This window comes from Microtus oregoni, unplaced genomic scaffold (assembly GCF_018167655.1).
Source record: "Microtus oregoni isolate MIOR12 unplaced genomic scaffold, Mior012 000032F_ref0000030, whole genome shotgun sequence".
In the NCBI taxonomy this organism is placed as follows: Eukaryota; Metazoa; Chordata; class Mammalia; order Rodentia; family Cricetidae; genus Microtus; species Microtus oregoni.
This window is the reverse complement of record NW_024543091.1, coordinates 22,120,621-22,364,413: the sequence shown is the minus strand read 5'-3', so window position 1 is coordinate 22,364,413 and position 243,793 is coordinate 22,120,621. Positions and strand designations below refer to the sequence as shown.

At 41.7% G+C, this 243,793-nt stretch overlaps 4 protein-coding genes, 1 non-coding gene and 1 pseudogene across 16 annotated transcripts; 3 read left to right on the top strand and 3 right to left on the bottom strand.

Annotated features, from left to right (window-relative positions):
- Window positions 1-20,408: 20,408 nt before the first annotated feature.
- Dennd4a (DENN domain containing 4A) lies at window positions 20,409-123,408 on the top strand. Of its 4 annotated transcripts, none has more exons than XM_041679536.1 (35): window positions 20,409-20,595; window positions 47,525-47,586; window positions 48,554-48,627; window positions 49,241-49,368; window positions 50,908-51,239; window positions 53,521-53,770; window positions 60,562-60,631; window positions 62,398-62,567; window positions 63,670-63,911; window positions 67,928-67,994; window positions 69,506-69,564; window positions 72,189-72,333; window positions 72,613-72,788; window positions 76,625-76,725; window positions 80,261-80,479; window positions 81,292-81,437; window positions 90,422-90,555; window positions 91,497-91,632; window positions 91,902-92,108; window positions 92,197-92,325; window positions 92,570-92,711; window positions 97,587-97,703; window positions 99,288-99,419; window positions 100,872-101,968; window positions 107,117-107,306; window positions 108,826-108,920; window positions 110,081-110,256; window positions 110,337-110,483; window positions 112,047-112,245; window positions 112,478-112,732; window positions 114,530-114,647; window positions 114,753-114,779; window positions 115,226-115,388; window positions 115,531-115,595; window positions 120,774-123,408. In XM_041679536.1, exons 5-35 carry the CDS (start codon window positions 50,929-50,931, stop codon window positions 120,908-120,910), a joined length of 5,622 nt encoding a protein of 1,873 aa, XP_041535470.1. In that variant the 5' UTR covers window positions 20,409-20,595; window positions 47,525-47,586; window positions 48,554-48,627; window positions 49,241-49,368; window positions 50,908-50,928; the 3' UTR covers window positions 120,911-123,408. The 4 variants fall into 4 exon arrangements, with proteins under 4 accessions (XP_041535470.1, XP_041535473.1, XP_041535469.1 ...); XM_041679539.1 differs by having other exon boundaries at window positions 47,525-47,654; window positions 91,953-92,108; XM_041679535.1 differs by having other exon boundaries at window positions 47,525-47,654.
- LOC121466268 lies at window positions 44,417-44,549 on the bottom strand. Its single transcript, XR_005976748.1, has one exon. It is a non-coding gene; the product is annotated as a small nucleolar RNA SNORA51 (small nucleolar RNA).
- Window positions 123,409-127,758: 4,350 nt separating the features above from the next.
- Window positions 127,759-154,202, bottom strand: Slc24a1 (solute carrier family 24 member 1). 5 transcript variants are annotated; one of them, XM_041679743.1, is made up of 10 exons: window positions 152,391-154,202; window positions 141,170-141,223; window positions 139,916-140,024; window positions 135,790-135,873; window positions 134,766-134,857; window positions 131,348-131,615; window positions 130,908-131,203; window positions 130,152-130,241; window positions 129,180-129,346; window positions 127,759-128,167 (listed from the first exon to the last, which is right to left on the bottom strand). In XM_041679743.1, the coding sequence occupies exons 1-10, from the start codon at window positions 154,200-154,202 to the stop codon at window positions 127,918-127,920; spliced, it is 3,222 nt and encodes a 1,073-aa protein (XP_041535677.1). In that variant the 3' UTR covers window positions 127,759-127,917. The 5 variants fall into 5 exon arrangements, with proteins under 5 accessions (XP_041535677.1, XP_041535676.1, XP_041535679.1 ...); XM_041679742.1 differs by having other exon boundaries at window positions 130,908-131,615; XM_041679745.1 differs by lacking the exon at window positions 130,152-130,241.
- A 101-nt stretch (window positions 154,203-154,303) lies between these two features.
- LOC121465973 lies at window positions 154,304-158,314 on the top strand (annotated as a pseudogene).
- A 5,097-nt stretch (window positions 158,315-163,411) lies between these two features.
- On the top strand, window positions 163,412-193,157 carry Ints14 (integrator complex subunit 14). Of its 5 annotated transcripts, none has more exons than XM_041679900.1 (13): window positions 163,412-163,508; window positions 164,425-164,697; window positions 166,869-167,149; window positions 169,627-169,734; window positions 174,174-174,329; window positions 175,191-175,309; window positions 175,717-175,859; window positions 178,432-178,524; window positions 180,848-180,992; window positions 182,682-182,815; window positions 188,550-188,668; window positions 191,335-191,400; window positions 192,284-193,157. In XM_041679900.1, exons 3-13 carry the CDS (start codon window positions 166,928-166,930, stop codon window positions 192,533-192,535), a joined length of 1,557 nt encoding a protein of 518 aa, XP_041535834.1. In that variant the 5' UTR covers window positions 163,412-163,508; window positions 164,425-164,697; window positions 166,869-166,927; the 3' UTR covers window positions 192,536-193,157. The 5 variants fall into 5 exon arrangements, with proteins under 5 accessions (XP_041535834.1, XP_041535838.1, XP_041535836.1 ...); XM_041679902.1 differs by lacking the exon at window positions 163,412-163,508 and adding an exon at window positions 163,542-163,702; XM_041679901.1 differs by lacking the exon at window positions 163,412-163,508 and adding an exon at window positions 163,542-163,827.
- A 261-nt stretch (window positions 193,158-193,418) lies between these two features.
- Window positions 193,419-230,112, bottom strand: Hacd3 (3-hydroxyacyl-CoA dehydratase 3). Its single transcript, XM_041679561.1, has 11 exons — window positions 229,866-230,112; window positions 220,132-220,174; window positions 213,360-213,433; window positions 212,425-212,589; window positions 210,483-210,534; window positions 207,694-207,804; window positions 203,469-203,596; window positions 199,909-200,021; window positions 198,598-198,704; window positions 198,007-198,138; window positions 193,419-194,916 (listed from the first exon to the last, which is right to left on the bottom strand). The coding sequence occupies exons 1-11, from the start codon at window positions 229,950-229,952 to the stop codon at window positions 194,840-194,842; spliced, it is 1,089 nt and encodes a 362-aa protein (XP_041535495.1). The 5' UTR covers window positions 229,953-230,112; the 3' UTR covers window positions 193,419-194,839.
- Between the last annotated feature and the right edge of the window lie 13,681 nt (window positions 230,113-243,793).

Below are 243,793 nucleotides of genomic sequence, written 5' to 3'. Positions count from 1 at the left end.
AGGGAAGGTGATGGCTCTGCTGTTCTAGAAAACCTGGGGTTCGATTCTCAGCACCCACTTGGTGGCTCACAATTACCACACTACGTCAGTTCCAGGGGATCCGACATCCTTTTCTGGCCCCCTTAGGCACCACACATGCAAGTGATGCACAAACACACAGGCAGGCAAAACATTCGTGCAAATGATGTTTTAAAAATTAAAAAGTCTATCACTTAGAGGGAACAGATAATGGATTTTATTTTATTTTTTGCCTTGGGTTTGGACTTGATCAGAAGGTCTGGCAAGAAAGTAGCTCACAACCTCGCCTGAGGGTGCATGCCTTTAATCCCAGAATTTGAAAGGCAGAGGCAGGCAGATCTCTGTGAGTTCAAGGCCAGCCTGATCTACACAGCAAGTTTCAGAAAAGCCAGGGATGCACAGAGAAACCTGTCTCAAAAAATCAAAAATAAATAAATAAAGGAGCTGGGTGGTGGTGGCGCATGCCTTTAATCCCAGCACTTGGGAGGCAGAGGCAGGTGGATCTCTGTGAGTTCGAGACCAGCCTGGTCTACAAGAGCTAGTTCCAGGACAGGCTCCAAAACCACAGAGAAACCCTGTCTCAAAAAATCAAATAAATAAAAATAAATAAGTGAAGGTAGGAAGGAAGGGAGAACAAAGAGAGAGAAGGAAGGAAGAAAGAAAGAAAGAAAGAAAGAAAAGAAAAGAAGAAGCTCATGAAAATGACTAATTTTTGACTTTCTGTTAGCATCCTCCCTTGCAGTCCAAACACAACTCCAACTACATCTCAGCCTGTGTCCTCCTTTAAGACTATAATCAGGCTACACAGGTCTGAGGTCCGAAGGACTTCACAGCTCCTACGCTGCATTCCTTGTATTCATCCTGTGAATAGCTGTCCCAGTTCTTAAGTACATGGCTTATAACAATCCACAGATTTAGTGACTGCTAATTATCATCACTACCAGAGCATTCAGATGCCTAAATATATCCACACAAATAGGCATGTGCAAAGGAAATTCCATGGTTGTTCCTTTTCCTCAATCAACCCGCAACAACCTTGACATAAGACAATTGGCTTACTGGATAGCTTTCCTGCCTCCCATTCTTTCTCCTTATCCCTCTCAAACCCAGAAACCCCAAGAGACTGCACAGAGCTGCATACCTTAGCAATGCTATGGAAATGATGCTCAGATGTCATTTGCTTAGTCTTCACAACTTTCAGAGTACAAAGATGAAAGCCGGGTGGTGGTGGTGGCGGCGCTCGCCTTTAATCCCAGCAGTTGGGAGGCAGAGGCAGGCGGATCTTTGTGAGTTTGAGGCCAGCCTGGTCCACAAGCGCTAGTTTCAGGACAGGCTCCAAAGCTACAGAGAGACCCTGTCTCAAACCCCCCCCCCCCCCGCCAAAAAAAGATGAAATTATTTATTTGAACAGTTACTCGCCCTTCTCTCAGTTTTATTTGAAACTGTAGAGTCTGAAGGAGTTTCAGTAAAAGCAAGGCTCGTCCAACATAAAGCTCAGACTGCTTCGATTTTTGTTCATCTTAAAAAATCAGTTTTCTGGTGAAGGCCTTCAAATTAGACAGTGTGTTTTTGCTCCAATCCCTCCCCCTCTCTTTTATTTCCTCTTCACTGGCCTTTCTGGCCACAATAGAAACAACTGTTACAACCACACAGTAAGGTTTTGCAACAAAATGCCCTTGAAACAGAATTCTGCTCAGCTGAAAAGTTGGGCAATCAAATGGAATAAATGAAAACTTCCCTCCTATTCTTTATGTGTTGCTGGTTTTTTGTTTGTTTTGTTTCTGTTTTTGACAGGATTTCATCCAACCCAGGCTGGCCTGTATAGGCTGGCCCTGACCTCTTGATTCTCCTGCCCCCTCCTCCCCAAAGCTAGGATTAGAGGATTGTGCCCCTGCCCAACTTTTCTTTATTTCTTTTTGTTTTGTTTTGTTTTTCATGGCAGGGCTTCTCTGTGTAGCCCTGGCTGTCCTAGAACTTATTCTGTAGACCAGGCTGGCCTTTGAACTCAGAGATCCACCTACCTCTGCCTCCTAAGTGCTAGGATTAATGATGTGCTTATCTTTATTTCTAAAATACTCCAAAAAATGCATAAACTTCCCCAGGGCTTTGGAATCCCTGACTTATCATCTCTACACAACTATTTTGCACTATTATGGTTCAGTAAGAATAAACAATGGTCTCTAAGTATGATGGTTTGTCTACATTGATTGTTTCATAGTAGTACTCACTAACATTCTAAAGCTCTGTTTTCCCTTAAATGTGTTCAATATTCAAACTATTCAAAGAACAGGGCCATCAAAAGGGGTCAGTAGGTCAAGGTGCTTGCCTTTAAGTCTGATGACTTGAGTTTGATCTCTTAGACCCGTATGGTGAAAGAAGAAAATGGGCTACCATAGTTGTCCCCTAACCTCCCTATCTATATCATGGCATAAGGACCCACTCATTCCCCCACACAAATACAAGTTTTAAATGTAATTAAAAGGCTGGCTGTGGTGGCACACACCTTTAATCCTGCAGGCAGATCTCTGTGAGTTTTAGACCAGCCTGGTCTTCACAGTGAGTTCCAAGGCACCCAGAGTTACATCTGAAGACCCTGTCTCCAAAAAATAAACAAGCAAAAACCAAACAACCCCCAAACAAATAGGGGTGGGGTGATCTGGAGAGATGACTCATCTCTAGTTAAGATACTTGCCACCAAGCCCGAGAATCTGAGTTTGATTCCCAGGAGCCACATGGTAGAGAAGTGACAAGGTGTCTTCTGGCCTCCACATGTGTGTTGTGGCACACATACACACACAAACATACATTAACACACACATGATTAACATAATAAAACAGTTTATTCTTAAGGACAAAAGTAGAAAGAGCAAGAGTTGGAAGCAAGTCTGGGTTACGAAACCTGTGTTAAACAAGCAAAACAAAAAAGTGAAATAAAATGACATGAAGGCCTTCTAGCCAAGAACCCTCCCACAGCCGTGACAGTGTTAGCCCTAATTTGTAGTTTCACTATTGGCCATGCTCATTTCCCTTACTTTTATTTTTAGCTCATTCTTCAGATCTGCTTCTCTCTCTCTCTCTCTCTCTCTCTCTCTCTCTCTGTCAAGCAAAACCAACAGATATATTTTTTATGTATACCTTTGGATAATAACAACACTAGCATTGACTCTATCCTTCTGTACTAGTTTTCTGTCTGTTGCTATAATAAATACCATGACCAAAAGCAACTTGGGGAGGAAAGGTTTTTATAGATTATAGCGAATAACAAAGAGAAGCCAAGGCAGGAACTGGAGACTGGAACTGAAGCAGAGACCATGGAAGAGTGCTACTTACTGGCTTGTTCCCCATGACTTACTCAGCTTCCTTTCTTCTACCTCTCTTTCTCTTCCTCTCTCTGTTTGTTTGTTTATTTATTTATTTAGAGACAGGGTTTCTCTGTGTAGCCCTGGCTGGCCTGGTACTCACTCTGTAAACCAGGCTGGCCTTGAACTCACAGAGATCTGCCTGCCTCTGCTTTCAGAGTGCTTGGATTCTCACACAGCTCAGAACCACCTGCCTAGGTTAGCACCAGTGATGCCCACGTCAATCTTCAGCAAGAAAATGCCCCGCCCCCCAGACTCACCTACAGGCCAACATGATGGAGATGCTTTCTAATCTGAGGCCCTCTCATCTCAGGTGGGCTGGGCTTGAGTCAAGTTGACAAAAACTACCAGCAAACTTTCTAATGCAACTTGGCAAGTATCATTGAACTCCGAGTGCCCTGTGTGATATGAAAGACCTCAAAGATTCAGCATGCAAAGGTAAAGGCCTATATGTGCTTTATCTCATCTCCTGTCCTTTTAATCTATTATCATAAATTTGAAGCAACCATTAAACCTCAGCACTTATAACATCAAACTCTATTGTAGAGCTGCAGTAATGAAAACAGCTTGGTATTGGCATAAAAGCAGGCAGGTGGACCAATGGAATTGAATAGAAGACCCAGATATTAAACCACACACCTATGAACACCTGATTTTTGACAAAGAAGCTAAAATTATACAATGGAAGAAAGAAAACATCTTCAACAAATGGTGCTGGTATAACTGAATGTCAGCATGTAGAAGAACGCAAATGGGTCCATATCTATCACCATGCACAAAACTCAAGTCCATATGGATCAAAGTCCTCAATACAAATCCAGCCTCACAGAAGAGAAAGTGGGAAGTAGCCTTGAACACGTGGCACAGGAGACTACTTCCTAAATATAACCCCAGTAGTACATACACAGAGAGCAACAATAAATAAATGGGACCTTCTGAAACTGAGAAGCTTCTGTAAAGTAAAGGGCAGTCAATAAGACAAAACGGCAGCCTACTGGATGGGAAAAGATCTTCATCAACCCCTCATCGAACATTGGACTGATCTCCAAAGTATATAAAGAACTCAAGAAACTAAACATCAAAGTACCAGATAATCCAATTAAAAGATGGGGTACAGATTTAAACAGAGAATTCTCAACAGAAGAGTCCCAAATGGTCGAAATACATTTAAGGAAATGCTCAACATCCTTAATCATCAGGGAAATTCAGATCAAAACAACTCTGAGATACCATCTTACACCTGTCAGAATGGCTAAGATCAAAAACACCAATGATAGCTTATGCTGGAGAGGATGTGGAGTAAGAGAAACATGTCTCTATTGATGATGGGAGTCAAACTTATATAGCTACTTTGGAAATCAGTATGATGATTCCTCAGAAAATTGGGAATAAATCTACTTCAAGACCCAACAAAACCATTTTTGGGCATATACCCAAAGGATGCTCAATCATACTAATAAAGATATTTGCTCAACTATGTTCATACCAACATTATTCATAATAGCCAGAATCTGGAAACAACTTACATGCTCATCAACTGAAGAATGGATAAAGAAAATGTGATATGTTTACACAATGGAGTACTACTCAGTGGCAAAAAACAATTACATCTTGAAATTTGCGTGCAAATGGATGGAATTAGAAAAAAATCATCCTGAGTGAGGTAACTCAGACCCAGAAAGATGAGCAGGGTATGTACTCACTCATAAGTATATTAGACCCAAAGCAAAGGACAACAAGCCTATAGTCCACGACCCCAGAGAAGCTAAGTAACAAGGAGAACCCTAAGAAAAACATACATGGATCTCCCTGGGAAAGGAAAATAGACAAGGTCTCCTGAGAAAATTGGGATCATGGGAAGGGGGTAGAAGGAAGGACAGAAGGGGAGGAGGAGGGGAGATGGGAAGCAGGGAGGAAGACTTGAGGGAACAGGTTGGTGGAGATGGGGGAAGGACAAGAGAGAGAGAGAGAGAGAGAGAGAGAGAGAGAGAGAGAACAAGGAAAGAGATATTTTGATTGAGAGAGCCATTGTGGGTCTAGCAAGAAACCTGGCACTAGAGAAATTTCCAGGAATCCACAAGGATGACCCTAGCTAAGACCTTAAGCAATTGTGGAGAGGGTGCCTGAACTGGCCTTGCCCTGTAGTCAGATTGAGGACTATCGTGAATGTCATTATAGAACCTTCATCCAGCAACTGATGGAAGGAGATGAAGAGATCCACAGTGGAACACTGGGCTGAGCTCCCAAAGTCCAGTGGAAGAGAGGAAGGAGTGATAATATGAGCAAAGGGGTCAAGACCATGGTGGGGATATTCACTGAAACAGTTTACCTGAGCTAATAGGAGCTCACTTGTTCTGGCCTGACAACAAGGAAATCAGCCCTCTAAATGTGACCAACAGTTGTGTGTCTGGGGCAGACTGCGGGGCCACTGGAAGTGAGACCAGGATTTATGCCTACTGCTTGCACTGGCTTTTGAAGCCCATTCTCTTTGGAGGGATACCTTGCTCAGCCTAGATATAATGGCAAGGGTCTTGGTCCTGCCTCAAAGCAATGCGCTAGACTTTGTTGACTTCCCATGGGAAGCCTTATTCTCTCTGAGGAGTGGATCCGAGATCAAATTGAGGGGAAGGTAGGGGGTGTGGGAGGAGGGAAGGGAGTGGGCCTGGGATTGGTATGTAAAAAGAGAAAAGATAGGGTTTTTAATTAATTAATTAATTTTTGAAAATTAATTAATTAATTAAAAAAACAAAACCAAAAAACCCTCAATGACCACACCTATAGAGTCAGCTAAGGGCCACTACCAGATGATTATTTTTAAACACTCCCTTCTGGGCTTCAAGGACGATACCATCTTTGCTGCTGGGAAGTTAAGAGTACATTATTTTTAGTATGTGTTCACGCATGTGGTCAAAGGACAAACTTGGGTGCTGTTCCTTAGGCACCTTCAACTTTTTGTTTGCATCATAAACTCCATGGCCCTGGACCTTCACTAGCTACTTGCATGGAACTTGGTAGTGATGAAAATATCTGAATGACTGTCTTTGGAATGTCCAGATTCCACAGAACATTAAATTCTGACAAAGGCTTTGGTATCAGAGGGAATGGTTATGGTAAACTGTGAGCTTACTGCTTCCTGATGAAAAGATAAAGTTAAGAATGCCTTGCCCTTTATGCCCCCAGCCCCACTTTGGTTTTTGAGACTAGGTCTCACTCTGTAGCCCAGGCTAGCTTGGGACTCACTATCCAGCCCAGGCTAGACTTGAACTACTGACAACCTGCCTACCTCAGTCTCCCATTGCTGGAATTATAGGCACAGAACACCATAGCCAACAAAAATGTTTTGCTTTCTTATATAGATAATGAGCTGCCAAGTTCATCAAACAAATATAATCGTGGGTGTGGCTTGTAGGTCAGTTGGTAGAATGTTTGTATAGCATGCACAAAGCCTTGGGTCCCAGCCAAAGGCATACAGAAAACTAAGTATAATGTCATATGTCTATCATCCACTCAAGAGGTAGACATAGGAGGGTCAGAAACTCAAGGTTATCCTCAGCTACATAGCAAGTTTGAGGCACAGCCTGGGATACATAAAACTGTCTTAGAAAAGAAAGAACAAAATCTTTCAAATATATAGAAAAGCAAAAACAAACAATAACAAAATCATCATTATTCACATACATTTGATAATTTTTTTTTTGAGACAGGTCTCACCATGAGGCTTTGGCTGTCCTGGAACTCATTGTGTAGATCAGGTTGGCCTTGAACTCACAGATTTACCTGCTTCTAGTTCCCAAGTGCTGGGATTAATGGTATGCACCACTATGACTACTTCATTTGGTAATTTTTTTTCTTTTTGGTTTTTTTGAGACAGGGTTTCACCGTAGCTTTGGAACCTGTCCTGGAACTGGCTCTTATAAACTAGGCTGACCTCGAACTCACAGAGATCCACCTGCCTTTGCCTCCCGAGTGCTGGGATTAAAGGCATGCACCACCACTGCCCAGCTCATTTGGTAAATTTTATAATGTTATGTGTTCTTGGTTTCTTTTTAGAAAGGCAACACATTGCTATAGGTGAAGGCCCCACTTGCTCCCACTCTTCTGCTCCTCCTTGGAGGTGCCACTCTCCTAAAGTTGGTGGGTAGACTGTAATTTCAGAGATGCATCCATGTTGCTAAATGTCAACAGATTTCACTAAATTTAGTAATTGTGCAGTATTGCCTTTGTCCAGCCATCCCATGTACTCTCTCTGACTGGCATTTGGGTTATTCAGTCATCACTAATGTGAACAACACACCAGTGAACATTCTAGTATTATCGCTGGTACACAGATGCAAGAGTTTCTTCAAGTAGAGGGCCTCTCAACACCTGCCCCTCTGTGTGTGTGTGAACTCATCCATAGGTGTATATGTGAAGGCAAGAAGTTGACACCAATTGTCTTGTTATATTGCAAGTCTCTTACTAAACCTAAAGCTTATCATTTTGGTGAGGCTGACTGGCCAGAAAACCCTCCAAGATTTGTCTACTTTTCTTTGTCTCAGTGCTAGGGGTTGTTTGTTTGTTTTATTGTTTTGTTGTAGGAGTGCGTTCAAGACAGGGTTGGTGTAACCCTGGCTGTCCTCTGTAGACCAGGCTGGCCTCGAACTCAGAGATCTGCCTGTCTCTGCCTCCCAAGTGCTAGGATTAAAGGCGTGCACAACCACACAACCACGACCCGGTTCATATCAGACTTTTATTATATGGGTGCTAGGGATCCAAATTGAGGTTCTTATACAGCAGGCATTTTACCCACTGAGCCATCTCCTTAGCCTCTGGTTTCCAAACTTTCAGTACCCAAGAGTGAGAAATGACTTTCCATTTAGATCCTATCCATGCAGACCACACTGCCTGGCATGTAACCTCCAAGACAAAATTTTGTCAGAATTTATTTTTGAGATGTTAAGAAAGAATCTCAGTGTCATACTAAGGAACGCATATAAACAAAATGAAAGTATCTCAACAAGTCAATTCTTTAAAAAGAAAAAATACTGTGCTAGAACATAAACCTGGCTAGCAACACACAGCTTACATGGGTTCTGTTTTTTATCCCTGATGTAGGTGGTAATTATATGTCATCCCTTTGATGGGAGCTTGACTTCACAATCTAATGTGATTGGTTAATTGATGCAAAGTCTAACGTTTAGAAAATATGAGTCCTTGCAGGCTAACTACCTTTGATAAAATAAAACAAAACAAAATCTGTTTCTTACAATGACAAAGTCTCACTATGCTGACATTAAAAGCATGTTCTACCTTGCCTGCCCATGAATGTTTTTGTTTGGGAGCAGGGTTTTAATATGTAGCTAGTAAAACAAGGTAGCTTGGATCTCTCTGGATAAGCCAGCATTGTATAACCATTTCCTGGCCATCCACCTTAGAGGGAAACTGAAGACACAGGATGTTCTATGGAGAGGTAAAACAGTCCATCCTGAAGGGAAGTTAAGTTCAGGAAATAAACAACCCAAAGGCTTCAGAAAGTTCTTGAAACTTCCTCCCGCACCGTACAGATGCAGCGAGGACTGCCGAGAGACACTCTAAAGCTAAGCTGCCTAGAACAGATCCAGATCAGGCAAGCTACCTGGAAGCAGCAGAGACTAGCCTAACAGCCTAGAGGAGGCTCAGAGCAACCAAGCTACCTAGAAAGGAGACTTTCCAACCTATGCAGCGTGCGCCAGGTTTTCATACACTGCTGCGCCCAGGCAGGGGTGGGCTTCAGTGATGCAGCTATCTTTGGATCATTTCCACTCTCCTAAATAACCCTTCAGCATACTCTTGTATGCAATCCCCATAAAAGGTATTGGTTATCAAGTGGGACTTCGGTGGTATCTTCAACTGTTGGTTTTCTCTCTGGGGTTGGTAGGCATTCATTTACAACTCCCCAGGACTAGTGTGACACCACACCCAGGCTGGCCTCAAACGTGCAATCCTTCTGCCTCAGCTTTCCAAATCCTGAGATTATAGGCATGTGCCATCATTCCTGGCTTTTATAAAGAATATTTATTGAGCAGTTCCTCAGAACAGGCACTCATGGAGGCGAAAAACCAGCAAGAATGGGAAGGGGGAGGAGTCAGCTACAGACAACAGCAGATGGCCTCAACTAATCCTACATAGCCTGGCCTGATCCTTCAGATTACTGAGAACTGGAGAAGGGGATCAGGTCTTTTTATACCTACCTGCCAATCACTGGATACAGCTGCAGCCAGAAGAGGACATGGCCTGGGGCAAGTAGTTTTCTTCCTGGAAAGTCCTGTTGAAGGACCTAGATAAAACCTGGTGTCTGCCAATACCCTTGGCAGCTGGAAGAATGAATGCTTCAGTCCTAGAGAGGGAGAATTTAGATGGCACATCGCAATATTTAATATATGTATATACACACAGATGTAGTGATAGATCAATCGATAGATAAATAGGAAGAGATAGATTAATTAGAGTATGTGTGTTTATGTATACACACATTGCAATTCATTGATCTGATATTTTCTGTTCTATTTCATTAAAAATAACATGTATTCCAGGGATCAAATTCAGGTTTCCAGGCTTGCCCAGCAAGCGCTTCACCCTCTGGGCCATCTTGCCAGCCCTATCTATCATCAGTATTTTTCAGCTTTACTTTATGAGAGAATTTGAAATGGAAGCATATATTTCTTGTCTCTTTTCAAAAAGCCATTATCTGGCCAATTCCCTTTTAATACATAAATATTAAATATCAGCTAAATGTGGCCAGTATCATCTAGCTCTCTTCAGCCTAATCTGAAGAGTTCTGTGACTGCTGTTCTTCAGCTGTGTTGTCTGCTGCTGCCCAGACTGTATGATGTCCATGCAGGTGCACAGCAGCTAAACAGTATTGTCCTAGCATACCAACTCTGGATGCCTTCTTCCTATTGTACCAAAACTCTCATCTCAACCTCTCTCATATATATATATGGTTTCTTTAAGTAACAGTAGTCCTGGCTGTCCTGAAACTCACTCTGTAGACAAGGCTGGCCTTTAACTCACAGAGATCGTTGGCCCCTGCCTCCCAAGTGCTGGGATTAAAGGCATGCACTACCACTGCCTGGCACACTTCTTTCTCTTTCCCTATAAGCACAATTTTTTATTTGAGACAGTGTCTCATATAGCCCAGGTGGGCCACAAATTTGATCCTGAATCTCTGATCCTCCTGACCTTAACTCCCAAATGCTGGGATTACAGGCAGGCACCACTATGCCTGGTTTTATGCAGTGTCGAGGATTGATCCCAGGATTTTATGGAATCCGGACATGTAATCTACCAACGGAGGTATATCCCTAGCCCTTTAACACAATTTTAAGCTCTGGAAGTTATTATCACAGAATATTAACTCCATAGGTATGATGTCTAAAGTCTATTAATTCAACAAGAAAGATTTATTAAATGATAGATGCCGTTAAAACACTTAAAATCAAATATACAAGCTTGCAGGATTCTGAATAGAGAAAGGCTGTGCACTGCTATGCATAGAGAAAGGCTGTGCACTGCTGGCAAACAATTGGGTTTTGCTCATATTTGAGAACCTGAAATAACTTTGAGGTTATTTAGTTATCAGAAAAACTGATACCCAAGGGGCTTTGGAGATTTTTCTAAGAAGTCTATTTGTCTTCAAATCTTTAAACACTTTTTTATTTTTACTTTTTGTGTGTGTCTCTGTGTGTGTGTGTGTGTGTCTGTATGAGTGTCTGTCACTTGTGTGCAGGGATCCACATAGCCCAGAAGAGGGCGTTGGATCCCTTTAGCTGGGTTACAGGCCTTTGTCAGCTTTGTCAGCCCAGTGTCTGTGTTGGGAACTGAATTCAGACCTTCTGCAGAACAGTTAATCTCTGAACCATCTTTCCAGCCTCTATCCTCCCAATCTTGACTAAGCTAATTGTGGGAATTTTTCCTTCTGCTTGAATTTTTCCCTCCATACAACTGACCAGTATCTTTGTACTCATGGGTGTGGAAAAGCGAGTAAGAAGGCTCTTTTGTTTTCTTGATACATTGTTTCATTATGTGGCTTAGGTTGGCCTTAAAAACACAACTTCCTTGCCTCAGTCCCCTGAATGATGGGATCACAGACTTATGCCATAGGCTCAGCTTGACTAAAGCGGTCTTACTGGTAGCAGAAGTGTAAATGCTTCCTGTCTGTTGAGAACCTTGTATGGTCAAGTGTGGCTGTTCTGAACAAGAGAGGCATGGAGAAAGAGGGACTGGCACTGTGTTTTAGTTATTTTTCTATTGCCATGACAAAAGACCATGACCAAGGCAATTTGTAAAAGTAAGTATTTAATTTGGGGTTTATCATTTCAGAGGATTAGAATTTGGGGTTCATGCCATCAGAGGATTAGAGTCCATGACCATCAAGGCAGAGAAGATGGTGGTGGCAGTAGGCAGCAGGCATGGAGTTTACATCTGATCCACAAGCATGAGAGAGAAAAGAAGAGAAGAAGAGAAGAGAAGAGAAGAGAAGAGAAGAGAAGAGAAGAGAGAGAGAAACTAGTTGGAAATTTGGAAATGGTAAGGGCTTTCGAATTCTCAAAATCTACCCCTAGTAATGCACTTCCTCTGGTGTGGGAGAATGGTCTGTATTCTGTCAATTATATTTTAAATAAATGCTGATTGGCCAGTAGCCAGGCAGGGAGTATAGGTGGGACAACCAGACAGGAAGTAGAGGTGGATCAATGAGAACAGGAGAATTCTGGGAAGGAGAAGGCCCATTCCTCTGGAGTTCTTTACCCAGCCACAGAGGAAGGAAGATGTGACTGCCTCGCTGAAAAAGGTACTGAGCCATGTGGCTAGCATAGACTAGAATAATGGGCTAATATAAGTTATAAGAGTTAATAAGAAGCCTGAGCTAATGAGCCAAACAGTTTATAACTTTGTAGACCTCTGTGTGATTTCTTTGGGACTTAATGACTGTGGGAACTAGGCAGCAGAAGGACTGGGTGGGACAGAAAACCTCAGTCAACATTCCTCCAACAAAGTCACAAAGTCACACCTCTCAATCTTTCCAAACAGTTTCACTACCTGGAGACCAAACACTCAAATATATGAGCCTATGGAGGCAATTCTTATTCAAACCACCACACCCCTCTTAGGTAACTTTAAGATCAGACCTTGATGGCAGTTCAGTTGGTGGAGTTCTTGGCTAATATCTGGGAAGACCTAGAGTCAATCCCCAACATTAAATAAAAATAGACATGAAGGGAAAATGAGATTGATAACTCAAAAGTTTTAACTTCTGTGACTAGGTGCATAGTAGGTACCACTCAAGAAATACAGGGGCTGGAAGGATGGCTCCGTTGGTAAACTAGGACATCACTCAGACCTCCACAGCCATGCAGTACATGTAAGGCCAGCATTGAGGAGGCAGAGACAAGTGGATCCCAGGAGCTCCCTGGCCAGGCAGTCCAGCCAACTGGCAAGCTCCAGATTCATTGAGAGACCTTGTCTCAAAATAGAAGAAAGAGGCACCAGTGAGATGCTTTCTTGAGCAGAAGTGCTTGCCATAGGAGCCTGATGATAGGAGTTTGGGCCCTGAAGCCCTAGCAAAGGACATACTCTACATGCTGTCCCCTGATGTCCACATGGGTGCCACCTTTGTACCTGTGCAACTCCCTACAGACATCACACACAAATAAGATATTTTAGGTTTATTTATTTGTTTGTTTTGGCTGCATGTATGTATGTATGCATACCACACACATTCCTGGTACCCATGGAGGTCAAAAGAGGGTGTCATGTTTTACCCACCCCCTCGAGCTGGAGTCAAGGATGGTTGTGATCCACCATGTGGATGCTGGGAACTGAACCCAGGTTCTCTGCGAGAACAACAAGTGCTCTTAACCACTGTCTCTCCAGCACATAATAATCTTTATTTTATTTTTTTCTGAAACAGTCTCTATGTAGCCCCAGTCATCTTAGAACTCACTACATAGACCATGCTAACCTTTAACTCACAAAGATCTCCCTGTCTCTGTCTCTCTAGTGCTGGGATTAAAGGTGTGTGCTACCATGCCTGGTCAGTAATTAAAAAATATAGGAATAATAGGTTTGGGAAAAAATAATGAGTTTCTTTTAAAATGTTGACTTTCAGGTCCATTTTTGATTGAAGTAGCAGGAAACAGTTTATTTTATAATACTAACATGTAGGGAAAAATACGGATTTAAGATGTGTCTCCCACTCTAAGGACCTATATAGAAAACAGGAGCTGCCCTTTCCCCAAGTTTATTCTTTTTGAATTACAGGTGTTTCCCTTTTCTGGCAGATTTCCGTAAGCCTTGACAATAAAAGGTGTCCCCTTGTCCTTTTGCAGGATGTGTGTCTGGACCAGTCAATAAAAAGAAAGCAAGCTGGCGTCTGATTTGTTCCAAATCTCCAGGCTGCATGTCTCGTGCTGAGCAGAGGAGAAGTGCAGACTCATATTTCCTGCAAGTCAGCACAGATATCCATCCTCCCAAATGACTTGAGCCTCTGGCCACTCCCATGACAGTCCAAGTGCTAGACTCATTTGTGAGCATCTCTCTCAGGTTTTGTATTTGTTATAAAAGCTCAAATGAAAAAATGCCCTTTTGACTTCGACACACCCTCAGCCCCATGATGTCCTCAGCTCTGTAGAAGGTCTAAGAAAGACAGGTCAGGATTGGGCCAAACATCACTCTTTTCCCACCGTCAGTCTTCACAGTGAGTATTCAGTCCCCTGGGCTTCCGCAGCAATGAGCGAGTCTGCTTAGTGTGCAACTTGTCGCTGTCAGACTCTTATTAAAGCTCCCTGTCTGGGAGCCTGCCTTTTGCTTCTTGGGTGTTCCTATTTATGGGCCTCCATGTTCCTTCTGTGTTTTGCATGGTATTTGGAATGTAAATGCTGGCTGAAGTGAACTTGTTAAAAGTTAGAATATTGTCTTAGCACTCAGAGCCAGGGGGCCCGGATGAGAACACAATACTTAGAAATAACTTTTTCTTGAAGATAATTTCAAAAGTCAAAGCTGCATTTTTGAGGCATTGTTGGAAGAGGTGAAGTTACTCATTTGAGGAGAAGGTTGAGAAGTGGTCATTGACAAAGCTATGAAAAAGTACTGAATCCAAGACGATGCCTCTGGTGGCCACGCAAGCTGAGGCAGCCACGCAAGGGTGGGGCCACCAGTGGCCCAGACTGCTCTTGGTTATTTCCCTCAAGTGTCAGGTTTAGACTTGATGATGTCTTTTTGATTATTACGTGTGTGTGTGTGTGTGTGTGTGTGTGTATGTGTGTGTGTACATACAACTTTTGGAGGAGCTTGTTCTTTTCTTCCACCATGTCCATCCTGGGGCTCCAACTCAGATCAGGAAGCTTCTTGGCAGGTGCCTTTATTGGCTGAGCCATCTCACCAGTCCTGGAATTGGTCATTGCTATGATAACATTTTTACTGTCATTCTTTTAAATTGTTAGATACATTGTGTTTCAAAAAGAATTACACCAGATCAGTCTATTTAAAGGAAAAAATTCCTGATGGACCATTTCAGCTTGTGGGTTAAATACACAACAATGTCACTCTCACACTGTTTCACAATGAGTACAATTTGGCAAATGTGGATTCTGCTTTGGAAGTCATCCAAAGAGTTTGTGAAAGCTCATAAATGGCTGCTGGAAGGTTTTTACACCCGTGAGGAAGCCCTGTGGCACAGATAGCAAGGATGACTTTAAGGCTACAGGTTTTCATTTAAAAAGTCATTGAAACGTCTGGCAGAGCAATTAAAGTACCAAATTTAACAGGTGGACAGGACTAGGCTGTAAACCAGCTTGTGCTCCCGGTGCTATAATCAGTTACTGCTTTCATTGTTTTCCTTCATGCATCATTTGAACTACAGTGTTTTAAAATAACTTCTTAGGAACAGCTAGATCGAGTTCCAGGTGTAAAGAGATGACATCATTTCAGAAATGGCATGGGGCTGAGATTTCTAAGCCATGTTTTTCTTTCTGGTTCATGTCTTTACTGTTAGAGCCCCGTGTCTAAGACACATTGGGACTTAAGTTTATTTAGCTATGACTGTAGTGGCACATGCCTGGAATGTGGCCAGGACTTGAGACTGTTAAGGGCTCTGCAGCACTTGAAGGTACTTCCTAAACACACAGTGCTCCTTATTGGTTTTCTATTATTTTTGTTTGCTTAAAGCAACAGAAAAAAATATTTATAATATCAAAAAAAAGTACTTGAGAGGTTGGAGAGAAGTCTCAGTGCTTAAGAGCACTTGTTGCTTTTCCAGAGGACATGAGTTCAATTCCCAGCACCCACTGAGTGGCTCGTAAGCATCTTTAACTCCAATACCAGGGGATCCAAGACCTTCTTCTAATCTCTGTGGACACCAGACATTCACATAGTACACAAACACACATGCAGACAAAGCACCTATACATATAACATACAGTATAAATGTTTTTTAAAAAATAATTGAGATCAAGCATGGAGTCTCCTGTATAATAAGTGGGCAAACACTCTTCAGTTACATCTGAGCCTCTGCTACCTTTTGATATAATTCTTTTTTCAAGAGACAGAAGTTATGGGGCTAGAGAAACAGCTCAGTTGGTCAGGTGTTTACTGATCAAGTCTGAGAAACTGAGCTTGATCTACAGCACCCCCCTAAAAAATCCAGGTGTATTGGCCAGGTTTGTGTCAAATTGACACAAACCATAGTCATCTAAGAGCAGGGAACCTCTATTGAGAAAATGCTTCCATAAGATCTGGCTATGGACTAACCTAGCCTATAGAGCATTTTCTTAATTAGTGATTAATGGGGGCAGACCTAGCCCATTGTGGGTGATGCCACCCCTGGGATGGTAGTCCGGGATTCTATAAGGAAGCAGATTAAGCAGCCATGTGGAGTAGGCTAGTAAGAAGCACCCCTCTGTGGCCTCTGCATCAGCTCCTGCCTCCAGGTTCCTGATCTGTTTAAGTTCCTGCCCTGACTTCCTTTGATGATGAATAGTGATGTGGACATGTAAACTGAATAAACTCTTTCTTTCCCAACTTGTTTTTGTCATGGTGTTTTGTTACAGCAATCGACACTCTAAGAGACCAGGTATGGTGGCATGTGCTTTTATCCCAGTGCCAGAGAAGTAGAAACGGGTGGATCCCTGCCACCTCAGGCCAATGAGAAACCCTGCTTTTTTATTTGCACCTTCTTTGGTTGTTTTTCAGTTTTTTGAGGCAGGGTTTCTTTGTGCAGCCTTGGCTGTCCTAAAACCAACTCTGTAAATCAGACTGGCCTTGAACTCACAGAGATCCACCTGCCTCTGCCTCCTGAGTGTTGGGATTAGAGGTGTGTGCCACCATCACCCAGTAATTTTCTTTTTAATAATAAACTTTTTTTTTAAAAAAAAATGTGATCAACACCTGAGGAATGATACTGTAGTTGGCCTCTGGCCTAGACACACACACACACACATGCATGTATATTGGTCACATATATGCAACTACATACATACTACACACTGTCTCCTCCTCCCCAGTGCTGAGGATACAGGGACTATGCCCAAGTTCTAGTTCCCTTTCCGTTGCTATGATAAAATGCGAGCTGAAAGCAACCTGGGGAGGACATTTCCTCCTATACTTCCACATCACAGTTCATCATTGAGGGAAGTCAGGACAGGGACTCCAGACAGAACCTGGAGGCAGAAACCGAAGCAGAACCACAGAGGAATGTTGCTTATTAGCTTCCTCTCCATGGTTAACTCAGCTGCTTTCTTATTAAACCTAGAAACATCTGCCCAGAAGTGGCACCGCCCAGAGTGGGCTGGGCCCTCCTCCCATATCACCACTAAGCAAATATGCCATATAGTTTTGCCTACAGGCCAATCTGATGTAGGCATTTTCTAAATTGAGATTCCCTCTTCTCAGATGACTCTAGTTTGTGTCAAGTTGGTGAAAACTATCACAGCCACCATGTCCAGAATTTTTTAGGTGGGTTCTGCCATTTGAACTCAGATCTTCATTCTTTCAAGGTAAGCACTTTAACAGCTGAACTCTCTCTCCATCTCAACTTTTTTTTTTTTTTTTTTTTGGTTTTTCGAGACAGGGTTTCTCTGTGGCTTTGGAGCCTGTCCTGGAACTAGCTCTGTAGACCAGGCTGGTCTCGAACTCACAGAGGTCCGCCTGCCTCTGCCTCCCGAGTGCTGGGATTAAAGGCGTGCGCCACCACCACCCGGCTTCCACCCCAACTTTTGAAACTTTTAAAGAATCCCATGCTATAAGCTAATCTTGCAACTATATGTTTATGATATTTTAACTGGAACTCGATAACATGGATGGATGTATCTACAGCTCAACTGAAAGTGCTTTGTAGTGCTGATAATATAATATGCTGAGATAACCTTTAAAGTGGAATTGACTGGGTATGTTTCACAATAATCAAACCAATTAAAGGCTAAGTCTATGGACAATAGAAAAAGAACAGCAGTTACCAACTGAACCCTTAAACAGGTTTTTGCTTGTTTAAAGCAGGGAATATTGCTCAGTTGCTAAAGTGCTTGCCTAGCATCAATCCCTGGGTTCCATCCCAGAATAAACTGGGCGTGGTGACACAAGCATGTAATCCCAGCACTTGGAAGGTGGAGGCAGGAGAACTGCAATGGGTTTGACACCAGCTTGGGCTACATAGTGACCTTACCTTAGAAAATGTAAAAAGGCAAAAGCTTTTAAGTAGTGCTATTGAAGTCTAAAGGAGATGCAACTTAATAACTTTGACATATGTATATACCTGTGACCATCAATGCAATCAATAGACACACGTCCATCTCCCTTAAAAGGTTATTCGTACCCCTTTATGATATAGACTCTCTCTAGTAACCATTGATTGGCAGATAGCCATGTCCTCACACTGGGGATAAAACATTGTGAATGACATTGGCAGCAGGGAGAAAAGATCCAACCAAGTTAAAAGATTTGTTTTTCTTTGGTCTCCTCAGGCACTGTAGGCATGTGGTGAGCATAAAATTAAAATAAAGGAAAAATACTTACTAAAAATACATTTGGGATTATAGTATCAAACATTATACATTGGGCAGAAATGACTGACTAACACAGATTGCCACCTGAAATCAATAAAAAAGAGTATAACATACATCAAATAGCATTGATCTCCACAGACAGTTATACATTATTACAAGATGATAAATAAAATGCTTAAAAATAAATGGTATCAAGCCAGGAATGGTGATGTACAATTTAATACTTGTGCTAAGGAGGCAGAGGCAGTCGGATCTCTGAGCTCAAGGCCAGCCTGGTCTATAGAGTTCCAGAACAACCAGGGCTACGCAGAGAAACTTTGTCTCAGGAAGAAAAAAGGAAAGAAGGAAGGAAAGAAAAAAGAAAGGAAGGAAGGAAGGATGGATGGATGGTTATCATTCAATAGTTTTCAATGAAATTAGTGTTTTTCTCTCCACAATATTATGTGATGCTCATACATTTTAAAACAATCTGAACCATATTTAGTCAACTCATTGTTGAAGAGGCTCAAACTCAGATTTTTTTTTAAAAACCTTTCAGTCAGGTTCTCTGGTCTATATGTTGCCTGGAATATAAACATTGACGTCATACTTCAAGCCCCACTGACTGTTCCTGTCTCCTTTGCTCACTACTTAGCATACAGTGGCTTCAGCCTGCAGTTAGAATCAAAGCCGGTCTTGTTTCTAGGTCTTTCTGGGCTTGATACAACTGAGCCCTCCACTCAGGCTTCTCCAGGCAAAACACATTTCCCAGCAACAGGATTCCACTCAGTTCTAAAAGCCAAGCTCCTCCCTACTGCAGGTTCTCTGCACAATCTCTTTGCTTTACTCAATTCTCCAGGGCCTTTCTCCCTTTACTCCCTTTCTTCCTGAGCTTCAGATGGGCATATGCTTGCCCCCTCTGCTTTCTGTTATTTTCTACCCAGAAATCTTCCTGTAACCTTCATGCTTCTTCTTCAAGTTTGAAGTATACTTGTTTTTTGTTGCCCTTCCCCCACCAGACTGCAAGTCCCCGAAAGCAGATCTTTTCTGGTTCCCTGACCATTGTGTCCCTTCTGCTGGGTTTTCCGACAATGTTGTCGGAATGAATGAATGAATGAATGAGTACGGAGGTATAAAATAAAACCATAATCTCGGTTAGTAAAAAGGTGAAGCCTGTTTTGCATAGATTAACTTGAACCGAGGGGGAAATTTTAAGGTCTTATTTCTTTCTTCATTTGTCCTTGGAATAATAGCTAACATTATTCAATATTTTTAAGCATACACTATAGCATTTCTGAGTAACCCTGTAGAGGTAATCAACCTTTATTATCCTCATTTTTCAAAGGCAGCCTGCCAATAACCATTAACGGTGGAGCCGTAGACCGGTTTAAGTAGGCCATATCCAATTAATCAATGTAATGGACACCCCTTCAGTCAACAATAGGTTTTTTATCAAGGCGCTTTTCAGAGAACCCCTCTGAATTTCCCCTCTTTCCCTGACCTTCTACCTAGGGATTGAAAGCTACTGGTGGTTGCTAACCGCTCAGGGGGTTTCCTGCAGAATCCGAGTGACTTTGGTGGGCGGTTTTCAGCTCAGACCGCTGCACCAAGCTCTTGCAGGCAAGGACTGTGCAGTGCAGGGGAGGAAGGAAGAAACACGTTGGCCAGAGCTAGATCCTTGTGACTTGATGGTGAAAGAGGAAGGTACAGTACTCCTTGTTCACACTCGCCAGGGGCTCGGGATCTCCCTACCAGAAGGGGAACCACGGCGCGTTTCCCCAACTACTCGCCGCGTCACCAGCCAGCCCGGGCCCGCCCCGCCTCCGGACCCGCCCACTTGCGGGGGTCCTCCTCAGCCCCCTCCTCCACGACCCACCCCCTTAGCCGGCCCTCTCCTGCCCCTCGGGTCAGACCCGGCCTGTGATTGGTCTGCGAGGCCACAGCCCCCGCCTCCTTGCCTTTTCCGTCACTCCCAAGATGGCGCCGGCCGCGGCGGGTTTGGCGGCTGGCGCTGTGGAAGGAGGCGGAGGCAGTGGCGACCGCGCGGGGAGGGGGAGTCCCGTCTGACTGAGACGGCAGGGCGGAGCGCCGGGGCCAGGGGATGAGCTAAGCGGGCTGCTAGTGCCGCGGCATTCAGCCCCCTCGTGTTCCGCCCGCCGCGCGTGAAGGCATCGGACCCCGCGCTTCGGGCTCTCCCCGGCGCTCGCGCGGGGGTCGGCGCGGAGGTGAGTGGCGGGGGCGGCGTCGTGGGCATCGGTGGCGTGGGGAGCTGTCATGGCCCTGGTTAGCTGACTGGCAAGGGGGACGGCGAGCAGGGCGATAGGACTCGGAGGGCCGCTAGGCGCGGGCAGCTGCTTGGCAGGGCTCCGGCCGTCCGGGAGGATGGCGATAACGTTCGCGCGCCTCCGTGTGGGTACGCGCGCGGGGCTCCGGGGTCTCCTTCCAGATTGGCCATTCAGGGCTGGCCTGGGGCTGTTGTTGTGGGGGTGATGGGGCGGGGGCGGACCAGGGGGGAGGTCCTGAAACTGGGATTTTTGACAAGCCCGTTACGTAAGGTGGCATCCCGGAATCCCACCTGCTCCAGGTTTCAGACCGCGGCGGGGGCTGCTTTCCCGCGGCTGCTCAGCTGCTCAGTCCAGATGCCAGGGCCCAGCCGGGGCTCAGGTTCCACGTGAGCCCGGCCAGCGTCCAAGTTGTACAGTTTTTTTTTTTCTTTACTGTGTGTGTGTGCAATTCTTGGTCATCACCACTCCTTTTGAAGTTTATCTCTTTCTGGGGGAGAAAAGAGAAGGGGCAAAAAAAGCTTGTGACCTAAAATTGGGTCGCAGAGATATCTCTTCGTTATGGTGCTTTTAAATGACAGGACGTACTGAGAAATTCGGCTGTTGTTGCTCCAGTGTGCTTTTCATTCAGACGTATGGTTGGCCTCGGAGCCATAGAGAGGGTTTTTATTTGTCTTACAGGACAGTTATTTCTTGTTTGCAAAGCGGGGCAGGCATTTCATCAACAGGCGTGTATTTATTTGAGGGGAAAGCGGGTGTCAGCCAGCCAGAGACACGGGAGGGCAGAAATTGTGTCACACTGTGGATATATTATTCTTTTAAATGTATTGGACATGAATGAAAAGGATAGCCCAGGCGTAAAAGAAACAGTATTACACGATTACAAGCTTTTGTTTAGTGTATATACACAGCCTCGTTCTATTTTCTGCCTATCCCATTCTGCCTCCTCTTTCCTTGGGGGAAGGAGGTGGAGACACCTGTAAACATCGTAGCCCAGGTTACACTAAGCTGTCGTCGTGCATTTGAGATAAAAAGGAGTCTCTGGAGGACCAAAGATTGGTTAATAAGTAAGGATTCTTGGACAAGTTGTTCAGTTTATGTTTGTAGTAGTTCTGGATACAGCTTCTGAAAAAAAGTGAATAGAATTTCTGATCTATTTGATTTCTAATTGAACGTAAAATAAGATTGTATTTGATTTCTTTTATGGGGACTTTGTTTTGTTGGGGGAGACATTTGAGGCAACTTTTCATTTTCACAAACTCGCTTTGAACTGCAGCTCCCAGCAAGAGTCTAGAATAAGATATAGTTACCATCATCATTCTATATGCGTTACATAATTCTTTTTTTTCCGAATGATTAAACACAGACCTACTTCACTGTGGAATTTTAAAAGAATGTGCTTGTGAGAGAAGTCAATTGATCTTGACACTAGCCTAATATTGGTAATAAAAAAGGAGCAAATTTTCGCTTGCGTTTCAAGCTTACGTGCACAAGTTTACATTTTTGAAGTTTGGTAAAGCAGCACAACTTATCTGTCTGTGCGAGAGAGCCAGGAACCTGGTGCTGATTTGAGCTCTTCCACCGGAATCACCACCAGTTTAAGTAGTTATTGATTCTTAAGTTTCTTGGGACTATTGTCCCGTTTCTGACAACTTGAATACTATTTAGCATAATTGGGAAGTTATATGAAGGAAGGGACAGAGTACATCATATTAATTCATTCAGAAAACAATAAACATGTAACAAAGAAGAAAACAATATTTTCTTCCTGCGTGATACAAGCTACGTTAACTTTAGTTTGTAGAATCTTAAGCCTTCCGCTTGTGGGAAGCCTAGTTTTTCATAACCATCATTAAAGATAGAGTTGATTGTTATTTTACAGGTCTTTCATTCGTGTTTACACTGGTGTCTCATAATTGTAAGTGTAAAACTTAAGTGACTCCAACAGGAAGACCGACTTGCCATTTCTGCTTTCTCCCATGTCAGAGAAAAGATTTATCTTTTCAGATTTCCACCCTTTCCTGCTAGAGGTAAAAGAAGGAGATACTAAAGAAAAAGTGAATCAAGTTTTCTTCCTTTCGTTCTGTTCCCTCCATCCCCAATTGGTTTTTTATTCGGTAGAATTGGTGGAGTGGAGTGAAGAGAGTCCAGCTATACTTTATTACTGTATGTCATTGATATCACTTTGGAGTCTAAAAGAGCTTTGTAAAGCTTCTGTTTGCAATACTATTTTGGCATGGAAGTTGAGAGCCTCCTGCCCAACCACATGAGTGATATATATATATATATATATATGTATATATATATATACATATATATGTAGTGATATATATATATATCACTACATTCAGCTAAATTGCTGTGCTTATAATTACAAAGTGACATTAAAGAGTTAAGAGAAAATATTGAAAATCTAAAGCCTTGTGGTTCAACAAGGAAAGTGCCCTCTTGTTAGCAGAATATGGTGTGTATGTGCTCTCACAGTAACAGAGACAACTGGTTATTTAGGAGAATTGTCAGAGCCAACCTTGAGTTCATTTTTATGTCTATGGGTTGCCTCTGTGCACATTAACCAGGGTTCTTTATAGTTCTAGCACTAACTGCCCTATATTCACAGTGCCACCTATTGATAATGTACTCAATTTTTTTCTCATTACTTTATTAGTTATTAGGCAACGACACTGGGATGTTTAAGAGATATCAATATTTTGCTAGTTACTGAGGATACAAAGGTGAATAAAACATGACTTCTGCCCTCCAACCTTGCCTGAGAAGCTTTGTTTGCTTTTGTGGCCATCAGTACATGTGTCCCCTGCTTTTCCTGTCTCACTGTTAATGCTCAATAGGATCTTTTTTCCCGGGTATTCATATTCTTTTGTAACTTTCCTAGTGGGAAACTGTTTTGGGTTTTAGACACATACACTTTTAGAACATTTGGTTTCATGTTGAAGTGTGGTTTTTTTTGTTTTGTTTGTTTTGTTTTGTTTTTTGGTTTTTTGAGTCAGGGTTCGTCTGTGTAATTTTGGAACATGTCCTGGAACTTGCTCTGTAGACCAGGCTGACCTCACAGAGATCTGCCTGCCTCTGCCTCCTGAGTGCTGGGTTAAAGGTGTGTGCCACCATGGCCCGGCTTGAGGTGTGTTTAAGTACCTGAAGTATGGAGATCAGAAATTTATTTTTAGTCCTGTGATAACTTTTGTTTGATTAGTGTGTGTGTGTGTGTGTGTGTGTGTGTGTGTTTTGTGGGGCTAGAAGTTGGCATCAGATGCCTTCCTCAGTCACTTTATTTTTTCTTAACAGGGTCTCCCAATGAACCCAGAGCCTAGCAATTGACTAGACTGTCTGACTGCTGAGCTCCTGAGATCAGCTTTTCTCTGCCATTACCCAGCATTGGGGAGACAGATCTGTGCCACTTCACCCAGTCTTTTATGTGGGTGCCAGGGTTCAAAACTCTGGTCTTCATGTCTGGGTAGTAGAGACTTTACCCAATGAACTACATCTCCAGGTCTCTTACTGGTTTTGGAGACAGTTTACCCCTTGAGCTTTCCAGCTTCTTCCCTCCTCTTCCAGACAGCTGTGATTATAGACATGGCTGTCATGCTCTACTAACTGTAAGTGCTGTTTTGGAGATGAGACATTTTTCTTCTTGAAAAGTTTTAAAAATAAACTCAACTACCAAAATATGTAGTGCACACCCACATGCCTACATAAAATGTTGACATTTTTCATTTTTGCTTCAGCTATTATATTTAATATAAAAGAACTATGTATATCACAGTTATCACACTGAATTCTAAAAGAGCAATATAGAAACTTTATAATTTATATGAAGTTGCAAACCTTTTTGTTCCCTCCAGTTTCATTTTTCTCCATCTCCCTTCCCACTTTCTAACGCGAATAATGAATGTAGCATCACTCTGGCACCTGATCTTTGTTTTCAGATAGGGCCTCATGTAGATCAGGCTGGAAGGAAGACTGCCTTGGCCTTGAATTCTTGGTCTCACTGTCCCTCCTTCCCCAAGGCTGGAGCTCCCAGCTCTACTCTGAGTGCTGAGAACAAAGTATAATGACATTTGTATGAAAAATGTCATGATGAAACGCAATACTTTGAATGTTACCCTGAAATTTTATTAAGAAAAATAAAGTATGGATTAGGGCCATGCTTCCTTGGTTTGAATCTTTGAAAACAATTTAAAAATTGTATTCTATGAGAATGAGTGTTTTGCTGGCATGCATGACTATGCACCAAGTACATGCCTGGTGTCTGCAGAGGCTAGAAGAGGGTGTTGGCTCCCCAGGAACTGGAGTTACAGATAGTTATAAGCCACAAAAGTGAGTATTATGAACCGAACTCAGGTCCTCTACAAGGGCAGTAAGCACTCTTAAACTGCTGAGCTCTCTCTCCAGTCCCCTTGGTTTGAATCTTGACTTTACTATATAATGGTTTTATAGTTATTTAAAGTCTATCCCTGGTGACCTTATCCCATCAAATAGGATCAGTAGAAATGCTCATTTCATAAGGTTTTTATTAAAAATTAAGTGAGTTTATTTACATAAACTTGAAAAAAGCTTGGTAGTTTAACTGAGAATGGCTCCCATAGGCTCATAAATTTGAAGACTTAAACCACAGTTGGTGGAATTATTTAGGAAGGATTAGGAAGTGTAGCCTTGTTGGAGGAGGTGTGTCACTGGAGGCTGGCTTTGAGGTCTCAAAAGCCCACACCATTCCCAGTTAGCTTTCTCTCTTTCTGCCTTGTGCATTGTAGATCAATTGTAAGCTCTCAGTTGCTGTTCCATCACCACGCCTGCCTGCTCCTTGCTCCCTGGCATGATGATCATGGATCCTAACCCTCTGGAACTGTGATATTCCAATTAAATGCTTTCTTTTGTATTTTTCCTTTCTCATGGCAGTAGAACAGTAGTTAAGCAAATCATGTCAGCTAGGCATAGTGTTGCATGCCTTTACACTCAGGAGGTAGAGGCAGGCACATTGCTGTGAGTTCAAGGCTAACCTGGTCTACATAGTGAGTTCCAGGAAAGCCAGAGCTACATTTTTAAAAAAGGTGGTGGGTAGATAAGCCATGTCTACTATGTCTTATACTCTCTCTCTCTCTCTCTTTTTTTCTTCTTCAAATACTAATAAATTTAGGTTGGTATTGATATTGTTGTGTCCTGTTATACAATTATTGAATCTTCTTTATTTTACCCTGTCTCTATTGCTATTTTAGGTCCAGTTGACTATTTTTATTGCTGTGTAGGTTCCATTGAATGAATGTAATGAACTGCCAATTATTATATCTTCTAATAATGCTCATTTACATGATCCTTATTTTTATCTAATATAATCAATGCCTCATTAATATCCCTTTATCTCTTAAAGTGTTGGCTCTCAACCTATAGGTTGTGACCCCTTTGTGGGTCAAATGACCCTTTACAGGATATCGGATATCCCGTGTATCAGATATTTACATTACCACTAATAACAGTAGCAAGATTACAGTTATGAAGTAGCAATGAAAATAACTTTATGGTTAGGGTCATCGCAACATGAGGAGCTGTATTAAAGGGTCGCAGCATTAGGATGGTTGAGAACCACTGTCTTAAAGCAACATACTAGAGTTTTTCCAGGTCATAGACCTAGTTGTGAAATTGCTGAGTTCTAGGATAGATTTTTTCCATTTTAAAATTATTTATAAGATCTTGACAACCATGTGTATTTCCCTTTCTGTATATGCATTCCAGGTGTTAGGTTTTGGTTTTTGCTAGTCTGCTTGATGTAAATAAAACAGCTTTTGATTTTTGTTCTGTGTGCTTATTTTTGGTCATTTCTTCAGTAATTTGTGTGTACCTATCCTTTACATATTTTCTTTTCTTAAAATAGATTTGTTGGCCAGGCAGTGATGGTGTATGCTTTTAATCTCAGCACTCAGAAGGCAAAGGCAGGCGGATCTCTGTGAGTTCGAGATCAGCCTGCTCTACATAATGAATTCCAGCACAGCCAACGTTACACAGAAACCCTGTCTCAGAAAAAAAAAAAAAAGCAGCAAACAAAAAAAAAAAGATTGTGTGTGTTTGTGTATCTGTGTGAGTATATGTGCAAGTGTGAGAGAGAATGCAGCTGTTTGCAAACTCAGGTCAGGGAGGTTTTTGTTTGTTTGTTTGTTTTGTTTTTTCTGGTACTCTCTGCCTGTCTCTTTGAGATAGGGTCTCTTCTTGAACTGAGGAATTATGTTTTCTTGTCTAGGTAAGCCCCACTGATTCTCCTGTTTCTCTTTTCCTTGGGATCTGGGATTACAGACATGCATGGGATGCCTGACTTGTTATGTGCTTCTAAAATCTGAACTCTGACCCTCATGGTTGATCAGCCAGCACTCTTCCTGGTTGAACCATCTCTCCATCCCCTTCTTTACATATTTTCTACTTGGCCTTTTTCTTACTTATTTGAAAAAAGTTGTTTTGCTTATTTTAAAAATATTTTCAGAAATGGGAGGCTGGGAGGAGGCGGAAAATTTTTTTCAATATAAAAAAATAAAAAATTAAAAAAAATATTTTCAGGATATTTACAAACGTTAGAGAAGCCCATTTTTCTTTTTCTTTCCCCTTCTTCTTCTTCTTTTTTTTTTTTTGATGTTTCTAACTTTTTGGAACAGTTACTGTTGATTGAGATTGCAGTGCCTTATCTAACTTGTCATCTTCTCAAGCTGTTATCCAAATTGAACTTATTTACTTTCATAAACTTCTGCTTTTATTAATTTTGTTGTATTTCAGAGATACTATGGACTTCTATTGACTTCATAATTCAAGGAAGAGGCTTTTAGTAATTGTATACAAGTCCCTATGTCTCACTCTCTTTTTTATATCCACACATTCACTGAAATCTCTATATTATTATTATTATTATTATTATTATTATTATTATTAATTTTGAGACAGAGTTTTTCTGTGTAGCCTTACCTGTCCTGGAGCTCACTGTGTAGACCAGGCTGGCCTCAAACTCACAGAGATCTGACTGCCTCTGCCTCCTGAGTGCTGGAATTAAAGGCGTGCACCACCACCGCCCTGCTGAAATCTCTATTTATCTGGGTACGTGTACCCCAGGCTGACATCCATCTTAACTCCTGATCCTTTTGCCACTACTCAATCGTTTTAACACGATTTTTATTATACTTCTTTATTTTCCAATGTGTGTGTGTGTGTGTGTGTGTGTGTGTGTGTGTGTGTATGTGTGTATTTATCGGCACATGCATGTGCCTGAATATCAAGGTCAGTGGACAATTTGCTGGAGTTCTCTTCTACCTATGGTACCTAGAGTTTAAATTCAAATCTTCAAGCTTGGTGGCAGCGGCCTTCATCCACAGAACTGTCTCTCTGTCCATTAATCAGAAACTTCCATAGCATCCTTAGTCCAATGCTTTCCTTATTAGGAACTATTTATTCTCACTGGTCTTCTTGTTTCAGTTTTGTCTTCCTGAAATTGACTTCTTTGGAATTGCCAGAATGATATGTCTTAGACACCAATTGAAAATTCCTCACTTGTCAACTGGATGAAGCCAGCACTCCTTACCACGTCATTAAAATTCTCCACAATTTGGCCTTTGTCTTACTCTGTAATCTTAACTCTTATAATTTCTACTTTCCATTTCTACTCCAGCCTTATAGCAGTACATCTTAAAGTTTCCTTGAATATATACGTTATTTCTGGAGTGTTGCATTGCTGCCATGGCCCTTCTGCCTGCAATGCTGTCATTGCTCCCTTTCTTTTTGTTTTGTCAGGCTAAGTCCTTTATATCCTTTAAAAATCAGTTAGGGCTTTATTACTTCCTCCATAAAGTCTTCTCATATATGGATTATTGGGTCCCTCCTGGAATAACCCATAATTACTTTGTTATATTTCAAGTCCAGAGAAGTCAGTCAATGAGAATTTGTGGAGGGGCCAGAAAGATGTCTCAGTTGGTAAAGGGTGCTTGCTGCCAAGCTCTACAACCTAAATCGACTCCCCAGGACCTGCATTTTGGAGAGAACTAACTCTAGAAGGTTGTCCACTGACCTACTATGTGTGCTGTGACACATGTAACACAGAAGATAAACAAATAAATGCAATTAAAAAATTTGTTGGGTCAGTTATTGTAGTATGAGAGGGAGTACCAAGTACTTGGCTAAAGATCAGTGGGTATGGGATTGGAACCTGACTTTGCTTCTGTTTCTTTGTACCTAAGTTTCCTTCCATGTAAAATTGGGAAAAGGATGCTTTTATAAAGTTGTGACACTTAAATTTGGTGATGCAAATAAAGTGTTTAAAACAATGTCTGGTACTAGTGAATAACCTATTCAAGCTATTGTTGACTTTAGAGTATTTTAATTTATGTGTCTGTTTCCAGCATTAGGCTTTGAATCAGTGAGTGATGGAATACACCAAGGAAGTCTAATTTTACAGTGAAAGATAACATTTCTAATTTTTCAGAATGTCCTGAAAAGTTGAGTCTAAGTCCCCCTTTTCTAGCAACTCCATCTTTGGCATCTTGCCACATATGTGAAATTGACATTGATGATAATTAGCATTTCTTAATTATACTACATAATTGGTTCCTTATTTAAAATTCAGCATGCTTTCCTTAGTAGTTCTGCTAGAACTCTAGGAATACCACTTCCTTTTAAGCTTCACTTAGTCTGTTTGGCGTTTAACCAACTTTTCCAGATATGGATTAAGGTGTGAGGGGGCTGAACAGACGGGTAGAATGAGAGTAAAACATTATACTTCTGAGCCAAACTTGTCCAGTATACCTTCGCTGTTTGTTTTAGAATAAGTTATCAGAATATTGGATAATTTCAATCAGATGTAATATCAGTAACCATTTTCCAGAAGTAATATAAGACATTAGAAATTATCAATATCCTGTCTTCTTCCATTGTTGCAAATGCTTAAGACTTGTTTACTTATAGTCATTTTTTATTATTTCAGAATCCTTTTTTCCTTAGATTTAGCATTCCTTATTTTGTTCTGAATACTAAAACCATCTGTATAATCTTGACAAATTTATGGAAGTCCTGTTTGTTTTATTTTTATATCTGAGCTTGCTATTAAATTTATAGGTGTTTTTTCACTGTTTTTGATTAGATGAAAGTTTGTCTTATTTTGATTATAGGAACAGTACAAAATTACTGGTATTCATTCCTCTTCAGAATCTGTTTGAAAATTTTTGTTACAGAAACTAGATTTTTTCCCTAAAAGGTCTAAAGTTGCTAAAGGAAAATTCTAACAAACTATTATCAAATTACTGTGGGAATTTTAATGTATCAGTCTTGTGTTAGAAGCTTATAACACATGATGACTGTGGTGTCTGGAACTGCTTTCTTTAAAATGCCATTATCTTAGCATTGAGTATTTCAGTTGAAGACTCTTGAGTATCATGTTTTTAAGAAAATGGATGTAGCCGGGCGATGGTGGCGCACGCCTTTAATCCCAGCACTCAGGAGGCAGAGGCAGGTGGATCTCTGTGAGTTCGAGACCAGCCTGGTCTACAGAGCTAGTTCCAGGACAGGCTCCAAAGCCACAGAGAAACCCTGTCTTGAAAAACCAAAAAAAAAAAAAAAAAAAAGAAAAAAAGAAAATGGATGTAGGTAAAGAGGGAAAACTGAAATTATATTTTGGTTTGTTAAATAGAACTGGCTCTTACCAGTAGAAAAGTTGACCCTCACCTCCTTTTTAGTCAATATTATAGTTAAGTGATACCATCTTTTTCTGTAAAAAATAATTTAAGTTGGTATGGTGGCAAATATTTATAACATCTCAGTGTAGTAGAGGCTGAGGCAGGAACATGAAAAGTCCTAGGCCAGCCTGACCCGTAAAGTGAGACACTGTCTGAAGAATTAATCCTCCCACCGCCCCCTCGTTCAAATAAGCTATAAGATATACCCTGTCCTTCCATCTGCAATTTTTCCTGGATGTCACAACTTTGTAATAATATTTTATTTAAATATGTATTTTTAAAAATGTAGTTTTGGGGATTGAACCTGGGTACCTGTGCTTGCTAGGCAAGTGTATTATTACTGAGCTACCTCCCCAGCTTTGTAATAGTATATATATATTCATGTTGCTGTGTTGGCAGTAATTTTACTGAAGTTGGATCCATGGGCTGTTGTTTGAACCTGTTCTCATTGATAAATACCTTTCATTTTTGTAGGCCAAGGAGTGATAGAAGTTTCTAGGTTCATAGATATTTTTAAAAATAAGACTAGTTTCTGATTAACTTTTATTTTAATATTTCTTGACTTTTTTTTTAAGAGGCAGGGTCTTACTATGTAGCTCCAACTGTCCTGAATAATCCATATATAGTTAAGGCTGCTTTAAACTTGGGATAATCTTCCTGTCTCTCCCTCCTCATGAATGCAGGGATTACAAGAGTAATTTAGAATGCCCATGATCTTTTTGGGGGGGTTGAGGGTTGTTGTTTGTCAGCTTTCTTTTGTTTGTAGGCAGTAGAAAACAAATTTAGACGAATTCATTCAAAACAGGAATTAAGGACAAGGATACTTGAAATTGCATGGCATCTAGTGATAGAAGAACAAAAGAGCACGAACCTGGAGCTGGACACTCCCCAGCAATCAGCAGTGTCTTTCGCAGCACTCTGGACTAGAGAGATTCCCATGCCTCTACTCGTCACTTTATCTTTGTCTCTCTGCATGTTGTCTTTCACTGCTGTGTGTGGTAGACATGGCTTCTGGCTTTTGTTATTTCGAGACGAGGTCTCCCAATGCAACTTGGCTAACCTGGGACCAGTCTGGCCTCAGGCTCATAGCAGTCCACTTGCCTCTGCCTCCCAGTGCTAGGATTAAAGGCCTGTGTGTCTTTGTCAGGCTGTCTTCTGACTTTTTTAAAATATTTATTTATTTATTAATTATGTATACAATATTCTGTCTGTGTGTATGACTGCAGGTCAGAAGAGGGCCAAGACCTCATTACAGATGGTTATGAGCCACCATGTGGTTGCTGGGAATTGAACTCAGGACCTTTGGAAAAGCAGGCAGTGCTCTTAACCTCTGAGCTATCTCTCCAGCCCATGTCTTCTGACTTTTTTTTTTTTTTTTTTTGGTTTTTCGAGACAGGGTTTCTCTGTGGTTTTGGAGCCTGTCCTGGAACTAGCTCTTGTAGACCAGGCTGGTCTCGAACTCACAGAGATCCGCCTGCCTCTGCCTCCCGAGTGCTGGGATTAAAGGCGTGCGCCACCACCGCCCGGCCTGTCTTCTGACTTCTAAATTCATATATTGTCTCATGATTCTGTGATCTCATCCTACATCCCTAAGAGAAAATCTAGTATGAGGCAAGAATTTTCTGCCTGGTCTAGTTAGCTATGGCAAATGAAACCAAGGTTTCACTGAACATGACTCTCAGCCTTAGTTTTGTGGAATAGAATAGGATTTACAGCTTCCTAAAGATAAGTGTGTATAACAAATAGACATTCTGAAAGTTAATGGTTATAAAAGGATACTAGATGCTGAAAAATAAAATTAATTTTTAAATGAAATTAAAAGAAAACTCTGTGTCTTTAGATAATACCAGAAAACTTAAATTCTTACACTCCCTATTCATTGGTGATTATTACAAAAGCCATAAACATTTCTCCCATTTTTAGGTGAAAACGAGTGGTGTTAGAGGTACCCTTTTAGCTTCTATGTATAGAATTTGTGCTTAATTCATTCTATGAATGCCTGTATATTAATATAAACCATCATTAATATATTAACTTCTTGTTGTAGACTTACTATGTAGCTCAAGCTGGCCTTAGACTTGTTGTGTAACCCATGCTAGCCTCCAGAATAGACTACCCCTTAGTGGTGGTGTTTTGTTTTTTTTTTTACTCCAGTGCTAAGGATTGAATCAAGGACATTCTAGGCAAGTACTCTACCACTGAGCTATATCACCAGTATGACATCTCTTTTTAAGCAACCATTTATGTACTGCCTGTGTAATGCCAAGGACTGTGCTAAAACAAGTGTTTTCAGAGTAGGGTGGTATTATTGCCTACTCTCAGAGAATTCATGTTCTGCTGGGGAAGATGGTCAAAGAACTTCTTGCAGTATTCGTGTGATAATCATATAGAGTATGTTTAGTATACTCTTGACATCTAAGACTAGAAAATGGCAGTCTTTCCTAGCACAGGACAGGACTCATGTCACTGTCACTGGAGCTGAACATTTGATGTGAGTGTTCTGGTGGGAGGAGCTGAATTTGAACTTGCAAAGGTATCTGTAGTTATGTAAAGGGGACCTCTGTTCAAGTGAAACCCAAGTGAAACATTATACTATTTAACTTACTGAAACTGAAATTCAACCCTGCTTTCAAGCCTGTCCATCACATGTCAGTAATTATGGCCCTTCTGAAAAGATAGTTATAGCATTTAGAATACTCAGATTATCTGTTCTTTATGCGACCTTTGAGAATAAGATGTCATTGATAGCTTCCTTGTAGATTCTTTCTTCAGAATTTTCTAGTAGTTGGTTGATTGGGTTGTTAGTTTCCTTTCATAATTATGTTTCCTGTTCACACCTAGACCTTTATAGAGTGAGAAAGAGACTGAAAATAAGAGAACTCATAAAATGTGTAGAGAGCATAGTTCATATCAAAGTAAATGTTGAGGAAGGTGGGGAAGAGTAATGGCAAAAGTGATATACACCTAATGTAATGATATGTACCTGCTGAAAATGACATATACCTAGAGGTAGTTCTAAAATGAGCTTAAATACTGGAAATTTATAATTTTAGAGAAAAGATTATACACCAGGGTTTTTGTTGTTGTTGTTGTTGTTTGTTTGTTTGGTTGGTTGGTATTGGTTTTTTGAGACAGAGTTTCTCTGTGTAACAGTCCTGGCTGTCCTGGAACTAGCTCTTGTAGATCAGGGTGGTCTCAAACTCACAGAGATCTGCTTGTCTCTGCCTCTTGAGTGCTGGGATTAAAGGTGTGTACCACCACACCTGACTCTATACACAGTTTTTGTTTTGTTTTAAATCTCCCTACCTTATCTTCTTGAATGCTGGGTTTACAAGTAGGTGTACACTACCATCCTGGTCCCATACGATATTATTTAATATCATTTTTTCCTCTGTAGAGTTATTATGTAAAAGTCTATACAGAAAAAGGCTTTGTACTTCATCACTCTGGCTACTTGATGAACACTTTCACTTCCTTTATGCATTCATTCATGAGTCCTACTTCTCCCTATCACAAATAACCAAACAAAACAAGACAACCCCCCCCCCAAAAAAAAGCCCAGATTCCTATTCTAAGAAGTAACTGAAGAGAGAAGGGAAGTAAGAGGCCAGCTTAAGGGATGGTGTGTGTGTGTATGTATGTGTGTGTGTGTGTGTGTTTGTTTCAGCATGAAGTTTATAGAGCAGACTCAAAAATATCATCATTGTCATCTAAGTTAGAAATTGTGGCTTATTCCTCACCATAGAATTGGAAACAATTTGCCTTTTCTTACTTTACCATCATGCATTCAAGTGTGGTCACTAATGTTGCTCAAACCCAAATCAATGCAAAAGCTATAAAATAAACAAAGGATAAAGCAAAGTCAACCCCACTGTGATTTTTCAAGAACATTTCTTGGTATCTAATTATTTAAGGTCCATTACTTTCCCCCATGCATAGTGTCTGAGTGGAGCTTTGGGTTGCCTGGCAGTCCAATGCTAGTTGAACTGGGATTTGAACTCTACTCAGATGATTCTAATACACACAACTGCTCTGTTAGAAAAATCAAGTTTTTATCCATTTCTAATCTGCCTACCTTTCAAATGTTAGGTTTTACTATAACCACTTTGGAAAACTGATATTTATCAAAGTTGAACATACATATTCCCATGTGCTAGTGATCTTGTTTGTTTTTTATGTTTGCATTTATGTGTCAAAGGACATATACAGCATTTTCTATCCAACTTTAATCACTAACACTGGAAATAAACCAGATGTCCATTAACAAAAGAATAGGTAAGTAAAGTTGTTCAGAATTGTTTAAAAATTGTCGTTAAGATGAAAAATGCCCAGAAATGTAAAACAACCTACTGCTCCACAGAACAACGGTGGCAAATTCTCAGAAATGATATAAGGTGAAAAAGCAAGCTCCCCCTCCCCAGTGTAGACTGTGTGAGTCCTTCCATGTTCAATTTTTACAGTGTTCACAAAGAGAGAAATCTGGCATTAGAATTCAAAATGGTGGTTTTCCAGAAAAATTACAGGGGCTTTCTGTTCCTGGCAGTATTGTGTTCTTGACACTGGAGGTATTTATAAAGGTTAGTGAGTATTCTTGCAGTTGTAATTTTTTTTGTTTGTTACACTTTAGTTAAAAAGAATGAAAATGGGACTGGAGGGATGGCTCAGAGCTAAGAGTACTTGTTGCTTTTGCAGAGGACTCTTGGTCCCCAGTATCTACACGGTGGCTTACAAGCATCCCTCACTCTGTTTGAGGAAATCAGATGTCCTCTTCTGTCACTTCTGTAGCACCTGGATAGCACACGGTGCATACATACATCAAGACACTCATACACATAATAAATCAGAACAATAAAACAAAAACATTCCTGTGCATGGACTAAATTGGGGAGCAAGGCTAAGTGAGCCCCGGCTCACTAAGCTGATCTGAGTAGGCTGCAGTGTTGAGAGATCTGGGGAAAGGAATTTCAGGCCCTGCTCTGCTCCTGATGGTTTGTGCCACTATGCACATGTTAAATTAGCCTTCCTGGAATTTAATTTTCTCGTTAAACAAATGATAGGATCAAACCAAAAGATTTTAAAGGTCCTTTCCTTTAAATTTAAATTCTGAACATAAAGGAATTTCTGTTAATCTTTTAAAGGAAATTGGATATAAATAATCTTTAGATCAATAGTTTGATTTAAAAATTTTAGTTTTGTGACAATTTTTTCTTTATAAATTAGAAAAATGCCTACTACAACTTCTTTAAAATTTCTCTCTCTGTCTGTCTGCCTGTCTGTCTGTCTGATTCCCTGCCTGCCTTTCTTCCTCCCTTCCTTTCTTTGTTTTCTTGAGACTGAGTCTCACTCTATAGCCTTGGCTGGCTTGAAACTCACCATGAAGACCAGGTTGGCCTCACAGAAATGTGCCTGCCTCTGCTCCTGAGCGTTGGGAACAAAGCTATATGCAATTACAGCCAGCCTTTCTAATTTAACACACACACACACACACACACACACACACACACACACATCATCATCATCATCATCATCATTATATGTAGTCCCTGGCTGTGCGATAGCACAGGAAAGCTTTTCTTCTTTTGTCTGACTATAACTTAGTAGTATCTGTTGAGTAATTTTTCCTCATTGTCTCTTTCTTCAGTCACTACTATCCTACTGTCAGGCTCTATGAAATCATCTCAAGAATGTTTTGTTTAACAGATAAACAAAAATAAAAATAATAAATAAAAATTAAAACAATATTTAACAGAATCGACTTAGTTTGAGGAGTAAAATCACACCTGTACATAGTTCCTAGCACTAGGAAAGCTGAAGCAGGAGGATTGCTTGAAGTTCAAGGCCAGTTTGGACTACAGAGTGAGAGACTCATCACAAACAAACAAACAACAACAACAGCAAAATAGGCCAGGTGATGGTGGCACATACCTTTAGTTCTAACCAGGCAGAGACCAACAAATCTCTAAATTCGAGGCCAGCCTGGTCTACAGAGAGAGTTCCAGGACAGCTAAAACTACACAATGAAAACATGTGTTTGAAAACCAAACCAAACCAAAAAAAAAAAAAACAAACCATAAAATCAATACCAACATCCCCATCCATCGAATCAGTTTTAGGTAATTTCAGGATATGTGAGAGATCATTCTAATTCACAGTGCTGTTCACACTTGTCAAGTGTGCTCAATTGCCTATATCATCACTAGTGCTGGGCTTGTTTTATTTTCATTTGTTCAATTTAATTTAGAACCCTAAAGTCTAATTATTTGCAAGATTCATGGTTTTTCCAAGGATTTTAGTATTTGTATGTTTTCTGTTTTTTTTTTTAACAGTGTGTGTATTTTGCTTATATATGTATCTGTTTACTTTATGCATGCTTAGTGCCCACAGAGGCCAGAAGAAGGCATTGTATCCCTGGAACTAGAGTTGCAGACTTTTTAAATGAATGGCAACAAAATTAGAATCAAACCTGGGTTCTCTAAAATAGCAGCCAGTGCTCTCAGTCGTGGAGCCGTCTATCTCATCCCTTTTTATTTCTTTTTAACAGTATTGATTTGTGCATGTGTATCTGTGCATATGCCACAGTGCATCTGTAGAGGTCAGAGAAGCTTGTGGGAATTTTTTCCTTTACCATGGGGATCCTAGAGATGAATTCAGGATTTTTTTTTTTTTTTTTTAGAGACAGGGTTTATCTGTGTAACAGCCCTGGCTGCCCCAGAACTTGCACTGTAGACCAGGCTGGTCTCAGACTCACAGAGATTCACCTGCCTTTGCCTCCTGAGTGCTGGGATTAAATGCGTGTGTGACCAGTTGTTTTTGTTCTTTTTGTGTGTGTAAGAAAGGGATTCTTGTAGCTCCAGCTGGTCTCAGACCCCCTGTTCAGCCAAGAATGGCCCTCTGCTTCTCTGCTCCCCGGGCACTGCTATCACATGCATATATAAGATGCCTGACTCTTAGTGATTGGGTTTCTGTTTGAAGTGTTTATTTTTAGTTTTTCATCATCTAATATGCCATATAAAAATTTTAAATTACACTAATCGTTATTAGATAGAAGGGTAAGGAAAGCCTCAAAGTTGTTTTCAAGGATTCTCAGAGTCCATTTTGTGTTTTTTACAATGTGTGGGGAAAAATGGAAAGTTTTTTTTTTTTTTTTTTTTTAAGTCTTAAAGCCTTTTTAAATGGATGGTGACAGATGGGTAAGAAATTAGAATGTTCAACATTGATCAAATGAGAGAATTTTAAATTTATATTTTAAGGCAGAATTGGACTTTTGTGTGGTTTGTTTACATCTGTAAAGAGAGGAGTGGCCAGATACTGTGATATCTAAGAGAAACAGATCCTTCCACTGTTGCTGGCAGTTCACGTTAGCTCCCTTTTAGCAAATGCAGATGCTATAGTCCAAAGAGGAAGTTAAAAGGAAGAGAGTTAGGGGTAGTGTGCAAGGGGGAAATTAAGTAAAAGAAGACTGTGCAAGAAAGGAAATTTAAAATCAAACTTCCTTTTCATGCTGGTGAGCCAGGACACTTGGATTTCAGACAGTGCTGGTTGCAAATGACTTTTAGCGAAAGATTGGTGGCTGAATTTTTTTTCTTTTTTTGCAGGTAATCTAGATTTTACGGTTGGCAATGGTAAATTTCAGTAATCTTAAGAGAATATGTGTAACATTAAAAATTCCACAGATGCCTTTTCCTCATATCATTGTAGTCACTTTTCATCTCTACTTCCTCTTTTTTTTAAAGATTTAATTAATTAACTATTTTGGGGGATTGTGCTAGGCATCTAACCCAGTGCTCTGTGCGTTGGCCAGTGCTCACTACCTGCAGAGCTGTATTCCAGTCCTTTAGTTTGCCCTCGTCTTCTTAATTCCTTTAAAAAAATGTATTATATTTTTATTTTATTTATGTGGACAAGTTGCTCTCCTTCTACCATGTGGGTCCTGGCCATGGGACTCAAGTCATTAGCAGTAGTAGGCTTGCTGAGCTGTCTCACTGGCCCTCCTTTTTTTTTTTAATTCTTCTCATATTTTTAATCCAACTTATTCCTTTCCCCCCATTTACTCTCTGGTATAATTTTTATTATTCATTCCTTTTCTTTTTCTTTTCTTTTGTGAAGTTTAACTTGAGTCTTTCTATACTAACATTCTGCTTAGGGAAGCCCAGGTTCACTAACAAGCAGTAGTTCCCTCGAGGACTCTTTTGTCTTACATCCTTGAATATGAAGTATAGTATAGTAGAACTCCAGAGTAAAAGCCATAGATTGACTTATTTGATTAGAGGCAGGCTACTATACTGTAATTAAAAAATTCTTCAATTATAAAAGGAGTAATTGAAACAAAGTCTCCATGGACTCTCCTTGCTCTAAAATCTCATCATTCTGTGATGTTTTCACTTTCTTGTTTCTACTGTTTTGACCTCACTCATTACTAAGTGTTCACACCTGCCATGTGTTTCTAACTGCTATAATAGAAGACACAGAAATCATAGCAGTCTTGGAATTGTCTGTAGTCTATCTGGAGACAAGTGACTGTACATTAAAACTCAGTATTTCCAGTCTGATCTTGTTCTGTCAAGAACAGATCCATATTCCCAAGACAATACAAGCTATTTCCTCTCTGGCCTAATTACTAGATGAGGGGCAAAATTGCTCCTGAACACAAGATGACTTTTCTAGTTCTTTCAAGCCTGAGTTCCCGCTGTAGCTGTTCTGTAGCATTTTTGTTGCCTGTTTGTTTCCAGTCTGTAGTTTCTCTGTAATGGGAATATTTATCTTAAAACTGAGGAGGCTGGTCTTCATTGTGAGTGGCTAGATGATCACTGTCAGTGATGGTCTGTGTACGTGTACATGCCTTTATATATGTTTGTAGAATCATGATCAAAAGGAATGGGCCCTAGCCTGACTGAGTGTGACCCACTGATCTTTCTGTGCCATAAAAAATTCCTTATATTTTGGTTTGTTTCTGCACACCTTTGTAAGGAACTGTTGCTTTAGGAAATATCTTTTACTTTGATGGGTTGTGTATGTGTGTGTAACCATGCTAAAGAAGGTAGGGATGGAGGCGGTGTCTAAAGGAAAGTGTATGTAGTTAGGAGAGGGTGCTATGACATGTGTGCTTCTTGTGCAGAAAGGACATTGTATCTTTTTTCCTTTTTTATTGATTTTTATTGAGCTTTACATTTTTCTCTGCTCCCCTCTCTGCCTCTCCCCTCCCCTTCAACTCTCCCATGGTCCCCATGCTCCCAATTGACTCAAGAGATCTTGTCTTTTTCTACTTCCCATGTAGATTAGATCCATGTATGTCTCTCTTAGGGTCCTCATTGTTGTCTAGGTTCTCTGGGATTGTGATTGGTAGACTGGTTTTCTTTGCTTTATGTTTTAAAACCACTTATGAGTGAGTACATGTGATAATTGTCTTTCTGGGTCTGGGTTACCTCACTCAAAATGATGTTTTCTAACTCCATCCATTTGCCCGCAAATTTCAAAATGTCGTTATTTTTTTCTGCTGTGTAGTACTCCATTGTATAAATGTACCACATTTTCCATATTCACTCTTCAGTCAAAGGGCATTTAGATAGTTTCCAGGTTCCGGCTATGACTAACAAAGCTGCTATGAACATAGTTGAGCACATGTCCTTGTGGCACGATTGAGCATCCTTTGGATATATACTCAAAAGTGGTATTGCTGGGTCTTGAGGAAAGTTGTTTCCTAATTTTCTGAGAAATTGAAATACTAATATCCAAAGGGCTCTACCAGCTTGCACTCCCATCAGGAATGGAGGAGTGTTCTCTTTATCCTACAACCTCTCCAGCATAATTTGTCATCAGTGTTTTTGATCTTGGCCATTTTTACAGGTGTAAGATGGAATCTCAGGGTTGTTTTCATTTGCATTTCTCTGATGACTAGGGGTGTTAAACATTTCCTTAAGTATCTTTCAGCCATTTTAGATTCCTCTGTTGAGAGTTCTCTGTTTAGGTCCATACATTTTTTTTATTGGATTATTTGTTCTTTTGATGACCAATTTCTTGAGTTCTTTGTATATTTTGGAGATCAGACCTCTGTCTGATGTGGGGCTGGTGAGTATCTTTTCCCATTCTGTAGACTGCCGTTTTGTCTTGTTGACTGTGTCATTGAAGCTTTTCAGTTTCAGGAGGTCCAATTTATTAATTGTTTCTCTCAATGTCTGTGATACTGGGGTTATATTTAGGAAGTGGTCTCCTGTGCCAATGCATTCAAGTGTACTTTCCCACTTTCTCTTCTATGAGGTTTGGTGTGGCTGGCTTTATGTTGAGGTCTTTGATCCATTTGGACTTGAGTTTTGTGCATGGTGATAGATATGGGTCTATTTTCATTCTTCTACATGTTGATATCCAGTTATGCCAGCACCATTTGTTAAATATGCTTTTTTCCCATTTGATATTTTTTTGCTTCTTTGTCAAAAATTAGATGTTCGAAAGTGTGTGGATTAATATCCGGGTCTTCAATTTGGTTCCATTGGTCCTCCTGCCTGTTTTTATGCCAGTACCAGGCTGTTTTCAGTACTATAGCTCTGTAGTAGAGTTTGAAGTTAGGGATTGTGATGGCTCCAGAAGTTTTTTTATTGTACAGGATTGTTTTAGCTATCCTGAGTATTTTGCTTTTCCATATGAAGTTGAGTTCTGTTCTTTTGAGGTCTGTGAAGAATTTTGCTGGGATTTTGATGGGCATTGCATTGAATCTGTAGATTGCTTTTGGTAAGATTGACATTTTTATCATATTAATTCTACCTACACAAGAACATGCGTGGTCTTTCCACTTTCTGGTGTCTTCTTCAATTTCTTTCTTCAAAGATTTAAAGTTCTTGTCATAGAAGTCTTCAACTTGTTTGGTTAGAGTTACTCCGAGATATTTTATGCTATTTGTGGCAATTGTGAAGAGTGATGTTTCTCTGATTTATTTCTTAGCCCATTTATCATCTGTGTAAAGGAGGGCTACTGATTTTTTTTTGTGTTAATCTTGTATCCTGCTACATTACTAAAGGTGTTTATGAGTTGTAGAAGTTCCCTGGTAGAATTTTTGGGCTCATTTATCATAAACTATCATATCATCAGCAAATAGTGAGAGTTTGACTTCTTTTTTTCTGTTTTGTTTCTTCTTAATCCCTTTTTGGTGTCTTATTGCTCTAGCTAGGACCCCAAGGACTATATTGAATAGATATGGAGAGAGTGGACAACCTTGTCTTGTTCTTGATTTCAGTGAGATTGCTGGGAGTTTCTCTCCATTTAGTTTGATGTTGGCTGTTGGTTTGCTGTATATTGCCTTAATTATGTTTAGGTATGTTCCTTGTATCCCTGCTCTCTCCAAGACCTTTATCATGAAGGGATGTTGTATTTTGTTGAAAGCTTTTTCAGCATCTAATGAGATAATCATGTGGTTTTTATTTTTCAGTTTGTTTATATGGTGGATTACGTTGATAGATTTTTGTATGTTGAACCATCCCTGAATCTCTGGGATGAAGCCGATTTGATCATGGTGCATGATGGTTCTGATGTTTTCTTGGATTCGATTTGCCAGTATTTTATTTGGTATTTTTACATCAATGTTCATGAGTGAGAGTGGTCTGTAATTCTCTTTCTTAGTAATGTTTTTCTGTGGTTTGGGTATCAGGGTAATTTGTAGCCTCATAAAAAGAATTTGGCAATGTTCCTTCTGTTTCTCTTGTGTGGAACAATTTGAAGAGTATTGGTATTAGTTTTCTTTGAAAATCTTGTAGAATTCTGAGCTGAAACCATCTGGTCCTGTTTTGGTGGGGTTGTTTTGTTTTGTTTTGTTTTTGGTTGGGAGACTTTTGATGACTGTTTCTATTTCTTTAGTTGTTTAATTTCCTTATCTGGTCTTGATTTAATTTTGGTAAGTGATATTTATCCAGAAAGTTGTCCATTTCCTTTAGGTTTTCCAATTTTGTGGAGTACAGGTTTTTGAAATATGACATGATGATTCTCTGGATTTCCCCCGTATCTGTTGTTATGTCCCCTTTTTCATTTCTGATTTTGTTAATTTGGATAGTCTCTGCCTTGGATAAAGGTTTGTCTATTTTGTTGATTTTCTCGAAGAACCAACCCTTTGTCTCATTGATTATTTGTAATGTTTTCTTTGTTTCTATTTAGTTGATTTCAGCTCTCAATTTGATTATTTCCTGCCATCTAGTTCTCTTGGGTGAGTTTGCTTCTTTTTGTTCTAAAGTTTTCACATATTCTGTTAATTCACTAGTGTGGGATTTTCCCAGCTTCTTTATGTAGGCATTTAGTGCTATGAACTTTCCTTTTAACACTGCTTTCATTGTGTCTCATAAATTTGGGTGTGTTGTGTGGTCATTTTCATTGCATTTTAGGAAGTCTTTAATCTCTCCATTTATTTTTTCCTTGACCCATTGATTATTTAGATGAGTATTGTTTAATTTCCATGTGTTTGTGGGCTTTCTGGAAGTAGTGTTGCTGTTAACTTCTAGTTTTAAGCCATGGTGATCTGATAAGATACATGAGGTTGTTCCAAGTTTTTGGTATCTGGTCAATTTTTGAGAAGGTTCTATGAGGTGCTGAAAAGAAGGTATATTCTTTTATGTTTGGATGGAATATTCTGTAGATGTCTTTTTAGTCCATTTGATTCATAACATATGTTAGTTCCCTTATTTCACTGTTAATTTTTTGTCTGACTGGTCTGTCCAGTGGTGAGAGTGGAGTGTTGAAGTCTCCCACTATTAGTGTGTGGGCTTTAATGTATGATTTAAGCTTTAGAAGTGTTTCCTTTACATGTGAGTGTGCCCTTGTATTTGGGGCATAGATGTTCAATATTGAGATTTCCTCTTGATGAATTTTTCCTGAAATGTCCTTTTATTTTGATGAAATGTTCTTCTTTGTCTCTTTTGATTGATTTTAGTTTGAAATCTTTTTTGTTAGATAATAGGATAGCTACACACACTTGTTTCTTAGGTCCTATTGATTGGAAAAATTTTTCCCAGCCCTTTTCTCTGAGGCAATGTCTGTCTTTGAGGTTGAGTTGTATTTCTTGTATGCAGTAGAAGGATGAATTCTGTTTTTGTATCAAATCTGTTAACCCGTGCCTTTTTATAGGTGAGTTGAATACATTTACATTAAGTCATATTAATAACCAGTGATTGCTATCTCCTGTTAATTTAGTTTTCATTGTTGGTGATTTTAATTTGTGTGTTGTCCCCTTCTTTGGGATTTGCTACTGTGAGATCATCAATTGTCTGTGTTTTTGTTGATGTAGCCAACTTTCTTGGGTTGGAGTTTTCCTTCTAGTTTTTTGTGTAGGGCTGGGTTTGTGGCTAGGGTTTGGTTAAATCTGGTTTTGTTATGGATTATCTTGTTTTGTCCTTCTGTGGTGATTGAAAGTTTTGCTGGATAAAGTAGACTGGGCTGGCATCTGTGCTCTCTTAATGTCTGCATAATGCTTGACCAGCTCCTGCTGGCTTTCATTGTCTCCATTGAAAAGTCAGGTGTAATTCTGATAGGTCTGCCTTTATATATTACTTGACCTTTTTCCTTTGCAGCTCTTAATATCCTTTCTTTATTCTGTATGTTGTTTTGAGTATAATGTGGCAAGGGGACTTTTTTGTTTTTGATCCATTCTATTTGGTGTTCTGTAAGCTTCTTGTATCTTCATAGGCATATCTTTAAGTTGGGAAAATTTTCTTCTATGATTTTGTTAAATATATTTTCTGTGCTTTTAAGTCGAACTTCTCTTTTTTCTATACCTATTCTTAGGTTTGGTCTTTTTATGGTGTCCCATATTTTCTGGATATTTTGTGTTAAGCTTTTGTTAGATTAATGTTTTCTTTGACTGATGAATCTATTTTCTCTATTGTATCCTCAGTGCTTGAGAATCTCTCTTCCATCTCTTATATTTTGCTGTTTATGCTTGCATTTGTGGTTCCTGATTATTTTCTCATGATTTCTGTTTCTGTAATTCCCTCGGCTTGTGTTTTCTTTATTGTCTCTATTTTGGTTTTCAAGTCTTGAATAGTTTCTTTCATATGTTTGATTGCTTTTTCTTTCTTTTTTTTTTTCCATGTCTCCCCATTCACAATACAGACCAGGCACAGTGGCCTGGGCTGAGGTGTACATGGGGTGGCTTTATTATGCCTCCTCTTTCTATACAGCCAGTGTAAGAACACAGCCTGTGGTAAGCACAAGGAGGGTGATTGCTTTTTCTTTCTTTTTTTTTGGGGGGGGGGTTTGGGTTTTTTTTTTTTTTTTTTGGTTTTTCGAGACAGGGTTTCTCTGTGGCTTTGGAGCCTGTCCTGGAACTAGCTCTGTAGACCAGGCTGGTCTCAAACTCACAGAGATCCGCCTGCCTCTGCCTCCCGAGTGCTGGGATTAAAGGTGTGCTCCACCATCGCCCGGCTGATTGCTTTTTCTTTAAAGGATTTGTTGGTGTTTTTCAATTTTTTGTTTGTATTTTCCTCTATTTCTTTGAGGGATTTTTTCATTTCCACTTTAAGAGTCTCAAACATCCTCCTGAAGTTATCTTTTAGGTAATTTTCTTCTGCTTCATCTATATTTGGTTGTTCATGTCTTGCTGTTGTAAGGTCACTAGATTTTACTGGTGTCATGTTGCTCTTCATGGTGTTGCTTGTGCTCTTATCTACTCATCTTTTCCTTTGCTTGGTGTAGTTGGGGCTGTCTGTGACTCTGCTGATTAATCTTCCAGGTGCCAGTGGATTCAAGGCTCAGATGGTTGCTCCTTGTGGTGCAGTCAGTGCCACGGTTCCGTTATTCATTGTTCACTTTATGTTTTTGGAGGTCGCTCAGCGCTCCCATGGAGTTCACTATCTCAGGCCTGCTATGGCCTAGGTTGCCAGCTCAGACCTGTTTCTGTAAATGTCTCTCATCTGGATCTGCTCCTGTGGAGGTCCCTGGCTTGGATTTGGTTCTGCAAAGGTCTCTGGCTCCAATCTACTCTCTCAGAGGACCCAGACTCGGGTGTGCCCAGACCTGCAGAGGTCCTGGCTCAGGCCTATTCCCTCGGAGATCCCAGACTTATGCCTAGACCCATAGAGGTCCTGCCCCAGGCCTAGTTCTTCAGAAGTCCCAAACTCTGACTTGGACCCACAGGGGTCCTGGATCAAGTTTACTCCCAGATTCACATTGGACCAGCAGCTGTCTCTGGCTCTGGCCCACTCGCTCAGTGGTTGCTTCCCTGTACCTGCTTCTGTTGAGTTCACCATCTCTGGCCCACTCTGGCCTAGGTTGCTTGGCTTAGTCCCACTCCCATGGAGCTTGCTGCCTCAGGCCTGCTCTAGCCCATGCCGCTAGCCCAGTCATGCTTCTGCAAATGTCCCTGGTCTGGATGCTCCTGCTCCCATGGAGTTCATGTGGAGTTCACCATCCCAGGCCTAGGTCGTGGTCTCAGTCCTGCTCTTCTGGAGTTTGCTGCTTCAAGCTTGCTCTGGCCTAGGTCACTGGCTTAGTCCTGTTTCTGTGGAGTTTGCTGCCTCAGGCCTGTTGTGGACTAGGTCGCTGGATCCCTCGATATTTTGTCTTGACTAGTGATAGGTACATGATACATATCCATTAAGTCTGCATAGACTTAAATATGCACATATACAAATGAGTATGAGTCAAACCTAGGTAATAAGACAAGTTTATTATCAGTGTAAGTGTCCCAATTCTGACATTGTGTTATGGTTGTATAAGATATGCTAATGGGAAAAATTCAGTAAAAGGAATTTCAGGTCCTTTTCTTTCAACCAGATGCATATCCAGTTATCTCAAAAGTGAAAATTTCAGGGCCTCGAGATATGGCACAGTATAGAGATAGTTCCGTGGTTAAGAGTACTGACTGTTCTAGTGGATATCCTATCAGATATTTCAAAAATTCACACATATAGTATTTTAACTTAAAATTGTATTGGACTTTTTTAAAAAAATGTTTCACCAGGTCAGTATTTGTGTTAACTTTGCTACCCAAGAACAATAATATTTAGAAATATTTCAAAATATATATACCGTTCCATATTTGTTGCTTGAAGATGTTCAGTGAGCCCGAAGTAAAGTACTATCCTATCTAAAAACGCATATATTTATCTCGATCACTTTTAGCAGTCCAAAAGATAACAACAGTGGCAAATGTGGCACCTGTAATGTCAGGTACTGGGAGGCTGAGGAAGAAGGATTGCAAGTTTGGGCTATCTTGAACTATATAGTAGAAACCTGTCTTTAAAAAAAAAATCCAATAGATCAGCCCCACTGTCACAGTGGGTGGGTGCACCCCTTGCGGTCCTGACTTCCTTGCTCACCAAGGCCAGCTGAACTGGGACTGAATAAGCATGGGATAAAACCGGACTCTCTGAACCTGGCAGACAATGAGGGCTGATGAGAAGTCAAGGACAATGACACTAGGTTTCGATCCTACTGCATGAACTGGCTTTGTGGGAGCCTAGCCTGTTTAGATGCTCACCTTCCTGGACCTGGATGGAGGGGGGAGGACCTTGGACTTCCCACAGGGCAGGGAATCCGGAGGGGGAATGGAGTTGGGGGAGGGGGAGAGGACTGGGGGAGAAGGGGAGAGGAGTGGGGGGAGGGGGAGAGGAGTGGGGGGAGGGGGAAGGAAATGGGAGGCGGGGAGGAGGAGGAAATCTTTTCAACAAAAAAATAAAAAATAATAATTATTTAAATTAAAAAAATCCAACAATAAAAATCAAAAGTTAGTAAGATTATACACTTACATTATTTCTCATTAATTGTTTCCACCTTTCCTTCTAAGATGTTGTATCAGAATTTTGATCGAAATATTTATCTTATTCTTTCCTACTTCCCACTGGTAGACTGTTATCTAGGATCAACTAAGTCATGTTTTTTGTTTTAGTTTTTGTTTTTATTTTTATTTTTTTTATTTTTAAGAAAAGAGTTAGCTAGCCTTGGTTGGCCTGGAATTCACTCTGCAGACCAGGCTGGCCTTGAATTCATAGAGATCCACCTGCCTCTGCTTGTCAAGAGTCATATAAATCTTGTTCTTATCTGTTTCTGCTACTATTTCTCTGTCAGTAGACAATGGTCCAGATTGGTTAAAGATATGATTTTCTCACTTCTTGTTGGGCATATGATTTTGCACGTTAGTTTGTTTTCCTGAAAAGTCTTTGACCCAATGAAACTTTTTTTTTTTTCTTTTTCAGGTTAAATGATAAAGACTTATTCCTTGGCTGGTTGTCTACTCTCACCTTGAGGAAGGAACAGGGTAGGAAGCCACTGAGAAATCACACTGGCCTAGTACAAGGAAGGAGGACAGTCATTCCCTTTAAAAGGGTTGGTGGCCTTTGTCTTTCTTAATCCAAGAAGACTTAAGAGGATATGTATAAAGGAACCAGCAAATGATGCTGTGGTCAAGGGGGATGTGCTAGACCCCCAGCTGACTCAAAACCTCTTCTCTTTTATGTATATTTCCAACATTATGAGACTACCCTTAGCAGGCACAGTAGTCAGTGTTAATGTACCCTAAAACTTGGTCAGTGAGACCATCTTTTCTTCACTTACAACTGCAAGCAACTGACTCACTCAGTCTAAAGAAAGTATGACAGTTGCATGCTAAATTTCATAAAACAGCATGACTTGTTGTTTTGTACCAAAGGTTTGGTTTTTTGTTTGTTTATTTGTTTGTTTTTCTGTAGGACTAGAAATTGAACCTTGTGTAAACTGGGACAGTGGTCTACCATTGAGCCACATTCCTAACCCAACGTTGGTTCTTTTTATTATCCTATCCCTATTGTATCTGTTGTTAAGGATTGATATGTTAATTATATTAAGATAGTTGTGAATATTTGTAATAAAGGAAAAATCTTTTGAACATTTGTCTTATTTGAAACACATATATGGAACTTTTCTGTGTCTAGTTTTGAATTGGCTTAAGTAGGTATTTTTGCCTTATGAATGAGACTCTGTACACAGGTGTCCTAGGAGCAGGCATTTAAAATTATCTCACTTTCCCTTGCTTTCCCACACATGTACTTTTGTTGCATTTGTTATTCTGCTTTCTCTTTCACTCTTTTGGATCGATTGCTTTTCAAGTTTGTTGACTAAAATGTGCTTTTTGAATAGGCTGGTATTTATCTAAAAATTATTAGTAGTATATTAAGTATCCGCAGCTATATTGGGGGAAATATTTTATAGAATTAGTTTAACCTCAGTCTTTATTCTTTTCAATACAGTATTTCTCAATCTCAAGGCCTGAAGAATTTACATGTTGGGAACTGCTGTTTTCCATCAGAAACTCCAGTAATGTGTGAGTAATTGTTGTTTTCATTGTGATTTGTTCCAGTTGGCTTTTTTCTGTGTTAATCACGGGAAATTTAATTTTCCATAACTTTAGGAATCTGTGATATACTCATTGTATGATAGTTGGAAGTAATAGGCGATACAGAATAATTTATTGAAAGATGTTTTAAGATGTCTGTTGGAGGGAGTATAATGCGTAGTCTGAAATCCCTGCATTCAGGAAGATGAGGCAGGAGGCTTGTGAGTTCAAATCTAGCAGAAAATTTTTTATATTTAATCAACTGGCCTACTGTGGTACTGATCATTTTCATATATAAGTTTGAGTGTGTGATTATCATATAATATCTAGAAATTTCAGTAGTAGTTGATTTTTTTTTAATAGCCTACAAGATCTTAAACTCGCCATCCTCAGCCCCCTATAAGCTGGGGTTACAAGTGTCTGTCACTATACCTGGCACTGGTAGTTACTTTGCAAAACTTAAGTGTTCATAATCATATACATATATATATGTGTGTTGCTATGTATGTATACATAATATATACTGATATATATGTATGTAATGATACATATGTATATAAAGTTTCCTCAAATGTTCACTCTCGCCTTTTCTTGTCTTTAGAAGCAGTCTTGGTAGCACATGCTTAGCACTTTGACCTAATGGAGTGAGATAAGAAATAAAAAGCATCTGGATTGGCCAGAGATTGAAAGGGAGAAAAACAAAGCAATCTCCCATTAGTTGATGAATGGGTAAGAGCCTTCTTGTAATGCCTTTCCAGTTTAGTTATCTTATGTTTTTTTATGAGTAGAGAACACATTCTTCTTCTTTTCTATTTTCTATTTTCAAGGAAGGTTGTACTCTGATGTGTGACACAAATTCCCTCAGGGAAGGTTATTTACTTTGTACTAGCATTTTTTTAGAGCAAATTGTAGAGTTTTTCAAGTTATTAGGTGGTAAATTAGGGTTTATTGCTCAAGTCCATTTTGGAAATTCTGGGATTTAAGCAAATGACTAAGTTTAAAATTAATCTTTCCACATATATGAAATATATGCTGTACTAATCCTTGTACCCCATATGTCATATGTAACTGTGACAAAGAGGTTTATGGTATATGCACGCCTAATTTGTTTGTCTTTGGGAGTTTTTTTCTTGTTTGCCTTTATTATAACCAAAACTGACATAAGACTCATGGTGGATTGTTGTTTTAAATAGAACTTTCCTCCCTGTAACAGTGCTTTACAAGTAATGACAATGCTAGAAGCATATTAGCTAAAGAAGAAATTAAGATTTAAGAGATTGTAGACAGTTGAAGGAGCTTTTACTCTTAAAGGCTTATAGATATATGACTATATTTGTTGTTTTGGTTTATTGTAAGAGTATAGTACTCTTTTATGTGAGTTTTTGTTTGTTGTATCTGCCGAGACTCATTCATAGTAGATTTTTCCTTGTATGTTTTTGTGGTTTAGAATAGGAGCTCATCTTCAGGTGGGCTTTGTCTGTGGAAACCTGGCCTGAGGGTGTAGCCTCCTGCAGAGATATCACTAGTCTCAGAATACTTTTATTATATGTTTCTTAGGTGGAGCTTCCTGGAACCTTAAAAGTAGCTTAAATTCAAGGTCCAGAGTCTAACTGCAGCTCAAGCCAGGGATACATTGAAGTCAACTTCATTATATGTTACTGGATAGGTAGTGTTTGTTTCAGTGCTTGGGGTTGAACCTAGGGCCTCACACATGCTCTCCACTGAGCTACACCCAAGTCCAGTATGGATAGGTTTTAAAATTCACTCTTTAATCAAGAATCTAGTCATTTGGGGCTTTTGGTTTTATATAGCTGCTTCCTTCTAGTTTATTGTCTGATTTGGTTCTGAAGCCCTGTTTCCTTATAATGCCTTTTAAAGCACAACCCCTTGATTATTGAGGAGATGGCAGTTTTTCTGACCCAACATTAGCTTATATATTGCATTCTGGCTTTCAGTTTCCTCAGTATTTTTGATGCTATGGGAACTTGCATTATATTTTAAAGGTTCATCTATATTTAAAGGGCTGGGTTTTTGTTATTGTTGTTGTTATCTACTTCAATGATCTAGGTTTCTGTGATACCAGAATTGAAGATTCCTGTATTAGTTTTATAATAAAAATGCCAAAGATTGTTTCATTTTCAATAAAGGCATGCTTTTCACTTACATGGGTAAAATGTCTAATACTAGTGTGACTAGGACTTGCGTTCTTTATAGATTTGTACTTTGACTTGACCAATTATAGAACAAGACCTTTTATTTTTCATTTAGATGCAAGTTTAGTAATGGAAGATGATTGAAGACAAGGGGCCTCGTGTTGCTGACTACTTTGTTGTAGCAGGCTTAACTGATGTTTCAAAGCCTCTTGAAGAGGAAATTCACTTCAATGATGCCTGTCACAAAGTGGCTAAACCAAAAGAACCCATCACAGATGTTTCTGTTATCATCAAATCCCTTGGAGAGGAGGTGCCACGGGATTACACATGTATTGACTTTACCCCAACTGGATTGTCAGCAGATCTCAATAACGGAAGTCTTGTAGGACCCCAGATTTACCTTTGCTATAAAAGAGGGAGAGATAAACCTCCACTTACAGATCTGGGGTGAGTATTTTTTAGTGAATTGCTATTATTAATCCAAATTGTATGCTTTGTGAATTTTGAAGTTAAACCTAGTTTTGGTCATTAATAGTGGTATGATAGCTTTACAATCAGATACATTTGCTTGGGTGTAGTCCATATTCCTGTAATCCTAGCATTTGATAGGCTAGGGAAGGAAGATTGTTATGTTTGATGCCAGACTTGGCTACATAGTGAGAACGCATTTTGCCTACTACCCACTAAAATAAGGGGAGATTAAAAAAATAAAGCAATACCCAGTATTCTATATTCACTGTCTCCGTCTGTCTGTCCTGCAAGTCCTAGTGCTCCCCTTCCTGTTAGATAGCATGTTTTTAAACTCATCCTTATTCTAATATGTACTGATACCTTATTCCTTTAAATGACCTAATAGTATTCCAACACATGGTTGCACTATAATTTATCTTGTCACCAGTTGGTGGGTATTTGGGCTATGTATACATTGAGGCTATTATTAATAATGCTTTTATGATTGATTATTCATGTATAAGTTTTTATGTAGACATATTTTATTATTTGTATATATACTTAGGAGTGGAATTACTGGATCATATGATAATTCTGTATTTAACCTTTTGAGGAACTTCCAGAATATTTTCCAAAGCAGCTTTGCAAGTATTGCACATTCTCACCAATAGAGTGTGAGGGTTCTGATATTTTTCACAGTCTGAATAATAGTTCGTATTTATATTTGATTATTTTTGTGCTAGTGAATATGAAATGGACTCTCATTGTGACTTTAATTTGCACTCTTGTGTTTGTTGATGATACTGAACATCTTTCCATGTGTTTATTGGCAAGTGTCAATTGAGAAATGCCTGCTTAGCTCTTTTACTCATTTCTTAATTAGGTTATATTTTTATTGATGAGCTATAGTATTCATTCCAAATTCTTAATACAGTCCTTCATTAGGTATATGTTTAACAAATATTTTCCCCACTTGAAATTTTTTTAAGTATACATGTTTTGTCAGCATGTATATCTGTGTACCACATGTATGCGTAGGGCCCAGGAAGGCCAGAGGAGGGCATTGGATCCCCTGAAATGAGTTACAGATGGGTGTGAGCCACCAAGTGGGTACTAGGAACTAGATCCTTTGGAGGAGCAGCCAATGCTCTTATCCACTGAGCTATGTCTTCAGCCTCCTCTCCATTCTTTATAATATCCCTCTTATCATGGTATCTTTGAAGTTAAGAAATCGTATTATTTATTTGTTTAATTTGTCTCTGTCTCTCTCTGCCACTCCACCCCCGTGTGTGTGTGTCTGTGTGTGTATTCTACCACGTATGTTGCAAAATCTAACTCAGGTTGTCATGCTTTGTAACAACTGTTTTTACCCACTGTCCCATGGTTTGATTTCGTAACTAAATAGTGTAAGGCTCAAGGAAGTTAAATGTTGCCTAAGGTAATACAACTAGCAGTAGCATTTTTTAAAAATTATGATGTTTTTAACTTCTTTGTGTTTAGACACTTTTAGTGAAAGTATTATAGCAAAATTATGTAAGAAGATATTGTCTGGTCATACAACCTTCTGTAGATTTTAACTTTGACTAAAACACGGGTTACATTTCCCACAGAATGTGGTTGATTTTTATAGAGCATAGGTAAGTAAATATATTAATAAGTAACTAGTTGGAATACTGAACATTAATTATTGCCACTCTTATATTAATAAGCACAAAACATTATTTAAAGTTTTGATAGGGAAATAATTATTTGGACTGTGCAATGTAGTCTTTAAGTAAGTTGTAGGGTGTAGTAAAGAAAATGTTAACTGGAAGCATGGAGGTGATGATACACATCTTTAATCCCAGCACTTGGTAGGCAGAGGCAGGTAGATCTCTGAGTTTGAGGCCAGCCTGGTCTACAGAACAAGTTCTAGGCCATCCAGGGCTTCACAGAGAAACCCTGTTTTGAAAAAACAAAACAAAACAACAAAAAACTTAACTGGAAAGAGTCAAAGTGAAGTATGAGGGCAGAATATACCCAATTCTTTTTTGCAGAAGATGGAGATTATGACAGAATCTCAGGTAGCCATGGCTTTGAACTTGTTATGTAGCCAGTGATGATACTCCATTTGTGATCTTCCTGCCTCCTCTTCCTGAGTACTGGACTCATTAGTGTGTACTGACAAACACAGTTTATACAGTGCTGTATTTTAGGATGTATCCATGGTACTTGAGAGTGTTATCTTTTAGGTTTCAGAGAACTTTATGCATTTACTTTTTAAATTTTTATGTTTTAGGGTATTATATGACTGGAAAGAAAGACTAAAACAGGGCTGTGAGATTATTCAAAGTACTCCCTATGGACGACCTGCCAATATTAGTGGCAGTACCTCATCACAAAGAATCTATATTACTTACCGAAGAGCCTCTGAAAACATGACTCAGAATACCCTTGCTGTCACAGACATATGCATTATTATACCCAGTAAAGGAGAAAGTCCACCACACACATTCTGCAAGGTCGACAAGAATCTCAACAATAGTATGGTAAGTTGATTCTTTAGCACTGATATACAATTAGCCACTCACCAGTGAAGAACATAATTGTAAATCTTTTCTTGAAAAATAAAATAACATAACAGATTTGGAAAAAAAATATGTTTTTTAAGGATGTTGGATATTTTATTGTTTTAGAAAGTACTTAGTTATACTTTCACTAAAAAACTGTGTAGGAAACTTGTACTTCTCTGTCCTTTCCTTCTTCCTTCTAACTTAAATAGCCTTTCAGTGTTCCTACAAAATCAGTAAATTAACACCATGGCTGTCTCCGCGCTCTCCCCTTGCATGCTGGACCCCATGCATACACAGCTGTAAGGACGTGGCTTTGGCAGTCTTCCCTACTTCTTTATTCACCATCAGTTTTCTTCTGTCAAACGCAGGCAAAACTTGTTGCAATATGTCCATCTTTATAAAACTTTTTGATTCCATATTCCCCTTTCTTTCGCTGTCCCATTTCACCATTCTTTACAGTAAAACTTTTCAACCTCTGAGTATGTGATTGGGGATGAAGAGGGTGTAGCTGAGTTAGTATAGTTCTTTCCTAGCATGCATAAGGCCCTGTTTCCATCCCCTGTGCTACATAAACTGGGTGTAGTGGAACATGCCTGTAATTAAAACACCCAGGAATTGAGGCAGGAGGATGAGAAATTTAAGGTCATAATTGGCCATGTAGCAAGTTCAAAGCCACTCTGAGCTACTTTGAGACCTTGTCACAACTTACAAAAAAGTGTTGAGTGTATTTTACCTCATCTTCCACTTGCACTTTCCAGCTAAGCTTTTGTCTGCATCATCCCAAAATTTTTCTTACTGAGTCCAGTGATCAGTTCTTCATCTCAGTGTTTTAGATTTTGTTCTAGATGGTATTTTTTCCCCATCAACAGTGGCAAGAAGAGATGATGCACTGGCTTATGTACTTGGTTCTTTTCCCTCTTACCTCACCAGTCATTCCCTTTCTGTCTCCCAGCATCCTGTGCAGTGGAGTGCTCAGGGTTCAGTCCTCAGTGTATTCATCTTCACAATCAAAGCTTACTCCTTTGTTGATCTAATTATTTTAATACAATGTGTGAGTGACTTATAAATTTCTATGTCTGACCAGACCCTTTAATTTATTGTCTCTTGTTAGTTATTGTACTTATTTAGAGCACCTCAAATTTAACATGACCTGCAGTGAAATCTTGATGTACCTTTTCAGACCTTCTTGATGTCACAGTCTTGCTTGTCTAATAAATGGATATTTTACTCAAACTTACTTAGACTAACAAACTTTGGAGAAATATGAACTTCCATTTTTTAATTAATTGTGTTCTCCTATAAACTTGGTTGACTCTAGTTTCAAAGCATACCATGAACTTGATCATCTCCTAACCATTTCAGTGTCATAAGCCTGATCCAAGCTAGAATAGTCTTTAAAAAGTTGCATTTACTTACTTGTTTATTTTTCTTTGAGACAGGTCTCACTATGTAGACCAGGCTGAACTCATAGAGATCCTCTGCCTCTGCCTCTGCCTCTGCCTCCCAAGTGCTGGGGTTAAAGGTGTGTGTTTACCCACTCCTGGTCCCGTGTGTGTGTGTGTCATTTCTTTTCAACAACAAGCTTTTTTGCTACTCATCTATATTAGTTTATATAATTTTCTACTGTCTTTCAATAATTAAAAACTATTCCAGAAACTACAAATATAGGGTAATAAATACAAGTTATTTCTAGATTTCCATATTACCAGTGATGCAGCCTTGATCAACCCTATGCCTTTTTCTATGAATGTTAAAATAACACTGGAAGAACAAATAATTGAAAGTAGAATTAGGGATGGGAGAGGTGGCTAAGGGTAAGAGCACTGGATACTCTTGCAGAGAACCCAGATTTGGTTCCCAGCACCCACTTGGTGGCTTACAACCAGGTATGCACATGGTCCACATATATGCAAGCAGACAAGCATTCATACATATAAATAAAATTTTTAAAAGGAAATAGAATAGATGGGTCTGTAGGTATGCCGTGTCTTTGGAAATATGTTGACAGGCTTCTTTGAAAACATGAGAGTAGTTGGATGGCTTTGGTACACATCCTTAATCCCACCACTCAGAAGGCAGAAGTAGGTGGATCTCTGAGTTTGAGTCCAGCTTGGTCTACAGAGTGAGTTCCAAGACAGCCAGGGATACACAGGAAAACTGTGTCTTGAAAAACGAGAGAGAGAGAGAGAGAGAGAGAGAGAGAGAGAGAGAGAGAGAGAACATGGTGGTGACTTGCATTTCCTTTATCCCTAGTCTTTAAGAATGCCTCCTCTTTAGTCCTGCACCTTGCCAACATTGATTGTTGTCAGTTAATGCCTTTTGAATTTACTAAGTATGAATCACTGTGATATTATCGTTTTTGTTATTGTGGAGAGTTAACATCTTTTAATGAATACAACTATCACTGAACTTATGAAAACAATTTCTAAGGCTCTTAATGATGCTCCTAGATTTCCCATAAGATTTTATTTTAAATATGTATGTGTGTTTGGGTATGTGCATTTGAGTGCAGGTGCCCACAAGTTCAGAAGCTTTGGACCTTTGGAGCTGGAGTTACAGGCTTGCGTCCCGCCTGATGTAGTCGCTAGGAACAGAACTCAGAACTCAGATTTCTGCAAGAGAAGTACATGCTCTTAACTGCTGAGCCATCTCTCTGACTTTTCCCCTGGATTCTTGAATAATCATAAATATACTATGTTTCTTATGTGTGTATGTTTATAATAAGGCTTAACTTAAGCATAAGCCATGGTAAGAGATTAGCAACAGTAACTAGGAATGAAATATAACAAAGCATTATAACAGTAGCCAACATCACTATCTAATATGTTGGAGCCCTTGTTAAGTATGGTGAGGGCTTCTCAAGCACAGACGCTGCTGTCGCTGCTGAGTAATAATTGACAGATAGCAAACTATACAAGTGTATTCTGGACAAAAGGGTGAGTCCTGTCCTAGGCAGGATGGAACAGGATAGTCTAAGCCCCATCACAAATGTCATGCAGGTTAAAAATTCTAAATTGATGGGGGAGGTAGTGATGAGGCCCCATCTCTAGTTGAAGATCTAGTGGTGGTTGATGGCTGCTAGGGGAATGAAAATAACTTTTCTGGTTTTGGGTGTTTTATTTATTTATGGGTGTTTTAACTGTGTGTACGTCTGTGTGCCTGGTGTCCAGGGAGGCCAGAAGGTGTACCATCGAATCCCCTAGAACTGGAATTACAAATAGTTTTGAGCGGCCGTATGGTTGTTGGGAATTGAATTTGAGTCCTTTAGAAGAGTAGCCAATGCTCTTAATTGTTGAACCATTCCTCCAGCTCCGAGATTAAGTGTTTTGTGAAGGTGTGGTCACTGGTAGGTTGCCCATGCTCTAGAGGATGCCCCCACACCCATGCAATACAGGGAGCACTAATTAGAGTTATTTTTGAAAGAAAGAAAGAAAGAAAGAAAGAAAGAAAGAAAGAAAAAAGATAAACAAGAGGGCATGAATTTGGAAGTTAAAGGAGATCCACAGGAGCTGGGGTGGGGGGAAGGAAGATGTGACCAAATTGGCCACAGACAACTGAACTGTGAATGTGTGGATAAGGGAAGTCTAGTGAAAACAGCACTTTTTAATGAAGAGTACTGCATTGGATGGATTTGGTATAATTTGTTCTGTCTTCTAGCATAAGACATTGAAATTCTGATTTTAATGTTAGAAGCAAGCTGTTGACATAACTAAATTTATGTAAAGTAAGTTGTATTCACTGCTTATGTTCTATGTGGTATTCTAAGTATTTCTTCACTCCTGCCAATGACCTTAGTAAGTATTTAACCCCATTTTATAAGGAAGGCTATTTGATAATTAAAAATGTGGTTCTTTTCTCATCTAAACACCTTCAGTAAGTTGATGAAGCAAGACTCAGGTTATAAAACTGCAGAACCAAGAGCTAAGCATTGTGCTACACTGCTCATGCCCTGTTGTGTGGCTTATAATTTCAGGGTCAGAACATGTGTTTACTCTCAAGAACTGTATCCAAAAAATTTTAACTGATTTATGTTCCTGTCAATTTATAACTTTTTTAAGAATTGAACTTTTAATAACCAATTTTCTTCTCTCTTTTTCCCCCTTTTAGTTTTTCAAGACAGGGTTTCTCAGTGAAACAGTCCTGGCTGCCCTGAAACTAGCTCTGTAGACCAGGCTGACCTCTAACCCACAGAGATCCACCTGCCTTCTGCCTCTGCCTCCCAAGTGCTGGGATTAAAGGCAGACACCATCACTGCCTGGCTTTTTTTTTCTTTCCAGGCCATTCTTCAAATCTTTTATTTGTTTGTCTGCTTTCTATCTACCTGTTTATTCGTTTGTTCATTTGTTTGTTTGTTTGATTTTCAAGACAAGGTTTCTCTGTGAAACAGCCCTGGCTGTCCTGGAACTCACTCTGTAGACCAGGTTGGCCTTGAACTCACAGAGATTCACCTGCCTCTGCCTTCCAAATGCTGGGATTTAAGGTGTGTGCCACCACCGCCTGGCTTTTTTTTAAAACACCAATTTTCAATTTATTTATTTATTTATTTGATTTTTGTCGAGACAAGGTTTCTCTGTGTAACAGACCGGGCTGTCCTGTAACTCACTCTTTAGATAAGGTTGGCCTCAAAATCACAGAGATCTGCCTGATTCTGTCTCCCTAGGCAATTTATCAATTTTAATTTCCTAGCACATACAAGCAAGCACCGTACAGATGTTAGGCTGTTTAATGACAGTATCAGTGAATCCCTTTGAAGGTTAATGCAAAGTCATACTGAGCAATTTCTTTAAGAAACTACTTGAAAAGTGATTACTGCAAATATATAACTTTATCTTAAAAGAATTCATCTGTAGGTATGTCACCCCTAATAAAATGAACATTTTTACTCTAACTAATCATATGTAGAAAATTTCCTTGAAGATTGTTATGATTTAGCAATATTATATAACTGTTGAAGGGCTTATAGTAGAAGAAGAAAATCGTGGTAGCAAATAGAATTTTGGGAGTGGAGGGGGGTGGTTGAGGGGTGAGATGCAAGGTATTGTTCTGTACCTCAGCCTGGCCTGGCCTCACTAGGTATCCAGATGAGCCTCCAGCTCATGGTGATCCTCTTGCCTCACTCACTCTCCCAAGTGCTGAGATTACAAGCACAAGCTCTCACATTTGCCTCACAGGTAGTTTTTAAAGACTGTAGTAATAGTAGTGGTGGGAGCAAAGAAAGTTTTTGAATTCTTTCATGAATATGGGATGTAACATACATCATTTCAGATTTGGTGTGGTATTTTAACAAGCTTACAGGTACTTGGTATTTTCCCATTTGCAAGTTTTATTTTGTGGATGTATATATGTATTTGTTTTGAATTGAAAGTAACTGACATTGTCATCATAACTGTTTCTAAGTCTCATTAACTAATCAAGGTGTCTTAGCTAAACTTTTTCCATTAAAACTAAACCCAGAATGTGTTTCTTTTTTCCCTGCTGAGACAGCAGTCTCTCTGTTACCACAAAGCATGTATTCTCCTCTGCCAAGAATAAAGAGGCATTGTTAACAGCATGGTCAGCATAGACTCTAGATAACCTGCTTGCGTTTGAATCTCAGATGTGTAGAGTGGACAAATTCCCTCACTATTTGTGCCTCAATTTCCTCCTTCATAGCATACAGATAAAGTGATTTTCCTACATACACATTTTTGAAGAATAAATTAATTAGTATTAGAAAGAACTTAGGATAATGCCTGCAGTAATAGCAAATAATGTATAAGTGTCAGATGTTATTAATTACTACTTAATTCTTTTTTATTATTTAATATTTATAGAGGAGCTTTTAAGAATTGTCTAGTTGTTAAATTGCCTGAATTTTTCTTTTTAAAAAAGATCATAAAAAGAAATATTACATGATTATTTTCATACTTTTCTTTTTTATGTCTTATTAATTTATTTATTAAAAATTTCCACCTCCTCCCATTTCTCTCCCCTTCCCCCCTCCCGCTCCTTCTCCAGTCCTAAGAGCAGTCAGGGTTCCCTGCCTTGTGGGAAGTCCAATGTCCTCCCCGCTCCATCCAGGTCTAGGAAGGTGAGCATCCAAACAGACTAGGCTCCCACAAAGCCAGTCCATGCAATAGAATCAAAACCCAGTGCCATTGTCCTTGGCTTCTCAGTCAGCCCTCATTGTCAGCCACATTCAGAGAGTCTGGTTTGATCACATGCTCCATCAGTCCCAGTCCAGCTGGCCCTGATAAGCTCCCATTAGATCAGTTCCACCTTCTAAGTGGGTGAACTCACGGTCCTGACTTCCTTGCTCATGTTCTCCCTCCTTCTGCTCTTCATTTGGACCTTGGGAGCTCAGTCCAGTGCTCCAATGTGGGTCTCTGTCTCTATCTCCATCCATCGCCGGATGAAGGTTCTATGGTGATATGCAAGATATTCATCAGTGTGGCTATGGTACTTTTCAATCAATGACCAAAGAATGGTTGTTGATATTTCTGCCTAAGTTTGGGACATAGAATAAAGTATAAATTTTTGTGACTTAGTTTTATTTTATAGGGCCAATTTTCCCCACCACAGTGAAAAGGGGAATTGTCAGAGATTATGAAAAAAAAGTGGGCAATGATTCTAATAAAATGCTAACAAAGTAACAGATTGAAAATAGCTGACAGGTGAAATCTGTTCATATGTGGTAGCTAATACATATTGGACAGCTCAAAGAAGTTCCATTTTCATCAGGTTACTGCCTTTTAAAGTTGAATGCTATTTTTTTCCTCTCTCTTCAGTGGGGATCTGCAGTGTACTTATGCTATAAAAAATCAGTGGCAAAGACTAACACTATATCCTACAAAGCAGGTAAGAATAATTTTGGGGGGAATAATTTATGTAGAAACAGTTTGTGGGGTCTACAGGGTTAAAGACCAAACCAGCCTGTGTGCCATGTTAGGATGTGTTAGTATCGGCAGTTGAGTTCCAGCCCTTCTCTTGAGTCTCAGTTTATCTTGAAGTGTTTTGGACACTGCATGAAAGATCACTTTGAAAGGAAAGTGAGATTATGTATTTAAGCCTTAAATTTAAGTAACAAGTCAAGCTGTGGTGGCACATGACTTTAATCCCAGCACTCGGGAGGCAGAGGCAGGTGGATCTCTGTGAGTTCGAGGCCAGCCTGGTCTACAGAGCTAGTTCCAGGACAGGAACCAAAAACTACGGAGAAACCCTGTCTCGAAAAAAAAAAAAAAAAAAAAAAAAAGACAATTCCAGGACAGCCAGGGCTACACAGAGAAACCCTGTCTCAAAAAATAAAGAGCAAAAACAACAACAACAAAGTGTAAGAAACAGCTTCAGCACATGCCAATTCTCTTTAATTTTTAAACCTGTGCAAAGTATGAAAAGTATACTTCCTTAATATTTATATTAGTTTAGTCAAATTTAATGGTTATATTTCATGATTATGAATAGTATTCAAACTTATTTGCAATTTTATGAAGTATAGTCAAAATGTCAAATGTATTGATCTTACTTATAACAGATTTAACCTTTTAAAATTAAGAGTCCTTGACTCTTTTCTCCCTTTGACTTTCCAGGGCCTACAATTCATCAATATTTCTATTCTCACTTTATAACTGCACTGTTGCATCATGACCTGAGAGACTAGAGCACAGTCAGCTATGGCCCTCAGGGGACCCCACTGGCTGGTTGGCATGTGATTAGAGGGAGAACCTTAGTTTATCTAGTTCATCTCGCCTTACAGATGAAAAGAAAAGATGTTTGTTGAGAATCAGAGACATTGGTAGTAGAGTCAGCTGTTCAGATTCCCAGTTTGTCTTTTTGTTTTTATGGCATTACCAGTCATGGTTTCTACCTAACTTCAAGGACTTAATTGTCATGAAACCTGCTTTCTATTTCTAACACCACAATTCAGTATAAATATCTGTTTCTAGTGTATGTTCTGTGGAAGATACCTATTCCATTTTCATGAGTAAATTATCATGAAACCCTGGGTTATTTGAAACTCCTATCAACATATAAGTGGGGATAATTTAGAATTATTCAGAAGCTGAGTTTGTGGTAACACCATTCTAATGGTATTCCAAATCTGTGCTACTCTTTTGTGAATTATTTTTCATTTGTGTAAGAATTTACAATTAAGTACTTACAGGAGATTTTATTTATATACATTACATATTATATAAATGAATATTTATATACAAACATATATTATGTATAATATATTAAAAGGCCTAGAAGAATAGTTAATAAGAGTGATAAAGTAGATATAGGCAAACAACCATATTGAAAGTTTTAAATCTATGCTTTACTGTAGTATGGCATGAGGTGAATTTTTAGGGGTATGTGTATTTTTAGAGGGTTCTCTTTTTCTTACTTCTAACCTAGCTTTTGTAGATGAAGTTTGATAACTGTTAAACAATCTAATAGTTAGTAATCCTTGAAGATTAGCATCTGTATAAATCCTACTCACACATTCAGAATTAACTGAATATAAACATATATGCAATTTTTGACCTTCTAAATGTGTGAAATAAAGTATTTTATTATCATTCAACTTAGAAAACACCTACATTCAGGAGACAGTGATCTAATAGTTCCCATTGCTGTCATAGGTCTAATTTGCAGATATCCTCAAGAAGATTATGAGTCATTTTCACTACCAGAATCTGTTCCCCTGTTTTGTTTACCAATGGGTGCAACTATTGAATGCTGGCCACCAAACAGCAAATACCCTCTTCCTGTGTTCTCTACATTTGTGTTGACTGGAGCCTCAGCTGAAAAGGTACTGTGTATTTAACTAGTGGTATTTGCTAATTTCTTGTACCTGTTAAAGCCATAAGCTTCATATCTTCAAGGAACAATAGTTAAAAACTGACTAAATCAAGCCAGTAATACATATTTCTTCTACTTGGTCGTATTTGCGATATCCAGAGACAGGAAAGCAGAGTTTTCCCATCCTTCCAAGTGCTTGTTTTTGGTTTTGTTTTTAAATATTAGTGAAAACTTTTCTCATCCCCACATGTTGATCCCTCATTGGTTCATATTCTGTGATAGAAAAGCTCCTAAGTAATGTCAAAGACATCATGAAATATGACATGACTTTTTTTGTTTTTGTTCTGTTTTTGTTACTGGGGCTCAAACCTTGCCCTTGATAAGTGAGTGCTCTATTGCTGAACTATATTCCAGCCCTGGAATTACAGAGTTGTAGTTGGAAGAGAGCCTGGAAATCATCTAGACCAGCACTTTCAGTTTGTGGATAGGAAAATCCAGTGAATTATTCACAGTTCAAATTTGTCTCACTTTCTTACTAATATTCAAGGATTTCTTATAAAAACATTTGATTTGTTTTTTGTTTTGTTTTGTGGCTGTTGTCATTGTTCTTGGTTTGAGACAGCATCTTTCTGTGTAGACCAGGCTGCTCTTGAACTTGCTTAGATCCTCTGCATCCTGAGTGCAGGAATTCTAGGCTTGAGTTACCATGCCAAGGAACAGTTGCTTTCAGTCTTTATTTTAAAAATATAGTTAACTCAAAATACCTATTTTCAATAGTAAGTATGCTTGAAAATATTACTGTGTAGTTAGTAGATGTACTGAGAAAGCAGTCAGAAGGTGTGGTGGCTCATGCCCATAAACCCAGTGCCTCAAGAGACCGAAGCAGAAGATTGCAAGTTTGAGATCAGCCCAGGAGACCCTGCAGCCTAGGAGACCCTTTAGCCTGTAAATTTTTCTTTTTTAAAAGAAGAACAAGATTGATTTTAGCATTGTGTTCCTAGTCCCTGGCACTTTACCTACTCATAGAAAGCATCCACTAAATGTTCAAGTGATGATGTGCTTTGAGTAAGTAATACTAAGTATATTTATTAAATATATTTCCTGTTTTACAGGTCTATGGTGCTGCTATTCAGTTTTATGAACCATACTCTGAGGAGAATCTTACAGAGAAACAGAGACTTCTTTTGGGTTTAACGTCTCTGGCAGATGGAAAGTCTGATGGTTCTAGAACAATTCACACTAACAAATGCATTTGCCTTCTTTCTCACTGGCCTTTTTTTGATGCATTCAGAAAGTTTCTGACTTTTCTCTATCGTTATTCCATCTCTGGACCTCATGCCCTTCCAATTGAAAAGTAAGTTAGATGTCTTATGATTTAAAATTTGACACTTCGAGGTGGGCATGATACATATTTCTGTGAGTTTGAGGCCAGCCTGATCAGCATAGTGAGTTCCAGGACAGCCATGGTTATGTAGAGAGACCCTGTTCAAGTAAAATTTTTCAGCTCTTTCTGTAGTATATTCGTACTAGTAATTGTGCAAATTTTATATGGAAATTGTTTTTATTGAGAGTTATTTGAAAAAGTTTGGTTATTTATGTAAGACTTCATTATAATATTTTTATAGTCTTGTTTTTTTAAGTAATTTTATTTCTACCAGAAAATAGTTTTATTTATTTTGAAGTGAGTATTTGGAAAATATATATATATATACACACACACACATTATTCTTAATGAAGTTTATAGCTGCCAACTTAATGAAATACTGGAACTAGGTTTTTTTGAGGTGCCAGAGATCAAATTCAGAGCCTTATCCATGCCATATAAGTGCTTTGTCATTGAGTTGCTTCCCCAGCCTGGAAATATTAAAACTCTTAAACTGTATTTGTAATTTTTATGTATAATTTGAGGTATTATGAGCCTTTAAAATAGTCCTGTGTTTAGATATCATGAATTTAAAAGAAAAAAATGATAGACATTCTGTTTTTCATTTTGTAATTTTAGTGATTTACTAAGAGCACTAAAATTTTATGATGTTTCATTCAGTAAGACAATGCAGAGGAGGTATAAATACATCACTGTAGATTTGACTTTTGTCTTTGGAGCTTAATCATACTTTGATCTCTGTTACTTCAAGCCATCTATCTCTTCAGTCCTTTTTTTTTTTTGATTTTTCAAAATAGGGTTTCTCCGTAGCTTTTGGTTCCTGTCCTGGAACTAGCTCTTGTAGACCAGGCTGGCCTCGAACTCACAGAGATCCGCCTGCCTCTGCCTCTGCCTCTGCCTCCCGAGTGCTGGGATTAAAGGCGTGCGCCACCACCGCCCAGCTCTTCAGTCCTTTGACAGAATTTTCTGATTCTATTGACAGTTGGAAAGTAATACAGTTACCATTTTTATGATAGTTCATAAATATAATATTGCTCTAATTATCCTATGCTCTGTTCTACTCTTAATTTTAGTTTTAAAAAGCTAGCATTTCTCAAGTATTTTGATGTTAGAATTCATTTAAAATTTTATGAGGACTCAGTGAGCCTTTCTTTGTGTGTTGTGTCTTTCAGTGCAGACATCTTACTGCAACAGAAATTAAAACTAATTCATAATAATTTATTTAAAATTAATAAACTAGTTACATCTACTTGAAAAGTAACTTTTTAAAAACAAAATGTTAATGAGAAGAGTGTTTACGTTTTTTAAGCCTCTAATGCCTTGGCTGATTGAACCCTTTCAATTGATTAAGTTCTCTTTCATGGTTCTGTTTTCAGTCTGATGCAGTATTGTCTTAGTTGAGGTATGTGAAGAAAATCTGACATCATACAGATATGAAAATAGAAAATGAAGGGGCACTTAAATAGTTATTTTAGGATTGTGGATATTATTTTTTGGCACTGTATCAAAGCTTGGCAAGTGACAGTTTCTTCCAAATTAATGAAATTAAACCTAAGCAATAGAGTTTCCTTCTGTGTTCTGTTAAAATCTGAAGGTCTCTTTGAGTCTTGACTGAACACTGACTCATGCATGATCTTGTAGCATTTGCATTGGTCATTTGGACAACAGTGGTTCACTGAGATAAACACATATTTGAAACGCAGTCAGGTGTCTCCCTCAATATAAGAAAATCACAATTATTAATGTCACTATAGAATCAGAAAGAGTTTACTTTTTAAATTTTTTAATATATATGTGTGTGTGTGTGTGCATGCATATTGGCATGTCCTTGTCATGGTGCACATGTGGAGTTCAGAGGACTTTCAGGAGTCTGTTCTCTTCCTTCCTTCTTGTGAGTCCTAGAGATTGAACTCAGAGCAAACCAATGACATGTATTCTTTCTCCTAGCTACATTCCCACTTCTCAGAAAAGTTTTGAATATTAGATATCTTTCAGGTTCATGATGACAAATTCTTGCTTTTCATTTGAAAGTTTGGATTTAATTATTGACAGCAATTATTTCTAGTTTTTTCCTTGCATTAATAGCACTTTGATCATTTTTATGTGGAAAATATCTTTTGACTACCCAACACTGGATAAGCTTAACTTGCCAAACATCTTCCAAGCAAAATGGCATTCTTTGGGGAAAAAAATAGCCAACTCACTCATTGCAAAATCAAGATGACCACATGCTTTTGTATAGTAATGCTTTATGAGTATTTACCCCTTCATCACTGAATAGTCTAAATGTGTGCCCCGGAATCAAATATTTACTATTTCAGATACATTAAGTCAGACATCCTTTTTCAAGATTTATTATTTTTGTTTTATGTGTGTGAGTGCTTTGCCTACATGCATGACTCTGTCCACATGTGTACTTGGAGCCCATGGAGATCAGAATAGGGTACCATGTCCCCTGGAACTAGAATTACAGTTGGTTACAAATCACCATGTAGGTGTTGGGAACTGAACCAGGTTTTCTACAAGAATACCAAGTACTCTCTCTCTCCAGCCCCAGTCAGAGACATTCTTAAGTGAAACTGATAATTCTTTTTCTGTTAGTCTCTAATAGTAAAGTGGTAAAATACTGCATAGTTTACCCCTGCCTGATTCTCAGTAGAGTGCCAGCAGTTCCATTCACAATGATGTGCACTATCACAGCCACTGCCAACTGTGTGAGAGAGGCAAATGGAGTCTCACTATTCTCTTCGAAGAGTTTGGACCTTGTGAGTGCCCCCCCCCCCGAATGGTTCTGGACACCTTTCGGTTTCCATGATTTATATAGGTCATGCTTTTCTGACTGCTTCAGGTAATCAAGCAGACGTGTGTATTTTGGTACTCATTCCCCTAATCTTTTTTTTCTTTTCGATTTTAAGTAAAGGTAGGGACTAGTAGCTTCACACCATTTTACATTTTCTGTTATGTTTGGCATTGTCTTTGCACAATACATAGTTAAAACACATCTGAGTTCTCTACCTGATCGTAATGATTGCATTGCTAAAAAAAAAAAGAATAACATAATTTTGAAATAACATTTAGAAGAAAAACAATACAAGAAGACAGCATATTCCTAAAGGGAGTAAAGATTTTGTTTTGTCCTTTTTATTTCTATAGTGTTCAAAACCAAACTTATTGATTGGTGCATGTCTTTAATCCTGGTGAGCAAGAGGCAAAGACAGGGGGATTACAAGTTCAAGGCCAGCCTGGCCTGTATAGCAAATCCTATCCCCAAAACCTAAGTGATATAATTCAATGAGAGAATACTTGCTGGTGTCTGCACGGTTTTGGGTTTAATCAGTTTCACCACAAACAAAATGCAAAACAAAACCATCTCAGCTGATCTAGATTTTTATCCATTACTAAATGGAACACTTATTGAAATGGGGAAGTCTGTGTTTATTGCCCAGCTGCCTTGAATTTCTGATTTCAAGTGATCCTCAGCGTTCCAAGTAGCTGGGACTACAGGTCTGCATCACTTCATCTTATTCATCGTTTATAAGCACTTAAACTCAATCATTTTTTAGCATCTTGAATAATTATGTCACAAAATATGAACTATTTATTAAAAGTATATTACAAGTATAATAATTAGCTTCTTTAGTAGTGTCGATTGTTACCTGCTTAGGGAGAAGAAAACATGGTTTTGAGACAACTAAAAATACAAACATTGTTGAATAGGATCAGCTATTAACATAAAGTTACAAGGTCTGGAGAGATGGCTAAAGGCTAGGCTCACAACCAAAAGTATAAGGTTATTGGGTTTAAGCAGAGACAACTTTAGTGACACAAACAACTTTTTGTTGTTAATTTGTTTTCCCAGTACCAGGGGCATTGGAGTTTAAGTGCACAGGGCCTTAATGAGCTTGAACTTATGATGGCATGTTAATGTCTGCAGCAAATAATATTCATTTTGGAATCAATTTGAGTTTCTGTTTTTGTTTTTAAGGCATATTTCTCATTTTATGCATAAAGTTCCTTTTCCGTCTCCTCAGAGGCCACGGATTTTAGTTCAGGTAAGGTGCTTTTCATATGAGGCCATATGAGGGCTCTGACATGTAACAAGACTAACAACTACATGCAGAAAGTAGAATGAGCCCTGGGGAAAACCAGATGTTCTTGCATGTTGGAGTTCAGGCCCTGATGCTTTATTAACTGTCCACAGAAGGGGGCTTTTGGTACACTCCATATAATCCCAACACTTGGAAGGGAGAGGCAGGAGGGCTGAGAATTTGATTTTGTTCTGGGCAACATAGTTACTTCCAGGCCAGCCTTGTCTAGGTAGGGAGTTCGTCTCAAGAAAAAAGGAAAATATGCAAGGAATGACCCACCAAATTTTTTCTAAATATTGGAAAGTTTGTGCCCTTGATGATCATACAGTTGGTGAAATTCATTAGAGTAGTTATCAGGAAAAGTTGTATGTATTGCAAGAGGACAGAAATGCAGTACCTTTAATGCAACAGGGAAATTTATTTTTTAATTTTTATAATTTTATTTATTTATTTGTTTTACATACCCATCTTATTTCCACCTCGCTTCTCTCCTCCCACCTCCCCACCTTCTCTCCCCCCTGCCCTCCCCACCCATCCAGTCCTCAGAAAGGGTGAGGACTCCACAGCAGGGAAATTTAAGTCACTATAAATGTTTTCACAGTTGAGTGCATCTCTCCTCTTTTATTTATATCTTGTTTGCGTTTTCGATAGCTTAAGTTGCCTATTTATTTAACCATAATCTATGAAATGATTCATACAAAGGAAATACTTTCATGTGTTGTCACCATGTATATACTGGTTACCGCAGTCCTGAGGTGGTATTAGTAGTATTATAAATCATTTTGCAAATAGATATTTACTAATTTGTAGAAATGTGCATAAATTTGAAAATGCAGATGAAGTTAATTACATTATTATATTGATACAGAAAAATTTCTAGAACATACTTGATGACATTGACAATCTGTCTATGCATCCTGTCATTACTTCATGATATTTCGTGCCAGAGTGCCATATAGCACACTCCACCTAAATACATGTGGAATTTGTTTTGTAGCAGAAGCTGGCAAATGTTTCCTATTAAGGGTCTTATCTAAACATTTAATCTTTGCATGTTATCTGTTCTCTGTTGCAGGGGCTCAGCTCTGCTGATACAGCACAAACTTAGCTAGAGGGTATAAAAGAAAAAAATCACATGACTATATCCCATTAGACTGCTTACAAAGCAGGTAGCCCATGGGTTTGTTACTGACCCTAAATGTATAGTATTGTTCAAATAATTTCACCTGTTAACATAAATTTGTTAGAATAGAAATTGGGGGAAAGTTGAAGACATAAGAAATAGGATTCAGAGTAAGAAGTTGTTGGAAGGGGCCAGTGGTCAGGATATAATTTAGTGTCCAAATGATACTAACTGTTCTTATGCTGGTGATCTGGGAAACTCCATGGGTAACACCATTAGTCCATATCTACTGCCAGAGCATGCACTCAGAGTTCATCTTTATGTTTTACATGCTTTGTTTTAAATCTTCCAGTTATCACCACATGATAATTTGATTCTCAGTCAGCCTGTTTCTTCACCTCTTCCACTAAGGCAAGTAAAGCTTTATTTCTGTTTGTTTCTCTAAATCTATGTGTTCTCTAAATCATATTCCCACATCCATGCATGTGCTAGCAGAGTCCAGAAGAGGGTGTTGGCTTTCTTGGAAGTGAGCTACAGGTAATTGTGAGCTTCCCAGCGTGGACACTGGGAACCTGGAAGAGCAATAGGCACTCTAACCACTCAGCCGTCTCTCTAGCCCTAATTATTTCTCTCAATCTAATGTGAACTAAAGTAATCTATATGCATGTTGTCTTCCTAACTAAAATTTCAAATATTGCTGGAAGTACTTTTCATGTAACTGTTTCTTAGCTGATTCTTTTACTTAATACTGGGATTACAGTTTGCAAAAGAAAGAAAAACTTTTACAGTAGTGATTGGTAGTCATGTGTATCATTATTGTCAGTATTTAATTGTTATGTAATTAGGAATGTATCTAAATTATTAAGGTAATTCATTTTTTAATTGTCCTCTAACGTACATTCAAATGCATTTTTTTGAGATAGGGTTTTTCTGTGTAACCCTGCTGCTTTAGAACTCACTCACTCTGTAGACTGGGCTGACCTCAGACTCAGAGATGGGTTTGCCCTGCTTCCCAAGGACTGGAATTAAAGTCATGTGCCGCCACCACCCAACCAAATACAATTTTAAATTTAATTCAAAATTAAAAATGCTTATTAAACAGTACATATTTCATCATTCCAAAAGTTCAGAGGAGTTGTAAAATATGCTTTCCCTACAGTATTATTTCTTGAAATTTAATTAGGTGTGTGATTTTTCTGTCAGAAATAGTTATGATATAATTAAACTATTATATTGCACATACCTTGGGGAGACCAGCTGCCATCTTTCACACTAATTTTGTAAGAATTACAGATGATTTCATCACTAGCCCTTAGCCCAGAGTGACGAGTGTTTTCCAAGCTCTTATCTGAATTGAAAATAAAATGGACATACCGATTACAAATGATTCTAAATTGCCAAAAGACTTCATTGAGGTAACAGCATTGGTGAGATATAATTTCCACATTACAAAATTTACCCAAGTAAAGTTTGTAAGTCACTGATTTTATTCACAGAATCCTGCAGCTATTATTTTAATAAAATTTAGAGCATATTACTTATCCTATAAAACCAGCCCTATATTCTTTGCTGTTAACCTAATAATCTGTCTGTCTCTGCACGAATGTGCTCAAACACATGCACTTGGGAATGCAAACACAAGCACACACACGTGTACACACACTAATGCACACACATATGCATAGGCACACCTCATGTGCACATACAGCATAGGCACCTCTTACTCTGCTTTTCTGTTCTATAGATTTATCTCTTGTGTATTTTATATAAATAAAATAATACTATATTTAGTCTTTATTTCTGACTTCCTTCATCGAACATGTTTTGAGGTTCATTCATCTTATAGTATATATTGCTACTTTATTCCTTTTATTCCAGCTAATATTTCATTGTATAAATATACTGTATTTTATTTATCTGTCTATTAGGAAGCGCCTATATTTTGGCTACTGTGAATAACTTTGCTTTGAACATATACAAGTTTTTTGCAGTCATGTTTTAATTTTTTATTAAAAACCTTATTAGTATTGCTTCATCATAAAAAAATTAACCCAGTAAAACCAGTTCTTTAGCATTATACAGGCAATATATTCATTGGTTACCATGTTACTTAGTTAGTCCAGCATTTTCTTCCTATACAAAAAATCTAAGTTTACTGTTTTATTAATTTGCTTTGTTGATGTAGCTTACCATTTTATAGCTCTTGGTTGCCTACTGTTGTTACATTATAATAGTGAGGAGTTCCTGCTCCTAAATCCAAACTTTAGTATTTGTATTTACTCAGAGAAAACAGTCCTGAAAAGGCATGGTTTCTGACAGTCACGGTAAAAGAAGTACCATAATAAAAAACCTTCCATTAACGTCAGGCATGGTGATGCACACCTTTAAAAAAAAAATCACAGGACTTGGGAGGGTGGGGTAGACAGGTTTTTTGAGTGCAAGGCCAGCCTGGTCTGTGTAGTGAGCTCTAGGACAGCCAAGGCTATATAATGAGACCCTTATTCAAAAGAAACAGGCAGAAAATCCTTCCCTTAAAGGGTTGGCTTCTAACCAAGCATTCTTTTAACTTAATTGAATTCTTTTGAGGGGACATTATGTATGTGGCAGATCTTTCTGCATAAGATGATGCAGATATGCAGGTGTGTTAGCAAATACCTGTAGTCCTAGCACTTAGGAGGCCAAGACAGGAAGATCTATAATTAGAGACCAGCCTGGGCTACATAGCCAGATCCTGTCCCAACAACATCAACAATAACAAAAAGAAAATAAGCAGTACAGGCAGAAGACTTCCCATTTTCCATATTGAATGCAGTACCAAAAAGTGCATGACTTTGAAAACTCATCCAATTACGTTCTTTCATACTGTTTGTGATGCTGTATTTTTCCTGTCAGGACAGTAATTGCATTTAAAGTTAAATATGCACAGCCCCACTATTCTAGTTAATTCGGAGTTTAAATAGTTTTTTGTTGTTGTTATATTTCGTTTTGTTTTTTGTTTTTGTTTTTTAATTGTGTATTTTTGCTTGGATTGACAGTGGTGGAAAGTTTTCAACACTACTTCAGAATCTTGGCCCTGAAAACGCTGTGACACTACTGGTGTTTGCTGTAACAGAACATAAAATTCTCATCCATTCCCTACGGCCTTCTGTGCTTACTAGTGTGACAGAAGCATTAGTGTCTGTAAGTCTCCATTTCCTACAGGCATGCAGTTCAGTTTAAACTTAATTTATTCATGTACTTTAGAGTCATTTTAGGGCTTAACTACATTTCAGAAAGGAATGGATTTATATACTGTTGAAGCAGTTTTGGTTTCCTGACTTAATTTTAATTATAATCATTTAATACATTATCAAACATTAAACTTTAGATAATAATCAAAAAATAATGCTGTGTATGTGTTGATAAGTTCTGCTTCAATGTCAAAATGCTTAATATTCTTTCATCCTTTGTTTATTCAAGATGATTTTCCCTTTCCACTGGCCATGCCCATATGTTCCTCTCTGCCCACTGGCTTTAGCAGATGTCCTCAGTGCGCCATGTCCATTCATAGTAGGGATTGATTCAAGATACTTTGATCTTTATGACCCTCCACCAGATGTCAGTTGTGTTGACCTAGATACCAACACCATTTCTCAGTAAGTACACTTTAAATTTTATACCTAAAACTTTATAATTTCATCATATCTATATGTGACTTTGTAGTTTATAATTGCTGAGTAATGTTCTTTTGAGATGTATTGTTTTTTGTATTTGGAGTACCACTATCTCCTTGTCAGCTCTTTCTATATTTCAGTAGAGTATATTTAGAAAGTTACAGGTGCTTTTATTGAAAAGGAAACAGACTTTTAATCCTCAGGCTTTCAATATTTAAGAAACATAATATTATGCTTACTTAAAAACTTAGCACACACAAACTTGGCATAATGGGAATCAAAACATAAATAGAAGAAGTTGGGGGATGGAGAGATGGCTCAGTGGTTAAGAGCACTTGCTGCTCTGCAGAGAACATGGTTTCAGTTCCCCGCACCCACATAGCTGCTAACTATCTGTAGCTCCCATTCCAGAGGATCTGATGCCCTCTTGTGGCCACTGTGGCCACTGCACAGAACATTACACACATACATATAAAACATAAATAAATCTTTTCAGATGATGATTGAGAAGCTAATAAAAATGGCCAGGTACCACAATAACTCATACCAGATGAGTATGAGAGAATCACAACTGAATTAAAACCCCATTCCTATATTAATACTTCAATATTATTTCTAGTTTAACACTTTCAGAATACTAGTGTAGGATAGCAAAATTAGCATATTGAAAATTTAAAATAATCTATAAATGTATACATAATTTTGCCTCTTTACATTCTAGGAATGTAGCTTTAAAAATGTTTTATAATTTCTTTGTATCTACGTTTTCAGATTAGTTTTCTATCAGCCAGAAAGGAAGAAAGAAATGTATACAACAAGATGGCATCCACCACAGGGTCTGGTTAAAGTAGCCATTATTTAGTCCATTGGTAAATCACAAAAGCTAGTTTAGTTTTGCCCTTGATAGGGAGATATGAAATAGTGTTTCCTCTGTTTTCTTATGGGACCAGGGAATGAACTCAGAGCTCATGCAGACTAAGCCTGTGCTCACTATGGTACACTCGTATCGTATTTTTTTTTAAGATTTATTTATTGGTTATATTCAGCATGTTTTTCTGCACATCAGAAGAGGGCATCAGATCTCATTACAGATGGTTGTGAGCCACCATGTGGTTGCCAGGAATTGAACTCAGGAGCTCTAGAAAAGCAGTCAGTGCTCTTAACCTCTGAGCCATCTCTCCAGCCCCTCGTATTTTAATAATAGAATTATACCATAAAGGCTTTCAGTTTAACTCCAGAAGTTTAGACTGACTCTCCAACTTTCCATGTATCAGAACCTCAGCTGCTTAAACCATTAGAAAAGTTGAAAAAAATATATTTTGGCCAGGTGGTGGTGGCGCAGGCCTTTAATCCCAGTCCCTGCAGAGGCAGGTGGATCGTTTTAAGTTCAAGGCCAGCCTGGTCTACAGAGTGAGTTTCAGGACAGCAAAGGCTGTTACATGCAGTGACCTTGTCTCAAAAAACAAAAAAAAAATTGTTTGGAAGTATATGTACAACAAAAAGCTTTTATTCATAAAAATATAAACCAATAAAATAGGGTACATATTTTATACATGGAGGCCTTTTTAATATGTGATTAATAAAGCAGCGTTTTTATGAGCAACACTGTTCTTTAGCAGGACTGTTTCATTTTTTGAAACATACTAGTCCTTTGCTTTTTCACTTGAGGGATGTTAGGCAAGATGGTAATTTGTAAATGTGAACTAAGTACCAAAAGTGTATGCTGTGTTTATTAGGGTATGCAGATTTTCCCTCTTGTAATTTGTTTTAATCTTGTAATCTTTTTTTGCACATACCTTTAATCCCTGCACTCAGGCTACAAAGGCAGGCAGATCTCTGTGAGTTTAAAGCCAGCCTGGTTTATAGAGTGAGTTCCAGGACAGCCAGGGCTACTTAGTGAGATCCTGTCTCAACAACAACAATACTCTTGTTTGGTATTTTATTTCTACTTTGATCATTAATTAATTAATTAAAGAGTCAAAATGACATGAGTTGTTAGCACTTGGTTCCCTCTTCAGTAGACCTCCCTTCCAAACCTTGGGAAGACCCTACAAGTGAACTAAAGCTCCCTGCTTTCCTTCATCCAGGGTTCTGAAATGTCAACCTGAAATTTGAAAGAAAAGCAAATCCCAAGTATAGGATTTTTAGTTTCCTTTTACTATTCCAGGTACATACAATACAGATTAAGTTCTGAATATCAAGAAATGTCTGAAGGAGGGGTAATATTTATAATGTAATTTTGCAGAAAGTTGCATGTATAGGCTAAGTGACCCCATTTTAGTCTGAACTTTATGAGGAATTTCATAATTCCTCTGACAGATAAGGAAGCACAAGTTTAGGTTTGTAAGCAGTTAGAGAGACATATTGCTTACTCTGTGAACACTTGGTTTTTAAACTTGATCTCACTGTGACACTAAGAGTTCTGCCACTAATAATGAAGTAACTGCTTGTGTAATAGTACTCTAGTTAAAGGGAGACACCGTAAGTAAAAATGCAGAAGGTTTTCAGAGATTAAAAACTCAGAGAAAAACTAGGTAAAGCCTCCCTACCTGACCACATTTCACAGAAACAATATCCATGGCAAAAGAGGGAATTAGGATTAAGTGGCAATTAGATATTTTTCTAACCATACTTGACTGCCTTCTTTTAGAGATTGGTAACAAAAAGGCAAACAAATAAATGTACTCCTTTCTCTGAGTTCCCATATCATGCTCTTAGTCACGTTACAAATGCAAAAACTAATTACATAATAAATGTAAAAAGAACATCTGCAATTTTACCCCGCTCTGCCTTTATTTTTATTCTCATTTGTGGAAAAGAGGATAAATTCCAAAGTCATTAATTTTTTATAAGTTTTAAGCTTTCTTGTCTATTCTTTTTGCTTAATTTTCAAAATTTTATTTGTTCTATGAGAAGTTTAGGGGATATTTAAAAACATTAAACACTAGCTTGGGAAGTTCTACAACCTACTTTACTGAATTGTTCTTTGGTGCATAGAATTTGATGGGTTTGCTTTTCTTCTCTTTTTATCTTTATTTTTCAATTTTCAAATTTTCAAAATTTATTATTTTTTAAATGAAAAAAGATTGAAAAATCAGATGTAGACTAAACAAAACTATAGTTAAGTTCAAAAGCTTTGTGATTCCTTATACCCCCAGCCCATAGTAAGAGACGACCTGTATTGTAATGGTTATAATACAGGAGACTGTAGACTCCTCCTACAGAGACATTAGTTTATAGCAGATAATCTCTTTTAAAGTTATAAAATGGTTTGTAATATTTTGTCCAAGGATTTTAATGTTTTAGAATATTTCTCTTCTGAAAACAAAACTCAAAATAATTTTTATTTATACTTTTGGAAACTAAGAAACTGAGCATATAACATCATATTTTAATAAGGTCTGTATTGTAGGTTCATTGGAGTTCTCGGTAATATGTTTTCTTCTATTAAAAACTGTTACAGTTAGATTTTCCTGCTGTTTGGGTGTCTAAGCCCTCAGACATAAAAGAGTCTGGATCACCTTAGAATGCTTCTGTGATGAGTACAATCCCCACAAAATGCAATAGATGCTGTACCGACATAACTGTAAATTCTGAAGTATATCAATTAGAGGATGCCACCTTCATGTAAATTAATTTTATATAGTCACTATCCCAGTCTGCCTCTGTCAGATTTCTCCATTAGCCTGAGTATTCTGAATGTGTTCCAGTTTTGTTGTTGTTCATTGGCTGTTTTCCCATCATGTATAAGTATGGCAGGAATACACCCCTCCTAAGGTCCATGTAACAAATGTATTGGTGTTGTCATTTAATCTCAGAACTGGTGACAAAAAGAGTGTGGCCTGGAAGATTCTTCCAAAGAAGCCATGTAAAAACCTGATGAATACACTGAATAATTTGCACCAGCAATTGGCAAAATGTAAGTGGATAATCTAATTAAGGGATGTAACTTAATCTGAGAAAATGACCGACTGCCTGAATGACTTTTCTCTTTTAGCTGAGGAAATATAGGGAATGTTTGCATGTCATCCTTGTTCAGGGCCCATCTGCTTTGAATAAATTCCAGTTCTTATGACTATACTGTTAAAGTAAGTAATACTCTAGCTGATACTCATTTTTATTTTAAAGAAAGTTGTAGCTGGATATTATTCACACGTGTAATCACAGCACTTGGGAAACTGAGGCAGGATAGTCTATCAAAAATTCAAGGCCAGCCTGAGCTACATAATAAGTTCCAGGTCAGCCAAGCTACTGGATAAGACACTATCTTTTAAAAAAAAAAAAAAAAAAAAAAGCTATTTTAGTCTGACATGTTAACAGAAGCCTGTAACCTAGCAACACTCTGGACACAAATGCAACAAGATTACTGCAAGGTCAAGGCTAGCCTTTATATACAAGTTCCAAGCCTGTCAGGACTACACAGAAAGGCCCTGAGTCTAAAAAGTTAAGGAAAATTGTTGACTGAGATTTCTGTCCTGCCCAGTTCCCACAGTCGTTAAGTCCCAAAGAAATCACACAGAGGTCTACATCAATTATAAATTGATTGGCCTTAGTAGGCCAGGCTTCTTATTAACTCTTACAACTTATATTAACCCATAATTCTTGTCTGTGTTAGCCATGTGGCTTGGTACCTTTTTCAGCAAGGCAGCCACACCTTGCTTGCTCTGTGTCTGGCTTCCTTTTTAGCTGAGTGACAATTGCAGACTGACACTTCCCTCTTCCCAGAATTCTCGTTGCCTCACCTCTACTTCCTACCTGGTCACCTCACCTATACTTCCTGCCTAGCTACTGGCCAATCTGCATTTATTTAAAAAACAATTGACAGGGTACAGACCGTTGTCCCACAGCAGAAAATGTTGATAGCCAGGACTGGTGGCACATACCTTTAATCCTTGCAGGCAGAGGCAGGCAGTTCCAGACCAGCCAGGTCTACACCGTGAGTTACAACCAGAGCTACATAGTAAGACCCTCTGAAAGGAAGGAAGGAAGGAAGGAAGGAAAGTGTTTACAGTCTTTAAAGCAAATAAACACTAAAACAAAATTTGTTAGAAGCCAAATGAGTGATTTATAAGTAAGCATTTTACAACTTTTAGGTTTTTATAAGGCCATTTTAGAATAATAAAATTCAAAAGGGCATTAAAGTGGTTATTTTCTTGAATTTTGCCATTATTGAAATAACATGAATAAATAAGGATTGCCACTGGTATATTTTCTTCTTATATAAAGCAGAAAGCTCTAGAAATCTAAGGTAAATGATTTAAAGTGCATTAGAAAATCTTGACCTCTTCACCTAAAGTCTGTCTTGAAACAATCTGCTGTTTGCAAAAACAAAGAAATTAACCAAAATGAAAAATAATTTTAGGATGTGAAATGTTTTAAGGGGAAAACTTATGTAAGAACATATCTTGACAATGATCCAGAATTACTGATAATAATTAAGATTTATTTCTTGAATTCTCTCAGTCTTGTAACAATGGTTTATTCAGTGTCTGTGGTTTAATACTTATTTTGTGAAATATGGCCAGTGGTGATGTGGCAACATATATGGGTCTCATGTATTTTGTGTTTATGTATAGTGCATGTAGATGGTGTGTATGTATATGCAGTTGCACACATGCTCTGGCCATGGATGTGGAGGTTAAAGGGCAACTCTTAGGAATTAGTCCTTGTTTTCTGCTCTGTTTGAGTCAGGTTCTCTATTCTTGTTGGCCACTACCCTGTATACTCCACATTCTCCTATTTTTGCCTCCTGTGGTAGGAGCACTGGGATCACTGATGCCGGTACTACATCTGGCTTTTTATGTGTGTTCTAGAAATCCAAACTCGGGTTGTCACGTTTATATTCCAAGGGCTTTCACCCCCTGAGCCTCTTCCCCAGTCCTGTGAACTACTCCTAAAGCTTAAAGCTATAGGTGCTTAAATGATACTGATCGTTTAGATGATTCTTTATATCTTAAAAAGTCTCTAAATTTTGAACCAGTTAGGAACTTTTGTCTTAACCATTGAGAGTAGGAGCGTCATCACATTAAATGGGATGCATTTCTTACCAATGCATTCTTCCACATCACTACAGCACAGCTATGGAACTCAGGAAGGTACCATCGAGCACCCTAATCTCCAGACCACGGTCAAGTTTTACCATTTTTTATTCTGTTTTGTTGTTGCTTTGGTGTGTATATAAATGCAGTTGCATGGTGTGTACATGTGGAGGTCTTCCTCTATCATTCTCCACCTTACTTTTTGAGATAAGTTCTCTCGTGAACATGGCATTTGCCATTTTGACTAACCTGGCTAGCCATTGAAACCCTGAGGTCTCCAGATGTCTTTCCCTTTTCCTCCAGCACTGAGGTTACAGATGCATGCCACTATGCTGCCTTTTATGTGAGTAGGGATCCAAAAACGGGTCCTCATGTGTCTACAATAAACACTCACCGACCAAGCCTTCTTCAGCCCAAGTTTTGCCTGTTTTGTAAATAATTTTTTTTATAGCAAGAGGATCCAGTTTGAAATCAGAGGCAGGTAGTTTCAAGTCTATTCTGTCTCCTCTTTTCTAAAATGATTCTTCAGTTCTATTATCTTCATAATACTGCTCTTGCAGAGGGCCCAATTTGATTCCCAACACCCATGTGAAGGTTCATGCCATCTGTAATCCCAGTTCTGGGAGATCCAACAGACCCAGCGCACATATATCTGTGCAGGCAAAAATACAGAGTAAAGTAAATAAATCTTTTTTTTCTTCAAAAAAATGGTTCTTACATTGTCTAATGGTCCCTAATTTTACTTTTGTCCAGGAATCCTCATGTAAAATCAGGCCATGCATCATTGGCATGACTGCCTCAGACCTGGTAATGCCCTCCTCCACTATTTCTCCTCAGTGTTTTCTCTCGGTTTCTCCTGTTCTTGAGAGAAGCTCTGATGCCTACTAAGCTTCTCACTTGACTGTAGTCAGAAGAGAAGAGATTCAAACAGGCTTCTCAGGCATAAACTTACTCCTTACCACCAACTGGCTTTACCATTGAGTTGTCTAGGAAGAAGCTTTTTGTTTTTTTAAATCCGTCTTCTTTCTTTTTTTAATACTGTTGGCACTTATATTTTATGAAGAAAGAGGTGGAAAGGACTGTGTGTTATATGTATCCAGTGTTGTGGTTGTTAAGAACTTTCTTTACTTGTGTGCATATGCATACATACACACACATACATATGTAGTTAGAGCACAAACTTTTTCTGATAATAGATTTAAAGGGATAATTTTATGTGTAATTTAGATTAAAAAATATGCTCAAGAGAACCTAAAAGTGATAGAGAAGGTTTTCTTGAGGCTTGCATACTATGAAGTGGTATAAATAAAGAGTTATGGTTATATGAGCACTTTTGAAAAAATAAATTTGCATTAAAATCAGTGTGAGCCTTATTTTTCATAGACTTCAAAATTCAAACTATGTATTTCTTCACAGTGCAGCAGAGGCCAAGAGATGATGGACTAATGGACTTAGCAATGAATGATTACGATTTTAATTCTGGGAAAAGGCTGCATATGATAGATTTGGAAATCCAGGAGGCATTCTTGTTTTTCATGGCCTCTATTTTAAAAGGTTATAGATCATACTTAAGGCCAATAACACAAGCTCCATCTGAGACAGCGACAGATGCAGCCTCTCTTTTTGCTCTTCAAGGTGAGTGGTGATACAATTTTATAACTTTCATGTTGTCAAGCTTAAACCTGTGACAAATCACTTGTTTTCTGAATAAGTAGTTCATATTTAACAAAGCACACATCCACTCTTTGGAGTGGGTGAGGACCAGCTCTGGTGATCCATTTCTATAGGGCAAATTCTTTGTCTGGCTCATTACCTGGAATCCTAGTAAAAAGATACAGAGGGAACTGTCTGAAAGCTACAGAACCTCCTGAGAGTATTTCCTCCCCCTTCATTGTGTCACTTTCATGTTGAGGTACTGACGGTTTCAGTTTGGGGGGCTACCAGGCAGTGCTGAGGATCTGATTACCTCCAGTCCTGAGCAGTCTCATTTGTTTTATTTCAGTCTACTTTATAACTATCATTTTCTGTCTGTACTGCAAAGGGGAAAATAAGGAAGTCGGATTTCTTGCTATATGTTTACTTTCTCTTGTAGTATTTAATATTTTAAAGAGAAATTCATCTAGTAAGTATGTACTCAGTGCCATGAAGTTTTGAGCATTTGGTTTATATTAGAAGCAAAAGAGATACAGCCATGAAAAAAGGAGACATGGTCACTTCTTTCATAGAGCTTATACTAAAACAGATGAGCAATTAGAAAGCAATAGAGTAAACAAATTTAGTTAAACTGTATATATACAGAGACAGAGAGAGGGAGGGAAGGATGGAAGGAGAGAGAGAGAAGGAGGGAATGGGCAGAGAAAGCATATAGATGACATTGTTGATCAAGTTTCTGATAGCAGAAAATTTTTTCTGGCTCTATTCTCACATTATCTATTTATATTGAATAGCCTTCTTAAGAAGCCGGGACCGATCACATCAAAAATTCTATAACATGATGACCAAAACACAAATGTTTATTCGCTTCATTGAGGAATGTTCTTTTGTCAGCGATAAAGATGCAAGCCTGGCTTTTTTTGATGATTGTGTAGATAAAGTAAGTAGTCTACTGTAGTTTACAGCTTATTTTGTATGACTGCTATAAATGTTATGTTATTGTTTCTATTTGTAGTTTGTAACAAAATCTAAAATAATTTTATTTTCATAATTGACCACTTACAATAAGAGTTTGGACAGTCTGCTAGATTACAGCACATACTTTTATTATCTTTATTTTATTTATTATTATTAATAGTGGTAGTAGCTGTGTATGTGTGCACTCAAGTGTATGCATGCACACACATGTATAGAGTACAAAAAACAACTTTCAAGAGTCAATTCTCTTTTTCTATCATGGGTTCCAGAGATGGAATCAGGTTTTTGAGCTTGTGTGGTAATCACTTTTATCTGCTAAGCCATCTCTCTTAAAATATGCTTTATTAAGATTTCTTTCTTTAATTACTGATTGTGCATGTATGTGAGGGAGGTTGTATACATAAGTGCAGTGCCTGGAGAGGCCAGAAGAGGGCAGTGGATCCCCTGGAATTGAAATTATAGACAGTTGTTTGCTGCCTCACCTAGATGCTGGGAATCAAATTCAAGTCCTCTGCAAAAGCAGTAAGTGCCTTTAACCACTGAGCCATCTCTCCAGCCCCAAGAGCATACTTCTTAAAGGGATTTTGTAGGAATTTTATTTTTAACAAGGTTAAGGTTAGGTTCCTAACTCTGTCTTTGCACTTACAGAGCAGGACATTTTTCCAAGCCCATGAACCTCCAACATACTGAGATATCACATGCTAAGAGTAGAGGGCATTGCATAATAGATGTCCTGTAACTGTTTTTACATCGAGAGTGAATTGATACTTTACGTTAATCCTATTTTGAATTCATACATGAAAACTATCCATTTTCTGCTCTGTCCTTGTAATATTAGGTGAGATGGAGCTGGGTTCATGCTGGAAACAAAGGAAGCAGGAGAACAGTGCCCCTAATACAGTGTCTAATCTTAAGTAGGGTGAGAATAGTCGAGTTGCCTAGCATAGGCACCTGAGTCCCAGCCATGAGCAAAGAGCTTGACATGGGACTCAGAACAAAGAGAAAAGAACATCCTTCCTGGGGCAGTCATCTTAGGGTATCAATTTAACCAGGATAAGAAGAGTATGGTGGTGATGGTGGTATGAATTTCAGGAGCCTGTATAGGGTCAACAAAATGGGGGTTGGGTATAGCATGGGATGGTAGACTTTGACTTGGATGAAGGAGATGCTGGCATGGTAAGCATGAAATCCAGTATGTACAGGTTTGTCAGGTTAGGGTGAGGAAGTCATCTACATGGGAGCAGAGCAGTGAAGAGGGAGAAAATAATACATAAAGGTAGGAAGAATGTTCAAGTAAGTAAATGTGTTCAGAAGATAAAGATTCTCATGGCCGGTAAATTTACACATACAAACTTAGAGAGAAGCAAAACAAACCCTGAATTTAGAAATACACTATTGATTTTTCAATGAGAGACAAAGATACAAATAACTATAGGCAAAGTGCAAGTATCTGTGTGCATATACATATATTCTGTAGCTGTGTATATGAGAGAACCTGAGAACAGCCACACTTTAATAACAGTGTAGTATAATATGCATAGACATTGTCTTTTAGATATCAAAAGCCATCAGGACTCTTTGGAGAAATGATTAGTTACAGATTTAAGGCAAAGAAAAGTCCAAGATAAACTCTAAGGTGTCCTGTAATAGGGAGTAAGAAATTACCCCAAGAATGATAAAGACATATAAGACATGCACAAAACCCATTTGTGAAGGGGATACCACTGTCAAATTTGAGTCAATTCAAGCATTAAATGTTAGTAACAAATAATTAACCTGTTGAATAAATAGGAAATTATAAATCTACACAAACAACATTGATAATTCAAAGTCTCATAAGAAGCAAGATCTAAACATAGTTCACTATACCTCCCTACAAAGGAAGTATGAATTGAACTGTATAGTGGAAAAGCCTGGTAGACACCACATTAAAATTTAGTGATCAAAGTGGACATCATCAATAATAGAACACAATATCATGTACTCCTAAGAGATAATATTTTTGTTTCTTCTCCTGCTATTAGGATACTTTGACAAAAGCTACTTAAGGGGATAATGGGGTTATTTTAGCTCACATTGTCATGTCAAGGAAGTTAAAGCATCAGGAGCTTGAGACAGTGCTCCATAGTCAGAAGACAAGAACAATGAATGTATGCGTGTGGTTCTCAGCTTGCTTTCTCTTCTGCAGTCCAGCATCCTTAGTTAACTGAGATAACTACCCACAGACATAACTAGAGTCCCATCTTTCAGATGATTCTAGATTCTGTTAAGTTGAAAGTTGACACTAACCATCACAATTCCATCTGCTGTCGATTTGTGAGCCACCCATTGGAGTCCTGGGAATTGAACTCCTGTCCTCTGCAAAAGCAGGAAGTGCAGTTAACTGATGAGCCATCTCTCTCCAGCCTCATTTTTCAGTATTTATTTTAAGCATATCTTATAAAAAAAGTATTGACAGAAATAGGATGGCATGGCTGTAAGTTTTTCTCTAGACCCCTTTTTACAGAAGTAATTGTGTGCACATTAAGGGAGAGGAATTTCCCATATGGTACCAGGTCTCCACTGGTCATATGTGTGTGCTTCCTTTATGAACAATGACATGCATCTGTATATTCCCATGCCAAGCTAACTGAACTATATGGGACCAAATTAATGGCCAGGGCTTAGCTAATAACATGCAGTAGTGAATAAGCTCATTAATCCACTTGGGGACTCTGAACTACTTTGCAAAACTCCAGTTAACAATCTAAAAGGGAGAACTTTTATTTTTTGAAAAAGAATTGTTTTCTTTTTGACCCATTCACTGTATTTTATTCACAAGTCTGTGTTTTAGTTAAACTTACACTGAAATGTCACATGGTCTATGGTTACTTACTAATATTGTAAGCTGTACAAGACTTGTAATTTTACTCCCTTTCTTAGGACATCTTATTCTAAGGAGATATCTCAGTACTGGTAGTTAAAACTTTAGATTTTCTAGGGTTTTCTGTAGATCACTTAAGATTTATGTGATGTGAGTCACTGTGATGGGTTATTTGAACAATTTCATTTGAAATATAAGTTCTAAAGTGCTGAAGAGATGGTTCAGCGATTAAGAGCACTTGCTTCTCTTACAGAGGACCTGAGTTTACATTTCCACATGCTTTTTTGTTAACCTATTTTAAAAGTCTCAATTGTAGGAAAGCTTTCTTATGTACATACATTAAACTAACATACTTAAAGATTTGTCTGGCTAAGGAAGAATCAAAGCTGAGAACTGTAATGGGGTAGCTGAGTAGCACAGTTCAGCAAAAACACATTAACGAATCCCGAGAATTAGCATGATAAAATGTAGCTTCTGTATTTGTTTTGTTATAATTCAAGGGACACTTTATTGGAGAAAAAGCACAAGTCCTAGTGTATTAGTAAGCTTCATGTGTAGTTGGAGCAGAGGTTAGTTGTCTCTGGTGTTATGGAGCAGAACTCCCACCCCAGTAGGAACACTAGCATAAAAATTCAATAAATACTTTTAATCTGCATTCATTTTCAGAGTGTCATACGTATACTATGAGAATAATCATTTATGTGGAGGCTGTTCCTTAGTTGGATACATTTGAGCTCATTTTTTAAGTGAACAAGTCCTTTTACCTTTGGAAGCGTAACTATGGAAAATAAATAAATTAGATACGTATCCTCCATCAACCATGCTTGTGCTTGAATGCATATCAGACATACTCCTCTTTTGATCTTAGCATTTCCAAACTGAAAACATGTAACTCACTTTTGAAATAAAAAAATGAGTAATGCTGAATAGAAACAATAGAAACACATATAAGAGTTATTTGCGTGGCCGGGCACTGGTGGCGCACGCCTTTAACCCCAGCACTCGGGAGGCAGAGGCAGGCGGATCTGGGTGAGTTCGAGGCCAGCCTGGTCTAGAAGAGCTAGTTCCAGGACAGGAACCAAAAGCTACAGAGAAACCCTGTCTCAAAACTCCAAAAAAAAAAAGAGTTATTTGCATTTTATTTATGACTAATTTAAGAGCCATATGTCCTTGTTCTTCACACATTAATTTTAAATCCACAGTCTGTTCCTGTAGGAAGGTACTTAGCCAAGGTCAGCGTTTAACAGATAGTCAGCTAAGATGCTTTTCTTGGTTTTTCAAGTTTTCATTTACAGTGTTTTCTGAGCATACCAACATCTTGTGGAAGAATTATTAAAGAGACTATTAAAATTCCTTAATTTTATCCTGCCATGGGGTGTTGGATTTTTTTTCTCTCAATTGAGGCAGATATCACTATACTTTCCAAAGACAAAGAGAGATGTCCAGCTGAAGAATGTAGGATTTATGGCATTGCTATATTTACAATACAATGCAATTTTAAATGTATAAAGGAAATTTTTGCACAATGTCTTACCAAGGTATTGAACCTATAGGTCCAAGTTTTAAACTGTATTTGATTTTGTAATGCTAAGAAATACAGAAACAAATTATTTTACTTTCCTTAAAGTGAACAATTACTTCACTTTTGTCTTCTGTCTGTTACTAATTTATCTAGAAACTTACAAAGAATGAAACACTGTTTCAGTACATCAAGTTATGCATTTAAGTGTTAAAAATTCTTCCTGGAACATTCCATTTTAATTGTTTTAATATGACCTGACTGTCTTCTAGTCTGTCATCTATAATTTTCCCCCTCCAGCACCTTGGTAATTGTGTTAACATCTCACTAGAGTTGTATGCCCTGCTTTCAACTCCTGCGTAGTAACTACTTCCTTGGTATATTTCCTTGTCTGGTGACACCTGTCTGAAAATACCTTCTCCTCTACTACTTGATGGCTAACTTGGTTGAATCAGTATTTTAAATTCATTCATTGCTGCATTGTCTTTTACTGCCCTGTGAGATATTGGCAAGAAGTCTAATACTGTCTTGTTTTCTATATCATTTCCCCTTCCCACTCCTCCTAACTCTCCCGTGTATATCCCCTGCTTTCTTTCAAATTCGTGTCCCCTTTTCTTTAGTGGTGGTGGTGGTGGTGTTTGTGTATTCCTAAACACCTAGTTACAGCCTGCTCAGTCCATATAATATCAGTTGTATATGTGTGCTTTCAGGGCTGTCTATTTAGTACTGGATAACTAATCAGTGTTCTTCCCTAGGTAAGACTATTTCTCCTGCTCTCAACTTTCCCTTCATTGCCTGTAGTTCTTTGTCTAGGGTTGGGATCTTATGACCTTCCCGCTTCCACTTTCTCATGTCAAAAACACCAATTTTGGTGTTGCCCTTTTTCTGGTCATGTTTAGGAAGCCATGTTGGTGAGATTTCATTCATGGGTAATAGCTTCTGACATTTCTAGGAGACATAGTCTCACAACAAGCTCTCTGTTCCTCTGGCCTGTACAGTTTTCCCACCAACTTTTCCATGATGATCTCTGAGCCTTAGGTGCAGAAGCTGCACTGTAGATGTATCAGTGAGCGTCACAACTTGGCATTTTGATCAGTTGTGGTTTTCTGTAATGGTCTCCATCTATTACAAAGAGAGGTTTCCGTTATGGGGGTAGAAACTTTACTTATCTGTGAGTGTGAGGACTAATATTTAGAAGGTAGTTAGGGATTATGCTGGATAATAATGTGGAGGTTGCAGGTTCTCTTTCTAGGTCCATGACTTCACCAGCTCTGTATAGCTGACTAGGTTTCCAGTACTAGGCACAATTTCCCTGTTTGCAGGTCTTAACTACAATTAGAAAGCTGTTGGTTACTGCTAAGATACACTTGCAACTATTGCACCCTTTGTGTGTAGGAATCACAGCTGCATGACTCCACATCTGTCTTTTACTTAGCTGCTGGAAGTCTGAACTCAGTTCTTCATGTTTGTGTGACAGGCAGTTTACCCACTGAGCTCTCTCCCTAACTCACATACAGCACTTTTTAGGACTGACAGCTGAAGTGTTGTAGAACTCAACAGTTTGTATTTAGACATTCCCCTGCTTCCTTTCTCTAGTGCCAGATCAGTGTTTGAACCCCAGCTCTGCTATTGTCTCCCTTCAATTAATTTTGTCTTGATTTTTTTTTACTTCTAACCGCCTTATTGTCATTCTGATAGGATTTTTAAGAATCCATGGAGGTATTATATTTGTTTTATTCAGGCAGAAAGCCATGTAATTGTTATTTTCATTATCAGTAACTGTACTTCATCCAGTGAATTTACTCTCCTCGATCTGCCTGTTGTTTGACGTGTGCATTACTTCTAGTGACTTCCTGTTGTAAACATACAAAAACATCCTTAGTATTGGTGTTTTTTTAACATATCGATTTTTTTCTAAAATAAGAATACAGTAGAAATGCTTGAACAGATCTTCTTTTCTAAAAATTAATATACCAGGCTGGCTTTGTAACTTAGTTGTAGATTGTGTGTTTACTATAGTAAGATTCTGGCTCAGTCCTCAGCACCTCTAATACAAGCAAACCAATGTTGAGTGCTAGTATTCATCTAGCTTTTTATATTTATTGTATCCATGCTGGTGTCAACATAGAAGCCTCCTCTCCAAGCTACAGAAAGAAGTTCAAAGACAATTTTATTAGATCTTAGGAGAAAAAAAATAAGAGCAAGCAATCTGTAAATCTTGGCCGCTGTTGAGGCACATGGAAAAGAGAGAAAGCCATGCCTTGTGACCTGGGATCTGGGAAAGGGGTGTGTTCAGTGGTAGAGGTTTGCAAGCAGCTGAATGGCAAAGAGAAGACGGAACTTCTGGAGAGTAAAAAAGACTAGATTGTCAGGTGTTGTGTTAGGCTACTTTCCTGGCACCCAGCTGCCCGCATGGCTAGCTTTACCCGAAATAATTACACGGAAACTTTATTCTTTTTTTTTTTTTTATTGAGAAAAGGAGAAAAAAAGCACAAGTTTCCACCTCCTCCCAGCCTCCCATTTCCCTCCCCCTCCTCCCACCCTTCTCCCCCTCCTCCCACCCTTCTCCCCCTCCCCACACTCCCCTCCCCCTCCCTCTCCAGTCCAAAGAGCAGTCAGGGTTTTCTGCCCTGTGGTAAGTCCCAGGTCCTCCCCCCTCCGTCCATATCCAGGAAAGTGAACATCCAAACTTGCCAGGCTCCCACCAAGCCAGCACATTAAGCAGGATCAAAACCCCGTGCCATTGTCCTTTGTGTCTCATCAGCCCTCATTGTTCGCCATGTTCAGAGAGTCCAGTTTTATCCCATGCTTTTTCAGTCACAGTCCAGCTGGCCTTGGTGAGCTCCCAATAGATCAGCTCCACTGTCTCAGTGGGTGGATTGGGATAAAGGAAGGTTGGACAGGGGAGCACGGAACCACAATTCTTAGTTAAGGGAGCCACTGTAGGGTTGGCAAGAGACTTGAACCTAGAGTGGCTCCCAGGAGCCCAAGGCAATGTCCCCAGTTAGTTCCTTGGGCAGCTGAGGATAGGGAACCTGAAATGACCCTATCCTATATTAATACTGACGAATATCTTGCATATCACCATAGAACCTTCATCTGGTGATGGATGGAGATAGAGACAGAGACCCACACTGGAGCACTGGGCTGAGCTCCCAAGGTCCCAATGAGGAGCAGAAGGAGGGAGAACATGAGCAAAGAAGTCTGGACCACGAAACTTTATTCTTTTAAACAGTGCCTGGCCCATTAGTTTCAGCCTCTTAACCCATTTCTAATAATCTGTGTAGCACCACGAGGTGTGCTTACCAGGAAAGATCTTAACCTGCGTCTGTCTGGAGTGGGAGAACCATAGTGACTGCCTGACTCAGCTTCTTTCTCCCAGCATTCTGTTCTGTTTACTCCACCCACCTAAGGGTTAGCCTATCAAATGGGCCTAGGCAGTTTCTTTATTAATGAACCAATGAAAGCAACAGATTAGAAAGAAATCACTCCCTCATCAGTCAGGGAAAGCATGCCTAAGATTTTGGTATCCAAAAGAAAATGATAGAAAAATTAAAGTTCTATTTTCTGAGTTAGAACTCAGAAAGCAGGCAGACTCAACAGTGCTTCCATATGGAAAGCCCCATCCACAGTAGCCTAAAAGTCTTTGACAAGCTCAAGCCTTTTTTATACCAACAGATTTTTAAGTATCCTCCAAGAAGATGGAAATAAGTGGTTGCTCTAACAATAATTACTTTGAATTTTTCAAATACCAAATAACACATAGCACTAATATTCATTATTTTAATTGGAAAATAAACAATATAGAAAATAATATAAATTAATTGCTTTAGTGGTACTATCAGTCACATTTAACATTTTGATAATTGTGGGTTTTGGTTTACAAAAGAATATATAACAAACATAATCACCCTCCTTTAAAAAAAAATAGAACTAGAGAACTGGTCATGGTGACATAAACCTTTAATCCCAGGTCATTTGAGGCAGAGACAGGCAAATCTTGTGAGTTCCAGGCCAACCAGGGCTACATAGTGAGACTATGTCTCAAAGTAAGTAAATAAATAAAATTAAGACATAGACACACACAAAATTAAAAATAGTACTATCAAGATGTCTGAGCAGGTTAAGGCACTGTTTTGTTTTTAGAGATACCTGATATCCTGGCACTCTCTTTGTAGACCAGGTTGACCTTGAACTCAGAGATCCACCTGCCCCGATCCCTGAGTGTTGAGATTCAAGGTGTGCATCACCACACCCGGCTCTAAGGCACTTTTTAAAAATAGTTATTTAGGGGCTGGAGAGATGGCTCAGAGGCTAAGAGAATTGACTGCTGTTCCGGAGGTCCTGAGTTCAATTCCTAGCAACCACATGATGGCTCACACCCATTTACGGTGAGATCTGGTGCCCAGAACACTATATACATAATAAATAAATAAATTAAAAAACAAAAAAATAGTTATTTAGTAGGCATTGATGGAAATGATGCATCTAATTAATTGTTCCCCTATGGATGAATTCTTGCCTTATCAACGTGGCCTTTAAATATATTTTTAAATTCCTTCAGGTGGATATGGACAAGAGTGGTGAAGTTCGGCTTATAGAACTGGACTCATCTTTCAAAAGTGAACATACTGTCTTTGTGACACCACCCGAGATCCCCCATCTACCCAATGGTGAAGAGCCCCCATTACAGTACAGGTATTCAATAACACAGTGTATGAGAATGACAGAGGAGCAGTCCATCAACTGTGACATAGCATTCTAAGGACTGTGGTATTTTCAAAAATACAAACTTAACAGATAGGCAAGTCTATCCCCCATCCATTATTAAGTTTTGCAGCACAGACAGAAAAAATAAAATTTTTTATAAGCTTGGATAGTATTTAAGTATCTCTATCAATACTGCTTAAATTAGTAGATCAGACAGTACTCACATGTAGCACTTTTATTATTTTTTATTTTTACTTTGTACTAAAACCAATTTTCTCATTCCTACCCCTTCTTTATCGCCACATACACATTGGTTAATATAACTGATGTACAAGGATTATAAATTATTAAGATAATAATTATTAAAATTATAAATGTAGTTCACATCCATTATTTGTTCCCTTAGTTTGTATGATACAAATTTTAAACTATTCATTTTTTGATGAATTTTTATTTTAAGACATGCAATTTCTTAATTGACATTAAGAATTAAATTATTAATTTAATTAACATGAAATTGTTGACATTTACCATTGTTAATTTAGAAATTTTGTAAGAGACTGCTGAGAGGTTGATATAGACTTAAGTGATGCGTTATCTCTCCATTCAAGTCTGGTGGGGAAGAAAGAAAAGTCATGAGCACAGCAAAACAAGAGCTGGGAGGGAGGTAGATCTGTTATTTTAAGTGCTATACATATTTATTTTTTGCCTAAAATTGTATTTCCTTTTATATTTTAATTTTGGCTTCAACAAATAATTCTGTGTTTACAAAAATAATATTAATAAAAATAGCAGAATTATCTGTTGAATCTATCTTATCTGATAGAGAAGTAGTTAAGTTCTAAGTTAATAAGTTATTTGGTCATAGTTCTTCTAGCTAGTAGCAATCTGTCTGTGGTTGAAAAGCAATTTCTTCTTCTCTGAAACAGCTATAATGGATTTCCAGTTCTCAGAAACAATTTATTTGAGAAGCCTGAAGGATTTCTACAAGCAAGAAAGAACAAGCTGCCTTCAAAACCCAGCAGTCCTAGTAGCCCTTCTCCCATGTTCAGAAGAACAAAGCAGGTGCTTAAAAACTGTGTTCCTTGTGTATTCAAGTAGACAGGGAGTAACCTGATGCTCATCCCAGACATAACCCTCAGCAGATGACAAGACGCTTTATGCACTTGGAGTATAGTTCATAGTAATCTGACCTAAAACTTTATTTTTATATATGATACAAATTCAAGAGGAGACTTTAAAATATATTATTTATAGTCAAGTTTTACAAAGGCATGTGACTTTCTGTGATCACTATTCATTTAAATAAGGATGCTACTTGGATTTCTTTCTAGGAAATCAAATCAGCCCATAAGATTGCGAAGAGGTATTCTTCTATCCCTCAGATGTGGTCTAGGTGTCTGCTGCGTCACTGTTACGGATTGTGGTTTATTTGTCTCCCAGCTTATGTGAAGGTTTGTCATTCCAAAGTCAGGGCTCTGAAAACAGCGTATGATGTGCTTAAAAAAATGCAGCTGAAGAAGATGGATCCACCCGATGAGGTGATAACATGTGTTCCCAAATGTGTTGTTTTATTTTAGATGTCTGTGCATAAGAGTGTTTCTGTACATCTCTCAACGTGTGTTGCAGGTGTGCTACCGAATTCTCATGCAGCTCTGTGGACAGTATGACCAGCCCGTGCTTGCAGTTCGAGTGCTTTTTGAAATGCAGAAAGCTGGTATTGACCCCAATGCAATCACTTATGGGTATTACAATAAGGTAATTATTTTGATTTAGTGGGAAACAGTACTGTTTTTTCATTGCACAACATTAATTTAGTGCCAAAAATAATTAGGGGCTATTTGGTATTTGTTTTAGAATATTCAGAAGATATTTCATAAATTAAGACATTTTTGTTTCCTATCCTTTAAATCTACTTTTGTCTTCTTTAGCTTGACTCAGAAGCCAGTGAATGTTGAATTCTAAAAACTGTTTTACTAATTATATATTTTTAAATGAATAGGCTGTTTTGGAAAGTACATGGCCTTCAAGAAGTCGCAGTGGCTATTTTCTTTGGACAAAAGTAAGAAATGTTGTTTTAGGAGTCGCACAGTTCAAAAGAGCTTTGAAGAAACATCCACACTTACCACAGAGAGCTCTCTCAGGTAATTAAAGGGTGATAAAGTGTGCACAGGGTTTGCTTTCGATCATAATTTATTATAACCTAATTGATTATAGTTTATATTTTTAGAGAATTTTAAGTGCTTTAAAATGCTGATTATTTTCTGGGTTCTGCTGCCAGTTAGGAAACTTTATTAAAAGTACTGTTAATGCACAGAAGTGTTCTGGATCCGGGTTGTGTTAGATCTGTGGTGTTTGCTAATGTGTAATGAGCTACACGGGAGGGGAGTCAAACCATTCCCGCTCCATGTAGAAACTTACCCACAGCCTTGTGTTCATTTCATGTAGTGTCTGTGATGTGCCTCTGACTTAATATGACCTATCACATGAGGTCAGCTGTGGAATTTTCCACTTGTGTTGCCATGTTGGTACATAAAAAGTTTTAGGTTTCAGGTTTTCAGGTTAAAGAAATCCTCCCTGTATTAGACAACTCTTCCCATTTTAGGAAACGCCAGATTCTTCTTTCTCCAGTTGTTAAATTGTCCAACTTTAGTGGTCATTAGAAGCTCACAGTAGATGCTCTGTTGTAGTTGTATTTTGCTGCGTGTGGCACTTTTCATGTTGGCTCCATAGCAGATTATTATCCTTAACAACAAACTCTGAAGAGTCACTTTGGTACCTCTTTGAGTAGTAAAATGCTATCGAACTGGGTTCTTGGTTTTTTTTGTTTTGTTTTGTTTTTTGGGGTTTTTTTTGGTTTTTCGAGACAGGGTTTCTCTGTGGTTTTGGAGCCTGTCCTGGAACTAGCTCTGTAGACCAGGCTGGTCTCGAACTCATAGAGATCCGCCTGCCTCTGCCTCCCGAGTGCTGGGATTAAAGGCGTGCGCCACCATCGCCCGGCTTCGAACTGGGTTCTTAAGCAGATAACAGTGACCTGATGCTGTTAGTTATGGTAGCATGGATAGTGGTAATGCAACACACATTGTGGAGCAGGCACCTTTCAATATGGGTTTAATCAAAGTATCCAAAGATCTGCTACTGATGATGATGTAGTACCAGTCTGTTCTGCTTCTCTATACATATATTATAGTACATTTTTAAAACTAGGTTTGCTAGTTTATGTTTTTAGTTTGTTTTCAATGACATATTTAACTGTCACTTTTTGATTTTTCTATTAGGCACTTGACATTAAATTTAATTGCTATATGTTGCTCTCATTATTTTTCGTTTAAGAGGTTGCAAAGTGCCGGGCGATGGTGGCGCACGCCTTTAATCCCAGCACTCGGGAGGCAGAGGCAGGCGGATCTCTGTGAGTTCGAGACCAGCCTGGTCTACAGAGCTAGTTCCAGGACAGGCTCCAAAGCCACAGAGAAACCCTGTCTCGAAAAACCAAAAAAAAAAAAAAAAAAAAAAGAGGTTGCAAAGTACTCAGTTCAAGTATTTAGTGCATGATAATCCAGTTAACTCTAGATAGCTACAAAATTCTTCACCATTTTAGAGATGCCTCTTTTTTTTAAGGCAAGCATCAAATCCATATATCCTGGGCAAGGGCTCTACTAGAGAGCTGTACTCACAGCCTCTTGCCTTGCTATTTTCTTGGACATATTTTCTTTTTAAGAAATCCTGGCCAGGCGGTGGTGGCACACGCCTTTAATTTCAGCACTCAGGAGGCAGAGGCAGGTGGATCTCTGTGAGTTCGAGACCAGCCTAATCTACAAGATCTAGTTCTAGGACAGGCTCCAAAGCTACAGAGAAACCCTGTCTCGAAAAGAAAAAAAAATTCTGTGTTTCTGAGTTAACAGTATTATACTAGTATCAGTTTCCTCATTTTAACATTGTGCTACGGTCATGTAGGGAATGGTTAGGAGAAACCAGCAAAGGGCCCCACCAAGAACTTTCTGTAAAATTTTTTTGCAAGTTTTGAATCAAACTTTTTGTTTTATTTTGTTTTTCAAGACAGTTTCTCTATGTAACTCTGGCAGTCAGAGAACTCATTGTGTAGATCAAGCTGGCCTCAAATTCACGGAGATCCATCTACTTCTGCCTCCCTGGTGCTGGGATTAGAGGTGTGTGCTACCACCACCTGGCAAATCAAACTTTTTTTAAAAAAGTTTAAATTTAAATGCAGAAGTCCTAGCAATGACTATGACATTACTTTCATTAAAATATAGGACTTGTGCATAAAGGCAGGCCCTGTGGTTCTGTGAGTGAAGATGACAACCCGACTTCCATCCCTAGCATCCACGTGGAAAACCTAGTCCTGCAAGTTGTCCTCTGACCTCCACTTGCCTGGAGGTCCACGAATGCACACACACACATACAACACAAATAAATCATTTTACATAGGCAGTAAAGCATTAGTATAAAACACACTAAATTACTTGTGTAGTTCTGACTTTTCATTATTTAAAAAATCCACTTGACTTTTAGTATAGTATGAACATGAACTTCTAATGGGCATAAACTTCAAAAAAATTATAAAATTTGAAGAATGCTGTTTCTGCAGATGGCAACATTATTTCAGACTCTTTCATTTTACGCCAATGTTAAGACTAATAAATATAAGCTGATTGTGCCAAAATGTAGCGCGCTGATCCCTCCAGAGTTGGTTTTATACTTGATCACGCACTGTGAATTTAATCAGTTGTGGAAGTTGTCCTTGGGCCCAGTTTCTTAAAAATATAGAGATCTTCTGTTTGGTTTAGTACACTTTTCCTAAAAGACTGGCCCAGAATAGTGTGGAATCTAACAAAAATATCTTTAAATTTTCCTATTTGTGATTTCTTTGGGATTGAGTCCTTAAAGTCTCATTAGGTAAAACAAATTCAGATTAATAACAAAGACATGGTAGTAAGTGCTTAGTGATATTCAGTATAACCTCTTTAGAATTCTTTACAAGTTTAAAATGTTTTAGTCTGATAAACATATGTTGTAAGAGCTGCGGGTTGTGTTCCTGCCACCCAGCTCCTAGCCACCTGCTAGCTTTACCCAAAATAACAACACACAAATTGTATTCTTTTAAACACTGCTTGGCCCATTATATCTAGCCTCTTCTCGGCTGACTCTCGCACCTGGACTAGCCCATTTCTAATAATGTGTGTAGCACCGAGGTGCGCTTTCCGGGAAGATTCTAGCCTACGTCCATCCTGGGTCAGAGCTTCATCGTGTCTGCCCCAGAGAGCAGAGCTATCGAGTCTGAGCTCACTTCCTCTTCCTCCCAGCATTCTGTTCCATTTACTCCACCCACCTATGTTCTAACCTATAAAATGGGCCAAGGCAGTTTCTTTATTAGCCAATGACCTTCCTCCATCAAACATAGGTTTATGTTTTATAACTCTGAGAATTGGATGTTCATACAAAAACTTACTTAAAATCTCAGAACTCTGGCTTTGATGCTAATCTAATGGGAACAGTTTAGTAAGAATGTCAAAGAGAATCTGTTTGACAAAACAGGATATTAAAGATTTTCTTTTACCACTGTAACTTCTGCTCCTCCTCCTTTTCTTCTTCTTTTTCCTCTTCTTTTTGACAGGGTTTATCTGTATGGACCTGGCTGTCATGACACTTAGTCTGTAGACCAGGCTGGCATTGAACTCAGAGATCCATCTGCTTCTGCTTCTCAAGTGCTGGGATTAAAGATGTGTGCTACTAACACCTGGCTTCTGCTTTCCTTAAGAATAAGTTTTTGTTTTGGTGGGAGTTTGAGGGGAGTTGTTTGTTTTTGAGACAGGGTCTCTACAGAACCCTGACTTTCCTGGAACTCACTATGATACCAGGGTGCCTGCCTCCTGAGTGCTGAGTTTAAAGGCATGTGCCACCAAGCCTGGCATCCTGAGTAATTTTAACACATTGTTTTTTCCTCATTCCTATATATTTGTACTTAGCTACAGTTCTATAATTATTCAGTTGAGTTTTGAGAAAAATTACCTTTCAATGAAGTTTGAGGAACCCAACTCTGTGGCAGAGCCGTTAGACATTGAGCTTCAGTGACCTACGTGTGCATGTTTGCAAAGCTCTCTTCTCCACTGCTTAAATTACCACTCAGACCAGACATAGTGCACATACATTTACCCCCAGCACTCAGGAGGCAGAGGCAGGTAGATCTGTTCAAGGGCTGTCTGGTCTACATAGTAAGTTCCTTGACACCCTAACCTTAAAAAGATGGCTCAGGCCAGGTGGTGGTGGCACACGGGTTTAATCCCAGCCCTCAGGAGGCAGAGGCAGGTGGATCTCTGTGAGTTCGAGGTCAGCCTGATCTACAGAGCATGTTCTCCAAAGCTACAGAGAAACTGTCTCCAAAAACAAACAAACAAACAAAAGACGACTTAGAATTTTATCTAGAAAGATGGTGGACTGGAGTGAAGATTAACTAGTTTGTCTGGTTTGGGTACCCACAAAGTAATATAAATGTAAATATTTATTTGACTATAATGTGAAACCAAAAGTAAATTATTTAGAAATTTTCCTTTCTTACATTAATGGAGGTGGGTGCTTGGTAGCTAACCAAATAAGGAAATCCAAACACTAATGTGTGGTAGGCACCTCATTCTAGTTGGTTTTACCAAAGAAACTTGTGATAGGTGTTGTAGAGATTGGCCAGCAGGCCTCTCAATGTAAGTTGGTGCTCCATCCATGGGATGTCACCACTCACCTGTACAGTATGCTGTCACAGTCCCTACCTCATCTCCCCACCCCGTCCTACCCTCGGCAGACAACATTTAGGCCCCTATTGGGGTCTGTTATTCAAGACAGTAGCCAGGAGCCATCTAGAATGAACATCTTGTTCATTCAAGGTGTTATGTTGACCTAGGGACTTTTACAGTTAACCAGTTTTCTGTCTGATCATTAAATTTGTTTAGGATATAATCTCAAAAAAGTTTATGATAAGTAGCATAGTATTTGTTTCTGTTTTTGCTCAGGTGGTCGGTCTGATCTTGGATATAATTCATTATCTAAGGACGATATTAGAAGAGAGGGTACATCTACTGAAGACATTCAAGGGGAAAAAGACAAAAAAGGGAGTGATTCTAGTTCCTGTAGGTATTGATTGTGAAGTTGATATTATGTAAAATTGTTAACTTCTTTGCATAAAAATACAAATAATTTTAACTATTAAAGTACTAGTTTTACTGCCTATCTTCCTGTTCTAATTATCTTTTTTTTCATTGTTCCCTCTTGGCCACCTAATATTTTCACCCATAAACTGTGCAGGAAATGTGCATGCTGCGTAACTCATATTAAAATTCTCATAGTAGAAATGTCTTTTAAAAAGAAATTCTTTTTCTGAGAATTACTACTACCTGCCTTAGTTAGGTCTGCTGTTGCTGTGATGAAACAAAACCAAAAGCTGCTTGGGGAGAATATTTGGCTTACATTTCCCAGATATAGTTCATTGAGGGAAGCCAAGAGAGAAACTCAAACCGGATGGGAACCTGGAGGCAGGAGTGATACGGAGGCCGTGTAAAAGTGCTGCTCACTGCCTTGTTCCTCATGACTTCTCAGGCTGTTTTCTTATAGAACCCAGGCCACCAACCCAGGGATGCCCCCACCCATAATAGGCTGGACTATTCTTCATCTATTACTAATTAAGAAAATGCCCTACAGGCTTACCTACTGATCTTATGGAGACATTTTTCTCAGTTGAGGCTCCCTCTTCTCTGATGGCTCTAGCTTGTGTCAAATTAACACAGAACTAGCTAGCACGTGCCTTTAATCCCAGCACTCTCAGGAGGCAGAGGCAGGCGGATCTCTGTGAGTTCAAGGCCAGCCTAGTCTACAAGAGCTAGTGCCAGGACAGGCTCCAAAGCTACAGAGAAACCTTGTCTCAAAAAGAAAAAGCAACTAGCCAGCACAATACTAATAGGTTTTCTGTGCTGTCCCCCTTCCCCACCATAATAGGTTTCTCTGACAATGCAGTAAGCCAGATCAAGCCAAACTGAAAAAGTATAAGAACAGTTTTATTTGAGCAAAGCAACTCTCAGGTGGATTCTCCAGTCCCAGAGGTGGAGGCAAGAGAAGCTGCACATCTGGACTAACTCGGGAGATTATATAGCTTGTAGGCGAGGGGTGATGAAGTGTCCACTACAAGCTGGGTTTGTGCCCAAGTGTGGTCAAAATCTTACTGCTTTAGGTGGGGACTTTGATGGCTGGCAGCTTCAGGGGAGGAGCTGCCCAGAATTCAGAACTGGGCTTTTTGGCATCTTTCCTTTGTTTTGAGCCTCTCTGAGTGGGTGGGGTTTGGAGAGAAACAGGAATGGGGCTTCCAGATCATACAGGGGCGAGTTGGAGATTCCAACTAGACAAATACCTTTAAAGTTTGTTGGTGAATTGTGATTTATATCTCCTTTTTTTTCTTCCCAATCCAAAATCTGTCCTTTACAACCAAAGAGAAAATATGAAATTCTCTATGAGCCTAATATATGACCAGTTCTTAGTAATTAGACCCACATTTGATGACTTTTAAATGAAATGATTTGTGGTTGGCAAGTGTGTAGAGAAGCAGTTAGTATATTCTTATCACCAGTTTTCATTTTGAAATATGTAAGACTAAAGGCTTCTCTTCATACATTCTGCAACATATATATTTAATTTTGCTAACATTTTTATTTTTGTCTTTATAGTGTCAGAGAATGAGAGTACAAAAGGAAGTGCTGATTGCCTTCCTACTCTCAGTTACCAAAGTTCTTCAACTATAGTTCGCCTCAGTGGTGCAGATAACAACAGTGCTGATAAAATGGCTGGAGAATCTGAGGGTAAGTTGAAGAGTATACATTGGCTACATGTAGATGATTATATCCGTGTCTACTAAATATATATATATATATATATATATATATATATATATATATATTAAATGTTGTAAAATCATGTTTTATTTTATTTTGCATATATGCTACAGCAATGTGTATAGGTCAGGAAACAACTTGTGGAAGACTGTTCTCTGTACCTTCTGAGTCCCTGGGATTGAACTCAGGTAGTCAGATTTGATGGCAGATATTCTTACTCACTGAGCCACCTCACTGGTCTTAGTGAATACGTATTTTTTTAAATATCTTAATGCACTAGAATTATCTATTAGAATATATTTGGGTGCCCTCTCCTAGTAAACTTAGGACCTTAGGTTTTGTGTTTTATAATGTCTTTGTTCATACCTTTATTATAACAAGGAATAAGGGCACACCTGTAGTCTCAGTGCTGCCCTTTGAGTTTGTACTATTAGGACTTTCAGAAGGGATGGTAAAAATACAAATGGAGGGAATAGTGAATCCGAGAGGACCACACACCTAGCTTATTTCTAAATGAATCATATACTTTATAGTCTAATGTAGCTTGTGACTATTTAGAAACAAAATAGTCTTTCAGATAGTTTAAGAAACTAATATCCATGGCCCTGGTGGCACACGCCTTTAATCCTAACTCTTGGGAGACGAGCAGGTGAGTTCTGGTCCACCTGGTCTACTTAGCGTGCTTCAGACAGCCCAGGCTACTTGATGAGACAGTGTCTCAAAAAAAAAAAAGAAAAGAAAAGAAAAGAAAGGAAAAGAAAAGGAAAGGAAAGAAAAGAAAAGAAAACCAAAAATCAGTGTTTTTCTTCTTAAAATATTTTCATATTTGCAATACACTAAATACACTAATCACTGATTTAAAGCAAAGGTAAAATTTCTTAATTTACATGTATAGTCAAAAAAGGATTTGGAGTTTTAAAAATAACTTTTACTTGTAGATAAAATTAATATAGTTACCATAGGTTTGATTTGATGTTTGGGGGCTTGTTTTGCATTTTAATAAAAAGATGGCTTAGACTTTCACATTCATCCAGCATCACTACAATTGTACAGCTATAACTTAACTTAGTGTAAATTTATTTCTGTTAAAATGTAAATTGGTAAGTTTTTTTAAGCAGTACATTCTAATGGCTAGAAGCATAGCCTTTCTCATTAGACAAATCTGAATTTGAATCAAGTTCTGTTACTTAAGAACTTTGTCTAAATAGTTTATCTCTCTGCTTGTCTGTTTTATCTGCTCTGAATGTTGGAATGTTTATAGCAACAATAGCAGTAAACTGCCTAAAGTGGGACCTGCTGAGCACCAGGCAGCCAGTGAGCACTTGCTGTTATCATCCCCATTACTATTATTTTAATATTTAGGATGACATATTTGCACGGTACATTTTCATGACTGAAAACAAATTTCTTGTTTTTCAGAAAGTACACCTGAGCTGCTCTTAATGCCGTCTCCTGAGAATACAAATGAAACACAAACCATGCAAAGTAGATGCTTCAGGAGAAGACATAAAAGTGACGATGAATCTCATTTGCAGCAGCAAACAGCCTGGGGAAATAGGAACCGTAATCTTAGTGGTGGGGTTCTGATGGGATTTATGCTGAATAGAATTAACCGGGAAACAAACCCTGGAGATATGGTTGAAAAATTAGGAGCTGATGCAAAAATTCTTTCAAATGTTATCTCAAAAAGCACAAGACCAAATAGTCTTGATATAGGAAAGCCACCTGTAAAATCAAAAAGAGACAGCCTAGAAAAGGAATCTAGTGACGATGACACGCCTTTTGATGTTTCTAACTGCTTGGATAAAGTGGATTCTCCTGTTATTTTTGACTTAGAAGATATAGACACTGAAGCAGATGGATCGAAAGTAGGATGTGTCACTACACAAAATCCCAAGAGGCTCCAGCGTATGAACAGCAGCTTTTCAGTAAGACCTTCTGAAAAAACAGATGTTGTAACAGGATTTGACCCCCTCTCTCTCTTGGTTGCTGAGACTGAACAGCAGCAGAAGGTGGAAGAAGAAGAGGATGAAGATGATAGCAAAAGCATTTCAACACCATCTGCTAGGCGTAATTTAGCTGAAGAAATTGAGATGTATATGAATAACATGAACAGTCCTTTGACAAGCCGAACACCAAGCATTGATTTACAACGAGCATGTGATGATAAGTTAGCTAATAAGAAAAGTCCAACATTGGTCAAGGCCTGCAGAAGATCAAGCCTCCCTCCAAATTCTCCTAGGCCAGTGAGACTTACCAAATCTAAGAGTTATACCAAAAGTGAGGAGAGACCAAGGGATCGACTGTGGTCTTCACCAGCCTTCTCACCCACTTGTCCATTTAGGGAAGGATCTCAAGAAACACTAGCCCATTCATCACCTTCATTTAACTTAGATACACTGCTGGTACCTAAACTAGATGTTCTAAGGCACAGTGTGTTCTCTGCGGGGAAAGGAGTTGCAGAGAAAGCAAGCAAATGGTACTCAAGGTTCACCACGTACACCACATCATCAAAGGTAGGTTTGTTGGGATTTACTGCTTTTCTTTTCTTAAGCTGCCTCTACCATTACCATTACTGAAAACTTATTTATTAAGATTTATTTTAATTAACATGCTTGTCTCAAATCAATGGGTCCCTACTGATAAACTCAGCCTAATCCTGTTTTTAGGTTCTTTCCATTATCCCACACACTTAAAGTTCAATCCAAGCATTCCCCAGACTTCCACTTGAATGACTTATTTCTTCAGTGATATAGCTTACTTCTTTATGGACCACACTTTTCATCTCTCTTCAGGAGCCTGCTTAGACTTGTGTCTAGTTACATCTAGAGGCAACAGCTGGTATGCATTGGAATTGTCTTGCCTGGCATCTCCTTCAGGGAAAGTCATTGTGGGTTCTAAAGACAATGTAGGATTGGTTCCCTTAGGCAAGGTTGGAGAGGGCAATACTGCAAGGAGTGAGGAAGCACATTTTCCAAATACTGATGTTCCGTAAGACAGGTAAACAGAAAGCCTCTGAAAAAGAGTTCCTTGGAGTTCCATGGTGAGAAGAGCTATGAGCTGCCAGAAGGGAGGACTTTGTTGGACAGGTCCCTCAATGCTGATGGGCATATGCCTACAGCTGAGGAGTAAGCTCAGTGGCAGAACTCTTGCCTAACATGCACGAGCCTCTAAACCCAATCCCCAAAGCCATATAATACGTTTGTTTTGCATAAAACAGGCCAAGTGCCCTGTCATATTGTAGAACTCTTTTAGTTGTTTAATCTACTTGTTGATAAATCTGGGCACTTTCCTGGTGTGTCAGTTGGCATTATAGGTAGCCATGTTGTCCCCTTTACCAGGGAGTTTTCTTTTCACTTAGCATTTCATCCTGTTGAGGGGAATGAAGGACAACATACTCTCAAAATTGTGGAACTGGTTTTTCTCTTGCAAACTTCAGGATTAGCAGTGGTAAAACCATGGCCAAAAGCAACGTAAAGAGGAAAGAGTTAACTTTATTTGACTTACATATTGCAATTACAATTCATCTTTAAGGGAAGTCTGGGCAAAAACTAGAGTAAGAACAGAGGCAGAAACTGAAGGAAAACTTCTTACTAGCTTATTTCTCGGGAGTTGCTCAGCCTGCTCTCTCCGTTCAACTCAGGTCTGCCTGCCCTGGGCTGTACCATCCACAGTGAGCTGGGCCCTCAAACATCATTAATCAAAAGAATGCCCACAGATTCACCTCCAGGCTAGATTGTTGGAGGCATTTCCAAAATTGAGGTACCTCTGCCCAGATGACTCTTGTTTGTGTAGTTGGAAACACACACACACACACACACACACACACACACCTAACAAGCACAAAGACCCTGTCTCAAAACAAATGCAACATAACAACAAAACAAGCAAACTCCCATATCAGGTGTCTCACAACTGTCTGTAACTCCAGCTTCAGGCGGGATCTGACACTTTTGGCCTCTTCAGGAACCGGCACTCATGTATACATGCCATACATGTATTTTAAAAAAATTAAGGTTCTTGACCACCTGTGGTTGACCTCTAGCCATTATATGTACTTATCCAGAAGTACATATTTTTCAAAACTTCAGATAATAGTTTGCATCCACTGTGGTTAACATGAGGCCATTTCTGCCTTCCCTGCCTCCCCTTACTAATTAAAAACCTCCAAATAAAATATAAAAACAACTAAAGAGTCTACAAATAAATAAGAATTAATGGAGTTGGAGGAAGAACCTCCAAAGAGATGAGTTTCCTGTTTTTCTTCCCATGCCTTCTTGTCCCAAGGGCAGTCACATTGGGCCATAGTAGCTCTGAAACCTAAAATCATAGGAGAACCCATATTTTATGCACAAAAATCAGGAAAGAAGGCCTCTGTGGACTCTAGAGTTTGAAGGGAGACCCATCCAAGTCTCAGCTTAACCCTTGATTTACACATGATAGATGCAGACTAACAGAAAAGACTAAAACTCCACTTGAAAAAAAGCAAAATCAAAGAACACAGCCTAAATATAATTTAGTATTGGCTAGTAAAACAAAAGCGTACATATTCCCCAAAATATTATAACAGTCCCCTTGCTATGCAAAGTCAATATTCACAATAGCCAAGATGAATGATGATGATGATAATAATAATAATATCACAGATGGGCATGACAGCATGTGCCTATAATCCCAGTGCTTGGGATACAGAGTCAGAGAAATCTGGTTCTCAGCTGCATCACACAGTGAATTCAGTGCTAGCCTGGACTACGGGAGACTTTCTCTCAAAAATGATGACGTAAAGGACCAAAAGGTCAGACACAGTAGTGTACGCCCTTTAGTTCCAGTGACCAGGAGTCTGAGGAAGAATTATCGATAGGCTTAGGCTAAGAGAAGTTGTCCTCTGACCTCCACGGAAACCATTTCTATACATATCATAAGCAAACTACTGACAACCAAAGCCCACTATATAAGAAAACAACTGAAGTTATATAGGTGAACCCTGGAGAGAGAGAGAGAGAGAGAGAGAGAGAGAGAGAGAGAGAGAGCCAGACAAAACAGTGTTAAAGTGCTTGCTTATCATTAAATAAACTTATCTTGAAATAAACTCAAAAACAGAATGCAGATAACAGCAAAAAAATAAATAAATAAAGACTATAAAAAATGTGTGAATCATGGGACTGGAGAGACGCCTTAGCGGATAAGACTTGAATCATGGGACCAGAGAGACGCCTTAGCGGATAAGACTTGCTACTCTTGCAAAAGATCTGGTAGTTTGCAACTGTCTAAAACTCCAGTCCCAAAGGACCCAGTGCCCTTTGACCTCTGTAAGTACTATGTACACATGGCATATATACAAATATGCAAGCAAAGCACACATAAACTAAAATATCCGTCAGTCTTATTTAAAAGTTCACAGAGCTTTGGGCTGGAGAGATGGCTCAGAGGTTAAGAGCACTGACTGCTCTTCCAGGGGTCCTAAGTTCAATTCCCAGCAACCAAATGGTGGCTCATAGCCATCTATGATGAAATCTGCTGCCCTCTTTTGGTGTACAGGCATACATGCAGAGAGAATGCTATATGCATAATAAATAAATCTTTTTAAAAGGTGCACAGAACCTTAGAGACTTGTTGGAGAATATAAAAGCTGTAAATAGGATAGATATAGTTGTTATTTCAAAAAGGATTGAGGAAAGTGATCATTGCAGAAAAGATACTTGAATTAGTAATACTGTTACTTATCAAATTTGGAAAAAGATACAAATTTACAGACATGAGACAGCACGCTACAAAAGGAGAGATTTAAAACCACATCTGGGTCCAGTGAGATCTCTCACTGCCAGTGAAAGCACTTGCACAAGCCTAGTAACTGAGGTCGGTTCCCAGACCCCATATAAAGGTAGAGAAAAGAACTGACAACACAGTTACTCTCTGACTCCACGCATAAGCTGTGCTACAGACCTCCAAAATAGTAATAGATAATTTTTTAAAATACATCTGTACTTATCATAAGCCAGTGCTAACAACCAAAGCCATCTATAAGAAAACAAGTCAATTTTTTTAATTCTTAAAAGATATTAAAGAAAAATTACTAAAGGAATAAAGATCAGAATGGCCATGTGGCTTTGTCATAAAATCACAAAGGGAAGAATTCAGTAAGAAAACATCTTTGACATGTTGAAAGAAAAGACATGCAATACAGGGTCTCCAGCCAGTGAAAACACTCTTCAAATGTTAAGGTAAAATAAGGGCACTCACAGAGAAGGGAAAGAGTAAACGGAAAACAGGCTTGCTCTTTGAACTGTGCTCAAGGGGGTCCAGGCTGAGGAAAACATTAGTAAAAAGAAAAATTGGGTCTTCAGGAAAGAAGGAACAAATTATAAACAGCTGCTTGCACTTGCATAAAGACTGCCTTTTGCCCTCCTAAGTTCCTTAAAGCACTTACAAAAGCTCAACACAAAAATTGTGACATTGTAGGTATAGGGTTTTCAATATATGACTTCATGATTTAATTAAGTTGGGGCTGGTGGTCGTATTGCTCAGAAGGTTGAAGCACTTGCTACCAAGCCTAAGGACCTGAGTTCAGTCCTTGGGACCTCCATGGTAAAAAGGGGGATCTAACTCCCTCAGATATCCTCTGACCTCCACACTTCTGCTGTGGTGTGCAAATACTCCCTTCTTCCACAAAAAAAAATATAAATAAAAAGTGTAATTGAACTTAACTGAGTTCTAAAATCTTAGGAAATTTTCAGAAATTTTTGAAGTCAACTTTTGTGAAATTTATTTTCTGAATGTTATTGCTTATAAATTATATCTCAATAAAATTTCATTAATGAAAACATACTTTCTGACACAATAGGATCCAACTAAAATTATTAATAAATATGGTATCAAAAATTCAAAGTTCTAAGTAATTCATGAATCAAAGATAAAGATCACTAGCCTGGAGAGATGGCTCAATGATTAAGAGCATTCACTACTCTTAGAGAGGATCTCAGTTAGTTCACAGCACCCACATGGAGGTTCTGATGCTCTCTTCTGGCCTCCATGAGTGCTGAATGCACATTGTGCACAGGCATGTATGCAAGCAAAATAGCCATACACATAGATATAAATAAAATATTTTTAAATAAATGATTTAACAAAAAAAAAGACCAAGCCGGGTCTTTAATCCCAGCACTCGGGAGGCAGAGGCAGCCTGGTCTACAAGAGCTAGTTCCAGGACAGGCTCCAAAACCACAGAGAAACCCTGTCTCGAAAAAAAAAAAAAAAAAACCAGCTGCAGTAGCTTGTGCTTTTCATTATAGCAATAGAGAGTCAGAGATCCCTGGGGCTCATTAACCATCTAATCTGGCCAACTTGGCAAGCTTCAGATCAATAAGAGACCGTTTCTCAAAAGTAAGTGGACAGCTGCTGAGGAACAACACTTAAAATAAAATGCACACATATGCATACCTAAACACAATGCACACCTTAACACAGTGCAAACACACACATGGAGAAAGATGGTCTCTATTCATCCAGAGTAGTATGCCTTTGTAAAACTGATTGTTTTTCTTGCAGAAGTTGTGATGTTGACCATCTGGGTAGAAGGTGGTAGGTAGTTGTTTCTATCTAAAAAGTGACTTTTAAATAATTAACTTTAAATGTGAAGGAAATTAAGCTTATAATTATGTTCTTAGGATCAAAGTTCTGATCGTACCAGTCTTTCTTCAGTGGGAGCCCAGGATTCTGAATCTACCTCTTTGACAGATGAAGATGTCTGCCATGAGTTGGAAGGAGCCACTTCTTCCCAAGAAAGCAGTGCCACTTCAGGGGCCAAGGGAATAGATGCCAGCCGCACAAGCCTGGGAAGCTCCGCCTCCTTAGAAGGTTTGCCCAGTTTTTGTCATGCTGCTGGTTTGCAGTCTTTCTTTCTTTGTGATTTAATGTTTTTCTATCTTTAAAGATTTGCATGGCAAACAAACAAGTAAAAATAGGGAGAAAACAGGTCATTTTCAGAGGTCTGACTTCTGCCCCTATCCCTTCACATTATTTGCTTCTGTTCTAGAAGTAACTTTTTCTCACTCTTTATCTTTTCACTTAAAATGTAAATACAGGTCTTCTTACTCATCTCTACTATTTTGAAACTCACAAAGTAACATTCACTAAGCCACCCATAGTTTCTTCCTCTTACCAGACTATCATGGTGTCCTAAATCATCACTAGTGAATGCTCCTGATCCATTTCACAGTCGCTTAGTTCACCATGTGGCAAAATCAGTTCATTTTAACCACTGCCTACTGCTGAGCATTAAGTTTCAAGTTTGAATATATGTGACATTTTTCACCAATGTATTTCTATGAGATAATTCCCAGTTTGTCCTTGAAGTAGTAGTTCCAAGTTCCTTTCACAGGTGTGTGTTATTTTGCATCTTAAGTAACTGTATGTTTTCCCATGGTCTTGTCAGTATGACAAATATGTTGGAGCTGGTGAGACGGTGTAGCAGCTAAAGGTACTGTTGTCAAGCCAGACGATCTGAGCTGCATCCCCAAAACTGATATGGTGAAAGGAGAATACTGACTCCACAAGTTGTCCTCTGACCTCCACATGTGTATTGCATGTGATCACTTGTGTGCCTGTAAACAGATGTACAGAGAGAGGGAGAGAGAGAGAGATTGACTAAGCATGTTGACCAACTTCTTTTTGTGTGTATTTCTGTTGTTGAAATTTTTTTCTTTTTTTTTTCAATGAGAAAGACTTTTTCAACTGGGCAGTGGTGGTGCACACCTTTAATCCCACCACTCAAGAGGTAGTGGCTTGAGTGAGGTAACCCAGACTCAGAAAGACAATTATCACATGTACTCACTCATAGGTGGTTTTTAAACATAAAGCAAAGAAAGCCTACAAACCACAATCCCAGAGAATTTAGACAACAATGCGAACACTAAGAAAGACTTACATAGATACATGGGAAGTAGAAAGAAGAAAAGGACAAGATCTCCTGAGTAAATTGGGAGCATGGGTACTTTGGGGGAGTATTGAAGGGGAAGGGGAGAGGCAGGGAGTGGAGCAGAGAAAAATGTAGAGCTCAATAAATACCAATAAAAAAAAAAAAGGCAGTGGCATGTGAATCTTTGTTAACTTGATGCCAGACTGACCTGCATAGCCAGTTCTAGGACAGCCAGGGCAGTTAAACAACAACAACAACAAAACCTGTCTTGAAAAACAAAAAAGAAAGAAAAGGGAAGGAGGGAGGAAGAGGCTTTTTCATTATGGATTTGGTTTCTCTAAATTACTTTTGGCATGCTTAGTAGAACAAGTTAGTGTTTTGTCAAAATTTATGGAAGAAGTGATTCTTACATTGCTCCTCCTCAGTTTTCATGGTTTTGCTCTTTATTTTTTCAATCAGGATCCCTATCAAAGTTTGCCTTACCTGGAAAGTCAGAAACTGCATCTTCCCTCAACACCAGTAATACAAATATCTTCCAGAACTATGCAATGGAGGTACTGTTTTCCTCACGAGAACACCTTTGTATAAAATTCACATTTCTTTAATGTTGATGGTCATTAGTGGAGTGATAAAATTTGAGATGTCATCTGAAATTTCAGAAAGTGTATTATATCCAAAGTTTTTTTTTTTTTTTTGTTTTTTTTTTGGTTGGTTGGTTTTTTTTTGAGACAGGGTTTCTCTATGTAGCCCTGACTATCCTGGAACTCACTGTGTAAACCAGGCTGGCCTCAGACTCACAGAGATCTGCTTGTCTCTGCCTCCCAAGTACAGTGCCACCACTGCCTGGTTGCATCTAAAGTTTTTTTTTTTTTTTTTTTTGGTTTTTTCGAGACAGGGTTTCTCTGTGGCTTTGGTTCCTGTCCTGGAACTAGCTCTTGTAGACCAGGCTGGCCTCGAACTCACAGAGATCCACCTGCCTCTGCCTCCCGAGTGCTGGGATTAAAGGCGTGCGCCACCACCGCCCGGCGCATCTAAAGTTTTTGATACCTGCTATTTCAAGTCATTGATGTCATGCTGGTTTATTAGGACAGTTCCATACTTATTGGAAATTTGTCAACATATAAAAACATTTTTATTTCAACATTTGTATTTATAGCTTATTATACATACATTCTCTTTGAACATTTATTTTGCACCATAAACACAACCAACTTTTTTGGGCAAACAAACTTGAGGTGAGGAAACAGTTTGGCTTTGTTGTCAACTTCCATCATGGTTTTCATTCTTTGTCAGTCTCACAAATGAGAAGAAGGAGTTCTCATTTTCTTATAGTGAAAAGTTATTCTTCATACTTTAAAAACTTCCTCCAGTTTCTGAAAAATATTGCTCCCAAATATTTTGTTAAATGTCTTTGCTGTTTCACACTAATTTTACGTGAAGAAATGTGGGTTCAGTGGAAAATAATGATGAGCACTGATGTGGAGTTTACGTTTCTGTGGCTGCAGGGATTTATGTTTGTGAGCTGAAGCAGCATTACAGCACCACACTGGCTCCATTGTAATGTACAGTATGTGGCTGTACGTGTTGAAATCTTTTGATTAATGTCAGAGTCTTTGTGTGCTTTAATTTTCCAATGGGCTTCTTAACTAAAGTGGGTTTTAATTTGTATATACACAGACCAGTTATTGGCTTAGTAAAATGTTTGTTTCCCTAGGTTCTCATCTCAAGTTGTTCTCGGTGTAGAACTTGTGATTGTCTTGTCCATGATGAGGAAATCATGGCTGGCTGGACAGCAGATGACTCCAATCTCAATACTACATGCCCATTTTGTGGCAATCTTTTCTTACCTTTTCTGAATGTTGAAATCAGAGATTTAAGGCGACCTGGAAGGTAACAGCATGCCCTTTCTCACTTTATGCTTAAGGATATTGTTTCCACATTTTTCAAAATGTCTTTGATTCACATTCTAGATATTTCTTGAAGTCCAGCTCATCTACAGAAACCATGCCCTTTGCATCCTCCTTCTCAAATCAGACAAGGCAGCCTTGCATTTCAGCATCAGCCTCTGGTCTCAACACATCTGCTCTCTCTGTTCAAGGGAATTTTGATCTAAATAAGTAAGTTTGACTGTAGAGAACATAACTACATGTGTTATACATACTGTAGACATGGGACAGGAAAAAAAATTGGCCATTTTAAGGTAAAAGTTTCTGTGAAAAATGTACATTCTGAAATCTCATCACTCAACTGGTAGAGAAAGGATGATGTTTAGGCATGATCTGGTCTTTATAACAAGACCCTGCCTTGGATGGATGGATGGACAGACAGATAGATGGACGGCAGACAAACAGGCGGAAGGATGGACTTATGGAGAGACAGATTTCTATGAAAAGTAAATTCATTATCTTAAGCTTTTAAAAAAAATTTATTTATTTGTATTTCATATGTATGTGAGTTTTGCTTGCATGTGTCTAAGTGCAGATTTGTGTATATAGTACCTATGGAGTCCAGAAGAGGACTTTGTGGCCTCTGAAACTAGAATTAGGGATGTTTGTGAACCACCATGTGAATGCTGGAAACTGAACCCAAGTATTCTACAAAAGCAGTAAATGCTCCAAACACTCTCTCTCCAGCCCCTTGTTATCTTAAATCCTTCTTCCTATTAAAGTGCTCTAGTGTCATTAACTATTTAAGTCTGAATGTTTGTGTGTGAACCTCCAAAGTTAAAGTATTGTTTACCTGTATTTTGTTTTGTTTGTTTGTTTGTTTGTTTGTTTTGAGACAAGGCCTTGTGTAACTCTCATTGACCTTTAACTTGCTACCCAACTAAGAATGACCTTGAGCTCCTTATCCTCCTGCCTCTACCCTCCTAAGTTCTGGAATTATAGATGTGTGCTGCCATACTCAGCTGTTTTACCAGTATTTAAAGATGAAAAACATCTATAGTACACTTGAAGTTTATAGTGACCAGATTTTTCTCCATCTTTTCAGGAATTAATACTTACTTCTATTTTAGAATATTTAATTTTCTGTTTATGAATATTTAGTAGTGTAAGAAAACGTAGAGATGATATAGAGCTATAAAATTAAAAGCATATATAGCAATCCAATATAAGTAATCTATATTTAAATACAGAAACTTAGCTCTTTTTTGCAAAGTGCCAGATTGACCATATGTAGCCAAATAAATGAAGCCATGTTGTCATCTACGTGTGCAGAGAAAGAAAATGCGTATGTACTACTGGCAAAGCTAAACAAGCCCATTTGATTATAAATACTTAGACTGTAAAACACAAAGTCTGCGTTCACCTTCTCTCATTGTATATCCCTTGTGTTCTACTGTGTCTCTCTGTGACTTCTGAAAGAGTATGTATCCATTTTCTCTACTGTGTATATTCAAGGATTAGTCATGATGCTATATAAAATCTCACCAAACATTTTGAATAAATGAAATGAATCTTAAATATTAAAAGTTTGTTTGATATAAAGGAAATTTGGCTCAATTGCCACCATGTTTAAAATATATCTTATTTCCTAGTTGGTGGCTGAAGAGCACATTTCCTTTATGCTGTCTAGTCCAGCTCTGATTCTAAAAAGAACAGCATGATTTTTCTAGATAAGATGATATGAAATAAGATGAGATAAGATACTGACAAGATTTTCTTTTTTAAATATCCAAGCAAATCTAAACTGCAGGAAAGTCCCTGTGCTCGAAGTATTCAGATCCCTGCTCACAGATCAAAAACAGTTGTGTCGAAGTGCCCACTATTTCCAATGGCCAGAAGCATTAGTACTTGTGGCCCCTTGGATAAGGACGATCCTGGAGGACAGAAGCTCATCCCTACAGGCAGCCTGCCAGCAACTTTACAAGGAGCTACAGTATGTGTTTGTTTTTCTCTTTTGTAAATTGATCATTTACACAATCTCGTTCCCTTAGTCCCAAAGATCATTATTAGCTTCAGTTATGTTATTGTCACAAATAGTCCCATCCAAGATATAGTTCTATTTTCTTTCTACACATGGAAATCACAGACATTTGAAGTATGTTTTAAATTTAAAATAATAATGTATACTCATTCTTACCTTTGTCATATATGATTTTATTCAACAGGATTCCTTGGGGTTAGAATGGCACCTTCCAAGTCCAGACCCTGTCACTGTCCCATACCTTAGTCCCTTAGTGGTGTGGAAGGAACTTGAGAGCTTATTGGAAAATGAAGGTGACCATGCAATAACAGTGGCAGACTTTGTGGACCATCATCCAATTGTCTTTTGGAACTTGGTGTGGTATTTTAGACGTCTCGACTTGCCTAGTAACTTGCCTGGATTGATTCTTTCTTCTGAGCATTGTAACAAGTATTCAAAGGTACGAGAGTTAAGTTTAAAGGCAGTGATCATCATACTGCTTGCATATTCCTAATGATACAAAATACGGTTTATTTTTATGTTTGATATTTACACTACCATCTAAATCGTCACATAACAGAACTGTCTTCAGTTGAATTTGCAGACTAGCAGTGATACAGTTATGGTTTTAGCCTTTTCAAAATAAAACATGACTGAGTTTTGTTATCACTTGAAGAATAATTTGGAAATTACTCCTATAGTGTAAAGGTTTTTTAGCTAGCCCCCCCAATACCTCTTTCAAAAATAAGAAAGACCGTCACTTTTCAGGAGGGCATCTGATTCATATTTGCAAGTATACACTGCCATCCTCTTCATTCCTTCTCTCTGAATCCCTGAGGATCAAAACCAGAACTTCATTCATGCTAACCAAGGACTGCACTGAGATGCATCTTCTACCATTTATATTTGCATTTCTGTGTGGTTGTTCTGTTTTATTTTCTCTGTGTATGTGAGCACAGATGCATACTGTGGTCCGAGGACAACCTCAGAAGTTAACATTTACCTCCCACCTTGTTTTGAAGCAGTGTCTTTTTGTTGCTCCTCTGCTGTGTACTTCAGGCTTGTCAGTCCCCAAGATCCTAGGAATTCTCCAGTTTCCAACTACCATCCCCTCTTGTAGGCACTGGAATTATAGACATTCATTACTGTGTCCAGCTTTTACATGTGTTCTAGTGTTTGGACTCAGGTCCTCATGCTTGTGCACCAGGCACTTAACCCTCTGAGTCATCTGCCCAGCCCTGATATGTTGCTTTATAAGGCTGTTTTTACCTTTTCTTGTGATGGACAGCTGAAGTGCAGTCAATAAGCTCTCTTGTACTTCGTGTCTGTGACCTTGCTTATACTTTAGGGTTTTTTTCTTGTACATCATAGATGAGTGACAGATATTTTAATTTATCTATAATTGTCTTGGCAAAGGTCTTGAACTGAGAAATAGTCAGTGGAGGGAACAGGTCTGCTAGATTTATTTTTCTGTGGACTTGTGCTGCTTAGAGATCATTAGCCTCTCATCTCAGCAAGTCTTCCTTCAGTGGGTATCAAATAAATAAGTAATTTTCTGTTCTTTTTTCTCCCTTATGTGTGTATCTTTAAATTTTCTATGAGGCTCTGTGCTATTTAGTTTTATGTCAATTTGATACAAGCTAGAGTCATTTGGGAAGAGGGAACCTCCATTGACAAAATGCCCCCATCAGATTGGCCTTTTCTTAATTAGTTGTAGATGTGAGGAGGGTCCAACCCACTGTGGGTGGTGCCATTCCTGGGCAGATGGTCCTGGGTACTATAAAAAAAAAAAAAAAAAAAAAAACAGGCTAAGAGGCCGGGTGGTGGTGGTGCACACCTTTAATCCCAGCACTCAGGAGGCAGAGGCAGGCAGATCTTTGTGAGTTCGAGACCAGCCTGGTCTACAAGAGCTAGTTCCAGGACAGACTCCAAAGCTACAGAGAAACCCTGTCTCGAAGAAAAAAAAACCAAAAAAGATATATATATATATATAAACAGGCCAAGCAAGCCATGGGAACAGATGAGTAAGCAGGGTTCCTCCATGGTTTCTGCTTTAGTTCCTGCCTTCAGACTCCTGCCATGAGTTCCGTTAGTGATGGGGTGTGACCCAAGAGTTATAAGTTGAAACACCCTTTCCTCCCTAAGTTGCTGTTAGTCGTAATGTTTTCTCACAGCAATGGAAACCCTAAGACAGGCTTTATAATATATTTACAAAATTATGTAAGGATCAATAATAAATTTTTATTTTACAACACAGATTCCCCGCCACTGTATGTCTGAAGATAGTAAATATGTTTTAATACAGATGTTATGGGACAATATGAAATTACATCAGGATCCAGGGCAACCCCTGTACATTCTCTGGAATGCCCACAGTAAGTGATGTCATAGAATGCTAACTTCAGGAGAGTAATCTCCTCATCTTTTAAGAAGCCTCTGCGTGTATTGACTTCTGCATCATTGTGCTTTGTGTCTTGCAGGTCAGAACCGCACTCTTTTGTTTGAGAGTGAGTGTCAACTGATTCATTGGTGCTGCCTTCTGTGGGGCTGAGCTCCTGGTGCTGCTGTTTGGGAGGCTGCTCTCTGTGTGGTGAAGGGCTTGCTTGTGTTTGTACAATCGAGCTTGAAGAACATTGCTTGTCCCAATTTCTGTTTTTACTTATTTTTTTGTTTCTGTCCCTGACTACTAATGTAGGCTTTCCTTCGGGGGCTTTATTAAGGAAGCTACTTTTAGTTGTGGCTGTTTGAGGCCACAAGACTCTGCAGGCCTATTTTTATCATTATTTTTCTTACTTTCCTATTTCACATATTTTTAAACTTCTATTCCTTTACCTATTGCCTTAATTTGTTTTGAATGCTTTCTAATGTCTTTAACACTTGTTAGTTGCTGTTTAAATTATTTCTACCTTCTACAAAGAACATTTCCTTCATCTGCTCTTTTGTTCTCTTATAGCTCAAAAGTATCCAATGGTTCATTTATTACAAAAAAGTGATAACTCATTTAACCAGGAACTGTTGAAAAGTATGGTGAAAAGCATTAAAATGAATGATGTCTATGGACCCATGAGTCAGATTTTAGAGACTCTGAATAAGTGTCCACATTTTAAAAGACAGCGGTAAGTCTTTACCTCAGATGAAAGGGGCATTTCTCTAACCACATGCATCCTGTTTGTTCCGTCATCCTTATACTTGTGTAGCATAAAAGAAAAGATAGAAACTCTAAGGATTCTAACATTTTCCATGTCTTTTGACCCACAGGAGTTTATATAGAGAAATACTATTTCTCTCACTTGTGGCACTGGGAAGAGAAAACATTGATATAGGTAACTGAGCATCATAAATAATATAGTTACATAATATACTGTAGTTTTTAAATGGTATTCATTAGTAGTTCTTAATTATTATATCATTTCATTGACTTTTAGAAAATGGTTTTATTTTTAGCATCTTTTAAAGATATATTACTTTTAGATGCTATCTATGTGTTTGTCTGTATGTGGGTCTGTGCATTTGAGTGCAAGTGCCTGTGGGGTCCAGAAAATGATTTTGGATCCCCTAAACCTGGAGTTACAAGCTGTTGTGAGCCACTCAGCATGGATGCTGACAACTCAGATCCTGTACAAGAGCAGCTGACACTCTCAACTGCTGAGAAATCTCTCCAGCCTCACCTTTGTTTTTGTTTATTTGGTTGGTTGGTTTTTAGCTAATGTAAAAGATACTTTAGTCATGGATTGTATAATGATGGTAAATAATCAGCTAATATCTCTTAGGCCTCACACTATAATGAGTCTCTCCATGCACTATCTAATTCTCTGCAAGTTCCTATGAGAGTGGTCCTATTACTGGTTGTGTACAGTTGTATATTACCTAAGACAATTAAGGATCCAGGAGGCTAAGCAACTTAACCTCGGTTCTGGCTTTCAGTATTGTGTCATATCACTAAGGACATTAAATTTGCCTGATGACCTACTTGAGTTTGAGCTCTGGAAAACACATGATAGAAGGAGAGAGCCAAGTCCTGCAAGTTGTTCTGTAACCTTTGTAGACACACCATAACACATGTGCATACATACACACACGCACGCTCACACATATGAGTAAATATAAATTTAAAACTATTTAGATATGAATTAAAGTCATGTAGAGGTCAATTTCTAGAATCTTGGTTTTAAAAGTAAGTGTAATAGCTGGATGAGTTTCAATAAAAATATAAACATTGCAAATCAAAAAATAGGTTATGGAGAAGACTAGAGGAAACAGAACTGGGTTGAATCTATTATTTTGTTTGTAAACAAATATTTTATGTATTGAACTACCCTTCCCACTAAAAAGAGGTTTCAAATTACAAGCAGGAGACTTTGAGCAGAATGCCATGAATATTTGTTTGCTTTTTATTTTAATTATTTGAAATACTGGATACTTAAAAATAAGAAATTTGATAAATGGTTTTCATATTTAATTGGAAAAAATGATTGTAAAGAGGTTGGCAGGAATCAAAACTAGTAAAAGAAACAGTAAAGACATTGGAATGATATAATATAAAATATCTGGTTAACCTTGAGGGGAAAACATGTAAGAAAAAGTATCAAAATTATAGATACAAATTCTTCTTGATCGGAGATTGCATTAAATATGTTGATTAAATTCTGTGAGTAAAAGACAGATTAGAAGAACGGATTTTTAAAAATATAAGCCAACAGTATACCATATTCAAAAGACACATTATAGATTCAAACACAGATAAAAGAAAGTAAAAGGATTGAAAAGACAGTCCATTCGAGTAGTCCTGTCTCAGTCAGGATTTTCTTTTTTCTTTTTTTTTTGGGGGGGGGGGGCAGTTTCGAGACAGGATTTCTCTGTAGCTTTGGAGTCTGTCCTGGAACTAGCTCATGTAGACCAGGCTGGTCTCGAACTCACAGAGATCCGCCTGCCTCTGCCTCCCGAGTGCTGGGATTAAAGGCACGCGCCACCACCACCCAGCAAATATCCAGTTCAGTGGTTTTCATAAGATTTCACAACTTCATCACTATCTAATTCTAGACATTTTCTTAACCTCGGAACATTCGCTGTGCTTCTCAGCATTTTCCATTCTGCCCTCCTTCTTCCTCTAGCCACGGATCACCCATTGTCTCTTTCTGGATTTGCTGGTTTGACAGTACACATACCTGGTATCATGTCATATCTGGCCCATTCAGTTTAGTGTGTTGTTTCTTTTTCTATATATACAATTCAGTTTTATTTATTAGATCTGTTTATTTTACTCTATGAATGTTTTGCCTGCGTGCATGTGCGTTAACCACATACATGCCTGTAGGATCCCCGAAACTGGGCCTACATGTAGTTGTGAGCCTCCATGTGGGTGTTGGGAATCAATCGCAGGCCTCTGCAAGAGGAACAAGTGCTCTTAACCACTGAGCCATCTCTCCAGGCCTTTAGTCAGAATTTCTATAGCTGTAATAAACACCATGACCAAAAGCAACGTGGAAGGGAAAGAGTTTATTTCAGTTTATAATTCCCAAGTCATAATCTATCACCGAGGGAAATCAAGGCACAACTCAAGGCAGGAACCTAGAGGCAGAAAGTGAAGCAGAAGCCATTCCAAAGCGCTGCCTACTGTCTCCCTCCTCATGGCTTGCTCTGCTTGTTTTCCTATACAACCCAGAACCACCTGCCCAGGGGTGGCACCACCCACAGTGGGCTGGACCCGCACAAGCCTCCCTAATCAGGAGAATGCTTGTCAGACTTGCCTACAGGCAATCTAATGGAGACATTTTCTCAACTGAGATTTCTTTTCCCCATAACTTTAGCTTGTGTCAAGTTGACAAAAAAAAAAAAAAAAAAAAAAAAAAAAAAAAAACAATGCACCAGGACACATCCTCAAAAGAGAACTTCGGTGACTATGTAAAAATCAATTAAACACACAATTAATTAGAGACCAAAACCATTTTATAACAAGAGTCAACCTACCAAGATGACTCAGTGATACAAATATATTAATCTTTGAAAAAAACATAGGCATAAATCCTCATGACCTTGGAGAAGAAAGCAGTTTCTTAAAAGGACCACAAAAACACAAGGAAGGGGCCTGTGAGATGGTTCAGCAGGTGAAGATGCTTTCTGCACAAATCTGTCTACCTAAGTTCAATTTTAGAACCCGCATAAAGGTGGACAGAGGAATCAATTCCACAGGTGCCCTCTGGCCTTTACAAGTGCACGCACACACACCATACTCTGGACAAAATTAAAAGCCTGTGTTCATGAGCAGACAACATCAAAAAATGAAAAAAAAACACAAAAACTCATATATCTGCAAAATCATAGATCTGATAGAAAGCATAGTATTCAATATAAAGAGCTTTTATATAAAATTTTAAAATTTCATTTGTATATACAATGTATCTTTGTTATATACATCTCCCATTTCCTCTCTCCCTTTCTGTCCCCCCAAGATATCTACCTCCAAATTTTATGTCTTTTTTTATGGCACACTAAGTCCAATTAATGCTGCTTATATGTACAGGGGTATACAGTCATCTATCCACTATATCATGGGCAAAAAAATAACAAAAATAAATAATCCAATTTAAAACTTGGCAAAGGATTTGAACATTTCTCCAAAAGGAGATATATAAATTAACTGAAAGATAGTATCTTTATTCATTCATGAATGCAAGTCAAAAAGAACACACAGTAGTTACTACTTTAGAACTTTTAGAATACCTGTCATAAGAAAAACAGAAAAGGCCGGGTGGTGGTGGTGCCTTTAATCCCAGGAGGGATTAGATTAACTCAGGAGGCAGAGGCAGGCAGATCTCTGAATTAGAGGCCAGCCTGTCTACAGAGAGAGTTCTAGCACAGGCTCCAAAGCTACACAGAGAAACCCTTTCTTGAAAAACAAAACCAAAAACAGAAGAAAGGAAGAAAGAAAAGAACAAGTCAAGTGTTGGAAAGGATGTGAAGAAGGTGGAGAACATATGTTGCTGGTGGGAATATAAACTGATGTAGCCACCCGAAGTAGTTCTCTGTGTCATCAAAAGTTAACACAGTTCCTGTATGGCCCAACAGTCCTGCTTCTACACTTATGCCCAGAATAACTGAAAGCATACACTCAAAGCTTCTACTTGAAATGTTTGTAACATTCACAGTAACCAAAATGGGGAAGGTCCAAACATCCATTGCCTGAGAAGTGGAGACACAAAATGTGTCATATTTGTCTAATAGAATATTATTTCTTAGTAAAAATTGATGAGCCAAGCATGGTAGTGCATGCTTATAGTACTAACACTTGGGAGGCTGAGACAAGAGGATCATAAGTTTAATCAGGGCCAGCCTAAGCTGAGGCTGAGTATCTCAAATTTACATAGCTTATCTGACCAGAAAAGAATAGTCACAAAATATGTAAAGAAATATTCATTAGTTGGCTATCCCTTGCAGAAGCCCATGTCACTATAATATGGCCAGTGCAGATGGAGGCAGGAAAGTCAGTGAGACCAAATAAAGTCTAGAAATAGGCATGGACAGCTACAGGGAAAATGCCCAATAAAACTGGTTAGGAAAAGCAGACAATTAAGTGAGTTTCAATCCCTGGAGCCACTGAGGAAGTGGCTAGAACCTGAGAAAATGAAGAATGCATTCTTTGAGCTAGGCCTTTGAACTGGTGAGACAGGAAGGGTGCCAAGAGAAAGCACTTGGCTTGTTTTCACCACCCCAGGAGAATCCCAGAGCATATTCAGACCTTGCTCTTTTCCTTTCTTTTCTTTTTCTTTCTTTCTTTCTTTTTTTTAAAGACAGGGTTTCTCTATGTAGTCTTGGCTGTCCTGGAACTCACTGTCTAGACCAAGCTGGCCTCTAGCTCACAGAGATCCACCTGCTTCTGCCTCCCAAGTGCTATCACCACCCAGCACTAAAATTTAACTGTAAAAAAAAAATTAAATCGTAAAGGTAAAGAAATTATGGGTTCATTTTTTTCTTAATCTTGTTTTGTTAGGGAAAATTACTATGACTTTTTTTTTTACTTCTCTCAGTGCTAATAATTGAACCTAGAGCTTCAGACACACAGTGCAAGACAAGTGCGCCACCACAGAGCTGTAATCTTTGTTTTGAGTCAGGGTTTCCCTGATCTTATTCTGTAGCCCAGGCAGGCCTTAGCTGATGATCTTCCTGCCTCAGCTCTGCTGTACCTTGACTGCTGGACTATGACAAGGGGCTTTGCTCCATTGCTTATTCTTACTGTTTAATTGAGCATGAAAGGCAGATTACAAGAAGGTGTGCATGGTGTTCGGTGGTTTTAGCACTGATGTTTGATCTGTGCTACCTACCTCTGAAATGCGTTGTACTCTAAGGCTCCCTTCTTCAGACTCGACATTTGTGAATCTGTGGATGGCAGAAGTACCCTTGAAACATATTCTTTGTCCCCATAATTTTTCTTTTTATTATAGCTACTTGACTGTGGTCAATATCAGCCATTAATTTCTTCTTTTATTTCTTGATGCATTTTGCAGATGCATTTGACAAAGAGTACAAGATGGCATATGATCGTCTCACACCCAGTCAGGTCAAGAATACACATAACTGTGACAGGCCGCCAAGTACTGGGGTGATGGAGTGCCGAAAAACCTTTGGAGAACCTTACCTTTAAGATGTGTGTGTATATGTATACATTCGATATATATTGTATAGTCAGTGTACAAAGTAACACTTTTAGACTCTAAACTTCAGTTTTTGAAAATGCATTTGTAAATGGGTTGGAAATTTTAGGTCGCTGTGTACAGAATGCTTTCGTAAGAGAACAGTGACTGATAGGGAGAGAACCACTTCCCATTTCTTTCTTCTCTTGCTCCCCTGTGAAGTAATTAAGTACTTTGTGATGAGAAAGTCTCTTTAAAGACTTGGTTGCCACAAGATTAGACAACTGTTTTATGGTTTCTCTTGAAAGAGATGGGTAGAAAATCATGTATGGAACCTAAGCAGAAATGTAAGCCCAAGTATCTCCTGTTTTCATGGACTGTTCAAATGCTTTGACCATGAAGTTGTATTATACATATTTTAAATTGTTTATAGTAAGTTGATATTTTTTTAATTTTTAAATTTAATATAGCAAACTTAAAATGAATTTAAACTTATGAAACAAGTGTTTATTTTCTTTGTCTCTGCTCTTTGAAGTAATTAGCGCAGCTGCAAATCTCTATATGTTTATCTACCTATATATTTTTTTTATTACTTGAGAGAATGAATTTTAACTCATCAGTGCTGGTGTCCTCGGATTGCATGCTAGCACCTCTAAGTCTGACCACTGAGAGTGAGTGATGGAAAGGCAGGGCATGAGCCAGTGCAGGGAGTGCCAGCCAGGGTGCCTCTACCATGGTCCAGTCTCTTCCACTGCGAGTAGATGCAGACAGTACCCAGGGAAAATAGCTCACAATCCAAATAGCAACTTAAATGTTAATATTCTATGTGAAAACTTATATAGGGGATATTCCGTTAACAACTAATTCTTCTAAATTTCACCCAAAATATTGGGTATAAAGCAAATTGTACTATAAAATATGTATCTGAAATATGGTTTAATGGGGTATTCTGTTAATAATATGTATAGAGAGATATTCAAAGTATTTTTTGAAAGCAAAAATATAGTAACCATCTAAAAGTACAGCCAGAGAGAATTTTCCCATATTGAGGAACTTAGCTTTTTCAACAAGCTTCAGAATCTGAAGGTCATGGAATCTAAAATGTAGAACTATACATAATCAGACAATAAATTCAATGTTCAAACACCGTGAGTATTAAATTGACTTTTAAAATGTATTTTTTAGTTATATTATTTCTAAGATCACTTTTTAAAATAATTTCTCATAAGAAAAAAGCATCCTTTGCCTTTTAAAATTGTCTGTGTCTTTTCAGTATTTGTATGTACATTTGCAAAGGCTGTCGTTTATAAAGGAAGGCTAGCCATTTTAAAAGGAAGAGGAAAGGGGTGGTCTCAAACTTGGGTTTAAAGCCAACAGACATGATGCTCGACCTGGACATACCTTAGATCCCTGAGAACCACCAGTTCAGCCACAGAAAAGCTGCCTTCCAGTTCCTGCCACCACTGAGCAGCCAGGCTGAAGCACTCACAGCTCTGCCCTCTGGCAAGTTGTGGAGAGAGCATAAAATGTGAATCCTGAGTTCAGCTGGTGGAGCTGAACTTACCTACTTGAACACACTGGTGCTACGCACACGCGTACCTGCCGCTCCTGTCGGATCCACTCCAGCCTCACTCTACTCTACCGTTTCTCATTCTCCAAGAAGATTTGAGAGAGGAGGCTGTCGGCACTGGTGGTAAACATCCCTTCAAACAGGAATTGGGTTGATATGGGTTCTTGTCTGTGTTTTCTTTTTATTTCCCTTATGAGGACAGCTTGCACTGTTCCCTACTGTTTCTGTAATGTAAACTGTGTAGGAAGGAGAGTTCGTCTGACAGAGACAAAGCGGCTCTTCATACTCACTCAGAAAACTGAACACGATTTCTGTCTCCCAGCTCTACCCTGAGTTGTGTTTTCTGTCTCTGAATAAAGTTGTGTTTCTCTTGCTTTTAATCTTTAGGAATTATTATTGTATGAAGACAGTTTTTTAAAATAATATCTAAAACCTGGAACAGAACTCAGTCAGTCCTGCTCCAAAGAAAACTAAAAGAAGGATCATCTTCTGAAACAATTTACTGCAAGCAGGTTTTCAGTGTTTTATTGAACATACACATCTTGGGAAAGTGCAGCCGATAGTGTTGGAGAGCAATGTCTTTTCCTCCACTAAGTTCTTACTTTTCATTCTTAGTTTTGCTTATGTTTTAGTTGCTGGAAATAAACCACGCTCCTGCTAGTGCAGTTTGTTTAAGACTCTCAAAGGTTTGAACATTTCTCTGTGTATGTATATACTACTTTAAATATTCAACATTTTCCTCCTGTTGCCAGATTTCACAGTATATAGCTATTCATCTTCTGATTGTCTTTTTTCTTAACTTTTTTATAACCTTTAAACCCCCGAAACTATCAACCGATCTATAATAAAGTTGTCTAGTATGTCTTCTCATTTTTGTATATAGAGAAATGACCCTGAAAATGTTGGTTCAGCATTTTAGGCAATAAATCCTTATTTTTACTTTGTGTTGATAATTAGTATTTATTGGTGCAACTAACAAACATTAGCTGATTCTATTGTATTGTATTGCGTTGTATTCTAATTAACTCATGGACGGAAAATACTTCTTTAAAATGGGCAGTAGTTCAGCATTATTTTATTTCTTCCACCATAATTTAAAGGCTGCTTTGAGGCACTTCGTGTCAGAGTAAGGGAACGAGCAAGCAGCCTTTGGGAGGCCTTGGACTGGTACTGTGGCTAATGTGCTTATCCTGCTTAGATTCAGCACCAACTCTATGTGAACTGAATTCCAGCAGCTGCCTGCCTTCGTGGACATCATCATCCTCAGGACTTGGAGTCTTAGCCCCTCCCCCTCCCATACTACCGTCCTTTGCTAGGCCCAAGGAAAGCACAGTCACCTACTAAACTGTGTTTACAGGAGAAGCAGGGCACTCGTCTGCCTAGGAATTGTGTGAGTCTGACGTCTGTGCACTCACACTCTGAGGCAGACTCTACTGAGCCTTTCCACAGTTACTGTTCTTTAGATGGCTTCCTCTAAAGAGTTATATAAAGAGTTATTTCCAAATGATTTCTTTTAATGGAGCAACTGGTGGATGAGTCTATACAGAACCATTTTCAGGTTTTAATCAGTGATTACAATGAAGGACCTGCAAACCAGGAGCAGACCTTTACCGTACAGGCTAACTTGACTTGGGCATTGATATCCTGCCAGGTGCTAGTGACCCCCTAGGGGCAGGCAGGCTTGCTCAGAGATCACTTTTTCTTCACAGGGACCAATCCCAGAACACTTACAGGCTCTACCTGCAGATAAGGGCAATCATTTGTTTCCATTTACCTACCAAACTGTACTTTCAATATAAAGTTCAGTTCCTGTCCCCTCAGAACTCAGTTGTTAAATGAAAATTCTGATATAGACAGTGTTGTTTTAAAAAGAAACAGTTAAAACCATTTTCATGTCTGTTGGTCACAGTACAATATAATGTTCAAAATACAGAGAGTAGCTATTTTAAAACAATTTTCAAAAATTTCAGATAGGTCCATTTTCATTTATTATATAAAATTTTAATTCATTTAATTGGGAAGTTCTTTATATTTTTAGAAATATGGCCCAAATCTATAACTAGGGCATCAAAGCCCTACAGCTGCAGGGCAAGGGAGGACAACCTGCAGGCACTGTTGCCAGCTCACACTCCCACCTGCCTCAGCTCAGACTTCTAGGCTCAGACAGTGAGATGAAATTCGCTTCTGGTAATTCTGCAGATTGTTTGCTATCAAATGAAAGGGCCATCTCAACATTATCTTGGCGTGTTAGCATACTGGTTTATCTCTTTTAAAAGACATGCTTTTAGTAAGTTACGGTGGGTTTATAAGTATATAACACAAATTTAATTGGTTCTTTTAGAAGTTATGCAGATTGGGGCTGGAGAGATGACTTAGCAATTAAGAATCCTTACTGCTCTCCTGGAGGACCTAAATTCAGATCCCAGGGTCCACATCAGGGGGGCACCCACGTCAACTCCAGGAGATGCAATGCCCTCTTGTGACTTCTACAGGTGCATGCACGTATGTGAGCATACACACACACACCCCTAGTACACAAGTATGCATACACACACATCTTAAAAGATACAACGCAGTGGTGCTGCCTCTGCCTAGCACAGTGATTCTCAGCCTGTGGGTTGAGACCCTTTTGGGAGTTGGATGACCCTTTCACAGGGTCTACCTAAGACCATTGGAAAACACAGATATTTACATTATGATTCATAACAGTGGCAAAATTGCAATTATGAAGTAGCAATGAAAATAATTGGTTGGGGGTCACCACAACATGAGGAACTGTATTAAAGGGTTGCAACATTAGGAAGATTGAGAACCACTGGCCTATCATGATAGGGACCCTGGGCTTAATCTCTAGGATTTAAAAATGTATCATGAAGGAGAAAAAGAAAAGAGAAAACTTGAGTTATTTGAGGATGAAGAGATGGTTCAGTGGTTAAGAGCACTCGCTGCTTTTCCAGATGATTCAGATTCAGTTCCCAGCACCCACGAGAAGGCTCACAACTGCCTGGAACTCCAGCTGCAAAGGATCTGACCTTTCTTCTGACAGTCACCCACACTCACACACAAACACACACGTTAGTGAAATCTGTTAATTAAAGTGACGTTTTCTGTGCCTTTGAAGTAGTTCCTCTCCCAGTGAATCCCCAGTCATCTGCCAAAAGCCCAGCTCCCTTTTGGTGCTCGTCCTTTCCTGTCACAGTATGAAGTGGTTGGGACTTCCTTTGTGGGCAAAGGAAGATGCCAGAAATCCGGCTGCTTGGGGAAAGGATATAAGATCATTCTGATTAGTTTTGATAATTAAATGGTTTTATAATTGCGGAATATCTCACTGTCCACCACTCAGCCTGATGAACATCAAATCTTTGGCAAGGTGACATCCTTGAGGCAAATTGGAGCTGGTTGCAGACAACAGGTAGGTTCCCAGAATTTTGGCATTGGCGTCCATTCCACAGGATTGTTCTTTCCTGTTCAACCATGGCCTGTGGAGGCTCCATAGAAAAGTAGCACCAGGGAGGAGGATAATTGAAAATATGAAACTTGAGGGACCCGGGAGGAGTTGGTGCAGCAGGTGAACTGTTCGTACAGCAGGCACAGGACTGAGTTTGATCCCCACCACCCACTTAAAAGACAGCTAATCCCAGTCTGGGGCCGAAGACAGACAAGGAGCCTGCCTAGCCTAATCGGTGAGGTTCATGCTTAGTAAAAGGGAGCCCATCTCAGGAAAGGGTAGAAAGTGATTGAGAAAGAAACCCAGTGTCAGCCTCGACGTTTACGCGCATGTACACATACAAACATGTTCAGAGAGAAAGAGTGGAATTTAAACATATCATAGTCTTTATTAGTCTTTTCATTTGAGCTTTCTGATAGGTTGACCTAAAGATGGAGTGAGTCCATTCATGTTTGTAAAATAAAATACAAGTAAACTCACAGTTTTCATTAATATTTAATAAAAGTTATTTCCAAAAACATGGGAATCTTGAGGAAGTACAACCCATCTTAAAGATGAATACTCGAATGCCTTCCAACACCAGAATGACCAATTGTATTTACTTCATGTCTGTCCTGCAATCTTCTTGCATGTTACCACATCATTCCGATCTTTATGACTTTAGATGAGTCTGCCATCATCTGTAGACGCTTATGCTCCTTGTACTCTGAAACCAATGATAAGAAAAATTTGTTTCTAGCATTCTCTGCCGTTTGGTGCTAATAAAAGCAACAACCAATGGTGTTTAATATGCAAGCATATAAAATTTCATAGAAAATGTTTAACCTTAACTTTTTTCAGTGTCCTTTATGGCCTTAAAAATAGATACTCAGCCAGGTGTAGCAGCCATACTTTTAATCCCAGCACTCAGGAGGCAGGGCAGGTAGATCTCTGAGTTCGAGGCCAGCCTGACCTGCATAGCAAGCAGTATTCTTTTTTTTTCTCACTATATCATCATTGTGCTAAGCATTTTTTAATTTCTTCTTTGTAAATTGTCTCAAGGTTCACTGATAAACTATACACAGGACTAGTCTTGCTCTGCAGTCCTGTGTAGGTTAGCATACAAGCATAGCACTGAGCCCTAGCTCTCTTATACGTCAGATTGGGCCTCTCTGCAAATACATCCCTTTGACTCTTTAGTGTCAGATGTCAGTCCTGGAGGGGCAGCAGGGAAGTTGTGTCAAAATATCTAAGCCTTTGAAGTGACCACTGATGGAGACAAAACAAACATGGATTTTCCAGAAAGTACCACATTTTAAATAGCCCTGAGTAGGTTTTTTTTTTTTCCTTAAATCTCTGCCTCTAGATCAAGACATTATACACTTCATTTTAGGCTGTTTCCTGTTTTAATTTCATTTTTCAGAAATACAGCAATAAAAGCTGATGACTTTTAACATAGGAAACATTGTCGTGCATCTTCCGGGACTATAGGGTATGGTGATAATTTATTCCTGCCCTTCCATGGCCTTAGCTCCTTGTGCTCATTATCTGAACTTATAACGATTGCAGACCTGATATGACTTCACATTTGCACCGAGAGGAATAGCACATGGCAGCATGTGCATGTGTGTGGGGCCGTAGCCAGGAGAGCAAGCCTCCAGCACCTACAACCCTGTGCCAGAGGCTCTTCAGGAGTGATCAGGGAATTGTGAGCCAGGGTGCCTGTATCCCAGCCTTATCCCAGGTCTCATTTGGAAAGCTGTCTGGCTGCAGGGGTTGTCCTGCTGATTCTGTGAGAGCTGCAGGCCTGGGTGGTAGGACTCTCCCTACCAAGGAAGTGCTCACAATCCACCAGGAGCTGCAGGAGTTTGCAAAGAGAAGCCTCGGTCACGATGGCAGTCACTTCAGAGGGTCCAGGCTGTCCAGTTCACATGTTCATCCTTGGACTGGTGTGGCAAGAGGGGCAGGAGCTTCTGGCATGGGCTTCTGGTCTATGCCCATCATTCATATCCGTGACTGAGTCAGACAGATACAGGACAGGATATGATTCGATCTTCTAACATCACACTGATTATCAAGAAGACAAAGTAAAGAAGGAACATGGTGAAGCCCAGGATCTTGTTCATCCTCCATTTACACGATGCGATTGAGAAGATCACAAACAGGAGCATGAGAAACAGCAGGACGATGGCACAGAACAGGCCATTGCTGCTGACCGGAACAGGCTGCAGAGTGTTGATGAGAGAGAAGAGGAGCCAAGGGACAGGCAAGCTGCAAGAGAAAGCCAGCGTGAACAGCGGCTGTTTGTAATACCCCCTGTGCCCCCATCCCCCTGTGCTGGACTAGTGGGTTAAGGTTTTCCGAGTTCTCACATGCACAAGATGAGGTAAACAGAAATTATTAACCACAGTTTACTGATGAGGAAATGCAGGTTAGGGAAACAAAATTACTTGGCAAAGGGTTCAAGGCTTATTACTGAGAGGCTATGTTAAAACAAGTACTCCGAGCCGGGCCGGGCCTGTTAGCACAGCACTGGGCACTGAGGCAGAAGAATCCTCAGTTTGAGTCTAGCCTGGGCCAGTAAGATCCCATCTCAAAAAAAAAGAAAACAATGTAAAAAGTGCCCTTGGTCTGAGTCCCACCCACCCCCATAAGCTTAGTGATATATATAGGACTAACCCTGATCAGTGTGTGACTAATTTTCCAGTTTTTATGATTAAGAACTAACCTCGGGATGCTTTTTCTTTAGCGATCAGATCTTTCTGATTCCTACACCACCCGCAGCTCCTCCCTAACATTCGCATACACAAATTCCAAGCAAAATAACCAAGTCCAAGCCATGACCAGGGAAATGAAAGTGGCCCAGGTGCTCTGACAGCCCTCGGAGACTAGGACCAAGGAGGGGACAGTTACACAGGAGGGTGGGCAGTTCTTGTTTATACAAAAGGCTATTTGAAGCTTCTGAGCTAGCAGGAGCCCGCACATGAAGAAGGATTGACATGGCTCCTTCCAGTCCCTTCCTTCTCTACCTCCTTAAGGGCAGCATTTTACTGTACTGGTAGAGGGAATGAATGGACCTCACTCCTCAGTTCATCTAAGTTCCAGTCAGTTACTGTTAAGGCTATGGTGAATGAAGGGAGGGTATGCCGTTGCCTCAAAAGGACAAACCACACAAATGCCCTTTTGTTGCATCTGTAATAGAGGAAGAAGAAAACCACCCAGCTGAGCCAATGCAGTTTCCAGTGATGCCGAATATGCCTTAGAAAGGAAGACCACCACTCACCCCACTGTTATATCAAATATGTTACTGCCCACTGAGCTTGACACAGCCATGTCTCCCAGGCCTTTCCGGGCAACAATCACACTGGTGATGAGGTCAGGAATTGAAGTGCCTGCTGCTAGGATCGTCAAACCCATAATCTCTTCCGAAATCCCAATGGTTTCACCAACCTGGGGAAACAACAACAGTGGTCAGGAGCCATGGCAACAGCGGGGGGCAGGGAATCTGAGGGTTCACAGCACTGCGGCACACTGCTTAACAAGAAAGCACCAAGGCTCTGCCCGTGCCCTCTGCAAGACAGGGATGGGATGGGGATAGGTGAGACAGAGTCAGGCCCCAGCTCCAGCCTCAGGGAACCACACAGCTCTTCACTAAGGGTACTAAAAGTCTAATGACACCAACTCTGTCCTTCACTGTCGTCCGACAGACAACTGTGCATGCCCCAGAGATCTGCCTCCCCAACAGTCTGCTGGGTCAACATTTCTTTTCTGGGGCCACGCGACCTATGCAGTGCACTGGGAGCTAAGCCAGGCTGCAGACAGCAGTTTGGGCAGTACTGTACGTCTGTTTAGCCTAGAGCAAAGCTTGCAATCACAGCTCTGTGATAAATGCTGTTCTGGGCAGAACACAAAAATCTCATGGTGCTCTGGCACTATGGTACAATGCTGGCAAGCAGACCCGACTAAGTCAACTTAAAGGGAAGGGATTTTGTCAGTTTGGGGGGTCAGGCCAGCCCGGACCACTGGAATTTGGATGTGAAGGGCCTCCTATGCCTTGATACAACTGAATACCAATTAAGATAGGAAAGCCATACTTGGAAAATGATTGACGGAATAAATGGCTACTTTGAAGGTCTTTACAAACAGCATGGGGACCACAGGCACACTGGATCTTGATAGTCCAGAACACTGGAATGCATCTTAGATGACAAGCGCTAGGACCTGCTGATGGGAGAGTGAGCTACTGCCCACTCACCTGGTGAGCCCACCATACCATGAGGTATGAGAACATGGCTATCCAGATGATGGATCCCAGGAAGGTGAGGACAAAGAACTTCCTGGACTCCTGTTGGAGATGGAAAGGGAAGAGAAGTGAGTTGCAGGACTCCTGGTCTTTGGCTCCCTCTCTGAGGGAAATCCAGGGAACTCCAAAATGTGATGAGGTCTAGAGGATGGGTAATAATGAGGAAGATGGGGAGCAGTCTGGGTGAAGCTGTGGCCCTTTCCCAGGGAACCCCTGGAGCCATTGGTAAGGAGTTGCAGGGGAGCCAGGCCTGTCCAGCAGGCATTCAACAGAACCAGTCCAGAGACCCAGCTGAGTACTTGAGTTTGCTTTCTGCAACTTTCCTCTGCCCCATCCCTCTCTGGACTTTAGATGGGGTGGGTTAGAGTTTCCCTACAGAGAGAGAACAATATGGAGAAATAGCAATTACCACCCTGGGTTTTCAGAATATCTCTGTGAACTATGAATGGGTACAAGGCCATGGTTCCCAAACTAAGGCCAGAATACTGAGATTAGAATTAAGAATGGACTGGTTCACACTGCTCATGGTAGCAGACATAAGGCTCCTGACTCAGAGTGTGGTACATGGTCCCCCGCAGAGCTGCAGCCCCATCCCACATCCTCATGGGTGAAGTCTCCCAAGCTAGGTTTCTCAGCCTTCTTCCTGGTACCTAAGGCTTCTAGCCTCTCTCAGGATGGGCAGCCTGCGACACAGCTAGGTACTCTTACCTGCCTCCGTACATCGGGCACTGTCAGCCACAGTGGGAACACGATGGGCAGGAGAAAGAGGTAAATTGCTTGCTTCTGCCTGCTCTTGGGCCATTCCAAGGACAGAGGCTCCTCATTTTCCTCCTCCTCTTCCTCTTCTTCCTCGTCCTCATCCTCTTCGTCATCTTCCTCTTCTCCACTGTCCCCTCCGTCACTTCCCCCTCCATCATTTGCATCTTTCTCTCCTTGGGTGGTCTCACCTTGGGTGGTCTCTCCTTGGGTGGTCTCGCCTTGGGTCTCACCTTGGGTGGTCTCACCTTGGGTGGTCTCACCTTGGGTGGTCTCACCTTGGGTGGTCTCACCTTGGGTCTCACCTTGGATGGTCTCACACTGATTTTCAGCTTTAGCTTCTTCTTCACCTTCACCATCTTTTACCTCAGTGCCATCCGCTTGGGTTTCACTTTGCCCTTCATGGTCATCTTTTTTTGGTTCTGCCTCAGTTTCCCCTTCCTGTTCAACAACTTTTCCTTCTGACTCAGTTTCCCCTTCATGTTCATCTTCTTTTCCTTCTGCCTCAGCTTCCCCTTCATGCTCATATTTTCCTTCTGCCTCAGTTTCCCCTTCGTGTTCATCTTCTTTTCCTTCTGCCTTCGTTTCCCCTTCACCTGGTTGAGTTTCACCCTCTTCACCTGTCACATCTCCTGTGTGTTTAGCCTCACCCACATCTCCCTGCAATCCAAAGACAACAGGTTAATGTATGGTAAAAATCTTGCCTGATTTGCATCCCTGTGGCTCCCTGTTTTTGTTTTTGCTGTTGTCAGAGCATCTGAGCAGTTAAATATTCAAAGGAGAAAACTGGCACAAAGATGCGGCAAACTTCCCATCACCGCTTCCGACCCCGTGGTCGTCCCACTTGTATTTGGTCATCTCCAAGGCTGGAGCACTCGCCACCTAAAGCAGCGTCTGCCCCCTTTAACAGCATTGACTGGTTTGAAGTCACTATCTGTATCAAAGCCCCGCCACCACATAGTTTTACCCTCTGGAGACATATGGAACAAGCCTAAGTACTCTTCACAGGACAGCCCCTTCATGAGTTGAAGGTTTCTGGGTTCTCCGGCATCGGGCATGCTATGGCATAGAGACTGCCATAGTTAGATTGTTTAACTAGCCATACCATGAGTGGGGCATCAACACTGAGCACAGAATCTACACACACTGGAACAATACCATTCTCTCCCTTGTCTTATGTACTGGGCTTCCCTCCACATGGACTAACATGGCTGATATGCTTTGTCAGCTACAACACCTTGCTAAGCTCCCGAACTCTTATATCACATGTAAGATGATGATAATTTACCTATCTGTTGCATACTCTCACATGCCAGGCACAATAGTAAATGACTTCATGACAACAGCAGCTGCTGCATCATGGACCCATCAATAGATAGGCCTGTACCCATCTGACTACTGGTGACAAAGCTAGGGTAGAGAGGGATTAAGTTGCTCGTGGTCCACAGTTTGTATATGATGGTATTGGGATTTGAACAGATAGAGTTCAATTCTCAGCCTCTTGACCACTAACATTCTAGGACTGAAGGAACCCCTGGCTTCCAAAATTGTTACCTTGGGGATCTTATTAGAAGTGCAGATTTCCTGTCGCTACATGTATCAGCTGACTTAGAACCTCTGAGATGAAAGCAATCATCCATAGTCTATATGCTCATTGTTCTAGAATATTCATCCGCAGAGCTTTGACTATCTCCACACAAAAAGCCACTAGTTCTGATGGTCCCCAATTAGATCTGAAACTAAGGGTAACATTGCAGTCTGTCCCCTGGAGCAAGAGCCCCTAAGGAGTAAGCATGGCACTTGTAACAAATGTCGTAACAACCCCAAAGGATATTCGATGATTCTCAACTCTGCTGTGTATGGAAATCACCTGGGACAGGGTCTCCCTGTGCAGTCCTGAGTGGCACGGGAGGAAGACTGAGGTGACCTTGAACTCACAGAGATCCGCTTGCCTTTGCCTCCTGAGTGCTGGGATTAAATGCATACTTCGCTGTGCCTGGCCTGACTGGAGACTTCTTAAGCCAGGATGCTGGAGGACCTGCCCTGGGGATGTTGACTCAACGGGTAGGCAGGGAACAACTTTTTAAAGTTTTTCCATTTTATCCTAACGTACAGCCAGAGTTGAGGGTCAATGAAAAGACAAAGTTGCTATCTGTGGATGCCTGGGTTTTGAATTAGGAATGACGAGTGAAAAGATTTGTCTAAAACCATCCCTGCCTCCCTCCTCTGGCCCCATCACAGAAGCAGGCTTCCTGGAGATGGCGGTTCATTTAAGTAATTAGGTAAGAGACAACCAGCTATACCGCCTTCCCTGGCTCCCAAAATTGTTACCTTGGGGATCTTATTAGAAAGGCATTCCTAGGCCAGACAGTGGAGGCGCACGTCTTCAGTCCCAGCTCGGGAGGCAGAGGCAGTGGGTCTTTGAGTTCAAGGCCAGCCTGGTCTACAGAGTGAGTTCCAGGACAGACAGGGCACACGGAAGGAAAAGGGAAGAAAGAAAAGAGGGAGGGAGGGAGGGAGGCAAGGAAGGAAGGAAGGAAGGAAGGAAGGAAGGAAGGAAGGCAGGCATAATAATCCAGGTGAACAGCAGCTCCCTTCTGTGCTGTACTGAAGGCACCCCATCTCTCCCGGGGCCACAGTCGCCCGGCTGTGCACTAGATCTCTGACCTGTGACTTAAGCTGAACAGATTCTAAGACCAGTATCTGGTGACTGGTTGGTCCCTGTGGACTGGAAGGCTGGGCCGGTAGTTTAGAGTTGAAGCCAGTCATAGAGTCTGCGCACAGCAAAAGCAGGGAGGAAGGGCAGCAGATGGAGACCTTGGGCCTCAACCCAACTTCTTTATGAGGTTCAGCTTCATTTCCGGGGCTGAGGCTCCAGAAGCTTCTACATCCTCTTGTTCATTGAGCTGGCCATAGTGGGCCTGCTTGGTGCTCACATCCTGGAAGGGGATGGACACCTTCAAGACTGAGTCTCAAGATTGCTGGACTGTGAGTGTCCATAAAGTGTGCTTCTGGGCGCTGAATAGAAAAGGCAGAACTGGTACGTGCACCTAAGCGTCTGTTTGCTGCCAATCACTCAACCTGTACTGATTTGCAGCGTGTGCCAGGCAGGATGGTTCCCTCAGGTGGAGGTAAAGATGACTCAGACTTGCGTCCTGTCCTCAGGAACCCACTAGCTGGTCAGGGAACTAGAAGAGGCTTGGAAAACAAGGAGGCAGTTGCAGAAGCCCCATGTCAGGTACAGAGTGCCCTGGGCATTTGGATTCAGGTGCATCAGGGAAGTCTTGTTGGCAAGGGAGCTTTCTACCCATACCCGGCTAGATAAGGCTATCTGGGGACGGAGGGTGAGGGACTACGAGGAGCTGGTAGAAAAGCGTGGAGACAAATTCCACATGGTCTGAGAATGGTGGACAAAGAGGCCCTCAAGGCCAAGCATGCTATGGACGAGGCAGGAAGCGCAGCAATGAAGGACCTCGGGTCATGCCAAGGCCTCTTACCCAGCAGCCCTCTTAGCCACTGGTGGTCTGGACAACCTGGACTTAGTCTCTGGTTGCTTTGCTGACACACTAGCAATTCCTTATGTTCTTATAGCATGTAGTCGTGCATATACATCAGTATGTGTATATACATAGATACACATATATACATATATAAAATAAGATATATGTGTGTGCATATATATAATCTCATGCTCAGGTGAAAGTGTGAGCATTTTCAAAAGATTTCAGAGAAGGTTCACCCCACAGGGATAAACCTGATGGGATTTCAGGCCTTCCTTGGCCTCTGAAATTCCTCCAGCTGGGCACCTACCTGGCCACCTGGATCCTCCTCCTGTTCTCCTTTGGTGCCTGGAACAGGGGCTGGAGTGACCTTGACCGCAGGGAGCTCGGCTGGCTCCTCCTCTTAAAGGACAAACACGGGTTAGGTGAGAGCTGAGCAGGTTCTGAGAGCAGCTGCAGAGACAGGCGGGAGAAACTACAGGGCTTTTGGCAGGGGAGTGCTAAGGATGCTTGTTTGGAAAATAGGAGTGGTCCTTTCTCTGTCCTCTGAATAGGTGAGGGACAAGATGGCATCTGGGAAGTGTTCCCCTGTGTCTGCAGGCATTTCCTAGAATTGTGGCCAGGGATTCTGGAACTACTTGGGTAAATGGAGCAGGGAGGGCTGGTCTTTTGAAAGGGATCCCACTGAGTTCAAAGACAAGCGGCTCAGAGGCCATGGATCAGAGAAACTGCAGAGAGCTGGGCCTTGGACAAAATCTGAAATGCTCATGTTAGCTACAGACTAACGACCTCTTGGCTGTGTGGCTTGGGGCCAGTTCACTTGATCTCTCTGAAACTTGGTTTCCTTGGCTATGGAATAGAAAGAATGGCTGCTGTTTGGCTCCCTCTATGGGCTGCTGAGTAAGTCAGGTAAACCTGGTGTTCCAGAGCCCATGAGGCAATTACTGTCCTACTTCCTTGGTCATAGCTGCCAATAGATGCTAGGCCTCTGTCACTGGCTCCAAGTCACCTTCCCTTGGTAGGGTCACTCATTCCGGATCACTCACAGCTACAATGTCCTTGTGTAGAAGTCACAGGAAGAAGGAACACAGTCTCACTTGGAATGAGGTTTAGGAAATTAGAAGAGGGAGCTGAGTGTTCCCCTGGCCTTTCCCTGCCTGCCCCACCTGCGGAGAGCAAGGAGGAAGCTACTGGGAGCCGGAGGCAGAAAAGCATCACTGAAGGAAGAGCCTGAGAGACACTGACTGACATGGGCCTCAGTGTCTGCTACCCAGGCTGTGACAGGAGGTGGGGCAGGAGAAACCTGGCCTGTGGCCAGTGAGCCATCCTCTCACCGTTGGGACTGTTCTCTGCTTTGGTCTGGGGGTGGGCTCTGGCCTCCTGATTCAAACTCTCCTGCTTGTCCTTGGAGGGGCGGGCTGTGAAGGAGAAAGGAAGACATCTTATCTGGAGCCTCAGTGTCCAGTCAGGACCCTGTACTGCCTGGCAGTACAGGGCAGAGAAGGCTGGCCTAGGCCTGTGGTGTCTGTGTCTGAGCTCTCAAGGCCTACCCCTGATGCCCCATTTGTAAACGTGGCTAAGTCCCATCATCATTGGCCAGCTATTGCTCCTCCTGTTTTCTCTCTGATAAACATTTGGCTGGATTGGGGACCAGCCTGCAGGATGTATTTCCTTCATGAACTCAAGCGATGGCTCATTTGAGGCATCTGACCCAAGCTTAGTAGGATCCCTGTTAGGATCAGTCAGTGATGTCCGTGATGGGCAGGGAGTGGAGAAATGATGGCAGGGAGGCTGCTTGGCCGCTCATGGACCAAATGATCTGTAAGGCCCCTTGCAGCTTACCCCTCACGGGTCTCCTAGAAGCCAGGGCAGTACATTCTTTGCAGGCTGCTCTAGGGGGCCCATGAGCCTTCCCTTTACTGCAGAAGCGGCAAAGGATCGAGCCCAAAAACCAAGCTTCCAAGTGAGTGTCACGTTTTTATTGGGATAGATTTTCCTGGAGACCTCTAGAGTGGTGGGCACAGAATAGCTGCCCTGATTTTCAGAGAAGAAAAAGGACAGGGACACCCCCTCTCTCCCTACATGACCGTGCCAGGCAACATGCAAAGGACTTCACATGAGTAACTTAGACATAGAGAAGGAAAAGGGATGGACTGAGAAGCAGGAGCTTAAGATCCCCCTCCCCGGCAGCTGTGTGGCTTGAGGGAGGGGTAGGGCAGGCAAGACAATGGTGAACAAATGGGCACATAGGGCAATGGCCACATGGTTTCTGTCCCGAATGCAGGCTAGCTCTCTCCATGAATATCGAGTTACTTGGGAAGCCTGTGTGTCCTCTGAAAATGGCAGCACCATGATACACCCAGAGCACCAAATTGAGTCTCGAGACAAGAGTACTTGAGCACCGCAGTGCTTCCCCCACCATCAGACACACACTGGAGCCTGAGGTCCTGGGTGTGATTCCCCCACCAACAGGCACACACTGGAGCCTGAGGTCCTGGGTGTGATTTCCCCACCATCAGGCACACACTGGAGCCTGAGGTCCTGGGTGTAATTCCCTGACCATCAGGCACACACTGGAGCCTGAGGTCCTGGGTGTGATTTCCCCACCATCAGGCACACACTGGAGCCTGAGGTCCTGGGTGTGATTTCCCCACCATCAGGCACACACTGGAGCCTGAGGTCCTGGGTGTGATTCTCCTACCATCAGGCACACACTGGAGCCTGAGGTCCTGGGTGTGATTTCCCCACCAACAGGCACACACTGGAGCCTGAGGTCCTGGGTGTGATTCTCCTACCATCAGGCACACACTGGAGCCTGAGGTCCTGGGTGTGATTTCCCCACCAACAGGCACACACTGGAGCCTGAGGTCCTGGGTGTGATTTCCCTACCATCAGGCACACACTGGAGCCTGAGGTCCTGGGTGTGATTCCCCCACCATCAGGCACACACTGGAGCCTGAGGACCTGGGTGTGAATCTTCGCTTGACCAGGTGCACTATAGTAATGGCCCTGCTGGCTGATCTCTTAGCCTATCCATCCCTCAGACACTTCACCTGAAAAGCCTTCCTGTAGCTGGCCAATGAATTTATGTGTGACTGTATTTAAAACAGCCCCTAGATGTCACTGTGTTACTTTTTGGCTGTCACGATGATGATGGTGAACTGGCAGCAGTAGTGATCCGCCACTTTCCACCCAGGCAACAGTTCTGTGATGAAAATGCCCAGCATTCCCGAGGGTTTGGGATGGAAGAGGCCCTGGAGATCATCTAAGGAGGAGGGAGCACAGGCAGACTGCAAGGATGCTAAGAAGGTACAGGGCTGGGAAGCCGGATGGAATGAAGCCTCTGCCTGGACCAGAATAGGCATCTCTTCCTTCCTCCTGTGCCCTAAACCTTCAGAGTCGTTCAGCTGCTGCTGACTTGACTGTAAATGCCCTTTGCAGGGTCACTGCTATGGTCCTTCTGGTCCTCGAGGTGTCCTGGCACGCAGCTGATCTTCCTGAAGTGTTGAGGACTTCAGAACAAGCCTGTCTCCTCAATCCAGACTGCCCAGGGCCCTCTAGCCACTAATCAAGAGCTATAGCACCCCGATGAACAGAGAATTACACTATCAAAGAAGGGCATCCCGGGATCCCCATCCTGGCACCGGCACATCAGCTGACTGCTGGCTGGAAGAATCCACAACCTTCATCACTCGCCCCTGTCTCTCATTTCCCTGGTTACTGTAGAATGTCTTCTCCATTGCTGCTTGCACGCTCACGCGTGCACGCGCACACACACACACACACACACACACACACCTGACCCGGAGCAGAAGAGAATCGTGGGGCCCAGGGGAGAGAAACACCACCCTGGGGAGGTGAGAGTTCAGAGAAAGGGAACATCTCCTGTGGACAAAGCTGGATCTGAGATGCTCCATTAGGGAAGGGTGAAAACATCTGGATAGCCATCTGGAAGCTGCCAGGGAAGCAAACATCTGGAATGACTTTTGAACAAAGGCCTGGGAAGACCTAACCCCTCCTGGGTGAATGTGCTGGCAAACTCTCAGACTCCAGCTCTGAGCAGCCTTGCATACCAGGACACATCTGCAATTATTCATCTCAAGGGTCGCCCCTGCCTTACCACACCCACAATCCCTATACCAGGTCTCCCCTGTCACTGTTCCCTGGAGTGCCCTCTCCCCACCCAGCATGGCTGGATCATCTCCTTAATGCCAATCTCCTGTGACCTCAGCCTGGTCTGAACACCACATAATCCTGTTAGGACAAGTAGGCCAGCTGGCAGTTGGCCACAGAGTAGGCCGGGTCTGGGTTCCCCACAGTCCATTCAGAAGTTCTTTGTTTTCAGGGCTTGGCTAGATTCCACAGTTCTGCTAGGAAGGGCTAGGCATGACTTAGAGTCCTTTTGGAAGCCAGGTCAGGTCCACCCCAGATGTCAGACCTGTGGCTGCCCCGGTCTGCCCACTCCTCAGGTGTGTTGTTCACATGGGGTAGCTTCTCCCACGTTGGGAAGGCTCGCTGCCTTGCCCTTGACACTGCTTTACCCAGTACAGCATACTTTTAAACACACAGTGCCTGTATTATGTCTGAAGGAGTAGGTCAGGGCCTATGACAGTCTGAGATCCTAAAATGTGCCCCTTAACCAGAAAGGCCTGGTCAGGGGTCACCCTGGGGCTATTCTTTTGTGCCATATTCAGGCTCTCCTGACTAATTGCATGCCTTGACTTTGCCTAAAACTAGATTTCTCCTGGTGGGCATCCTGCTTGGGCTCAGTTCTGCACTGGAGACCCAGAAAAGGGGATTTCACAGGGAAGTGGTGAGTTCCTGAGAGGCGGGCGGTAAGGGATAAGAGGCACTTGGGGTTGTGCTCAGGGAAGTGAGAGGGGAGACAGGACTTGGAGAGGTAGACAATGGGACCTCCACTGCTGTCATTATTTGTCAAGTTCAACTTCAGCACCTTAAACACTACATTCTGCTCCCCAGAAGTGCCTTCAACATCTCCTAGGGTGTCCCTTAGGACTCCAGGCTGGCAGGGGAGACAAGCTTCCTAGGAGTCCAGAGCTGCCCACGAAGCCAAGAGAAATGTCATGGGCTGTGGAGGAGGTGTCCCCAGAAGCATCCCTGGCCAGTCAACCTGTGGGACATTGGATCTGACCCAATACAGACCACATAGGTCTTATGGCATTTGTGCCCTGGCTGCGGATAAGGCCTTTCACTTTACGGGCAGGGACACCAGAGCAGGGATACAATGGAGTATTACTTGAGGCTCTGTCTTGGTGCGCCCAGGTCCTCCTTGTCTTCCAGACTGTCTAGCTTTCACTGCCCACCCCCTCTTCCCACAGTTCTGTCCTCCCAGCCCAGCCCAGCCCACTGTCACTAGCTTTTGTAGGGCCCAGATTCTCTCCAGTAGCAGGAGGGGAGGCACACGGGGCAGACCAGCAGGTGGGAGGAGGCCTTGCTTACCTTCCCCCAGGGGGTCCAGGCTGTGGAGCATGAGGTGGTAGATGGTGCTGCGGATGACGCTGTTGTGGAGTGAAGCCGAGCTGCTCCCTCGGGTCAGCAAGGACGGGAGCTGAGCAAGGGGAGAGCCGCAGAGGCCTCAGAGGTGCCCTGCCCAGGTCCGGGGAGGAGCTGCAGGACGGCCTCCCCGCCAACCTGCCTCCTTCCCGCAGAGACCAGAGAGAAGGTACCCCTCGCCCCTCGCCCCTGCTTCCTTCACCTCCAACTCCCTCTCATCCTCCCTTTGATTCCTCCAGGACCAGCTCCTTCTGCAGTTTAAGAGTCCCACAGACTCCACAGGGAACAGGTCATGGGGATCAGTGGTACCTTGTTATCGGAAGGTTTGCCACTCACTGCAAGTAACCTTTCTAGAAACACACCTTCATCCGCATCCGCACAGGCAGGCTGTTGCGCCAGGCACGGCCCTTTACAGTCCAGACATCACGCCTGACTGTGTTGTCATTGTCCCATGCCCAAGGATAGGCAATGCTGGGAGCCCCATCAAAAGGAAAGAAGGAAGCGCGCAGGGGAGGTGGTATGTCCAAGGTCACACAGGGAGCGAGTCAAACTAGTTGCCCCGGGCTACCGACTGTGAGCCCACTTTGACTTTACACTCTGCTGCTCAGAGACCTTCAGAGGCACCGAAGAACTCACACCTGTACTGCACACAGATGTGACACACACGTGCTCATAGCAACACAAAGAAATACCCTAAGATTACCACTGAAGACACCCACCTGTTCAGCCTCCCCATCCCGTTCCGGATGAACTCTTCCGCCACCTAGTGGCCGTGGCCATTACAGTAGACTTGGAGACTTTCTTAGAAACGGAGAAGATTCAGTCCCTCAAGCCCCACCCACTACTACCTGACCTGCTTTCTATCAAAGTTCCCCATAACTCCTTCCACGTGGTGTCTTAGGCTAGTCTTTCAGAAACCTTGGGCCCTGCCCCCTCAAGAGCTTTCCCCTAGTTCCTTAGTTCTGGATATGATAAAGCCACCAGCAACTGAACTTTTATCAACCAACGTCGGGACTGGGAAGTATGACTTGAGTTTCTCTAGTCCAAACTGCGTCTTATAGATTTAGGGCCTAAGGTTACACAGCAGGCTCAGGACAGAGTGAGCTGTGATTCGAAGCCATAATTCCCAAGCTAGCACCATGTGGATGCCCTCACCACACAGCCTGCAGCGTCTCCACTGGGTAAGCTTCATACACCCACCTTTAGCTTCTTGCTATCCTGTGACTCGTTCTCCTCAATGGCACCGTCACTGGGCTGCAAAGGGGATCGAAGATCAAGAGATGAATGCAGATGTCATGGAGAGACCCTGCTTCTTTGGTCCCACCTGCCCCTCTCTCTGGGGTGGCGCTGGGGAAACCCAGAAACACTAATCCACCTTCAGGAAATGTCTCAACATTCCTGCCACCTTTTGGCTCAGGTGTGTCACCTGCCTGGAAAGGGCATCCCCGGGCTCCTCCTGTAGTCCAGCTTTGGCTCCTCACTCCTCGGTGCTTCAGGTCTCCATTTAAATGTCACCTCCCTTCGTGCACCTCCTAAAGGTGCCTATTCTTTTCTGCTCTAGCATTTCCCCCAACTTCTTTGCATGTGAACAGACATGGTAAAGATGCAGTATATTTATTAAGTAAATGAGTAGATTCACCCATTTGTGCCCTTTTCCCTATGCCAAAGACACCTTCTCTATGCCTCTCTGCTAACCTGAATCTTTGGTTCCTCCCCAGAAAATTCAGGGTGGATTCTTCTAGAAAGCTTTCTCCATGGTCCCTTTAGCTCCACCCCACCCTCACTCCTGCTTGCTGAAACAGCCCTCCCCTTGAAAGTTGGACAACAACAGCACATCTCGTGATTCTAAAATCTTGCTTTGGGGTCAGATGAGAGTGCTTACGTCTTAGGGAAGCTGTGGGGGCTCCTGCCAAGGAGTGAGACCACCTTGCATACCCAAGATGCAGAAGCGTGAAGCCCATTAGACCCACTTTCTTTGCTTTCGTAGCCTTGAGATGCCATTTGAATGATAATGAATTGTCTATTCAACTCGAGTCCGATAATTTATCTATTTTTAGAGATGGATGCACTATCCTAGCCCAGGCGTGCCTAGAATTCACTATACAGCCCAGGCTGGCCTTGAATTTGCCGTGATCCTCCTACTTTAACCTCCTTCACAGGGTGCTTGATGGAAGCAAACCACCATCCACTGATTCTATGTTTGTTTGTTTGTTTGTTTGTTTTTACCATTCAGGGAACATGTGATGTAGTTGTCTCTGGTCCCCTGACCTGTGGCTCTCAACAAAGGTAAGGAGGGTGCATAGATAATCCCAAGTGGCCTCTGGTGCTATCTTTAGGCACCAAGGTTATTAACAGTTGCCCCAGTGACTATCTCTCCATCCCTCTGCTTTCCTCATTGGCTGTGAAGGCCCACCCAGAAACAGAACAGCTTCATCCTCTGTTCTGCTCTGAAAATATAGAAAATACCACCTGACCACAGGCCACCCACATGCTATTCTGAGGAACTGTGCTGGTGGTTATAGAGAGAAAAGCAATTTAGGACACAGAGTCTGTGTCCCGAAAAGAATGGGATATATCTCACAGATGGAAGGCAAAGCAGAGCATGGGTCACAATAAAAGAGGCAGAGATGGTCCTGCTGGCAAGGTGAGCCAAGCAGGCTTTCTCCGGGGCCTAGGATGTGAGGACTTTTGGAAGGTGGGGAGGGCTTGAGTGTCTAGACACTCTGGATGCTCTCTGTTAAAGAACGGACATGAAAATGAGTGAGAGAAAGCTGAAACATCCAAACTGGGTGTGAAGGGGGAGCTGTGGGTTTTAACAAGGCCCCTAACTATTCACATCACACCTGTCAATGGGTTGAGAGAAAAGAGACTTCACACAGCACTAGCTTCGCGGTCCTACCCAGCTCACAGTTCATCGTATCCAACTTTCTCCCATTGAATCTTCTGGAGGCAAAGAAGTGGGAGCTTGCTATTTTGGGGACTGTCCCCCAAGAGCCAAGGGGCTGACCTTTGCCCCATAGTGCACAGCTCTAATGACTTATTCAGGCTAAAATACCTCTCTCTGCGTTCATGGGCAGCCTCTCCGCATGCACCTCTAGCTTTGGAGCCTTTTGTAGGGGAGTGCATGGTCTTGCTTTCTAGCCCTGGCCCGCCTTGAATGCTGAGGTTACACGCTTACACAACTCTCAGCTATTTTCTTCCTTTAAATTACTATGCTTCATTTACTATTGCTGTTTTGTGTGGGGGTTCAAACACATGGCAGAGTCACATGTGACAGGGTGTGTGTATATGTGTGTATGTGTGTGTGTGTGTGTAAGTTACAGGACAACTTTGTGGAGTTGGTTCTCTTCCCACTTTTTGTGGGTTCCAGGAATCAAATTCAGATCAACAGACTTTCATGTCAACCTTTTTTTTTTAATTTTTAAAATTTGTTTAATATGAATGAGGGCTTTGCCTACATCTGTGTATCTGTACCATGTGCATGCCTGGTGCTCCAGAGGCGAGATAGGGGACCCCTGATACTGGAATTGGATCCCCTGGAACTGACTGGAGGTACCAACAATTGCGAGCCTATTCCTCTCTACCTCACTGCCCACACCAGGGGACCAACAGACCAGGTCTTAGGCAGCTCAGTTTGACCTCCACTCTCCTGCCTCCAGGCCCAGAAAGTCCTTGAGTCTGAATCTGTTCCTCTTCAGGTGTATTCTTCACCCCCTCAGCGTGGTGAGTTTCTAAGCACGTCACACCATGTTCCTCCTCCATGTTCTAGAAGCCTCACTGTCCCTTGGAGGGAGAGCTGAGCTTCCTCTGTACCGGGCTCCTGACTGTCCATAGTGCAGAACTACAAGCAACTTTTTGGGGGGAATGTTTTGTTTGTCTTTTGATACAGGGTTTCACTGTGTAGCCTTGACTGTCCTGGAGCTTGCTCTGTAGATCAGGCTCGCCTTGAACTCAGAGATTCCATCTGCCTTGGCCTCCACGTGCTGAAATTAAAGTTGTGCCCAATCACTGCCTGGCTTTGTTTCATTTTTTGAGACAGGGTCTCCTTATGCATCCCTGACTGGCCTGGAACTCCCAGAGATCTGTTTGCTCTGCCTCCCCCATGCTGGGATAAAAGGCGTGTGCCACCAAACCCAACCTGTGACTTTCCCCAGTGCTTCCCCACAGCCAAATGTTGTTGTTGTTACTGCAATGGAGATCAAACTCATGGATCAAATATGTCAATCAAGCAGTCTGCTGAGGACCAAGCTGGAGCTCCAGTCCTCTTGAAAGCACTATTTCAACAAACTGTCGCGGAATGTTCCTACACTGTGTGAAGATGTCACTGTGATTGGTTCAATAAAGAACTGAATGGCCAAAGGTTAGGCAGGAAGAAGTTAGGTGGGACCTCCAGAGACAGAGCCTCTGAGGAGAAGAAAGGTGGAGTCCCCAGTCATACTCGTGGCAGTAATGAGAGATATATAGATGAAAATAAACGAGTTAATTTATGTTACAAGATCTAGCGGAACAAGCCTAAGCTAAGGCTGGGATTTTAATAATTAATAAGAAGTCTCTGTGTCATTATTTGGAAGCTAGTGGCCCAAAGAAAACTACAACTACAACAAGTAATGAACATAAAGAAGTTTAAGTGTTTTTGCATTCTTTTTAGAATACTAAGTGCTTGGTGTGGATGGCATGCTTCTTCTTTTTTCTTAAGATTTATTTATTTATTATGTATACAACATTTCTTCCATGTATGCTTTTATGCCAGAAGAGGGCACCAGATCTCATTATAGATGGCTGTGAGCCACCATGTGGTTGCTGGGAATTGAACTCAGGACCTCTGGAAGAGCAGTCAGTGCTCTTAACCACTGAGCCATCTCTCCAGCCCCATGATTCCTTTACAGTTCTTTCAAATGCTCACGCTGCTGAAGTCGTGGCTACACTCCGCACAACACAGCTGCAGTCTCTCTCCTCACAGGCAGTTCCGTTCCTCTGTCCTCAACACAGGATGACAAGACCCCACTGTTTCAGGGCCGACTCCTGCATCCCGCTCTCCCAGGCCTTTCCCGACCCTCTGCAATCCGAATCCCTCCCCATTTGCCTACATATTTCCGCATGATGCTATAACTTTGACTTCCCCATCTTCCCCACCCCAGAGAACATTCTGTGCATCTGATGAAGCTTGGGCTATGGGACCTCTCTCCCTTTACACACCTAATTTTGTGCACGTGGTTTTACATCCTCCTTGATGAGTATCAGGTACCAAAGCTGGACCAACTCTAGTTTCTCCATTGAACTCCAGGAGAGCTGGGACTACGTCTCATTTGTCGCTGTATCACAGACCTGACAGGCATCACACAAAGACAGGCCAGGAGTATGGCAGGATCCTTTAGGGCCTTTGTCATTCACAGAGCTTCGATCGTCCTGTGTACAGCCACCTCCTGGGCAGTGAGGGAAGCTCCCAGACTCTCCACTCCAGAGTAGAGCTCCTGAGTGTCCTGAACCAATTTTCCCTCCAGGCTTCTCTTTCTTTGCATCTGGCACCACCGTTCACTCTGCACTTATGCCCAAAAGCTCCGCACCATCCCTGACTTCTACCTTCCTGCCTCCTCATCACCAAGGTCAGACAAGAACTTCTCCAGAACATCTTCCGCAGCCAACTGACCCTAAGTGTGCCTGTGTGACGCAGCTTCCTTCGCCTCAGTGCCGGTATCCTGCCTTAACGGTGGTCCAAAGTTAGCTGATGGAAAGTTTCAGAAACAAACAAATAGTAACTTCTAAATTTCTGAGCTTGATTCATTCTCAGGCTGTCCCTGCCCATCCTGCCTAGAGAGTGAATCAGCTCTGTGTCCAGTGTATCCGTGCTGTATATGCTACCCGCCCATCAGTCATTTAGTGGTTAGCTTAGTGATCAGACTGTCCTCACTTTACAGTGTTTGTATTCAAATAACCCTTATCTTATTTAATAATGGCTCAAAGGTACAAACATCATGATGCTGGAAATTTAGCTGTGCCAAAGAAAAGAGCTATAAAGTAAATGTTATGAATTTTAGATTTGTCCAGTGGGGATCATGACGTTGCATCTCCAGTGGATAATCTGAAACTACTGTGCGCATGTGCATGCATGTGTAAACCCACATACACAGTTAGACAACTGGGAGCTCCAAACAGCTCCTCAGCAGACCCGTTGCTACTCCTACTTCCAGTACTGTGCACCTATAGTTCATTTTCTACACAGAAATTTTGGAGTGAGCTTCCAAAAACAGAACTCTGTTAATCCCTTATTGCATCTCAAATGAGACCCAAACTCAGTCTCCAATTCCCAGGCTCCCTATCCTCCCCAGTGATGCCCTGGTCCGTTCTCCCTGCCTTGTCCACTAACTACAATAATGTGTCAGGTCCTTCGAGGCCTGGGCCCTTGAAAGCTCTTTTCCTTCCTCCAGGGATGCTTGCCCAGTTCTATGCTGCAGTTCACTCCTTAGATTTCTCTTCCCAAAAACCTCCCTGCTCCTCCTCAGCAAGGGCCCCCACTACACTGTCACCATGCAGCTCCCTCGCGGTGCTCCTCACTCTGAAATGCTCTTATTATTTACTGTCTGTGTACCCATGCCGCCTTCCTGAACAGTTAGGTGCTGTGTTTATTTTCCAATTAGTTCAGGGGGCAGAGCATCTAAAACGCATGCTATTCTTTGTAAAGCACCGTAAATATTAATTTGATAGTTAATCCCATGAAGTTCCACAGGAGAGCATATTACTGTGTTTTATGAATTCCTGTAATACCTCAGCTCCAGGCACACACACATCACATATCTGTGGCAACAACAAGCAGTGGGACTGGGCTCGTGCAGATGTTTATGCTGCGCTGTTAATATTTGTGTCTCGTGATTTGTTTTGCCGTCTGCACCACAGGCCGGTAGGAGGACTTGAAAAGCTTCATCCAGGTACATGAGGAAAGGCACCTGCTAGGCTAGCACTCTACAGCAAGGCTACAGCCCCGGGCCAGGGAAAGATGATTAGAGACTGGGGATTCTGCTGGGAGAGGCCAAGGTGAGCTATTGGAAAGAGAAAGAGGAGAGAGAGACAGATAGACAAGCAGACAGAGACAGAGAGAGCCCTGACATCAACTGGAAGGAAGTCAGCGACCAGCTAACAGTTGAAGGCCATGCCTCAGCCCAGCCAAGATGAGCTATTCTGCAGCACAGTGGCTTCTCTGGAGCCTAACATAGGTGGGACCCACAGAAGAGGGGAGGGCCAAGATGGCTGTTTCTTGTCCTTAGCCTCCATAGCAAGCAGCTGGCTATACAGGCTGCTGATGTGAGCCTTCAAACTAAATATCAACCCTGACAAGAAGCAGGAAGACAAGCTCTACAGGTAGGTAGCCTGCTTTGCCCGTGCGGAGTCTCACTGGTTGGGTAAGTCTCCTGCTGGGGAGAAAATAGACCACAGTGTATTCAGGGCCAAGTACCAGGCTTTCCCCCCAGAACCTACATCCTGAGGAATTCTTTGGTGCAGAGTGTAGAGATGGGGTTTCCATAAGGACTCATATCGCTACACCCCTGTTTGCTATTGGCACCCCATAGGGCTGCTCTTCTGTCCATGGCTGGTCCTTCTGGCTAAGCTCCTCGGTCCACATGTGATGAGGGGTCCATCATCCTTGGATGCCAGTGAGTTCTAGGATGAATTTTGGCTCTCTGTGACCATACATGGACAAAGAAGTCCAGAGATTTGTCATCTGGGGCCAGAAACAATACACAGAGAGCTTCAATACTCAGTATAAAGTTTCAAAGAGAGCTAAGCGAGATTGTTGATAGCCGTGCAAGCATTTACCATTGCCTTACTGGGGTCATAAAAGGCACCTTACACCAGCTGATGTGAATCTGACAGTGTTGTCTTAGGTGTTTTAGCTTTGAAAAATGTTCAGCTAGCGTTGAAAGAGACACTCTAAAATACTGTATGCGGGCGGCTGAGATGGCTCAGAAGCCTGATGACCTGAGGTTTGCTCCCTAGGACCCACATGATAGAGAACCAACTCCCCTGACCTCCACACATGTGCTGTGGCATGTGGAAGCGTGTCACAGATGCAATAAATAGATGTAAATATTTAAAAACCAAAGGTGTGTTTGTGTGAGTGTGTGTGTGTGTGAGTGTGTGTGTGTGTGTTTGTGTGAGTGTGAGTGTGTGAGTGTGTGTGTGTGTGAGTGTGTGTGTGTGTGTGTGTTTGTGTGAGTGTGTGTGTGTGTGTGTTTGTGTGTGTGTGTGGCCAATATTAATTATTTTTTTCTAGAGACAGTCTTAAATGCATTTTTATTGGAATCACAGTCCCCAAGAAACTCCTTCATTCTGATTTGCGATACTCTGGACAGAATGCAACATTCATAAAATGAAAAGATCGCCCAGCTCAGAAACCTGCTGCACAGGTTAGATTAATTGAATGTTCAAGGCCTTCTCGAGGGAGAGGAAAACCACATGGCCACTTCCACTTATTCACTGTAGCTGTGTGGCTGTGTGGTTATTTACTTTCTAGCTCCAGGAACAGCACTGCACTGGACCAGGCTGTGTAGCTTGCAAAGCAGGAGGCTTTGACTGTCTGGCCTTAGCAGAGTCTGCCAGTGCCTGAGCTGTCTCGCACCAATCACAGCGGCTGAAGGCCTACATGAACCGCAACATGATTTGGGGCTCCAGCGCAGGATTCTCTTCCTTGAAGGTAACTTTATTCCTCACATAATAAATGACTTGTAGACTTGCCTTGACTTGCTCACAGAGCAGGGGATAGTTAACAGGGCACCTAAGTTAAAACCCAAATACAGTGATTCACTATAAACACTAAGTATCACTGACTGGATGCGTGACTTTGGGCCGGTTAAGTGCCCACTCTGTGGCCCTCACTCCTCATATGTAAGATATGGTTTACAATCTCGTTTTTGTTTTTTTAGAGATTTTATTTATTTATTTATTTATTTATTTATTTATTTATACCTTATTCTGCCTACATGCTTGCCTGCAGGCCAGAAGAGGGTACCAGATCTCATTACAGATGGTTGTAAGCCACCATGTGATTGGTGGGAATTGAACTCAGGACCTTTAGACTAGCAGGCGGTGCTCTTAACCACTGAGACACTCCAGCCTCTACAGTCTAGTTTTTAACGTTAAATAAGAAACTGTTGCCAGGCAGTGGTGGCACGTGCCTTTAATTCCAGCACTCAGGAGGCAGAAGCAGGTGGGTCTCTGTGAATTCAAGGCCAGTTTGGTCTACACAGCGAATTCCAGGACAGCCAGGGCTACACAGAGAAATCCTGTCTCAAAAAAAAAAAAAATCAAAAAAGAGAGAAAAAGATTGTTGAGACACTTGTACATGGAATAGACTCCTCACGAACATGGATTCCCTCCCTGGCTCCTACCTTTCAGTAAAATGGAGTTCCTGAACTGTTGGCATTTCAGAAGAGACTGAGCCAGTCCTTACAGACTAAGACTCTGGGCTTAGACTTTGGGACATAGATGGCTTCCCTGCTCAGTGACAATGACGAAGCTGATATTGCTGTCACTCAGAGGAAGAAAGAGGACTTTTTCCCCCAGTGTGTTTCTCTCCTTTCCTGACTCCGACTTCTCAAGATGTTCTTGCCTAGAGGATTTCACCTCACAAGCTCTGCTCCTTGACTCCCAGCCTGCCTTGCTCCAATTCTCTCTTACTTCCCCTATTTCAGAGCCATGGCTGCTTAAGGAAGCCCAGTTTCTCTGACCCCTGCCTTCTCCATCATGTTTAACTAAGGGACCCCTTGATCCAGGAGAGCCACAGGCCAGTGAGAAGGAGTGGTAGGTGAAGGGGAGGTTGCTTTCAAAAAACTTCCTAGGTGAGGGAAATTACTTTGCAGGGCAGGCACAGACTTAACATTGCACCACAGAAATTGAAAACCAGCCTAGTCTGCTAGAGCAAAGACTGAGTTTGCACAGAACTCCTTCGTGGACTCAATCCCAGGGCTTGTCCTCCTGCTGTCAGTTAAACACAGCACAGCTTACATCCTTCTGATCAGATCATAGGTCTTAGCCAGTTAAATTCAGACACAAAGGAGGGTAGCTCATTCTCTCTGTAGCTAAAAGTCACCACAGAATGGAACTCTAAATCCATATATAATCCATTTTTAAACAGCTCTAGTTCTTTTTTTACTTGTTCTTCCATGGTGGACAGTATTCAAAGCCAGTCCCAGAGTATATATTCTAATTTTAAATACTGTTGGATTCACATTCAAATATAGTTAGTAATTCAACCTTTCTTTAATAATACTGTCAATTAAAACCCTACTGGATTAGCTTCAGCACAGAATAAGAAGCGGTTGAAACCAACCCCTGCTCACTGGCTGGCAATGGTCTGCTACTATTGGCCTTGAGCAGCCTCTGGAGTTGGACAAACTCTTTTAAAATCATGGGGGTTTGCTCACTTGTGTAGCAAGCTTTGTTTTGATGGCCTTGCTCGGGTGCAGCGGAGATTTCAGAATGGACTGAGTCTCAGTGAAAGCAGAATTACTACAAAGAACCAGGAGGAGAGTTGGGGGGGGCGGGGCCTAGAACCCTGCTGCCCTGACACTGACCAGGGATTTCCTCAGAGAAGCAAGGCTCCAGGACACATCCTGTCCCGGGAGGTTCCCGCTTCCTAGGCTTAAACTATGCAGCAAGGAGTCACCCTCTCTCTAAGCCTGTGGCTTTAGAGCAGCAGCCTGGCAGGAAATTGTGGCGATTAGGGGGTCAGAGGGCTGCATCTCTCCAGTTCTGACCCCAGTGGGCCATGTGACCCAAGGCAGCATTTCCCCCTTCTCTGTGCCCTGAGTAAACAAACAGTAAACGGTCGACCAGTTCAGACGAATAACCAGTGCTGAGTCTTGCCAGAATTGAACTCATTTGGACTCAGACATCATAAAAGTTGGAGCTGGACAGAGCCCTTTGGTGATGAACTGGACTGTCATTTCCCCTGGAGACTGGGGAAGACTGAGAAGAGGCTTGTCCAAGTCACACCATTAATTAAAAAGGAGCATCAGTTAGAACTCAGGGGATCTGATTCTTCTTTCCATGATCTGACTAGAACACTGTGCAAGTTCAAAAATTCTAAAGGAAGCAGTTTAATCTCTTGCCTCCTGTTGCTGAGGCTGGTAGACATCCTGCCCACTCATCAAAACTGCTTGGGATTAAGTAGCTAAATCCTATGCTCTTTGCACGCAAAATTCTGCTCCCACCAACAGCTTCTCTGTGACCAGGGAGACAGCCTGTGAGCCAATCTGTACCCAAACTCACCCTCCAGGAATAGGAAAGAAAGAGGTCCCACTTGGGATTTGTTTTCAGAGATGACCTCCCCAATATGATGTTGTCTTTCAAGTCACTGAATTATCCAATGAATTTAAGCAGGAAAGTCCCTCACACGGGCAGAAAAGCTGTAGGGTCAGCACGTCCGGTATCAGGATGCTAGTAGACACAGGGCATGTCTGGTATCAGGACTCTAGTAGACACAGGGCATGTCTGGTATCAGGACTCTAGTAGACACAGGGCATGTCTGGTATCAGGACTCTAGTGGACACAGGGCACGTCTGGTATCAGGACTCTAGTGGACACAGGGCATGTCTGGTATCAGGACTCTAGTGGACACAGGGCACGTCTGGTATCAGGACTCTAGTGGACACAGGGCACGTCTGGTATCAGGACTCTAGTGTACACAGGGCACGTCTGGTATCAGGACTCTAGTGTACATAGGGCACGTCTGGTATCAGGACTCTAGTAGACACAGGGCACGTCTGGTATCAGGACTCTAGTGTACACAGGGCACGTCTGGTATCAGGACTCTAGTGTACACAGGGCATGTCTGGTATCAGGACTCTAGTAGATGCGAAGTGAGAACTATGCCTGAGGGCTGGCTTGTTAGTGGGTGGAGCTATCCTCACAGCCAACGTTAAGGTGAAGTAGGGAATCTCCCTCCCCAGACTCCACCTAGCTACCCTCTTCTCCCAGTCCAACCTGTGAACAAACATACTGGAACATGCCTAACCCTGAACTCTGTGTGCATGGATGAGATCATTTCCCCCGCCTGATATCCTAATGTCTCTTCTTTCTCTGAAGCTGACTCAAATGTCATTCCCACACACCCGAGCAGACCAGTCTGGGTTCAGACCGTGACTCCTCTGCCTGCTGTGTGACCCTGGATGAAAACTTTAACTTTTCTTCCTGCTCCAATTTCTTTTCTGAAAATAAGGATCACAATCATAACCGGTGTCTTGGATGACTGGGGAAGAGTCACCGCCACACTGGCTAACAGCAGGGTTTAGACACACTGAACAAATGAACAGCCAGGGAAGTGCAGCAGCTGTCTCATGCAGTCTTGTTCTTTCTACTCTGTGGTACTTAATTCTCCCTGTCCTTTCACACCAAGAGGCCTGGGAAAGCTGCCACCAGACTGCCTTACCTTGTTGAGGCTCCCCAGGGCCATGACCTTGGCTACTGGCCTCCTGCTGAGCTGCTCTTTCACCCAAAGCTCAATCTGCTTGTTCCACTTCATGGTGAACACGTAGAGAGCGTAGGCCAGCAGCAGCAGCAGGCTCTCCCACCAGGCAATGAGGCTATCCAGGAAGAAGACGATGAGCATGGACAAGTCAAGGATGTAGAAGGAGACGTCACGGAACAAGGGCCACCAGGTGAGATTGAGGATCTCCCTGGAGAAGAGGGCGCAGGTGCCGATGACAAAAAGGATGTTGAACACAGCAGAGCCCACAATGGTACCGATACCCACATTACTGTGGGAGATAAAGACACCAATGAGAGAAGTGAAGAGCTCAGGGGCGGAGCCTCCGGCGGCCATGAATGTGGCGCCAGCCACATCCTCAGAGATCTGCAGCTTGTCTGTGATGACTCCCAGGGCTGGGACAAAGTACTCGTCACACACAATGGCCAAGGCCACAAACACGTACATCATGCCGAAGATGTGCAGGACCACCCAGCCCTGTCGCCGATCCTCCACACTGAACAGGTCTGGGGGGTACTCGGCCTTGGGGTGGAGGTTTGGCCAGTCAGGGGGTAAAGCTGAGGGACTGGAACTGGGAGCCTCTGGGAACAGAATGTTTGTCACGCTCGGAGATGAGGCCATGGGTACAGCTGGGGCCGGCTCCACAACCACACAGCGGTGGACCTGTGTGGTCAGCATTGCCTTGACTTTGGGAATTACTGGGGCACTGCGTACTGTGGAAGGTCTCTTTGCCAGCTCCCTGTTGGTGGCTGAGGCGATTCTAATGGTTGACACGCTGGTTCTGGATGAGGGATTACTAATTCTCCAGGCAGCAGCAGAAGCTTCAGTGGTTGATGGGGTACTACCCATCCTGGCGCTTACTGTCACTTGCTCCTCAGAGGTGGCTGGGGCGCGCTGTGGGACTGATCCCTGGGAACTGATAGAGCTGGTCTGTTCCTCTCTTCTAGAACTTCCCAGGGCATTCTCTGCCACCAAACTTGGAGAAGTCAAGAGGCTTGTTTCTACTTCATGTGTTAAGGAAGTCGGGGTGTTCAGAACCACTCTCTTGAGAGAAACTGCAGTGTTTTCTTTCATTGTTCTCTTGGGCAGTCTGGTCTCCCACAGCCTATAGGTTGCCATGGTTTTGCTGTCTTTCTCTGTTGTTGTGGGGGTGGTAGCAGATGGTGCACCCCCTGGGGATGAGGTAGACTTCCTTCCCTTTTTCCTGGGGTGAGTTGGGATGGAGTTTCTCCTTTCTCCCCTGGGTATTAGGGCATAGCTTTTTATTCTCTCTCTGCCTGACGCTGAGATGAAGTGGTTTGATGCTCTGCTAGGTGTGGGTGGAGTGTTTTCCTTTCTTCTTTCTGTGCCAGCTGCTGTAGGGCTATAATTATTCTTTGGTGATGTTGGGGTGATTTGGGTTGTTCTGAGTGGGTTAGGGGTATCCTCCATTGTTATGCTAGGTGTTGTTTCATCCCTGATTACTGTATTTTGGGGTGCTAGCATCTCACCGTCCACTTCAGAGCTAGCCTCTGGAGGGTCACTCCCCACCACTGTCATCTCATCACTAGGGAGATCCCTGCTGGCCAATTTAATAGGCTGCTGGGCAGAGACTTTTGTCCACCTTGAGAGAGGATTCTGGGGTCTCCTCAGGTGCTGATAGGTGGAACCAATGATCAACATTCCCAGGAGAAAAAGGAGGCGACTCCACTGAAGCCTCTTTGGTCGTCGGAATATCCGCCTCTCCTGTGTCCCCAATCTGATCAGTTTCCCCATGATGGTCAGTTATGTCTGGTTACAGTTGGCCTTTCATTCTGTCCAGAGAGAGACAGAGGCTGCTCTTGGATCCATGTTGATAATCAGAAAAGAATTTCGCCATGAAACCCAGCCAGGAGGTATCCACAAACCTAGAACAAGAGAAATTATTTGCCTTCTGCTGGGATCTAGAACTCTCTCACCTAGAAAAGTGTCCCAGGGACACAAAGCATCCCACAGAGAGCCTTGTGGTGGGAGCTCTTGTTCTGCAGGAGCGAAGCATCCCTGCCCTCCATTCCAGGTGCAATGCCAGAGAGTATTCTCACGCTGGGGACATGCCAGCCGTCCAGGCTTCTGCCTGAGCTCAGGTGGGCTTTTAGATTCTCCCATATCTTTTTTGCACTCCCTGCACCTCCTCAGGGCCAAGCCAAACTCAGACATCCATAACTGGGGCCCCAGCCACAGACCTCCGCTTCTCCAAGGGGAGAAGGAGCTAGGCAGGCATGACTTTAACATACAGATAGCAAGAGAAAGCAGTGAATGGCATCACCGCGGACAGTAAGTCAGGTACAGCTCTGTGTGCTCATGCTGCTGGTTTTCACTGTTGGGGGTTGAGGTTTGTTTGGGACTCTTTTCTTTATATAATTTACTTATTTTTATTCTATGTGTACTGGTGTTTTGCCTTCATGTATATCAGTGTGAAGATGCCAGATCTCCTGGAACTGGAGTCACAGACAGTTGTGAGCTGCCATGTGGGTGCCGGGAATTGAACTCAGGTTCTCTGGGAGAGCAGTCAGTAGTACTCCTATCTCTAACCCCTTGTTTGGGACTCTTAAAACGCTTCTACTGCCTCATCCAGAGAGGACAAAGCTTAAAAGTCTTGGGGCTTCTTACAGAACGATGTGGGATGGTAGAAGGAAAATGAGAAATGGAGCCAAAGGCCGGGACTCTCAACTCTGCTGCCTGCCAGCCGTGTCATCCTGGGTAAGTGACCTTAGTGTCTTAGCTGTGACATGGATATGTGTCGGTCAGGTCCTATGTATATGAGTTCTGGAAGGACATCTGCAGAAGGGAAATGGGACCATGGTCAAAGGGAAACTTAATTTTCACTATACTTTCAACTAGTTTGTCTTTTACCATGTGTATGCTGTAACATTTTAAACATAATTTTTGTTTGTTTACTTTGTTTTGTTTTTCAAGGTAGGGTTTCTCTGTGTAGCTCTGGCTGTCTGAGAACTCCATCTGTAAACCAGGCTGGCCTTGAACTCCTAGAGATCCACCTTCCTCTGCCTCCCAAGTGCTGGGATTAAATACGTGTGCCACCACCTCTGATTTAAGTGTAATTTTTTGAGAAGGATTTAATGTAGCCCATACTGGCTTTGAACACAATATTTAGGGAAAGATGACCTTGAACTTTTCCTTCTGCCTTCATCTCTATGAGACTATAGGCCTATGCCATCATGTCAAATTTGTGTGATTTGGGGGAATGGAGCCAGAGCTTCATGTGTGCTAGGCAAGCACTCTACCAACTGAACTATATTTAAGCACACTTAAATTTAATTTAATTTAATTGTAAGAATATTGCCCATATACATAGTAATGACATTGAGGTTACAGGAATTCTGAGAGGTCAAACACACAAAGTCTATGAGCTTTATACGAGGCTACAGGGGGAAAGACCCTCATGGAAACCTTATTTTATAAAGGGTCTTGAGACCCAAACCCAGCAAAAACCCATTAAAACTCTAACCTGTGTCCAACTGTACTGTACAACAATTACTAGAAATGCCTGGATTTGTGAAAGGTAGTAATACGTTCGATGTGGTCTGAGTAACACATAGGATCTGTCCTCTAGCGCTACCCCTGGGAGGTCCCCCGAGAGGAGAAGAGGTGTGATTCACGTAGTTTCACACCACTCCAAGGGGCCCAGACATGAACCTGCAGTGTATCACCCAGCAGTTTTGTAAACAACACTAACTGGAAGTGCCAAGGTGCCGGCCTACGATATAAAAGCAGAACCACCGGAGTGGTGAGAATAAATGAGCTTCCTCCTTTGTCCTGGTTCCCCTGGCCTTTCCCTGCCTCCCTCCAGCACCCTGCCCCTGGCCTTGAACTCAGCACGATGCAGCCAGCCCCTTCCTACAGAAAGTCTGGAGGGCCCCTCTCCTTCCCCTGTGCATGAGGAGGAGAACTGAGCTGGCAGGCACACCGGCTGCCCTCTTCCTAAGCACACCGTTTACCTTCAGACTTCGACATCTGCGCCTTCCAAGTTCTGGAAACTTGTCAGAATCCAGGGTCTCAAAGAGTGGGTGTGAAGCTGGACCATGGGGAACACCCCATTCTCCTACCCCCAGCTCCTTAGGGTCGAGTATGAAGGGCATGTCAGGGGAAGAATATCCAATCCTGGCTAATACCAGGCTCCTCTAAGAAGCTTATGGGGCATTGAACAAGTTCTGGGTCCCAGCGCCTCAGAAGAAGCCTGAGAGGGTAGACCTTTTACCAGGGACACAGAGTAGACTCTTCATGGGACCCCGCCCCCCCGCAAGAGGCAGTAAGGGAATGTCTCAAACTTACTACTAAAGCTATGGGAATTCGACGCCATTTAGGGCTTCCATCCTTAGGTGGGAGGAAAAACATGGATAGAAGCAGAAAGTCCTCTGAGGAAACCAAGGGAAAGTGCCTGGGGCTTAAGAGATCAGAAGACTTCAGCACCAGGCTCCAGTCTGTGAGTCGAAGCATAATCTAAGTGTGGAGACAGGTGGAGACATTAACACCCGCCCTACCTATGGGGGAGAGTGTGAAAACCAGAGTTGGAACGGAGGGACTGGAGCAAAAGTACTTTGCAAACTTGAAAGCATTTTGCAAGCGGAATGTATTTTATTAAGCCAAAAGGAAATCCTCGGGGGATCATGCCTGAACATCACAAGGTACCTAAGATGTTGGCTTCCTGAGCCTCTTGCACCTCTAGGTGACCACTCAGAGCCAATCACAATGGAACTCGGGTAAAACAGTGAGGTCCTGAGCCTGCAGCCATGTTCCAGCTGACTCTGCCTAGTAGTTACTGTCTACTTTCCCCATTTTCTGCACATCCATGAGTAGCTTCTGCTGTAATCCGAAATAGCAGGTAATCCCTCCCCGCCTCACCTCTGTCCCATGTCACCCTAAGTAGCCCAGAAGTGTGAAAGGGAAACGGCTACCTCTGCCAAACCCTGAGGTGGCACCACCGCCGTCAGAAGAGCCAGGCAGATCTCTGTGTCCTGCAGTAACACTGAATGCCTGTGCCTCGGGAAGGAAGGCGGCCTCCACTTTTCCTCTCTTCGGAGTTCCCTCTGGCCTGCAGAGACGGAGAAGAGAATACAATTAATTGATGAAGTGAGTTTTTGTTTCCGCTGGAACTTCTTCTATCTTAAAGTGTTACTTATATGACACAGAACATTCAGGGGAGAAGAAAACCCCCAGAAAGAGATTCCTTCCTCTCATGTCCTCTACCAGTGGGCCCAAGCTGCAGTGCTGGCAGTATCACCCCAACTTCATTAGCTCCAAGTCCCCACCAAATGACCCACCGATTATTAATTATTTTGCAGAAATGGCCAGGTCAGATCAGCAGATGCACAAGATTCGACAGTAGCTGCAGACTAAACAGGCTGTCATGGAGAAATCTGAAAAGGCCACACAACTTCGAGCGCTTAGGAAATACGGGAAAAAAGGTGCAGACTGAGGTCCTCCAGAAGAGATAGTGGGAGAAAGCACATATGATGAATGCCATCAAGAAATACCTGAAAGACTTCTCTGATAAGCTGGATTCCCTTGAGGGGAATCAGAAGCCTGTTGAATGCGGTGCAAAAGCCAGAACGAAGAGCCAGAAGATGAGTAAAGGGCCCAATGCCAAACAACGATACAAAAACCAGAAGTTTGGTTTTGGTGGAAAGAAGAAAGAGAGCTATGATGATGCCTCCAGCTTCCTAGCCAAAGTGGCTCATGGCAAGCGCCCCAGGAAGCCTGGCAAGAGAGGGGCAAATAAGCACCCGGGAAAACGAGCAAGACAGAAGAGGAAGAGCAAAGCCTGCCTAGCAGCATTGTGCTCTCTAAAGAACCGAGAAAAAAGGGCAAATGTACAGACTCCAGAATGCTAAGAGTTTTTGTCTTTCTTTTTATAGAATTTTTTTTAAATAAATTAAACCTATGAAAGATACTTTTGGTTAAAAAAAAACGAGACTAAAAGATTGAGAAGTTTGCATATTAAAGAATATTGCTGACAAAAAAGAAATCTTTAAGGGTTTTGTTTATTTTGCTTTAAAAAAATTTAAAGACTTCTTTTGTTTGTAATCATGTGTATGCGTGAGTGTATGTCACCTGTGGGCTGGTGCTGATGGAGGCCAGAAGGGATCCAAATTCCCTGGAGCTGAATTTACAGGAGATTGTGAGCTGTCTGATGTGGGTGCTGGGACTTGAAGCCAGGTCCTCTGGAAGAGTAGCCAGTGCTCTGGTTATAACCACCGGGTCATCTGTGCAGTCTTTTATTTTGCTTTATGTACTTGTTCTCTTAAAGACGCTATCGAGGTTTTACAGGACTGAGTAGCCAGACTGACTAGGTGGGTAAGAGACAAGATCACAAGGGTCTTTAAAAATGCAGACTTTAAGACACTTTTCAAAAAAGAATGTCCCAGGGAAAGAAATTCAGTTCTTTTTCTTACAGAAATGTGGTACCCATTCATTTTTCTCTGCTTTTCCCTCTGACTTTGCCCGCAAAAGACCCCTCTACTTTCTGCCTGTCTTCTTTCCAGCATCACATGAGACTGGGGGGCAGAGGCGGGGTGAGCATCCAGTGGTGGATAAGGCAAGCTCCTGTTTGCAAAGCAAAGAAGTTCATTGGGATAGAAAACATATGAAAGCTTTTCTTTGTTTGGTGAATCTTGCTGTGACTTTAGAATAGAGAGAAGCTTTGTCACTTTCTCAAATGCTCGGAAAAAGACTGGAAGAGGATTTGAGGGCAATTAAAAGAAAGAGGCCATAGTTTCTTCGTGAAAAGAGAAGAGACACAGAGGGGGAGACCTAGAGTTAGAGTTTCCAGAGGCAGAGCAACAGTTTCAGTGTTTGGGGGCTGGGTAGATCTGGCTGTGAGGTGCTTGCTCCACAAGCATGAGGCCCCAGATTTGGATCCCCAGCCACAATATAAAAATACTATGTGATAATGCAAGCCTATAACCCCAGAACCAGAGAGACAGCAACAGGTAAATGTCTTCTGGGAGCGCATTAGTCAGCCAGACTTTGGAATGACAGTATCTCAGAGGGCAACTGAGGAAGCCATCCTGTGTCAACCTCTAACCTTCACCCGTGCGTGCCCTCACACATGTGCATGCCTCATGCACACAAAGACTTCAGTGTTTAGGTACTAATCATGATCCAAAGAAACAAATCAAAACAAAAACGAAAAGTAAAATGTTGCTGGGCAATGGTGGTGCACACTTTTAATCCCAGCACTCAGGAGACAAAGGCAAGAGGATCTCTGTGAGTTTGAGGTCAGCCTGGTCTACAAGAGCTAGTTCCAGGACAGCTAGGGCTACACAGAGAAACCCTGTCTCAAAAAACAACAAAAAAGTGTAATGCTTCAGATTACTGGATGTTTGAAAGCTGATTTAAGGATATTAGAGATTTATTGTCATTTTAAATTTGATTGTAGCAGTATAATTATGTTTTTTTTTTTTAAGTTCTTATTCAGGGGGATCTGGAGAGATGGCTCAGTGGTTAAGAATACTGGCTGGTCTTCCAGAAGACAGAATTGGTTCTGAACATCCACGTGGCAGCTCACAAACATCTTTAACTCCAGTACCCGGGGATCTGACGCCCTCTGCTGGTCTCTGCAGCCTCTTCTTTCTTCTGTAAAATCAAAATGGGATACACTGAGCAAGTTGCCTAGCAGACTAGCCAAATGGTGAGACCTGTACTTGATTGAGAGACCATGCCTCAAGTAGAATAAGGTGGAGAGCAACTGAGGAAAATTCCTGACATCACCCTGGAGCCTCAGTTCCACATGCACTCATAAGAACATGCATACAGCGCGCGTGTGCACACACACACACACACACACACACACACGATCACACACGATAAAAAAAATTCCTTATGTTTTAGAGATAGATACCAAAATGTTTCTAGACAAAATGTTATGTTATCTCTACCAAAATATTATATTGGGAAGAGGTAGGTTGAGATGTAAATGAGTGAAGATCAAGAGTAGAAATTGGGTGAAGAGGGATTTATTATGCCATTCCTCCATCTTTGTGTGGTTCTTGTCTTTTTTTGGGGGGGGGAGTCTCATTATGTATCCCTGGCCAGCCTGAACTCAACATGTAGAGTAGATTTTTCTGGAAACCAGAGATCTTTATGTTCATCTCCCACGTGCTGAGATTGAAGGTGTATGCAGCACCGTGCTGGATTTTTTTTTTTTAAAGATGAGGTTTCATGTAGACCAGACTGGCCTTGAAGTTAACAAGTTCATATGTAGTTGAATTTCTGAACCTCTGGCCTTCAGTTCTTGAGTGCTGGGATTGCAGGAAAGTTCCAGTGAGCCTTGCTGATGCAGGACGGCTGGCATCGAACCCAGGACTTTGTGCATACTAAACTAAGCAAGTCCTCTACCAGCTGAGCAACATCTCTGCCTCCAGACTTCTGGAAGAGGTGTTGTGTGGTTTTTTTTTTTTTTTTTTTTTTTTTGAGAAAGGCCATATCTCATATTTCACTAGACTTCTACTTTGGGGGAACAGTGGGACGAAAAACTGGATAGAGGGCAAGCGTGGAGCTTGGACAAGACTTAAAAGTGGGTTGGGGCCAGGTTGGAGGCAGCAGGAAGGAAGGTAAAGGGTTAGCACACGTGCAAGAGAGTAGGGAAGAATGGAAAGGGGAAGTGAGCCCCTCCCTTTCTTTCCACTTTTTCTGTACTTGCTACTTACCCTTCTCTCTGTAGAAGAAAAACCTAAGAACTTAGTGAACAAACCCTGAAATTCCAGTCCAGTTCACAGGGTGCAGGAAGCTACATTTTCAACAAGTGCCCCTAGAAAACTGGGTATCTAGAACTCCCTGTGAGCCCCAAAACCTAGTCCCTGAGAATAGCTCAAGATCTGACACTTTCATTTTATCACATCATGACCCAACCACTCCACCTTTCAAAGCCTGGGTCACAGAAGTTTACTGTTTCAAATCAGGAAATAAGGGGATGAGAATCACAAAGGGGGTGGTACTTACTGGTTTCCTTTAAAGTGTGTGTGGGAACATATAAAGACAGGGGGCCTTTCAGACGGGAAAAAGAGACTTATCAGTCGGTTAAAGCTTGGAAGTCTCCTTTGACTCACTCTGACCCTTTCCCCAGTGTTCTCTGATTTTATATTCGCCGAAAAACCTTCTGGTTTTCAATGGATCTCCACTAAAAAGGAAAAAAAAATCTCTAAAACATGTAATGGTTGTCCTAAGTTACCCGGTCTCCTCTTGATAGTTCTGTTTTGTTTGTTTGCTTTTTGTTTTTCGAGACAGGGTTTCTCTATAGCTTTGGAGCCTGTCCTGGAACTCTGTAGACCAGGCTGGCCTCTAACTCAGAGTCCCCTTCCTCTTCCTCCAGAGTGCTGGGATTAAAAGTGTGTGCCACCACCACCTTGAGATAGTTCTGTCTTTATCATCAATTTTAATAAACTGATCTTTTCTTTTCTAAGTCTCTGAAAGGCCAGTTGTTCAGCAGAACTAGGGCAAAAATCTTACCACCCATCAGATGATTGGCAACGAGCAAACAGATAAACTTAAGTTTAGACTTTAAGGTAATAAACAAGACCATGTAGCTCAGCTGGCCTAGAACAGCAACCCATGGCTGAATCATCAACACACTGGGGCATCTAGACAGATAACTCCGCTGCCTGCACAGTCTTGGCCAGATCCTTCCTGAAAGGAGGAGATTGAAAAAAAATAGGGCTAGATAATCAAGCTTACTTACCTAGAGCCCCGTGCCTGCTCAAACAGAACACAGTCTTAGGTTGAGACCAGCGAGGTTGCGGAAAGGTGTTCTTAAGCAAATGGGAGCTAAGTCTGCAGGCTGTGTGCCTTGATACTGGTGAAGATATTCCCAGAGTCTGATGTGGCTTTGTCTGCCACCTCTAATAGAAGAGAGGAAGCAGGAAAGAACAACAAGCAACTAGACCCACACTCTCTCCCACAGGACAAGTTGTGTCAAGTCAGTTCTAAGAGTTTTCCTCCCTTAGCCCACTTGCAACCACAAGCGAAAAGAAAAGGTCCTATGCCTAAGGCCTTCTGGGAGTTCTGTGTTCTCACTTGTCACTAGTCTTGTGAAGCATTGCTCTTTGAACCAGAACTACCAGGGGCCTGCTAGCATCCACTACCAACCACTAACTGGCACTCCCTGGGTCCCAGCAAGTCACCTTTTGCCCACCTCAACCTCCAATCCCCTAAGGATCTTCCTGAGTCACATATTATGCTGGGGACATCCGGGGGACAGAGGAGCAGGCAGGGGCCCATGAAACCTTAAAAGGAAGCTGAAATGCAAACCCCTCAGCACGCCTTAGACACTCAGAAGTAATAACTAACCGAGCCACGCCTCCGGCTGTCTCAGGGGTAGGGAAATACCATGGGCTATGTATGTTCTGAGGGGAACTAAGACCTCAATGCAGAATAGGCTCAGGTCAGCCAGGTGCTTAGTCTGAGCACTCAGCCGGGAATTACAACTTTTGTTGGTTTGTTTGTTTGTTTTTGCTTTTCAAGACAGGGTTTCTCTGTAGTTTGGGAGCCTGTCCTGGAACTTGCTCTGTAGACCAGGCTGGCTAGTCTCGAACTCACAGAGATCCTCCTGTCTCTGGCTCCCGAGTGCTGGAATTAAAGGTGTGTCCCACCACCCACCCGGAATTACTGCTCTTAAGAGTAGGAAGAGCATTCTGTCTTTTGCGCAGAGGATGTGCTTGAGAATTCTGAAGGAAAAAAAGCTATGACAGAAAGAGTCCGAGACTGGCCAGGAGGGGTCTACAGAGACCGCGAGGTAGAGGCAGATGGGGGAAAGTAAACAGAGAATGGGGTAAGAGAAGGAGGGAAGGTCCAGAACTGAACAAGACTCAGCTTCATTAGAAATTGGGCTCCGTGGTCCAGAGGCGGGGAAGATGCGCCCCTTAGCGCCCCAAGCGAGCTACAGCCCAGCTCCGGCGGTCTGGAAGCCCCGCCCAGGCCGCGCTGTCCGCAGACTCCGGGTTCCCTTGTGTGGCGCGGCCCTTAAGTTCTGGCTGTGGCGCGCGGGCGGAAGGTTTAAGCGGACGGACCGACGCTGGAGATGCGCTCCGGGTAAGTCCGGGAAGCAGTGGGCTGAGGGTTTTGTTGCTGGTTGGGGTTACCGGAGACGGGGTGAAGGAGAAACGGCAGCGGGCGGGCGACGAGCCTTCGCTGCCGCCTAAGCGGGGTGGCCGTCTCTGGGCGCTGGCTCCCGGGCCTGCTCCCGGCCTCCTTTCCGTGTGGCCCGGGTCTTCAGCGCGGCTCTGGTAAACAGTGGGATTTCGCGCCGGAGCCAGGACTCCTGTGTTCCCTCTACTCCAGACATCCGTCCCTGGCCCCTGAGAGTTCCATCTCCTCTTTCCCCAACTAGTGTTTTGGGCTCTTTTTAAAGGTAAAATTCTGCCGGGCGGTGGTGGCGCACGCCTTTAATCCCAGCGCTCGGGAGGCAGAGGCAGGTGAAGCTCTGTGAGTTCGAGGCCAGCCTGGTCTACAAGAGCTAGTTCCAGGACTGGCTCTAAAACTACAGAAAACCCTGTCTCAAAAAACCCAACAACAAAAAATAGAGGTAAAAGTCTGTTCTCCAGTTGCAATCCAAATGAAGGATGCTGTATTTCAGGCCATTCATTCAGAGACTAATCATCTGAGAACTCAGAGTCCTATAGGGCAAGTCGGGGTGACAGAAAAACCGAATGTGCACTTAGAAACTGAAGTGGAATCACGTTTGGGAGGGAGACTCCTGAAACTCCAGTTGCTGTGGACAGGCTAATTGACCCCTTCAGGGTAGAACCATAAATATAGTTGACGACTTCTAGAGCAGTCGGGTGGCGAGGGTGTATCATCAGGAGAAAGAAGACCCTTAGTTATCCGAAACATTGACTGTAAGATGGTATCCACTGGAAAGAGTCAATCCAAGTGAGAAATACATCGTGTTATCTCAAAAGCGAAGCTAGTAGGCAGAGGTTTAATTTTTTTTTTTATTGTTAACTAGGTTTAGACTACTCGAGTGAACCAGCCTTCAGGAACGTTCCATTCTTTCTTCTATCCCAGTGCTTACAACCTGGGTACAAAATTGGATTGCCACAAGTTGGCCACGGCAGAGGGCGTTGTGCTTGGGACCTGACACACATGCCTCAGACAAGAGAAAGAGCCAGCTTCTCAGGTGTCCTCAGAGTCGGTCACCCATTGCAGTGCTGACAGCAGATTTCGTGGACTAGAAGTGCTTGTTGGTACCTGATGAGTTATCTGTTTCCCCTTCTAAGAGGTGAGGGCAGTATTCCCCATGACCTTCCACTTTTCAAAAGCATAAAGGCCTTCATGCATAAATATGACCACAAGATCTGGATAAACCATAACTGAGCAAAGTGCAGGAATCATTGGTGTCTCTGCTAGAATAAGAAGAAAGGAGGTGTAACTCTGGTCACGGAGTTAAAATTTTTAATGTATTTTGCTAATGAATGAAAGGTGTATGTTGTGATTAGGGTAGTTCATTAGTTAGGATCAGGTATCTGTTGAGCAGATGTAGCTCTGAGTAGACATTAGTAGACAAACCCTATTGTGATCCTTGCCCTTAGCTCACTAATAATAGTTCTGAACTCATTTTTCTTGGAGCTGCTCTGCAGACCAGAGTTCTGCAGGGTGGACTTAGAAAAATGCTAGTATGTAGCAAATCAGGGCAGTAAGGTGCTGGGTGGTGAGGCCATGCCATCTCCCCAAGGGTGGGTATGTTTACCATGCATTGTTTAATGAGGAAGAGAGAGGGATACATATTTCAGTGTGAGGCTGGAGTGGCTCATGGGTTAAGAGCACTTCTGGAGGACCTGAGTTAAGCTCTTAGCACCCACATTAGGCAGCTCACAACCACCTGTAACTCCAGCTCCAGGGGATCCAACACCCTCCTCTGGACTCTACTGGGCACCTGCTCCTACTTCGCATGCACTCACACAGACACACACACTGAATAAAAATAAATTTGTTTTTCTTTTAATTTTCTTTCAGACTGTCTTAACATTTGGATGTCTAGGAGAGTCTGAAAAAGCAGTTCTTTTCTCTGGGTTAACTTTTTTGGTATTGGATACACGAGATGTTACACTATTTGAGATGTATCTCTGGTCATTGTGGTAAAAAGACTTCTCCTGTTTGATCTGCATCCCTAACCCTTACATATAACATTGTTTCCAAGACCCAGTCTATGCTCAATTTCCAACAACCTACTTACAAGAGGAATTCTAGGATATGTAGTTGGTCATATACCTAACAGGAAATCTGCCTCTTGTTAAGTTAATAAAACTAAATTTTGAACCTGATGAGTCTGCCCTAATTGTGTATAATATATGCAATGTGATTTTTCTTATTTTAGTCTTTTGAGACAGGATTTCTTATAACTCAGACTGGCCTCAAACATCTTAGAAGCTAATAATGACCTTGGAGTTCTGATCCTTCTGACTCCACCTCCGGAGAGCCCAAATTACAGGCATGTACAATTGTGGCTTACAATGTCATTTTAAGTTTTTATTTTTTGAGACAGAATCTTATTATATAGTCCAGGCTGTCTTGGAACTCACTATATAATCCAAACTGGCCTTGAACTCACAAATCTACCTCTCAGGTGCTTGGATTAAAGCTGGGGCTAATGCTACCATGCCTGACCTACAGTATAATTTTTATGAATTCACATGCAGTGTACACACACATGCATGCAGGCACAAACACACATGTATTATGAACTGCTTTTTTAAAACTTCATTCTTTATACATAAATATTTTCTAAATCTGTCATTTATTTTAGCTCTTTAACATTTTATTGCATCTGCAGATTAATAAAGGGGCAGCAGTCTCTATCCACATGAGCAGATCTGTGTGTCTGGAAACTTTATTCTTGAGAACAGAAGCAATACTGAGCTTATTTCATAATCTTAAAGAGCTCTTCCTTTCTTCCATTTCTATATTTTTATTCAGTTGCATGAAGAAATTTTAACTTTCATAGAGATTTTTAATTTTTCTTTTCCTAAAACAAAGGCACCAAGCCACAGAGGAATTAAACCCTTGTACTAATGCTACAGTATTCATCAAGATAGTAGCAAAAAAAAAAAACCAGTCGATTGTCAGGTAGTACATTGCATTTGATGGCTAGACGCCATCAATAAATTAAGGCATTGATGTAGGAGTATTTATTGTATTAAGTTGTGTGAAACTGAAAAGTTTGGAGTCAGGGACTACCTGAGTTTATGTAATGCACGTCTGCATTTAATGCCCTTGAATTAGGCCTGCTTAGTGGGTGTGTCCAGGAGAGGCCCTCACAGTGAACCAGTCTTCTTGTTCTCCTTCTCCCTTAATTCTGTGGGGCTTACCTCCATATATTTCTAGGAAACTGGTTAAAATTGTGTTGAAAAACTTTCCTTCCCAGGATATGTAAGATCTTATTCTTTTCCACAGCATTTCTCCGGTTGTAGCTGGCTCTCTGTTCTGAGGGGGAGTGCTAGAACTGTGCCACCATGCCCACTGTGGTGGTAATGGATGTGTCCCTTTCCATGACCCGACCTGTGTCTGTCGAGGGGTCTGAGGAATACCAGCGGAAGCACCTGGCTGCCCACGGCTTGACGATGCTATTTGAACACATGGCCACAAACTACAAGCTTGAATTTACAGCACTGGTGGTTTTTTCATCACTTTGGGAACTGATGGTCCCCTTCACAAGAGATTACAACACCCTGCAGGTACTCACAGGATCCATTATTGTAGGTACATTTTGACAGAGCCCACATTTACTGGGAGATAACAGTATTGTGATTGTGGACTGACTTTAGGACTTGGAATTTAGGTATGCAATCTATAACTGAAAACGAGGTTCACATGGTCCTAACTTTCCGCTGGCAAAGCCATTAAATAGGAATGTGCTTTATTTTCTTCTCTTGGATTTTGGAATCTGAGGATAGTGCTCTGTGTGCTAGAATTTAGCATCTTTATGTCTAACATCATTTCTACCTTCTCATAAAATCTAAGGAACTAAAAAGTGGTCATCCTCGCTTTTTAAAAATCATTATTACAGGGGCTGGAGATATGGCTCAGTGGTTAAGAGCACTGACTGCTCTTCCAGAGGACCCGGGTTCAATTCCCAGCACCCACATAGCAGCTCACAACTGTCTGAAAATGCAGTTGCAGGGGATCTGACACATTCACACCAATGCACACAAAGTAAAGTTAAATAAACCATAAAAATATTTTTAAAAAATCATTATTACAGAAATTCAAAATTACTTTTCTCTCTGACAGATAGCTTTGATTTTTTTTGTTTGTTCTGTTTTGTTTTTCAGGACAGGATATCTCTATGCAGCCTTGGCTGTTGTGGAACTCTGTAGACCAGGCTGGCCTTGAACTCACAGAGATCCGCCTGTCTTTGCCTCCCAAGTGCTGGGATTAAAGGCATGCGCCACCACCTCTACCAGGCCAAAGATACATTTTTTAACCCTTGGCCAGTAGCTATTATCTTCAAGGCTTTTCTGCAGTATGCCAAAGAATTTACTTTCTGACATCTTTAAATCACTGATATTTCCAGGAGTACTTAACATAGCACCTTGCCCCCTTGTATTTGTGGAATTAAACTGAATAGTTTAAGTCATAGTTAAGCAAGTTGGAAAGCAAGGGTCAATTTAGACTGAATTAAAAATATATTTATGGGGGCTGGAGGGATAGCTCAGAGGTTAAGAGCACTGGCTGCTCTTCTAGAAGTCCTGAGTTCAATTCCCAGCAACCACATGGTTACTCCCAACCATCTGTAATGAAATCTGGTGCCCTCTTTTGGCCTGCAGGGAGGGATACATGTAGGCAGAACACTGTATGCATAAATACTATCTGTCTCTCTGTCTGTCTATCTATCTATCTATCTATCTATCTATCTATCTACATACACATATATACATATATATATATGGAAAGGGGGCAGGAGAAATGACTCAGAAGTTAAGAGCACTTATTGCTCTTGCATGTATGTGATACACATGTGTAATATATACAGACATACACACAAATTAAGTATTTTAAATATATATGTAAGGAAAACATTTTTGTTAAGGTGTTCTCTCTCTCTCTCTTTTTTTTCCCATTTTTCAGGACAGGGTTTCTCTGTGTAGCTTTGGTGCCTATCCTGGAACTAGCTCCTGTAGACCACACTGGCCTCAAACTCACAGAAATCCTCCTGCCTCTGCCCCCTGAGTGCTGGGATTAAAAGCGTGCGCCACCACCACCCAGTTCAAGGTGGTCCCTTTTTTAGCTCCCATTTTATTTTTTCTTCTAAATGTACTAGTTCACTTTGAGGGGATTTAAGACAAGGTCTTTTGTATAACCCAGGCAGACCTCCAATTCTCAATCTTCCTTACCCTCTTGAGTACTGGCATTACAGACATGCACCACCCTGCCTGGCTTTTACTATTTTTCTCACAAGTGATTAAGCTTAAGGAGTCTGATATTCAGGGTTCTGAAATTTGGAGAATTGCTGTATATGGCACTGAGAAGCCATAATTAAGATCTGGAACCCTGAAGTCAGTCTGCCTGGGATTCAGATGTATGCCCCGTCACCTCTTATCATGAGAAAGTTACTTCATCATTCTGTACCTCGGTTTCCCTGTTTAAAAGAGGCAGTGGCAAGATGGTCAAATGTATATAAATGCTGGAAATGGTGTTTAAGGTGTGAGTAATAGCTGGGCAGTAGTGGTGCACGCCTCTAATCCCAGCACAGAAGACAGAGAGGCAAATGGATCCCTGAGTTTGGAGCTGGTCTGATCTATAGAATGAGTTTCAGGATAGTCAGGGCTACACAGAGAAACTCTGTCTTGAAAAAAGAAAGAAAGAAAAAGAAAAAGACATGTGGTTAAGGTTGGATACAGCTGTAATTTTCATTTTTGTAATGTGTTTTAGTTCTTAATTTCGCTATTTTCATTTTCCTTCAAGTCCACTTAGACACAGGCTTGGAACTGCCCACGCTCACCTAATAAGAGGAGAGAATAAAGAAAGCCAATTTAAATATCCTTTATAGTTGAGAAAAATCTGTCTCATTGTTTTTCTCTAAAGAACCTGTGCTTTGTGGCTCTCAGAGACTTGGTGTACCCTGTGTAGCATGTATGCTTTGAACAATCTGTGTTTTCTGATATAACAAACAATAAAGAACAGTAAGCGCTTGTGTTTTTTATTCTACAAGGAAGCACTGAGTAACATGGATGATTATGACAAAACCTGCCTGGAGTCTGCATTAGTTGGCGTTTGCAATATTGTCCAGCAAGAATGGGGTGGAGCGATTCCTTGCCAGGTAATGATCAATTCTTTCTTATCACCCTAAGTTAAAAGCGTCAACTGCTGAGTGCTTTGATTTTCTTTAGCTTATTCCATCAGCAGATGACACAGCTTCATCATTCTAGAAACTACATCTTACACCATTCGTATTTGGAAAAGGCTCTGAATCACCCTAATTCATCAGCTAATCTAATCCACATTGTGCTAATGTGCTCATGAAGCAGCAAAATGATCCCTCAAGGAAAGCAAAGCAAATCGGCTTACTACAAAGTAGCACCATTTGTAGAAGAGACAAAGGGCTCCCAGTGGAGTATAAGAACTGTGTTCCCTGGAAAGGGTAATTGTAGTTTTGAGTGGTAGAATTGTAAACATCAGTATAGTCTGGTCTTTCTTTATTCCTTCAGTGTAGTATTTATTCAGCAAACTTCTGTCTCAACTCTAAATTGTATGGAAGTGAAGTAGAGAAGTATCAAAAGCTGTCTTGCTCCTTTTGTGAAACCTACAGTGGTTCCCTATTAGCATCAAAACAAAGCAGAGTAGCAACAGGAAAGAGAATTAATTAGATGTCTGGTGTAAACTGATACTTTGAGAAGTAGTGGCTTATCTAAAAGGAGAAAACAAATACTGCTAACAGGAAAATTATAACAGTTTTTCTGTGTTTAGGCTTTGCAGATTTCTGTCCCGCTCACTGAGTTCTGTAGTTATAGTATGATAGAGCCATAGCATAAGAAGTGAATGAGGCACTCGGGAGGCAGAGACAGGTGGATCTTTGTAAGTTCGAGGCCAGCCTGGTCTACAAGAGCTAGTTCCAGGACAGACTCTGAAGCTACAGAGAAACCCTGTCTCGAAAAACAAAAACAAAAAAAAAAACAAAAACAAAAGAAGTGAAGAGGATGGCTATGTTGCTTTATCTACAAAACTAGACCGTGATTAGATTATGGCCTCTGGGCCCGTTTGCCCCAGCATATGATGTAGGACTTTCTATTAGAGGGTCAGTTTCCTCAGTAATATCAATGGCATAATTAGTATTTTATTTTCTAATTCACATTTCATGTATAAAGCCAGGCACATATCATACACCTATAATTCCAGTGCTTAGGAGACAAGACTGGGAGATTGCCAATTCAAGACTAGCCCTTGCTATGAAGTGAGACCCTGTCTTACAAAAACAACACAAGGGGGCTGGAGAGTGGCTCAGCAGTTAAGAGTACTGACTGCTCTTCCAGAGGACCTGGGTTCAATTCCCAGCTCCCACATGGCTGTTCATAACTCTCTGTGACCACAGTCCCAGGGTATCCAAGGCCATGAGGCATGCACATGGTGTACAGACATACACACAGACAAACACCTACACAAAGAAAATTACAGTGGGGAGGTGTGACTCTGATTAGAGCACTGACTGTTCTTACAGAGGACCCAGATTTGATTCCCAGCACCGACATGGCAGTTCCTAACTGTCTGTAATGCCAGTCTCGGGGGATCTGATGCCTTCTTCTGCCTTCCTTGGGTATCAGGTACACACACAATGTACAGATATACATACAGACAAAACACTCATACACATAAAATAAAAAAAATTTAAAACCCCAGCAACAGTAGTTTTAAGATTGAAGTTGCTTGGCAGTGAAGAAAGGCTAGAGGTTAATTGAGAAGACATAGAGACATAGGAGGCTGAGGTTGATTGAAAAGACGTGGAAGAGAATGTAGGGTATGTTACAAACCTGTTCTCTAGATTATAGGAATGCTTACATAATTAAATGCGGTGGTCAGAACTGTATACTAAAACCACTCAGTTTTGCTGCATGAAAATTATATATCAAGTCAAATTTTGGAAAAAAATTAAAAAAAACTTTTTTACTAGAGTGAAAACCACACTGTTTAAATTCTTGAGCTCATAAAGACCCTGTGTTACTTTAGACAGTTAAGTCAAATCATTTTAGTAAACATTTGTTAATGAAAACAACAAATGGGGCTGGCGAGATAGTACAGTTAGGAACACTCGGTGTTTGTGCAGACAGAGGACCTCGGTGTGGCTTCCAACACTCACAGTGTAACTCACAACTGTCTGTAACTCCACTCCAGGAGAGCTGATGGGTAGATGCCCTCTTTTGTCTTCCTCTGGTATCAGGCACACCTGTGGCGCATGTATATCCATGTAGGACATACACATAAAAAAACAAACCTTTAAGAAGACAGCAAATGTCTTTTGATTAATTCTTTTCAGGAAAGCAGTACATAACTTTATAGACATCATTTTCCTTGCCTGCATATATGTCTGTGTACCATGTACGTGCCTGAAATATTCAAATGAATATCTGATTTTTCTAATAATAAACTGAATAAATAAAGATTTTTGTCAGTATCTTCTGAACAGCAGGTACTGGTTTCATTTGCTCTTCTGTGATGAGAGGGGTCAGGACTGATTTTAAGGGCTAGACCTTTGTAACATGCAGACATCACCTTTTCATCTTTTGTTTAGATTTTGTTTTGTTTGTTCATTTTTTAAGGGAGAAAGAAGAACCTGAATTGGAGAGGAACTGTGTCAGAATGCCTAAATCCATTTAGACTTGCTAAATGTATAAAATCCAAAGTACTGTATTAGAAATGATAATTACTGGTGATTTTACAACCAGTTAATATGAAATTTATTTAAATGTGGGTTTTTTTTGGCTAACACTTTGAACAGCCAGATTGTACCTTCATTATCTGAGTAGTGTTTCACTTGGGCATTACATGTAATCTGTCATAACACACATCCGCAGCTGGTGGGATGGTTCAGTGGGTGAGGTGCTCACGCTTCAAAAGCCTGGCACCTGAGTTCAATCCACAGAACCCATATGAGATGAAAGGAAAGGGCTGAATCCATAGAGATGCCCACTGACTTCCACTTACACACGTCATGCGTGTGTATGTACACACACACACACCAGCATCTATAAAAGCTAGTATAAGAAGTAAATCACACTATTTATAAATTGTTGGTTCCTGGAAGAAGAAATTGCCACGTATTCAATAGACTACCTTCCCAAAAGATGATCTCCACCCAGGGAACCTCTACTCTGTATTCTATGGTGAAGTCAGTGCCGGTGTTGGTGCCCCATGAGGTGCAGCCACCCACTAGGCTAAAGAGAGCTAAATTAGTCTTCCCTCGGGACGCTTAGGAAGTCCACTAGGGCTTCACTATCACTCTGAAGCCGTGGAAAAGAGAAAATGGCTTTTCAGATACCATTTTCAGATCTATTTTATTGACCTTTTCAAATTACAAGTTAAACGTGTGTTTTTTAAAAGTCTTGTTGCTGCCAAAATGGCCTGACAGATATTTTTACACTTAGTAGTGAGGACAAGTGACAGTGCCAGATGCATTTTAAAAGTAGTTGTCTTTTCAGCTGACCAAGAATAGGATTTGTCATCTTTAAAATGAAGTAGCACAATTCAAATTTGGGGCTCTTTCCTTGAGGAACCTATAGCACTGTGTCTTACCATTTCTTAGACCAGTGCCTTAAGTTCTGATTCCTTATCTATTAAGTAAAAATTGGCTATGATTGCTTTTTTCCTTTAAATGTTCAAAGGTAGATTCAAAAAATAACTAGAGTTGGATGTGGTGGTGCACACCTTTATTCCCAGCACACAGAAGGCAGAGGCAGGCAGATCTCTGTGAGTTAGAGGGCAGCCTGATCTACATAGTGAATTCTAAGTCAGCCAGAGCTAAAAAGTGAGGCCCTGTCTTTAAAAAAATAAAACAAAAATAACAATTAAATGAAATAGTGTATGCATTTTAAATACACGGTTCATTGACTCCCAGATGCATATATCTTTGTAAGCACCACTTTAATAAAGATATGTTCCCTATCTCCCTCCCACCCCAGGTTCAGGAAACCTTGGGGAAGAGGCTGAAGAGAGAATGTGAGAGCAGGAAGATAGGGAGGAGTGCTGTGACATGCCATCCCACTCATGAGTTCACAGCAGTTGTGGTTACCTGACAAGATGAAGCTAGTAAAAATTCCTTTGTATATCAGGAAGGGCTCACGAGCCCCATTCATAGCTGAGGAGATATTGGCAGTTGGTAACTACAAAAGGAAGGAAAGTAATTTGTCCTTGAAGGTGTGGCCCCTTGTAGGTTGCTCTGCTCCAGGGGTGGCCCCACACTCGTATGCATAAAGGTAGCACTAATTGTGTTCAGCAGGTGATTTTTAAAAATATAGAAAAGAGAAGGAAGAAGTAAAATTGAGATCGTGTTTTGGGAGTAGCCTGGGGAGAAATGGAGAAGGAGAGTGAGGAAGTGGATATGGTCAAAATACATTTATGTATCTGGACTTCTCAAGGAATAAGACGCTTTATATATGTATGAAACATAGGATCTTCCTGTCACCTCACAGATCCTCCCCTTCTTTCTAGCAAGAGTAGAGAATAATAAATATAGCATTTAATGTACAAGCCTCCTGTCTTTATAAACAGGTTGTTCTGGTGACTGATGGCTGTCTTGGCATTGGCAGAGGGTCACTGCGACATTCCCTAGCTACTCAGAATCAAAGGAGCGAGAGCAACAGATTCCCACTCCCCTTCCCTTTCCCGTCTAAGTTGTATGTCATGTGCATGGCCAACCTAGAGGAGGTAAGACTTTTCCTCAGCTCTTGTTAGTTTGATTAAATTTTAGACTAACTCTCTTTGTTGGTACATTTGATTGCCAATGCTGCATTATATGCACCGTAACATTGTCTCCACTGGTTTCACCCGAGGCCGGTCATAATTTAAAAGACTGCATCTCAAATGCTCATTGACATTCAGAGGTACCCAGCTTGGGAACATAGTTGTGGTTGTCTTTCTTCTTACTGGTGGGTTGTGGAAGAGCCAGGTGGTTTTTTGTTTTGTTTTGTTTTGTTTGAGGGGTGTTAATTATGTCTCTTATCCAGGAATTCTTATATCCATCCCAGAAGAAATATTGAAAGAGTTTAATGTGCTTTAATTTTAGGGGGTAAAATAATGTTATTGTCAGACATGTTTTATTAAATGCTAGACTTCCTAGTTTTGCCATTTGAGAAAAGTATTTAAGTTCAGTTTTTTTCTATTGTAAAATATAGGTGAAAGGCAAATGGATCTCTGAGTTTGAAGCTAGCCCAGTATTCATAGCAGGTTCTAGGCTAGCCAGGGCTACATAGTGAACCCCTGTCTCAAAAGCAGAGAAAGGAAAACTGTAGATGATGATTTTACCAAAGCATGTTAGAAACACCTTCCTGAGGAGAGGCTAGCCAGGCTTCCTGGGATGTCTGATTCTGTCTGAAGTGGTGCTACTCGTATCATGTCTTTATTACTTTACTCTTTTGTAGCTTTGAGTCAAATCATAGTTATTTCTTTGTTATTTCTGTTAAAATCATCTCAGTCATTTCCTGCAGGTGTCATGATGGTGTTAGCTTGGTGTACTGAGTAATTGGTACTTTGTGCCACACTAAAGAGGTCATTGCTTTGGCTTTGCAGCTTCAGAGCACTGACTCCTTGGAGTGCCTTGAACGACTTATAGACTTAAACAATGGTGAGGGGCAAATTTTTACTATTGACGGCCCCCTGTGTTTGAAGAATGTACAGTCTATGTTTGGGTGAGTATACGTGTAAAGCTTTTTCACCTTTATATTTAATCCAGATCATAAAGTGATAGCCAGGAAGGATATCTGTTTTATTATTGCTGATTGTGTGATTTAGTTTTTCTCAGATAAAGTTATCGGAAGTAGTAGTTTAAAAGCTTACTCTGTTTTCAGTTAGGTGTGACTACATCTGTAATGCCTGCAGAACTGACTTACAGTTGGCTCAGCAGTTTCAAAGGTTAAAGTATATGGGTCTGAAGGTTAAATTATATGAACTGAAATCTCACCACAATGTCGGCTTGTATCCTCTGTCACAAATACTCGAGTTTAGTCTAAGAATCAATGGGAGAAAATAACAGAATTTGAATCTTTAAGGATTTCTTGTATATGTGTCATATCACTGTTCCTCTAACATATTCTAGAAAGCTGATAGATCTGGCGTACACGCCTTTCCACGCTGTTCTCAAGTGTGGCCACCTAACGGCTGATGTACAAGTCTTCCCCAGGCCAGAACCTTTTGTTATAGATGAAGAAATTGATCCTATCCCTAAAGTCATTAACACAGGTAACTTTTTTGAAATTTCCTTCTATTATCTTTTTATTACCCTTCTATTATCTTCCTATTATCCCTCTATTTCCTGTTATCTTTATCTTACCTAAGAGGTGGCAGGTTATTGTCTTTCATAGTGAGATCTTGAGTTAATCTCCAATCTCTGGTCACTGTAACTACGTATTACTGGGTTAGAAATAATGGCCAGGTTGACTTCAAATGATAAGGTGTATCTTCAATCTAGTGTTCTCCAGCTGAGCTGTTTTAGTCACTTGAGATGATTCTTTTTTTGGTTTTTGGTTTGTTTGTTTGTTTTAGCGGGGGGGGGGGGGGGGGCTTGAGACAGTGCTTCTCTGTAGCTTGGAGCCTGTCCTGGAACTAGCTCTTGTAAATTAAGTTGGCCTCGAACTCACAGAGATCCACCTGCCTCTGCCTCCCGAGTGCTGGGATTAAAGGTGTGTGCCACCACTACCCAGCTGAGATGATTCTTAGTAAAGATACTGAGATTAATTAGCATCATAACTAAGGTGCTATTTGAAGAGTTTTCTTCTAGACTTGTCTCTGACTTTTGCTGTGACCTTGGAAGTTGCTTCTTCCAATCCTTATGACTCAGTGTAGGGAATGAAGCAGTCAGTCACTGAGCTCTTGGTTCTGATAGATTGAACCATTCCAGCTCTGCTTCTTGTGTTACAACTAAAACGAAATGCTTTTGTGTCCTACTGCTCTGATATAGTACATATTTGCTGACGCCATGCCTAGCTGCATTTAACAACCTTGAATTGTGAAAAATGGCAGGCGGGAAAGAGAATTGTCTCCCGTTAGTCAAAGGACTCCTTGGGTGATGAGTGCATGCCAAAGCTCTTAGGGATGATATCACCACTGTCTTATTAATAACTGGTCTATAATCTGACGCTTACTAGATGCTTAACAGATAATTGCCCAGTCAATAAATGATTAAAAATAAGTGTGTAATAAATAAATGTTTTTTGTTTTAGAATGAAAGCCTGTGAGCAGACTTTTTGCTTTGGCTTTTGGCTGTCTAATTGTAACAGTATATTAAACCGCACCTAATGTTTTGTTGCCTTCAAACCAATTAAATTATACTTCCTTCCTGCCCTTTATTTGAATATTTCTTTTTTTTCCCAATATAAACTTTTAGTCTTAAGATACTGTGTAATTCCTACCTAGATGAGTAAAGTGTTTGCTGTAGGCCCTGTCCTACTCAGTTGAAAGCTGTTAGCAGTAGATGTTTAGCTCAGGAGGTGCTGACAGCAGGTCTCCAGGGAAACACTTGGCATGGTTCTGGTATTTTAAATTGTTTTGCTAATATGGCTGTGCTGTTGATAGACTTAAAAGAAAAATTTAAGAACAACTTATAGAGGTTTCCTTCTATGAAGAATAGTGAGTCTATTTTCTTTACAATTTTTAGTGTTTTCATAATTTTGTGTTAATTGCTTATATAACCAAACATTTTATTAAAAGTCCAATTGAGCCAGTGGTGGTGGTGCACGTCTTGAATCCCAGGTGGATCTCTGAGTTCAAGGCTAGCCTGGTCTACAGAGTGAGTTCCAGGGCAGCCAGGGCTACACAATGAAACCCTGTTTCAAAAAAACAAATCAAAACAAAAATTCTGTTTAACTTTAATTTTTTTTTATTTTAGTTTTGAGATGGTCTCACTAGAGAGTTCTGACTGGCCTGGAACTCACCATATAAATCAGGCCAGCCTTGAACTCACAGAGATCCACCAATCTCTGTCTTCTGGGTACTAGGGTTAAAGTTGTATACCACCACATCTACCCATGAACTTTTATTTATTTTAGCTCTTCAGGAAATAACTTGGGACTGTAGTATAGCTGCTATAAAGGGAATGAATCATTATCATATTGATTTTGTATAGAATGTATTTCTTTCTCAAGGAAATGTTCTTTTTGAGTGTGGCTGTGATATATACACATAAGTGTGCAGGCGCAGGTGTCCATGCAGGTGTATATAGAGGCCAGAGGAAGACATTGGGGTCTTCTCTATCATTCCCTGCCTTATCACCTTGACACAGGTCTCACTAAACTCTGCTGTCTGCCGGCAGTCTACCAGGCTCCTCTGTCTACCTCCCTCAATCCTGAGTTACAGGAACATCTTTTATGTCCTGGTTTTTTGGTTTTGTATTTATGGAAGTGCTGGGGATCCTAACTGAAATCTTTGTGCTCAAGCGCTCTTAACTGTGAGATCTGTCTCCCTCACCCCAAAGAAGTGTTCTTAAAGTGATGGCTTTACTTTCCAGGCTGAGTAAGAGTGTTGTAGGTGCTTAATTGTCCACCCCCTTCTCACTGCCCTTGATTATGCAGAGGAATTTGACCTTTAAACTTTTGCATTGGTTAACGCCCTAGACTCATAAAAATAAAGTTTACCTAGTTTTATTTTAAAACTTGAATTCATTAAATAAAATTCATTATTGTTTGATCTACTTAAATGGAAATTATTCATGATTCTGATTAAAGTTTAACAATTTTCCCAGGTCTCGTATTTGAAATCTTTGCTGACAATGTAGTTTCCTAGTGTGAATAATTGTGTGTTTGATCCTCCCTTACAGACTTGGAAATAGTGGGCTTTATTGACATAGCTGATATTTCCAGCCCCCCAGTTTTGTCCAGGCATTTGGTCTTGCCCATAGCACTTAACAAAGGTGAGTTCTTGTCTCATACCTTTTGTTCACACGAAACATCGTGTTCTCTAAAGTCAGTTCTTCAGTTTTAGATGGTAAGCTGGCCCACTGTATGGAAATTAAAGGAAAAGAAATAAATTGGATTTTAGAAATTGAGTATTGCCTCAGATCCCAGACTAGATAAGGTGCTGCCTTCCACTGTGGGAACTCCTGGTGTTACAGTGTGCAGTGGGTTGTGCACTCATGGAGAGGTGACAGCGCTAGGGTCCCCATCCACAGCTTTCCTAATAGGAACTGAGAGAGAAGGGGAAAGGACAGACCTGCTTTGCTCTACTGCTGCCAAGCATGTTGGAAACAAGATATAAAATGTTATTGAATGCTTGTGACCCCCATTGTGAGGCTTCATTGCAGATCATGCCTCTCTAATAACTATAAAGTCATGTCCCCAAATTCAGCATCCCTCTGAAATATGCTGAACTCTAGCTTTTTGAAATGCTCATTTTCTGTGTTCGACACTGACCATTTTTACCAGCTCTCTTCAAGAAGCATATGTAGTGAGTCATACTTCACCTACTGCGTCATATGTTCTGTGACTGCCTCATTGTCTCAGCCACATTCACAGCAAGAATCATTTGATGTTCTTTTGTTTGTTTTATGAGCTAAGGTCTCACTCTGTACCTTAGGCTGACCTCAAACTCAGAACACCGTGTCTGCCTGAGCCTCCTGAGTGCTGGCATACAGGCATGAGCCCCCATGCCCAGTTCACAAGCAGAATCTTAATACTCACCCATAGCAGCTTATTGGAACTGTTGTGTTTATGAACTTATGTTCTCAGAGAACGTCCAGATTGCCCTAGTGATCAGGTGTGCCTATATAATTACTAGACAGAAAATAAGCACAGTATTGGGAGCAGGGAACAAACAAGGACAAATAAGGGAAGGCAGAACAGGGCAGTATTTTTAGGAGCATTAAATACCAATCTCTACTGGAAGATTCCGCCTATTGCAGTGAAGGCCGAACAAGAGAGCAGACGGCTGTTCCTAGAGGAACGTTAACTGTAGGAAGACTCACCTACAGCAGCATGGGAGAGAACCTGGAGTCGGGAAGTTCAGGGAAGAAATTCATACAGGAACCATTGCGTACTTAACTTGTGTCTGTTGTGTAAGGACTGTCAGCATAAGCCACACTTAACACTTCTTTGTCGATTGTTTAGTTGATGCCGCAAGCCTCCTTCCTGATGGCATCTCACTGAATTCCCACAGGAATGGCACAAAACCGTTCTATACAGTCCCTGGACTGTCACTCACAAACCATAGGTGTCCTCCATTTAAAGTGTGTATAATCGGGGTGAAGAAATGAACTCAGTAGTAAAGCATGTGTCAATCACATCTAAAGCCCTAAATTTGATACTCAGCACCCAAAAAAAGAAAAGTTTGTTTGTTTTTTTTAAATGGGCTGGGAAGTAGTGTAGTTGTTAAAGAACTTGCCTTACAGACACAAAGACCTGAGTTCGGTCACCAATGTAAGCTGAGTGGGTACAAACTTGTAGACCAGCTATTCTGGGGTAGGTCAGTCTCAATAAACAAACAAATGTTTTGAAGAGAAAAATCCAGATAGGATGACAAAAGCTTGTAATCCCAAGGTTACGGAGGCAAGAGACAGGAGGAACTCTGAAACTCATTGGCCAGCCTTTGTAGCCTCGTTGGTGAGCTCCAAGCCAGTTAAAAACCTGCTCAGAGTGGATGAATTTCTGAAAATAACACTTGAGATTGTCCTCTGGCCTCCACACATATGTGCACTTATGCACATGCATCTGCATACATGGGCGTATACATGTGTATTTTTTTAAAAGAGAAAAATATAATTAAGTGGTATCTTGTTTGTTTTTCAAGACAGAGTTTCTCTATGTGACAACCCTGACTGTCCTTTTTAAATCAAGCTGGCTCCAAATTTACCGAGATTTGCCTGTCTGCCTCCCAAGTGCTGGGATTAGAGGTGTGCACCACCACACCCAGCCCACGTGGTGTCTTTTCAAAGTATATTTACAGCATTTGTATAGTCATCATCACCTTCCATTTCTGAACCTTCTCATCATCCACCAAGGAGAGCATATTAACCATGGGTCTTAATAGTCCTTTTCTCTGTAGGTTGCCTGTTCTGTATGTTTCATATACATAGGATTAATACATTATTTGAAAAGTCTTTATATGATTATTTACAAAAAAAACTGTGGTTTTCCAACTTGTTGTAATATTTCTTTACAGCTCCATGTATTTTTCCCTTCAAGGCAAGAAACAGTCAAGAGTTTAGTTTTATAGCTAACTCTTGCTCATCTGTCTTACAGAAGGTGATGAAGTGGGTACTGGCATCACTGATGACAATGAAGATGAAAATTCAGCCAATCAGATCGCTGGCAAAATACCCAACTTCTGTGTGTTGCTCCATGGTAGCCTGAAAGTGGAAGGAATGGTGGCGATTGTACAGCTAGGGTAGGAGGATTTCACTTGTATTTGGTTGACACAAAGGGAACGATAAGGTGAAATGTTTCACAGATGCTGATGAAAGAAATGGAAGATCTTGGTCACCTTTTTCTCTCCCTGCCCACTTCCCTTTCCCTGTCCTTTCCTACCTCCATTATTTTATGCTTCTTTATCATCCTCAAAAGTGTGAAACTACCTTTGTAATTACATTGACTTTATGGTCTATGCTTTCTCTGTGTTCCTCTTAAATTTTTTGTTCATATATTTACTGTATTTTTTGAGAGAGGATTTTGCTGTATGACCCAAGCTAGTCTCACACCCATGATCTACCTGCCTCAGTCTCCAATGTGCTGGGATGCAGCTATACCAATCATACTTGGCAAGTTTTCCTCTTTTTAAATCCTGTTTGGCTTGTCTGGGTTTTGGTTATAGGACCCTGTGACTTGCTTTAATACCTTAGCACTCAGGTTCCTCATCTATAAAATGGGAAAATAGACCTAAGTGGGGAGAAAGATGCTACTAACATTGAGCATTTGTCATGTCCAGACATTCTCCTGAGTATGTCATGTATGTTAGTTAACATCATCTCAGCACTGCACGGGGTGAGAACACTGGAGCTTAGAGAGACAGAGGAAATCACCCAAGGTCACAAAGTAGAAAACTGAAGAGCCAGAGTTCTTAACCTACATGCTTCATACAGAACTCATGTAACCACCTTGTTGACTTCCTGCCCTGTGAGGAAAGAACTAGGTTTCATCCCGCCTGCAGTCATGAAATCTGCATAGCCTTCTGCTGCCCTTCCTGTGTCACCTGGTGTTGGAAAAGAGGGGGTAGCCCTTTGGCCATGATTGACAGATACAGAAGATCAAAGGCTTAAGATTAACTCTGCTTAAGTGAAAATTCCAAAAAGAATAGTTATTTTCTTTCTTAGATTTATTTTTAAGTGTGTGTGTTTGTGTGTGTGTGTGTGTGTGTGTGTGTGTGTGTGTGTGTGTGTGTAGGCGAGTGCAGGTGCATGGAGGTCAGAAACTGGAACTGGAGTTACAGGGGGTCATGAGCTGCCAAATATGGGTGCTCAGAACCAAACCCTGGTCCTCTGCAAGTTCAACAAGTGCCCTTAATAGTTACCTGATCTATTTCTTGGCACCCAAACTACTGTTGGCTTATGATATGAGAATCACCTAAGGTCCTTTCGGAAGCTGGGGCCTAGAATATTTTCTGACTGTTGGAAGACCTTGCCTGTAGTGTCACTGCTGTGACTTCAGGAGGCCTCAGCTCTTACTCCTCTGTGCTTGGACTGCTGCTTCCTGTGCTTTGCAAGGCTTTTTTGTTTTTCTTTTAAACTGCTTTCACTGTACACACAATGTTGTCTAACTAATACGGGTTTCAGAGAATTGGAAATACTATGTGCATTTTGGGGGTTTAAGATTTGGCTTTGGGCTGGGCAGTGGTGGCACGCGACTTTAATCCCAGCACTTGGGAGGCAGAGGCAGGTGGATTTCTGTGAGTTCAAGGCCAGCCTGGGCTACAAGAACTAGTTCCAGGACAGGCTCCAAAGCCACAGAGAAACTCTGTCTCAAAAAAAAGAAAAAAAGAAGAAAAGAAAAAAAATCAACAACAACAAAAAGCAGAACCTAGACTTCTTAACCTGACAATCCTAGGTTTGATGGTCTGCTCTTCCATCTTCTCTCCATCTAGTCCTGAATGGCATGGGATGCTCTACTCGCAAGCTGATAGCAAGAAGAAGTCAAACCTCATGATGTCTCTCTTTGAGCCTGGCCCAGAACCTCTCCCATGGCTGGGGAAAATGGCACAGTTGGGTCCCATTTCAGGTATAAACCAGACCAGATTCTACTTACTTGACTTGGTTGTCTCTATGGTGTTCTGAATGTCTTTGGGTGTTGTTAGAGCATGCCTGACCTCTCTGATGCTGGGTGCCTACATAGAGGACCTCAGAGTGTTTGAGGCTTGCATCTAACTTTCTCAGCTCAAGGAAAACAAACGTTTATATTGACTAAGTATCTTTGTTTATATTTATATTGACTATTATATATATATTGGCAGTAGTGTTGTTGGCTGCTCTGAGTGGAAAACTCCGTGTTTTTCTTTTGTACAGTCAGTCATTCTTAGGCCACGGAGTCCTCTTCCTTCTGGAAATGCTTTTCTCTTGACTTGAGAGGTGTTGCTACCGATTTTTATCTGGCTTTCCTATTTCTTGTCTCCTTGTCTTCCTGTTGCCTCCATTTCCAAAATGTTCTTTGCTTTCTCCTGTTGTTTGTGCTCTTTCTGGGTTCTTTCTTCAGCTACAGTGGGTTCAGACTCCCAGATCTTCTCCTTGAGTCTCAGCTGGTGTCCCTCACGTCCATGTGTCGTGTTTCCAGTTTTCAGCTGCACTGTCAGCATCAAGCTCAGCAGAGACCACTGTCTCCTCCTCCTCACTGCTTACACTGTTCCTCCTTCTCACTTTGCTGTTCTTACCCTTGACCCTGTTGATTCCATTTCTAATTCAGAAACATCTATCCCTTCTGTGCCAGGTAGATAAAAGGTAGCTGGAGTTCAGAGAGCATGTCAGGTCAACCAGGACAGGGTGATTAGATCTGCTGTCTGTGACTCAGGAGATCTTCACAGGGCAGAAGCACACTGGCTGAGTTTTGAAGTTTGCTGAACTGATGAAGAAAGGGCTGTTGAATACCTGTTGGAAGGGAAGAAGCTATAGCACTCTGAGCTATATCGGGAGGGGCAGAAGGTAGGTTAGAGATTGGCTATGGTTAGAGCGAATTAGGCCTGCTCTGAAATGACTGTTCTGCAGATAATGGGCAGAACAGCTGAGCAGGATGATCAGCTCCTTCTGGTATTAGGACAGCACTCAGGATAGCAGTTAGGGGATATGTGCAGATGCTGGTGTCCCTAATACAGGTAAGAGATACAAATAAAATTTGCACTCCAGGGCTGGTGCTGGTAGAATACTTGTCTGGCAACGCATGAAGCTCTGGGTTCAATCCTCAGTACCTCCTATATCTGGGTGTGGCAAGAAGGCCACACCTCCTAAGCCTTCCCAAACAGTTCCACTAACTGGGAACCTAGCATTCAAATATATGAGCCTTTGGGGCCATTCTCACTGAAACCACTACAGTCTATGAATTGAAAGTGAATAGGAGAATAGCCTTGGGGTAAACATTTATTCATCATATTTGAGCCTAAGAAACACCCGTGGAAGTGCCTAGAGGCAATCCCTGCAGGAGTCAAGTAAGGAAAGCAGCAGTTACAGGCAGAACCCTTAATTACAGCAGATCACTCTGGGCCACAGGGTGAGAGTGAGTGGGATTACTTAAGGGGTAGCTCACAAATTTGAGGGTTTATTTTCTTTGTTTTTTGGGTTTTTTTTTTTTTTTTTTTTTTTAGATTTTTCGAAGCAGGGTTTCTCTGTAGTTTTTGGTGCCTGTCGTGGAACTAGCTCTTGTATACCAGGCTGGCCTCGAACTCACAGAGATCCGCCTGCCTCTGCCTCCCAAGTGCTGGGATTAAAGGCGTGCGCCACCACCGCCCAGCTAAGATTTATTTATTATGTATACAACATTCCTTCCATGTATGCCTGCACACCAGAAGAGGGCACCAGATCTCATTATAGATGGCCATGTGCCACCATGTGGTTGCTGGGAATTGAACTCAGGACCTCTGGAAGAGCAGTCAGTGCTCTTAACCACTAAGCCATCTCTCCAGCCCCTTTGAGTTTTTATGTATGAAAATAAACTTTAGAAATTCTATTTACATTCAGGCAGTAAGCACCAAACTGACTGTTGTTTTCCTGATTTTGTATTGGTATGGTTTTTCTCCTCTTCAGTGGGACTAAGAAACCTAGCATCTATTGAACTTGAGTTTGTCAAGCACTGTACTAGTGGTGTACAGGACTGTCCTCCCATCAAACTGCTTCTTCATAGGTTCAGCTGTGTCCACTTGTAAAAGATCATCCCAGCTGGGTTTGATGACTGGTAGGGGCAGGAAGGTCACAGAACTCTCATCTAGTACCTGCCCCCCATACACACACACACACACCATGTTTATGCAATTCTGCCCTAATTGCATGTGACCTCCTGGGACAGGCTAGAGTATATAAGCAGGAAAGGACTAAAGAAGGGGGAGCCATTAGTGCAGCTGTGAGAAAGCCGACATACATGCTGCTAAAGACACTGTCTGGCCTTTTGGGGCAGGGGAACACCTACATTCCTGTAAGTAACCTTTCCCCTATGCTCTGTAAGTAAGATCAGTAAACTTATTAGTTACCCAGGGTGAATTTAGGTGGAATTGTGCCTTGGTTTGTTATGTGGAGCTTCAGGACAGGAAGAGGCATTGTTTACAGCTCCCCAGAAAAAAAAGACTTTTAGCAACAGCAAGAAACTGCAGAATTGACCATTTTGTTTAATTTCAGATTGGGATTGGCATGGTTAGAAATGGCAGTAAGAACGCCTGTGCTGAGGGCTGCTGAGGCAGTGTCTGGGGTAGAAGACCAGACAAGCAGCGGAAGATAGGTTTTAGAGGATGCCTTCCATGCTGACGACAGCTGGAGTTCCTCTGCCTGTGGCCCTGGGGACTTAAGGCAAACCTTGTTCGTCTCCATGGATCAGGAAGAGTTGAAGCTGGTAGAGCTGGCCTGTAACCCTCAAGTCTCTTTCCCATAAAGCCCAATCATGCTTGGTTTCATCCTGTCCAAAGGTTCCCAGATGACATTTCTCATTCAAACCTCAACAGAAAATATGTATAAAGTGTGTGATACACAGTGGGCATATAATTGCAAGTGCTGTTTTTATTGTTTTTCAAAGCAGAACATACAAATACATTGCTTATATCAATCCTTCCTAGTTCTGCCCCAGAGACAGTCATTTGTTTCTTTTGGTATTTTTACCTACCTTCCTAAGCAACACAAGTACATAGCTAAGTTTTAATTTATTTTGCACTTTTCAATGGGGTAGGTATGTATGTTGCTGGGACATACATGACTTTTGAAGGATGTCTTTTTAGCTCTCTTCTGTTTGATGACTGGCTGAGGAAAGCGTGTGAGTGACATGTCTGTTTTGAAATCTTGCACATTTGGAAACATCTCATTTCTTTTACACTTGGTTGGCAGTTTGGCCTGCTGGTGCCTTTGTACCTCTGGTATTCTGAGTTTTCAGAGGAGAGCTGTAGCTATTGCTTTCTACATTCATCTGCCTGAACCCGTGCTGAGCACGTGAGTTCTCTGGCTTTCCTCCCTCTCTACTCTTCTTCTGGAGCAGTGTTGTATGTACCTCTTTCATTTTCTCATTTGTTTTGTTTTGTTGTGGTTTGTTTTGTTCTCTATCTTCAACTTTACCATGCACCTATGTGGTTTTGTTGTTGTTGTTGTTGTTGTTGTTTTTATTTCTATTATCATGTCTTCTCAGATTTTCTTGTTCTCTTTCATAAGTGCAGTATTTCCTGTTAATGCAAGTTTCTGCAAATGAAAGTACCATATATAAGTTCCAAACAAAGTTCAGAGGCTGTGGCTAGATGTTGGCATATTTGGTACTGACCTTGAATGCTATAGAATAACTGGATGCAAAGAAATCACTGTCAGAAAAACTTGAGCCAGTCACGGGTGAGTAGATTAGCATCTGGTCCTGGAATATAGACAGGTTAAATGGAGTAGGTAGGGAACAGCAGTATTGAATGATGGGAAACCAGTATACTGAATCACTATGAAACCTTGGGTATGCCCACCATTTTGAGCCTTACTTGTTTTTAATAGCTATTGCTATTGCTTTTCTGGGTGACTCTGTGGAGAGATACCTAATTGGAATTTAATAATAATTCTTTTGTTTTAAATAATTATTCTTTGTATTCCTTAAAGCCAAAAATAAATAAATATCTTCTCTAGGCACAATTCCTAGCACAGTATGTGTTATATACAGAGATCTTGCTGTAGGTGATGAATAAATGAATGAATGGGGGCAGGAGAACATTCTGTGCAAGGCGGGCAAAGATTATGAATGGGAACAAGGAAGTCGGAAATAAGGATGTTGTATGGGACAGGACTAGGGAGACCTTGGCCTGGCTTAAAGGGGTTTCTATATTGGTAAGTACTAATGGAAATACATCTAAAAAGTTGGAGCAGTGCTTTTAGTGGAGAAAGAGGGTTGTGTGCTGATAGAGGTACTCTGGTCCAGTATTAAGGTGTTGCTTAGTTGACTGGTCGGTTGTGAGGTTGAGTCCACTCAACCCAGACTGGTTTCAGTTCACAGCAGCCATTTTGTCTCCTGAGTGCTGTTGTTAGCAGGGGTTTGATTAATGACCAAATCAGGAATAAAGAATTTGGGCCTCACAGTGGGAGCAAAGGCTGTCTCTGGACTCTTTTGCCTGCGTTTAGGATCCTTTTCTCCTACTGGGTTCCTCATTTAATAATATGTGAGGAGGTGCCTAGTCTTACCGCAATGTGATATGCCATGTTGATTGGTATCCCCAGGAGGCCTGCCCTTTTATGAAGGGAAACAGGAGGAATGGATCCAGGAAGATGGGGGAGATGGGATTGGGAGAAGAGAAGGGGGGGAGGGGAAACTGGTTAGGATATAATATGTGAGAATTAAAAACAAACAAAATTTGTGGCTCACCTAGGCATGGCGACCCACACTTTTAATTCTAGCTCTGGGGCGGGGGTGGGGTGGGAGGAACAGAGGTGGAGACAGGCAGATATCTGAATTTGAGGCCAGCCTGGCCTATAGAGCAAATTCCAGGACAGCCAGGGCTACACAGAGAAACCTTGTGTGTGTTTTGGGGCGGGGGGGATTGGGCTCAGTGTGACAAATTGGTCTAATTCCAATTTTCAACATGAGTATTTGGGCAAAGGACTTCAGCTTCCAGAACTGGTAGGAAAGATCTCCTGCTCTGTCCAGCCCAAACCATGGTAACAAAAGGCAAAGGAAGCCTCTAGGTGTGTGTTCTGTAAATGTGTAGTGGTTTGTTGACTCAGGAAGCATTGATCTGCATACTACAAAACTGCAGTGGCTTTAAAGAATTTGACTGTCAGAATTTCTCTGTGTGTGTTAGTGTTTTGAAACAAGGTCTTACACTACAACTCCGGCTTTATCTGCCTCGACTATATATTGTGTCGCTCCATAGCCACTAACCACATAGACATCTAAATTTAAAATTAAGGAACATATGAAATTGAGGTCTAGGTCAAGTTCAGTGAGTGACTGGTGGCTGTGGTGTTAGCACAGGTTTACATGTTTCTCGAACCATGGGAAGTTTGAGTGAAGTGTTCTGGGCTAAACTCTACAACTCTGTGTGCTTATTTTGCCCCTTTGGCCTTTATGTATAAAGCTATTATGAAGCTGATTTCTTTAAGGACATTAAGCTGGTTTTCATTTAGCTAGGTCTCCTCTGATTGTTAGCTCTCCTATTCAGTGACCTGCCTATTGAGAACAGGTTCTCTAGCCTGTCTGGAGTTAATGCAATTTCTTGAATAATGATGGGTGGTTCAAAAAGCTAATTGCCTAATTGGAACTATAATTGTGTTCTCCAGGTGTCATTTTCAAAATTGTCTTTTTCTTTAAGATGCTAAAGAAAACCCTTATGGGGAGGACGACAACAAGAGTCCATTCCCCCTGCAGCCCAAAAACAAACGCAGTTATGCCCAGAATGTGACTGTCTGGATCAAACCCAGCGGCCTGCAGGTAATGACAGTGTTCACATTGCTTTCTGCTGGGGGCAGTGAAAGCATTTGATTTTTCTCTCCTTTGATGCTATGTGATTCATTTACTTCTAATGCCTGTCCTTATTTCCCAAAAGGATATGAGATGGCCTACAGTGAGACACATAAATAACAAAATCATTTCTTTAAAAGTTTAGAGCAATAACAAAAATTGTAATTGTATTTGAGAACTTTGGTTCTGGGCTTCCTGCTATCATGGTCAAAAACAACAAATGCCTTGTACAGTTTTTCCTGTCTATTAACAGGACGCATGGAACCATTTCCAGAGAAGTGTTCCCAGCATTGGATATTTATTTTGTATTTTTGAGGCAGTCTCATACAGTCCAGGCTGGCCTTGAATGCCTCATCCTCCTGCATCCACTTCCTAAGTGCTGGGATTACAGACAAACCCATCACACCTAGTTTCCCAGCACTGGATTTTTAGAAATATTTCTTGGGAATTTTGCACATCAGTACAGTGTATTTTGATCACATCCACCCCTTTACCTTCCAACTTCTCCCAGGTCCTCCCCAACATACCCTCTTCCTAAATTCATTTTTTTAATTTTTTAAAAAATAACCTAGCAAATCCAATTAGTGCTGCCCACGTCACACATGGGTGTAGAGCCATGCACAAAGCATGAGTAACCTACCAGGAGCCATGTCCCTTAGGAAAACTGAGTCTCCCTCACCAAATGATGATCAGTTGCTGTAGATCTTTGCTTAGGGGTGGGGACTCATGGGCCAACACTGGACTTGAGTTTAAAAGTCTTGACGTGCTAAGCTGTAGGGTAAGATGGGGTCTTACTCCACTGCAGCCTTAGCTGTCCTGAACTGGCTATGTAGACCAGGCTGGCCTCAAACTCATAAAGATCCCCCCCCCCCCCCGCCTCCTGAGTGCTGGGATTAAAGGCCTTCACTACCACACCTGGCCGTTATGTTTGTTTGTTTTTAATGAAGCAGAGTTAAGGTTTAATAATTTTGGTATAGGCCTGAGGGTTACAAGAATGGGGTGTGTGTAGAGGAAAGACAGGCCTAAGAGCATATTGTTAGTGTGGACTTCTCTAAAGAGTTACAAAATGTCAGACAGACCCAAGTGTGGGTAGAGCTTCTCAAGGGTAAGTTCCACACAGTGTTCAAAAAGGCCTACATCTTCTGGTTATTTCTTCTATCCCTACAGTAAAATCCAAGCCAGAGTGTGTGTGTTCAGTTTATAAACAGAAAAGGTTTGTTTGGGCGTCTCCAGAGCTTTGGCCCTGTGATATCATCATGGCAGAAACTGATAGAGGAGCAGACTTGCTTATCTTGTAGCCAAGAGGCAGAACAGACGAGAGAAAAGCCAGGGTTCCACTGTCCCCTTAATGGTGCTGCCCTCCTAGGGGCTCCAGCCACGTAACATTATAATTCGCAAATCAGTTCCGTAAGGAGTTAGAATTGTTACCTAAGCATGGCGCATTCAGTCAAGGCACTTGAGGACCATTCTCCTTCCACTGACACAGCCACTTGTTTCTATTTTAACAGCCACTTGGAAAACTCCCTTTTCCTTTGGGCACCTTAGCCGGGCAGTGGTGGCACACACCTTTAATCTCAGCACTTGGGAGGCAGAGGCAGGTGGATCTCTGTGAGTTCAAAGCCAGCCTGGTCCACAAGAGCTAGTTCCAAGATAGGCTCCAGAGCTACATAGAAAAACCTTGTCTTGAAAAAAGAAAAAAAAAAAAAAGGTTTCTCTAAGCTCAGTGCACTGAGAAGAGGCATTCCAGCTGACGAAGTGCTTCTGTTGACTGCATTGGCTCCTTGAGACCTTTTCCTAGAGGCTAAAGCAATCCTGCCTTGACTAAGGGGGCTGTAGCCTCGTCTCTGTTCCTTCCTTGTCTATCCCTGACCCCAGTACTTCCTGGCCAGGAGGCTCAGAGCTACTTTGACTGAATCACTATTTTAGCCCTGGATTCTTGTTTGTTTTCTTATTTTAGTAACGTACACATTAAATTTACCGTTTCATCCATGTAAAGATGTACAGGTTCAGCAGTGTATACTGCTAGGTGGTCATTGGCACCACCTAGTTCCAGACAGGAAACTCCTGTGCGCTTAACCATTGAACCATGTCTCCAGCCCCATTTTGAGCTGATCCTTTTTTGTAATGTCCTGTGAACTGAAGGTTCAACTTTTTTTTTTTTGCACTTATTCAGTTTTCAACAACAGTTATTCTTTCCCCATCAATGTTCTGTCCATAGATTTGTAGGTGCACTGGGTCTATTTCTATGAGACGATTAATTTAATATCATCAAGCCTTTTAAAGGAGGAAGGTGTTTTTGCTATTGTTGAGCAGAATACTAATATCACCTTAGAAGGACTCTTCATGTTGACAGTCTGTTCTTATAAGTTACTGGATTGGTTTTCTTTTTTTTTTTTAAGATTTATTTATTTATTGTATATATAGTATTCTGTCTACATGCATACCTACAGGCCAGAAGAAGGCACCAGATCTCATTACAGATGGTTGTGAGCCACCATGTGGTTGCTGGGAATTGAACTCAGGACCTTTAGACGAGCAGGCAGTGCGCTCTTAACCACTGAGCCATCTCTCCAGCCCCCCTTTTTTTTCTTTAAAGCCACAGAATTCTAACATTGAATTATTTTTATGCCTCATAGACAGATGTACAGAAGATCTTAAGAAATGCAAGGAAGCTCCCTGAAAAAACACAAACATTCTATAAGGTGAGACTGTCAAAACTGTAGTAGAAAAATCATGGTAGTTAGAGTGTGGGGGTAGAATTATGAGTGTGCACCATGTGATTACGGTGAGGTACTCCTGTAGCCTCAGGTGAGCAGCTCTCAGACATCACACCTACCTTGTCTAAGTATCACCTTACTGCCTTTAAACCTAGTTACTAACCATCTGGGGACATTGGACAAAATACAGTTTTAATCAAGTTCAATAGGAAAGCTTTCAGCCAGTCAGACCTCCCAACGCTGTGATTCATCCAGGCTCTTGTCCTCTGCACAGCTTCTGCAGTCTGTATGTCCTACTTGTGTCCAGTTCAATACACTTGGTATTGAGGTGATCATTCATCTTCCCTAATACAGTATAACCAGCACCATGTCTGAGAAACTGAAAGGGCCCCTGCGACTGGCTGCTTCGTGTCTTCAAGTAGATGAGGATGGGGTCTCCTTCCTAGGAAAACAAGGCCTGAGACCAGAGTGGCTCCTCAGCTTGCCCACAACTCGCCCTAGTGGCTAATGGGGTGCTTTGTGTTTTTCTGGTCTGTCCCCAAATGTGTTCACTGTCACTCACACTCCAAGTCTGTATTAGAGAGGCACCAGGCTACAAGGCCAAGACTTGGAGCAAGCCTTTCCCATGCCTCATTAGGGGACAGAAACTAGTTAGCGTGGATGCTGTGTGAAAGGCGCTTCCTGGGTTTGGCATAAGTGCACATTAATGGTGATCAGCTGGCTGACCAACTACTGCTGAGCACACTGCAGACACCACTTGCCAGTTACGCCTCACACTGCTGTCCCTGGTTCTTATTTAAAGAAATGCTTCCTAAGTTGAGGTCAAAAAGAACTGACTTTAAAGCAGAGTGCTTGGAAATTGTTTCAGGAGCTGAACAGGTTGCGAAAAGCTGCCTTAGCCTTTGGTTTCCTGGACCTGCTCAAAGGTGTGGCTGACATGCTGGAGAGGGAGTGCACCCTGCTGCCTGACACAGCCCACCCAGATGCCGCATTCCAGCTCACCCACGCTGCCCAGCAGCTCAAGCTGGCCAGCACCGGCACCTCTGAGTATGCTGCATATGACCACAACATCACACCCCTGCACACGGACTTCTCAGGGAGCAGCACTGAACGAATGTGATGCTAACCTCTGGAGCTTTCCTTCTCTGTTCATTTTGTCTGAAAATGAGCCCATTCAGCCCCAAATAGCCATCCAAGGACCTCGAGCTGTCTCAGAAGCAGCACTGCCAGTTTGAATGTCTCTACTGCAGTCTGAGAAAGGTCCGAAGGGTGGTTGTCTGGGGCTTTCACACTAGCTCTGTGGGGCTCAGTCCGAAACAGCTTTTGGTTCATGTTGAGCACAACTCCTGAGAAGCTTGGACACATGAGGACAGAGCTCCACTGCCACTCTCAGGAAGCCTGCCCAGCAAGGGCCTTCCCGCATCCAAAAAACAACTTTTTTTTTTTACAGGTTTACGTCTCAATTCTACTGTGCTTAGAATGAGCAATCCAGATGTCTAAAACTTGTCTAAGTACAAACCTGATGCCACCAAGTTTTAAAATTTTTCTTAGAACTTGTTAAGATACAGTGGCAGTGCTCAGGTGCTTCTGGTGTATCTGAGGTACAAATCTTTAGACAGTAACCACATGTGTGTAAAATCACTCCTGTTCATGTTTTTAAATGAAAATTAAATATTTGATTTTCTATAAAATGATTTCATTTAGAAACACATTGTTTTGCTCTGTCTTATCCCTTGAATATAATTCAGCTTCCAAAATGTCATATTCCTAAAGTCCTGACATTTCTTGGGTTCTATATTAACTTCCTAGCTTCTGACAATGATCAAGATTTGCACCTCAGCCAGGTCCTGGCCAGTGTGGTTCAGAGAACACTGATAGAAGTCGGGGTTCCAAAGGCTGTGTCACCGCTTATGGTTTAGTGTGAAGTACTAGGCAATGTTTGCCTAAGCAAAGACTTTACCCGTTTGAAACCGTTAGTCTAAATAATCTTTAAACACAAATTATTAGGATTTTGACTGTAAATGTTTTAATAGAAATACACAATCTTTCACTTTCTCAGACAGCAACAAAGGGGATGCTAACAGCAACTAGAACATGGGATTTTGCACAAGGATGCAGCACAGTTGGCTGCAAAGCTGACCTGCCTGGTCAGTCCCACCACCAGTGGAAGAAACGCCAGAAGCCACTACCAACAAGCACTGGCAGAAGCTGCAAACCTGGAAACTGCTCTTCAGTGAGATGAGGTTGTCAGACCAGCCAGCTTAATGCTAATCCAGCTTAATGCCTTGGGCTCACTGAGACAACACAGCTGAGAGTGGCAGACCTGGGTGCTGCCACCCCTAGCTCATTTCTAGTGTTACCTCATAACTAGTTTACATGGAATGTGGTAGTGAGACTGACAACATCTTGTACAATGGCCAACCCTAAGGTCTAGGTTTTATTCAGTTCCCCTTTTGGGGGGTTTCCTGCAGGAATCCTGGTGATTTCCCAGCTCAAGTTCCCACTGCGCACAGGTTTTAAAAAATAAAAACAAGACAGGAGTCTGAAGTTCAAAAAGGTAGTCTCACTGATCACTCAGAGAAATACACAAGAAAATGAGCTAGTCCAAAAAAGTTGTAGGCTGACTGTGTGCACAGCCCAGGACAGCTTGTAGGTGTGTCTGGCCTATTTTAGTATTTGCCACAGGCTCCCATTAGAACAGCTGTCTAGCACCCAAATCTCTGTTTCCTTCTGACCCCTGCAGCCATTCATTCACATTTGGAACTTATAATATCAGTGTTTTGCAAGTAATGCTCCCTCTTTCTCCAGTGTTGCAGACAGTTCTGATTTAACTAGGAATGAAAAATATCATGATGTTCCCAGGTTCTGATGGCTTTCTTTAAATCACTCTGCCTCTTCGATGCCCATGCTGCTAAGTACTGTAGTAATGAAAGTCTTTAAGCAAAAGACATCGAATACGAAAGTGTTCTCCAGCCCTACTCTGGCTCAAAAATGTTTAATCAATGACCAAATTTACCTGATTTTCAAAAAGTCAGTTTACCCCCTACACAAGTAACCCTTTGGGTATAATACATATTAGGTCCTGCTTGGGTCACTTCTGATCATTTTCAATGGGGAAATGTAGTCCTGTCCTAACTGTAAAGATAAGATAGTACCTGTAGGAAAGAGCAGACTGACATGAATGAAAAGGTGTAGGGCAGTCTAACTGTCATTAAATACAGAAGCACGAACCTGTTGTTAAGATACCAGAAATCCATGTCATGCAAGTACAATACTAAGATAAAATACAGTAAGTTCAGGAATGTTACTGGGGAAAGGAGATAGCCTTACTTAAAAAATAATAACTTTTACATCAGTACAAGAAAGTAAAATGGTAAGAATCATAGATTCAGCTCAAACCGGCACAAAGCTACCAAATTTCTCTTTAGTGGAGTTTTTTCTTTCTTTGTCCATACCGCCGCCTGCGCTGTTTATAAAGGTGACGAAAATTAATATATAACCCTGCAAAAAAAGAAAACACTGATTAGATGTCTTTGCGACTGGAAGTGGAGGTTCTGTGGTTTGTTTCCCGTACCTCACAGCACTAACTGTATTGATAGATACATCTTAAGGTCCCACCAGCGGTACTGCACTGCGCTGTCTCCTCATGCTCTGCTGTGCAGGTTTAGACAAGGATAAGTCCTGTATAGTGGACAACTTAGATTTTACTTTTTATCATACTTTATCTCCTATAATCTGATCATCTGACTGCCTTTCTCATTTTTTGAGGCATTTTAATATTGATACAATCAACAATACAGTTTATACCCTTACATAAATGATTAAGTTCAAAAATTTTTTGTTTGTTTTTCTCCTTATGCGTTTATTGAAATGCCCAAATGAAAACCTGCGAGGCTATTCAAGAACACATTTAGTAAGCAGCAGTCTAGACAAACAACACAGTAGTGAGGAAACAGGATTTCAGAGTCAAGTTCCAATTCTACTTGGCCAGTAAGTTCTGAAGCTTAGCCTCACTTCAGTTCCCTCATTTGTACAACAGGGGTAAAAACACTCCACAGACTTACTGTGAGAAAATGGTGTATAGAAAATTCCTTGACCTACGAATATGCACTACCTGGTTAAGACCTGAAGTTGGACTTTGGATTTTCTTCATTCTGAAGAAGGATGCACACCTTGCAAATTCAACAACAGTAACACAAAGGAAAGATAACAGAGTTGGTGCATATGAAAATAGTCCTATCCTTTCTTGGAGATGGCCTTACTCTATTGCCCAGACTAGCCTTAGTCTCCCTGCTGCTGTGGTTATAAATGTGAGCCGCCACACAGGACTCCAACGTCTTTACTAGATCCTGGGGAATCCCAAGGGAGTTAGGTCTCCCACACTAAGTGACAGAGGTACGGGTACTGTTCTTGCCATTCAGAGTGGCAGCCTAAGATGGTTATTATGACCCCTCTCCTCCAGTATTTCATACCTTGCCAATCTGGATAATGGCATGCATTTCTGCTATTAGGTTACAGAAGGTGCTATGGCTCTGGCTGTCCCTCTTCTCACTCAGTAAAGACATTCAGGAGCAGCCACATGGAGAGGGTAACTAATGATCCCGCATATGAGGTCTAATCTACACGAGTTACAGCCCCAGCAGGCCTCTGACTCAAAGTCTATGAGACCTGAAACCAAAAGCACCTCCTAGGCCACTCGCTGGCTCTCAGAAATTGATTTTAAAAAATACTTGCTTTTCAGCTGCTAATGGCTGAACCTGCTGTTACCAGCAAGGTAGACAGCTATGCTTACTTAAGTCCACTAAACCAAATGTAGCAGGTGTGGTAGTTTGAATGTAATTGGCCCCTACAATCTCATAGGGAGGAGCACTATTTGAAGGTGTGGCTTTGTTGGAGTGGGTATGACCTTGTTGGAGGAAGTGTGTCACTGTGGAGGTGGGCTTTGAGGTCTCTCTTGCTCAAGCTTCCCTCAGTGTAACTTTCAGCTGACTTCCTTTTGCCTACAAGGTATAGGCATCTCAGCTACTCCAGCACCACATCTGACTATACGCTGCCATGCTCCCCATCATGACTACAATGGACTGAACCTCTGAAACTATAAACAAGCCACCCCTATTAAAAGTTTTCTCTTTAACAGTTGTTATGGTCATGGTGTCTTCACAGCAATAGAAACCCTAACTAAGATAGCAGATAGAGCCAGGCGGTGGTGGCGCATGCCTTTAATCCCAGCACTTGGGAGGCAGAGGCAGGCGGATCTCTGTGAGTTCGAGTCCAACCTGGTCTACAAAGGGAGTTCCAGGACAGGCTCCAAAGCTACAGAGAAACCCTGTCTCGAAAAACCAAAAAGAAAAAGAAATAGATAGTAGATAGATAGATAGATAGATAGATGGACAAACAGACAGACAGAATCTAAACAGACATATAAAAGGAATCCTTTAAGTTACCTTTCAAATAAATAAGGTTTTTAAAATGTTTCTTTTTAAATATTTATTTATTTAATGTACATGAGTGTTCTATCTGCAGGTATGCCGTTATGCAGAAAAGGGCATTAGATCCCACTATAGATGGTTGTGAGACACCAGATAGTGCTGGAAATTGAACTCAGGCCCTCTGAGTTAAGACCAGTCAAGTGCTCTTAACTGCTGAGCCATCTCTCCAGCCCCCTAAGGTTTAGTTCTTGTTCCCATTAGTTCTTATATGAATTAATTTAGAATTTATGTTTTATACAAACCTAAATTACTAAGTAGGTAGTTGTGACCAGCAGGAAGCTTTCCAACAACCTAAGAGGCCATCACTACCTCCTTCCCTTGCCACAGCTGCATGTCCACCTCTTTCTCTTCTTCTTCCAGGAGACAGGGTTTCTCTGTGTAGCCCTGGCTGTCCTAGAAGTCACTCACAACCTCAAACTCAGAGAACCTCCTGCCTCTGCCTCCTGAGTGCTGGGACTAAAGGTGTGCGCTACTACTGCCCAGCTTATTATTCCACCTCCTAACCTGTGGATGAGGAATTAATGTGCCGCTCAAAGAAACGTGTTTGTTTTTGTTTTCGAAACAGGGTTTCTCTGTAGCTTTGGAGCCTGTCCTAGAACTTGCTCTGTAGACTAGGCTGGCCTTAAACTCACAAAGATCTGCCTGCCTCTGCCCCTGGAGTGCTGGGATTAGTGGCATGCGTGTGACTGCCCATCTTATATATCAATTTTTTTTTGAGACTGGGCTAAAATTCTTATGCTTAAGCAGCCCTGCCTCAGCCCTCAAACTAGTCAGAATAGAGGCAGCATAGCTGCTCCTACTGCTCTAGAAGGGTTCCTTAGTCACTCCTCGAGAGATAACCTGGGCTATTTCCCCAGTATCCATATCTTGGACAGACTCCTAGTGACCAAGAAAGTCACTAGGAGTCAGCTAAGTTCAGCTACTTAGACCAAAAGGAAAAGATCTCCATACGCAGCTTACTCCTACCCGGTCTGTTTTCAAGAAGAAAACCTTCCCCGCCACTCTTTCAGAAGTAGAACTGCAACAAGGATGCTGGAAACGGAACTGCTTGGCTATCCTATCTAACACATGGCAGGAATGTGCACGTATAGCTAGTACTTACCTAAGAATAACATTACAAGATAAACCTGAAGGAAGAGGGAAAATTGAACTTTCATCTTCACTGGATATGGCAAAGTAAAACTGAACCTTCCTGACTCATTGAATACTGGAATGGACTGGATCACTGCCACAGCTGGAAGGAAACAAACAGATAATGAGAAGCAAATGGAACAGATGTATGAAGCAACAGCCTCCAGCAGCTCAGGCCTCAGGTCCAGCCTGAGGCTTCAGGAGATGTTTCCTCCTCCCACGACCTCTCACACTGCCTCTAAGCTGTCAACAGAGCTGAGAACAGCCCTCGCACTGGGCTGCTATGGGCTTATCAGGAATAAGATGTCACTTTGGAATACTAAGTAGCGTGTCAATAAAGAGCATGCATGCAGCTCCTGAGCACCCTCCTCCAGGCCTTGTGAAATGAGCCCCCCATCTCTGGAACAGCACAAGAAGTACGCAAAGAGGCCATCAAAAGACATCCCTGCAAAGTCTTAGCAGCACCTTAAGTAGACCAAGGCTGGCAGAAGCAAAAACGGCCTTTTAACCCCTACGGCACCCCTGGGAGCTACACTATGAAACAGAAAGTTTCTGAAAATACCTTCTGACAAGCATCCCAGTGGGTATAAGGGAATCCACATAGTGTAACGTAGCCACGTGAGCACGTCCCAGTCCACATCGATGCAGGACAGCATGTAGAAGGGGTACCTATGGAGAACAGAGTTCGGTTCTGAATTCAACCCTAGATGAGCACTCACAAATACCAAAGGGTTTGCCACCGGCAGCATGTGGGTTAGCTCCACTCCAACTCCACTGGCAGGCTCAGTGTATTCTTCCAGGAACCCTCTTTGTTCAGCTACACACTGGATGCTTAGAACCCAATTGGCTTTGTTCTCATCTATGTTCCCAGTGGGTAGAGATGCCAAACTCTACCTCTGGATAAATAGATGATCCTAAATTATACAAAAAGCTTCTAATCTGGAGTCAGAAATGCTCAGCCTTAAAAGAGACATCACCCTAGGCATGGCAGTGCACGCCTTTAGTCCTAGCACAGAGGAGGTAGAGGCAGGCAGGTGTCTGAGTTCAAGGACAGCCCAATCTATATAACAAAGCCAGTCAAGGCTACACTATCCCTGACTGAAAAACAAATTTTAAAAAGAAACATCACAAGAAATTCATTTCTTCCCAAATAGAAAATGTTAAAATCAATCCAGCATGTCTGAGGGTACAGACCCAGGCACAGCTGAGACATGGGCCAAGCACCACTGCCTCTTTCCGGTGCACCATGAACTCTCAAACTAATACTACTCACATCTAGAGCTGAGGAGGCAATCTGCAGAAGCCTAGCTGCAAAGGACTCAATGGGGAAGCAGACACTGGATGGCGTGGCTAAAAAGGAACACAACTGGACAGATTCTTCTGTTGTCTATAGATCAGGCTAACCTCAAATTCATGGCAATCTTCCTGCCTCAGCCTTTGGAGTTCTGGAATTACAGATGTGTGCCACTATACAGGGCACTGAATTAATTTTTCAAAAGTTATTTTTTTTTTTTTACTGACAATTCAAAGAGAAAAAAATAGCTAAGCTAAGCTCAAGACTTGAGTACTCTTGAGTAAGAGCTTACCATGCCTCAGGAAGGCGACTAACTAACACATCCACCCGGACTGCTGCTCCCACCTTGTGCTCCTCCAGCCTTCTCAAGTACTTCCCTCATGGTTGGGTCTTGGGTCTTTGCAACCCAATGGTGAGACCTTGAGGTTGTTTTGTTCTCCAGTTCTCTGTTCCCTATAGCCACAGAGCTCGCTAATGGAGCTAGAATTCTCACATGTATAATGCTAGCCCCAAACCAAATGAAACTTCTAGTCAAGGCAACAACATCCACTCCAGAGAGGGGCAAGTATTTCTACCCACCTGAAAATTTCAATTGCACTCCATGAATAAAACACAAAGAAAACCACAGCTTTGTTTTGCATTTCTTCCATGGTGCCGAAGATGATAAATAGAATAAAATTTCTTCCAAGAAACTGTTAAAAAAGACCCAAAGGAGGGAAAATTTACATATCGTATCTATGTGCCCATCTACTTCTGTATCTGTCTGCATGTCTGCCCATATGCAAGCATGTTCCTACAAATGCCCACTTTTTAAAGCCTTTGCTAAGGCTTTATTGGGGGTGGCAGGGTGAAATGAGTGGAGTGTGCTTGCAGGAGTTGGTCCTCTCTTACCACAGGAGATGTTGAACTTGGAGCTTTTACCCACTGAGCCATTTCATGGCCCCTTGTTACAGTATTGGAAAAATGATCCACGCAGTCTTTGTCAATAAATAGGTACTTTTCTGTGTATAGAAATAATGTGTACATTAATGTGATACATGCCTTCCCAATGAGAAATCACTTCACCAATTAGAGATTAATAAAGGAAAAACCCTTTAATAACAGTGCAAAACTGGTTCTGGCTAACACACAAAACGGATCCAGCCCTAAGCAGAAACCCCCATCAACTTATAGTTTCAGGGACCCAAGTTACACTTTGAGCAATTAAACACATTTCACAGAGAGAGAAATCCCAAGGTTTGGTTGTTTGGACAAATGGGGAGATTTCCAGTGTAAAAAGACAACTGTCAGGGTTGTCTTCAGACACATCAGGGCTGCTACCAGACAGCTGTTACCCAAGATCATCCTGCCTGCTGGCAGAACCACACTATTCCTGATAAGAGAACCAAGAGCATTCCTTTAGCTAAATTCTGCTCTGTGCAACTCTGTATTTCCTAAGCATGTTTAGTAGATCCTTAGAACATCGAGTTACTACTGTTTCTCCAGTATCAAAAGCACACACACACACAAACACAATACAAAGGATACTGCCAATGAACACTGGTGCCTGCATAACCCACAGTACGAAACAGTGCACTACAAATCCAGTAACTGCTGTACTGTATACAATGCTGTCCTGTGCGTATCATTCCACTGCTTGTCTGCACAGTCTACTGCTTGTACGTGTGTTCCACATAATATGCTATCTCACGGAAATTTTTTTTTTTTTTTTGGTTTTTCGAGACAGGGTTTCTCTGTGGCTTTGGAGCCTGTCCTGGAACTAGCTCTGTAGACCAGGCTGGTCTCGAACTCACAGAGATCCGCCTGCCTCTGCCTCCTGAGTGCTGGGATTAAAGGCATGCGCCACCATCGCCCGGCTTCACGGAAATTTTTTAACATTTATTTTTATTTATGTGTATGTGTGTGCCACTTGTATGTGCATACCTATGGCAGCCAGAAGGCTAGAGCTGCAGATGGTTGTGAGCCACCTGACATGGGTACTGAAAACCAAATTCAGGTCCTCAGAAAGAGCAGCGAGCGCTCTTGACTACTGAACCATCTCTCTGGCCCCCATATGCCTATCATTTAGCTTTTTAGAATTCGTGCTCTATGTATTACTCTGTAATTTCTATCACAGATCCCTCTGTAGGACTTGGGGTCTCACCAGCTACTCTAGGCTGGCCTTGCACTCAGACCTCCCATCTTAATTTCCCAAGTGCTGGGGTTACAGGCTTGTGCTACCATGCCAGCTCATAAACAGTACATCCCCTGCCTCTAGAAGGGCCAATCCTTCAGACGGAAGGTTTTTGCTGACAAGACTGAGAGCGGCAGGTTTATTTACTTCACCTTCACAGACTGCTCCCCGGAGCCTCTGCTCTAGGAGGGACGGCTCTCACTTCTCTACTTCACATCCCTATACCTTGTGATACTTAAACCGAGGCTGTAAGTTCTGTGGTGCTGCAGATGGGTGTCCAGCCCAGCTCTGCATGCCCAGTCACTTCGTCTCTCAGCCGTTTGATCTAAGTGGGTATTTTCTTCTTCCGTCTACATTAGCAGACCACATGTTCATCCACTATTGAATCTGCTGAGTTTCCTCAAAAAGAATTCTCTACGGTATTTTTGCAAAGCCAGTAAGCATATTTTAGTCTACTGATACATGATTATTTTATATAGAAAATATTTTCCATCAAACCACTTCAGCTAAGTACTGGGCCTGATTCTTTAATCTTTTCTCAAAGAGCAACAAGGAATCTCCTCCCTAGGCTTTTGGTCTCCACTGCTTTCTTATTACTCCTGCTCAGTATCCAGGAACTGTCACTTGAGTTGCCTTGTGTCCTCACTCTGCACTGTAACCCTGAAATATATGTTAAGTGCTCCAGTCAACCTGCTGTGGCAAATTCAGCCATCAAATAAGTCAAAATAAGCCCTGTCAGGGCACACGGCCATGCCCAGATCCAGAAGCTCACACCCACGTGTCCTACATGAAAGACACTTCCGACATAAATGGTGATTCTGAGCCTGTCCCTTCCAGCTGGCAAATTCTACATTATTGTATCACACACTATCTCCTGTTACTTTTTAAACTAAACGGACAGCCTGTTCCTAGGGGCAGAAAAACCCCCAAGTAATAAAGTTTGCCACATTAACTAATACCTCTCTTGCCAAGCAATTGCCCTGTGGGAACACACGGCTGGGAGAGAAGACAAGCACACAGTGCACATAAAATCAGCACTGGGATGAGAACAGCAACTGGAGCCAACTGTTTGCCTCTGCAGTTGGGCAATGTTCTGCACAGTATGTGACCGCTAAGGAGCAGGATGAGGAGGATCAAAGACCTTGGCGCTCCATTCCTGACAATAACTGACTGAGGCAACAAGTACTGGAGGGAACAAAAAACCTTTCCAGATGCTGAGTTTTAGCAGCGAAAGCCACCTACGAACACTGCAGAAAGAGCGAACGGGCAGGAATTCTTTGTTCAAAGCAAGAAATAGGCTTCTCTGCTCCTGCTGGAAAATCAAACAACCCTAAAGTTCTTCATAACATTGTCATTTCATGAAAGTGTGATAAACAACGAAACAGGCCAGCAATGGGGAAATGTGCTTTGGAAAACATCAGTGCTTTACAATTTTCCTCTAAGGCCATGTATGGTAGGGTATAGCTTTAGTCCCAGCACTTGGGAGGCAGAGGAAAGAGGATCTCTGAGTTCAAGGATAGACTGGTCTACAGAGCAAATTTTAGGACAGCCAGTACTAGAGAGACCCTGACTTAAAAAAAATTACATTTCCCTCCATGCTGAAATAAACTATACCATTCTATGTAAATAAATATATTCAATAACTGAAACACGGCAGCCAGGCAGTGGTGGTGCACACCTCTAATCCCAGCACTCAGAAAGTAGAGGCAGGTGGATCTCTGTGAGTGTGAGGTCAGCCTGGTCTACAGAGCAAGTTCCAGGACAGGCTCCAAAGTTACACAGAGAAACCCTGTCTCAAAAAACAAAAATAAAACCAAAAAAAAAAAAAAAAAGAAGAAGAAGAAGAAGAAGAAGAAAAAGAAGAAGAAGAAGAAAGTAGTAACTGAAACATGACAAATTATGACCTATCTACTGGATACACATTAAACTCTTTCGTTCCTTACTCCCACATTCAACTCTTCGATACCTGGATAAGAGAAGGCAGCACAGGGGAGCTCGTGACACCAATCGCGGCATTGAGGGTTTCCACTAGTGCCAGCATCTGGCAGAAATACATCATGTCAGCCACGGTGTGGAACGTGTCGTAGAAGTACTCTAGGGCACAAGCACACATGACCGGTCAGTCCACCTGGAGTTCTAGCAGAGGCAGTTCTCAGACTAGACCAAGCCTTACAGGGAAAGAACTTGGAAGAGAAAACAGACATGGAGTCAGGTTCATGCTTCTAGCCTAAGCCAGGACAGTCTTCAGGACTCCCAGAAGAGTGAGCTTCCTTTATCTCAAGAAAGTGAACACAAAGATCCTGTGTCCTCTTCTCCTGGTTTAAAAATAAATAAATAAATAAATAAATAAAGGCCCAACTAGCTTTCATTCTGTTACTATTTAGTGAAAAAAGAAATCGATGTACAAGACAAAGTGGTAACTCTTCAGATCACTGCCTGTTCTAATTTAAAGCTAAATCTCTATCATCTATATTATATGGGCAATGAAAAATTCAATTACACATAGGTGCAAAGGTAAAAGTACTGCCTAAAATTAGGTTTCAGGAAGGCTATTGCAATTAGCAATAGCAGTTAGAAGCACATATTGCTCTTATAGAGGACCTGAGTTTGGTACCCTGCACCACATAGGGAAGCTCACAACTCCTTCCTGGAGTCCAAGGGCACCTACATTCATTTGCACATATACATACTTGCATGTGCACACACATTTTTAAAAATAAAATCTTTCAAAGTTAGTTATTATTATTATTATTATTGCTACCATTTTTTAATGTATTTGGTAGTTTGGTCTGCATGTATTCCTGTGCATCATTTATATACTTGGTACCATAGGCGACCAGAAGAGGGCATCTGATCGATCACCTGGAACTGAACTTACAGACAGTTGTGAGCTGTTGGGAATCAAACCCAGGTCCTCTTGGAAGAACAGTCAGTGTTCTTAGCCACTGAACTATTTCTCCAGCCCCTAAAAATAAAATCCTTAAAATTAGGTTTCAAAAGTTTTAACTGTGTTTGTAGCTTTAGGGCTACTAATTCTTAAAATTCCGAGAATCCATTCTAACCAAAAAGAAATAATGGTTTTAAAGACCTTATTAATACAAGGTTGTCCTCTGAAACATTCCTAAGTGTATTACTCCATAAATGGTCCAATTATCTAAGAGTACAGAACATTTGAGTAAATTATTTGATAAAGTTTCAAAATGTCCACTAGTGCTCGCATGAGGCTGACACATGAGCAGCGCTTTCTGAGAGGCCTGTCTTCACATCAACCCCACCTGAGCATGCTGCTCCTGCAGTCCTCACACAAACCCCGCCTGAGCATGCTGCTCCTGCAGTCCTCACACAAACCCCGCCTGAGCATGCTGCTCCTGCAGTCCTCACACAAACCCCGCCTGAGCATGCTGCTCCTGCAGTCCTCACACAAACCCTGCCTGAGCATGCTGCTCCTGCAGTCCTCACACAAACCCCGCCTGAGCATGCTGCTCCTGCAGTCCTCACACAAACCCCGCCTGAGCATGCTGCTCCTGCAGTCCTCACACAAACCCCGCCTGAGCATGCTGCTCCTGCAGTCCTCACACAAACCCCGCCTGAGCATGCTGCTCCTGCAGTCCTCACACAAACCCCGCCTGAGCATGCTGCTCCTGCAGTCCTCACACAAACCCCGCCTGAGCATGCTGCTTCTGCATTCTTCCTTGCAGCACTTCTCAGTCAAGTACCACTGACATCCTAGGCAGGACCTTCTCTGTACTGTACATTGTAGAAAGAGGGGCAATCCTAGCCCTTCCTACTAAATACAAATAGCACCCTTAAATCACTGCAGCAGCAACAAACATCTCCAAATGCTCCCAATAAAACCAAAACCAAACCCCAACAACAAAAAAGAAAAGAAAGAGCAAGGTAATGGTGGTGTACACCTTTACTCCCAGCACTCAGGAGACAGAGGCAGGCGGATCTCTGAGTTTGAGGCCAGCATAGTCTATGGAGTGAGTAGTTCCAGGGCAGACAGGGATACACAGAGAAACCTTGCTTAAAAAACAAAAACAAAAAGGAAATCCACTAGCAGATACAATCATTATTCATGTATCTGTAATCTAAATTCTCAGTTAAGAGGGTCCATAGAAAAGTAAATAATAGTTGAGGATTGATCATCAATGAGCCACCAGGCCTTTCCACCACACTTGACAACTTGAGAGCTTTTGCACCGAATCGCCCTATGGCCAGCTGTCTTCAGACTCCTTATGACAGGAGGCAGTGGTGGCCCACACCTTTAGTCCCATCACTCAGGAGGCAGAGGCAGGCAGATCTCTGCTGTGGGTATTTGTATATTGTGTGAATATATATTGCTGTGACTGGTGTAATAAAGATTTAAATGGCCAATCCTAGCTAGGCAGGAGAGGACAGGCAGGATTTCTGAGGAGAAAGAGGAGGAGAAATGTAGGTACACAGATTACATCACCAAGACGCCAGGATAACACACATACAGTAGTACAGAGTAGAAGTAACCAAGCCATGTGAAGAACACAGATTAATAAAAACAGGCTAGCAGGGCGGTGGTGGCGCACGCCTTTAATCCTAGCACTTGGGAGGCAGAGGCAGGCGGATCTCTGTGAGTTCGAAACCAGCCTGGTCTACAGAGCTAGTTCCAGGACAGGCTCCAAAGCCACAGAGAAACCCTGTCTCGAAAAACCAAAATAAATAAATAAATAAAAATAAAAACAGGCTAATTAAGTCAGACTGTGGGGGTGCACGCCTTTAATCCCAGCACTCGGGAGGCAGAGGCAAGGGGATCTCTGTGAGTTTGAGGCCAGCCTGGTCTACAGAGCAAGTTTCAGGACAGGCTCCAAAGCTACACAGAGAAAGCCTGTGTTGAACTCCCCCCCCCCAAAAAAAAGAGAGAGAGAGAGAGAGAAAATAAAGTCAGGTAAATTTAAGTTATAAGAGCTAGTTAGGAATTTCATAATTAATAATAAGTTTTCATGTCGTTATTTGTGGGCTGGCAGTATAAAGTACCATTATAAATCTCTGAGTTCGAGGCCAGCCTTATCTACAAAGTGAGTTCCAGGACAGCCAGGGCTACAGAGAGAAACCTTGTCTCAAAACAAACAAATGAAATCCTCCTTATGACATTTAGCATACGTAAACTGCTGCACACATGCCATGGCATGCATATGGTTGTCAGAAGACAATTCCTGAGGTTGGTTCTCTCCTCCGACCATGTGGATAGTGGAGCTAGATTTTCAGGCTTGGCAGCAAGCACCCTTACCTTCTGAGCCATCTTGCCAGCCCCGTAACCAGCAGCCTTATCAAGAACACTCAGAATTCACCCACCATCTTAGGTTGAACGAGGCAAGCATTTATGTATCTGAAGGTCCCTGTTTTCCTTCCATGTGGCTTCTGATAAAGTCACGCTAATAAGAGAGACCGGAGAGGAACTGCGCCTGAGACTTCTTTGTTCTCTCACGTGATCACACAGAGGCAGCTGTAAGCTCTCGGGCGCATGGCTTTCCTAGCCTGCCACTGGGTGTGCAAAGCCCACTGCTGGGGCTGGGAAAACAACTCACAGTTCCTCCTCTTTCAACAAAATCCCCCACTAAACAGCCTGACTGCCACAAACCGCAGGTGGACAATTCAGGGCCAAACAGGAGGATGCTCTACAAGAGTTCATTTTCTTCTCAAACAGCGTACATTTTCTATTACGGTTATATTCTCCCCACACCTACTTTACAAAAGAAACTCGACCTTTAGATCGCCCACATTCAAGCTAGTGGAAAACTGCATTCTGACCTTTTTGACTGTACTGGTTTGCAAGCTGGTTTGGTTTCTTTCTCTCAAATAAGAAAAGAACAATTTCTACATTAATTTTAGCCTCTCATGAGTGTTGTCCCATGCTATTGCTAACTCTTCCCATATGCTTCACAACGTCACACTAGTGAATACTCCACAGAAGTTCCTCACTGATGAAGACACGAGGGGAGTAACTTAATGCCATGTGTGTCACATCTGAAGAAACTTCGCCTGTAGCTCTTCTCCATCACACACATCTGCAGAAGTGAAATCTCTCGGGCTGCTCCCATCAGCCTGTCTCACCAGGAACTGAAATGAGTGCTGTGGACACACGGGGAAGGGCAGGAAGAGCAGGGTGACTGTTCGTGTCAAAGGCAAAGAGAGCTACTCAGAAAGTTCATACTCACCTTTTCCCAAAATACAGAAGCGCACCGTCAGGTTGACAAAGATCCAGGAGAAGCCCAGAAGCTGCACGAGGTTGTACATGAACAGGTACCCTTTCTTCAAGCTTGTAAAAGCTGAAAAGCGAAGTAGGGCAGTGAGCTACTCAGTACAGTCCCAGAGAGACGCTCTGGACTCCAACCCTGGCTTCCACCTGGGTGGTTCTAAGCTCCCACACAATTATCTGGCCCATGTCTTCCTAGCCTGGGCTCCCTCTCCCATAAAGCGAATATGTTGAACTTTGCCTGCCAACCTGTGTGTTAACCTGCCTCCTTTCATAGACTTGGCCAGCTCAGGGGAAAGGTACCACCTGGCAACGAATGTAGGGAAACAGAGTTCCCTTCAGTTCTTGCTCTAGTTAACATAATCTACAGGTTTCTCTTCTCTGGAGTTTTAGGAGTTTTGTTTTTGTGTTACAATTGTGCAGACCAAACTAGTTCTCTAATCGAAACAATATTTGAAAACTAATAATTCTGAGATTTGGTCCTGGCTGAACACAGTGAGCCAGACACCAGAGAGAGCCTCGTGGGGACACGAAGAGAGTGAGAACATAAAGGCTGCGAGCCTCATGGGGACACGAAGAGAGTGAGAACATAAAGGCTGCTAAGAGCTTATAATTGGTTGAACAGCCACAAATTTTCAAAGAACATCTTCTGAATATTTATAGGTGAAAAAAAAAAGAAATTCGGCGGGGAAAGAGGCAGCGGGAAGGTCTCTGTGGCTACAACAGGATCTGAACTGTGCCTCTTAGACAGCCAGAGGCAGGAAGATGTCAACAGAGCCAGGGTTGGGAAAGGTGTGGCAGAGAGGGGGTGGGGCATTCAGCTTTTGCTGCTCCACGCCAGTTGTGACATCGACATTCTCATCAACACTTGGCTAATGGCCACACCACACGTTTGACAGTGTGAGCAAACAAAAGAGTCATTCTACAGGGCCAAAAAGTACCAGACCAAACACACTTAATCAAACTTCTTTTCTTCATAAAACAAAAATGTATACTTCTTTCCCAAACATAAAGAACGTTATCATCAGGAAACTGAATTTTGAAAAAACAGCTAAAACCTTGTCTAGCATCCTAAAATTCATGAATTTTAAGATTTTTTTTACTACATCTAAAGTTTAAAACACTAAAAAGAAATTAATATAACTATCAAAGGTGGCCTTTATAAAAACAACTTTATTATTTGGGTCAGTCGTGTTGGTGCCCAGCACTTTGGAGGCAGAGGCAGGAGGATAGCTCTGAGTTTGAGGCCAGCCTGGTCTATGTATATATAGTAAGTTCCGGGCCAGCCAAAAGCTATTTTGTGAGATCTTGTCTCAAAAATTAAAACAAATGAACAAAAAACAAAACAAAACAAAAAACTGTTGTTGTCATTACTAGCGGGCAAGCACATGTGCCACGGCTCAACTGTGGAGGTCAGAGGACAACTCTGTGCAGTCAGTTTTCTCCTTCCTCCTTCATGTGGGTCCCAAGATTAGATACAGGTTCTTGCAGAGTGAGCATCTTCATCAAGGTGGCTTCTTACAGTGCTCTTTGCCCTCACTAAGTCTCTTTAGAGACTGTGTTTTTATTCTTTGAAGACTATTTTTCTAAATTAGTGGCCACTCAAATCTTCTTTAAAACTCATTTGAAACGCACAACACATACATGAAACACATACACTCAGAACCTTAATGTATAAAACACAAGATCATGTAAACTAAAGTAGAGCTTCTTGACCGACCTACCCCTCCAAGCATTACTGGAAACCCTTGAGGTACCAGAGAACACAATTTGGAAACCACTTCTCTAAAGCTGTCTCCTTCCCTACTTATGGCATGCTAAATAATGCCTTTGCAAAGGTTTGATCTCATCTCGTTCTGTTGTTCACAAGCAATTTTCCATAGCCCAGTATGAGCCTGCTATCAGAGTCCCGGTTCTGGAGGACAGTGCCCACACCTAGAGCTGCTCCGCTGCTTTCTCGGCAGCTGCTGCACCATCACCAAATACATTATATATTCACTTACAGATCTTCTTTCTAAAAAACATTTGGCTACATAAAATGAAATTTTTTCCTAAGATTCTGAATAGCTGGGCAGAATAGGCATATGTCTTTAATCCCAGCACTCGGGAAGCAGAGGTAGGCAGATCTCTATAAGTTCAAGGCCAGCCTGGTCTACAAATTGAATTCCAGGCCAGCCAGAATTATAAAGTGAGACCTTATCTCAAAAATAATAACAACGACAATACTAATGACAATAATAACTCTGAATAGGGGCTAGAGAGCCAGCTCAGTGGCCAAGAGTACTTGCTGCTATTGCAGAGGACCCTGGTTTGGTTCCCAGCTCACAACTGGCTGTAACTCCAGTTTCGGGGGAGACAATACCTTCTTCTGGCGTCCTAGAGTACCCCACATGCACGTGATACACAGACACACATGCAAACACTTTGCATTTCGAGAGCTGATAACCACAGGCATCTACAGCACAGCCCTTCACACTTAAGAGAGAGGAGACACCAGGCTGCAGGTTTGGGTGCCGTCTGCCCCTAGTCCGCCCAGGAGACAGAGGTTCTTGTCTGCTACATTAGCCTTGGTTTACTCAGACAAGGCTAGTCCTAAACAGAAAGGAAGCATCTTTAGAGGTAAGGCTTTGTTGTGTGTACATATCGGAAAAACTAACCCAGACTCACCCAAGCACTCCTCAGTGTGAATTTCCCCCTCTCCTGCCCTGCCACCACCCCAACTCCATCACAGGTTAACTGGGAGCCACTTACTTTCAGGGGAGCCTTCGCTTTCTAGTCTGAGTTTATTTAGCCGTTCTTCCTCCTAGGATGTAGACAGAAATTTTCCAAGAATACAAGTTAAAATTCCTGTATGCTTACAAAAGGCCAGGTGTGGGGAAAGAGATCGGACCCCTCAGGCCACCTCCTTCTCTTGTGTTCCATGCTCTGCTGAGGAGATTGTCCCAGATCACAGCTTTGGATTTGAGCATAGATACTTACTCAACTAATGGCTAATCAACTAGTTTCTGACGACTGCCTGGGACAATCTTTACTCTTACAGCTGTAAAGGACACCCTTTGGAGACTTGTTAGAGCAACAAAGAACAGCAGCTGAAGGCAGGAAGTGCCATTTCATTTTTTTAAGATTTTATTTACTTATGTTTTAATTAGGTGTGTGTGTATATCCATGTAAGTACAGGTGCCAGAGGAGGCCACCAGATCCCCTGGAACTGGAGTTAGAGGGGTATTGTAAACCATCTAATGTGGGGGCTGGGAACAGAACTCAGATCCTCTTCAAGAGCAACACTTCTAGTATAAGGTGTATTTTTTTCCCCAGAAGCTAAGCTCATGTCCATGTCCAGGTTCAGCGTAAACTTATGTTTAGCTTAATACATAAACAGACACAAAGTTGCATGTCTAAGTATATGTATGCGTGAGCATGTACACCTGTATTTCCTCACTGTCAGCTGATCGGGCTGCTAATATCACCCTCCAAAAATAAAACAGAGATAGCTCAGTGGTTAAGAGAACTGGCTGCTCTTCCAGAGGGCCTGGGTTAGAGTTCCACCATCCACACAGTGACTCAAAACCATTTGCAGCTGGGCGGTGGTGGCGCACACCTTTAATCCCAGCACTTGGGAGGCAGAGGCAGGCGGATCTCTGTGAATTCAAGGCCAGCCTGGTCTACAAGAGCTAGTTCCAGGACAGTGAAACCCTGTCTCAAAAATAAAAAAAAAAAAAAAAAAAAATTTGCAACTCCAGTTCCAAAGAATCCAATGTCCTCTTCTGGACTCTGTAGATAGAGATCTACAAACAGACAAAGTACCAATACACATAAGGGAAATGGAAAGAAAAAAAAACAACAGCTCCTTAAAGAAATGGTTATTCTAGGACTGAAGCAAAGGATATATAAACTACACCTGGGGTAGATTAGAGAAAAATAATACCCTACAATGGTGAAGCCCCTCTGTATGCTTTTAACATGATTTATTGCCACTGGTTAATAAAGAAGCTGCTTTCGGCCAATGGCTTAGCAGAGTAAATCCAGGAGGAAAATCCAAACAGAGATGTAGAGAGAGAGAAGGCAGAGTCAGAGAGACACCATGTAGCTGCTGGAAGAAAAAGAAGCTTGTGCACCAGTAACGGTAAACCTCTTGGTAAAATATAAAATAATATAAATGGGTTGATTTAGATCTAAGAGCTAGCTAGAAATGGGTCTGAGTGGCCGGGAAATGAATGAGTGGCCACCGTGAAAGAGCCTCCAATACCCACAGCGGGAATGAGTTGATCAACGAGAACAGTGTTAGATTATAATCCTAGACATAAAATAATGGAAATGACCGAATAAAGAAACAGGAAAGAACAGGAGAATTTCTCATGTAGAGAATTTTCAAACAAATGATACGGAAACCTATCTCCCCACTCTGAAAGTGCGATCCACATAGCGACTTCCTTCCAAAAAATACCGCGAAGAGCGGGGAGAGGACCCAGATAAGCACGGCCTTGGCCAGCAGTGCTCCGACAGAAACCATCACTTTGACCTGACCCTCAAGCAAATACCACAGGAACTCCGAGTGAAGCAGCTTCCCACACTTCCATGGTGGGTACCCTACAATCCTGTCACCAGGCCTCCCAGCCAGTGTGTAATGTGTCCCCATCCTATCAACCCCCATGATTTCCATCTTCAGTAATGATGGTTTAGCAATCTTACTCACCTTGGCTCTCAGTTCCATTTCTGCATCGGATTCATCCAGCCAGCGATCAAAGTCAGGGGCCAAAAACAGTGGGCGCTTCTCCTGCTTCGTGAGCCTCTCCCACCACCGGCTCACCTTCTTCTGGACTGTGATGTTCACCTGCCTCTGGGTCAGCTTGTGCACCGGCTAGGAGGGAAAGTGAGAGTGTCAGAACTCCCTTCCATGCACTGACTGCACCATGCTGGAGTGGCTCCAGAGAAGCTTCTCTGCTTCTGCAAGGCATGACAGACAACGGGGAATATCCTAGGCAAGGGCAGTTGCAAAGAACAGCGAAGTCTTTCTCTGATTCTGTTCTAGCTTCTCACTCTATCTCCATGGCAGCCCATGACATGTGCTCAGGCCCTAGCCAGGGCTATCTGAGCGCTCTCAGAACAAGCGTCTGCACAAGAGGATGCAGTAACTCAAGTGCCCAAGCAAGAAATATGAATCATCAGCCTCCCAAGGCTAAAAGAAGGAAACTGCTTTTACACTCCCAGCATTTTCTTTCAAGACCAGCTACCTTTGTCCTCTCTGCTCACTACGATCCTTACTGCCAGAGTGACTGAGTCTCATGAGAACCTTACAGGGAGGGCTTCAACCATCTGTCGCCCTACTCTCCCCGGCCATCACTAAAAGAAGAGAACACCAGAACTGGGAGGGATCTAGAGATTTCACCTGAGCCTTCATCTAACACGTGAGCAAAATGGAAGTTCACATGACAAATAATGGCCAAAAGCACATGCGGCTCAGGCCCCCAGCCTTCCCATTCCTCTGCAGCTAACACCAGAGCTCGTTCCAAACACAACAGTATCACTCACTCCCCTTTGTTCATTATCCTCAGACCCTGCCCTTTCTCTCACTTAACAGCTAGTATGCACTTCCTAAATGGAAAGGCTATGAGAAAGCAGAGAACAAACCTCTGGCTTCACGAGGTCAAAGAACTCCAGGTGAAATTCATAGACGTTGTCTCCTTTGGCACCATGTCCCTGAGCTTCAAAGAAAAGAAATGTGGAGTTTTGTGAATTTGAGCAGAGCAAAGCCACCCAAAAATTATCTTGTTACATTGCTTTGAATGTAGCTGGAGAGATGGCTCAGTGGTTAAGAGCACTGACTGCTCTTCCAGAGGAGCAGGGTTCAATTCCCAGCACTCACAGAGCAGCTCACAACTGGCTATGGGACCTTGGGAGTATAGAAGCATGAGGACAGAGCAATTCGACAGATGGATAAGCCATCCCAAGGGCAAACCTGAGTTCTATAAGCTTACTTGTGGTCTGTTTGGGACTATTTTTACTACCATAATACAGTCTGAAGAATACCCAGTAAAATAACAGGGGAAAAAGAAGGAGGAGGAGGAAGAAGAAGGAGAAAAGAAGAAGTTAGAAGAAAAAGGAACAAAGAAAGCCCCAGGAGGCACATAGATGAGATTTAACTTTCACATTTACTTTGATTCTAAATCCTGAGCAGAAAAAAAATCAAGTGTGTGTACCACCCTGACTGGGTTGAGGCAGGCTGCAGGATTGGAATTTGGAGTCCATGAGAATATGCCGGTATGCACGATGCCCTGGGCTCAAGTTCCAGTACAAAGACAGAGTCGGAGGATGGGGGAGAGAGAGATGAGTGAGAGAATTACAGGGTAGATGCTGAATTATCTCAAAAACAGCTCTAATCTAAAAGCCTTCCAACCAGGGACAGAAAATGAAGACAGAGACGACTGTCCTTTAGCAGTCCCAAATGCAACAGGGCAGAGGACAGGCAGAACTGCAGGAACTGTCCCCGAGGTGGCTGCACCATCCCTGAGCCAGGACATAGATCTTTGCCCAGGTGCCGGCGACCACTAGACAACGCAGCAAGTCACATGGGATACCCCTCCTTCTGCTCTCTGCTGCCTTCATTGACTCCCTCAGGTTTCCCTTCCCTGGCCACTTCAGTACACCTGCCTAATATTTGCTGAGTGGCTATAATACTCTAAGACCACACATTCCTTAAAGAAGAACAGCACATAGGCTGAACCCTTAGGCCTGCACTACCACAACTCTATCTTGAAAAACAGAACAAAGTCGGACTGGCTTTAAGAAAGTATACCAGGGTGGGTAGAACTGCAGGTAAGATGGAAATTGCACTTTTCAATAACCCCAGGAAGCCAGGCATGGAGGCTCATACATGTAGTCACATCACTTGAGAGGTGAACAATAGGATCAGAGAAGTTTACAGTCATCCTCAGCTACATAGTTTGTAGCTAGCCTGGGCTACAAGAGATACTATCTTTAAAAAAAAAAGGAAGAAGAAGAAGAAAAGAAAGAAAGGAAAGGAAAGGAAAGGAAAGGAAAGAAAAGAAAAGAGACAATAATTCTGAAAAACTAGAATGGCAAGAAAGTAAGGAGACCCATCCACTGGCTGCCTGTGAACACAGCCAATTGTCTTGGGCACAACAGGAAGCCTGCTCAGGAGCTACAGAGAAAACATGGGCTAGATTCTTGGAGTCAAAGACCATCGGAACAGCAAGAGATTCCCAGGCCTATAATCCAGCACTCAGAAAGCTGGGACAAGAAGATCTAGAGTTCAAAGTTATCCTGGACTACATATAGCAGGATCATGGCTCAAAAAAAGAAAAGAAAAGAAGGAAGGAAGGAAGGAAGGAAGGAAGGGAAAAGGAAAGGAAAGAAAAGGAAAAGAAGACATGTTCTGAAGATACAGTTTAGTAGCAAAGCACTGAGGCCCTGGGGTTGATCCCCACATTCCTCAGCAAACATATAATGAGTTGTCTATTATAGAATATTATTTTAAGATGTGTTACATTTGCCAGGCAGTTGTGGGACTTGCCTTAATCCCAGCACTCTGGAGGTGGAGGCAGGTGGATCTCTGTGAGTTCAAGGTCAGCCTGGTCTACAAAGTGAGTTCCAGGACTGGCTCCATAGCTACTGAGAAACCCTGTCTCAAAAACAAACAAACAAAAAGATGTGTTACATTTGCTTATGCCATAAAACATTTGTTTTAATGATGTAAAGATGTGTCGCATTCTTTTATATTGCATTTATTTAACTCTGTGAAGCTGTGATTCTTTGCTGTCTAAAACACCTGATGTTCTGGGCTGGAGAAATGGCTCAGAGGTTAAGAGCATTGCCTGCTCTTCCAAAGGTCATGAGTTCAATTCCCAGCAACCACATGGTGGCTCACAACCATCTGTAATGGGGTCTGGTGCCCTCTTCTGGCCTGCAGACATACACACAGACAGAATATTGTACACATAATAAATAAATAAATAAATATTAAAAAAAAAAACACCTGATGTTCTAATAAAGAGTCAATAATAAACAGCCAATAGTGAGGCAGAGGAAAGGATAGGCGGGGTTGGCAGGCAGAGAGAAAAGGAGGAACAAATGAGAGAGCAAAGGGAGGACACCAGGGGCAGCCACCCAGCCAGTCAGGAGGAAGAGTGAAAGTAAGATAAACAGAAGAAAAGGAAAAGCCCAGAGGCAAAAGGTAGTTGGGATAATTTAAGGAAATCTGGTTAGAAATAAACCAAGCTGAAGCTGGGCATTTATAAGTAAGAATTTCTTTGGGAGCTGGGCAGTGAACCCTAAAAAAAGAACAAGGAGCAAAGAAAAAATAAAAATCAGCCCGGCAGTGGTAGCGCGCGCCTTTAATCCCAGCACTTGGGAGGCAGAGGCAGGCGGATCTCTGTGAGTTCAAGGCCAGCCTGGTCTACAAGAGCTAGTTCCAGGACAGGCTCCAAAGTCAGAAAGAAATGCTGTCTCAAAAAACCAAAAATAAAAAATAAAAATCAACAACATTTTGGCCTACCAATGTGGGGCCAAATTTCCATGTAGGGCCTAAGAAAGCTGGTAGGGGAAAAAAAGGAAATTTAAAAAAGGCTACAGCTCCTTTAAGATGAGCTGCTATCCAACCAGCAGTGCTAAACAGAGACTAGAAATGGCAAGCTAAGTAAAAGCCACTTATGGCAACGCAAATACTGGCTTCCATAGCTAGAAAGGTTTAATGCAGTTCTCGGGCACGAGCCTCCAACCAAGCTGTGTCTCTAGGCTTGGCTTTCCCAACGTGAGAAGCAGGCGGAGCCGGTGGATAGAGCTGCACAGACAATCCAGGTGTAGCCTAACAGTCAAAAATGCCTAAAAGATACGCAGTGAAAGAGGTCCAGATGGAAAAATTCTAAACAGTTTCCAGCGTGTTGTTTTACAAGGTGTGTAGGCTTAAGAAAGAATAGAAAAAGTGAGTTTTAAAAATAAAGTCTTTAAAGAGAGGGTAAAAGTAATATAAAAGAAATAAGCCACGTAGAGATGGGGCATACATAGGGAGTCTAAGTCTTATAGAGTATTGTGTTGATTTTGAATTTTTTTTTAATATTTATTTATTATGTGTACAATGTTCTGTGTCTATGCCTGCAGGCCAGAAGAGGGCACCAGACATCATTACAGATGGTTGTGAGCCACCATGTGGTTGCTGGGAATTGAACTCAGGACCTTTGGAAGAGCAGGCAATGCTCTTAACCACTGAGCCATCTCTCCAGCCCCCGATTTTGAATTTTTTGAATGCTCATAGCAAACAGCGGCTAAGAGACCTGGAATTGAAAAAAAGAAGGGACTGTTGAAATAAACCTGCCTATATACCCTAGGAATGCCTTCACTTTAAAAAAGCCAAAAAATGTATTTGTCAAGCGGAATCAAAAATGCTTTGGAGAAGTAATTTTGCTTTTGTTTACACAGGACATAAGAGGCTCATTCCAATTAACATGAATCTGGTTTGATCAAGAGAGACCTCCTGAAACTTGACAAGTGATTCAACAAAGGTCATAGCTGGTCTTCCTAGAACTTGGCCATTATCTCAAATTCTCTTACAGACCCTAAAAAATGCCTTCACCCACCCAACACCCACATTCCCAAGAGTTGCATTATGAGTAGCTTTCGGTTATTTGGTGGGTTATGGATGTTTGCTATAATTTTGGGACATAAAGGATAAAAAGACAACTATTAATCTTAGATATCTTGCATTGGCATGAATTTTAGCATACTGATACAAATCCAAAGTCAATTTTGTTACAATGTATATATGTTTCGACTTTTGTGTAAAGAACTTTTGTGTATTGATACAAATTTAGGGTAATTTTTGTTACAACACACTGTATATATGTTTCTACTCTTTAAAGGATTTTTGTATATTGATACAAATTTAAAGTTATTTTTTTACAATATATTGTACACATGTTTCTATTCTTGTTTAAAGTATTATACCTATGCAGTTCATTTAAAAATGTAAGGTAAGGGGCTGGAGAGATGGCTCAGAGGTTAAGAGCATTGCCTGCTCTTCCAAAGGTCCTGAGTTCAATTCCCAGCAACCACATGGTGGCTCACAACCATCTGTAATGGGGTCTGGTGCCCTCTTCTGGCCTGCGGTCATACACACAGACAGAATATTGTATACATAATAAATAAATAAATATTTAAAAAAAATGTAAGGTAAAATTTTAGTTGTTTTGTTTTTTTACTTTTTGGGACAGGGTTTCTCTTAGTAGCTTTGGAATCTGTTCTGGATCTGGCTTTGCCAACCAGGCTGGCCTCAAACTCACAGAGATCCACTTGCCTCTGACTCCCAAATGCTGGGATTAAAAAGGCATGCACCATCACCACCTGGCCAAAATTCTAGTTTTTGAAAGCTATTATTATAAACTATTGAGAATAATCCAGAAACATATATTAGTATTCATTTATAACAGTCAAATTTGTAGCTATGTCAGACATGTTTTCTAGATCATACAGACCTATATATATAGCATTTTTAATGTTTTGTTAACTTAGGCCTTTTCATGACAATGAGAAATATCTGCTCCTGCCAGTATCAATTTATTTCAGAGATAATGGGCATTGAAGAAACTCCATAGAATTCTGCTTTCACTGTGGCAAGGTTAGCCACTGGGCAAAGAAACTGTTCTTGCTTTTAACTGCTGAAAATGTGCTATGCAGACTAGACATGCAGGACACATAGGAAAAAGACTGTTGAACTTTACCAAAGCAAGGCAGGGCAGTTCTTCAAAATTCCTGCTTCACGGAAAAGTCTGCCAGACCCAGAGGAAAGAGACTGACTAACTTTGACAATACAAAGCATGACAACCTTTCAAATTTCCTGCTTCACTGAAAAGTCTGCCAGATACTCTAGGCCTGTAGGATGAAAATTAATATCCTAATATTAAAGAGGAACTTTGGGTGACTGTCCAGATAACAAGATGTTTCTGTTGTTAGGTAATATTACATTCTTCTGGGTCTTTGATGGAGTTAAAGACTAAATAATTATAGTTTTCCTTAGTTATGATAGAAAATAAGTTAGGTATAAAACTTTGGAGTCACTAAGATAGGATGGATGGGAGGATTTTCTCTGAATTTGTTAAATACAAATGGACTGAATATTGTAAATGTGATTCTTACTTGATAGCTGTTTTTGTTGTATTTAGTGTTACTATGTTAAAATTAAAACCTTTCATTTTTATTTAGACAAAAAGGGGGAAATGTAGACTACTATTTTAGGATGTGTTACATTTATTTATGCTGTGGAACATTTGTTTTAATGCTGCAAAGATGTGTTGCGATCTTTTATTTTGTATTTATTTAACTCTGTGAAGCTGTGATTCTTTGCCTGTCTAAAACACCTAAAGTTCTAATAAAGAGCTAAATGGCCAATAGTGAGGCAGGAGAAAGGATAGGCGGGGGCTGGCAGGCAGACAGAGAAGGAGGAAGGAAGGAGAGAGCAAGGTGAGGAGGACACCAGGGCCAGCCACCCAGTCAGTCACAGAGTAAGCGTGAAAGTAAGATATATAAAGTAAGAAAAGGAAAAAAGTTCAGAGGCAAAAGGTAGTCAGGATAATTTAAGATAAGGAAATCTGGCTAGAAATAAGCCAAGCTAAAGCTGGGCATTTATAAGAAAGAATAAGCCTGTGTGTATTCATTTGAAAGCTGGGTGGCAGCCCCCCACCAAAAAGACCAAAAGAATAAAAAGAGTAAAAAATACCAGCAACAACAGTTGTCCATCTTTGTTTTCACTATAACTGCTTTTTTTTCTAAATAAATTAAAATGTAAATACTTATGTGTGTGAGTGTCACCTGCATCTCTGTCTGTGCACTGTGCTAGCTTGGGTCACAGACACAGCCACTGATGTGTGGCAATACTTGATTATAGGGAGTCATCCAGACGGTCCAAAACTCTGATTTTTAAAAATCAACACTGGGGCTGGAAAAACAGCTCAGCAGTTATAAACAGCTCTTGTTTCTCTTGCAAAGGGCCAGAGTTCAGTTCCTAGCACCCATGTATGTGTTCACAACCATATGTGACTCCAGTTCCAATTCCACTCATTCGGATTTTGTGGTCACACACACACACAAACACACACAAACCCAGTTCTAAAATATAAATATTTTTGCAAAGTATGGTGACATGTGCCTTTAATCTCAGCACTTGGGAGGCACAGGTAGGGATCTCTATGAGTTTAAAGCCAGCCTAATCTACATATTGAGTTTCAGGCAATGCAAGGCTATATACTTGAAACATGAGAGCCTGTTTCAAAAACAAAATAAGTAAATAAATAGAAAGATAAAATAATTATTTTTTTAAAAAAATTAAAAAGAGAAACCACCGTCAAGCCTTGGATCTCCACCGAGGGCTGCAGCCATCTGTCCAGATACTAACCTTTGAAATGCAGCACGTTTTCCGTGATGCTGACGGCAGGGTTCTGTGAAGAAAGACCGGGACACAAGAGACATTTTAACGTGGAGAAATTACAACAAAGCTGGAACTTCCTCCCCTCCTCCTCCTGGAGACTGACCTCCTACCCTGTGCCTCGCCACTAAGAGTGGGGAGTCTGTTCACATCTCTGTGGGTTTCTGTGTCTATGGGGACACCTAGCTGATTACATCCTCTTCCAAGGACTCTGAACTGCTCTAACTCTGCAAAATGATTAGGCTGTGAGTCAGTCCATTAGAAGGATGGTTAAAAAGGGGCTATGTGAGATGGATGGGGGAACAGACAAATCTCTGAAGCTACAGCCCTGATCACCCAGTGGAATGGGTGAGTCACTTTCTGGGAGAAGAAAGCAAAGAACAAGACTGAAAATGGACATGCAGGCAAGGGTTATCTGAGTTGAGAACAAACACAATGGGAACAGAGTGGTTGGGAACACCTTCACCAAAGTGGGAAGTACCAAAATAAAGACAACAATTACAACAAAGCTGAGCTCACAACAGCGTCTACAAACACGAAGCACACTGCTGTGGTTCCAACAGCCTCAGGCTCCACATACCTTCAACTTCCAACTCAAAAGGAGCATCAGGCTCAAAATTTTCCAGATTTCTAGTTTATCCCCAGAAAGTGCTTTAATTTAATGCACACCTTCAGCAGCCTGAGGATAAAAAAGCCCATCTCCTACCAACAATTCACGGTGGCTGGCTACGTGAGAGGTGGTACGGTCCCAGTATCGTAACTGATACATCTCTTTTTCTGCTTGACTCTCAGCTCTCTGTACTCGTTCACTCATCAAAGGAAGCCACCAAGACTGAGAGGAGTCGGAAGAGAGGGTGGACCAGGTCAATGGACACCTACATGCTCTGTGCAGAGTGAAAGCTGAGTGAATCAACTTCACACAGAGGGCCAGAATCTGGGCAGTCTCTGAGACAGGAGGACAGACAGAACTAAAGACCTTCATCCAAGACAGGACTACAGGTAGTTATGCACCAGAGCACCAAGACACAGCTCTCCAAGTGCATTCCTGTGCCCTGACCACTCCCCAGCCACCCTCAGTACCCAGTACTCTACGTCTCCAATCTGAAGGTGCAAGCCCAGCAGAGGGGCATAAGATCCCAGCTTAAACCAGGGCCTCTGCTCGGTACACAGACCCATAAGGCTGAGGACACGTGATGACCCTGCCTTGACTCGTTGGAATTATGCAAGACAACAATCTCTATCCTAATTTCAGACCCACTCCCAAGAATTCACTAGGAGCTGTGTTGGGAACTGGGTCCCTCATCTTCTGGTATTGTGTTTCCAAAACAGATAGGGAGAGAAAAGTAAGATTCATCCCAAAGGGAAAACTGAACTAAATCTATAATCTCTTCCACTAAATATAGCAAGGATGACTCTAGTCTCATGTCAACCACTAGAAAAGGGGGACTACATCTCTGGGATATTGTGGGGGGGGGGGTCATTAGTAAGAGAAACAGACACGCTTTGCACATTTTAATTTATTTGGTTTTTCATACTGCTGGAGACCAAACTCGGAGCCCTGTGCATGATGGGGTGGGTGCTCTACCACTGAACTATATATACTCCCCAATCAACACATATTTCCATGTAAATATTATCATGGAGGCTACATAGTTCTGGGATGTCTTAGCGGTAAGTTTCCAACATAGGTCTTTCCTTATGTTCCACATGCCCTAATTCCATTGGGTAGGGGACCAAAAGAGGCTTGGGTGGCCTGGTTTTCTCTCCTCAGGCAGACAGATATGTCCAAGCAAAGCTGACATACTTGGCCATACCACAAGCTAAGTAGGTGGTTAAACATGTTTGTGAGCCAGAGGTTTCAGGTGCTAACTCATCCAAAACAGAGCAGGCCCAGCCCAGTAGCACACTGTGCATGTTAAGTTCAACCTCTCCAAAGGTGATGGTCACGGAAGGACATCTTTCAGTTTTCGAAAGGCTTATATAGGGCTGGAGAGATGGCTCAGCAAGTTAGAGCACTAGCTGCTCTTCCAGAGGACCCTGGTTCAATGCCCGGCACACACATGGTAACTCACAACCATCTATAACTCCAGCCCCAAGGGATCTGATGCCCTCTTCTGGCCTCCTCAAGAACTAGTCATGCATTTAAAAAAAAAGGGGGGGGGGCTGGCAAGATGGCTCAGTGGTTAAGAGCATTGCCTGCTCTTCCAAAGGTCCTGAGTTCAATTCCCAGCAACCATATGGTGGCTCACAACCATCTGTAATGAGATCTGGTGCCTTCTTCTGGCCTGCAGGCATATATGCAGACAGAATATTGTATATTTAATAAATAAATAAATACTAAAAAAAAAAGAACTAGTCATGCACGTGGTGCATAGACATACACACAGAGAAAACGCAATAAACCGTATACATTTAAAATAGCCGGGTGTGGTAGCACACACCTTTAATCCCAGCACTCACGAAGCAGAGGCAGATGGATCTCGAGCGTAAGGCCAGCCTGGTTGGTCTATAGAGTGAGTTAGTTATAGATAGCCAGAACTATGACTATACAGTGAAACCCTGTCTTGAAAAACAAATTAATTAATTAAAAAGGCTTATTCCAGAAACAAATTCAAAACTGAAGGAGAGTGGGAGGAAGGGAGACCCTGTGACAGTAATAATCTCGGAGGATGTAACTTACATGGAAGAAGGCTGTGTTGCTAGGTGAATGGAACTTTAATATTGTTATAGCTACCTGGTACACTGAAACATGTATCATTATGAGCCAATAAATTGCCTAAAGGTTTTAAATGATACCAGCATAGCTGTACTAGAGAGGAGCTGAAGGCTGCTCTTCATGACTGATCAATCATTGATTGATTGATTGATTGATTTTGTTGAGACAGGGTCTATCTATGTAGCCCTGACTGTCCTTGGAAGACCAGGCTGGCCTCAAACTCACAGAGATCCGCTTACCTCTCCTCCCGGGTGCTGGGATCGAAGGCGTCACTGGCTTCTTTCTCCTCTTAAAGCATCTAAGTGTCCATGCCTGCAGGATGTCAGTTGTAATGCCTTTCTTCCCCTCACCTCCAACAGCTTCTTTCCTGAACTCGCCTTTGTTACAGTACTTTCAACACTGTTCTGAGTTATTATTTGTTAGTTTTTCTGATCCTCTGGACTTGCGCTGCTCCACAGCAGGAATCTGGTCATGTTTTGCTCTATACCCCCAAGCCTCGGTAATTGCTCAAGGAGTCAAAGTAAAGCAACGCACCCACTTTCTTAACCTTTGACACAAGTGCAGAGTTGGTGAACTTTCTACACTGTGGGTTGCCCTTCTCATTCACATCATGGATATTTAGCTTTGCCTGTGTGTGATGAGAACCTGTGCAGCAGAGTTAATGTGGCAGGCCTGAAGCCACAACCAGGAAGCAGTTCTGCAGGAAGTCTCAGAGATAAGGACCCGTGCAGGTGGAATCCAGACATGAAGACCCACAATGACTTAGCTCAGACTCCTCTCCATCCTTATTCCTTGTCTTGAGAGGGAGTCTTGAATGTACCAGCTACTGCTTTCCATGGAAGGATTTCCCAATAACTCTTCTCTCCATGTAATAATCCCACATTTTCACAAGGATCATTTTTTTTTTCAGTGCCAGGAATGGAACCCAGGGCCTTGCACGTGCTGGCCAGGCACTTTGCCACTGCATGGCATTGCCAGTCCTTGCATGGCTTCTTTTTTTAAAAAAAAAAAAAAAAATCTGGGTCATTGTGGTGCACACCTTTAATCCCAGCACCTGGGAGGCAGAAGCAGGTGGATCTCTGATTTTGAGGCCATCCTAGTCTACAGAGTAGGTTCCAGGACAGCCAGGGCTACACAGAGAAACTGTCTCAAAAAACACACAAACACTACAAAACTCTTACAAGACATCAGGTTTTCCCAGAGGGATGTTCACTGAAACCCCACCTGTTTGGTTACAAGTGTGTTTCTGGTGGCCTCTAACTAGACAATGACAGACACCTTTAGTAAGATCTGAGATTTCAACAATTAAAACAACACAAAAGAACACTGCAATGGATGAGGAGGCATGTACCTTAGTTTAAACAGCATCCCTTTTCCATCCTATATAAAATAATGGTGCATTTTGCAACCAGTTAAGTCTAAGGTATCATGAATTTCTAATTTTCAAAACAAAATACTGTCCTGAACTCTACTGACTCTTTTTTCAAAACTGTTTATATGTGGAAATTGTTTATGTACAAAAAGGGACTCTTGATTTGGGCTCTAAAATTATTCTAGTCTTAGCCATTTCAGTAAAACACCATTGGCTACTCTGGGCTTCCATCAAAATCATTGTGGCTCGATGCTGGTTCTTTCCTTTCTCTCCCTCCCCATGTTTGACTGATGATGTATTTATCTCCACATATCTCACTTTGTTCACAGTCTCCAGCTCCACGGTCATCTCTAGATGAGCCACCTTACTGCTTGCCCATGCTATTATAACCTCCTTTTTAAAATGCTCTCCCAGGGGCTGGAGAGACGGCTCGGTGGTTGTGAGCACTAGCAACTCTTCCGGAGACCTGTATTTGATCCCAGCACCCACACGGCAGCTCACAAACTGTCTAAACTCCCGTCTCAGGAGAGCTGATGTCTCCATAGCTTCCACAGACACTGCACGCACGCGGTGCACAAGCACACATGCAGACAAAAAATCCATACACAGAAAGTAAAAATAAACCTTCAAGAGGAAAAAAAAAAAAAAGGATCTTCCAAAGCCAGCTCTGTAATCCTTCTACCCAGAGGTAGAGGCATGAGGCAAAGAAGTTCAAGGTTATCCTCAGCTACAGAGCCAGCCTAAGATCGCCCTGTCTAAAAGAAAGAAAGGGGGATGTCCTTTTAATTTCACATCATAATGCTCCATTAAAAGCCACAGAGCAGATGCAGAGAGCCACCCCCCCCCTCACACACACACACACACACACATACAAGGTGCTGGGATGCAAACACAGGCCCCTGCCACAGGCTGTCAAGTACTCTACCACTGAGCTGTACCAGCAAGCCCCTGAGCAATTTTTAAAACACAGATCCTAAGGAGTCATCTTTCTGCTCAGAACTCCTCAATAGTTAAATGAGAGCCAAGCTCCTTGCCATGGTAACAAGACTTTACATGACCTACATCTTTAAACCCTCCCCCTCTCCCTCTTTTCCTTACAACACCCCACACATACTAATGTCCTTTCTGTTCCCCTAGAACCCTCCAAGTCCCAGGCCTGTGTTTAAGTCTGGGTACTAGTCAGAATGTTGTATCTCTGGGTTTCTTTTCTTTCCGCCCCCCCACCTCCAACCCAGTTGTGCCTCTTTGTCTATTTTTGTGTGTGACACGGAGGATCAATCCCATGGCCTCTCAAGCATTCAAAGAACACATTCTTCCTCTGAGCTACAACGCCAATCCTACTCCATGCCTCCTGCATAACTCTTTATCCTTCCAGTTTCTCTTGGTTCAAACATCATTTCCCCATAAAGCCTTTCTTGACTGCTTAATTTAAAACCGCCCCTACCACTTCAGCACTGTATTTTTTCCATGGCACTCATCTAGACAAGGCTTTTACTCAGCAAGCTATGCCCTGTGTGCCCACAGCAACCTGAAAATGCCACTTCGTATTTCATGTTTTCATCAAGTACCTAGGTACATGGCCTTATACCTGAATCAATTCAAAGGACTGAGTTTACCACTTTATGAGTATTTTTGCTTTGTGATTATGAACAATGTAGAGTTTCTAAATTTTATTGTGAAATATTTCAAGCAATTAACCAAACACTGAAAACTATAACAAACATTGCCATCCATAACTAGTATCCGCTGACATTCTGCTCTATTTATGGCTTAAAAGGAAATAAAGCAGACTAATGCAGTTGTAATTAGTTAAGCATATCTTCAACTCAACCAGACACTACCAAACTGATTTTCAAAAAAAAAAATTTACCAATGAATACTCATACTAACTGTATTAAAAATGCCTCACTAAGCCGGGCAATGGTGGCGCACGCCTTTAATCCCAGCATTCGGTAGGCAGAGGCAGGTGGATCTCTGTGAGTTCGAGACCAGCCCGGTCTACAGAGCTAGTTCCAGGACAGGCTCCAAAGCCACAGAGAAACCCTGTCTCGAAAAAAAAAAAAAAAGCCTCACTGAGGACCGGAAAAACAACAGTAACAAAAGTCTCATTTGGGCCAGAATATCTCAGTGAGCAAGGAAGCTTTCGGTCAAGTTCTAGTCCCTGGACCCAATGCGAAGGAGAGAGCTGACCATGCAAGTTGTCCTCTGATCTCCACACATGCAGTGTCTCAAACTTACACACACACACACACACACACACACACAATCTTTTCCCTTAATTTGAGACCGGGTCTCACTATATAGCCCTGGCTAACCTGGAACTTGCTATGTGGACAAGCTTACTCACCAAGCTTTTCCTTTAGGGTTTAGGCTTTGGTTTCTTAGGATACTCTTCCGTGTCTAACACCACAGTCTCCTCGGCTCTCTTCAGCAGCTTCACTTCACGCATGCAGTTCACTAACCCACTTGAAGATGATTCTTGGGAATGACACAGACAGGAATCCTATCTTTCTGCCATTTGGATTAATAGTTCTCCTAATCCAATTTTCTGAAGTTTATTCAGAAAAGCCATCTTGACCGTATGATATGTAGACAAGTCTGCTAACGGCGACATTCTGCTTCACTGCTGTTTGTCTCTCATCTAAGACTCGGCGTCACAGCCCTATAACTCCACCTGCCTGTTTGGAACACTAGAATTTACAAATCACCTTTTTTGTTGTTTTGGTTTGTTTTTTTGTTTTTGAAGAAAGGGTTTTTCTGTGTAACAGCTCTAGTTGTCCTGGAACTAGCTTTGTAGACCAGGCTGACCTCGAACTCACAGAGATCCGCCTGCCTCTGCCTCCCGCAAGCTCAGATTAAATGTGTACACCACCACCGCCAGGCTCACAAATCACTATTAACACCAGTTCAAACATCAAAAGGGCCCTCCCTGTGAATTAGATATTATTATTCACATTCATGCAAATGAAGAGAATGAGGCTCATATTATTTATAGTCACCAGCTAGTAAATGGAAGAAAGGGGGCCCAAGTTCACACTTTCGATGACTTCTCTACCAGACACTGACAAAAAAAGGTATCTTTCAAGCAGAGCTGTGCATTGTCCAAAACAACTGAAATCTTGCTAAATGATAAATGAGCACAGGCTTGAACAACTGTGGTGGCTGAGGCAGACCTGTCCATTGATGCTGCCCTTCAACAGAAGCCACCACTCCCCCGCTGCCCCTTTGCTATTACTCACCTCAAGCACAAGGCCACTGTGAAGCTGTTTCTGCACACAATTCCTGTACACAAAACCAGTGGCTTCTCATCAGTCACTGACCCTGCAACCGGAAGACTGAGGTGACAACTGGACTGTGCCCAACATCCTGGGGGTGGGGGGCAGAACTGATCATCCCCAACGCTCTGAAACCCACTCATCAACTGGATGACATGCTATCAGAGGCAAAGAGGTATTAGAGCTGCCCCAGAGCCCAGAACCTTTCCTTAAGGACCAACAAGAGTGGGTGTCCTTAAATGGCTTGCACTGAGCAAATGAATTGCTTCATCTCGAGTCAAACCTTGAGCTAAAGCTCATTTCAACACAACTTGAGGAGATTAATCAAGAAAACAAACAGGCAGCTCTTGACAGTCACTAAGTTCACAGCCAGACCAGTTGAACATTACTATCTCACGGAATAACAACTTCTGAAAAGAGTACTCTGAAACCTCAGCAAAGTGAGACAAAACCTAATGCATAATTCTGTAGAAGCACAAACATCTGGTCTGTGCCCGCCAAAAAATACCAGACACCCTCCTCTCTCGGCCACGGTTGAATTCTCAGGTAGGCCTCTCCTCATCTTTTGTTTCAGAACCGCCGGTTTAACCCACAGCCTCTAAGCTACAGCGAGCTCCCTCTTCCATTTGCATTCCCAAGCACCAAGGCTCCAATCCCTCTTAATAGACGCTATCACCCCCGGCTGTGAAGAGAGTAGTTACAATGAACTTGGCTTTAGCTACAGGTGAGCGAGCACTCTGGAAAGTTCTCCCAGTACCAAGTAGACAGCAAGTCATGCCATTTCTGGAAGTCACCTCCAGTCCAACGAAAGAGAGGCAAAGAATTCCTTTAATGCCAGGGACCTGTTTCAACACCAAACCCCAACATTATCAACAAACATATTCATGAACAGACCTTTATGGTTTTGTGTAATATGCTTCCTTATAGTCAGAATGCCCTGGGAAAGGGGTGCTTGTCTGACTCTCCTCTATAAACCTGTAGTATCTTACACACAGTACTGACATGTTGCTTTAAAATGCCTCAGAATAGCAGATGTGAACCCCAGAAAGATAAAACCTCCATGTGGGGTGAGAGACTTCTTCCAAAAATTTCTTTAAAAACATTTTTGCTCTCCAAAAGAAAATTCCACCTTTTCCTCCAAACTCACGACTCTCCCTGTTAACATATTTCAAACATGTATCCCTGAACATAGTGGTGCACGCCTTTAATCGCAGCACTCAGGAGGCAGAGGGTAGTGGATCCCTGAGTTCAAGACCAGCCTGGTCTACATAAGTTCCACGCCAGACAGAGCTATGTAGGAAGACTGCCTCCAAAATATAAAAATTTAAATGGTTTTTTTCCCCCTATTTTAGCAAAGAATCCTGTAAGAGAAAGAAAACAAAGAGAAGTATTCATCCTATTCTAGAAAAGCATAGTTCAGGTTAGCTTAACACTTTAAATGGCACTCCATGCAATGTCACTGCTTACTCAAAGACATTCTGGCCAGAATTATCTTCATCGTTCACAAGGGGAAACAATTTACATTCCAGAAGCAAAGATTAGACTCAACTGGACACCCAGTACCTAGACCCCCAAAGGAAATATGCCAGCTGAATTGATGAATACAGAAAAGTGTCAGATTATGAGCAAGAAACAAAAGTAGAAAGAAGGTCGTTCGACTACCCTGGATGTCAAGGAGACTAGGGAGTAAGGATGGCTGTAGAAAGAACATTCCAGACCAAAATCACTAGCTCCACCATGACCAGAATACTCAATGGTCTCGCTAGAGACACGGAAGTTCCCAGGGATTTGATTTGCTCACATTAGCAGGCAAATGAGATGAAAATTGTGCTTAATGTAACAAGATAATTTCTTTATGCAAAGCTGAGCTCACAGCCTTAGAGAGAGGATGGAAATTATTTCCTTGGAGGGGGGGAATGTAGATTTCCACCACTGAACGGTTGAGGGGTTGTCCCCCCACACCCAGCTCAGCAGCGGGCCTTGAGAACGTCAGTGGGCCGCCCTGGCTGGATCTCAGAGTCCAGTCCTGGCCCAGGAGGCCACTGTCACACCGCACCTCAGACCCACAGAGCTCATCCCACGTCTCTGAGGGCCTCAGGCAACCCGCGAGCCAGCGGCCGTGCCACCAGGACCTGGATACGGCTCCCCAGGGCGCCTGCCAGGAACAAAGGAGAAGCCAGAGGCCACGCGCGAGACCCCCGACGGCACCTGCAGCCCTGGGAGGAGGCCGGGCACCCCACTCGTGGCTTCCACTGGCGCAATGCAGGAACGCTTACAAGCAAGGAGGGCGGAGGGTACCCGGGGCCGCGATCCCGCGCGGAGCCCGCAGCCTGGCCTTTACCTGCACGTCACTCAGCTCCACGCGCAGATACAGCTCACGGTGGCGCTGAGCCCAGTAGACGTGCGGCGTCAGCACCTGAGTCTCCATGGCCCACGCTGTAGGAGGAGCGGGGAGGTTCGGCTTGCTGCGCCTCGTTACTTCAGCCTGTGAGCCGCTGGAGCTGGCCGAACGCAGGCCGCCAACCTCCACGCTCCGCAGCCCGCAACTGTCTCGAGGTGCCCCACGCTCGCGGCCCGCGCTTGCGCAGTGAGGACAGGGGGGCGGTGCAAGCCGGGCGGGGGCCCGGGCGGGGGCGGGACGGCGACGGTGGGGGGAGGGGGCGGGGTGCGAGGGACGGCACCACGTGATCAGATCAGCGGCCGGCGCTGCGACCTTGGGATCTGAGGCTTCCTGGCTGTGCGCTTCGGGGAGGGTCCTTGCACTAGGGTGTGAAAGCGAATGGCTCTAATCTTCAAGGCGGAGCTGCGTGGAAGAGGCCTCTGCAGGGCAGAGGCAGGCGGATCTCTGTGAGTTCGAGACCAGCCTGGTCTACAGAGCTAGTTCCAGGACAGGCTCCAAAGCCACAGAGAAAACCTGTCTCGAAAAACAAACAAAAAAAAAGAAAAAAAAAAAACAAGTTATTGCAGGTTTTGATGAAAGTGCAATCCCTCTCTGGTCTTCAAAGCCACACATAGACAGAACAGACCCCTAGGTCGGCTAATAAAAAAAAAACACCTTTCAGCAATGATTGAGGAGCTGCACTTTGTGCTCTTAAGTAGTTGGCCACTAGTCACAGGATGGTGTTGAACGCTCAGAACGTGGCTAGCGAGGCTAAGGAGTTGATTTTTTTTTTTATTTACTAGGTAATGTAAATAGTTTATAACAAATGGCTAGTCTGTTTGTTGGGCAGTGAAGGCTTTCTTAAACAGGAAGCCTGGGACTAAGCGTGGTAGTGCACGCCTTTAATCACAATACTTGGGAAGCAGAAGCAGACGGAGCTCTGTGAGTTGGAGGCCAGCCTGGTATACAAAAGCTAGTTTCAGGACAGGCTCCAAAGCTATAGAGAAACCCTGTCTCGAAAAAAAAAGGGGGAAAAAAGAATTATCTGAAAGGGGGCGGGGAAGGAGGGAGGGAAGGAGAGAGAGAGAAAGAGAAAAGCCTGAACTAAAAGCAACACTAATGGCCTGGCAGTGTCTCATGCCTTTAATCCCAGTTCTTGGGAGGTAGAAGCAGGAGAATCTCTGTGAGTCCGAGGCCAGCCTGGTCTACAAGAACTAGTTTCAGGACAGCTAGGGCTACATAGAGAAACCCTGTCTCTAAAAACCAAAAGAAAAAAAAACTACATTTCTTGAATGTCTCATCTGCATCCAAAATCTTCAATAAGAAAATAGAAAACATTTCTCTCTCCCACCTTGTGTGTGTGTGTGTGTGTGCGCGCGCGCGCGCGCACACACACACACACACACACACACACACACACACACACACGACTGAGCTAGAAGACAACCCCAGGCTACATTCCTCAGGAATGCCCACATTGTCTGTTTTCAGGCAGTGTTTCTTATAACCCAGACCCTCCTCCAAACTTTCAGAGAGGAGGATTACTGTAAACTTCTGATCCTCCTGCTTCCAAAGGAATCCATTGCATGCTGCACATTTTTGAGACAGGGTCTCTCATTGGTTCAGGACTTGCCAAGCTGGCTCATCAGCTAATCCCAAGGATTGCCAGGCTCTTTTAGGCACTGATGATTAAGTTGGTGTTCTCATACTTGTGTGGCAAGCATTTTACTGCTGAAGGTCATCTCCCCAGCCCTCCATTGTCACAGAAGTGCTGCTGTCCCATCTGAGCTTTGTTCCCAGGAAAAATTTAGCTCAGTGAGTGGAGAGCACAAAACACAGAGAAGTTAATATGCAAATTGCTGAACTCACAAAGGGAGGAAGTCAGAACAGAACCAAGGTCAGCTATGTAACCTTGTGACAGGGCACCCTTGAGAGCCAAACTGTAGGAGCAAAAGTAAAAGCTGTCTGGGGAAGGGTCAGTGAACAGGGTGTGTGTGTGTGTGTGTGTGTGTGTGTGTGTGTGTGTGTGAAGGCGAGTGTAAAAATGCACAAAGATTAGATTAGGAAACTCTTTGTTTGCTTTGGAGAAGTACTTTGGTTCCACCCCACAGACATACAGGAACCACGAGAGTTTATTAAACTAGAGGTCATAAAATACATTCCCAGAAAGAGCCTCTCTGTGCCAAGGAACTGGTATTTGGCAACCCAGTTGGCAGTTAATGCAATCTGCCAGGTAGAAGATAAGGATAACAGTGACCCTGTGAGCCTTGGACTTAAAATGAGGTTTTGGGGCCAGGCGGTGGTGGCACACACGCCTTTAATCCCAGCACTCAAGAGATGGAGGCAGGTGGATCTCTGTGAGTTAAAGGTCAGCCTGGTCTACAGTTCAAGTTCCAGGACAGCCAGGCCTACAAAGAAACCATGTCTTGAAAACCCAATTTTTAAAAAAAGACATGAGCAATCTTCAATGTTCAGTTTACAGTGACTTCCTATGTATGTATGTATATATATACATATATATATATGCCTGTGTAATTATAACCCACATCAAGATCTAACAAATTTCCAGAGGCGACCTCTTATCAGTATGACTTCCCTTCTTTTAATAATTACTAACCAGAACTAGATGACCATAGTAGTTTTTGTCTAATCTTGACATTCATAGAAATGGAACCTGTGGTGTGTATACTTTTGTGTATTTTTGGCTCCTTTCATGTGTGTATGCATCTGTGTGTGTGTGTGTGTGTGTGTGTGTGTGTGTGTGTGTTTGTGTTTGCAGGGATGGACACATGAGTGTGTAGGTAGGGATGCACATTTGCTTGTGGGCATATAGAAGCCAGAGGCCAGCCCTGGATGTTGCTTCTCAGGTGCCATTCATTTTGGTTTTTGAGACAGGGTCATTTGAAGCTGGAGAAGAGCAATGGGCTAGGTTGGCTGACCAGCAAGCCCCAGAGATCCAACCTCTTCTGCCTCCCCAGCATTGGGATCACATGGGAGCTGGGATCTAAATTCAGTTCTAATGCTTGTACAGCAATCTTTTTTCTACAGCCCCAGCCTTATATTAAATAAATAAATAAGCCTTACTAAGGCTGAAGAGATGGCTCATCAGTTAAGAGCACCAGCTGCTCTTCCAGAACCTAGGTTCTATTCCCTGCACCCACATGGCAGCTCACAGCCCTCTGTAATTCCAGTTCCAGATGTCCTCTGTATCTGATACCCTCTTCTGACCTGTGAGGGCACCAGGCACACACATGGTACACTGTTGTGGTGAAAGACCCTCAGAGTGGTCCTTCCCTCAGGAGGAGACCCCTAACCCAAGGAACAGTCGAGACCACAGGCTGTAATTAGCAAGAGGTTTACTGGGTGGGCACAGGTACCTGTGGGCGGCAAAGTCCTTTCGGAGGACTTGCGCACCTGCAGGCTGGGAGAAGGTCTTTTTATAGGAAAAGGGTGGCAAAAGCAGGCATACAGAAGCAATGCATGGTTACAGGGATCTCATTGGTTAGTTCGAATGAGGCGATGGGTTCATTTAGAGGACAAATTTCCCAGAGACATGAAGGTCTGATAATAATAGCAGACTTGGCCCTATCTAGGATACATGTAGTTTTTCCCAGAACTGTTCGTTCCCTTCCTAGGCCTGGTGTCTGATCACAGATATCCTGTTTTGGCCTCCTAGGAGTACCAACTTTACCTTGAACTTACATTTGTTTGTGTGAAAACCTTACAAAATGGCATTACAGCAGCTAAGCTGGGATTTTTCAGTGGGTTCATGTGGGTCCGAGGAAGAATCAGGTTTACTCTAGGATGAATTTCAGACTTCGCTCTGCAGGGGATTCAGCCTCTGGTGGACTGACTGACAGGCTGTAGCTCTGCAAAAGGCTTTTATTGTTATACAATTTGCACCTTTAGCAAGTCCATTTCTGCATGCCAACACCTCTTATCTGAAGCTCCCCAAAGAAACAAATGCCAAAGCAATTCCGGGTCACAGAACATCTCAGTTTTCTGAGTCCCCTCCCACAACCAAGTTTTGCATAGGCTTTGAACCCCTAGGAAACTCTCAGATAAGATTTACATATTTCAAACAGAAGGTAGTGAACACAAAAGGTAGCAGTCACCAAAGGCAGATCAAAGCCAGGAGCTCCTGCTCCAGAGTCAAACCAGCTGCAGAACTCTGGGGCAACTCTCGCTACAGTGTACAGATATACAGGCATGCAAAACATTCATACACATAAAATAAACTTTAAAAATTCTATCTGGCACTTTCATTCAACATAACACACATAAGATTTGTTGGTTTTTGAGTTGGTTCATTGTTTCTTTTGTGTGGTAACTAATTATTTGCATATAGCAAAAACAATTCCTTTTCTCGTTTCTTTTGATATTTTGAGATGGAGTCTCATATAGCCCAGGCTGGTATTTTGAGTTCCAGGATAGCCAAGGCTGCCTCAAAAAGCAAACCAAATCATTATGGCAATATTGGCTATATATGCCCTTAGTCTTCCTATTTGCCCTTCGGGCCCTATGCATTCAACCCATCTTGTGCTTTGTTTTACACGAGATAGGGTTCCAATTCCCAGGAACTGAACATCTACCTCTTGAAGAGGCCAATTCGGATGCCAAGATTCTGGGGTAATGATAATTACATCCGCACCTGTGTCTAATAAGCCTTCAATAAAAGTGCCATTTATACAGACTCTTAGCTTTGGTCTTTGATCATTAATAGAAGTCTGCCAAAATATACGTTTACTCTGTCCTACTGGGTTTTTTGACTCATCCTCCACACATAATTCATCATTTAGACCAGTATTACTTTTTACAGCAGAAATTGGAGCTTTAAATTTTCTTGGTGAGGCACATTCTCCACTGTGACTGGGAATGACTGGGCCACTGTTGGCTTGGGGGCCTGCGAGAGGCCCCTCAAGGAGTTTCCCAATGATATCAGATTGCCCTGTCTGTCTGTTGTTGACCTGCATTCGTTGGACCAATGCCGTCCTTTACCGCATCTCCTACATATACCTGAAGGCCGAGGTCTCCTATTTTTGTCATTCCCAGAAGAGATATTATTCCTAGAAATTCTTTGCCGGCAATCCCTTTGCAAATGTCCCAATTTACCACAATTAAAACACCTGGCAGTTTGATGTCTCTTCATTGCTTTAGAAATCGTTTCTCCTACCCAAGATTCATCATTATAGCTAAACGTCTCAACGTTCATCATATGCTGAATCCATTCATCCATAAGTGCTGATCTAGACTTTAAAGGCCCAATTATCTTTTTGCATTCTATGTTTGCATTCTCAAAAGCTAGAGACTCAAGAAGTATTCGTCTAGCTTCTGGGTCTGTTACCCCTATGTCCAGAGCCTTAATTAATCTTTGCAAAAAGTCAATAAAGGGTTCTCTCTGTCCCTGCCTAATTCTGGTATATGATTCAACCCTTTTTCCTGGATCTTGTATCCTATTCCAAGCATTTAAAGCTGCTTGGAGACATAGACACAGTACTTCATCGTCATAAAGAGCTTGGACCTGTGGATCAGCATATTCCCCTGCACCAAGAATTTGATCTTGGGAAACCTCAACACCTTTTGCTCTTCCTTGCTGTTCCATATGTTTGGATTCTTCTCTGAAATAAATTTCAAACATCAAGGAAGGTCCATTATCTAAAACTGCAGACACTAACTGATGGAAATCATAGGGGGTAGCTCTAGCATTAGAAGCCCAAGTCCTTATCATTTCCTTTACATATGCATTGTGCAAGCCAAAATTAACAACAGCTTGCTTAATTTCTTTCAGATCATTCATTGCTATTGGCGTCCATCTATCTTCTTTGACTCCCTTTGAGCCTTTAGAAGTTGATGCTTTGTCAGAATTAAGTATAGGGTATGTCGCTAGAACCCTGGGTAAGCCAGTTCTAATAGCTGGTGGAGGCATTGTATCCAGTCCTTGTGCCTCCTTACTCTGTTCACCAGCTGCAATAATTTCTCCAATGTTTTCAAATCTTTTTATCATTGTCTCTCTTAAATCCTGAATCTCCTGACCTGTATATATTTCCAGTGATTTCACTGAGGTATCAATTTTTTGGTCCCCATTCTACACCTGTGATTCCAAAGCTTTAATTTTTTCCTTCAAAGATAACATGTCCTCCTTAAACTTTTCTTGTATATCATGTAGATTCCCATCTTGGAGGTACATTTTGCCTGTTACCTTATCAAAACTTTGTGATAAAGTCTGAACGTCAAATTCAACAGCCTGAACCCTTTCAGGTAACTTTCTAATACCCTTGGATATGGAGTCAATTTTGTCTGTCATAATATCCACTTGTTCAGATAACCTCTGATTTTCAATAATTTTAATCCTGTCAATTAGTTGTTCATTATTAGTTCGTAAAGATTCTATCGTTCTTAGGAGTGCCATATTCTTCCTTAATGATAGAATATGGAAAAGAAAACTGAAACCTAGTAACAAGAAAATTAAGGTATCCCCATAATCATATAAACCTTGTATTACGTAATCCATTGTATTAGTAAATATAAATTTACTAATCCATTGTATTAGTGAAAACAAAGCAGTAAAATTTGTGTTAGAAACGAAAACTGCCATATTACCTATTATCCAGCAGGTGGCGCTGTTGCCAAGTCGCGATGAAAATGGGGTCCTGTTTCAGTGCCTTAGTAGATGATAAAAACTGGAAAATGCGAGTTTCTCAACAAAGTAAATGTAATTAAATCAATTCCAGAGACGGAACCAGAAACCCAGAATCCAAGGGTAGAGAAGAGCAACCTGGAAGCCACTTACGTCTCCACATGACAGAGTCACCCTGAGGGGTTGCAGCTTTCAGCAACCGGCAACCGTGTGCTCTGGTTCGCGCCACTTAAGAGCTCTGCTTGCAAGGGAGATTTAAAAACGACTCAGAAAAGAGCAAACCACGTGGGCGGAGACTATGCGGGCCTGTGGAGTTTAAATCCACGTGGGGACTTGAAGTCAATCTAAGGTGCAGCAAGAAAAGCCAGTGCATGATGATTTATATTAAGTTGCTGGCTCCATGCACAAGACACAGGCTTGTAGGCACAGGCCACGGCTGAGGAAGGGAGGGGCTGGCGCCAAGCCAAACTCGTGGCCAGCAGCCGAGCAGGGGAAGGAGAGGTCCTAAAATTGAACGTTGGGAGTGTCATATATCAATCTGTTGATTTCATTGGTTAAGCAATAAAGAAACTGCTTGGTCCTGATAGGTGAAAACATAGGTGGGAGGAGAAAACAACAGAATGCTGGGAGGAAGAGGAAGTGAGCTCAGAGACGCCATGCTCCCCTCTCTTGGGCAGAGAGATAGCTCTGCTCCCTGAGGCATACGCGATGAAGCTCCAACCCAGGATGGACGTAGGCTAGAATCTCTCTGGTAAGCCACCTCGTGGGCTACACAGATTATTAGAAATGGGCTAGTCCAGGTGCGAGAGTTAGCCTAGAAGAGGCTAGATAGAAATGGGCCAAGCAGTGTTTAAAAGAATACAGTGTCCGTGTAATTATTTCGGGTATAAAGCTAGCCGTGCAGGAGGCCGGGTGCCGGGAAAGTAGCCTGCCACTCCTATTGCAACACTATGTACTCCAGATTGGTCTCAAACTCAGAGAGCTGCCCGCCTCTGTCTCACAAGCGCTGTGACTAAAAGTGTGTGCCACACCCAGCTCCCAGGCTGATCCTGAATTCCTGCTGCTGGGAAGATAGAGTCTGTGCTCATCTTAATGGACATCTGTGCTGTTTCTAGTTTCTAGCTATTATAAATAACACTGCTGTGAACACTTATGTGCCTATCTTTGGTGATTATAGACAATTCTCTTGGGTAAATACTTAGTGTGTGGGTGAAAGCACCACCCCAGCCCTTGCCACCCATCCTTGGGGCAGAAAGCTCCATTTCAAGCCCACTCCCCCTGGGAGTTGCCTTGGTCCAGACTCCACCTCCGGGAAAGCCTGCCAAGCACGGACCCTTCCCCAGGGAGGGTCAGGACCACTCCCACAGGCTGTTTAGGAGCATTGCATTAAACGTGGGAATCTTTTATTTGGTCTAATTTGGTCTGATTGGAATTATTTGCGTCAGTAGAGAGGGTCATCTTAAGAAATATACCTGACACTTAGGATGGGAATTACTAGGTCACAAGTAAAAAGTAAGATTTAACAAACACTGACAAGCAGTTTTACGGAGCTTCAATAAGTTTACATTTACTGCCAATGTTTGGAAATCCTGTTACATATTTTTGGGTATTTTCTATAAGTTTGGCGATTATAAACTTATTGAAATCCTTTCAATCTAGCGTATTTAAAGCCTGAGACTTATTTGCTAAACTCTTCCTATAAGGTGAAAGTTGCTGAAACATGAAATGCATTTGTTTTAGCTACTTTATAAGCTCGGATGGATGGAACGCACAGAGTCATCCTGAGTTGGCCATCAGTGTTATACTGTAACATAACCTCTGGGCCAGAATTTCTGTGTCCATCTGATAAGAGACTTGGATATACTGCTCTTCAATTTTTCTCCTCCTCTCAGTCTTCTTATCATTCCCATGTCTACATCTACACCTCAGCAGTGCTGAGGTCAATCCCAAGGGCCCATGTGCACTTGAGACAGGCACTCTGCTGCAACCCCAGCTCTTTGCGGTATTGGCATCTGTTTCTAAGTTTTTCTGCAAAGAAGCAGATCTAGTATTGTTGCAGCAGGCCACCTCACAACATAGTTTGTGTTAATCTGCTGGCCTGGTCTATCACCTGTGTACCCTAACCCTTTAAGAGACAAGCCCCGCCCTCTTCCAACCCCTCCCCTTCCGCTGAGGGAAGCAGATATCCCGCCTCCTCCAGCCTGCCCTCTCTCTCTTTCCATCTTCCTCCTGAAGATGTATCTTCTGTTCTCTTTCTCTCCTCCCCCCTCCATCTTTCTCTGTGCCTCTCTTCTTCCCCATTCTCCCTTTCTCCCTTCCCCCTTCCCCTTTCCCCTCCATAACCCACTAAATAAACTATACCCACTTTCTCTGTATGGCATCTGTCTGTCTCTCACCCACTGCTGCTCCTTGTGGGACCAGCTGCTCCACTGACCTGCTAAGGTCTCCCACCCACAGTTTATCTTAACCTTTCCATTGGTGCCGTGACTCACTATACCCATTTTCTCTGCATGGCATCTATCCATCTCACCTGCCACGGCAGCTCCTTGTGGGACCAGATGCCCCAGCAAACCCTCCAAGGTCTCTCACCTGCTGCCTCCCACCTGCCTGGGACCCACAGAGGCCTCGGGTGGTAGGACCCAGCTGCATCTTGTGGCCTGCTGCTGCCCCTTGGGGAATTGTGCCACTTTATCTAAACCATTACAGTATGGACCCATCTTTCCAGAAAATTCAAGAGATCAGAGAGAGCGCTTAGTAGAGAGAACTCTAACTTGATTGGTAGAATCTTTGCCTGGCATGCGTTGACCTGAATTTGACCTCTAGTACCACATAAATGAGGAGTAGTAGCAAACACATGTAATCTCAGCACTTGGGATGCTCAGAAATTTAGTCATCCTTGGTTACATTCTGAGTTCAAGGCCATCCAGAGCAAACAAACAGACAAACAAAGGAAAAGGAATCAGAGGAGAGAGCAACACCAAAGGTAGCTATCAAGGGCAAGGAGGTAGGGTGGGGTGAGGGGGATAAGAAGGCAGTGCCAAGCTAAGGAGGGATGGAGCTAAAAGTTTTAAGATAATGTCAGTCAAATGAAAAAGATTGTTTGAGTGTCCTCTAGACACAACCTTCTTATCCCTGTTTGGCCCAGGTCTCCCTACTCAGAGATCAGTCATTGCTACTGCAGGAAGCTTTTATTTTGTCCTTGACACTAGTGAAGGCTATGCCAGGGCCTAAGCCTACTTTCCTGTTGTTGGCAAGAGATCCTGACTGGTCTTGAAGTTCACCTTTTTATAGACTCTTCTAATGCTTGAAGGTCTTTAAGGAGAGGTGAAGATGGGGATGTAGCTCACTTGTCCGGCATACGCAAAGCCCTGGCTTGACTCCACAAAACCATAGAACCCAGGGCTAGTGGCCCACTCACATAATCCTAGCACTTGGGAGTGGAGGCAGGAGGATCAAGAATTCAAGATCATATATGGAGTTTGAGGCTGGCCTGGGATGCATAAGACCATGCATGAAGCCAAAAAGAAGAAAGGGTCAGCAGGAGGTGCTGAATTTAGCTATTCGGGGTCTCTCTCATGTAGGCATGAATCTAACCAGTAACCAAAAGCAGGTTTGTCTGTTAAACCACTAAGGGAGAGAAATTAACTGTATTAACACAGGCCTCTAGTGGGGAACTGTAAATGGAGGTTTCTCTGTCCCACCCCATCTTGCACTGCTTCTAAATAATTACTCAGAAACTTAATATTGATTGGAAACTGCTTGACCTATAGTTCAAGCTTATTACTAACTAGCTTTTTTATAAGATTCACTTATTTATTATGTATACAGTATTCTACCTGCATGTATTCCTACATGCCAGAAGAGAGCACCAGATCTCATTACAGATGGTTGTGAGCCACCATGTGGTTGCTGGGAGTTGAACTCAGGACCTCTGGAAGAGTAACAGTGTTCTTAACCTCTGAGCCATCTCTCCAGCCCCCAGGCTTTTGCATTTAAATTAAGCCATTTCTATTCGTCTTTGTATTGTTTTGTAGCCTTGGCTTTTACCTGTCTGCTGGTATCTTGTCTCTTTGGGCAGCTAACCCAAGTTTCTCCCAACTCCATCCTCTCTCTCCTTCAATTCAGTTTGGCTTTTCTGCCTAGATATATTCTGCCTTGCTGTAGACCAAAGCAGCTTTTATTATCAACCAATAAGAGCAACATATTTTTACAGCGTGCAGAAGGGTTATCCCACAATACTTCCCCCTTTCCATCTAATCAAAATGGAAGGTTTTAACTTTAATATAGTTTTAACAAAATAATTAACAAAATATTGTTGTTTTTTTCAAAATATTGTTTTTTTAATTTACAAACAATAAAACAGTTATCAGTAAGAATTACAGATATAATATCAAATTTATTTGTATTTGACAAAATTAAAGAAAATATTTATCCCATCTTGGTGAGTCTAAATTTTTATATTTAATTTACCTGTATATCATATACATATAAATATCTAGTCTTCAACTCCATCAAAGACCCAAGAAGGAATGTCACCTGAATAAGCAGTAAGTACAGTCAAGCAACTTTCAAAAAATGTGAGAAATGAATGACAGAAACAGCTGGCTGCCTGGACAGTCACCCAAGGTTCCTCTGTAATGTTGGGGCATCCATCTTTGGCCTACTAGGCCTAGCATATCTGACAGACTTTCTTGTGAAGCAGGTAATTTTGAAGGACCATCCTATCCTGTCTTGACAAAGCTCGGTAGTCACCTTTCTTAAATTCTGCTGGTCCAGTTTGGAGAGTAATTGTCAGCAATTGGAGCAAGGGCACTTTCTTTGCCCATGAAGAAAATAAACTCTAGAGTTTCTTTGATGCCCATCATTTTCTCTGGAGTACATTGGTGCTGCCAGGAGCAAAGTGTCTCACTGTTATAAAGAGTTTAAGTTATTAAAACATTTTAAATGGCATTTTCTGTAGGTCTTTGAAGTGTTTGAAGAATACCTATTTAAATATATATATATATTTGCATATCTAGAAAACCTATAGTATAATTAATATGACTATAAGTTTGACTACTATAGATAATTAACTGTATTTTTGTAAATTTGTATTTTTAAGTACACCTTAAATTTTTAATTGAACTGTATAAACACAATACTTTAAACAAGAGTGAAAATACATATACAGTTTAACAAAATTAACCTTAAATTTATATCAATAAACTAAAATCTATACCAATGTAAAATATTTTGAGATTAAAATCTTTTTTTGGATTAAAGTATATCCAATAAACTACATCATTTTTCATTTTAATAATCTACCCTTTTCCCAATCATTTTCTATATCATATCCCCCTTTCTTCTTTAGAAGGAGATTGACGATGACAAATAACAATTTATAACCAACCCTCCTTAAATGAAAACAATCATTCATAAAATTTTGGAAGTTGAGCATGGTTCTCTAGACACTTCCTGCTGACTGAGGGCACTGGTAATTGTCTTCTTTTTAAATTGTTATCGAGGCCAGCAGTGGTGGTGCATGCTTTTAATTCTAGCACTCAGGAGGCAGAGGCAGGCGGATTTCTGTGAGTTTGAGGCCAGCTTGGTCTACAAGAGCTAGCTCCAGGACAAGCTCCAAAGCTACAGAGAAACCCTGTCTCTAAAACAAACAAACAAACAAACAAATAAATAAATTGTTATTGCCTTTTAAGTTACTTTTGCTGCTATCACTAGCAGTTAGGCCACAAGAGCCACAGCCTGAGCCAATTCTGTTCCCTCGGGCACTGACTCTTTCAAAGCTACAAAGGAGCTTATCTAAATCTCTGGCCCTAAAGAACTCAAGATTCAAAAGTTGAGGTGGAATTCTGCTCCTCAGAGAGGCTGAATAGCAAGTAGCTCACCTACTCTTCTCCTATCTCTCCAAAAGCCCTCCTGTTTCTCTTCACCTCTTCTTAAAAACCCTTCCCCACCTGGCTCCTCCCTACCTCTTCCTGTCAGCTAGTCATTGGCTAAGCCTTCTGAACACAGGTGAATTTTATCTAATCAAACATATCTTTGCATCATTAAACAAATGTTCCAGAGCATAAACAAAAGTAATAAACTCTAAAATAATATTCTACAACAGGTAATCTTATGGGGAACCTGAAATAGTTTAGAATTATGGCCAAGTCTTGACTGGGGTATTTTGTGCTGCTGGTCCATCTCAGCCTTCAGCCTTGAAGCTGTTGTAGATGTTGGATCACCTGGGCCATCATTCCCATTGGAGATTTCTCAGGGGGTCTTCCTCAACCAAGCTGTATTAGCCTGGAAGGAATCCACAACTTCTCATCTTCTGTGGAAACAAAAGCAGAACCTCTTTTCTAAAGCAACATATCCTTAGGCCCAAATTTTTAAGTCAATATACCTTCAAAACATATAGGTTGGTTTAACCTAGCAGCTCCCCCACAATCAAATGTTTCTTAGCAGTTAGCTCATTAACATTCAAAAAATCCAAAGAAAACAGTAATACATATAAATCAGACTCTGTATTTTTTCCATCTTAAAACTTGGCTTAGTATAAATTTTTATTAATCTATTTCTTTTCAAGTACATCACTGAATTATCTTTAAATTACTCTTTTAATCTATGACTATCTCTATCCTTTTTCTTCTCTCTCCCAAGCCTATGCAAATTTTTAAAAACACACTGTGATCCATTTAGAGGTCTTTTTTGTCTGAATCTGTCCTTATTGTGTATCTGCATTGTTTTTTGATCACATGAGATGGTTCTTAAAACTGCTATGTTAGCTGTCTGTACTGCTCAGCTTAGGGAATGATGCTAGCACATGATGGTTGGCTGCTCCACTTCGGGCCTCTGAGCATCTAGTCTCATGGCAGAGGTACCAGTGAGAGTCATGCTCACTGCCCCAACTTGGGAGGCAGTGAGTCCATGCTGCCACCAAGTAGTATGCAGTCCACTGCCCACCAAACCCCAATCAAATGCTCCATAGCAGGACCTCCCAAAAGAGCTGTCCGTACTACCCACATGTACCAGGAAGTCACTTTTTAAAGGAACCATGCCTCTGTTAGCAGTCAGCAAATAGAGCCTACTGAAGAAAAGGCAGTTACCAAGAAGCTGTGCTTGGCTCCATTTTTCTGTGTGTTTAGAATCCTTTTTAAAGCTTTTTTTTTAGATCTTATGTAGATCCATACCAGGCAGTAGACACCATATGTAAATGGAGGTTTCTCTGTCCCACCCCAACCTGCAGCTGCTTCTAAATAATCATTCAGAA

What these genes read in the sequence shown, in the direction of transcription:
- Slc24a1 (XM_041679742.1), bottom strand. Translation starts at nt 154,202, where the DNA reads ATGGGGAAACTGATCAGATTGGGGACACAGGAGAGGCGGATATTCCGA. An exon ending in CCCTGGGGAGCCTCAACAAG is followed by an intron (nt 141,224 to 152,390) that starts GTAAGGCAGTCT and finishes TCCCCTTTGCAG; the next exon opens with CCCAGTGACGGTGCCATTGA. An exon ending in AGCAGAGAACAGTCCCAACG is followed by an intron (nt 134,858 to 135,789) that starts GTGAGAGGATGG and finishes TTGTCCTTTAAG; the next exon opens with AGGAGGAGCCAGCCGAGCTC.
- Dennd4a (XM_041679537.1), top strand. Translation starts at nt 50,929, where the DNA reads ATGATTGAAGACAAGGGGCCTCGTGTTGCTGACTACTTTGTTGTAGCA. An exon ending in CTCTCTTTTTGCTCTTCAAG is followed by an intron (nt 80,480 to 81,291) that starts GTGAGTGGTGAT and finishes TATATTGAATAG; the next exon opens with CCTTCTTAAGAAGCCGGGAC. An exon ending in TGTTCAGAAGAACAAAGCAG is followed by an intron (nt 91,633 to 91,901) that starts GTGCTTAAAAAC and finishes ATTTCTTTCTAG; the next exon opens with GAAATCAAATCAGCCCATAA.
- Hacd3 (XM_041679561.1), bottom strand. Translation starts at nt 229,952, where the DNA reads ATGGAGACTCAGGTGCTGACGCCGCACGTCTACTGGGCTCAGCGCCAC. An exon ending in TGGAGCTGAGTGACGTGCAG is followed by an intron (nt 220,175 to 229,865) that starts GTAAAGGCCAGG and finishes CTTTCTTCACAG; the next exon opens with AACCCTGCCGTCAGCATCAC. An exon ending in AAACGTGCTGCATTTCAAAG is followed by an intron (nt 213,434 to 220,131) that starts GTTAGTATCTGG and finishes TTTTCTTTGAAG; the next exon opens with CTCAGGGACATGGTGCCAAA.
- Ints14 (XM_041679900.1), top strand. Translation starts at nt 166,928, where the DNA reads ATGCCCACTGTGGTGGTAATGGATGTGTCCCTTTCCATGACCCGACCT. An exon ending in GTGGCGATTGTACAGCTAGG is followed by an intron (nt 180,993 to 182,681) that starts GTAGGAGGATTT and finishes CTCTCCATCTAG; the next exon opens with TCCTGAATGGCATGGGATGC. An exon ending in AAACACAAACATTCTATAAG is followed by an intron (nt 191,401 to 192,283) that starts GTGAGACTGTCA and finishes AAATTGTTTCAG; the next exon opens with GAGCTGAACAGGTTGCGAAA.